General features: G+C 38.0%; 1 protein-coding gene and 1 non-coding gene across 3 annotated transcripts; both read left to right on the top strand.

The window, feature by feature from the left end:
- Window positions 1–31,485: 31,485 nt before the first annotated feature.
- On the top strand, window positions 31,486–228,708 carry TAF4B (TATA-box binding protein associated factor 4b). Of its 2 annotated transcripts, XM_037805602.1 has the most exons (16): window positions 31,486–32,288; window positions 42,393–42,535; window positions 43,623–43,733; window positions 48,513–48,668; window positions 48,763–48,885; window positions 52,270–52,359; window positions 55,123–55,737; window positions 57,007–57,142; window positions 57,796–57,898; window positions 96,668–96,837; window positions 101,288–101,418; window positions 108,661–108,786; window positions 114,547–114,603; window positions 137,638–137,748; window positions 215,666–215,781; window positions 228,114–228,708. In XM_037805602.1, the coding sequence occupies exons 1-16, from the start codon at window positions 31,943–31,945 to the stop codon at window positions 228,178–228,180; spliced, it is 2,601 nt and encodes an 866-aa protein (XP_037661530.1). In that variant the 5' UTR covers window positions 31,486–31,942; the 3' UTR covers window positions 228,181–228,708. The 2 variants fall into 2 exon arrangements, with proteins under 2 accessions (XP_037661530.1, XP_037661531.1); XM_037805603.1 differs by lacking the exons at window positions 215,666–215,781; window positions 228,114–228,708 and adding an exon at window positions 199,324–201,180.
- On the top strand, window positions 168,559–168,637 carry TRNAI-GAU. The gene has a single exon. It is a non-coding gene; the product is annotated as a tRNA-Ile (tRNA).
- Window positions 228,709–265,803: the final 37,095 nt, after the last annotated feature.

Below are 265,803 nucleotides of genomic sequence, written 5' to 3'. Positions count from 1 at the left end.
AGGGTAAGGGTCTAGAAAGAGTATTCAAAGAAATTGTTGGGGAAAACTTCCCAAACCTTCTACACAATATAAACACACAAAGCATGAATGCCCAGTGAACTCCGAATAGAATAAATCCAAGTAAACCCACTCCAAGACATATTCTGATCACACTGTCAAATACTGAAGAGAAGGAGCAAGTTCTGAAAGCAGCAAGAGAAAAGCAATTCACCACATACAAAGGAAACAACATAAGACTAAGTAGTGACTAGTCAGCAGCCACCATGGAGGCGAGAAGGCAGTGGCATGACGTATTTAAAATTCTGAGTGAGAAAAATTTCCAACCAAGAATACTTTATCCAGCAAAACTCTCCTTCAAATTTGAGGGAGAGCTTAAATTTTTCACAGACAAACATGCTGGAGATTTTGATAATAAAAGACCTGCCCTACTTCAGATACTAAAGGGAACCCTACCAACAGAGAAACAAAAAAAGGAGAGATAGATATAGAAAAATTTAACAGACATATATAGAACATTACATCCCAAATCACCAGGATGCACATTTTTCTCTAGTGATCACAGATCTTTCTCCAGAATAAATCATATTCTGGGACATAAAACAAGCCTCAATTAATTTAAAAAAAAAATTGAATATATTCAAAGCACATTCTCCAACCACAATGGAATACAAATAGAAGTCAATAATTTTTGATTTGTAACTCCACTGTTTACTTCCTACAGGATATAAAATACATAAACTCTAATGACAAATCCTTGGTTTTGGACTCAATGTAAAATATGTAATTTTTGACAAGAACTACATAAACTTGAGGGAATGGAGGAGTATAGGAACATAGTTTACGTATCCTATTAAAGTTGAGTTGGTATCAAAGAAAAAGAAGATTATGATAGATTTAAGAGGTTAAATTTAAGCCCCACAGTAAACACAAAGAAATCATCAGAGAATATGACCATAGAGATGAAAAGTAGAGTATGGGTTGCAAGAAGTGGGGGAAGGGGCAATGAGGAGTTAAGAAATGAGTGTAGGGTTGCTGTTTGGGGTGAAGGGAAATTTCTAGTAATGGATGGTGGGAAGGCGATAGTATTACAACATTCTAAATGTGATTAATCCCACTAATGGAATGCTAGGGAGGGGTTGGAATGGGAAGATTTAGGCTGTATATATGTTTCCACAAATGAAAAAAAAAAAAGAGAAAAGAAAAAGACAATCTAAATAGGCAATGACAATTAAATGCCAAGGAGGATCTTGGATGGGATCTGAGGATGGAGGAGAGGAGGCTCAAAAGGACACAGTGGGGACATAAGAAAAAAAAAAAAGGCAATATAGAATGTAAGCTTTGTATGAATGTTGAATTTCTTGAACTTCTTAGCTGCACTTAATGGGATTGCATAAAAGAATGTTCTTGTTCATCGGAATTGTGTATGTGAATTATATCGTTTGTTGAAGGATGTGTGCAACTTCTCTCATGTTCAGAAGACAGAGCAATCGATGATGGATGCTGGAGAGGGAGGGAGGGAGGGAGGGAAGGAAAGAAAGAAATGGTGGTGTGACAGGGTGTTAAAGTTGGTGGATTGGGATATCAGGGGAGGGAGGTCAGGGTATGCTGGAGTTCTGTGTATGGGTTTTGTATTGTTTTTGCAACTGTTCCTGTAAGTTTGAATTTATTTCAAAATAAATAAATAAATAATGTCATCTTGACTTCTTTGATGAGGGAAAATTCCCCAGTATGTGAGCATTTTTCTCCCTCATATCTTTTTTTTAACATTTTTTATTGTGAAATATAACATATATACAGAAAAATGATAATGTTCAAAGTACAATTTAACAAGTAGTTTATAGAGTAAATTTCAAAGAATGTTATGGGTTACAGTCCCACAACTTCAGTTATTCCTTTATTGTGAAATATAACATATATACAGAAAAGTAATAACTTTCAAAGCTCAATTTAACAAGTAGTTACATCCCTCAATATTTTTAAGGTAAGATAATCACAAGAGATTTTAGGAATACCTAAATGAATTCTCTTTCTGGCATTGAGTTATGGTTAACTAGGTAGTCTTGTTAACTCTCTTACTACAAGTTTAGACCTGCTGGATAAAATCTAATAAACATCCTTTTACATGCATAGCTAAGCTAACAAGAAGGAAAAGGGGAATCCTCAAGGGCCAAAAGCCAAAAGGGATTTTAAAACCAGAGGAGGCATCCGAGCTGATGTTGGTACTGCCCTTCAGGAGGTTGTAGTGGTAGAGGGATAAGCACACTGATGCAATAAAACAATAGGGATACTTGATTTATGACAGCAAGTATTACATATTAGTGGTGTTTACCATTAAAGGAAAAGCTCTTCGACAGATGGTGCTAAGGCAATTGGTTATCCATTTGAAAAGAAAGAAAATTGGACCTCTCCTTCACACTTAAAAAAAAATCAGATTCTGGTGGATTAAAAACCTAATATACATAATAAAAGTATAAAATTTTTGGAAGACAATACAGGAAAATAGGTATTTGGGGGTAAGGAGAGATTTCCGAAATGAGATAAAATAACCATTAAGGAAAAGACTGATATTTTTACTACCTTAAAATTAATGTAAGCTTTTGTATATCAGTAATACCATAAAGAAAATTAAAGACAAGCCCACAAATGAGAGAAGACATTTGTGATACTTCTAACTGACCAAAGATGTGTGCCCAGAACTTACAAAGAACTGTTGGTTCAAAGGAATAAAAAGAACAATGCATCCAAAAAATGGCTGGAGTACTGAAACAGGCAGTTCGCAGAAAAATAAACCTGAATGATTTTGTCTCATGAGGAGCTTATTAAAAAGATGCTTTACCAGACTAATAATTAGGGAAATGCATTAATTACTACTACAGCAAGATACTACATTGGACTGGCAAAAATTAAAACTGACAGGATAAAAGGCTGTAGCGCCAAAAGAACTATCTACTGCTGATGTAACTGTAGACTAGTACAACCACTTTGGGCAGCAAGTTAGTGAAATCTAATAATGACAAAGAAGCATGTGCCATTTAAACAGCAGTTCCACTCCTAGGTATATGACCCACAGAAACTCTTCCACATGTGCATAAAAATAAGCACATTCAAGGCATTGTTGTAATAGCAAAAAAAAATTTGAAGTAAACTAATGTTCATCAACAAGAGAATGAATACATTGTGATTTATTCATACAATACTATCCACATGGATTAATCTGAGAAACAATGTTGAGCGAAACAATGTTGAGCAAAACAAAAGCAAATTGTGAAAGAGTATATATAATGTAATGATATTTATAGAAAGCTTAAAGACATTCAAAGCTAAATATGTTTGTGCTGGTTTGAATCTATTATGTACCCCATAAACGACTATGTTCTTTTAATCCACTCTTGTGGGGGCAGACCTATTGTGGGATCTTTTGATTAGGTTGTTTCCATGGAGATGTGACCCCACCCATTCAAGATGGGTCTTATTTAGTTTACTGGAGTCCTTAAGAGAGCTCAGGGAGAAAGAGCTCAGAGCCAACAGAGACCCTGACTCTTGGAGATGCAGATAGAAAGACATTTGGAGATGCTAAGCTGAGAGATGAAGTCCAGAGTTTGCCTCAGAGAAGCTAAGTGAGAACCCACAGACACTTAAAGAGAAAACCACTGGAATCAGAAGCTGAAAGCAACACAATCCAGGAGCAACAGACCTGCAGATGCCAGCCACATGCCTTCCCAGCTGACAGAGGTGCTCCAGACACCTTTCTTCAGTGAAGGTATCCTCTTATTGATGCCTTATTTTGGACACTTTTTTATGGTCTTAGAACTGTAAATTTGTAACCTAATAAATCTCCTTTATAAAAGCCGATCCATTTCTGGTATGTTGCATTCTGGCAGCATTAACAAACCACAACAATAGTGTTTAAAGACTATTTGAAGTATATCTGGGGAAAAGCAAGGGAATGGTTGATGCAAAATTCAAGTCAGTGAGTACTTCTGCTGGGAGGTATGGGAACTGAATGCATTAAGGAGGAACACAGAAGAACTGATGTTTTTCTAAAGCTGAGTGGTGAGTGTGCAGATGTTCATTTCACTATTCTCTAAACTGTAGATATAAGTTATCTGTATGTATTTATTATATGCTTTACAGTTATAGATCCCAAAATTCACACAGAAAAATATTAAGAAAAATTTAAAGGCACATATCTTGCCCTCAAAAGTCTGCATAACTATGCAGATTTTAAAGGCACATATGTTGCCTTTATAACTAGACAGAATTTAGAAGCACATATCTTCCCCTCAAAAGTCTGCATAACTATGCAGACACTGGGAAAAAAAAGTCTGCATTTCTATGGATGTATTCATCTGTAGTAAACATATAAAGATGAGCAAAATCAGAATGGCAATGGGAGAAGGGAACACAACTGAATTCAACTGTATTTGTCATCATATTTCTTAAATGGTGCATGTTGCAAGAATATTTATTACAATAGCCTCTCTAATTTGTTAGCGTGTCAATCTTTATAAAAACTTCTTTTTTCCTCATTCCTGGTCATCTTGAGGGAGATGGCCAAGTAGGTGAAGTAATGAAATTAATGACAATATTACCATTATTTGAAGTAAAATCATGATTTAGTTCCTGAGGAAACAGATCTGGAGTGTGCATAAGTTTTAAAGGATATTTGGAACCTAATAAATGTCTACTTGATTTTCTATTTGGAAAAGGGTGTGATTGAAATAAATACATTCCAAGCTTGCAACAAGGTCCTCATTACTTAATCTACTCATATATTTCATTTTTACTTAGGGCTTTTCATTCCAATTTTTACATGCTTTATGTAATTTAATGGAATTTACAAAATACTGTTCACACATGTATGTATGTTGAAACTCTAACTCCTTTATAAAGAAATTAAACAATTACTTTATTATACCTTTATTATAACTCCACAGACATTTTCATTGGTTATTGAGGGAGTATAAAAAAATCCCTAATCTGAATAAAAATTACAAAAATGTTTTACACTGTATTTTTAATACAGGATTATAAAGATAGATTGGTATATTACATGTCATTTATCAGAGAAAATGTGACTAGAAAATTTTTGAAGATTTTTATTTCAAGAGGTATGTATCAGAAGTAAAGGGACATGAAAAAAATGCATGTACTATTCTTGTTGAAAGGGAATGTTTTATTATTACTCTTGTTTTTAATAAGTAATATAGTCACATGGTACATAATTTAAAATTTACCAAGTACATAGTCAAAGATCTCCATCTCATTTTTGTCCCCCAGTGAACTTGGAGGCACCCAATGTAATTAGCATATACCAGTGATATTTTGTAATATAAAAGCAATTGTGATTATATCCTTTTTGCAAATGGTAGCATACTACACAGGGTGCTGTACATTGTCTTAATACATTTTGAGGCTCTCTCTGTGTGAGGGTCATTCTTCCCATGTAAAAAATTATTAGCAGTCTTCTATTGATGAACATTTGTGTTTACTAGTGATGCAATTGCAATGAATGTTGCAATGAAAAACCTTTTTATGTTTGTCATTTCACACATGTGGAAGTATATTTACGAGGTAGATCCCTAGAATTAGAATTGCAGGGTCATTGATAAATTATACAGTTATACAAATTTATGTTCCTCCTAACAGTGAGTGAGAATACCTCCTCCACACCTTTTTCATTGTAGCTGTTTTATGTGGCTCTGATGGAACTGTTCCCTTATATGGTTCTGGGTGAGGATCAGCCACAAGAGAAATTTGCATGAGATTCGAAAGGCAGAGGGGATACAGTTCAGTGTAGGGCAGCAGACACTGTGGCAATTCACCTTGTTTGGAGAGTCGTCCAGGCCCACAGCTTCTCCAGATCCTCCAGATCCTGCCAGATCTCCCATGGCTTCTCTGAGAACTGGATCAGAAATGTGTGCAGCTTCATGGCAAAGGGCACCAGCTTTTCCTGCAGTTCACTTGCATCATCAGGGTTGCAGGTGATGAAAGACAGATGGAGGTACCAGTTTGTCCTCATGGGTTACAGTTTGTAATCCACCCACCCCGCCACTTCACATCCAACTTTCCTTCCTGACTACAAGCCCCAGCTGACCTGTAGTGCCTTCAGGTCCAACACCAGACACAGTGGCAACAGCTTGCACAGACTTCTCCATCGCCACCCACAGTTATGTGAAGTCTAATTCCTAAAATAAATTGCTTATTCTGTATCAAAGTGGTTTTGCTTCTCTAGTTGAACCCAAACTGATACAGTAGTGTTTCTAACTTTTCTTGTTTTGCCCATAAATTTAGGTGAAATCTGAATATATAATTTCATTTTTTACGTTTTATTTTTAGACATTTTTCAATATTATTTTAATTTGTGTTTCTCTTATGAGTGATGTTGAAACTTTTTAAATATGTTTAAAAGCCTTTTGAATTTTCTTTCCATTTTCTGTTCACATTCCTTAATTGTTTCTATGTGTTTTGGTCTTATTGATTAGTAAGAGATTTTTATATATTTGGGAAGTTACCCTGTTCCCTATCTATTAAGGTCATGCTAACTACTATAATAGATGAAGCCATGCACATTAGAAGTTTATTTCTCAATAGCAAAGTCCATTGCTATCGATAAGAAGCATTCCTCCAAGCAAAAATGTAGGAACCCGGGTTCCCCCTACCCTGTGTAGCTCTGCCATTTTCAGCATGTGGCTCCCAAGATTTCTGTGTCCATCTACACTAAGCCACCGTAAGGGGAAAGAATTTGGAGGATCACATGTGGGAAATTTTTATGAGACAATCTTTGGGAGTGGAACAGGTTTGGTGATCAACTAGTCACTCTGTCACAGTCTAGGATAGCAGTTGCAAAATATTTTTTTACAGTTTTTTTCTAGTCTTCTGATCTCATATGTTGGTTTTTGCCATGAAGATGTTTTTAAAAAATTTTTATTTCACTGGTTTATCGATCTTTTCTGAGTTTTTGGTTTTGTGTCATAGTTAGAAGGCCCTTTCCACTTGAGATTATAAAAGAATTTTCTTGAATTCTCTTATGGTTTCTTCTAATAATTTTATAGTTTCATTTTTAAAATGTAAATATCTGATCCATTTGGAATTTGTGTAAGTCCAGTGCAACTTCAAAGCTTTATCAAGATAAAGTTTTAGGGGATTTTTAGAATGGGATCAAAGTAGTCATGGTAAAATTATAATTTTAGGCTTAAACAAACATAAAACTATAAAATCTATTTAAAAAGTCAATAGGTACACCAATGGATGAAAGGATAAACAAAATATGGTAAATACATACAATGGAATATTATTCAACCAAAACAATGAATGAAGTCTGACACATGCTATAATATGGATGAAGCATCATGTTGAGTGAAATAAACTAGACAAAAAAAGGTCAAATATTGTGTGTATGATACCATGTTTATGAAATAACTAGTGTATGCAAATTCATAGAGACAGAAGATTACAGGGTACCAGGGGTGGGAATAGGAGTGGGGAATAGGGAATTAATGCTTAATGGGTACAGAGTTTCTGTTTGTGGTGATGGAAGAGTTTTGGTAACAGATGGTAGGTAGTGATGGTATCAACATTATAAATATAATTAACACCACTGAATTACATACTTGAAAGTGGTTAAAGTGGGAAATTTTATGTTGTATCTGTGTTTCCTAAATAAAGTTTTTAAATGTGCATGACAAAAAAAAAAAAGTAGCTACAAAACTATATACCCAAAGGTCTTGTACAAAAAGTTCGAAAATTAAAGGAAGAATTAAAATAGCATGGAGCAGAATGTTTTGAAAGGTAAGAGCAGTTTAAAAGCCACATGGAATATGAGAATAAAGCAATAAAAAAAAAATTAAGTATCTAGAAAGAAAAGGCTTAGACAAACAACCATTCTGTCCACATACTGACCCTTTGTGGAAAAAAGAATTGGTAGTAGTCTGGTTTGTTAGAAAAATAACAGTTAATTTCTTCAACAAACCTTTTACTCAGTGCCTGACTGCAGGTACTGTGCATGGTGCTGGAATCACAAAGAAACTGTGGTTGGTGGGAAGAGTTTGGCCTGGCAGACAGGAGTATTTTTATCACTGATATTGGTTAGAATTGCTGGCACACAGTGTAAATTAAATGTGGGCCAAGTCAGTTGTATTACGGTTTTAAAATTTTCTACAGAAGTGCCTCCTCTTACTGTCCTCACCTGGGATAGACCACTCCCACTCCCCCTCTCCTTCCTTGGTATATCAGTGCAAAGAATAAAATCCCACCAAGGATTTGATTGACTGTTAGGGCAACTTGAAATGCACAAGTGAAGAGTACAGTGAAAACGAATAGAGAACCTGAGTTATCATGAAAATTGAAGGAAAGACAATAAACTTCTCACAAAGGGAAATTTAAACCTGTCTCCACCATTTTAAGATGTCACCTTGAATATTCAGGTTTCATCATTATCATAAAATAACTGATTGCTGATTTTTCTTAAATAAACCTGTCTCCACCATTTTAAGATGTCACCTTGAATATTCAGGTTTCATCATTATCATAAAATAACTGATTGCTGATTTTTCTTAAAATACAGAGGTAATCTAAAAATTAAAGAAACAGTGGTACTTGTGATTTCCTGTTTCTCTATAGAAGGAAGTTAATTTACATAACCTGAACTAGTGAGCCTCAAACTTTAATGTATATATGACTTGCTTGGGATCTTGTTAAAATGTAGGATCTGATTCAGTGGGTCTGGGGTGAAGCCGAAGAATGCATTCCTAACAAGCTCCCAGGTGATGCCTAGGATGCATTTGGCTTGCTAGATCTCACCAGCTAAGTACTTGGGAAAAAATACATGTAGCCCCTCCTATGGCCTAGAGGATCTTGACCTGCCTACCCCTCTGCCTCATCTTCCACCATTCCTTCTCTCCCTCCTACAACTGCAGCCACCCTGGCCTCCTTGCTGTTCCTCATAAACACCAGGCTTGGCACTGAGTTTGTCCTCTGCCTGGGTCATTATGCCCCTCCCCCATTTGGGCATGGTTAGCTCCTATACTTCCAGTCACTGCACGAATGTTACCTTATCAGAGATGCCTTCTCTGATCCCCAAATATAAAATAGAACACCCACCCCCTTGACATTTAATAACATCAGAAATATGTCTTTGTTTGTGTTTACCGACTCCCCCACCATCAGAATTGTAAGCTTCTTGTCTGTTTTATTTACTGTTATATGCACTGCACCTAGAAGAGTGCCTAGCGCATAATAGGTACTTAATAAATATTTGTTGAACAAATAGTAGAGAACCATCGATTTGAGTTAAAACTTAAAAATCAAAATCAGATGCAAGTTGTTTCCATGCTTCTTACTTAAAAATATTTAAAATTATTGGCTAAGTTATTTTCATTTATTCTAGCACAATGTTATATTTATTGACAATGAAATTTACTTTTCTATCTGAAGAGGAAACAATCTGAGAGAGGTTTTGAAAAGTTATCCAAATGAAGTGTTTGGTGAATTATAATTCTTTGAAATGTGTATAGCATGTCAGCAATTGTGAATCTGAGGCTGCTGTGAAATTCAGGGCCACCTAATTAAGGCCTGATGATTAGATTTTGCTGATTGTGTCGTTTCTTTGTACTCATTTCAGTTAGGATTTTTTAGTTAAGAAAGATCTTTTGGCCACTCAAGTGGTCTTAAAGAAGGATTCAAGGATATAAGGGCTCTAATGGGGAAATACAAAACTGGGAACAGTCTCATGGTTTTACCTCCTAGGAACTGGCAGCCCTAGAAACCTCAGCATCAAGAGCTTTTAGAGGCAATGACAGGATCAGTTCATTTCCGCTTGATTCTTCCATTGTTCTCCCTTCTTTGGCTTTCCCGGCTCATTTTATTCTTTACCTTGTTGCTCATGCTAACTCATGGTGTCTTTTCTCTTGTGTAACCTAGCTCATCCATGCACATCATGGCCTCTCTAACCCCTTCTTAAGTTAGGATCATTTTGCCTCAAATTCTGTAATTAACTTCCCTGCCTCTTTCCAAGGTTCTCAATTCCAATTCTGCAAAAAGTAAATGTGCTTGGACCAGCTGATGTTTTTGTATCAAACCAGGGGAGGGGTCACTGTGTCCTGCCATGGGATTGGCTGCCCTTGGGTCAGGTTCCCATCACTCCTCTGGTCAGCAGTGGCCAGGGACACTGGGGGTCAAGTGGTCCCCCCGGGGATGGATTCCCTTTGGACAAGTGTTCTAGTTTGTTAATGTTGCCATTATGCAAAATACCAGAAATGGATTGGCTTTTATAAAGGGAGTTTACTTGGTTACAAATTTACCATCTGAAGGCCATAAAAATATCCAAATTAAGGCATCAACACAAGTATACCTTCACCAAAGGAAGGCCAATGCCGTCCCAAAAAACTCTGTTAGCTGGGAAAGCACATGGCTGGCATCTGCTGATCCCAGGTTGTATTCCAGCCCCTCTCTTCAAAATGTGCTTTCTTCAAAATGTTGCTCTTGGGGTGTTAGTCCTCTCTTAGGTTCTCTGGAGCAAACACTGAGCTAGCATCCCCAAAGTGTCAGCTAAAGTCTGCTTTCAGTGGCCGTCTCCAAAATGTATCTCTGAACTGCTCTGAGGTCCTTCTGTTTGTGAGCTCTTTTATAGGAATCCAGTGATGAAATCAAGGACCCACACTGAATGGGCGGGGTCCATATCACCATGGAAATAATTCAATCAACCATTTCACCCACAGTTGATTGACTCACATCTCCATGGAAACACTCAATCAAAGGATTCCAACCTAATCAACACTAATACTTCTGCCTCCACAAGATAGCATTAAAGAATACGGCTTTTGGCAGAACATAATATATTCAAACTAGCACAGCAAGTAAAGCAGTTCTCTTGAAAAGAGCTGTAGAAGGGACTGTGAATAGGGCTGACTTGTCTGTTTGTATTCCTCTCACTACAAAGACTCTTTTCCTCTTCCTTTTGATTGAGCAGACTGTTGATATTCTCAGGGCTCACCACAGGTAGTTCTCTCCAAGAAACCTTTCCTTAGGCATAGTTAGAGGCCTGGCCTCTCTGTTTTCAAAGCTCTTTATTGGGATCACCTCATACTACCCTTGTGTCTCTCCAACTAGAGAGTGAGTACCTCAGACTAACTACTGTAACCTTAGTGTATCCTTAAAGAAACAATTTTTTAAAAGGTTTAACTTCATTGAAGTGGTAGGCAAAGTCAACATAGAAGTTAATCAATCCCTAAGAAGGAGGGAGTGGGGAGAGAGTCTTCCTTTTGACCAGAGCATGTGTGCAGATCATTGGCTAGAGATTACCCTACTTAAGAACTGGCTATGGTGGTAAAAGGCATGGCATTGGGCAGAGGAGCAACCTCAGCACATTTTCCCAAAACTTACTCTACATAAAGCTTCTTTTGGTTGATATAATAATGTTATCAAAGTCTTCCTGTTAGGGGGCATTTGTGAAATACTGGCTTAAAGAAAGTAAAGCAGTTTTCTAAATTGTAGTGGTTCTCAAAATGTGGTCTCTTTGCCCCTGTATATCTGAGACTCCTTCAGGGGTTTCATGAGGAACTAATTTTTATAATTAAGATATTTTCATTTTTCACTATGTGGACATTTGCCCTGATGGCACAAAAACAATGGTAGGTAAAGCTGGTGGAGTCTTAACACAAATCAATGCAGTGGCACCAAAATGTACCAGTACTCGTTTTCTTTACTGCCATGCACTCACAGTTTTGTTTTTTTTTTAAGTCAATTTCACTTAAGAATGTTCTTGATGAAGCAATACACATTACATGTCTTTTTAATATTCTGTGCATAATGTGAGAAGCAGACATAAACCACTTCTGCTGTTTTCCAGATTCAGATGATTGACATGAGGAAAAGCATTTATGTGACTGAATTTCAAGTTTAACTATTTCTTACTTCAAATAATGACTGACAGACAAATTATGATTTTTCAGAATTGGATATTTGGCAAATATTTTCTCAAAAACAGGCATAGTAAACTTGTCACTTGAGGGAAAACAACTGACAGCAATTATTACTGTGGTAGACTGAATTATGCACCCCAATAAAAGACATGTTCTTATTCTGCATCCCTATGGGTGTGAACCCATTGTAAACAGAACCTTTTGAAGCTGTTATTTTTAGGTATAGTGTGGCCTAACCAAATCAGGGTGGGCCTTAATCTGTATTACCAGAGGCTTACAGGAGAGAAGTCAGAAAAAGCTAGAGGGAAGAAGTTGGAAGTCTTTGGAAACCCAAAGAGCAGACATAGGAAAGAGCGTACCATGTGATGGGAACCAAAGATGCAAGCCAAGGACCTCCAAGGACTGAGACAAGTTAGTACCAGAATGCTACCAACTTTGGGAGAACGCATAGCCTTACCGATAACCTTGATTTTGGACTTAGAGCCTTTCAAACCATGAGCCAATAAATTCCTGTTGTTAAGCTGACCTGTTGTATGGCTTTTGTCATTGAAGCCTGGTGAAGTAAGACATTTGCCAATGATAAAATTCCAGCTTTCAAGCAAAAATTAGAATTTGGAAGACTTGTGTACACCATTATGAGAGTCACAGCTTCCCAATACATAATGATGTGATTGGTGATGTTACTGAGAAATATGACTTTTTGATATTGTATAAAGAAATATGTCAACATTTGCAAGATCTGAATATCTCAGTAGACCAATATGTTCCACCAAAGACCTGTAAGATGTACCAAAATCATACATGGGTGATTTGGGGTACCAAAAATGGGTAAAAGATCCATTCAAGGAGGTCTAATGTAACCAATGGACTCCAGTGTAAACAAAGTATGAAAAATTAATTGATATGATTTCAACTACCACATTGCAACCAACCTTTAAGAAACTACCACTGATAAAGTTTTGATGTAGCATCAGGAAGAATATCCACAGTGATCCGAAAGACTGCTAAAATACCCTCTTTCCATTTCCAACTATTTATCTGTGTGAGGACAGATTTTCTTCACATACTTGAACCAAAATAACATATTGCAACAGATTAGATACAGAAACAGATATGAGAATCCAGCTGTCTTCTATTAAACCAGACTAAATTAATGATATTTGCAAACGTGTAAAACAAAACTTTCGCTATTTTTGAAAAAGTTATTTTTCATAAAAACATTTATTAAATATTATAAAATATTTATTTATGGTAATATGTGTGCCATTTATCAATTTCCTCCCTCTCAGCTCCAAATCCACCCTCTGCCCCCTTTTTTTGCCCTCCTTTGTGTTAGTGGAGCTGGTTCCTGTAAATGTTTTCCTTCACCAGTTGGTTAAATGTTAGGCTTCACCAATAGAGGGCACTCCAGTCATACTGCAATGCTCTAGCGGCAGGTAGATATTTTGCTTATGGATTCTAGTACTCCATTATTATTATTCTGTGTAGATGAACTCCAGGCAACCTCCTCAGGCCATACTTTCTCTACTTTCAGCTTATACAGACCAGCAGTGGCCCATGCCATCTGGCAAATTTCTTCTCCACTGTCAAGCTGTATGTTCCAGTGTTAGCCATGCTCTCTGAATCTCAGCCATGAAGAGGACTTCTCCTAGTCCTTAATTCTTTTACTGTCCAATTTCCCTTTGCCTGATGAGAATAGATGCTTTTTTAAAAAAATATAATTTTATTGAAATATATTCACATACCATACAATCATCCAAAGTGTATAACAATTGTTCATAGTTTTATCATATAGTTGTGCATGCAACACCACAATCAATTTTTGAACATTTTCTTTAGATGCTTTTGTTTACATCTGCTACTTCTGGACCCCACAGGGTCCCTTTTACCTCTTTTAGTAGTTAACCACCTTTTACTAGCTAACAATTTTTATATTAAAATTTCCCTATTCAGATAGTTTGATTTCTGTCTCCTGACTGAATCCTGGCTAGTATAACATGTAAGGGATTTTTTTTTTGTTATTTTTAAATGGACTAATAAATGAATAATTTATAATTTTCTCAATTTTAATTTCTAACATGGCAATTACTGATAGATATATTCCATATAAACAAAAGACTGGTGGTCCTCAGTAAGTTTTGATAGTGTAAAGTTTCCTGAGATTGAAAGGTTTGAGAACTGCTGCTTTACTTTCTCAGTCTTTGATATGCTACTGCATGTTGCAAATCCAAATTTAAGACCAAGAGACAGGGAGGTTGACAATTTTTAGGTCTTGAAAAGAGGAAAACTTTTTTTTTCCTCATTCAGAAATCAATCTCTCTCTCTCTTTCTCTCTCTCTCTCTCACCCTATCAACTAACAATGCAATTAAAATGTTGACAGTAAAGGGAAGATACAATGGGAAACTTGTTGAAACTTAAAAGTAAAGTAGGGAAGAGTTTTGGAGGAATACCTGGAAAAAAGAAAAGAAAGGTGATGGTAGGTATGAGGTTTTAGCCCAGTTTTGCCTAGGACCTTGACTTCCTTCATTCCTACCACAAAATGTGCTGCTACTGTGTCAGAAATTGGAGGATAAACAGTCTTCTGTCAAGGAACTTGACAGTACATTCCCCAAGTGTATGGGGAGTCTGGGATAAAGTAAAGGATATCCTAGGAAGAAAACAGAAACACAATGTAGGGTATTTATTGGAGAGAGGGCCAGGGAAGCCTTCCTTGGTGAAAGCTCTCTGCCCCCTCCCTCCCCAGTTCCTTGGCATAGCAAGAATAGCATAGCACCCCAAGGAGATCAATATGGAAAAAGGAGGATGGCTAGAAATGATGCCAAGCAGATGCGTATCATCACAGACTCCTATGTTTGGGTTTTATTCTTGAAGCATTGGAGAAGAGGAGTGCTGGTAAGCAACACCATGGAAAGTTAAGTATGGAAGTAACATCAAAGTTTTGTTTTGTAGAGGCAAACACTGAACAATTAAACCACTTGAGGAAATATTATATCAAGAACAAGACTAGAAAGCATATAGTTATTCAACATTTTTCTGGAGGTAATAGCTAATCAGTGCAATAATACTACAAAAACACATGAGCTACAAATTCATTTGTTCAGTCAGTCAATAAATATTTATTAAGCACCTATTCTAGGCCAGGCATTGTTCCAGGCTATAGGGATACAGCAGTGAACAACAAAAGATCCCTGTCTTCATAAAACATCATTCTAGAAGAGACAAAATTGGAATCTTACTGATCTTTCACCATTTTGCTTAGTTAACACTATTCTTCTGGCTTCCTCACTTTGCTCCCCTCTCCCCCGACCCCCCCCACCTTCAGCCTTTCCTTCTTTTCTAGTTCTTTTCACTGGCTTCTTTTTCTATGCTATTGCTAAATGCTGAAGCTTCATAGGAGTTGTTCTCTCTTTACTGTGCCCTCTCTCTGTGGGTTATAGCATCCAATTCCATTACTTCAAATATAATCTCTACTGTGTCAGAAAGTGCAGGTGAAAAGTTATTATGAAACCTAGTCCAGGATTCATGTTCGAGTTCCACTTGATCTGTCTTGAACTTGAATTTTTGACCTTTCTTATCAGAGCTGCTCCATCTCCAATCTTCCCCATCATTGTGAAGGAAATCTACCAGCTACCCAGTTTTTCAAGCTAGAAATGTGACTGATAATCATTCTTAACGCTTTCACTCCTTTAGCCTTTTTATTCAATCTACCACTAAGATACATAGATTTAACCTCTGAAATATATTTCAAATCCGTCCACCTTTTTCCACATTCACTGCTACCACTTCTCTTCATCTCTCACCTGGACTGTTGCAAGAACCAGCCACCCAATTTTCTTCCCTCTTTCCCCTTCACAAGAATGTAAGTTACTCAGAAAATGATGGGCATACATCAAAATGGTTCATGATTCACCTTAAACAGAATCCCGCTGTCCAAATGCGGGGCAATTTGAGTATCTAAATAAATAATGATAATAGAGTCATAATGCATTGAACAAGAAAAGAATGCATGGATTAATACAGATACATAAATAAGAGATGGGGGAGGTACTTCTTCTAGTAGGATGTCAGATAAATTAGAAGAAATGAAGAGTTAGAAAATTACCATTTTTCAAGCATCACAGTAATGATTGATTGTGCCAAGTATCATTAATGGGTGCCAAAATTAATAGGTTAAAGCTTGATGCACAGGATAATCTCAAAATGTCTCCCACACATTACTTAGTAATTGCAAAGAGAAAAAGAGTAAATTTACAGTGAGAAATCTGGCAGACACCATCATAAACAAGTGATCAAATTTAATATCAACAATAATAAGACAAACCTATACCATGTGTCCTCTAATGTGATACACAGGAAACAGTATCAGTTATGTAGTATTCCTGCCAAAATACATAGCCTGAATCTAATCTTGAAGAAACATCAGACAAACCCAAATTGAGGACATCCTACAAAATAAATGGCCTGTTCTCTTCAAAAATGCCAATATCATGAAAAATAAAGGCTGAGGAACTTCCAGATTAAAGGAAACTAAAGAGATTATAAAACCAAATGTGATGCATGATTCTGGGTCAGATCCTGCACTTCTAGAAAGAAGTTGGTACAAAAGACATTTTGGGGACAATTAGCTAAAATTGAATAAGATTGTTGATTAAATAATTGTATCAATGTTTTATTTCCCAATGTTAATTGAATTGTTGTTATGTAAGTGAATATCCTTATTCTTAGGAAATATAAGTTGAAATATTTAGGGGTAAAGGGGAGGGGCATGTCTGCAACTTTCAAGTGGTTCAGGAAAAAAATATATATACATATATGTACACATGCATGCACACACAGAGCCAATGATAAAACAAATGAATCAACATAGTAATAACTGGTGAACCTAGATGAAGGGTATATGGGAATTGTAAGTACTAATACTTGCAACTCTACGTCTAAAATTATTTCAAAATAAAAAGTTGAAAAATATACATAAATTCATACTACCCCTCTGCTGTAAATCTTTCAATTACTTTCATTTGCACATAGCATGACCTTTACTGCTGGAAGGATCAGGCCTCTGCCTGCCTCTCTGTCCTCATTTCAGGCCACTCTCCCTCTAGCTCACTCTGCACCAGTCTTGCAAGCATTCTTTTAATTCCCAGAACACCTCCCTAGTTTCCCATCTAAATTAGATTCCGTCTTTCAAAGCACCTGGTTCTGTTCTTTCATAGCGCTCATCACAATTTGTAATGATACCTGCAAACAATTATGTTTTCTTGTTTAACAAATATGCAAAAATGATAATTAGGAGGACATTTTTCGGAAATATGGAATTGTACAAGTGACCCGATTTAAATGTTTAAGCATGGAAAATTATTTATGTAAAGTTGAGTACTGAATTATATACAAAATCATACGTACAGTTTACATTAGTTCAAGCATATAATGGACAAGGATTAGAAAGTAATATGCAAAAATGGGAATTCAGCTAAAATGATGGAGTAATAAATAGATAAGAATTAGAAATTGTTTTCTTTTTAGTGACCTTTCAATAGGAAAGTAAATTAAATCCTAGGTCAAGGATGGTGATAATAATTACAATGTTAACACTTGAAGGAACATTTTGAATAAAAATTTCTCTGATTGCAGAATTGGGAATAGAATGAAGGGGGAGAAGGCTGGAGACATGGATGGAGCCCGGTTAAGACAATTCACCTGAACATGCTGGGGTATGAACTAAAAGAGAGACAGTGGGAATTAGAGAAGTAGATGGATGCCAGAGAAATTATAAATTTTATGCCAGGATCAACAGGATTTAATGACTGATTTGAAACAGGGGTGAAGAGGGGAAAATCAAGGTCATATCCTAATTTTATGTCTTGGGCAACTGGAAGAGTTTGATTTGGCTTACTGAAATCGCAATCACTGGAGAAAAAACAAGTTTGAAATGAGGTAAGTATATTTTGAACTTGTGGGACATCAGGGGGAGATAGTAGGTAGCTACATATATGAAGGCCTGGAGGACAGAAGAGAAATCTGGGTCAAAGACATAGATAGATATGGAAGTCATAACGTATAGATAGAAAGTAACCTATGGAAGTGAATGTTATCAACCAGGGAAAATATAGACTGAGTAAAGAAAGCTGAAACATTTATTAAGCTCCTCATTATTTATAAGGAGGATTGTATTAAACACCATGGATGCAAATTAAGACATAATTCCTGCCCCTGAGGAGCCAGTCTAGAAGGAGCAAGTGGGGTAAGAAAGAATGAGAAAAGTACTCCTTTTCAGGTGTTTACTTTGTATTTGGTTCTCTATTCTGTTCCTGAGATGAACACAACACAATCTCAGTCATGAGGAAATTTACATTTTAGTGGGAAAGGACAAGCAAGAAAAACAAGGTTAAGTGCTGTAGTAAGATGCTATGAATGGAGAAGAAAGAGAGGCACCTAACTTATCCACGAGGTCCAGGGTAGGTTATTGAATTTTGAAGGCCAAATAGGAATTGACCAGATAAAAAGTGTGTTTCAGGTGGGAAAGGTATTTGAAGGGAGGTAAAACAATGTATGCAAAGGCATAAAATTAAGAAAGAATTTAGGACATTTGAGAAACTCCTTAGTTTTCAATGATATGGTGCCAATAGAAGGTGCCCATGGGAACATGGCAGAGTGAGATTGGATGATTTATTAGGGACCAGATTATAATTTACCTTGTATGTCATGCTCCCTATTAGATATTTTATCCTGTAGGTAATGGGAAAATGTTAACAAGTTGCTAAAGAGTTACATAAATAGATTTGCAATTTAGGAAGATCATCCTAGAAACAGCAAGGGACATGAATTGTATTAGAAAGAGGAAGAATGATTAGAGAAATTGAATAAGTTCCCACCAGCACAAATATCCATCTACCAGTTTCTCCTCTGGCCAAGAACTCTGCCTTCCCTTCTGTTGACATAGATGTTGTTGACAACCCCTCCACTTGTGTGTTCCATCCCTTTTCCCCTTCAAGGACATGGCTCCATTACGTCTACCCTCTATTCCTATATCAGCAATTTTTCCTCCCAACTGGATCTTTGCCATCAGCATACAAGCATGCTGTTAAAGTAAAGCAAACCTCTTTCTTGACCTCATTGCCTCCATCTACTGTCCCATTTCCTTGCCGCACTTGACAGCAAAACTTCACACAGTCATCGTATCCTTTCTTCCAATTCTTTCTGGAACACACTGTAATCAGGATTTCACCCACACTTTCTACAGAGACTTCTCTTGTTAAGGTTACTAATAACCTCTGCGTTGCATTGCTGTATCTAATGGGCACTTAAAGTCCTCATTTTACTTGACCTATGAGCTGCATTTGACACAGTTGATCACTTTCTCCTGAAAGTCTTTCACTTCTTGGCTTCCAGGATTCCATACTTCCAGATTATCCTTGAACCAATGGAGATTCTTTCTCAATCTCTATTGCTGGTTCCTCCTCTTCAACCTGAACTTTAGCATTGGAATACCTGTTTTTTTACCTCCTTTTGCCTCAATTTATGCACAGTCATGACCTTATAAGTACCATCTATAGAATGTAGAAGATTATATATATATATAAATTTTGGGGGGCCTGGTACTCTTCCTTATACTTTAAACTTTTATATCCAGCTGTCTATTTCAAGGGATTGCATGTTTCAAGGGGACAGGGATTTTTGTCACCTTCTCTTTTTTTCATTGTTGCACAGTCTCTGCTGCCAAGCACATAGTTGTACTTAATAAATGTTTTCTAAGTGAATGAATGACTGAAGGGAGGTGGGAAGGAGGAGTTTCTGAGAACATATAATTCAAGGAAATTAGTGCTATAATGGATGATGAGTGCATACTTCTGTGGTTGAAGAATCTTCTAGAAAATAAAATATTATTTTTTTGAATTGGGGCTTCTTGTTCAGTCTTAATACTTTTCCTACATATTAAATCAAGCTAGAGGCTACTAATAGCAAAAATCATCTTGGAAAAAAACAGTTAGAGGACACTTTCCAATTTTAAAATTTATTACAAGGCTACAGTAATCAAAAGAGTGTGGTAGTGGTAGCACAACACTGTGAGTATAATTAACATCTCTAAATTGTATACATGAAAGCTGTTAAAATGGTAAATTATATGTTGTATATATGTTACCACAATACGTTTTTTATTAGAGAAGTTGTGGGTTTACAGAACAATCATGCATAAAATAAAGGATTCCCACACCCACATCACCATCACCACCCTGCATTAGTGTGGTCATTTGTTACAATTTATGATAGCACATTTTTACAACTGTACTGTACATTAAAGTCCATGTTTAAGTAAGGGCTCACTATGTAGTGTTATTTCATGATTTTTTAAAAAATTGTATTCTGTTACCATACATACAATCTAACATTTCCCCTTTAATCATATTCAGATATATATTTCACTGCTGTTAATTGCATTCACAATGTTGTGCTACCATCACCACCATGCATTACCAAAATATTTCCTTCACTCCAAACATGAACCATGTACATTTAAAGCCTTAACTTCCCATTCCCTACCCCACTCTTTCCCTGGTAACCTATATTCTAGATTCTGACTCTATGAGTTTGCTTATTCCTAATTGTTTCAAATCAGTGAGGTCACATAATGTTTGTCCTTTTGGGTCTGGCTTATTTCACTCAACATGATGTTTTCAAGGTTCATCCATGCTGTCACATGTATCAGGACTTCATTTCTTTCTATGACTGAATAATATTCCATAATATGTATATACCACATTTTATTTACCCATTCATCAGTTGATGAACCCTTGTGTTGCCTCCATCTTTTGGCAATTATGAAAAATGTCGCTATGAACTTCAGTGTGAAAATATCTGTTCAAGTCACTGCTTTCAATTCTTTTGGGTATATACCTATTAGTGGGATTTCTGGGTCATATGGTAATTCTATACTTAGCTTTCTGAGGAACTACCAGCCTGTCTTCCAGAATGGCTGCACCGTTTTACATTGCCACCAGCAGTGAATGACTGCTCCTGTTTCTCCACATCCTCCCCAAACAAGTATTATTTTCCATTTTTTAAAGCAGCCATTCTAAATGGTTATGAAATGGTATCTCATTGTGGTTTTGATTTGCATTCCCTTATGGCTACTGATGTTGAGCATCTTTTCATGTGCTCTCTGGTCATTTGTATAACTTCTTTGGAGAGCTGTCTTTCAAGACTTTTGCCCATTTTTAAATTGCCTTATCTTTTTGTTGTTAAACTGAAGGATTTCTACACGTATTCTGGACATTAATCCTTTATCGTACATATAGTTTCCAAATATTTTCTCCCATTGTGTAGGTTGTTGTTTTACTTTCATGATAAAGTCTTCTGAGGAACAAAAGTTTTTAAATTTGATGAGGACCCATTTATCTATTTTTTCTTCTGTTGCTCGTGCTTTGAGTGTTAAGTCTAAGAAGCCATTGTGTAAGACAAGGGCCTGAAGATGCTTCCCTGTGTTTTCTTCTAAGAACTTGGTAGTGCTAGCTCTTATATTCAGGTCTTTGACCCATTTTGAGTTGAGTTTTGTATATGATGTGAGGTACGGGGGTATGGGTCTTCCTTTTCTTTTTTTCTTGTTTTTTTTTTGTTTTTGTTTTTTGTTTTTGCAAATGGAGATCCAGTTATCCCAGCACCATTTTTAAATTCATTTTTATTGAGATATATTCATATACCATACCATCATCCAAAGTTACAATCAATTGTTCACAGTACCATCGTATAGTTGCACAACTATATGATTCATCACCCCAATCCATTTTTTGAACATTTTCCTTGTACCAGAAAAAGTGAAAAAAAAGACTTAAAAAATAAAAGTAAAAAAGAACACCCAAATCATCCCCCCAACCCTATTTTTCATTTAGTTTTTTGTCGCCATTTTTCTACTCATCTATCCATACACTGTATCAAAGGACTGCGATCCATAAGGCTTTCACAATCACAGTCACCCCTTGTAAGCTCCCAGCACCATTTAAATTTTTTTTAATTAAGATTTATTCACATACCATACAATCATCCAAAGTATATAATCCATTGGTCACATTACCATCATATAGTTGTTCATTCATCACCCTGATCTATTTTTTTTTAACATTTTCTTTGTAGCAGAAAAAGTGAAAGCAAGAATAAAGAAAACAAGAGTAAAAACAGAACACCCAACTTGTCCCCACCCCATTCTTCCTTTAGTTTTTTTTTTTTTGCCCCCGTTTTTCTACTCACCCATCCATAAATGAGACAAAGGGGAGTGTGGTCCATATGGCTTTCCCAATCACATTGTCACCCCTCATAAGCTACATTGTTATATAGTCGTCTTCAAGATTCAAGGGTTCTGGGTTGTAGTTTGATAGTGTCAGGTATTTACTGCTAGCTATTCCAATTCATTAGAACCTAAAAAGGGTTGTCCATATTGTATGTAAGAGTGCCCACCAGAGTGACCTCTCAGCTCCTTTTAGACCAGCACCATTTTTTATGATACTAATTCTTTCATAAATGAGTGGTCTTTGCCACCTTGTCAAAAATCAGTGGGCTGAATTCTGGCCTGTTACATTTCCAGTGAAGCCTCACTTGCTCTGTGGTGAAGCTAGAACCAGAGAATGCCAAGGACTAGGTTACCATGAAAACACATGTGCTTACTCTCTGCTTATAGGAACAGGATTCAAAAGAGGAGATTGGGGAAGCGTATGAAGGAAAGAGCATGCAGAATGGCAGCAGGTAGGCCTGTGTCTGGAGCCCGTGTGCAGGTGCAGTGCCCTGGACTTGGGAGCATGGTTGGGTTTTTGTGGTTCATCTGGGAGAAAACAACGGAAATGTAAGTGCTTTTGCTAGGCAAAGAACCTGGGAGGACAGTCTGTAGTCAGGGGCAGGCCTAATAGAAAGAAAAACAGCCTACTAAAGAAATGGATCAAAATCCTCACTGGATGGATGTCTGTAAAAGGACGGTGACTAGTCCTAGCAGATGCCCTCAAAAACAATGAAGCACCCACCCAAGGAGGTAAGCCAGTCTTTGATAGGATCCTTGAAGCTGCAGCCCTTGCATAAGATGAGTAAGTATGGAAACAGACAGAGGAGGCCTGGAGCCCTGAGCTGTATACCACCCAAGATGGGATAACACTACAAACTCCTCTTTCTATCACCCCAGGTATTGGATAATAGCTTGGGATCTGGGCTAGACAGTGCCCAATGGATAGATCAAGATTTTCTTTCCAATAAGGCAGGAGGCTCCTGCCACTCTAGAGATAATCCTGACATTCTATGAAAAGAGAGAACTTGGGGAGACATGGAGGCAATGGGAAAGGTGAGCATTCAATCCCAAAGAATGCAGTCAAAAATTTCCACAGAGGCTGCAGTTTTACATTCCCACCAACAATGAACAAGTGCTTCTATTTCTCCACATCCTCACCAACACTTGTTATTTTCTGTTTATTCAATTGTCCCCATTTGTGTTGGTGTGAGATGGTATCTCATTGTGATTTTGATTTGCATTTTCCTTGTGGTTAGTGATGTTGGTTATATTTTCATGGTCTTATGGCAATGTGTATGTCTTCTTTAGAGAAGTGTTAACTCAGGTCTTTTGCCCATTTTTAAAATCTTTTTTTTTTTTTTTTTTTTTTTGTATTTTTGCTGTTGAGTTGCAGGATTTATTTGTGTATTCTAGATGTTTAGCCATTATTGGATATGTGGTTTGTAAATATTTTCACCCATTCTGTGCATTGTCTTTGTGCTTTCAGGATGAAGTCCATCGATGTGGAAAAATTTTTAATTTTTATGATGTCCTATTTGCCTATGATTTTCTTTTTTTGTTCATGCTTGAATGCTACCTTCCTTTTCTAGGATAGTTTTGGCTATTTGGACCTCTTACACTTAAATATGAATTTAAACATTGTCTTTACCATTTCTCGAAAGAAGGAAGTTGTAATTTTGGTCAGTGTTCTAGTTTGCTAATGCTGCCAGAATGCAAAACACCAGAAATGGATTGGCTTTTATAAAGGGGGTCTATGTGGTTACACAGTTAGACTGTAACTGTACCATAAAGTGTACAAGGTGATGCATCAACAATTGGGTACCTTCACTGGAGGATGGCCAATGGCATCCGGAAAACCTCTGTTAGATGGGAAGGCACGTGGCTGGCATCTGCTCCAAGTTCTGGTTTCAAAATGGCTTTCTCCAAGGACGTTCCTTTCTAGACCGCAGCTCCTCTTCAAAATGTCACTCTTGGTTGCTCTTGGGACATCCTCTCTTAGCTTCTCTGGAGCAAGAGTCTGCTTTTAACAGCTGTCTTCAAACTGTCTCTCATCTGCAGCTACTCTGCAGCTTCCGTGCATTCTTCAAAGTGTCCCTCTTGGCTGTAGCAAGCTCACTTCTCTGTCTGAGCTTATATAGTGCTCCACTTAACTAATTCAGACCCACCCTGAATGGGTGAGGTCACACCTCCATGGAAACTATCCAATCAGAGTCATCACTCACAGGTGGATGGGTTGCATCTCCATGGAAACACTCAAAGAATTACAATCTAGTCAACACTAATACATCTGCCCACACAAGATTACATCAAAGATCATGACCTAGGAATAAACTTAACCAAAGATATAAAAGACCTATACAAAGAAAACTACATAACTCTACTAAAAGAAATAGAAAGGGACCTTAAAAGATGGAAAAATATTCCATGTTCATGGATCGGAAGGCTAAATGTCATTAAGATGTCAATTCTACCTAAACTCATCTACAGATTCAATGCAATCCCAATCAAAATTCCAACAACCTACTTTGCAGATTTGGAAAAGCTAGTTATCAAATTTATTTGGAAAGGGAAGATGCCTCGAATTGCTAAAAACTCTCTAAAAAAGAAAAACAAAGTGGGAAGACTTACACTCCTTGACTTTGATGCTTACTGTAAAGTCACAGTAGTCAAAACAGCATGGTACTGGCACAAAGACAGATATATCGATCAATGGAACTGAATTGAGAATTCAGAGATAGACCCCTAGATCTACGGCCGACTGATCTTTGATAAGGCCCCCAAAGCCACTGAACTGGGACATAACAGTCTTTTCAACAAACGGGGCTGGGAGAGTTGGATATCCATATCCAAAAGAATGGGAGGACCCCTACCTCACACCCTACACAAAAATTAACTCAAAGTGGATCAAAGACATCAATATAAAAGACAGTACCATAAAGCTCCTAGGAGATAATGTAGGGAAACATCTTCAAGACCTTGTATTAGGAGGTCACTTCCTAGACTTTACACCCAAAGCACAAGCAACAAAGGAAAAAATAGATAAACAGGACCTCCTGAAGCTTAGAATTTTCTGTACCTCAAAGGAATTTGTCAAAAAGGTAAAGAGGCAGCCAACTCAATAGGAAAAAAATTTTGGAAACCATGTATCTGACAAAAGACTGATATCTTGCATATATATAGAAATCCTAAACAAATGACAATCCTAAACAAATGACAATAGTATAGACAGTCCAGTTATAAAATGGGCAAAAGATATGAAGTGACAGTTCTCTGAAGAGGAAATACAAATGGCCAAGAAACACATGAAAATATTCAGCTTCACTAGCTATTAGAGAGATGCAAATTAAGACAACAACGAGATACCATCTCACACCAATTAGAATGGCTGCCATTAAACAAACAGGAAACTACAAATGCTGGAGAGGATGTGGAGAAATTGGAACTCTTATTCATTGTTGGTGGGACTGTATAACGGTTTAGCCACTCTGGAAGACAGTCTAGTAGTTCCTTAGAAAACTAGCTATAGAGTTACCCTTCGATCTATCAATTGCACTTCTCGGTATATACCTAGAAGATCTGAAAGCAGTGACGCGAACAGATACCTGCACGCCAATGTTCATAGCAGCATTATTCACAATTGCCAAGAGATGGAAACAACCCAAATATCCTTCAACAGATGAGTGGATAAATAAAATGTGGTATATACACATGAAGGAATACTACACGGCAGTAAGAAGGAACGATGTCATGAAACATATGACAACATGGATGAACCTTGAAGACATAATGCTGAACAAAATAAGCCAAGTACAAAAAGAGAAATATTCTATGCTACCACTAATGTGAACATTGCTGGGGGAGAATGCAGGGGTGTTGGGCTTCCCCACCTCGATGGTTGCTGATGTGCTCAGAGACATAGGGGACTGGTGGTTTGATGGGCTGAGCCCTCAATCACGGGACTTGCCCTTGGGAAGACTGTTACTGCAAAGGAGAGGCTAGGCATGCTTATAATTGTGCCTAAGTGTCTCCTCCTGAATGCCTCTTTGTTACTCAGATGTGGCCCTCCCTCTCTAGCTAAGCCAACTTGGCAGATGAAATCACTGCCTTCCCCGCTACGGGGGATCTGACACCCAGGGGTGTAAATACCCCTGGCAATGTGGAATATGACTCCTGGGGAGGAATCTGGACCTGGCATTGTGGGATGGAGAACATCTTCTTGACCAAAAGGGGGATGTGAAAAGAAATGAAATAAGTTTCAGTGGCTGAGAGATTCCAAAAGGAGCTGAGAGGTCACTCTGGTGGGCACTCTTATGCATAATATAGATAACCCTTTTTAGGTTCTAATGAATTGGAATAGCTAGCAGTAAATACCTGAAACTATCAAACTACAGCCCAGAACCCTTGAATCTTGAAGATGATTGTATAAAAATGCGGCTTATGAGGGTGACAATGTGATTGGGAAAGCCATGTGGATCATACTTCCCTTTGTCCAGTGTATGGATGGATGAGTAGAAAAACGGGGACAAAAAAAAAAAAAGCACCCAGTGATCTTTTTTACTTTAATTGTTCTTTTTCACTTTAATTTTTATTCTTATTACTTTTGTGTGTGTGGTAATGAAAATGTTCAAAAATTAATTTTGGTGATGGATGCACAATTATATGGAGGTACTATGAACAATTGATTGTACGCTTTGTGTGACTGTATGGTATATGACTATATCTCAATAAAACTGAATTATTAAAAAAAAATAAACCAGAAGGCTGCTTTATTAAATCATCAGTCAATTGACTGCACCTGTGACTGATTACATCAACAAAGGGTGTGTCTTCCGCAATGAGAGAATTCAATCAGCTGGATTTAATCCAATCAGTTGAAGACTTTTAAGGGAGAGAGAGAGAGAACCTTCATTTCTTCTTCAGCTAGCCAGCGAAGTGTTTCCTGAGGAGTTCATCAAACACCTTCATCAGAGTTTGCATCCCCACAGTTGCATGAGATACATTTATAAAATCTTATATTTGTATATAACTCTTATTGGTTCTATTTCCTAGAGAACCCTAACTGATACAGGTTGTTTCCATGGAAGTATGACCCACTCAACTGTGGGTGAGACCTTTTTATTAGATTATTTCCATGGTGGTGTGATCCCACCCGTTCAGGATGGGTCTTGGTTAGTTTACTGGAGAACTTAAGAGAGCTCAGGGGCCAACAGAGATTCCAGACACTTGGAGATGCAGACAGAAAGACGTTTGGAGATGCTGAGCTAAGAGGTAATGCCCAGAGTTTGTCCCAGAGAAGTTAAGAGAGGACCCCAAGACATTTAGAGAGAAGCACCCTGGGAGAACAAGCAAGGATGCATAGGAGCTGAAAGAGCATCTCCATGGAAACATTCAGTCAAAAGATCCCATCCCACAAGATTGGATTGAAAGATCATGGCTCTTCTAGGGTCCACAATAGCTTCAAACCGTCACAGGAGAGGATCAGGAAAAGTGCCAGAATCTTCTCCAATGGCTCCCCCAAGCTGAGCTTTTCTGGCTTGCCCATCAAATGTAGCCCTTCAGCTAACTGTTCCCTGCAGCCCTGAGGAAATGCTGTGTCTTTAAATCTCACTGCCTCTGCCCCTCTGGGGAGTGTTGAAATGATGGCTGCTATTGCCTTTGTCCAAGATGGGTTGAAACAATAGCTGCCCTCTGAGCCTGCTTCTAGGGATCTGAATTTCCTAATGAAAAGCCATGATCTGTGACTGACCCTGCCCAACCCTGTTCTTGAGTTAGAGGACTTTTTGTCCCTTTCTGTCACCAGCAGCTAGCCAGGGACTGGACCCTGCTGCAAGGGTGGGGAATGGGTGCTGGTAGCCACGCACAGAGAGAAAAATTTACAGTTCTTTATCGTATCAGTCAGAATTTACAGTTCTTTATCATATCAGTCTCTTCCTTCTGTTCTTCCCTGGATGCTGTACAGTGTTCTTCTGGCCTCTGGGGTTTCAAAATAGTTGTTTTCAGGCAGTTCCTTCCTGTTTAATAGTTGTTTTGGTGCAAGGACTGAGTCCTGGTGTTCCCTACTTCCCCAGAAGTCCTGAATAAAGTTTTTTTAAAATGTTCAATGAAAAGAAATTAGCACTCCCATTGTTAGAAAATGGCCCATTTTCCTTGGTTAAGGTAGCTTTTGTAATAAACTTCTGCTTAGCACAGTCCTTGAGCAGGCCACTGTATTTGCACAGTTTTATGAAGTCTAATGAAGTTTCATGTAGAGGAACTTGGGGAGTACTTAGTTGCACTCACAGATTTCAGTGGTCTCTAAGAATATATATATATATATATTTTAAGAAAAAGCTTGTGTTAATTTTTGATGTAAATATAACACGTTCATGGTAGAAAAATTAGTAAATACAGAGAAGCAAACAAAAATGATCAACTTAGAATGTCTCCAAACACAGAGATCTTCTGTTTGGTGTGTAATGTTATAGATTTTTTTTCTGAGCATGTATCTGTCTGTTACTGGTTTAACAGGTGTTTTTTTTATTTACAAAAAAAATGGAATCATTCTTCACATACTGTTTTATGACCTTGCTTTTTCACTTAATATATTAAGATCATTTTTCCATGTCAATATATGTAGTTTTACAAGTGTCGATCTTAATGGTTGATTAGTATTCCACCATGTAAGGAGATCATAATTTGGGTAACTAACCTATATATGGATCTTTCAGTTGTTTTGATTTTTTCTAGGAGCATTACTCTTAAATATTAATCATTTTAGAAAGTGTCTTAGACTTAATTAAATCTTTAATGGAGGTATCAAAAATGGAAGTCATTAACAAAGTCAAAAATTTTTAAGAGTTTCAGCTACATTCCTTTAAAGGAAAAGAATGACAGTGAACCATTATGTCCTAGGAGTGTGCTTTGTTGTAGAAAGTATTTACATGCTCAGTTGTAAAAGCACACAGATAGTGGACCTGGTCAAGAGTATAGAAGTTGAAAGCATTTGTTTCTGAATTACTTTGAGATTGCGGGCATAACTTTCTTAGCTGATAAGTTTTGTTTTGTTTTGTTTTGTTTTCAGCTGGTCTCATTTTGCAGGTAAACAAAGCTCTTTTGCATGTTCTTAAGACACTTTAGGCACTTGGAAAATCAAATGGACAATGAGAATCATTTAATTTGTCCATGCAATAGTTGTACCCTTAGTATTTGGTTTTGTTCAAGTTAGATGCTGTTCATGTGCATGTAAAAAGTAGTGAAATAGTGAAATATAAAAGAAGCCTTTTATGTTGTTTACAATTTTGTTTCATTACTTGAACTGGTGAGCAGCATGTATGGACATTTTATGGCTTAGTTTCTCCTTTAGAAGATCAGTATTTTTTCAAGATCTTTAATTTTACAAATATTTAAAAAGGTAAACATAATAAAATCAAATTGTTGTCTCACCCCTCCATATTTTCTTTTCTTACATACATAGAGAGATGAAATGCATTATTTTGATCTCCTAAGTATTCTGTTTTATTAGTAGTAAGTTTCTATAGAAAGGAAATGTAAACATAATCATCACTCCAAATTCAGGACCTATGGTTGGTTGGGAGGAATATGATCTTTGGAACTAGAAAATTAAAGCTCTCATTAGTGAGATAAATCATAAAGCAAAAATAATCAATTATAAGAAAAATGTGTAAGTTCATTTTAAGGAGAAAATCTGGCTCCTCACCTAAGCCTCCTTTTAACTTGATCCAGGTTAATTGCATATCCAAAGAAAGTATGTGAATTGGGGGTGGGGTCTTTAATGGACATTTAGAAAAGGAGAGTCACTGGAACAAACTCGAGCCTTCTTTCAAGTATTTATTGAACTCATACTATATGGAGGAAAAGAAAAACAAGACTAAACAAGTTGTCTAGAGAGTAAAGAGCAGATCTAAGATTCAAATTCCACTACCTCTTTTTGCTTCACTGAAAATGTTGCATGGCTCCGTTCATTGCATTCATTTAGCAAATATTTACTAAATACCGTTTATGTGCAAGGCATTTTCCTAAGGGTAGTGTGGGATATATGATGAATAAGACATTTGTGGAGTAGGGAAGAGAGATGTACTTTGGCATCATACAGACTGGTTTGAATCCCGGTTTTTTGGATAAATTACCCTTTTAACTGATGCTTTGAAGGCAATAAAATGTTAAAAATTTTTAAAGAAATACACTTTTTTAGTGACGAGTATACAAGAGGTGCTCAATAAATTTAGTTTTCCTTTCCTATACTCCACTTCAAGTAGTTTGCTAGAAGGTAAGTCTTCACGGAATAGAGGAGGTTGCGATTGATTTGGATCATAAAGAATGGGTTCTTGCTTTGGTTGCAACGTGGGGGGTAGCAAAAGTGGTGAAGGGTGGGAGGGCTGTGAATAGATCCTGTTGATTGGTATTTGCAGGGAGGGAGAAAACTAGCATTTGTAAAGGCTGACTACCTACGGCAAAATCTTCTTCAGTATGATGTCGGTTCTTAAAAACATGGTAATAGCCAAAAATTAAGGCCTCTTCTCTGACTAGATCACTTGGGGCAAGTTTTTTCAAATTGGACAGTATTACTGATTCATCCAAAAAATATTTCTTATTTATTCAAAGAATATCTATGTTTGCCCTCAAAATCTAAGTGCTAGAATCTTAGGAGGAAGTTATCAAAGACATTGTCCCAGTTCTCACGGAGATAAACATGTAAGTTAAGTAATTTTAGTAAGATTAGAGGTGATAGAGCACCGTGGAAGAAAGGATTTTCCTTTGGGGCAGTTCAGTTCTAAAATTATATGAAAATAGGCACATATTGCACACCTTGAAACTATACATAATTCTTAAATATTTAAAAGGAAAAAGTGGACTTTTTTATTTTCATGTCAACTGCAATTGCTAACTTTACTAACGTTTTGGCGTAAAGTCCGCAGAAAAACACTGAGGAACCGTGATTAAGATCTTATTGAGATATCTTTCTCCAAAATCATGCCTCCACATTATTTCCCTAAAAAGTAGAAGCCTGGGGAAAATCTAGTCTTAGCTTTTCAAGGAACACGCATCTGGCGGCACCAACAAGGAACGCCGTTGCCGCAGTTTTCTAAACGCAGTTTCTCCCTCCCACGTGGTAGGCTTTTGGCAACTCGCCCTCCCTCCTTGTTCCGGAGAAGATTCTAACGCTCCTCAGAGCCGTCCCTAGTGACGTCAGGAACGCGATTTCTCTCCGTGGCCAATCAAACGGCCGGATTCCGGGGGAAGCCCGGGGCGGTGGCGGCGTCCTGGGCGCGTGCGTGAGCTCTCCGCGTGGCTATATAAACATGGCTGGTGCTATCGCGCGTCCGGGTAGTGCGGGGCGCGCGTATGGGGTCTTCGTGCTCTCTAGTTTCGTGGTTTTGAAATTTCTGGCGGGGGGACCGTAGCATAGTTAGCCTCGAACGTAGGAGCAGAAGTGACGCCCTCCCGGGAGCTGCCGGCTGGACTCAGCTGCAGCGGAGCTGGAGGCTGAGGTGCCTGACTGAACAGGCGCACGTGTGGGTGTCGCTGAGGGAGCGGCGGGCGCCCGGGCAGGTGTTGGCCGCCGGCGAGTCCGCGCCTCACGGAGGGGAGAGAAGTCTGGGACGCGCGGGTCCCCGACTTCTCTGTCGCGGCCCGTGCGCTTCGCCCTAGCTATGCTGTGGAGCCGAAACCGCGCTGGAGTCGGCTGCCACTTGCAAAGCCTCCCCTCGCCTGTGCTCCCGGCTCGGCAGCGCCGCGGCTGCCACTGATCCTCCGAGGGGGATGCCCGGGGGCCTCACAGAACCGACCGGAGCCGCTCCCACCGCCGGTGTGAGTACCTCCGGGACCGTGACCATGGCCCCCGCCGGGGCCCTGCCGGTCCGGGTAGACAGCACGTCCGTGGCTGTGGGTTCTGTGACTAAAGCTCCTGTCAGCGTCTGCGTGGGGTCCACAGCCTCCCAGCCCCTGCGGAAGGCGGCCCCCCTGGGAACCCTGGTGACCAAAGTGACTTCTGTCAGTGCTGTTCCTAAACTGAGCAGCGGCCCCAGGCTGCTTACACCCCAGATAGTCGCTGCGAAAGCCCCCAACACAACAATCCTGATGCCTGCTAATTTCCAGCTTCCTCCAGGTATGTGGATCACCCTTTCTAGCCTTATCCGCCGGTCCAGTTAGCTGTGACCCGGTAACCTCGCAGATCGGGATTATTCGTTCTCGCTCGTGGTTCTACAAGACTCGGAACCAAGAGAACTAACACTAAGCCTTTCATAATCTTGACGTTGCAGGGAGTTTATGGGAAGCAACCTACTGGGCAGGGATTTGGCTTTATAGTTAATAGCCGTTTGAGTCATTACCGCGTAATTTTTCTTTTCGTACATCTGGAAAGAGACTTTTTGCCTAAGAGACATAGTAAAAGCTAGAGCAGTATATTCAGGCGGGCCTTTGAGTTAGACTCTATGTAGTCAAAGTTTAGTTTCATGTAGAGAAAATCCAGTTTATATTTCCACACGCTTAGATTATGATGTAAAATAGTGTATTTAAAAGGTTCTTCTGAGTTCACCGAAAGAGAATATTAAATTTGAGCAAGACAATACATTTACTGCTCTTTAGTCCCCAAAACGAATAATGCTGCTTTCTGCACAATCTTTAGATGAATCATAATTGTAATTTTCAGTTAGAAGAAATTCAAAGGGACAAGTACCAGAGTTGACAGATAGATTAGAGGCTTGCGATTGGATTATTAGGTTTGAAGGATGTGATATTTGAAGTGGTATTTGAATGCTACAGTTAGTGTTTGGCCCCTTTTTATCCTAGTGTTTACTGTTAGTAACATGTTTTACACAAAGGTTTTGCTTTGTGACCGGTTACATATTGTAAATATGCTGAATGCTATCTGAGTGCCTATCATCTTTCTTTCCTTAACCGAAAGTTTCTTAAAATTTCATTGCCGGGTTTGGGGGGGGGGGCGGCGGCGGGGGGAGACCACATCCCACATTCTTCTTTGGAATAAACAATACTCATGCTGTTACATTGTCTTCTATTAATTTTGCTTAGCAGTAGTTGGAACATTGTCCTGCAAAGACAGTAAGAAAAAAAAGTGGAAGCCTTGATTGAAAAGATTTGATATCCTATAGCAAGATGACACTGGCTCTTTTGTAGCTAATGTTTTTGGTCATGAACAAATTGTGGAAAGATAATGTTCTTCACTTTTTATGAAGTTCTGTTTTAGTTTTGTACTGTGCATACACAATGCACATAAACTTGTTAAGGCTTTGTGAACCACTCTTTACACTATTTGCAAGTTCTAGCTTGTTATACCACACACTCTTCTATCAGTGTATTTGGAGGAAATTAGTCCCAAATTTGTTTAAAAAAAAAAAAAAAATCCTGCCCAATAAGTTAAGTTTGTGCAGAGACAGTCAAAAAAGTATTAAAATAGAAGTGTCCCAGGGGAGTGAATCTCCCTGGCAACGTGGAATATGACTCCCGGGGAGGAATGTAGACCCGGCATCGTGGGACGGAGAACATCTTCTTGACCAAAAGGGGGATGTGAAAGGAAATGAAATAAGCTTCAGTGGCAGAGAGATTCCAAAAGGAGCCGAGAGGTCACTCTGGTGGGCACTCTTACGCACACTTTAGACAACCCTTTTTAGGTTCTGAAGAATTGGGGTAGCTGGTGGTGGATACCTGAAACTATCAAACTACAACCCAGAACCCATGAATCTCGAAGACAGTTGTATAAAAATGTAGCTTATGAGGGGTGACAATGGGATTGGGAAAGCCATAAGGACCACACTCCACTTTGTCTAGTTTATGGATGGATGAGTAGAAAAATAGGGGAAGGAAACAAACAGACAAAGGTACCCAGTGTTCTTTTTTACTTCAATTGCTCTTTTTCACTCTAATTATTATTCTTGTTATTTTTGTGTGTGTGCTAATGAAGGTGTCAGGGATTGATTTAGGTGATGAATGTACAACTATGTAATGGTACTGTGAACAATCGAAAGTACGATTTGTTTTGTGTGACTGCGTGGTATGTGAATATATCTCAATAAAATGAAGATAGAAAAATAGAAGTGTCAAGACTGAAAACTTGCTAAGTGGAAACTGATCACTTGTTGACACTTACCATGTTACGCACTTTTAATAAAGTATTTATGTTCTTTTATTTGTTGATTATAATAGGTAGAAGGCAAATAAGGAAAAGAGTCTCTAAGGGTATGTAATTTGCCCAGTGTCGGGCAACTCATAGGTGTCGGAGGGGATTTGAATCAGGTCTATTTAACTGTAATCTTTCCACAACACTATGCTTACCACTTGGTGGCATTTGTGTGTGTACGGTATGCCTCACTGAGTATCATTGCTGAAAGGTGATTTAGAAAGTTTTAGACCGTAATGTTTTATTTTATACCCAAAGAAACCAAACTCAAACTTGCTTGAGCTAAATCGCAGCAAGCCAGAACCACTGTTTAAGTATGTTGATAGTACTGTACCAAAGTATTTTATATTACTGACCATGGAGGACTTCCCACAAAAGAGAGGAGATAAATCGTCTTTGGGAATTTTTAGTTACTGAGGAAGTGGGGAGGTGCTTGGAAGAAGTGCTCTGGGGAATTTCTGCCCATGTGTGGCGGAAGCATATACTAACACATTTGTGTACTGGTTGGTGAGAATAAGATAGCTCCGTGTACCTTAATGCCAGTAATTGAGGGATGAAATGAAAACACCGATTAAGGTAATGTTTTTAAAAAGTTATGAATCCAAATATTCCCTTTCTATTATGTACTGTTGATGAGCAGTTGATTACTCAATAATGTATAATATTTATTTAGAAGTCAGCTCTTCATTTTCTAATGTAATGAATCTTTCATTCTCTTCAGAATTTCTAGTGTGAACAGAATTTGTTTTAAAATATATATATATGTACACACCACAGATTACAATCTTTATTTTCCCAAAGTATTACTAGTAACAGTTTGTTGTATCTTTTTCATGTTAGTATCTGTGAATCTTCCTCATTCTTTCACCTGAATAATAGTCCATTATATTGGGCATACTATCATTTTTTCACCACTTTCCTGTTCGACATTGATGTTTGCACTACATTTTGCTATTATAAATAATGCCATAGGGAATATTTATGTATATTTTTGGGCAGTTTTGTAAACAAACCATTTCTGTACAGTAAATTGCCAGGAGTTGAATTATTGGTTCCAAGCTAATTAATATTTCAATAAATATTGACAAAATTTACCCCCACAAGATTGTATAAATGTATAATCAACAATGTTATTACTTAATTTTAAAGAGCTACCCATGGAATCTAAGAATTCATTTTCCAGACTTGGCTTTAGTTAATGGTAAGAGAAGGTTAGCTTTATAATTTGAGTGGGGGAGGTAGGCTTTGAAGATAAAAAATGTGGACTGGATGATTTTACTATTAAATGGATTTGTTACTTATTGAATAGCTACACCTAAGAGGGCTGTTGTTAGCTTGAAATCAGTCAAAGTAGCTTGGAAGTTTCTGACCAAGGCCAGAAAGTAGGGTCTAGGTGATGTGCTGATCAAGCATAGATAGTTAAGAGGCTTAGAAGGTTAGCCTTTTGTGGAAAGCAGTGGAAGACAGCAGAATAGGACCGATCATTCGTCGGTCTTGGAATCAAACATATCTTTATAGATTTGTAATTTTGGGCAAGTTCATTAATCTTGTTCTAAACCTCAGTTTCCTCATCAGAAATGTGGATCATACCTTCCTCATAGAGCTATTATTTGGATGAAATAAAATAAGTTTATAGAATCTGCATGTCACAGAACTCTAGAGAACACCATTCATGTGGAATACAATGTTGTGCAGCAGGAATACCCTGTATAATATTTGGCTTATAGGTACTTCACAGTTGCTATTTATCTAATATATATTAGCTTTTCCCAAATTCTCAATAGTCTGAAAGGATGGATCTTGAAATAACCTCAATGCCTACCCACCCTGTGCTTTTTGGGGGGGTCGGGGTGGGGTTAGAAGAATGTTACTTTGTTGTAGAAAATTTGGAAAACATGGAAAAATTACCCATAATCACAGTATCAAAAAATATTTTGGTTGTATTTTTTAGTCTGTTTTTTATATGAATTTTTTTGAAATATAGTTTTTGGAGGAAAAAAATAGAGCCCATTTATGGTGCATTTTGGTGAGTTTGACAAAGGTGTAAACACCGCCACAGTCAAGATATAGAACATTTTACTTGCAAAAGCTTTTAGTCTTCTGTGAAAAAAAAAGTCTGCTTACCTTTCCTATTTTTATGTGATTGGGTTTCTATGATACAGTTTTTATATCCTGCATTGCATTTAGCATTATATGGTAACATTTTTCTATGTTATAAACTCAAAATTTTAATTTTTAATGGCTGTGTAATCCATTATTTAATGATTCACTTATTGTCCATTTAGGTTGTTTACACTTTTTTGTTATTAAGTAAATTACTTATAAATAAAAATAAACCAGATGTCTTTGTATTTAGAGTGTGGTGTGTATCTTGATTATTTTCTTGACTTAGATATCTTGAATTAGAATTTATGGAACAAGGAAATCTGAATGTTGAAGACTATTGCTATATTTTGGTATTGTCTCAGGCATTTCAGTGCTAACTATGCACTGGGTTCAATGCTAAGTACTGTGGATGCTATAGTAAATAAGATAATTTGTAATACCCCACCTCTTGGAAGCCAGTAGATTTCCAAAATTTCCATAGGTTACCCTGGGCTTAGTTTTTCCTAAACAACTTTATTGTTTTTGTAAAATAATAACATGCTTATATAAAATCAACAACAACTACAAATATGGAAAATAAAAAGAAATTAAAAATCACCAAAATCTATGAGCTTACTTTTTTTTTTTTTTAATTGAGTTTGTTCACATACCATACAATTATCCAAAAATCTAAAGTGTACAATCAGTTGCCCCTGGCACCATCATTCAGCTGTGCATCCATCACCACAATTAATTTTTTTTCAATTTTTAGAATGTTTTCATTACTCCAGAAAACAAATAAAGCCAAAAAAAGGAAACTCAAATCCTCCCATACCTCTAACCACCCCCGTCCATTTTTGATTCATAGTATTGGTGTAGTACATTTGTTGCAGTTGATGAATGTTAAAATACTACTAACTGTAGTATATAGTTTGCAATAGGTATATTTTTTTCCACTATATGCCCCTCTATTAATAACTTCTAGTTGCAGTGTCATACGTTTGTTGTAGTTTATGAGAGAGATCTCTAATATTTGTCAGTGAATCACGGACATGGTCCATCACAAGATTTACTGTTTTATACATTCCTATCTTTTAAACTCCAGCTTTCCTTATGGTGGCATACATGACTGTGAGCTTCCCTTTTCCACCACATTCACACACCATTCAGCACTGTTAGTTATTCTCACAACGTGCTACCATCACCTCTGTCCATTTCCAAAACCTTAAGTTAACCAAGTTGAACATTCTGCTCATAGTAAGCAGTATTTCTATTTGGTTCTTTTACAACATGTTTTTGTTGATATTCATTTTGTTGATACATCTTTCTTTGGTTTCTTTTATTGTCCTTTACATTTGAGTATATTTAAGATAGTTGATTTAAAGTGTATAACTAGTTAGTCCGGTGTCTGGGCTTCCTTAGGATGATTCTGTATATTTTTTTCTGTGAATGAGCTGTCGTTTCCTTTTTTTTTTTTAATGTCTTGTAATTTCTTTTGGAAAGTAGACATTTTGAACAGTATAATGTAGTAACTCTGGAAATCAGATTCTCCTCCTTTCCTAGAGTTTGCTGTTTTTGGTTGTTGAGATCTGTAGTCATCTTTTAGTGAATTTTCCAAACTGTGTATGCTGAGACTTTATTGTTTGTGGTCACTGAAGTCTCTGTTTATATTCTCAGTGTTCAGCCAGCGACCTGATGGGGATTTCCTTAAGTGCCTGGAGCAAAGAGGAAAAAAAAGAAGCCTAATCTCCCTGTCTTTGCAGCTTGGCTCTATGTGTGGTACTCCTTCAGTACTATACTAGGCTGCCTACAGTTCTGCCTCAGACCACTATGGTTGGGTCTGCTAGCAATGAATCCTCTCAGTTTTTGTTTATCTTGGAATGTCTTTATTTCACTTTCATTTTTGAAAGATATTTTTGATGGTGTTCCAGTTTACTAATGCTGCTATTATGCAAAATACCAGAAATGGATTGGCTTATATAACGGGGATTTATTAGATTACAAATTTACAGTTCTAAGGCCACAGTAGTGTCCAGACTAAGACATCAACAAGAGGATACCCTTGCTGAAGATTGGCTAATGGGCATCTGGAACATCTCTGTCAGCTGGGCAGGCATGTGGCTGGCTTCTGCTGGTCCTTTCCTCCTAGGTTGTGTTTCAAAATGGCTTTCTTCAAAATGTCTCTGGGCTTCTGCCTCAGCTCCTCTCTCTCAGCTCCTGTGTGTCCTTGCTTTTTTCTCCCAGGGCGTTTCTGACTAAGCATCTAGGGGTTCTCCCTTAGCTTCTCTGCGGCAAATTCTGGGCTTCATCTCTTAGCTTAGCATCTCCAAATGTCCTTCTGTCTGCATCTCCAAGCATCAGTGTCTGTGTTGGTGCTTAGCTCTCTTAAATATTCCAGTGAACTAATCAAGTCCCACCCTGAATGGGTGCGGTCCTAACCTCCTTGGAAATAATTTAATCAGAGTTCTCACGCACAGTTGAGTGGGTTACATCTCCGTGGAAACATTCAATCGAAAGGTTTCCATTCAACAAGATTGGGTTAAAAGATCACGACTTTTGCGTGGGACATAATATATCCAAACTGGCACAGATAGATATCAGATTGTTGGGTGACAGGTTTTTTTTTTTTCTTTCAGCGCTTTGACTATGTCATCCCACTGCCTTCCAGCATCCATTGTTTCTGATGAAAAGTTAGCTCTCAGTGTTAGTACTCAATGGTGAGAGACTGAAAGCCTTCCCTCTAAGATCAGGAACAAGACAAGGATGCCCACTATCACCACTGTTATTCAACATTGTACTGGAAGTGCTAGCCAGGGCAATCTGGCAAGACAAAGAAATAAAAGGCATCCAGATTGGAAAGGAAGAAGTAAAACTGTCATTGTTTGCAGATGATATGATCTTATATCTGGAAAACCCTGAGAAAACGATGATACAGCTACTAGAGCTTATAAACAAATTTAGCAAAGTAGCAGGATACAAGATTAATGCACATAAGTCAGTAATGTTTCTATATGCTAGAAATGAACAAACTGAGGAGACACTCAAGAAAAAGATACCATTTTCAATAGCAACTAAAAAGATCAAGTACCTAGGAATAAACTTGACCAAAGATGTAAAAGACCTATACAAGGAAAACTACATAACTCTACTAAAAGAAATAGAAAGGGACCTTAAAAGATGGAAGAATATTTCATGTTCATGGATAGGAAGGCTAAATGTCATTAAGATGTCAATTCTACCCAAACTCATCTACAGATTCAATGCAATCCCAATCAAAATTCCAACAACCTACTTTGCAGACTTGGAAAAGCTAGTAATCAAATTTATTTGGAAAGGGAAGATGCCTCGAATTGCTAAAGACCCTCTAAGAAAGAAAAACGAAATGAGAGGACTTACACTCCCTGACTTTGAAGCTTATTATAAAGCCACAGTTGTCAAAACAGTATGGTACTGGCACAAAGATAGACATATTGATCAATGGAATCGAATTGAGAATTTGAAGATAGACCCCCAGATCTATGGCTGACTGATCTTTGATAAGGCCCCCAAAGTCACTGAACTGGGTCATAACGGTCTTTTCAACAAATGGGGCTGGGAGAGTTGGATATCCATATCCAAAAGAATGAAAGAGGACCCCTACCTCATACCCTACACAAAAATTAACTCAAAATGGATCAAAGATCTCAGTATAAAGGAAAGTACCATAAAACTCCTAGAAGATAATGTAGGGAAACATCTTCAAGACCTTGTATTAGGTGGCCACTTCCTAGACTTTACACCCAAAGCATAAGCAACAAAAGAAAAAACAGATAAATGGGAACTCCTCAAGCTTAGAAGTTTCTGTACCTCAAAGGAATTTGTCAAAAAGGTAAAGAGGCACCCAACTCAATGGGAAAAAATTTTTGGAAACCATGTATCTGACAAAAGACTGATAATCTTGCATATATAAAGAAGTCCTACAACTCAGTGACGATAGTACAGACAGCCCAATTATAAAATGGGCAAAAGATATGAAAAGACAGTTCTCTGAAGAGGAAATACAAATGGCCAAGAAACACATGAAAAAAATGTTCAGCTTCACTAGCTATTAGAGAGATGCAAATTAAGACCACAATGAGATACCATCTAACACCGATTAGAATGGCTGCCATTAAACAAACAGGAAACTACAAATGCTGGAGGGGATGTGGAGAAATTGGAACTCTTATTCATTGTTGGTGGGACTGTATAATGGTTCAGCCACTCTGGAAGTCAGTCTGGCAGTTCCTCAGAAAACTAGATATAGAGTTACCATTTGATCCAGCGATTGCACTTCTCGGTATATACCCGGAAGATCGGAAAGCAGTGACACGAACAGATATCTGCACGCCAATGTTCATAGCAGCATTATTCACAATTGCCAAGAGATGGAAACAACCCAAATGCCCTTCAACAGATGAGTGGATAAATAAAATGTGGTATATACACACGATGGAATACTACGCGGCAGTAAGAAGGAACGATGTTGTGAAACATATGACAACATGGATGAACCTTGAAGACATAATGCTGAGCGAAATAAGGCAGGCACAAAAAGAGAAATATTATATGCTACCACTAATGTGAACTTTGAAAAATGTAAAACAAATGGTTTATAATGTAGAATGTAGGGGAACTAACGATAGAGAACGATTAAGGAAGGGGGAACGATAATCCAATAAGAACAGATAAGCTATCATGGGTAAATTTAACGTTCTGGGGATGCCTAGGAATGACTATGGTCTGTTAATTTCTGATGGGTATAGTAGGAACAAGTTCACAGAAATGTTGCTATATTAGCTTATTTTCTTGGGGTAGAGTAGGAACATGTTGGAAGTAAAGTAGTTATCTTAGGTTAGTTGTCTTTTTCTTACTCCCTTGTTATGGTCTGTTTGAAATGTTCTTTTATTGTATGTTTCTTTACATTAAAATTTTTTTTTTCTTTTTTATACAGTTGATTTAAAAATAAAGAGTGAATGAAAAAAAAACAAAAAAAAGAGAAAGGTATGCAAGTGGAAACTAATTTGGCTCAATCATTAAAGTTGAACAAGGTGGTCATACCCAGTGACATTACCCCTAGCAACATGATAGAATTCTTTTTCATGCATATCTCTCTAACTCTTGGTATTGTCATTGGACTTCTCAATTTTTTGTGTGTCTAGGTAGATATAAAATGGAAGCTCACTGTGGTCTTAATTTACCTTTTTCTGTCTTTGGCATACGTGTTTCTTTTGTGCGTTTTGGATACTTGTCCTTTGAACTAAAATCATCTTCCATTTTGTGGCTTGGCTTTTTGCCTGATGACATCTTTTGCTAAACAGAGGTTCATAATTCTAATGTAGTTGAATGTATGGTTTTATTGTTTAAGAAATTCTTTCCTATTCCTAGGTCTAAAAAAGAATTTTCTATATTCTAAAGTTCTACATTGTCTAAGACTTGTAAAATCTTACTTTTTTTTTTTTTTAACTTTTGCATCTTAATGCACCTGTATTTTTTATATGGTATGAAATAGGCTTCCAATTTCATCTTTCTTATATAGATAACTTATTGACCCAGCCCCATTTATTCAATACTTTGTCCTTTACTCACTGATCTGTAGTGCCCCTTAGGAAAATTTAATATGACATGTCTGTGAGTCCTTTTACAGTTCTTTGGTCTATTCTGTTTGTCAGTTTTTGTAGTAAGGTACATCACCATCTTACATTAACTTTACAAATTACTGTTAAGATCCTGATGGAAAAGTGTTTCGCCTTTTTGAGGAGTGTATCAGCTATACACTTAGACTTCATATTTTAAATAGTTTTGAATGAAAACATTTTTCTATATTATATGTGATAATTAGCATGCATGGAATTCATTATGTGCTAATCACCTATTCATTGCATTTGAAAAAAATGGGAGGAGAAAATAGCTGATGGTTATGCTTCATTTATTAGCTCAGAGGTTACATTTTTTCCTTTCTTTCAACTATAGGAACAGTTGTGATCAAAAGTAACAATGGTCAGTTGATGTTGGTATCTCCTCAGCAAGCTTTAACAAGAACTGACACAAGTACGGTAACTTCAAGGCCAGCAGTACCAGCTAATACTCAAACAGTCAAAATCTGTACAATGCCGGTAATGTACCTTAGTATTTTTTTCATCTTTTCTTAGTTTTGCCAGCTATTATCTTCATGTTAATGTGTACGTGTTTGCCTGTAAAAATAATAGATGATTCTGTTCAGCTTTTTGTATTGAATTATTTACTTTGAATACGTTGATAAAGATTTGCATTTGTGTCATTTGGTAATGGCTAAAATAATAAAATTTAGTCTTTATACTTTAGGATTTTATAGTCCTCAAAGCAAGTTTAAAAGGGCTATTTGTGTTTCTAAATGGAAGGAAAATAACCATTATGCTTCAATTTTAATTTATGGTAAAAATTATGACTGTAGTTTGTAGTTTTCATTTTTATCTATATCTTTTAGGACTTATTCTTAAGAAATAAATTTTCTGTAATACTTTATTAATTTGGCATTGTGAAAAATGAGTGATTTTACATACGTGGTAATCTTTCTAAGTAACTGAAGTTTATCTTGTGTGCCTGAGTTTAAAATATATATTTTTATAGACATCTTCCTTTGCTTTTTTAAACAGAAAATGCTGAATGTGGTTTAACGGTTTCTTGATGCACACTCACCTTAATGAAAGATTTTGTGTTATATTCTGTAGTAATACCATATTTTTTCTTTCATTGTTTTGTTTTCTTAATTCTAGGTTCTCAGCCAATGGTATCATCTGTTACTGTATCTGTCACTAATAGCTGCTTCCCTTCCTAGTTTGCTTTATCTAATTGCTGTGGATTGAGAAGATAGATTAGTGGATTTTTTGTTTATAAATAGATATTAAATATGAATCTGTATGTTTTCAGTATGAGCCAAAGAGTAAATTTAATACTGAAGTCCTATGAAATTTATTTAGTTTGAACTTTCAGGTCAGTGGGCTGTTTATTTAATCATTTTGCTATCCTAAATGAATGAAAGGCTCACCAGCTGACCAATTGGCTAGTTAGGTTTATGTTTTAAAATGTGCATAAAGCCTGTAAGGTTATAAAGCCATTTACAACAAAAATCTTGCTATGGTAAAGTGTTTTAGTGTTAGCCATAATAGTGATTAATTTTAAGCCACTAATGTTGATGACTATGTGTTACCTTCTTGTGTCAAGAATTCTAGCTCACAATTAATCAAGAAAGTGGCAGTGGTACCTGTTGTTAAAAAATCAGCACAAATAGAAACCACTGTGGCAACCACTGTCCCAAAGTCATCCTCAGTACAAGTAAGTTGTAACTTATTTGTGGCCACCTGTGCACTGGGTATTCACTCATCTTTCTTTATTATTTAGTGCTTTCCTGCCACGCTCACACTTCCTTTACTGTGAAGAGGGGTATATCTTGGAGCATGTTTTGTGCAATACCATGTTGGGTTCTATGCTTCTGGATCTACCCCTCTGATGTTCTGACATTTTTTTAACCATTCTGCTTTCATTCTTTTCCTGTGACGTAAATGATGTCAGTGAATCTGCCACAGGTGAGTTTTTTTTTTAAGAGCAGTTGTAGGTTTACAGAAAAATCATGCAGAAAATACCGAGTTCCCATATACCTCTTACCCACTGCCCCCTAGTTTTCCTTATTAGCATTTTGCATTAGTGTGGTATATTGGATATAATTGATGAAGCAATATTATTGTAATTATATTGTTACCTCAAGTCTATAGTTTACATTAGGGTTCACTTCTGTGTTGTACAGTTTAATGTTTTTGTTTTTTGTTTTTAAATTTTTATTGCAGTAACATATATGCAAAATAACTTTTCCCATTTTGACTGCTTTCAAGTATACAGTTCAGTGGTGTTAATTACTCTCACAACGTTGTGCTACCATCAGCACCATTCATTACCAAGACTTTTCTATTACCCTAAACAGAAACTGTACCAAATAAGCATTAACTCCCTATTCCCCACCCCTCCCCCCACACCGTGGTAACTGGTACTCTAATTTCTGACTGAATTTACATATTCCTATTATATCATGTAAATGAGATCATACAGTATTTGTCCTTTTGTGTCTGGCCCATTTCACTCAACATGATGTCTTTAAGGTTCATTTATATTAAGAACTTCATTCCTTTTTACAACTGAATAGAATTCCGTTCTCTGTATATTCATCTACTGATGGAGTAAATATGATTTTAAACATAATTTTGTTTTTCTACTAATGGCTACCATTTATTGTGCTTGATGCTATTTTAGGTACTTTACATTCATCATCTCATTTCTTCTTTGTGACTACTCTGTAGAAAGGGGGAATTTGAGCCTAGGTGTCTCTGTCTCACACTGGAAGCTCTGTTTTTTTTTGTTTTTGTTTTTTTTAAACTTTATTGAAAAATTAAACAACAAAAAAACACAGCATTTCAAACAAAACAAAGCAAAGGATTAAGAAAAACAAATAGCCTAAAACAACTACTTTGCCTTCATACCTCAAGAAAATTAATAATCCATATCCAAAGGAAGCTCTGTTCTTAATGACTTCTGTACTGATTATTTAAAACCCTAGTTTTATTTTCTTAGGATAAATTCTGAGGAGATTGTTGGGCCAACGGGAATGAATTTAGGGCCTTTGATATCTACTATCATTTATTTTTCTTTTTTTTTTTAATTCAATTTTATTGAGATATATTCATATACCATGCAGTCATACAAAGCATACATTCAATTGTTCACAGTACCATTACATAGTTGTGCATTCATCAACAAAATTAATTTTTGAATATTTTCATTACCACACACAAAGATAATAAGAATAAAAATTAAAGTGAAAAAGAACAATTAAAGTAAGAAAGAACACTGGGTGCCTTTTCTTTTTTTGCCCCCATTTTTCTACTCATCCATCTATACACTGGACAAAGCGGAGTGTGGTCCATATGGCTTTCCCAATCACGTTGTCACCCCTCATAAGCTACATTTTTATACCATCGTCTTCCAGATTCAAGGGTTCTGGGTTGTAGTTTGATAGTTTCAGGTATTTACTGCTAGCTATTCCAATTCACTGGAACCTAAAAAGGGTTGTCGATATTGTGTGTAAGAGTGCCCACCAGAGTGACCTCTCAGTTCCTTTTGGAATCTCTCTGCCACTGAAGCTTCTTTCATTCCTTTTCACATCCCCCTTTTGGTCAAGATGTTCTCCATCCCACGATGCCGGGTCTAGATTCCTCCCCAGGAGTCATATTCCACATTGCCAGTGAGATTTACTCCCCTGGGTGTCAGATCCCACATAGCGGGGAGGGCAGTGATTTCACCTGCTAAGTTGGCTTAGCTAGAGAGAGAGGGCCACATCTGAGCAACAAAAAGGCATTCAGGAGGAGGCTCTTAGGCACAATTATAGTCAGGCCTAGCCTCTCCTCTGCAGCAACAGTCTTGCCAAGGGCAAGTCCCCTGGTAGAGGGCTCAGCCCATCAAACCACCAGTCCCCTATGTCTGTGAGCACATCAGCAACCATTGAGGTGGGGAAGCCCAACACCCCTGCATTCTCCACCAGTTCTTCTGGGGGGCTCTGCTTTTTTTTTTTTTTCGTATTTTTTGATGAAAGGGATTTATCACTTTAGTACAGCGGTGCTTTGAGTATATCAGTTTTTTAATATACTCAACAACATTGGAAGTATTTCTTATAGATTTAATTTAGGTATTCTAAAATGTTATATCTGGGTGCTTTTTGTTTCCCCTTGGATTACTTTTTTTTCTCTGTGTATATTTACCACTGTTAATTCTTGTATGGATTGTTTATTTATAGCTTTACCTAATAAAGATTGATGCATATTTTAAGCTGAGTTGCTCTTGAAAGCTGGGATAGGGCAGTAAAGGATATCTTGAACTACTTCAACCAATGAAGTTAGTGAATAATATCTGTGTCATCTTTGAGGTGTAAAACAGGTCACTTTTAGGGATTTCTTGGAAGGAAATGAGCTAGAAACTAGAATTCTTTATGCAGTACTTAACTATTTGACTTTTAAGGCAAATGTGTGTGTTAAGAAATTTTGAAATTTTTTTTCTTTTGGTGGATATCAATATTTATTTAAAATGGCTTGAAACATGGTCTGACGTAGTAAACATAACACAAGGACTAGTTTGAAATCTTTGTGTTGAGTTTTATGTTGTATTTGATGATGAAGATATAGCCCAGTCTGTTGTTACATTGGAATCTAATATGCAAATGATTGGATTTAGAATTAGTGTTTCTAATTAAATATGAACAAATGTAAAATCCTAGCTCATTCGGGTAGATACAGAAAATGACCCTATCTGAAATGCAGTTTTGTCTGTGAAGTTTGCATGCAATTCATTCCACTGGCTCTATGTGTAACCAATTTTCACACAGATTTTTGTCACATTTACTCTAGCCCTTTCCTCCCTTGCTCCCAGGACATGCCTATTCAGTGCCAGAGTAGTCTTGAAAAACATGGAACTACCGTTGGCTAATCTAGAATATAGAGTCTAAAGAGAGGTTATGATTGAGTTAGAGGGCCCGTCCATCACTGCAATAGGATTAAGTAGGTAGAGAAGACCAGGATTGTAAACCTGAGAGTAAATTGACTTGGAAGGAGCATGTGTCTGGTAAGGTGAAGGTTAGAAACATTTTGTACAGGACACAGAATAAAATGTTGTCAATAAAAGCAGAAATGACATGAATTCTCCCTCTACTCACAAAAATTAGGACTTTTTCCTCACCTCACATTTCATTGCTCCTTATTTGGCTTCATAAGGGAGAGGGACAGCATTCTCCCTAGCAAATTCTTCCCTCAACACCAAAGGCAATCAGTCACCAGGTAAAGTTCCAGATTACATTTGTTTGACTATAGTAGTACAAAGAGTAAATGGGGATTATAAATTAGACTAATTCAAAAAAGTCTTTATTTATTATATATAAACCTAAAAAAATTTTTTTAGACAATCCCCAGAAGAATTCAGAAGAAACTACACATTAATTGTCTCTGAAGAGCAGGACTATGGATAATAAAAGGAGGCAGATTTAATTTTCAATGTTGTTCTTGAGGCTTTGTCTATATTTAATAAAACTATTACTTTAGGTGTCATTTAAAAGTTGGCCTTTATTGCTTCACATTTCAGCATTAGTTAACCAGTGTTTTTAAACAATGTCCTTCTCATTTTTACCCTCAAACATTCTTGTCTAATATATGCTCCAGGATTTTTAATGTGAGAAGTTTTGGTGTACATTCCAGTTAATATATTATGACTAGTAAGGAAAGAAATTTCCTCAAAGGCAATAGCAACCTGACCTTTCTGTGTTATATGCCTGAAGAATGCATACATTTACATTAAAATGATGGAGTAAGATTCAGTTTTCTATTTGAATTGTAACTACTATCCTCTCTCCCCACCATACTTTTCTCATGTCCTGTAACTTATAGTGTTTGTTCTTTTTAAAGTAAGATTGTTGCTTTATCTCAATGTGGTTTTCTAAATTGCTACTTGAATTGTATTTTTGTGTATGAAACTTTTTATCCTGCAGGTGGTGCTAGAATCATACCTCATTTTGATAAAGTGGGAGAAACCATAATTCTTTTCAATGTGAAAATAAGACATCATATTATGTAATATTCTTTATGCTTACTCTGGTATTCTACATAAAAGGAGCTTCTCTGAGTATAAAATAAGCAGTAGTTCTCTCTCCTTTTTTTGCTTAAGCAAAAGCATAAAATTAAAGAGTAGGGACAGTCTCTATTTCTATATGTGCTTGGCACTGTTTTTCACAGATAATCTCAGGATACTGAGTACCATTGCTATCTTTGTTTTTTTACAGATGAGAATCAGAGGTTTAACAGGATTAAGTAACTTGCTTGTAATCATTTGCTCAGTAGGTGTCAGAACTGGGAATGAAACCCAGATTTACTAGACTCTAGAACTCTTATAACTGTGCTATCTTGCCTTAGAGTTGTGGGGCATAACATAAAAGCAAATATGTTAAGATTCATTTGTAGTCTGTTCAATGTGAAATGAGACACTAACGTATCATAGTAATATGTGTCTAAATATATACCATTTCAGTCTGTGGCTCTGCCAACAAATGTCACAGTTACTCCGAAGCTGTTGAATACTTCAAATACCCTGAAGCCTTCAAATTTGGGAACAACACCCATACCCTCAAATGAGCCCAACCCACAGGCAGATAACTCAGCAGCTGCTCAGACTAATTTTTCCCCGGTAAGCGCCACATACACCTTACAAATTTTTTAAAATTCTAATTTCTAGCCAATATTTGTGAGTTTTTTGTTTGTGCTTTTATTTCCATATTTAGGTGATGCTAGAAAACGTGAAGAAATGTAAGAACTTCCTCTCAATGTTAATAAAACTAGCATGTAGTGGATCGCAGTCTCCAGAAATGGGGCAGAATGTGAAGAAGCTGGTGGAACAACTTTTGGTAAGTTAGTACTAATAAAATCTTGCCAATGCCAAAGGATCCATAGAATATGTTTTAAATGGGGAATGTATATTTTAAATGAAATTTATTTAATGCACTTCTTGATAAACTTTAGTTTTTGCTTTGTAAAAGCTTTTTAATGATCATGAATCTCAAACAAGTAAATCTCTTCTGTATTACTTTATATATAGCAGTCCTGTTTCCCTTAATGTAAAACAGGCCTTGGAGGGAAGGTTGACTTTTTGGTCAAATAGGAAATTGTTATTAGAATTACAAAATGCTGTGAAGCCAGGCTATCAGTAAACTTGATCTCTGAGGTTTCTATAAGTATCACAGAGTCTGTCTCTCTTAATTACCAAGTTATACTTCCTTGGTTTCTTATTTTTTGCTTTTAAATTAAAATACTTAGATTTGCTAAAGAGGACAGAGATGGAAATAAGCAGATATTATATACCATGTATTAACGAACTAGGGTGAGGATGTAACAAACATCATTTTGGATTCCTTGAACTACTGAAATCTACAGATTTCTCTGACCATAGAAGTAGAATTTTTATGTATTCTTCATATAAAAACTGTTACTTTTTCCTAGAGGAAAACATGTATATGTTTCACATATTTTATTGGAAAGCAAGTATAGTTTATAAATGTTGAAATACCTTCTTTACTACTATTTTTTATGCTATTTGAAATGGTTAGTTTTCCATTAGAGAAGATAATTTTATTTTAGAAATTATAAGTTACAATTTAACTTTTGAGCCTCTTTTTAAAAGTAAACATTGAACTTTTGATCTTCCATTTTCAGAGAATGCTAGGTTTGAAAGGGGTTCTGGTGACTTCTTTCTCTGAGAGGCTAGTCTCTAGAATAAGAACATGATAGAAAGGAACATTCATCTAATAAAACATTTAAAAATTTCTAAGCATGAATGGTGTGTGAAGGCGGTGGAAAGGGTAAGCTCAGAGTCATGTATGTCACCAGAAAGAAAGACGGAATGCATAAAACAGTGAATCTTGTGATGGACAATGTCTGTGATTAACTATACAAATATTAGAAATCCCTCTCATGGACTAGAACAAATGTATGACACTGTAACTAGAAGGCAATAATAGAGGGGCATATAGGAAAAAAAATATACCTATTGCAAACTATATACTACAGTTAGTAGTATTTTAACATTCTTTCATCAACAGTAACAAACATACTATACCAAAACTATGAATCAATAATGGAGGGGGTGGTGGTTAGGGGTATGGGAGGATTTGAGTTTCCTTTTTTTATCTGTCTTTCTTTTCTGGAGTAATGAAAATGTTCTAAAAATTGAAAAGAAAAGAATTGTGATGGATGCACAGCTGTATGATGGTACGATGGGCAGTTGATTGTACTCTTTGGATCTTTGGATAGTTGTATGGTATGTGAACAATCTCAATAAAAAATTAAAAAAAAAAAGAAAAAGAAAATTTCTAAGCACAAAGAATTTGTATGAACTTTGCAAGCAGATAAGAGCAGTCTAGAGTTAGTCACATGCCCTTTCTAGCTTAACAAGATCTATTTAGCTTAGAACAGCAGTTCTCAAAAACATTTTGATCTCAGGATACTATTACATTGTAGAAAATTGAGGATTCCCAAAGGCATTTTGTTTATGGGCAGTTATAATTAAAACTGAAAAATTAAAAAAAAATTCATTTAAAATTAACACCCCATTAAATGTTAAATAACATTTTTATTAAAACTAACTTTATTTTCAAAACAAAAATTTAGTATGAGAAGAGTTGGCATTGTTTTTATATTTTTGCAAATCTTTTTAAAGTTTTACTTAAGAGAAGATAGCTGTATTCTCCTATCCGCTTCTGTATAAAATGTTTTGTGATGTTATTTTGATTGAATTATTTAGAAAAATCTGACCTCCCACAGATAGGTGGTTGGAAAAGTCAGTATTTTAATAGCCTTTCTCCAGGTTATTGTGGATATTCTTTAAGAGTCCGCTGGTTTATCTTGCACTTTGAATGTATCTTTTGCCCATGTGTGATTTTTGTAACAGCATGCATTAGTCATTTGGAAAGTATTGTTTCACTGAATTATACAGATCTTCTAAATGTTGACATATTTGATATTTAAGAGATCAAAAAATCATTCTCATTAATTTCACCAACAGTTTCACCAGAGAAGTCTTTAAAGACTGTAAAGCTATCAAGCTCAGGGTGGTAGGTACACATTTTCCCAAATTTTGATTTTGGCTTCAGAGCTCCAGTTTTTCATTGGCAAAAAAATATTATTAGTTGTTTTTCTTACAGTGATAGACTTGCTTTGTTTATTTTTGAGAAAATGTCTATAAAGACTCAAGTCTGAACAACCACAGTTTGTCATTCTTTCTGGTAAAAATGGTGTTTCATGGAGAAAAGAGCAGCTAATTCAGCTGGCAACTCAATCACAAAGAACATCTTTGGTCTGCTGCAGAAAAGTTTGGCTTTATATGTGGCTCCCATTTTGCCACAGACAGTATTAAAATGTAATGTACTTTTTGATTGTTCGTCACAGACATTTTGAAGTGAAACTGGCTCTGTTTTTTTGGTCTCACTGCAAATGCATACATATGATGACTATCATTGTTTGTTGCTGTTCATTGCCTTTTATGCCAGCAGTTTTACCTGCTGTTTCTTTTGTACAATCAGTATAAATCTTGACACAGTGAAAAAGACAAAAACAAAAACAAAAATCCTTAGTAATATGAAATAGTTTAGTCCTTTCATTCTTCTGAAAGACTTAGAGCATAAAGCAATATGTAAGGGTTCCTCAGTCCTTTGAAATTATAGTATATTTGGTATTATGGCCTTGTAATAGCATTCTAAAAATGTAATCTTAGCTTTGTAAAGTTAAGGTAATTTAAAAATTGGAAAAAAAAAAAAACAACAAAAACCTAAGACCTCCAAGCCAAATAACTTCCTATTCCTTATCCCCCAAATTTAGAACTCCTTTAGAGTTCTATCAGATTGTAATAACATAGCAGCATTCTGCCAGCCAGATCGCTTCTTACTTTGCTTACTGGGATCTTGTTTTTTTCCTTTATAAAATTTTTATTGTGGTAACATTGGTACAACATAACATTTCCTATTTTAGCCACTTTCAAGTATACAGTTCAGTGGTGTTAATGACATTCACAATGTTGTCCTACCAGAATCTTAAAAAAAAGTAATCCTTTCGCTGTATTCTCTATGAACATTGTTTATGTTTACTTGTTCATAGGGACATAAAAATTTTTCCTCATTTAATGATGGATTTTACTAATTGTGAAAAGCTTCTCTGTGTCTAGGATCATGTATTATACACTTTGCTTCTTTTAAAGTATTTGTATACCTAGAAGTGTTTTTCTTTCTCCCATTCCTCAGGATGCAAACATTGAAGCTGAAGAATTTACTAGAAAACTGTATATTGAACTCAAGTCTTCACCTCAGCCTCATTTAGTCCCTTTTCTTAAGGTAGAATTATGTGTTGCCTTAAAGAAATTGTTTGGATTAGATTAAGTTAAAATAATTAAAAACCTGAGTGTTTGAATATTACAGCAATTCAGTGTGCAGATACTAGCAATATTAGAGAAACCCCTCTGCTCTTAGAAACTGTATGTAAAGCACTTCATAGTCCATATTCTTTGGATTGAACATGTGAAAACAGAAGTGATATTCATGAACATAACTTAATGATTATACTGTTAAATGCTTGTGCAGGAATATACTCAAGGACTCTTAATTTTTTTTTTTAAAATAGAGCCTTCAGTTTTTATCCTCATGACTCATATTCTCTTAGAAGTAGTAAGTCAAATTTGGTAGGAGGGCTATTCTTTTAAAAAGTTAATTTACATTGTTAGTAGGCGTACTCTTTAAGGTTTATTGAATTAAATAGGATTTAGGGGAGTGCAGTAACTTTGATAATGAGAGCTGGTTTAGACAGACTGTGTGTGTGTGTGTGTGTGTGTGTGTGTGTGTGTGTGTATTATTTTTGGATGCTCGGAAGCTAAAAAGGAATTGAATTGAAGTTTATAAAGTCATTAAAGACCCGGGGCTATAGGGAACCAAAGACTCATGCCATAAATTTTGAAATAATGGAATGAGGAGTCACCCTTAGAAAATTTGGGGTTAATTGTCTAGGGGGGATGAAAGAGCCTTCACAGTACAAAACTCCTTTGGTTGCCTCATGAAAGAAGAGTGGGAAGAGATGGGGCACCACATTTTTAGGGGGTATTTAAAATAGTGGAAACTGTCCCCATGACAGTAATCAGGTTGATTAGGAAGGTACGAATTATGTGATATGAAGTGTGTGGCTGAAGAAACTGAGAATACTTTAGCCAGGAAGACTTGGTCTGGGGAAGGAAAGGTTGAAGGAACAGTACAAAATCTAATATCAAGAATTTTAGGAATATCTCTATGATGGAGATATGACTTTTGTAGCTCTAGAGCACATAGCTAGAATTAGATAGATTTATCTAAAAATTTGATGGGCTGCTGTGTGAAATCACATCTGTGGAGATGTTAGAAGCAGTTCTTCCTTGGGTCTAAGATTGAATTCAAGGTCTTTTTTAATGCAGAAGTTCTGTGAGCTGTAGGAGCTGTGTATAGCACTGACGCTTTTGAATTTATACTTACTGGAGACATTATAAGGAGAAAGGGAAATTATTAATTTGTACCTACTATGTGTCAGATGTTTTGCTAGCCACTTTACACTTAATTTGCCTTGTTTGCACTTAGTTTTCATATCAATCCTTAGAGAATACACGCTAGATAGTGTAGTATTCTCCATTTTAGGAATGAGAAAACCATTTAAATTGACTAACTTTTGACGAAAGTTACAGGTCCAATAAGTGCCAGAATTTAGTCTATCTGACTAAGTCAGATAGATAACACTACCCTTAAGTTACCAAATATTACCATGAAGTATTTTTACTTTTCTGTTTTCTAAGGCCCTAAGCATTATGCTTTTTTTCTTGAGAGTTTGTTTTGTTTTGTTTGATTGGTTGGTTATCTTTGAGAGCTTTTGGATTGGATGTTGCATAGGGATGAGGGATTCAGCATTTAAGCTTAATCCTGAGCAGGTGGTCAAGAGATAATTTGGAAATACGTTTATATTGTTGTATCTTTAATAAGCCTTGTTACTTTAATGTTTCTTTCTAGTTGTATTTTTCTTCAGAATTCCCTCATCTTAGATTTCTGTTTTAAACTTATTTAAACAAGTCATTTCATTTGTTCTTGTATTTCCAAAGCAGTTTATCTTCAGCCATTTTTAAATTTTGAAAAAAGTTACTGGTAGATTTTCTGTTTCTTTCTTTTGTTACCATTTGTATTTTCTTTTTGCAAATCTTTTTCAGATGAGATTTTTCTCAATCTTTTTTTAAAAAATAAAAGAGGAAAAATAGTTCTCATTTGCTTCTTAAGTAAGGACTGTGTTTTGTGTTTGTTGTTGGTGAGTGCTTGCGTTGTTTCTACCTCTTAGTAGGCAGTCTGACTGAATTTAAGTGTCAAAACAAGGAAATCTTTCAGAACAACCTTTGAATTCCGCAGTAGAGAACCTACCATCCACCTAGTTTTGTACCTTTTTTCCTACTAATAAACAAAAACAAACAAAAACTCCAGGGATAAGAAGGCAGAACCTACTAGCTTTTAGTTTTGAGCTGTCTTGACTCTTTCACCAGAATAGAGGGATAGATAAAGACTTAAAATTCAATCAGAAAATATTCTAGTTTAATTAAAGAAATTGTTTCAGAATTTAAAAGTCAGTTCATTTTAGGTTTAAGTTGGTGTAATGACTATTTCTGTCCAAACTTTGAAGTTATTTAAGAAAAAGACTTTAGTTCTGCTGTGGTGCAAATAAACTTGTAGGTACTGGAGTTAATGATCTGTTATGGGTTTAGATGCATACAAGCAATATAATAATACAGTGTTTTGTTTTGCCAAATTGATATTGAGGTATACAAAATAAGTATACTAATATGACAAAATTTTGTATTAAAAATAAAGCACTTTTGGGCTTTAAATTTATTGTATGCTAGATATTGACAGCATATGAATGAGTGTTACTAGGTTTCCTTGACAGAAACACTTGATATACTTTTGATATATTATGATATTGTATACTTTTTGATATTGATATTGTGTTTTTGTTTATATTGTAAAGATATGAAATACACAGTTTTTCTCAACTAACACCTAATTTTAGTTATTGATATTTTCCCCCTTCCCTGGTGTTTCTAGAAAAGTGTAATTGCCTTACGACAACTTATGCCTGACTCCCAGAGCTTTATTCAGCAATGTGTTCAGCAGACTTCTAATGAGGTAGTTATTACTACCTGCACCACTACGGTAACTTCTTCTGTGGTGACAACAGCAGTTTCCTCAGTCCAGTCTGAAAAGTCCATCATTGTTTCTGGAGCAACAACACCCAGAACTGTGTCCATGCAGACTCTGAATCCACTTGCTGGTCCAGGGGGAGCAAAAACTGGGGTTGTGACACTTCATTCTGTGGGTCCAGCTGCTGTACCCGGAGCAACAACAGCTGGAACTCTTTTGCTTCAGACTTCAAAACCACTTGTGACTTCTGTACGAAATACAGCTACAACAGTCTCACTTCAACCTGAAAAGCCAGTTGTCTCTGGAGCAGCAGTAACGCTGGCCCTTCCATCGGTAACATTTGGAGAAACTTCAGCTACAGCTATTTGTCTTCCATCCGTGAAACCTGTTATTACTTCTGGTGACATTACATCTGACAAGCCTGTCATTGACACTCCAGTCCAAATCAAACTTGCACAGCCGGGCCCTGCCCTTTCACAACTTCCTGGTATTCCAAAGGCAGTTAAAGTCAAACAACTAGTGAGTAGCATATCTTTTCTTCCATTTTCTTTTTTTTTTTTTTTGAAAATTTCAAACCTTCAGAAAACTGACAAGACTGGTAAAATGAAACCCGTATGCCCTTTTTCTAGTTTGACCAATTGTTAACATTTTACTGCGTTTGCTTTATCTTTCTCATTCTCTATTCACACACACACAAACACTAAAATGCTGAGCCAAAATGCTCCAATTGGGAAAGCACATCTGATTTGCAGACCTGAAATCCCACTGAAACCAGATGATTGATGATCTTTGCCATCACATCTCTGAACAGCTTTCTCTGGGATGTGTCCAGGAGAGCCCACTCTTGTCTGTAGCTACATTTTTAAAGGCACTGACTCTTGGTTGTGTTGTTAGTAACTCAGCTGACAAGTGGTTTCCTCCGCATTTCCATTACAACCTGAAAAGCAGTAACTGAGCAAATGTGGACGTTGCCTGACTTGTCCCAGAGCCACAGGTGCCTCACGGGTGGGTCCTGGGGAAGTTTCTGGGGGAGGTCTGAGGCCACAGAAGGAATGCCTCGAGGTCGTGGATGCACAGGGCAGGAAGCTTCTGGCTCTTTCTGTTCAGCGCATACTCTCCTAGCCCTCTGCCTGGATTACTAAGATTGTGTTCAGATTCCTCAATGCCAGTGACTGAGCCCTGGTGTAGTGGACTCCTCAGCAGAGTGAACATTGAAGGTCCAGAAAAAGCACATGATATTAATTTGTTCTGTTAGTGGTGATCGATAGCTTTGATCACTTGTTTAAGGTACTGTCTGCCAGCTTTCTCCCTGATACAGTTACTATTTTTTTCCTCTGTAATCAATAAATATCTTGTGGGAAGATATATTAAGACTTTGTAAATAACAAATTTCTCTGCCTTCTTGAGGGGAAATGGTTGTAGAAGCAGTGATTCTTAAACATGTGTCTTGAGCTGCCAGGCTTGGGAACCAGTGGAACAGAGTAATTGCCCCAGAGAAGGGCCTTTTTTTTTGGTAGCACTGAACAGAATTGAAATCCTCTTCATGAGTCATAGCTGATTCTTGAATCAATGCTAATTTTTATTGAACATCTGTAGTGTATAGACCCCTGAGGTGAAATAACACTTTATAGGTGCATAGAATTTTTAATTCAATTTTATCGAGATATATTCACACACCATATAATCCACCGAAGTATACAATCAATGACTCACAGTATTGTCATATAGTTATTCTTCCCCAAAGCAGGTTTAGTAGAACAAATATATTGATAGTTCTTATTGTTTCAGGTAGTCCAGCAGCCTTCAGGAGGCATCACAAAACAAGTGACTACATTTTCAAATTCCTCAGCTTTGAACATTCAGAAATCTGGACAAAAGAAGATGCCAGTGAACACTGTAATACCTACCAGTCAGTTTCCTCCAGGTAACTAGCCCATACCTGCCCCACCACACTGGGTTTGGAACATGGTAAAGTTTTTGTATTCTGTTTTTAGGATGTTGTACTTAAAGAAGAGAGGTTTGGTCTTTTAAGTTAGAATCTATGAGAGAAGACTGAAAGATAAGCTCTGTTACACTCTTTTTTCACACATGGTCACTTTTTAGGGGATGTGCATTGTTTTAGAATAAAAGCAGCTACTCATGGTATTCTGTAATTAGATAAAATGATCTACTAGAAAATAAGTACCTTTTTAACTTAGAAAATTTGCTATAGCCCTATTTTTTAAAAATACATAGTTCTTTCACTAAATTTGGAAACCAGTGTTATACATGGTAAGTGAGGGCTTTACCAACATAAGTTATATACTATTATCATATGTTTTCAGTCACTTCTTGTGCTGATATTTTTGTAATCTTGGTAATTCTGTTGAAAATTTGAAGACCATATAAAAAGAAATGGGGAGATCTTTATTTTATAGAGCTGATTATGCAGAGAATAAATTCATTGTCATGTTTGAATTTAAACACAGTTCTGGGGCAGCTTAATATTTTCTTTAATTATTCTATATATATTAAAAGCTATTGCCCCAAATTTTCCAACTGTGTTCCCATGTTTGATTTCTTGTTTTATCTTTATAGCTTCCATTCTAAAGCAAATTACCCTTCCAGGAAATAAAATTCTGTCGCTTCAAGCATCTATTCAGAAAAATAAAATAAAAGAAAATGGAACAACATCCTTAAGGTAAAGAAAATAGATAATTACAACTTAGAGAATAGTGTCTAAATAAAATAAATACATTGATACCTTTTAAAAAAGCCAACAGTACTTTACCGAGTGTCATTTATAAACAGTAAACACAAATTTTAAGTATTAAACTCAACGAATTTTGAAAAACATATATATGCACACACCTGTATAGTCATAATCTAGATGAAGATTCTGAACCCTTATGTGCCTTTCAAATTGATTATCCCTATTATCTTCCCCCAGCAGCCACAACTTTTATGTCTGTCACCACTGATCAATTTTGTCTGTTCTAGAATTTCATATAAATGGAATGTTACGTTGTACAATTTTTCTACCAGACTATTTTCACTCAGTATGTTTATAAGATTCATCCATGTTGTTTTGAATATTAGAAGACTGCTCTTTTTATTGCTTGGAGGTTTTCTCTTGTATGAATTTAAAATTGCTTATCCTTTTCCCTGTTGATGGATACATGGGTTGTTTCCATCTTTTGATGATTATATATGAAACTGCTATAAACATTCACATACAGATTTTAAATTTTCATTTCTCTTTAGTAAATATTTAGGAGTATGATCGTTGGGTCATATGGTAAGTATATGTTTATTTAAGAAACTACCAAACTGTTTACCAAAGTGACTGTACCATTTTGCATTCCTACCAACAATGATGAGAGTTCCATTTGCTCACAACTTTGTTAGTACTTGGTATCACCATTTCTTTTGATTTTAACATTCTCTTAGGTATGTGGTAGTTATGTTACTGTGATTTCAATTTGCATTTCCCTAATGACTGAAGATGTTGAGCATCTTGTGGTTATTTGCTCTCCATATATATTCTTTTTTGAAGTGCCTATTTAAATCTTTTGCCCGTTTTTCTTTATTTTTTTTTTCATTGTTGAACATTGAGAGTTCTTTATGTATTTAGGATACAAGTCCTTTGCCAGATAAGCGACTTGGAAATATTTTATCTGTCTGTGGTATATTTTTTCATTCTCTTAACATCTTTTGCAGAACAAAAGTCTTTAATTTTGCTAAAGTCCGATTCACTGATTTTTTTCTCTTATGGTTTGTACTTTTCATGTCTTACCAAAGAAATGTTTATGTAACCCAAGGATACAAAGATTTTCTCCTGTGGTTTTTTTCCTAGGAGTTCTGGTTTTAGGTTTGCTCATTTTTGTTTGTTTGTTTGTTTTTTTAACTGATCTCCTTTAATTCCCATCTATATAGAAATACTGTGCTTATATAAAAAAATCAGTGTTTCATATTTTACCTACTTCTTTGTCTTCTCCCATTTTTAGTTGCCTTATTTCTTTCCACAACAAATAACATTTGTACATTAATTTTCCTTCTTCATCCTCACCTGTATTTTAGTTACAGGTTTATTCATATATGTACATTAAAATACTTACCTTCAGTCCTTTTTCTGAAAATATTTCAGTCATCTCTTGGTTGGATGAAGTTTGTCTGCTAACAGATTCCTTGAGAAAGGCTTGTAGGTACAGAATTCCCTAAGTTCTTTATGTTGGAAACTGTTTTTCTGTGTTCTTGATACTTGAAGGACAAGGCTGGATATGAGATCATTGGTTAACCCTTTATGTATTGCATTTTAAAAAAATGCTGTGCCATTATTGCCTTGATTTATATGTTGTTTTTAATTTGTTCGATCTTTTTGTTTGAAGGCCTTGAGAATTTTTTCTTTATCTTTGAAATCAAATAGTTTTATGATAGGATATGTTGTGAAGTAGATCATTCTGGGTTAATTCTATATTAACCACAATATATTCCATTGTTTTGTGGTTCTTCAGGGACTGCAACAACATAGATTATTCCTTCTTTGTCTTGCTTTCATTTCCATTACTTTGTCTTTGACTCGTTCACTTCTTTCTTGATCTCATTTTCATGAACCCTTGGCTTATCTCTTTATCTCTCATAAACCTTTGGCTGTTTCCGACCTTGCTTCAATGCTTTTTGATAGGTTTTTGTTTGCATATACTTGCCCCTAGAAAGCTGTTTGGTTTTCTTTTGTCTTGCAGCTCTCTAAATTTTCCCCATTTTCATCTTCTCCCCTTCACCAGAAGATGCTTTTCACTATCTTTTTTCTTTCTTTCTTTTTTTTTTTTTTGGCTTTTTTTTCCTCCCCAGGAAGCTTCATGTTTTAAACACCGCCAGTTTAAATTTTTTAAGTCTTTTCTCTGTAGCCCATGCTTTGATCTACCAGAACACCTTTTTAGTCTTTTCTGACTTGGAGTGAACTTAGTTTTTCTTCCAATAATATATTTCATCCTCATGCCCATCACTAGCTCTCCCATCTGCCTTGAGGCAGATAAGGGTAGAGGTAAATTGGGGGGAAGTTGGGTGCCAGAGGACAAGAGTGGGTGCACTGAGATTTGTTGTTTTTCTTGTTCATCTATATTTATTTTGAAGTTTGAATATTCATTGTCTTCAAGTTATGCTGAAGCCGTGGTTTTTGCTGTTCTGTATTTTTTTGAGGAAATAATGGAAGATGATTATCTAAGCAGCGATCTTTGTCTTGCAGTTCAGTAACCTTTGACAAAAGGTTAAGTTCATTTAACAAGTACCACAATCAAGATACTTAGAATATTTTCAGTACCCTAAAAGGTTACACCTAGGCCCAGACAACCCCTGATCTTCCTGAAATGGAATAGTACAACTTGTAAGACTGTCTTCTTTTCCTTGGCATAATGTGTTTGATATGCATCCATGTTATTGCCCATTTCAGTAGTTGGTTTCTTCTTATTGCTGAGTAGTATTCCATTATATGGATGTTCCAGAGTTGTTTGAACTGCATTGTTTATCTTTTTACCTGTTGATGGACATTTGGGTTTCCAGTTTTTGAATAAAGTAGCTAGGAACATGTTATATGGACAATCATTTTTCCCTTATTTCTGTAAATATGTGGGGATGGAGTTGCTGCATCATATAGTCAGTGTATGTTTAACTTTATAAGAAACCACCAAACTGTTTTCCTAAGTGGTTGTGCCACTTACATTTCCACCAGTAATGTATTAGAGTTCATTTCAGTTGTTCTGTATCCTTGCCAGTAGTTGATACTGTTAGTTTTTTCAATTTTAGCCACTCCAATTGGTGTATAATTGTATCTCATCATTGTTTTAATTTGCATTTCTCTGGTGACTAATGATGCTGAGATATTTTCATATCCTCAGTGACCCATTGTGTAATTTCTTTTGTGAAATGTCTGTTCAAATATTTTGCCCAGATTTTAATTGAGAGTTTTTACCAATAAATGAGCTTTTCCTGCATCTGTTTAATAGGATCAATAATATATGATCTGTTGTTATTATGCTTGCCTCAGAAAAATGAATCAGGATGTGTTTCTTCCTCCTGTGTTTTCTTAAAGCCTTAGTGTAGAATTGGTATTATTTCTTCCCTAAATGTATGAGTAAATTTACTTTTGAAACTAGGCATATTTGCTGTTTTCTTTGGGGGAAGGTTTTTGATAAGAAAGTAAATTTCAGTGATAGCTATAGGGCTATTTAGATTTTCTATTTCGTCTATATCAGTTTTAGAAAGTTGTATTTTTTATGATTTTTGTACATTTCATCTTAGTTTTCAAGTTGATTGGCATGAATTTGTTCATATTTTCTTTTATTGTGTGTAGATTCTGTGGTAGAGTGGTAGTATGCATTTTTCCAAGGATTTTGTGTATTATACCTTTGCTGTTGACATTGTTGGGCAAGAAGTTGTTCGTTTTATTCCCTTATTCTTTTAAGACTTAAAATTTGTACTGACACTAATTTTCATTGCTAGAGTTTTTATCAATTTTGTTAATATGTACAAAGAATCAGTTTTTGATTTTGTTAATTTTATCTATTCATCTTTTGTCTACTTCAATTTTTAAAAAAAAAATTATTCCTTTCTCCTTACTTTTCATTTAATTGCTCTTTTCCGCCTTCTTAAAGTGGATATCTAGATTGTTAAATTTAAACCTTTCTTCTTTTCTAAATAAAAGCATTTAAACTATAAATTTCCCCCTAAGTACTGATTTTGCAGCATCCGGCTAATTTTAGTATCTTGCTTTCATTTCCATTCATGTCATAATAAGTTCTTCTTTCCCTTCTATTTAATAATGCAAGTATTTGGGGCTTTTGTAGACACTTTAGTTTGTTTTGTTTTCTGATTAATTTTGTTGTGATCAGAGAATATACTTTGTATAATTTCAATATTATTAAATTTATTGAGGCCCCTCAGTGTGGTCAATCCCCTGGTGACCTCTAATTCACTTTGGGTCATTATGAATCTGCCCATTCTGGCTATTTCCTAGAAATGGAATTATGCAATATTTGTCCTTTTGTGTCTGTTTTATTTCACTTAGCATAATGTTTTCAAGGTTCAACCATGTTGTAACATGTATCAGAACTTCATTACTTTTTGTGGCTGAATAATACACATTTGTATGTAATACCACTTTTTGTCTGTCCATTCATCTGTTGATAGACACTTGGGTTGTTTCCACCTGTTGGCTATTCTGAATAATGCTGCTGTGAACATTAGTGTACAAGTATCTGTTAGAGTCTCTTTTTAAATCCTTTGGGTATATACCTAGGAGTAGAATTCCTGGGTCATCTGGTAATTAATTCTATGTTAAAATTTTGAGGAACTGCCAAACTTTTCCAGAGCAATTGCACCATTTTATATCCCCACCAGCAATGCAAAGTTTTTTCAGAGCTTTGCCAATGCTTACTAGTTTCATTTTTTAAATAATAGCCATCCTAGTGAGTATGAAGAGCTATCTCACTGTAGTTTTGTTTTGTATTTTCCTAATGGCTGAAGATGTTGACTATTATTCAGTTTGGGGAGGTAATGTTGTGTAAGTGTCAGTTTAGTCAAAGTAGCTGATAGTTTTCCCATCTTCAATATCCTGCGTCCTCCCCCTGTTTCTAATTCTGTCAATTAAGTATAGAATTAAGTATAAATGTCTGAACACTCCAATAAACAGAAAAATGGGTATTAAAATCTTCAATTATGATTGTGAATTTGCTTATTTTTCTTCTTTAGTTCTGTATATTACATTTTTGAAGTTCTGCCATTAGATACACAAATTGTTATATCTTCCTAATGAATTCACCTTTTATGATAATTAAATGTCCTTTATTTCTGAAAATATTTCTGGTACCAGTATCTATTTTGTCTTTGTTTTTGTTTCATTGGTGGCTCAGCCAAATACAGTGCAGTGGGGTGGCTGAAATAACAGGAATTTATTGGCTCATGGTTTTGAGGTAGGAAAAAAGTCTCAGGTCATCATCAAGGTAATACTTTCTGAGATACCTCTTCCCAAAGACTGGCTTTCTGGGACTGGCTGCTGGTGATCCTTGGTCCTGGGCTCCTCTGTCACATGACAGTGCGCATGTGGGCCTCTCCCTTCTCTTTCGGGCTCTGTTAACCTTCTTCTTGATTCCCATGGTTTTTCTCTCTGTCTGAATTTCATTCAGCTTATAAAGGACTCCGATAATAGTGTTAAGATCTGTCTTGATTGAGTTGGGCCCCACCTTAACTGAAGTAACCTCATCAAAAGGTCCTACTTAAAACGGGTTCACATTCACAGGAATGGATTTAGTTTAATAACATGTTTTTCAGGGTACATAACAGCTTCAAACCACAGCAGTCTGATATACAGCTTTCTTATTGTTTGCATATTATATCTTTTTCCTTTTCTTTTCTTTGAACCTGTATATGTCTTTGTATTTAAAGAGTGTCTTTTATAGATAGTATATGGTTAACTTGTGCTTTTTTAGCAAGTCTAACAATTTTTCTGTTTATTGGAGTGTTCAGACATTTACACTTAATTTTATTATTCATATTGTTGTATTTAGGTTTAGCTTTTGATATTTTCTTCATTTGTTCCTTCTCTCCTGTTTTTCTTTTGGAACAAGTGACTGTTATTTTATATTTCATTTTAGTTCCTCTTCTGGCTTTTTATCTATTCCTCTTCACTTATTATTATTACCTTTTGGTGGGTCCTGTAGGGATTACAATATACATTTTTAACGTGTTAATCTCTGTTTAGAGTTTATATTGTACCACCTCACATAAAATATGTGAACCTTGCAACAATATAGGTCCATTTACCCTACTCTTCTTTTATGCTGTATGTTTTCATATATATCACATTAGCATATGTTATAAACTCACATCTTGTGTCTATAAGTTTGTTTTTTGTTAAATATGGAAAATGTTCTGACCTTATTTCTTCAGATAATTTTTCCTGTCCCTTTATTGTGCCTGTCTTTTTGTGATTGCAATTACATACAATAGACCTTACTTGATATTTTCTTCTAAGTCACTGAGGCTCTATTTTTCTATATGTTTTTTCCTTTAAGTGTTTTAGCATATTTTTATGCTACTCCAACATTTTGTCTCTCCAAACTCATGAGATTGTCTAATGCCCTGTTGGATTTTCTGCCTCTTAGCACCTGCATTTTTCATGGCTTTTTAGTGTCTTGTGCCAGAGCAAGAATCAGCATATGCCTAGTGGAAAAGCAGTATGGAGAAAATTTGAATTACTTCGGTGTCATTCTCTTCTCCTGGGGCTGTGGCCCCTCAAGAGCTGGCCCCCTTGGCAACTTTTTGATGCCTTCAAGCAGACTTTTAAAATAATTTTTCTGGCTTTACTAGTTTTTCTTTCTAAGAAAAAGTAATAGACTTTTATTTTATTGGTTAATTTGCTTATTTCCAATAGCATTCTTTTTATTATAACTTCAAAATAAAATGTTTATGTGGTAAAGCATGTCTCCCTCCCTACCTGTCCTCCTACCTTTTTTTTCCCTCCTTTTCCTCTACTTCCATACACTTCTCTCCCCTCCTCTTCTTGATTTCCCTGACTGTTGTGGGCCCTTCTGTTTGCTATAAATTTCAGAATCAACTTGTTAGTTGGAATTTGAATTGGCATGGCCTTGATTCCATAGGTTATTTGTCCTCCAACTGATTTCTTCATAGTTTTGAACCTATTATCTATGAATATGATTTATGTCTCCCTTTATGCATGTTGCCTTTATCATGTTTCAATAAAGTGATATAATTTTATCTATACAGATTGTGCACAACTTGTTGCACTTAACCTGTTACATTTATTCCTTAGCACCCTAACTTTCTGTGTTTTCACATGGCATGTTTTTTGGTAATTGTCTTTGGTACTAGGATATAGAAGTGCAGGTTGATTTTTAAAAATTATTATTATTGTATTCTAGCCACCTAGTTAAATTCTTATTTCTGGTAATTTAAAAATTATTTTGGGTTATTTATGTAGACACTGATGTCAGGTGTGAGGTTAGAGTTTTGGCATCCATATTTGTTTTCACATTCCAAGATAAAACACAAGGGGAAGTCACCAAACTGTAGTAGAGAAACAACAACACACTTGGGATTCCAATGACTTCAAACATTGGATTATCAAATACTGAATAGTAAAAAACTGTTATAAAATATTTAGAAGTAAAATATGGAATCCCAAAAATGAGCAAGCAACAGTTATCTATGGAAAAATGAATCCAAGATTTGACAAAGAACCAAAGAGAGCACTTAGAAATGAAAAATGTAATTGATGCATTTAAAACCTTATTGGATGGATTAATCAGAGGTTAAATTTGAAGGCCTAAATTGAGTTTGCTTTAATCGAGAGGATTTATGACTGCTTCCTGTAGGAACCAGGGATAACCATGACTTGGGACCAGTTTATCCTTGTTCTAGGAAGCCTGATTTAACCAGGAGGTTCAGATATGGCTTCTTAGACATTTGCCCTTGAGGCAACCTTGCCTTTAGGGTGTGCTCACTGCTTATTTTTGCTGACACCTTTTTGATAGCTTCTGTGAATTCAACAGTGGAATGAAAATATCTTTATGCTGGTCTTGTTACAATGCAGTGTGATTGCTCTTTAGCAAATCTAGTCCACTTATTGCCTGAAGCACAAGTGTCACTATTAGCATTTTCTTTTGGAAAGTTCTAGCTTATTACTTTTGCTCAATTATCTGTTGTGTTCTTATTGCTTTTTACACACACACACACACACACACAGGAGAGTAATCCTTTGTTGTATATGTTGTAAATACTTTTCTTCTAATCCATTATTTAATCTGTAACTCTGTTTTTAGTGTCTTTTGTTATAGCAAACTTTTAAAACATGATATTAGATTTATTAGTCTCTTCCTATATGACTTTTGAATTTTGCCTTATTTTAAGAAATCTTTTCCCATTCTGAGCTCATAATGATTTGCTCCTGTATTTCTTCCAATATAAATGTGCAGACACCACACATTTTTTACCTTTAAATCTTCATTAATTCTTGATTTTATCTTTGAAGATATCTGCAGTAAAGATTAATTTTTTCCCAAATGGACTGCTCATCTTAACAATTTTTATTGAAGAGTTTGTCATCCTTACCGTACTGATTTGAAATGCCACCTTTATCTTACAGTAAATTCCCATTTTTGCAAGGAAACATTTCTAGAATTTCATTTTGATGTATTTTTGTTTTACTTCTGTGTTAATATTTTGATGTTTTCAGTTACTTAACTGCATTTTTAAAATATCTGATAGGGTAAATCTTATTTCTTGTTACCAAAGGTATCTTGATTTTATGTTATTTTTCTCTTACACATTAATTTTATAGTCAGCATGGCAGTTTCATGAAAATTTTTTATTGAGATTATGTAAGTTAAGTTGGGGGAGAATTGACATTTTTATGATGTTGAAGAGTCCCATCTGGAAGCATGGTCATGTTAGTTAGAATTCATTAAGGTTGTAGGTAACAGAGAAACTAAAAAACAGTGGTGTGAACAAGATAGATTATATTCAGACAAACTGGAAGTAGTCAGACATGTATCATGTTCATGATGATAGTGCCCAGTCTCTTTGTTTGCTTTTTTTCTGTTCTTCAGACACACTAGTCTTGTTCCCATTGTAGAGTTTTAGATGTGATATTTGCTGAACTTCCGTCTTTATATAGCATAGCCCTTCTTATTTCAGTTTAAAAGTTACTTCTTTAGAGAGGCTTTCCTTGGTTAACCAATGTAAATTAGCTTCCCCAGTCACATCCACTGTTTTGACTCACTTACTTATAATATCCTTTTCATTTTTTGTTTACCCTTCTATGTACTCCCTGCATCTTTTTAATTCTCCATGAGTGTTTACAATAATTGCTGTTTACTAGTGTATACCTAATGTTCACAACTTTGCCTGGTTCATTATAGGCATTCAACTGTTTGTTGAAATAATCAACTTTGGAAAGATAACGGCACCAATAATCTTAGACAAATTTATTTAGATTATATTTTATTTTTTCATTGAGATGCCTTTTTCATTTATGCTTGGTTTCCTGCCTACTTAATTCTACTTCAGTTATTAAAGTGAAACTTAATGCTTCAACTTGATGCTCACATTTTTGTTAAATATGCCAAAGTATTAGTGTGTGGTGTCAGATCTTGTCTTAACCAAACTTGATGATGTTTAATAATATAGAGTATTTGCCTACTTTTTCAGAACCACCTAGTTAACTTAAAAATTTCTGTGTTCATTTATGACTTTTTCCATTATGATTGTCATATTTTCTACTCTGCTGGTTAATACACGAGATGAATATAGGAAGCTGTGTAGTGCTTAAACACCAGAGGGTGCCAGAGATTCATGTTTTATCCTTTGTACAGAGATTCATGTTTTATCCTTTGTACTTCAGAATCAGAAGTGACAGATACAGTACCACTGTATTTTTGTATAGTTAATCTTTCTTAAACTGACTTGGCTTTTTGATGATAATAAGAGATTATGGTCAAATTTTTAAAGATGTGAAAATGCTTCATGTTAAGTTTCTTTTTCAAAGAGTCCTTATGTTTAGAGATACATAATAAAATTTTTATGAATGAATATATGTGTGTATATATATTATTTCTGGCAGTAAAGGTATTTTAACAGCTAGGTGTTGACTATGATTTTATCATTTGGTTTAGAAGACACTTTTAGAAAATAATATAGGACAAGGATACATGCTATTTGATTAGTGTGTGTGTGTATATATATATGTATATGTAAATAAGTAAATATTAAGATATTTACTACAGGAATTGGCTCATGCAACCATGGGGATTATAAAGTCTGAATTTCATAGGGCAGGCCACAAGTTGGGAACTCTAATGAAAGTTTCGATGAATTCCCCAGGAGAAGCTGGCTGGCTGAAGTAGATATAGAAATTTTTTTTCATTGCTGAAATCATCAGTTCTCCCTTTAAGGCCTTCAGCCGATTGGTCGAAACTCCTCTCATTTCTGAAAGCAGTCTCCTTTGTTGATCGTGGCTGTAACCAGCCACAGATGCAGTCAACTGACTTTGATTTAAATCCATGAAATACCTTCACAGTAATAATCAGACCATTGCTTCCTTGACCAAGCAACTGGACGCAATAATCTAGCAAAGTTGACACATGATATTAAGTATCACAGTCCACCCCTTGTCAACTTAGCACCCATACACATCCTTAAACCGTATTTAATCTCTACATAAATAGAACATTCATAGTTTTGCCTAACATAATTCAACTGTCCTGTGTACAACCGGAAAGACACCCTTTCCCCAGAAGAAGATGCTTGCGCTTGAGGGGTTAAGCTAGGGAAGAAAACAAAGATATTTGCTTTTTGTATATTTGCAAGCATATTCATAACAAAATAAGGAAGAAATCCTCATAACCACTATAGAACTGGTCACATGAATGTAGTTCATATTTATAACGACCTTCTTCCACTAGCCATCCCACGGTCCATTACTCTCAGTAAGTACCTCAGCTGGTCATGTTTCTTTACCTGGTGAGGTGACCCAAACCTTCATTTCTGAAGGGTCTAGGTCATTAGTAGTTCTTTCTGGATTGGGTCATGGCAGTTTTCTGATGATTTTAACCTAGGGCATGGTAGTACTATCAGGCAAGGTAGTACTAAGAAGAGATCTCTTGTATTCAAGGCAAACTGTTCTTTACCTTTGTTGTTTAGTAGCAGTCCTATTTCCCCTTGATAATGAGGATCAGTCTTCTCAGCCAGTAAAGTAATTCTTTTATTTGTCTGTCTATTCGGAGGCATTAAGAGCCCAAAGTGGTCAGGTGGCAGTCTTAGCTTCCAGTTCAATGGAATCATTGTGTTTCCTGGTAGAAGCATTCCTCCTTTTGGAAATAAGATTTATGGATCAGTAAGGCAGGGACAGGAATTTTCTAGTGGATCACTAGGAATTATAATAATGAGTGGTGCCATTTCCATTTCTACCCCTTGATTCCTGGGCCCATGTATCCTTGCTATGGGAGAAACAGCACCATAGAGCATACATGCTGACTTAGAGCATATACAGCCTCCTGGAGAACATTGCCCCAGCCTTGCAAGGTATTGGCATCATAATTGAGTCTTCAAAAGGTCATTCTACCATTCTGTCAATCCAGTTGCTTCAGGATTATGGGGAACCTGGTAAATCCAGTGAATTCCATGAGCATGTGCCCACTCCCACACTTCATTTGCTGTGAAGTGGGTTACTTGATCTGAAACAAAGCTGTATGGAATTTGATGGTGGTATAAGCCCAGAGATGTTACTTTTGGCAGAAGCATTGAGTGCAGAGAGGGAAAACCCATATCTGGAGTATTCACCTATTCCAGGAAAAATAAAAAGCTGCCTCTTCCATGATAGACGGTGCTCCAGTGTAATCTACCTGCCATTGAGCTAATCACTGTGGTAATGGTATCCTCAGGGACTAAGTGCTGGTCTCTGCTGCTGGCAGATCGGGCATTCAGCAATAGCAGTAGCCAGGTTGGCCTTGTAAGTGTAAGTCCATGTTGTTGAGTCCATGCATAACCTCCATCCCTGCCACCATAGCCACTTTGTTCGTGAGCCCACTGGGCAATGAAAGGAGTGGCTGGGGAAGGAGAGCTGACTGGTACCCTCAGGGCAGTCATCCTATCCACTATCTTGCTGAGCCCATGCATATCCTCCATCCCTACCACCATGGCCACTTTGTTCATGAGCCCACTGGGCAATGAAAGGAGTAGCTGGGGAAAGAGAGCTGACTGGTACCCTCAGGGTGGTCATCCTATCCACTGTCTTCCTCTGCTGAAGACACACCCTCTGATGAGCATTCACATGGGACACAAACCTCTTTATGTTTTATACTCATTCAGAAAGGTCTAGCTACATATCCCTCCCCAGACCTTTCTGTCACCAGTTTTCCAATCAGTTCCTTCCAAGACACTGACCATCCAGCCAAATCTTTGGTCACAGCCCCTTGATCAGTGTACAAATGCACCTCTGGCCATTTTTCCTTGCAAGCAAAATGAACAGTCAGGTACACTGCTTGAAGTTCTACTCACTAGGACAGTTTCTGCCCAATGGAATGATTTCCCTTCACCACTGTCCTTCAGCAATATCCAGAAAGGGGCCGTAATGCTGAGCTGTCCACTTTTGGGTGGTACTTGTATATCTGCAGGACCATCTGTAAACCAGGTATGAGTTTTCTCTTCTTCAGTCAACTGATCATAGGGTATTCCCCCAAGACGCCATAGCTGTTGACTGGGAAAGGAAGGTAATGTGGTAGGAGTGGGATCTTGGGCATTTGGCCCGCTTCTTCATATAACTGCCTGCAGGGCCTGCTTGAGCCTGATTCCATTTGGTGATGGAGTGCTGCTGTGTACACGCAATTTTATGGCTTGTTGGGTTAGACAACACCAAGCTGATGGTCACCTCAATTCTCATAGTAACTTCTTCGCCCATAGCTAAGCATTCAGCTACTACTAAGGCCTAACAGTAGCAGGCCAAAAACTGTTTCTCAAAGCAGAGTAGTTATCTGCAGAGGTTGGCAGTGCTTTGATCCAAAATCCTAAGGGTCTACTCTGTGATTCTCTTATATGGGCTTGTTAAAGACTCCAGCATCATCTCTATTTGCCACTGAAACTTCTGGCACCATTGGATCTGCTGAATCATATGGCCCAAGTGGCAGAGCAGCTTGCATGGTAGTGTGAATCTGTTGGAGAGCCTCCTCTTGTTTTGATCCCCACTCAAAACGTGCATCTTTTCAGGTCACTTGGTAAATGCGTTGGAGTAGCATATCCAAATGAGGAATGTATTGACTTCAAAATCAAAAGAAGACAACAAAGTGTTGTACCTCTTACTTGGTTGTATGAGAGGCCAGGTGCAACAGCTTATCCTTCACCTTAGAAGGGATATCTCGATATCCGCTATACCACTGGATGCCTAGAAATTCCACTGAAGTGGAAATCGCCTGCATTTTTGTTGGATTTATCTCCCACCTTCCTTCTAGAGTAGTTGCTACTTCTTGCTTACTTGGTCCAATCAGCATAGTGTATAATGGACCATCATGATGTCTTGTGGAAGGAAAAGGTGATCAAGGAACCTGCAGACTAAATTATGATACAGGGCCAGAGAGTTGATAATGCCATTGAGGTAGGACAGTAAAGGTGTATTGCTGGCCTTGCCAGCTGAAAGCAAGTTTCTGATAGTCTGTACTAACAAGTATTAAGAAAAAAGCATTTGCCAGATCAGTAGCTGCATACTAGGTACCAGGGGATGTGTTCATTTTGTCAAAATGATACCACATCTGGAATAGTGATTGCAGTTGAAGCCACCAGCTGGTTAATTGAAGATAATCTGTTGTTATCCTCCAAGATCCATCTGTTTTCTACAGAATCCATATAGGATTGTTGAATAGGAATATGCTGAGAATCACCACTCCTGTATCCTTCAAGTTTTTGATGTTGGCACTAATCTCTGCATTCCCTCTAGGAATGTGGTATTGCTTTTAGTTTACTATTTTGCTTGGTAGAACCAGTTCTGGTGGTTTCCACTTGGCCTTCCCTAGCATAATGGTCCTCACTCCGCAAGTCAGGAAACCAGTGTGGGGATTCTGCCAGTTGTTGCGTATGTCTGTTCCAGTTATGCATTCTGGAACTGGGAAAATAATCACAGAATGTATTCAAGGACCCACTGGAACCTCTCTGAGAAAGACCTGAGCCAATACTCCATTGATCACTTGACTTCCATAAATCCCTACTCTGATTTTTGAACCATAGTGATGTTTTGTGTCTCCTGAAATTAAATCAGTTCAGAGCCAGTGTCTAATAATCCCAGAAATGGCTGATCATTGCCTTTTCCCTCATGCACAGTCATCGTGGTAAAAGGCCATAGGTCACTTTGGGGGAAGGCTGAGAGAAAGATTAATAGTATAAATTTTTGGCAGTGTAGCAGAGTCTTTCCCCAAGGCCTTCCCTTAATTTAAGGGTTTCTGGGGCTGTAAACTGACTGAAGTCTGGGAATTGATTATGGAGCTGTGACTCTGTTTTTGTGATTCAAGTTAGATTTTTGTTCACTTGAACTAGAAGTCTTCTGCTTATACAGATCAAGAATTGAGTAGAATGCCCATCTATTTCACTTCTAGGTCCAAGTGTTCAACTAGCCAACACCATATGTCTCTTAGAGTCAGACTATTTTGATTACTGCTTTGACTCTGCTGTCTGTTGCGGTAGCCTTGACTATCTTGTATTTGGTGATTAAGTGCTACCACTTGGCTCCCACCAACCCGGGATCTGTTCGTTTCCATTGTGTTCAAGGATCCAAGTTTGGTGGCAGCTGTTCCACAGTAATATGTGACCTACAAAGAGCAATCACAGAGCTCTTCAGGAATGATGGAGTTAATCTCACAAATTTATTCTTAGTCCTGGTGAAAGATGTGTTCCTTGGACATTACTGGGGTGGGTAAGCAGGTCTTACATGACAAATCCAATCTAACATTCTAAGGCTTTGTATCCCTTCACCTACCTTATACTCAGGTAGCTTTAGCATTTAAACCTTAGGTAATATAGGCCATCTTTTGGTCCATGCTTCAGCCGATGACCCAAACACTTTGATCCCTTTCTAACCTCCTTCTAGTATCAAAGTCTGTGTTATTCAGGATTCTCCAGAGAAACAGAACGTATAGGATATATATGTGTATGTGCATATATATGTATGTAAATACAAAGATGTATTGTAGAAATTGGCTCTCACACAAGTCTGAATTCCACAGGGCCAGCTGCACGTTGGGAACTCTAATGTAAGTTTCGATGAATTCCCCAAGGAGAAGCTGGCTGGCTGAAGTAGAGATAGAAATTCTTTTTGATTGCTGAAATCATCAATTCTCCCTTTAAGGCCTTCAGCTTATTGGATGAGACTCCTCTCATTGCTGAAGGCAGTCTCCTTTGTTGATTGTAGATGTAATCAGGCATAGATGCAGTCATTTGACTTATGATTTAAGTTCACAACTTACCTTCACAGTAACATTCAGGCCATTGCTTGCTTGACCAAACAGCTGGATACCATAACCTAGCAAAGGTGATACACAAAATCAGATGTAGCTCATTGTTTCATCATTTATTGGTTAAGATTCTCTTTGTCCTTATATATATGGTTAATAAATGGTTAACTATTCTAGAGCAGGGACTTAAAAACAGAGAGAGAAAAGTCTCTGGTGACAAAAATCTTTTTGTCTTGGAGAGACCAGTTATAGGGAAGAAGCATGTGAACTCTGCCCAGATGAGAGCATAGGGCTAAAATTCAACAAAAAGTCTTCTTGGAGGAATTGCCTTATGGTAGATCTTCATAGATATTAGGTTCTTGAACATTTCATATAGGGGAATTACACAACTGAGGACTTGGAGATAAGAATATAAAGTGTTTCTAAGGTTTTTAGCAGATTTTGTTATCGTAAAATGCTGTTTAGGAAAAATTATCTTTGTTCTTACATACAGAAGGAAAGACATTAGAGATAGGTACAGTGTGAAGTGAAGGTTGAAGTTATGTGGGCATGAGTTAGGGCATGTCTTATTTATTTGTTGTACACATCTGCAAGAAGGATCAAAGCCAAAAAACCATGTGGAGGTAGATATGATAATGCTGTGTTATGATTTGTAATACAAATTTCTTAATAGGTTTAATCTAATTGAAGATATAAATATAGGAAAGGACAGATAGATACTTTCAAAACGATTTGTACTTAAATATTTGCTAGTTATGGTATAGATCAGTTTCAGAATTCCATGGGGAACTTGTAAAACTCTGAATTCTGGGGTCCATCCAGAATGGAATCTCTGGAGACTGGACCTGGGCAGGAATCTGATAGTATTTTTTTTTTTTTTAAATTTCATTTTATTGAGATATATTCACATACCACGCAGTCATGCAAAACAAATCGTACATTTCATTGTTCACAGTACCATTACATAGTTGTACATTCATCACCTAAATCAATCCCTGACACCTTCATTAGCACACAGACAAAAATAATGAGAATAATAATTAAAGTGAAAAAGAGCAATTGAAGTAAAAAAGAACACTGGGTACCTTTGTATGTTTGTTTGTTTGTTTCCTTCCCCTATTTTTCTACTCATCCATCCATAAACTAGACAAAGTGGAGTGTGGTCCTTATGGTTTTCCCAATCCCACTGTCACCCCTCATAAGCTACATTTTTATACAATTGTCTTCGAGATTCGTGGGTTCTCAGTTGTAGTTTGATAGTTTCAGGTATCCACCAGCTACCCCAATTCTTTAGAACCTAAAAAGGGTTGTCTAAATTGTGCGTAAGAGTGCCCACCAGAGTGACCTCTCGGCTCCTTTTGGAATCTCTCTGCTACTGCAACTTATTTCATTTCCTTTCACATCCCCCTTTTGGTCAAGAAGATGTTCTCCATCCCACGATGCCAGCTCTACATTCCTCCCCGGGAGTCATATTCCACGTTGCCAGGGAGATTCACTCCCCTGGTTGTCTGATCCCACGTAGAGGGGAGGGCAGTGATTTCACCTTTCAAGTAGGCTTAGCTAGAGAGAGAGGGCCACATCTGAGCAACAAAGAGGCATTCGGGAGGAGGCTCTCAGGCACAATTATAAGGAGGCCTAGCCTCTCCCCTGCAGCAACCGTCTTCCCAAGGGTAAAACCTACGGTAGAGGGCTCAACCCATCAAACCACCAGTTCCCTATGTCTGTGGTCATGTTAACAACCATTGAGGTGGGGTAGGCCAACACCCCTGCATTCTCCACAGGCTCCTCAAGGGGGCACTAGATATTTTTTTCCTTGTTTTTCCTTCTCTTTTTTTAACCTTCTTTTCATTTTTAAATCAACTGTATGGAAAAAAAATTTTAAAAAAAAAAAAAAAAAAAGAAAAACGTACAATAAAAGAACGTTTCAAACAGACTGTAACAAGGGAGTAAGAAAAAGACAACTAACCTAAGATAACTACTTTACTTCCAACCTGTTCCTGCTTTACCCCAAGAAAGTTACATAATATAGCAACATTTCTGTGAACTTGCTCCTACTATATCCATCACAAATTAACAGACCATAGTCATTCCTGGGCATACCCAGAACATTAAATAGCATATCTGTTCTTCTTGGATTACTGATCCCCCTTCCTTAATTGCTCTCTATTGCTAGTTCCCCTACATTCGACATTATAAACCATTCGTTTTACATTTTTCAAAGTTCACATTAGTGGTAGCATATAATATTTCTCTTTCTGTGCCTGGCTTATTTCGCTCAGCATTATGTCTTCAAGGTTCATCCATGTTGTCATATGTTTCACGAGGTCATTCCTTCTTACTGCCGTGTAGTATTCCATCGTGTGTATATACCACATTTTATTTATCCACTCATCTGCTGAAGGACATTTGGGTTGTTTCCATCTCTTGGCAATTGTGAATAATGCTGCTGTGAACATTGGCGTGCAGATATCTGTTCGTGTCACTGCTTTCCGATCTTCCGGGTATATACCGAGAAGTGCAATCGCTGGATCAAATGGTAACTCTATATCTAGTTTTCTGAGGAACTGCCAGACTGACTTCCATAGTGGCTGAACCATTATACAGTCCCACCAACAATGAATAAGAGTTCCAATTTCTCCACATCCCCTCCAGCATTTGTAGTTTCCTGTTTGTTTAATGGCAGCCACTCTAATCGGTGTTAGATGGTATCTCATTGTGGTCTTAATTTGCATCTCTCTAATAGCTAGTGAAGCTGAACATTTTCTCATGTGTTTCTTGGCCATTTGTATTTCCTCTTCAGAGAACTGTCTTTTCATATCCTTTGCCCATTTTATAATTGGGCTGTCTGTACTATTGTCATTGAGTTGTAGGATTTCTTTGTATATGCAAGATATCAGTCTTTTGTCAGATACATGGTTTCCAAAAATTTTTTCCCATTGAGTTGGCTGCCTCTTTACCTTTTTGAGAAATTCCTTTGAGGTGCAGAAACTTCTAAGCTTGAGGAGTTCCCATTTATCTATTTTCTCTTTTGTTGCTTGTGCTTTGGGTGTAAAGTCTAGGAAGTGGCCACCTAATACAAGGTCTTGAAGATGTTTTCCTACATTATCTTCTAGGAGTTTTATGGTACTTTCTTTTATATTGAGATCTTTGGTCCATTTTGAGTTAATTTTTGTGTAGGGGGTGAGGTAGGGGTCCTCTTTCATTCTTTTGGATATGGATATCCAACTCTCCCAGCCCCATTTGTTGAATAGACCATTATGACTCAGTTCAGTGACTTTGGGGGCCTTATCAAAGATCAGTCGGCCATAGATCTGAGGGTCTATCTCTGAATTCTCAATTCGATTCCGTTGATCTATATGTCTGTCTTTGTGCCAGTACCATGCTGTTTTGACAACTGTGGCTTTATAATAAGCTTCAAAGTCAGGGAGTGTAAGTCCTCCTACTTCGTTTTTCTTTTTTAGAGTGTCTTTAGCAATTCGAGGCATCTTCCCTTTCCAAATAAATTTGCTAACTAGCTTTTCCAAGTCTGCAAAGTAGGCTGTTGGAATTTTGATTGGGATTGCATTGAATCTGTAGATGAGTTTGGGTAGAATTGACATCTTAATGACATTTAGCCTTCCTATCCATGAACATGGAATGTTTTTCCATCTTTTAAGGTCCCCTTCTGTTTCTTTTAGTAGAGTTATATAGTTTTCTTTGTATAGGTCTTTTACATCTTTGGTTAAGTTTATTCCTAGGTACTTGATTTTTTTAGTTGCTATTGAAAATGGTATCTTTTTCTTGAGTGTCTCTTCAGTTTGTTCATTTCTAGCATATAGAAACATTACTGACTTACGTGCATTAATCTTGTATCCCGCTACTTTGCTAAATTTATTAGCTCTAGTAGCTGTATTGTCGATTTCTCAGGGTTTTCCAGATATAAGATCATATCATCTGCAAACAATGACAGTTTTACTTCTTCTTTTCCAATTTGGATGCCTTTGATTTCTTTGTCTTGCCGGATTGCCCTGGCTAGCACTTCCAGCACAATGTTGAATAACAGTGGTGACAGCAGGCATCCTTGTCTTGTTCCTTATCTTAGAGGGAAGGCTTTCAGTCTCTCACCATTGAGTACTATGCTGGCTGTGGGTTTTTCATATATGCTCTTTATCATATTGAGGAAGTTTCCTTCAATTCCTACCTTTTGAAGTGTTTTTATCAAAAACGGATGTTGGATTTTGTCAAATGCTTTTTCAGCATCTATTGAGATGATCATTTGATTTTTCCCTTTTGAATTTTTAATGTGTCTTAATACATTGATTGATTTTCTTATGTTGAACCATCCTTGCATGCCTGGAATGAACCCCACTTGGTCATGGTGTATGATTTTTTTAATGTGTCTTTGGATTCGATTTGCAAGTATTTTGTTGAGGATTTTTGCATCTATATTCATTAGGGAGATTGGCCGGTAGTTTTCCTTTTTTGTAGCATCTTTGCCTGGTTTTGGTATTAGATGGGTGTTAGCTTCATAAAATGAGTTAGGTAGTGTTCCATTTTCTTCAATGTTTTGAAAGAGTTTGAGTAAGATTGGTGTCAGTTCTTTCTGGAAAGTTTGGTAGAATTCCCCTGTGAAGCCATCTGGCCCTGGGCATTTATTTGTGGGAAGATTTTTGATGACTGATTGGATCTCTTTGCTTGTGATGGGTTGATTGAGGTCTTCTATTCTTCTCTGGTCAGTCTAGGTTGTTCATATGTTTCCAGGAAATTGTCCATTTCCTCTACATTATCCAGTTTGTTGCCATACAGTTGTTCATAGTATCCTCTTATAATTTTTTTAATTTCTTCAGGATCTGCAGTTATGTCACCTTTTTCATTCATTATTTTGTTTATATGGGTCTTCTCTCTTTTTGATTTTGTCAGTCTAGCTAGGGGCTTGTCAATCTTGTTGATCTTCTCAAAGAACCAACTTTTGGTGATATTTATCCTCTCTATTGTTTTTTTGTTCTCTATGTCATTTATTTCTGCTTTAATCCTTGTTATTTCTTTTCTTCTACTTGGTTTAGGATTGGTTTGCTGTTCATTTTCTAGCTTCTTCAGTTTATCCATTAGTTCTTCGATTTTGGCTCTTTCTTCCTTTTTAATATATGCATTTAGTGCTATAAATTTCCCCCTCAGCACTGCTTTTGCTGCATCCCATAGGTTTTGGTATGTTGTATACTCATTTTCATTTGTCTCTACATATTTAGCAATTTCTCTTGGTCTTTCTTCTTTAACCCACTGATTGTTTAGGAGTGTGTTGTTTAACCTCCAGGTATTTGTGAATTTTCTAAGTCTCTGATGGTTATTGACTTCTAATTGTATTCCATTGTGGTCAGAGAATGTGCTTTGAATAATTTCAATCTTTTTAAATTTATTATGGCTTGTTTTATGTCCCAGCATATGATCTATTCTGGAGAGAGTTCCATGAGCACTAGAAAAGTATGTGTATCCTGGTGATTTGGGATGTAATGTCCTGTATATGTCTGTTAAATCTAATTCATTTATCAGATTGTTTAGGTTTTCAATTTCCTTATTGGTCTTCTGTCTGGTTGATCTATCTATAGGAGAGAGTGATGTGTTGAAGTCTCCCACAATTATTGTGGAAACATCAATTGCTTCCTTTAGTTTTGCCAGCGTTTCTCTCATGTATTTCGTGGCACCTTGATTGGGTGCATAGACATTTACGATCGTTATTTCTTCTTGTTGAATTGCCCCTTTTATTAGTATGTAGTGGCCTTCTTTGTCTGTCAAAACATCCCTGCATTTAAAGTCTATTTTATCTGAGATTAATATTGCTACACCTGCTTTCTTTTGGCTGTAGCTTGCATGAAATATTTTTTTGCATCCTTTCAGTTTCTTTGTGTCCCTGTGTCTAAGATGAGTCTCTTGTATGCAACATATTGATGGTTCATTTTTTTTGATCCATTCTGTGAATCTGTATCTTTTAATTGGGGAGTTTAATCCATTTACATTCAATGTTATAACCGTGAAGGCATTTCTTGAATCAGCCATCTTATCCTTTGGTTTATGTTTGTCATATATATTTTTCCCCTCTCTCTATTAATATCCTTTATTGTACCCATACCGAATCTCTTTTGTACTGAACCTTTCTCCAAGTCTCTCTGTCCTTTCTTTGTTTCTCTGTCTGTAGGGCTCCCTTGAGTATCTCCAGTAGGGCAGGTCTCTTGTTAGCAAATTCTCTCAGCATTTCTTTGTCTGTGAAAAATTTAAGCTCTCCCTCAAATTTGAAGGAGATCTTTGCTGGATAAAGTATTCTTGTTTGAAAATTTTTCTCACTCAGAATTTTAAATATATCGTGCCACTGCCTTCTTGCCTCCATGGTGGCTGCTGAGTAGTCACTACTTAGTCTTATGCTGTTTCCTTTGTATGTGGTGAATTGCTTTTCTCTTGCTGCTTTCAGAACTTGCTCCTTCTCTTCCGTGTGTGACAGTGTGATCAGAATATATCTTGGAGTAGGTTTATTTGGATTTATTCTATTTGGAGTTCCCTGAGCATTTATGATTTGTGTATTTATGTTGTTTAGAAGATTTGGGAAGTTTTCCCCAACAATTTCTTTGAATACTCTTCCTAGACCTTTACCCTTTTCTTCCCCTTCTGGAACACCAATGAGTCTTATATTCGGACGTTTCATATTATCTATCATATCCCTGAGGTCCGTTTCGATTTTTTCAATTTTTTTCCCCATTCTTTCTTTTATGCTTTCATTTTCCATTCTGTCATCTTCCAGGTCACTGATTCATTGTTCTACTTCCTCTAGTCTTGTACTATGAGTGTCCAGAATCTTTTTAATTTGGTCAGCAGTTTCTTTAATTTCCATAAGATCGTCTGTTTTTTTATTTAGTCTTGCAATGTCTTCTTTATGCTCTTCTAGGGTCTTCTTGATATCCTTTGTATCCCGTACTATGGTCTCATTGTTCATCTTTAGTTCTTCGAGTAGCTGCTCTAGGTGCTGTGTCTCTTCTGGTCTTTTGATTTGGGTGCTTGGGCTTGAGTTATCCATATCGTCTAGTTTTTTCATATGCTTTATAATTTTCTGTTGTTTTTGGCCTCTTGGCATTTGTTGAACTTGATAGGGTTCTTTTAGGATGTGTAGACCAATTGAAGTCCTTATCTCTGACTTATCAGATCTACACCTTAATGGAGTACACTTTCTCTAACTAACCAGCAGGTGGCGTCCACGAGCCACCTGTTCTCCACAAGCCAGTTCTCCCCTGCTTTGCCTTCGTGGTGAGTGGGGGAGTGAGTCTTGTGGGGTCCAATTGGTGTACCAAGCTTGCGTGTGTAGTTGGTGTTGCTCGCCCTGTATATGGGGCGTGTTTCTGGGCAGTTAGGGAGGGGGGGTGGCTCTAACAATCAAATCTCCCTGGTGATTCTAGAGTTTTAAATCTGCTGCATTAATCTAATCCTTCAGTTCAGTCCTGCCACAGTTTGTCTCTGCCACTGACCCGCAAGTCCTTGGTATTGGCGTATGGCTCCTGAGACTTGCAAGTGGGTCCCTATTCCAGGCCGTGCACCCCCTGGTCCTCTGTTGAGGGATGACTGTGCTATGTCACAGGTGAGTTCCGTCCCCCCAGGGCGGTTCTGGGCTGCTGGGCTGTGTAGGGAGGCTCCCAGTCTGCTGAAATGATGGCTGATTGGGGCTTTGTTAATTCACACTACTCTACCTTCCCAGCTCTGGGACAATCAGCTGAGGTTGCAGGGAAGGCTAATGTCCACGCCCAGTTTTGTGGAGTGTGCCTGTTATTTGAAGCACTTCCGTCACACTGGGTTGTGTGGGGCAGCTCTGGGCTATGGGGCTGGCGATGGGCAGGAGTGTTTCCTGTCCACCAGGATGATGGCTGTGAGCGGACACCCCCCTTTTCTTGGGAAGTTGTGGTGTTTAGTGAATTTTCTCAGCCACTGGATTATTGCCTTTTGTCTCAGAGCTCTGTTAGTTCTGCTCTTGTCTTGACCTGGCCAAATTGCAAGTGTTTGAAGCTTTCTGTATTGGGCTTCTTAGAGTAATTGTTTTAGAAAAAAAAAAAGGATTAAAAAAATGAAAACAAAAAAAAAGGGCCCTCCTCGCAGATCTAATGGGTTATTGAAATGCTAAGAGACAAAGCAATTAGGGCCATTAAGGAAAAGTCCACAGGGCAGAGAGATCAGCTTTTCTTCGGGATTTGCATATGAGCCTCAGGGCCTGAGCTCTGCCTTTCCCCTTTCTATGTTCACCAGAACTCCAAAAATCCTCCGCTTTTATTTTGGAGTTTTTCATGCTGTTTTTTTCTATGTCTGTCTCCTCTCTGCTGGGCTGGCTGCTCTCAGATTCTCTGGTGTCTGGTGTCAGTCTATCTATGGTTGGAGTTTGGATCAGTAGAATGAGTTTCCGATAAGGGCTGCCTCTGCAGTTCTCCCTTCTCCTTCCCGGAGCTGACAGCCCCTCCTCCCACGGGACTGAGCCTGGCATGGAGGGGCGCGGGTCCCCTGGCCACAAAAACTTACAGATTTCGCTGATCTCAGCAGTTCCACATTTTCATGAGTGTTGTATGAAGTATGCCCAAAGTCAGATTGCTCTGTGGTGTCCAGTCCACGCAGTTCCTGGCTTTCTACCTACTTTCCTGGAGGAGTAACTAAAACATACAGCTCACCAGTCCGCCATCTTGCCCCGCCCGCCTGATAGTATTTTAAAAACCCTGATTGCATTTCTGATGTTCCATTATAGATTTAGAAACTAAGTATAGACCAGCTGGTCTCAAAATGTGGTCTGCTGAAAATAGTTTTGAAACTAAGACTCTTTCAGAGTGTCAGCAAGGTCAAAACTGTTTTCATAATAATTATGTTGCCTCCCCTTTTCACTATTATTTGTATTGATGGTGCAAAACCTGAGGTGGGTAAAACTGATGGCACCTCAGTACAAATCAAATCATTTATTCTTTACCCTCATGGTAAATAAAAGGAAAAGAAAAAAAATGCTAGTTCTTCTTTAGAATATGTTTAATTGAGCAGTACAAGTTGTTGTTTTACTAAATCTTGACCCTTGAGGAATACCTTTTTAATATTCTGCTTGACAGAATGGGAAGTTTGCATGCCAAAGTATGATGATGGTTGTCTCAAGGACAAGAACTTGGCTTGGGCTTGAATTGTGAGCTGAACTACTTTTTTTTACTTGAAAGAACTATTGAAATCTTCAAAGAAGGTTATTTAGATTTGGGAATTTGTCAGACTTTTTCATGAAAATGAATGAAATGTGCGTGTCACTTCAGAGAAAACAATTGACAGCAGTGTTTTTTGCCAATGATAAAGTTTGAATTTTCAAGCAAAACTTAAAATTTGGAAAATTTAATTCCCTACCATGAGCTTGATAGGCTTCCTAGTACTTAAGATTTTCTAATGAGATTGGTGGAGATATTTAAAAATGTGATTTTTATGTTAAGTATAATGATCTGTATAATTCGGCAAGCCAATATTTTCCAAGTGATCAATGTGTGGATAAAAGTTGTATTCAAAGTGCAAGTAGATCAATGGAACTTAAAAGAGATTTGCAAAAATATGAAACAATACCACTTTTCTTAGTAATTGTTTTTTAGTTTTGTTATTGTTTGTTTTTATAAGATGTTATTTATGTTAACATGTAATGAATTTATTTTTAATGAGTAAAGAAATATCTTAAATTCCTCACTTCATTTCCAGTACAGTTTTCATTTAGAATCTCATAATAGGTACAGTTTTCACCCCATTTTACATATAAGGTCATTGATGAATGGAGAGGTGAAGAAACTTGTTTGAGGTCATACTATTAATTGTATGAATAGGGACTGAAACCTTAGTGTCTTTAAATCTAGAATCAAATCCCTTAACTTTTATAGCTTAGTGGTTTTCCAAAAGTGTTCCATGGACTATTTGTATCACAGTTACCTAACTTAAGTGCACTGATTTAAAAAGTCCAGGTGTCAACTCCCGGCCATAGACCACTGAATGAGAATCATATGTGCTGTGTGGTCGTGTGTTTGACTGTGACCTGCATTTTCAGTATACTTCCTAGGTGGGTCTGAAAAGCACTGGGGTCTGAGAAATACTTCAGCATGCTAAGCTACATTTGAGTTAATAAAATGAAAGAGGAAGAGAATTTCCAGTGGAGAAGAATACTTCAAAAAAGGCATAGAAGGAGGAATAAACAGAATCATATGCATTTACAGAATAGCTTTGGTAGAGAGGACATGCCAGAGAGTGGTATAAAAAGAATTTTGAAGGCAAACTTACGTTACCATGTGTTAGTAATCTTAGAGAAGCGCTTGATCTTCTTAAAATAAAATTGTATTGTGTTTATATTTTTAAAATAAGCTGTTTATTTATTTGACCAGGTAATACATAAATTTTGCACAAAATTCAAGATACAAAAGTGAATACAGTTGGGAAAAAGAAGGTTGTCCCTCACTGCTTCTTTTTTCTACTACAGTTTCCTTGCTGAGAGGCAACCACTGTTAACAGTTTCTTGTGTATCATTCCAGAAATGGTCTTTTTAACACAGGTGGTGGTATACAATATGTTTTTTTATCACTTAGTAGAAACAAATTTTGGAGCTTTGTTCCAGCACATATTCATTGTGTTTTCGTCTTTTTTTAAAACAAAGTTTCATAATAATGAACATGTAGGTTAGTTTCCATTATTTTATTCTAACAAAACAAAGCTTCAATGACTATGATTTTACACAATTTCTAGAAAGAGTGGTTTATTCATTTTAAATTGTCAGATAATGCCAAACAGACCTGCATGGAGGTAGTAGTAACAAAGTTACTTAAAGTTCAGTGTAGCATATTTCTACATATTCTGGCTAACTTTACAATTTTTTTTTTTGCTAGTATAATAGGTGAAAAATCATATTTCTTTTGTGAGTCATTCTTATTTTATGTTATATTTGAGTGTTTTTATTTTATGTTAGCTGAAGACTGATAAATTTTGTCCATTTTTCTATTGGCTCATTGGTATTTTCCTTATTTACATATAGGATCTCTTTGTATATTAAGGAATTAGCCCTCTTTCCGTGATATGAATTAGTTCCTTCAAGCCTCAGTATAAGGTTTAGGGGCTGTTACTGTCTCCATTTTACTGAAGATGCATGTCCAGAGAGGTTAATTAATTAATTTTATTTAACATGGGTAATATGTGACAGAGTCAAAATTCCAAGATACATAGTTTGACTCAGAGCCCTCATTTTTTTACTGACTTGTCTACTGCTTTCTAGCACATTGAAATAAACAGCACATTGAGAACATAGTAATTCTTCAAATATTTAAATGCCATTTACACACTTCTCTGCTAGCAACACTGGATGATAAAAGACAATTAAAATGATCAATAAAATTAATCCTGGAGTTTATGGAAGTACATTTATTATTAGAATAGAAAGCAGGGTAAGACCTGCCATAACAGAGAAAAAACATGGTCTCAGAAGTCCAAAAGTTGTAGCAATTGTTTAAACACTTTCAAAGTATAATAGATTAAAGCATGTCTCAGGAGGCATTCGAAGTGGGCCTGAGATACAGGTAAGATTTTGACAGCTGGGAGATCAGAAAGCCAAGGAGACTTGAAGAGCAGAACAGGAAGCAAACAAATAGCCTGAGCAAAGGCCAGAATAGGCCAGAATCAGTACAGGCTGTTTGATAGTGACTAATGGGAGGGAAGAGTGCAAGTTAAGGTCACTATCTGGGAAGCCTTGAATATCAGGGTGAGCTCATGGGACCATGAAATGCTTTTGAGCAGGAAAGTAATATGATTTCCCCTTTATTTAGAAGAATTAGTCTGGTGCTATTATAAATCTTAAGAGGGTGGAAGAGATTTAAGAAGGTGGCACAAGTAGTAGTTAACTTTATCAAGAGCTAAAGAATTAGATCAGTTTCAGATGCTGGAAAGCAAGGCATTAATTATAAATGGGTGAAAACTTTACTTTTGCTGTTTCGATTTGCTAATGCTGCAATTTGCAAAACTCTAGAGATGAATTGGATTTTATAAAGGGGGTTTATTTGGTTACACAGGTACGGTCTTAAGCCATGAAGTGTCCAAAGTAAGGCATCAGCAGTAGGGTACCCTCACTGGAGAAAGGCCATAGGCTTCCGGAAAACCTTGTTAGCTGGGAAGGCACATAACTGGCGTCTGCTTGCTTCCGGGTTGCATTTCGAAATGGTATTCTCCAAAATGTCTCTGTCAGCTTCTTGGGGCAAACTCTGGGCTAGTACCTCCAAAGCATCAGCAAAACTCTGCTTTCAGTGGCCGTCTTCAAAATGTCTCTGTAAGTTGCAGCAGCAAGCTCCTTCTTCTGACCTCTTATATAGGTCTCTAGTAAACTAATCAAGGCCCACGCCTCCATGGATATTATCAGAGTTATCACCTACAGTTGGGTGGGTCACATATCCATGGAAACAACCTAATCCAAAGGTTCTGACCTAATCAACACTAATACAACTGCCCCCACAAGGTTGAATCAAAGAACATGGCGTTTTGGGGGACATAATACATCCAAACTGGCACATTCCCGATCTGTAACTATGGCAATTGGCATCTGTACTGGAGGGAGCTCTGTTCAGCTTGGGGCCAGATAGGAGGAGGAAAGTCAGGTAAGAACAAATTTTAGGTAGTTCCCTGCTTATTTGCAGAGAAGGCTACAAGGGGATTCTAAAAAACATGAACTCTTCTCCTCTTTGGATTCTATTCGGTTCTAGTACTGTAGTAAGTAGGCCTGGCACTATCCCTCCAACCTGTGTATCTCATCAAGAACGACGTAGGAGCACTCCTATATCAAGGTGCAGCTTACAGGGGCCTCTGTACCTGACATACATCTGAGATTGTAAACAATCAGTGTTGTGTATATTTGTAAAGGTCTGTGTTGTATACCTTTAATAATTCCAATTTTTTAAACCATATTTTTTATTGTAGAATATAACATCTCTACATAAAAGCAATAGCTTTCCAAGTGCCATTTAACTAGTTAGCAAATTTCAAAGAACATTAAAGATTACAATGCCATAGTTTCAGTTATTTCCTTATTATGAAACATAACATATATACAAAAAGATACTGACTTCCAAAACATGATTTAACTAGTAGATATATAGGAAATTTCCAAAGTTATTGTAAGTTATAGAACCATAATTTCAGTCATTTCCTTATTGTGAAATCTAACATATACAAAAACGTATAGCTATTAAATTACTGTTTAACAAGTAAGTATATATAACAAATTTCAAGGGATGTTACGGGTTACAGTTCCATCATTTGATTTTTTTTCCTTCTAACTATTCTAATATCCTAGCAACTAAGGACAAGAAAATTCTATGAAGATTCCAAATTCATAATCCTTTGTTAAATTCCATCTGTTGCTACTCCTTCCTCTAGTTTAATCAGTTTTCTGATCATCAGGGATGTCAAGGCGGTGACCGCCCTAACCTGTTCATGTTGAAAAGGGGTGTCAACCTTATAAGCGAAGGGGACATATCGAGTTGATGTTCTTGAAGAGGCTATTACCTCTGGGTTTCGGAACTTAGCTGGTATGGGGCACTCGGAAGGATTTAAGTTCAATTATGTTTTTTAAGGGAAGGTTGAGGTTATATGTCTAACTTAATCTTATTTTTATCTTATCTCCAGGTTTTTTTTTCTTTAAATATTTGCTTATTATGGGCGCTTGTTTTTTGTTTTCGTTCTTGTTTTTAGTATCATTAATATGTTGATTTGGTAGTCCAGCATTCAAAAGGTAGTAAGAGGTATAATGTGGTATAAAGTAAGCCTTCTTCCTATTCCTGCTTCGCTGTTTCCTTCTCTAGAGGAGAATTTCTCATGTATATTTCCAGCAACGTTATGCCTATGCAGGCATACATTATTCAAGGTACAGTATTCTGCACATTGTTTTTTTTCTTTCTTTTTTTTAAATTTTTTTTTAATTTTACACTATACCTTGAAGATTGTTCTCTATCAGTCCAAAGAGAACTGCCTCATTCTTTTAAGTGGTTGGGAGGGACTTTAGAAAGCAGCTAGTCTTAGTTATTCATTTGTCAGAGGAGGCAGCTGAGTTCCAAAGACATTAAATAACTAGTTAAGATTCTGTTTTGGAGTGAACTGACTTTTCATTGATGTGTACTCAGCCTTTTTAAAATACGTTTTACCAAGGCTTTTAAAAATATTTTTTTACTCAGGTTCTGATCTGTCTTGAAGGGGTATGGTTTGTACCATTCTTAAACTCTAGATGTTTAAATCTGGACATACTACTTATTTTCGTAGGTGGCAAATTGATTCTTAGAATTATTCTCAGCATCCACCTCTGTGACATTTGATAAGGTGGAGTCTGACCATATTCATATCGTTTCCTAGCATATTGCTTGTTTCATTTGGTAGTTTGAAATACTAATGTTACCTTTTTCTTTTGCCTATTGCATAGAAATATCTTGTAATGTTGAGGTTTCAATATATTGTTCCAGTTGTCAGACCATTCTTCTTTCTTTTCACTTTCAATTGCTGTTTCTTCTACTTTACTTTCTTCCACTGGACTTCTATCTCTTATATATCTTTGATTATGAGCTTTTTCCCCTCACCCTTAATGTACTGCTTTTTAAAAATGCAGTTTTACTGAGATATATTCATATACCATACAATCTATCCAGAGTATACAGTCAGTGGCTCACAGTGTCATCACATAGCTCTGCATCCATCACCACAGTCAGTTTTAGAACATTTTCATTACTGCAAAAAAAAAAAGGAAAACCCAAAACATCCCATTCCCTGTCCCCCACTATTATTGATCCTTATCATTGGTGTGGTACCTTTGTTACTACTGAAAGAATATTAAGATATTATGGTTGACTGAAGTCTATAGTTTGTAATATGTGCATTTTTTCTCATATACCATTCTATTATTAAGTCCTTGTAATAGTGTCATACATTTGTCCTAGTTCATGAAGAAACTTTTTAAAATGTGTACTGTTAATCACAGTCATCATTCACCACAAGATTCTCTGTGTTATACAGTACTATGTTTTAACATCTAGCTTTCCTTTTGGTGACATCTGTGACTAACCTTCCCCTGTCAGCCACAATCATACATGATTCAGCACTGTTAATTATACCCACAATAATGTGCTTCTGGGATCTCTATCCATTTTCAAATATTTGAATTCAACCTGGTTAAAAATTCTGTACATATTAAGCAATATGACTTGTTCCCTAACCTCATTCTAACTCTTGGTATCTTATATTCTAGGTTTTTTTGTCTGTGAGTTTACGTTTTATAATTAGGTCATATTAGTAAGAACATACAGTATTTGTCCTTTTGTGTCTGGCTTATTTCACTTAACATAATGTCCTCAAGATCATCTATGTTGTCACAGGCTTCAGGACCTCATTCCTTTTTATTGCTGAATAATATTCCATTGTATGTTTATACCACATTTTGCTTATCCATTCATTGGTTGATGGACACTTGGGTTGTATCCATGTTTGGCAATTGTGAATAATGCTGTAATAAACATTGGTGTGCAAATGTGTTTGCATCCCTGATTTCAGTTCTTCTGTGTAATACCAACTAGTGGGGTTGCCTGATCCTAAGGCAGCTCTGTACTTAGCTTTCTGAGGAACCACCAAACCATCTTTCACAACAGCTGTTCCAGTTTACATTCCCACCAGCAGTGAATAAGTGTTTCTATTTCTCCACATCCTCTCCAACACTTGTAGTTTCTGATTTGTTTAATACTGGCCATTCTAGTAAGTGTCAAATGATACCTCATTGTGGTTTTGACTTGCATTTCCCTGTTGGCTAGTGTTCTAGTTTGCTAATGCTGCGGAATGCAAAACACCAGAGATGGATTGGCTTTTATAAAAAGTTGGTTTATTTGGCTACACAGTTACAGTCTTAAGGCCATAAAGTGTCCAAGGTAGCACATCAGCAATCGGGTACCTTCACTGGAGGATGGCCAATGGCATCCGGAAAACCTCTGTTAGCTGGGAAGGCACGTGGCTGGCCTCTGCTCCAAAGTTCTGGTTTCAAAATGGCTTTCTCCCAGGATGTTCCTCTCTAGCAAGCTTGCTCCTCTTCAAAATGTCACTCACAGCTGCACTGAGTTCCTTCTCTTTGAGTCAGCTCATTTATATGGCTCCACTGATCAAGACCCACCCTGAATGGGTGGGGCCATGCCTCCATAGGAATCTCATCAGAGTCATCACCCACAGCTGGGTGGGGCACATTCCAAGCAAATCTAATCAGCACCAAAACATCTGCCCCACAAGACTACATCAAAGATAATGGCGTTTGGGGGACACAATACATTCAAACTGGCACAGCTAGTGATGTTGAGCATCTTTTCATGTGCTTTTTAGCCTTTTGTATTTCCTCTTTGGAAAAATGTCTATTCAAGCCCTTTGCCCATTTTTTAATTGGGTTGTTTGTCTTTTTATTGTTGAGTTGTAGGATTTCATTATAAATTCTTTTTACTAGTTATGTGTTTTTCAAATATTTTCTCCCATTGAGTTGACCACATTTTCCCCTTTTGACAAAGTCCTTTGAAGCGCAAATGTATCAGTTTTGAGGAGGTCCCATTTGTCTATTTTTTCTTTCATTTCTTGTGCTTTGGGGGTAAGGTCTAAGAAATTGTCACTTATCACTAGATCTTGAAGATGTTTTTGTACATTTTCTTCTAGGAGTTTTATGGAACTCTCTCTTATATTTAGATCTTTGATCCATTTTGAGTTAATTTTTGTATAGGGAGATAGGGGTCCACTTTCATTCTTTCAGATAGGGCTATCCAGTTCTCCCAGCACCAGTATTTGAAGAGATTATTCTGTTCCAGTTGTGTGTACTTGGCAGAACTAACTTTTGGTTTTATTGATTCTGGTTTTTTGTTTTGTTTTGTTTTTTAATTCTCAATTTCATTTATTTCCACTCTCATCTTTGTTATTTCTTTCCTTCTATTTGCCTTGGAATTAGTTTGTTGTTCTTTTTCTAGTTCCTCCAGATGTGCAGTTAGGTCTTTGATTTTAGCTCTTTCTTCCTTTTTAATGTGGGCATTTAGAGCTCTCAGTTTCCCTCCCAGCACTGCCTTTGGTGCATTCGAGAAGTTTTGATATGTTGAGTTCCTGGTTTCGTTTGTCTTGAGATATTTACTGATTTCTTTGCAATTTCTTCTTTGATCCACTAATTGCTTCGTCTTTGACACACTCATTGGTTAAGAGCTGCTGTTTAACCTCCATATATTTGTGACTTTTCCAGTTCTCTGCCTGTTGATTTCTAGCTTCATTCTATTAAGTTCAGAGAAAGTGTTTTATATCATTTCATTTTCTTAAATTTATTAAGACATTTTTGTGCCCAGCCTGTGGTTTAATCTGGAGAATGTTCCATGAGCACTTGAAAAGAATGTATATCCCCTGCTGTTTTGGAGTGCAATATTCTATATGTGTCTGTTCTGGTTTGCTAATGTTGCCGTTATGCAAAATACCAGAAGTGGATTGGCTTTTATAAAGGGGGTTTATTTGGTTACAAACTTACAGTCTGAAGGCCATGAAAATGTCCAAAATAAGGCATCAACATGAGTATTTCTTCACCAAAGGAAGGCCAATAGCATCTGGAAAACCTGTTAGCTGGGACGGCACATGGCTGGCATCTGCTGATCCCTGGTCATGTTCCAACTCCTCTCTCAGCTCCTGTGCATTCTTCAAAATGTTGCTCTTGGGGCATTTTGTCCTCTCTTAGCTTCTCTGAAGCAAACATTGGGCTAGCATCTCCAAAGTGACAGCAAAAGTCTGCTTTCAGCGGCCGTCTCCAAAATGTCACTCTCAGCTGCTCTGAGCTCCTCCTGTTCTAAGCTCTTTTATAGGACTCCAGTGATTAAATGAAGACCCATGCTGAATGGGTGGGGCCACACCTCCATGGAAATAGTTCAATCAGAGTTATCACCTACAGTTGGGTGGGTCACATCTCCATGGAAACAACTTAATCAGATATCCCACAAGATTGGATTAAAAGTTCATGGCTTTTTCTTGAGGGACGTATTGTAGCCCAACCAGCACATTCTACCCCCTGGACCCCAAAAAGGACACTCTCTTTCCATATACAAAAGACATTCATCCTATCACAATGTCACAGAAACTTAAAAGGGGAACCATTTCAGTAATAATAGGTAAGTACAAGATCTTATAAAAATCAGTTACAGGCGTGGTCTGTCCTAAGGCAAAATTCCCCTCTAGCTGTGGACCTGTGAACTATAGAACAAGTTATTTGCTTCCAATATATAAAGGAGGGACAGTCATAGGACAAAACGTTTCCATTGCCATAGGGAGAAACTGAAAGGAAAACAAGGTTCACAGGATCAAAACAATTCCTAAAACCCACAGGGCAAACTTCATTGGATTTCAAAGTCTGAGAGTCATTTATAGAATTACGTTTTTTTCCTCAAAAAAAAAAAAAAAAAAAACCGCTTGGGAGAACAACTATGCCACCCTTTCCAAGGGCCTTTGCAGCAGCCGCTTTATCTCCAAACATTGGGGTAAGTGCTTCAACATATCCACACATTGGGGAGACCACCTTCTTGGCCTCACCCTCCTCAAGCATTGGGGTACCACTGAGACTCTGTCTCTCTGGGCAAAGGCTCTCCCCTCTCTGAAAGGTAGGATGGTGGCCAGGCTGTGTCCAATCCCCGGGTAATGTGCTCCACCTTCTCTGAGGCCTAGGGCAGCAATATTCTTCCTGAGCATTGAGGTAGAAGGCCCACCCTCTGCCTCCGGGACAGACTCACCCTTTCCACGTGCATGGGTTGCTCTGCTCTCTTTGCCTGAGATTTCTTGACTCTAGACCTCAATTTCCATGTTTCTGTCTTGTAAGAAATTTTTCCTTAAATTTGTTCCTTCTCCATCTCCCCCAGTCCAAGCCAGCAGGGTTCCATCTATACATATCTCTCAAAAATCTTATTGGCTTGTCATGAAGCATACAGGGGTCAAAGCCATCATACTATAGGAGTTTCCACAAATCCTTTCTGGATAACTCCATCTCCAGTCTTGGCTTGTACTGAAATGGTGGTAGGTTTCCATGTTTGGTTAAATCCTCATGTGGGGCTGTAGTTTCTGGGGTCTCACTTTTTGTAAGCCCAGAATTTTCCATATGTTAGTTTCTGGTTTCTTTGTACCCAAGAGTTCAATTCTCAGCTTATCTTTGTCCTGTCGTACTATAAGCTGCAAGGAGAAGCTAGGCCGCACTTTCAATATTTAGTTGAAATCTTCTCAGCTAAAATATCCCAGCTTGTCGCTTTCAAATGCTGCCTTCCATCTGACACCAGGACTCAAATTTTGCCAAATTCTCCGCCACTTTAAAACAAAGGTCGACTTTCTTCCAGCGTGCAACAACACATTCATCATTTCTGCTCAAGGCCTCATCCGAAGTATCTCTAGAGTCTGTATTTCTACCAGCAGTCTCTTCAGAGCAGTCTAGGTCTTTTCTGTCAAGTTCTTCACAATTCTTCCAGTATCTTCCCCTTATCCATTTGAAAAGCTGGTCCAGCATGTCTGGTATTTGCAAACTCAGCAGCACCCCACTTCTCTTGCACCAAAATCTTTCCTGTTTTCTAATGCTGCTGTTATGCAAAATACCAGAAATGGATTGGCCTTTATAAAGGGGGTTTATTTGGTTACAGACTTAGTCTGAAGGCCGTGAAAATGTACTAATTAAGGTATCAGCACCAGTATACCTTCACTGAAGGAAGGCCAGTAGCATCTAGAAAACCTCTGTTAGCTGGAAGGGCACATGGCTGTCTCCTGCGTCATGTTCCAGCTCTTCTCTCAGCTCCTGTGTGTTCTTCAAAATGTTTCTGTGTCAGCTTCTCGAGGCAGACTCTGGGCTGGATCTCCAAAGCGTCAGCAAAAGTCTGCTTTCAACGGCCGTCTCCAAAATGTCTGTCTTAGCTGCAACACTGAGTTCCTTCTGTTTGTTTGAGCTCTTAGTAAACTAATCAAGACCCATGCTGAATGAATGGAGCCACACCTCCATGGAAATAATTCAGAGTTATCACCTACAGTTGGGCGGTTCACATTTCCAAGGAAACAACTTAATCAAATATCCCACAAGATTGGATTAGAAGATCATGGCTTTTTCTTGGGAGACATAATATAGCCAAGCTGGCACAGTGTCTATTAGGTCTAGTTCATTTATCATATTCTTTTAGATTCTTTGTTTTCATATTGATCCTCTGTTTAAATGTTCTGTTTGTTGAATAGAGTGGTGTGTTGAAGTCTCCCACTGTTATTGTAGAGACATCTTTTATTGCCTTCAGTTCTACCAGTGTTTGTGTCATGTACTTGGGGCACCTTCATTAGGTGCATAGATATTTATGATTGTTATTTCTTGGTGAATTGCCTCATTAATATATAGTATCCTTCTTGTCTCATAACAGTTTTGCATTTAAAGCCTGCTGTTAGTATAACTACCCCAGCTTTTATTGGTTACTGCTTGCATGGACTATCTTTTTTCTTCCTTTCACTTTCAACCTATTTGTATCTTTGGGTCTAGAATGAATCTCTTGTAAACAGTGTCTAAGTGGATCACATTTTTAATCCATTCTACAAATTTGTCTTTCGATTGGGGAGTTTAACCCATTAACATTCAGTGTTGTTATCATAAAAGCAATACTTACTTCAGCCATTTTATCCTTTGACTTTTATTTGTGTGAGCTTTTTTCTCTCCTTTTATTCGTTTAGTTGTCTTATTGATAATCTTCATTTCTATACTCTCCTCCAAGCCCCTCTCTCCTCTTTTCAGCCTGCAGTACTCCCATTTATAATTTTGTAGGGTTGGTCTCTTGTTAACAGACTCTCTCAGCTTCTGTTTAGCTGTGAATATTTTAAACTCTCCCTCATTTTTGAAGGACATCTTTGCTGGATAGCAAGTTCTTGGCTAGCAGTTTTTTCTCTTTCGGTATCTTAAGTTATTGTACCATTGCCTTCTCGCCTCCAAGATTTTTGATGAGAAATCAGCACTTAGTCTTATTTGGTTTCCCTTGTATGTGCTGAATCACTTTTGCTGCTTGCAGAATTCCCTCTTCCTCTGGCAGTTGATAATCTGATTAGTATGTGCCTCGGTGTGGGTCTTTTCAGATTTTTTCTGTTTGGAGTATGTTGGACTTCTGAGATTTGCATATTTATGTTTTTCATAAGGGTTAGGAAATATCCAGCTATTATTTCTTCAAATAGTCTTCCTGGACCTTTTACCTTTATTTTTTTCTTCCTGGAATACACATACTGCACATGTTTGTGGGCTTTGTGTTGTGAATCATTTCCTACTCGAATTTTTCCATTTTTTCCCCCTCCATTTGTTCTTTTGTCTGTTTGAATTCAGTTGGTCTGTCTTCTAGCTCATTGAACCTTTCTTCTGCCTCTTCAAATCTTCTGTTGTGTCTCAATTTTTTTTTTCATTTCATCTATAACATCTCTTATTTCATAAGAGCTGTGATTTTTTTATTTATTCTTTCAAGTTCTTCTTTATGTTCACTCAGTGTCTTATTAATATCTTTTATGTCTTTAGCTATCTCGTTGGATTTGTATATGAGATTTGTTTTAACATCTTTGATTAATTCTGAATTCTCTGTCTCCTCCAACTTTTTAATTTGTTCCTTTTACTGGGCCATATCTTCCTATGTTTCAGTATACCCTGTGATTTTTTGCTGATAACTGGTGTCTGATTATCTTGATGGGTTTATTCTGAAGGTTGGTTTCTCTCTCTTGTCTAGGATTTCCTAGTTGCTTGGGTTTGTATTAAGGCTCTTGTTTGACAGTTGGATCATCATTATTTCACAGCAAAAACAGGGCTTAGTATCCATGCAGGGGGCATAGACCAGATCCAGTGGGCACTGGTATGGGATCTGGAAAGTCTCCAAAAAGCCCTCTTTTTCCTTTATTTTCTGGTCTGCAAAATAGATGGTGCTCTTCCACCACCTGTTTCACTTGTGAAGCAGTTGAAACAGTGGTTCCCATTGGCATCAGACTGGAGGGTCTGAAACTGTGGAGATGCCGTGTTCTCACTGTCCAGTCAATATCTGGCTCAGCGTTAGGCTGTGTCCCCCTCTATGCTTGTCGTGGCAGACTCAGTGGCCATCCCAGTCTGCAGCTGCCCGCCAGGCAGGGATTGGGCCACCTGATACTGCTTCCCTCGAGAGTGAGAGATGGGCACCAGGAGCCATGGAAGAAATTACAGTCTTTCACCACAGTGTCTCAGTCTCTTCTTCCTGCACTTCCCTGTGTGTTGAATGTACTATTTTTTAAAGTTGAATACCAGATGCCTTCCTTTTTGAGAGCTTGATAATCATAATTTGTTTTCCTTTTTTTCTGCACAAATGCTTTACCACGGGGAGTTTCATAATTTTATTTTATTGATATGAGACTACATGATATACAATTTGGGCCATGCAATAAAGAGAAACAGCATCTTTTTAATATAATCATGTTTGTGTAAATTATGTTACGCATTAATGTGTGAGTTATGACCAATAATTATTTGTTTTTACATATGGTGCTAAAGATGCTGTGAGGAAATGTCAGTACTTCTTTGTTCACTCTCTTCTCTGTCCCCAAAGATATGTATTATTCTTAGAGCCATAGCCATCTTGCAGTTCTGTTAGATAAAAACAACTAATTTTGCTGGTGCAAAGCAAGGAGCCCGAACATATTTTATAGTTTATATGTCTGTGTGTGTATATATATATAATTTTATATTTTATATGTAGACCCTTAACAGCCATTTGTTGGAAGATGTGGTTTAACGAATTCTGTTGGTAAAGATGGAGCATACCAAAAGTCTAAAGCAGAAAAATGGAACAAGTTTTAATCATTTGATTTCAGATGAACTGGTCAACAAAGCTTCTTCTCAATGGCTTTTATGTGGGTGTGGATATTTCACGACCTCGCAATTTCTGCTGCCTGTCAGTGGAACAGTGAAACACCTGGGGATTTCTGAGCAACTTGTAACCATCTTGGATAAAAACAAAGATGTCTCTTTTCATTTCTTTGTCTTTCATTGCAGGGAATTTGTGGATGACTTAGTGTAACTTCTAAATCCCTCCTGTTGCATCTCATTCACAAAACACAGAGGGTGGGATGGACACTAGAAGACAAAGATACTTCTTAATCATCCTTCCAATATTAAATGTGTACTAATGGTTGGAAACAGCAATTAATTTTAAAAGCTTATGGGGAGAAAAATAGCCTTTCTTCAATTCTCCTCTTGTTTGGATGAATGAGTAAAATGATATCATTATTGTTATAAAGAGGGATCTTGAATTCTTTTACTTTGTGAAATCACTCATTTCCTTCCCCCCCCTTTCCCTCTCTCTCTCCCCCCCTCCCCTGGTTCCCTCCCTTCCTCCCTCCCTCTTTCTTCTCTGTCACACACACCCACAACCAAAAAAGCTGTAACTTTTTAATTTTTCTATTAGAGATGAAGATGACATCAATGATGTGACTTCCATGGCAGGGGTCAATCTCAATGAAGAAAATGCCTGCATCTTAGCAACACACTCTGAGTTGGTTGGCACCCTTGTTCACTCATGTAGAGATGAACCATTTCTTTTCATTGGAGCTCTACAAAAGAGAATTTTAGACATTGGTAAGTTGACCTGAGAAGACCGTCTACTGTAGGGAAAATGTTATCAAACGAGACTGCCTAGATTGATTATCCTCTAACTTAGAGACTTAATTAAGGCTGTAGAGATAATTGAGATTTCATGGATGTTATACAAAGTATTTGATTTTAGAAATTATTAACATAATTTGAATAACCTATAGTTTCTACTTTAGAAAGTTAATGGAAGTAATAATTTATTCATATTTTTAATTTTTTAATATATACATTTGGCATATTATGTTTTTTTCCCTGTCTAGTCCCTCCCTTGGTTGGTTTTTATGTATGCATGTACAGATGGATACTTATTGTTTCATTTGTGTTTATAAAATATTTATAAAATTTAAAATCCAATGAGACTGTGGTCCTTTTTGCTTTCTCTCATCCCTAAAATTTAAACCCACCCTTGCCTTGAAAGAACTAAATTAGAATATTATGGTTTTCTCTAGATCCAAAAGTAGTTATTTGGCTGCAGTGTGTGTAAGAAAATGGAAGCGAGCACACCAATAGTATTTTGGAACTAAACAGCTTTTTTGTAGTTGTTTTCAGTCTGAAACTTGCAGTAAGATGAAAGACTACAGTATCCACAGACTAACTGAAAAAAAAGAAACAGATTGGAGAGATATTTTTGCTTGTGAGTTATCGCTTTGTGTCTTCACATGGTATTTTTTTAATTAATTAATTAATTAATTAATTTTTTTCATTTTTATTGAGATTGTTCAGATACCATACAATTATCCAGAGATCCAAAGTGTACAATCACTTGCCCCTGGGTACCCTCATACAGCTGTGCATCCATCACAACTTAATTTTTGTTCAATTTTTAGGAACTTTTCATTACTCCAGACAAGAAATAAAGTGAAAGATGAGAAAAGAAAAAAAGAAAAGGAAACTCTAATCCTCCCCTATCCCTAACCAACCTCCCTCAATTGTTGACTCGTAGTATTGATATAGTACATTTGTTACTGTTTATGAAAAAATGTTGAAATACTACTAACTGTAGTATATAGTTTGTAATAGGTATATAGTTCTTCCCTATATGCCCCTCTATTATTAACTTCTAATTGTATTGTCATACATTTGTTCTGGTTCATGGAAGTGATTTCTAGTATTTGTACAGTTGATCATGGACATTGCCCACCATAGGATTCAGTTTTATACATTCCCATCTTTTGACCTCCAACTTTCCTTCTGGTGACATATATGACTCTGAGCTTCCCCTTTCCACCTCATTCACACACCATTCGGCGCTGTTAGTTATTCTCACATCTTGCTACACATGGTATTTTTTTAAGACCAGCTTTCTACTTTCACCCATGTCAAATCTGGGGAGGCAGTAGTAATAAGCTTTAAGTATACTTGAGTAAGAACCTTTAAGTTTTATTTTGAAGGCTAATAAAAAATGCAAAGATTTCTGATTTTTGAAATACCCATGGTATATTTAAGGGCTATGATATGTTTTATTATTTGAAATTTCCAGTCTACTTCAAAATGAGTCAGTAAGTAAGCATTGAGCTCTTATTACATGCTATGCAAATTATTCCTTTTTTCCTTCTCTAGTTTCAAGTTTTTAAAATCTGATATTGGCACATATCTTTTATCACCAAAAAACCTAGCATTTGAAAGTAGTCCAAAAGGACAGTAATTCAGAAGAACTGATTGTAAAATATTTGTTTTCTGTTCATATGTGTTTTGTTTGTCTACCTTCCCTCCCTCCCTTCTCCACTTTCTCTGTCTTTCTCTCTCTTTCTTTGACTGTTTTTCTCCCTCCCTCCCTATCTACCTTCCTTTTTCTTCCCACCTGTCTCCCTCCCTCCCTCCCTTGCTTCCTCACTTCTTCCTTTGGCTATGTATTTTATACTGTACAAGAGCCAGTTCCTTAATTTTGGAGCAAGCCTAAGCACTATTCCTCCCTGTTACGGCTTGGGATATTTACTATTATTTTAACTTATATATACATGATTATCGATAGCTTTGGTACCATAGAAGTAGATACTTAGTTTTCTCAATTCTCACCCCCCCATACCTCCTCCAAATTTTATTTCTAGCCTGATTTAAATATTGTATGATGGGAAACATTGAAAGAGCATTTTTCATCATTTAGGCAGGGATCAGCAAACTTTTTCTGCAAAGGGCCAGATAATTTTTGCCACTTCACAGGCTATATGTTCTGTTCCAGCTACTCAGCTTTGTTGTCAGAGTGCAAAAGCAGCCACAGACACTGTGTAAACAAATGAATCACAGTATATTACAATAAAACTTTTTCCATGAAACAGGCCAGAAATGGCCCATTGACAAGTTTACCAACCTCTGACTTTGGAGAATTCTGAAGGCAACCATATATATATTTATTTCTTAATGATGAAGCACGAACCTGTTATTTAATATGATGGAAAGCTGCACTAATTCTTACTTCTGAAGTCTTTAAGTTTAAACAACAACAACAAACACACACACACACACACACAAAACCCTAGAATGAATGTGATAAATGGAGTTTATGTATTTCTAGGTCTGTTTACTATTTATATTAAATTTCATTTTTACAGAATAGGTTAAAGCAAGGTCATTCCTAAGAACAGAAATTATTAATTTACCCAAAGAATTTTTTTCAAAAAAAATATTTTTCTTCTTAAATAATGTTAGAAGTTTAAACATGTCAGTGTTCTTCCTAAATTAAATTGTGTTAGAAGTTTAAACATGTCAGTGTTCTTCCTAAATTAAATTGTGTAGGCATTCATTCGAATCACATAAGCTTGCAAACAAACACCAACTAGATCCCCTGACTCAGTTAAGTTGACTTTAAATTTTAGAGTATTTTATTTAAAAGTGTTTGTGTTTCTTTTACAGTATTGAACTTAGTAACTGTAAACTGTGTTTTATTACCATTTTAGTGAAGAAATTGAACATCTGAGTGTTTTCTAAGCCCTGAAGTTGTTTGCAGATCTCAGCACTTGTTTATTTCTAATATTTTAGAAATACAGATTTTTTTCCCATAGAATGAATAACCTGTTTTATAAACATGTATGATATTATTTTCAAAGGTTTCCCCCCAAAAAACTAAGTATTTTTAAATGCCCATGTTCTTTCATTTAAGTATAAAATAGCATGTCATCCCCTTCTCTATGTTAAGTTCTTTAGTCATTAGATTGTTTTGAGATTGTCCTGTCCCTTCTTTAGAAGACCCCCTCTAATTCGTTTATTCTGAGGGTTTAGTAAAGTAAGTTTAACTTTGTGATGCTTTTTTTTTCCTGCTCAAATATGAAGTTGGAGATGAGTTCAGTTTTCCTTCAGAGTTAGGAGCTAACTATACTTTGAAGGCTTGACTTAGGGAGAAGCTGGATAATTTTACATCATCTTTTTCCTATCTGGTTCACTGCAGACTACATTTTGAATTAAAGTTTAAAATTTATTTTGTAATAATATCATATCCTATATTTAAGAATTATTGACCTTTAAATTTTAATATTTTTGCTATAGTATTTCACCCTTTGATGAGAATACAAGGGTATGTTTTAGATAAATCAGAATGGAAAATGAAGCAATACCATTAATAAAGATTTCTGTGTGTATGCCTATATTAAAAATAAACACAATAGCATCATTAAAAGCTCATTTAAATTAGACGACCTAATTACCTGTATCTTTAGATTTAGGTCTCTGTTGATACAGGTAGTTTCACTAGGTCCCAGAAATACTATTTAAATACTAATCAGGTTGACTTATAAATGAGCTTCTGGTATGTGGTCCAATTTGTTTTCCTGAAACTTTCTTCCTAGTTAGCATAAAGTAAGAAAGGAAGTTGCTTTGTTTATAGAAAGGAGATACAATGAAAGAGAAATTACTCATATGGATGGATGAAATGATGAGCTTTGAACCCATTTCAACTTGTAAATTGATTCCCAGTTCAGTTTATCAAATCATGAGTTAATGCGAAGTAAACATGATTGGTAATGGATTATAAGAATATCTTGGAAACACAGCATTAACAGAGACTCATAATCTGTATTCATTGAAATAAATGTCATAAATTGTTATCGGTGTCAAACAGGGCAAAATGTAATTTTCTGTTTTTTTTTTTTTTAATTACTAAAATTAACAGAATATGGCACTAATTTCTGCTGTTACCATTTTCTTCCCTGAACACTAGACTTGATTTGTGTCCTTATTAACTTTGTCCTATAAATGACCTTGCAAGGAGAATGATTCTAGAGGCTAAGTGAAACAATGTCTATATTTTCTGAGGCTTCAGGCTAGGTTATATTAATACAGTGTCTAAGATCTTTGAAGTTGTGACTTTACCAGGAAAATCATAATCTCTAAACCTTTATTCATAATGGGTATGACTTCCAGGGGAACAGAATACCTGCTGTGCTAATTATTTCAATTATCAGCCACTATTAAAACATGTAATGGATTTTCTCTACTTCCACAGGTAAAAAACATGACATTACGGAATTTAACTCTGATGCTGTGAACTTGATCTCCCATGCAACACAGGAGCGATTACGAGGCCTTCTAGAAAAACTGACTGCAATTGCTCAACATCGAATAACAACTTACAAGGTAAAGGAAATCATTAAAAAAGTAGTGTTAAAGGTAGTTTTTTGTTGTTGTTGTTGTTTTTTGGCATGGGTACATATTCTAAATATATTTTCAAAGGAAATGACTGAGACTTATATTTCGTAGTCTTCAAAAATCAGAGTCTCATCCCTAATTTCCCATATTTAGATTTGCTCACATGACAAAATTAAAATAGAGTTTAAGATGGTATCCAAAGCTTCCTTACAAGTGTAGATTGAAATACGCATTTGTTCTTTCTCAGGATTCTCCTCCTTATGCTTTTGAATGGGAAGGATATGTTAGAATGGAATATATTACTTGTGATTTGTGTTAGGTGGTCTGTACTCTACCATTCCTGTTCCTATTAATAAATTAGATTATTGCATTGAGAGTTAATACTGTTACCACTCGTTGCTATTGGCTGCTTACATAAAACATGAAATACATGCAAGAATAGCCTGTCTTATCCCTAGTGATGTGAACCAAATGACTTGCCATTATCAAGGTGAAGGCACTTAGTGTATTTCAGTTACAGTTTTGTAGGAAGGCAAATTGATTGGGTGATGAGGGCAAAAGATGATAACCTTTTTCTCCTATGTTAAGCAATGTTGACAGCTAGGTTTTGGTTAAGATGGTTTGTGGGTAACTTTCTTAGGTTTTGGTTTACACGAATGGTCCTTTTCGTAGTGTCTTAGTTATAGGTTAAAAGGAATCCAGGGAATGGTCAGCTTCCACACCACTGATAAGTTCCCTGAAGGAATCACTCTATTTTCTCTCCTTTCTACGTCATTTAGAACATCAGAAGAACTATTTAATTACTAAGATCCTCACCTGTATAAATCTTTGTGAGAATTTGCTGAACTGACTTAAAAATATACTATCAACAGAGAAAAACTCTGGGGAAAAATCAGTATTTCTTTTTGTGTATTTCTATGAATTTTTTCTTTTCATCTAGATAATTTGTTGACATACAGTTGTTCATATTTCTCTCTTATAATTCTTTTTATTTCTGTAAGGTCAGTAGTAATGTCCCTTCTTTCATGTCTGATTTTGGTGTTTTAAGTCTTATCTTTTTTTCTTTGTCACTCTAGCTAAAGGTTTGGCAATTTTGTTGATCTTTTCATAGAACAATTTTGGTTTTCATTAATTTTATATATTGTTTTTCTATTCTCTATTTTGTTTATCTCATCTCTAATCTTTATTTTTCCTTCCTTTTTCTGGATTTGGGTTTTGTTAGCTCTTATTTTCCTAGTTCCTTGAGGTATAAAGTTAGGTTATTATCTTGAGATCCTTCTTTTTTAATGTAGGCATTTACAGGTATAAATTTCCTTGTGAGCATTGTTCTCACTGCATTCCATAAGTTTTGGTATGTTGTGTTTCCATTTTTGTATATATCTAAGTATTTTCTAATTTCCCTTAAAACCCATTGGTTGTTTAAGTGTGTGTTTTAATTTTCACAGATTTGTGAATTTTCCAGTTTTCCTTACCTTGTTGATTTGTAACTTGATTGCATTGTGGTCTGAGAAGATACTTGGGATGCTTTCAGTCTTTTTAAATTTTTTGAGAACTTTATGGCCTCACATGTGGTCCATCCTAGAGAATGTTCCATGTATTCTTGATAAGAATGGGGATTCTGCTATTTTTGAGTGAAGCATTTATATATGTCTGTTAGGTCTACTTGGTTTATAATGTTGTTCCTCTGTTTCCTTATTGTCTTCTGTTTACATGTTCCATCTATTATTGAAAGTGGGGTAGTGACATCTCCAGCTCTTATCGTAGAGCTGTTTATTTCTCCCTTCAGTTCTGTCAGTGTTTGCTTCACATATTGTGGGACTCTCTTGTTTGGTGCATATATGTTTGTAATTTTATATTGTCTTGATGAATTGACCCCATTATCAATATATAATGTCCTTGTTTGTCTCTTGTTACAGTTTTTGACTTAAAGTTTATCTTTCCTGATGTAAGTTTAGTTACTCCAGGTTTCTTTTAGTTTTATTTTCATGGAATATTGTTTTCCATCCTTTCACCTTCAGCCTATTTGCTATTTATTTTCTGTATGTCTTATACCTTTTTAGTTCTTCATTTCCTCCATTACTGCCTTCTTTTGTGTTTAAGTGATTTTTTTTGTAGTATACTATTCTGAGTCCCTTCTCATTTCCTTTTGCGTATATTTTTTAGATATTTCCTTAGGGATTACCATGGAGATTGCAATTAGCATTCTAAATTTTTAACGATTTAGTTTGACTTTATACCAACTTAGCTTCACTAGCATACAAATCTCTGTTCCTATACAGCTCCATCCCCCCTTAAATTGTCACAAATTACATCTTTAAACATTTTGAGCTCATTGTTTTATGCATTTGATTTTCAATTATTTAGGAAATAAAAAGAGGAAATAACTCAAACAATATAATAATAGCAGCTTTTATATTTTCCTGTATAGTTACTTCTGTTGGTGATCTGTATTTCTTTGTAGCTTTGAATTACTGTCTAATATCCTTTGTTTTCAGGCTGCTGGATTCCCTTTAGCACTTCTTGTCAGGTAGTTCTGCCAGTAACAAACTCCCTCAGCTCTTGTTCTTCTGGGAACATCTTATTTCCTCCTTAATTTTCAAAGATAGTTTTGCTGGATATGGAATCTTGGCTGACAGTTTTTCCTTCTGTCAGCCTTTTAAATATTGGCCACCATATTTGTTTGTTTGTTTATGAGAAATTGGCTAGTAGCCTTATTGAAGATTCCTTGTACATGAGGAGTCCCTTCTCTCTTGCTTCTTTCAATATTCTGTCTTTCTGTGGCTTTTGACAGTACGATTATAATTTGTCTCAGTGTGGATCTCCCTGAGTATATCCTACTTGGGGTTTGTTGACCCTCTTGGGTGTTAGATTCATGTTTTTCATCAAATTTGGGGCATTTTGGTCATTCTTTCTGTCTCTCTCTACCTTCTGGGACTCCCATGATATGTATGTTGGTGTGATTGATGGTGTCGCACAGATCCCTTAAACTCTGTTCACTTTTCTTCATTCTTTTTTCTTTCTGTTATTCAGGTGAACAATTTCAGTTGGCCTCTCTTCAAGATCACTGATTCTTTCTTCTGTCTGCTCAAATCTTCTCCTGAATCTATCAAGCGAATTTTTCATTTCCATTATACTACCTTTCAGCTCCGGGATTTTTATTTGGTTCCTCTTTATAATTTCTATCACTTTATCAATATTCTCATTTTGTTCCTATATCATTTCCCTGGTTTACATTAGTTCCTCATCCAGGGTTACCTTTAGCTCTTTGAGCATACTTGATGTAAAGTCTTTGTCTAATAAGTTCTGTGTCTGAGCTTCCTCAAGGATGATTTCTATCAGTTAATTTTTGTTCCTATTAATGGGCCATCTATTCCTGTTTCTTTGTATGTCTTGTAATTTTTTTGTTGATAATTGGGAATTTTGAATATTATAATGTGCTAACTTTGGAATTCAGAATCTCTTCCTTCCCCAGGGTTTACTGTTGTTGCTTGTTGAGGGCTGTGGATGTCTGTTTATTTCTGACTTTTCCAAACTACTTTTTTCAAAGACTTTATTCCTTGTTGTGTGGTTATTGAAGTCTATTCTATTTCTTAGGAATCAGTCAGTGTATGACCTGGCAGAGATTTTTTTAGAGTTTCCATCTTTAAGTTGGCTTTTTCTTTGATTCAGCATTCACTTGGTTGCTGCAAACCTTTGACTGTTTCCAGAGTTCTGACAAACATGCTTCTGACAATTTCTGCTTAATCTTTCAGTTTCTGTGAGGAGATGGCCCTTAGAGCTGCCTCATCCATGCAATATCAGTATTTCTTCAGCCACAGAAGACTATTTTCCCATCATATATATTTGTTTTTGTTAGTTTTAGATTAAGTACTAGCAGAAGCTAATTGAAATCCTTGTTTGCAGAAATTCATTAACTCTGAACTTTTTTTTCTGTGTTAACATTTTTGGTGGGGGGAATTAAAGTCGTCTTTTCAGCTTTTTAATGTAACTTTTAAAGAGCCTTATAATTTTTCAAATCTGGAATCTCCCATCTTAATTACACTGTTGTTTCAGAGATATATGAGTACACCTTCATTTACAGTAAGCGGTTTTTATACGAATTTAACATATACAATTAAATATGGAATAGAATTTTTCCAAGTAATGTTTAGTGTGAGTGTCATTAAAGCTCTGTTGTTTTCAACATTCAGATGGTATTCTTTTGTTATGGATCAATAGCATATGTTCCATGGATTTAGTTGCTTTATGAAAAATGCGTATCTACCCCCCTGGAAGACCTCAATAACTTAGCTTAAGGCTAGTGCCTCCTTAGACTTCTGCTTTGCTCACTGTATGTCCCGATTGATTTTCCCCTGCCCATCATTTCCCACACTTACTCCTTAATAAATGCCACTGTTTTAATTTGCACGTCATCCTCCTTAAGCAGAAAGAACATTTATTATATTTTTATTTAGTTCAAAACTACACTTATCCTGTAGACTTTGTAATAATCTTTGTGCCACAGATTTAGCCCTTCCCTTGTATTTCAGTTCATCCCTGATTGAATTTTCTTTTTTATAGTGCAGTGAGGGGAGTTCTACTCCATGAATTTCATAAAAGTGAGCCACTATTGTTAAAAGCAAAATCCCTTAAACTTAAAGCAGCTCTAATAAAAATAAAAACCTGAATAAATAAATAAATAAAATGAAAGCAAAATCCCTCCATCTCTTTCCACTCTAGACATCCATCTACTTTTGATGATCTTTCAGCTGGGTAGATATAAGTCTCTCATTCTCTCATTAATCAGAATCTCTAATCTGAGTGGTAAGGAGAGAAGTAGCAAGTGACATGTGTTCCAAAGCTTTTGACCTTGCTGCCAGGTGTTTTCCCACTAAAGATATATTATTATCCTCTGCATGCTGTGGCCATGAAGAAGTTTCAGGTTTTTCCAGTTCAGTGGTGCCATCATGTTTTCTTTAGATAGGATTCATTTTATGAGTGCTGATATCATTTGGTCTGGGTTCTTATATTTTCTTGCTGAAACATTTAATATGTAGTGGCTCTAATATTCTAAATCTTTACTCTGTTGGTACATGTAGACTTCAGTTAGGGCAGCTGGGTAGTTAGGAAAGAAGGTGATAAGATTGGGGTTACTGTTTTTAAAATAAGGTAGGACCTTGGTAGGGATAGCGTAGCCACTCATTTGTTTAGTAGTACCTGGAAGAGTAAAGGAAGGATGCATTATGTCACAGGCAGTTGTACCCAGGCTGGAGAAAGAGAAGTAATCTTAGTATGGGAATAAGATTGGGTTAAAATTTGGTAAGTTTATGCCCCTATTTAATTTAGTGTTTTAAAATCAAATCCTCTCAGTAAACTATCTCGAGTGTCTGAACACAAAAAATGGTAAAGATGCAGTATTTAAGTAATACTGGTTATTATGTTTATACACCTCTGTTTGGCCTATAATTTATTCTATATTCAACTTTAAATGCATTTGGGAATTCATCTTTGTATTAAACATGGCGTAAAATAAGTAGCACTAATACATCCTTGTCCCTTAAACTATATAATGCTCTTTTGATCTAGTTAAATGCCAACAGTAAAAATTTAATTTAAAAAGAATCTTGGGCATATGAAATCTCTCAGTCCCAGTTAATTGAATCATCTGTAATCGTCGGATAAAATAAAGATGGGAGTTATGCTGTACCCAGGATATCTGAGCCACACGGTAACTGTTGTGTACTAAGTGTTTAAAAATGTTCCATTTCTCTACTATATAATCACCCTCCTATATCTCTGGTGCCTGAATTATTAAGATGAGTAGATAGCAGGAAGTCTTAAATATTGATTGATTGTGAAGATTCCCTCCCCGACTACCCCCAAACATACGCACATCATTTGTGTATTAGAGAGAAGAGAGAGCGAAGTGGTCATGTCAGATGAAGAAAATCAGAAAATATTTAGATTGGAAAGCACTGTTTCTATACTCTAAAATACAGGAATAAATGGAACAATTTGAATTTTATCTTATACAATTAAGACAAATAATTATATTTTTCTGTTATGGCTCTTGTTTATAAATGATGTACTTATTTTCTTCAATGTTTCTGCCAAAATTTACAGCTTAAGGGAGTTATCAAAATAAGGTCTCAGAATGCTGTCTTGACCAAAAGGGGGAAAAGAAATGAAACAAAATAAAGCTTCAGTGACTGAGAGGTTTCAAATAGAGTTGAGAAGTCAATCTGGAGGTTATTCTTATGCATTATATAGATATTCCTTTTTAGTTTCTAGTGTATTAGAATACTAGAAGGAAATACCTGAATCTGTTGAATGATAATCCAGAAGATTTTATTCTTGATGAGAATTGTATATAGCTTTTTATAGTGTGACCGTGTGAGAGTGAAAACCTGGTGGCTGACACTCTCTTTAGCCAGTGTATGGGCAAATGAGTAATAAAATAATGACCAAAAAAATGTATATAATGGGGGGAGATAAGGGGTATGGGATGATTTGGGTGTTCTTTTTTATTTATTTTTTATTTTTTATATATTTTTTTCTTAATTTGGAGTAATGAAAATGTTTGAAAATTGATTGTGTTGATGAATGCACAATTATACTATAATTCTGTGAACCATTGATTGTATACTTTGGATGGATTATATGGTATATGAGTATATCTCAATAAAATTGCATTACAAAAAGTAAGGTCTCAGGATTGTAACACTTGATATATTATTTTACGTTACATTTTGACTGAAGTTGTGTCAGTCAACTTCATGTATAGGTTAGACCTACCCATCAATGGAAATCAGGGTGATAACTTCCATCCTTGGTATATTTTTTTCAGTGAGGTGATTGTTTCTTACTTCTTGTCTTTCACAGGCCTAAGATTTAATTATTCATATTAAAGTCTGCTGAGATGGACAATAACTTAAATAAGAAGATTTAGATTATAGGTAGATAGTACACTCTGTTGCTTCTTATTTTTGAGATCTGCTTGGCTTAATTTTTTTTTTCTCCCTTCTGCATGAGACTTAGGAAAACTCTTTCAAGTTCTGAGTCACCTCTCAAATTTTAGTGAAAAACTTTTATTTTTTTAGGTGAAGCTTATTTAACTGAAACAAAATATTTACCTCCTGAGAATTTAGCTCCCTATGTATGTTGGTCTTATTGTCTTTAACTGATTGATAACAATACCTAATGTAGAATTTGTTATTCAGTATCATCATAAGACTTTCTCTTTTTTTCCAGGCAAATGAAAATTACATCCTGTCTAGTGATACCAGGTCACAACTCAAATTTCTTGAAAAGCTGGATCAATTGGAGAAGCAGAGAAAGGATTTAGAAGAAAGAGAAATGTTACTTAAAGCCGCCAAGGTAAGGGCCTATGTGATTTATGAACGAACATGACTTGGCAATGAGGTCAGAATTGGCTTTATTGTCAGTTGGTCTTCTTGGTTTTATTAGGACTTCAGATTTCCCTAGAGGATTTCTTAAAATGAAGTTATTACAGCCAGGAAAGTGTGGTTCAGTGGCTTTCAGTTAATTTAGTTTAATGAGACATATCTTTTGTTTCCTCACTCTGTTTCCTGTGTGTCTGGCATCATTCCTACCAACCCCCAGGTAAAAATGTTTTGTGAAAATTTCAGACTCTTTTTAGGGATTTTGTTTGTCATGTGCCAAGTTGAAGCTGAGAGAGGAAAATCTGGAAAGTGGACAGGAGGGTTATAGGTAAAATTAGGAATAATTCAGATTATAAGGAACAAAATATAGGATGGACAGAAATGGGTTAGAAAGAGAGAGTAAAACGGAGTTAAGTGACACTACTATTTGTTGATTTCCTTTTTCCCTTGTTTAAATATTTTACTGGACTGTTAATGCCAGATGGGGTGAAAGCTAATTCCACTACACTTTGTATTTTCTAGCTCTATATTTCTTCTCGAACCTGGGGTTATTGGTATAAATCTTAAAAGCCTGGCGTTAGAGTCTAATTTTTTTGTTTTAAACACCCATAGTTTTAATTTCTAATGTTCTTGGTAGCCTCTGCTTTTGGAGAATTTGTTCCTAATCATATCCCAATTGTTTTATTTTTTAACTATATTTGTTTTGAAATAATTTCAAACTTGCAGAAGAATTGCCAGAAATGTACCAAGAATGCTCATCCCATTTTCCCACATTCCCCCATTTTTTACATTTTGCTGCTTTGGCTCCATCGCCACTCACTCTCTCTCTTTCACTCACTCATATACATGCACACACACACCCATTATCATTAATCTTTTTCTTTCATTTTTCCAATTCAGAGGTTTTTAGTATATTCACAAAGTTGTGCAACCTTGCCACTAAACAGAATTTTTCTGAATGTTTTGAAAATAAGCTTCACACATGATATCCAGCCACTCCTAACCATTCTATTATATATTTGCAAAAACAAGGATATTCTCCTATTTAAGCCTCTGAATTAGGAAGTCAACACTGTAACACTGCCAACTAATCCGCAGATGCCATTCACATTTTTGCCAGCTGTCTCAAATAGGGCTCTTTTTCCTTTTTGGTCCATTTTCCTATTCAAAAATATGTCATTTAGTTATCACCTTTTTTCAGACTATTTCAGTCAGAGTTTCTCATTCTTTCTCTGTACTTCATGTCAGGAGTGTAGGCGTACATTCAGTATGGTGACCCTCAACCTGGGTTCATCTGATATTTCTCATGATTAGATTTTTGTCATGTGTTCATGACAGGAATACACAGAAATTATGCTGTATTCTTCTCAGTATATCAGATCAGAAGACTTAAAATACAAATGGAAGGTGATCACCCGGACATATTGATGCCTGCCAGTTCGCTCCAAATTAAATTTGTCATTTTCTTCTTTGTAATCAATTAGTTTTTGTAGGAAAGTATTCCAAGATTATGTCAATGTTCCTTCCTCATCAGACGTTTATGTGTGAACCTTAGTATCCATTGATGACTTCTGCCTGAATCTGCCACCTCTAGAATAGTTGCCAAGTGGTGCTTCTTTATTTCCATCATCTCTTCTACCTTTAATAGCAGTCTACTATATAGAAAAGCCTTCTTTTCTCCCTTTTTCATGCATTCCTTAATTTATTCATTCATTCATATCAGTATGGGCTCATGGATTTCTATTCGAATCAATGAGTTGTAATCCATTATTATAATTATTTATTTTGATGTTCAAAGTGCTCCTGAATGGTAGACCCTTACCACTGGCACTTTTTTTCTTTTAAACATGTCTTCATCACTCAGTGAGCATATCCTTATTTACTGACACAAGATATTCCAAGGTCAGCTTTTACTTTTTCTGCCTCAGCTATGAGAATCAGCTTTTTCTGTAAGGAACCCTGGTTCTTTTTAGTTGAAGATGGTGTTCGGAAACCAAGATCAGAGCATATAAGATATTCATTGCCACTGGAGTATCATTGCATATAGACTCCATGAATGGTCAGGTCTAGGAAATATACATATGTGTGTGTATACACATATGTATATTACGCACAAACATACATCTGTAATAATTTCTGTGGATATGTATTATAACACCTTGAATTCATACTGACACCTCCAATTTCAATCCAGCACCTCAGGGTTCTTTCTAGCCTTAACCCTTCCATGTTTGTAAGTACTTTCTCTAATACTCAGAAATTTGGCTCCCATTATCCACGGTATATTTACTTAAGTCCTCAATTTATTTATTTGATCAGTATAACCAATCTTCGAATTAACCATGCCAGCTGATTCCTCTGTCACTACTATTATCCACCTCCCTACCCCTGTTTTATTGCCTATGTAATTGGCCACCATTCCCACTGGCCCATGACTTGGTGAAGCTCTCCAACCCTTTATCACTCTGCATTCTTCATCACTAGCCTACATCTCTATGTGCCTCAACTCTCCATAAGGATGTGGGGTGCCACATCCTTGGCCTCTGGGTCAGCAGCATGTTCCATGGTTTTCTGACCCCGGCCTTGTCTCTGTACAGCTTCCTGCTGTCTCAGGTTCTCAGCCTCCATGCTCACCCCTCCTCTGCACTGGGAAGAGAGAACATGAAATAGAAAGATGCTCTTCCTTGAGATTTCAAGTATTATAAGCAAACACACGGCGATCACAATAAGGTGGTTTGTTAGTATTTTATTTCCGATTACCTTTTGGTAAAAAAGGTCACATACTGTTAAATACTGGTTTAATTATTATTGGATATAATATACTATCTTGTTCTCAGTTTCTCTTGCTTTTTCCCTTTTTACCATACTTGTAAATGTTAGAGTGTCCCGGGTTTCAGACCTAGTCTGCCTTCTCTGTCTGCATTTCCTCTTAAATTTATATTTCCAACTCAACCCACATTCTGGATCTCTGGACACATAGCTAATTGCCTACTTGGTTAGCCAATAAGCATCTCAAATTCATTATGCCCAAAGGACTCCTAATACTCCTCTCCTTTCAAAATACCTTTTACTCTTATGGGTTTCTTTAAGCAAAAGATCATTCACCCAGATGTTCAAGCCAAAAAACCTGAGTCATCTTTTACTCTTCTTTCCCTACACTCAGTTCATTTCCTAGTCTCTTCCGAAATATATCTATCTTCTTTCCATCACCATTACCACTCTGGGGTAAGTTGTCTTTCCCCCGGGCTATTATAACTGATCATTTCCTTCTACAGTCCATTCTTCATACCATAATCAGAATAATGTTTTCATATCAAATCATATTTGTCTCCATTGCTGAAAATCCTTCAGTGGCTTTCCATTGTATTTAAGATCCAAGCTCCTTACCACATTTTAAAAGACCTTACGTGATCTGGCACCTGTCGCCATCCCTCAGCTCATCTCCTTTCTTTACGTTGCTCCAGTCATACTGACCTTTCTTTTCCTTGCGTGAGCCAAGATTGTATTCCACCTTTTAGGATACTGGCCTTCTAATTAGGTGTCTAAAACTGAGCATTGAATTCTGTTCTTCTAAATCTACTCTTCCTTAGGTCTTTACCATCCCAGAAAGTTAGAATTACCATACTTTTGAGTTTGCTTAAGCCAGAATCCCATTCCCTATAACCAGTCTATCAATAAATCTGGTTGAGTCTATGTCTAAACTATATTTCAAATCCAAGTGATTTCATCATTTTCTCTGCTGTGACTCTAGGCTAAGTCACCCTCATCTATTTCCCAGTTTCTTATTCACAATATTGTTTTATAAAGTCTCCTACTTGTTGCATGCATCTAATCTTGAATCCCTACAGTGCATCCTCGGCGTAAGAACCAGAGTAATCTTTCAGAAGTATTGCATCAGTGTCACTCTGCTCCAGACCCTCTAATGGCTTGTTCTTATAACTAGAATAAAACCCCAACTCCTGTGGCCTATAAGGCAACACATGATCGCCAACCTTATTTCCTTCAACCCTTCACTATGCTCCAAACACATTGGTGTTCTTTCCTGCCTCAAGAATGCCAGACTTTTTCCTATATTAATGACAATTGATGTGCCTTATTCTTAGAACATCTTTCATCCAGAACTTTGCATGGCTGCCTCCTTCTTGTCATTCAGATCTCTACTCAAATGTCCCTGCTCAGAGATGCCTTCCCTATCATCCTAGCTCAAGTAGTACCCCTCCCCCACTCCTCTCTGTTCTTTCTCTTATGTTATCCTATTTTATTTTCTTTAAGCACGTATCAATATCAGCAATTATTTGTTTTTTATTTTTCTCCCATAAATGTTTTACATATCAGAAATGTGTTTAATTTTTATATAATAAACTTTTATTATTTTTCTCTCCTTAAATTAAGTTCCTTGAGAGGAGGGGCTTTGTCTGGTTAGTTCATCTCTATTTCTCCAAGGCCTCAGGACATTGGCACACAGAAAAGAATCCGTACTATGGATGATCAGTAAACATTTGTTGACAAAGATTTGATACCCAAATGTGCCCATTTTATACTGGGGCAATAAATTATACACTCACACAAAAATACAAATGTAGACACAGATACATATTTATATATAAATAGAAACATATTTTCTGCTAATATAGGTGGAATAATGGAGGAGTTTGTCTTTGGGCTGAAATAAAGTTATTTTAGTAGATTGGAAACTAAAATGTGGAGTATTTAATTAACATGTTTAAAATTAGAAGCCCCTTGTCAATCTAAACAGTTTATTTCTTGTGTTTTCCTTGAACAGACATACTGAGAAATCAGTAATATATCAGGTGAACTTAGTAAGTAAGAAAATACTTTTAGATTTGTTTTTTTAGCCATTTTTAGCTTAAACTAATGTTACATTTTATAGAATAAATATTCAGATTTAAGGAGTTAGATAACTTTGGATGAGAAAAAGGGTCCACCTATCTCAAGCATATTTTTTTTCAGTGGAGAAATGTTCATGGTGTCAAAAATAGAAATAGAGTTCCACCTTTTTTCCATCACAGCATTACATCTAGGAGGTAGCTCTCTTCTTATATGATTCCTGTAAGACTATTCATTTTCTGGAATGGTAAACTGGATCAGTGTGGAAAGTGGTATTCAATAAACATTTATTGAATTTTTACTTGTGCACAGCATCCTATTAAGTACTTTGTAGGACTCAAAGATGTATACGATACTCTACTGAAAACATTGGGATGGGTTTCCTACTAAGATTTTTTAAAGTAACACGTGTAAACAGAGAGCTTTAGCTCAAGGTTAGTCAAGCTTTGTTGATTATAATAGTCCTTGAAATACCATGTTTTTTTTTCAAAATGGCTTCACCTGAAGATCAGCCAGTGTTGATTATTTTCATTCCATTTGAGTGAACAATTATCCTTCTTTTCTTTTCCTTCATCTGTGTCACCCAGTTTTTATTTTTTAGTGTTCCAATAAGAACAACATCATGCCTCAACTGGACCTGACTGACATTGTTAGCATCATTTGCAGTATAAGTTTCCTCCAGGCTAGAGCCACAGCAGCCGGCCCAGATGATGAAAGGGGGTGGAGAGGGGTAGGGAGGGAGGGTAGCTAGACTGGATTGAGGCATTTTCCCCTGGAGCTAAGATTTTCAATCAGAAGAGAAAATTGTCATTTATTAAATATTTAACAGCAGCTATGGTGTTTAGATGCTAGTAATTTCTATTAAAATTTTCTTTTCCTTTGATAGAGTCGTTCCAATAAAGAAGATCCAGAACAGCTGAGATTAAAGCAGAAAGCCAAAGAGGTAGGACTTTCAAGTTAACCATGACTGTCTTTGTGTTTGAGGGAAGGTTGGCAGCTCTCTCCTGGCAATTAGGTCAGGGTTTATTTTGTTGTTGCATACCATTTGCAGAAGCCTTCGGGAAGGACAGGAACTGCTAACGGCAAGGGCAGTACTTCAAATGAGGTCAATGAGTTATGTGCTCTCTTTCTAAAATTTATTTTCAAGGCTTAGGCCTGTCTAGAAATGGCTCTTTGTAAACTACCGCAGTGCACTTCACTTGGTAGGAATATAATGTGGGATTAAAAAAGGAGAGAGAAACTTTTGAGATTTAGCATCTGGGACTGTACAATAGGCTACATTTTTCCAGGGTAATTGTTCGTTTTGTAAATCTGATACTGCTTATAATTCTTTGGCTGGGAGGCGGTACTGGGATTTAGTTTTAAATGGAAAACGCCTCTGGCTTTTAATTTTCTGGGCCCAGCAGTTTTCTGTTCTGGAATGGAGCCCTTGTTTCACACAGTTCATGTTTAGCTGCAGGGGTTTTAGTTTATAGCTTAGACTGGTTAAGCTTTTACTCCCAGAGGCCTCTGCATAGCAACTGTAGAAATCAACAAATAAGTTCATTTATGTCTGCAGCCTTCTCTCAGTAGCTGACTTTTTACATTTCCCAATATCCATTTCCTGACTTTTCTAGCCCCAGAGAAAAAAGCTCCACTAATTGGAGCTTATTTTAATTGAGCCTTAATATTGGATCTCACTGGAGTTCCCCCCAGAGCTGCTGGGAACAGAATGAAATGAAAGTACCTAAGGTTGAAAATGTGGTGTGTGTATGGGTGTGTGTGAAATTTTTCACTTGACCTACAGATTCTTTTCCCTGCTGAATAAATTATCAAGCCTCTTCACATTTCTGATTAAGGATCTGACAGTAGATGATAATAAAGACAATTGAGGTGTGAGATGTGTGATGTGGAGCTGAAGAAACTGGTTTCTATAGTTACTTGACTGATTTCATGTAATTTTTAAGGATCTTTGTGCTAAATAAGTGTGATTTCCTGGACAACCTTTTTCCTTAACTGTGCCTCTTGAACTATGAAATTTGTTGTTGCTTAACATTGCTGCACTTGGCTGCCAGGTGCCAGAAGCAGCAGGTTATTTATGAAGGCTTTAAAGGCCCTTATTGTTTGGATTAATTTAGGAACTGAGGCAAAATAAGTGGAAATCTAGTAAGATTCTTATAATCAATATGGTTTATTTTCACTAAAATGGGGAAGGAAAATACATGAACTCTGGGTGCAGGGGTTTCTGGATTAGGATGAGGAGAACTGGAAAAGGAGCACATTGAAAAGGAATGAAAACAAATGTTTTACTTTTTAACAACAAAAAATTTCTCATACTCGTTTTTTCCAGTGGAGACTTTATCTAAAAATATTAATATGAGAATGGTGCCTATAATGCTCTTTAAGCAAGCACAAATTGGTTATAGTAATAGGCAGCCTATTGTTGCCCTGAATTCTGGGTATCCCTCTTTGTTTTAAATAAAGACTGATTAGATGCTTATCTCACTTTTTTCTATTTGCAACCCTTTTTGAAAAATAGATATCAGAAAGCTTACTCCTTTATCCTTAAAGATCTTTCCCTGTCTGATCCTCCTTCATAATCATCTGGATCTTAGATTAGTTTTTCTTTCAGGTTTGTAGAAGATGGTTTTATTTGTTTTTGTTTTTTAATATTGTGTTTAATTATTCCCTGGAGGATGAGTAGGTGGACAGCATTTTTCAGAAAAGATTGTAAGAGTAAATGTGTGAAAATGCCTTTCTTACTGAGAACAGGTGGTACGGATGTGGTTTTTCTCTCCCTTTGTACCTCCACTTATTTCTTTTTCCAAGCAAGATTTAAATAATAAAATACAATTTCTTGCCAAAATATTTTGAAGTTTTTTAGTTGTTTCCTATCCTTTATCCTCTTTGATCAAGAGAGGGAGAATGAAGAAATTCAAAAGGAAATAAGGGTCACAATATATGTAACAAATGTTAAGGAATCAGGAAGTTTGAACTTCAAGGTCAAGTGGCTTGCTCCACAGAGCCACTCTGTATTAGTTGCATATGTTAGATGAAAGTAAAATATTGTTCATTTTTTGTCATCCCCGTTTCCCCTGCTTTAATATTCTAAGAGGCTCTAATTCAGAATCAAATACCCAGATATGTTATGTTTTGTTTGGTTGCAAAATCATTGGTCCTATTTTAATATAGACTTGAATTGTCCTCTGTATGGTAATTTTTTTGAAAGTTACCATTTGGGATGCAATATTGAGTATCACACTAGCATAAACTATAATGTTTGGTTTGTGATTTTTTTGATATTTGGTTGTCTGGGAAGTTTTTTTTTGTTCAATTGTGAAAATTAGCAGTGATTACGTACAGTTGCTTGATTTAGAACTGCATTGCTTTTGCTTTCTAGGGAACTACCTACCAAGTTGGTCAAAGGAAATAGATTAATCACAGCATGATATGATTGCAGAACTCCAAAGAATTATTTGGAGAAGTTGTAGCTTTATTTATGCTGGCAAATGTTTCAGCATTAATGTCTAGTATGTAAATATTAGTCACAATCTGAATCCCTTCTGTACATAATCCTATAATCCACATTTGCTTTTAGCTGTTAAGGACTAGAGCTTTGATAGTGATCATTGCTCCTGTGGTTTTTCTTATCTCTGATCGGGTTTTAGAGGCTCTTTCTCTTTTCATTCCAGGTATAAGGACAAATTGTGTTAAACTGGGCAGGTTTTTATACAGGTATCTAATAATTTCTTTCTATCCTTCCTATTGACTTCTTCCAATTTTTCATTCTCAATTGGCATTAAGCAAAACAAAACAGACAAAAAAACAAAACAACTGCCTTTGGGTTTGCTTCTAGCCGAGTCTCCTACTGTTTTTATTGACCCGACAGGTTATCTATCTATTTGAAAACCTTCTTGTTGTCTGGCTAAAATGTCTATGGCTATCACTATAATTTGAGCGTTTTATTTTAAACATTGAGTTGTCTTTTTTTCCTCCCCTTTTTCTGTTTTTGCCTTAAAAAAAAGTTGTAAACATTCTTTACATTGTAACTTTATTTTTCAATGCCAATATTTGGAAATCTGATTTTTTTTTTAATTTTCCTATATACTATTGCTAAAATGTAAGTACTGCCATTCTTCCGTTTTCACCATCTATTTGTGAAAGGTTTTAAATAGATTTACTAATTGCAAAATTCTAAGTTCAAACAAGCAAGCACATCTTTGTTTTGTACAGCTGCACACTTGTCTGAGATATGTGCTGTGTGTCCTAGATTAACATATAGCCCTCAGTGTTTTCCTTTCTTACCACATCTTCCAGAATTCTGTGAAGCAAGCCACTTGACCTTGGAGTTCAAACATCCTGATTCCTTAAACATTTGTTACATATATTGTGACCCTTATTTCCTTTTGAATTTCTTTGTTCTCCCTTGAGAAATGTGAGTTCAGTGCATCTGTGCATAGTGAGACCAAGAATTCATTTATCTTCTTTTTAGCAATTCCTAGCATTCCCACTTTCTGTGTTATCAGACAATAGAAAGAAAAAAGGGAAATCTTACATAGGAATGCAAGACATGTACCTGCTGGCACATTAGCTTTGCGGTGGAGCCTGTAAGAACTGGGCAAAAGAATACATATTAAATGATTAACATGCATAGCAGATTAGAAAAATTGTGCCTGAAATATTTAGGATTTCTGTTTACAGAAAATATAGGATATTAAAACTTTAAGTAATACAGGTCTCCATAAAGGATTATTGTACAAGAAATAAAACACTGATTCATAAGGCTCATTACAGATTGGAAAATACATTATTTAGGTATCAGAAAGGAAAGGTATATTTTACAAATGAAAATTCAAAATATATGGAGTCAGTAAAACATGATAGTTAAGGCTAACTATTAAATTTAGCAATTTATATTTAAACTTTATGCTAGTTTTGAATGAGCCAAAAGTCATGGAATAATGGATAGGGCAAAAAATAAAAGCACATCTTAGCAATTAAATTAATGCAGTATGGAGAAGACATTTTAAAATGAGAAATTATAATGGCTTATGTGCATTTCAGAGAGACAAAAATACAAATATTTGAAAACATTACATAAGAGATTGGTTCTCAAACTTTGATGTGCATGAGAATTATCTGGAGGGCTTGTTAAAATACAGATTGCTGGGCCCAACTCCCAGAATTTATGATATAGTAGTTTTGGGATAGGGTCTGAGAATTTGCATTTCCAACAACTTCCCAGGTGTTGCTGCAACCTTTGCTGCTTCTCTGGAATACATTTAGACCTATTAGTCTAGGAGAAGAAAGAAGGGGGGCTTTAAAATTCATCACTTTTTTTCTGGTTCACTAAGTTGTCAAAGAAGGTTGAGCAAAGTACTTTTATTTGGGAATCTGAGATTTGGCATCTTGAGCTGGCTTAGCTCAATTACCTTTCAATTACCTTTCAGTAGGTTCTCTCATGGAACCAGGAAAGCTATACTGGATTTCTTAATGGGTATATTCATAAGAGGTCTTCATTGGCTGTATCTTTTGATTGGTCTACTTTGCATAGAAAAAACAGTATCTTATTTAGAGTTTCATGAAAAGACTGCATGGATCCTTAATTTTGAAGTACAGGACTGTGTCTTGAGAAACATATATTATCCTTTTGGTAGATGAGGTACACATTATAAAATAAATAGTATTGAACTAGAGGTAAGAAGGCCTGCCACTATCTAAATTTCACTTTGGTGCTTTATTCTTTGAACTTTCTTCAGTTTCCTTGTATTTGAAATGAATGTAGCAGTATCTACTCTGCTTATGCCACAGGGTTGACATAATTTAGGGAAAGGAGGGATATCAGAGAAAAAACCAGTAGCCCAAAAACATTATCTATAGAAACATTTAAGATAAGTATTATAAAGATCTTAGGTTTAAGTTTGAGGTGGACCTTGGATAGGTTGGTTACGTTTCTTTTCCAGAAGGGCTGAAAAGAAGATAAGAAGAAAAAAAGAGTATAAATGGGGAACTGAAAGAAAAAAAGAGTTCTGTAATCTAAAAGGAATACAACACATTACATTGTTTTAAAAAACAGCATAAATCAAGTAGTATGTTTAAGTTAAAGGGAGAAGGTATCTGATTGAAATTATGAGGAAATTTCCTATTCTGGAAAGTAAGGATAGGTTGGAAGGGCTGATCAGCAACACATCAGAGTATATATTTCAAATTCCCAGACTCGCAGAAGTTCTGGGCAGTGTCCTGACATCATAAGAATTTGCCTTAGTGATTGGGAGTTAAAAAAAAAAAATCAGGCCCTCTACTGTTTGTGAAATGCCTGCCTAATAATTATCTTTGAGGACTTGTGGTATCCTTGAATTTTCGGTGGGGCTGGGATGGTGTTTTTTTTTGGTTCTTTTTTTATAAGATTCATCTGTTATAGGGTTTGTATAATATTTTAGGATTTAAACTTATTTCCCCCAATAAACTTGGTATTTTTAGTAGTAATTCAGAAATGATTAAGTACTATTGAGATTTTAGAGTTTGGTCAATGAATTTTCCCAAAGCATATCTATAATTCTATTTAAATTTTACTATTTTGAAGTGTCTATTGTTTGGCTTTAGGGTTTTATTATTATCTATAGGTATTCTTAACTTTTCATTGTCAAATTATTAATTCTCTGTATGCTGTATTCAAAACTTAGTGTGCTTTCTTTTTTTCTTTAGATTCTTCAAACTTTCCTTTTTTGCAGCATTAGCTGTTTTCGTTGCTACAAACTTATGATTGGATGGCACACGTAAGCCTTGGAGAAATACATTAACTTACCTCTTAGCTACTTCTTTTTGGTGGTGGTTGAGGGTAGCGTAGCGGTCTCTGGGATAACCCAATGTGTTTTACTTTTGATGACCTTTAAAAGTTTGTAGCAAAATTGGACTGAAGATGATGACTATTCTGTATTTTTAGATCATTTATTATGAAGGAGAGCTCTGCTGTCTTCTTTTGTACCTTCAGTACCTGCATTTTTTTCCTGTATCTTGCCTTTCTAATCATGAAAAGAAACACATTTTTAATTTCCCATAATGTAAATGCCATACCTATCTAGATAATTTAGTCCTTCCTATAAAATATGTACCTATGTCTGTACAGAGTGTGACACTTGGTTTATTCATTCTTCATGTTCTTCCTCTATGTCTAATCTTTTGGTTTCTGTTTTATTAATTTTTTGGAGATTTGATTGAGATACATTCATTTATCATATATTCCACCCAAATTCTTTAAATTTTATTTGTCCTTATCTTTTGTCCTTGAAAATTATGCTTAGCAGCAAGAGGTATCTTTATTGAACTTTACCTCTGAGTGCTTATGTGATCTTTAAGGCAATCTATTAAAATATTTTAGGTCTTGACAGAAGTTACTACTACCATGAGTTGTACTTGAAAATGAATGGAAACAAGTATAAACACCAAAGATAAAAATAATCTCTAATTGCTATTGCTGTATAGCTCTTTAAAGTGCTGACTTGAATTTCAGGGGATCCCTAGTTGATACTAGAGAGTCTGTGATAAGGGAAATGAAGGCTTCTGCCGTTTTCATTAGACATAAGGGAAGAAGTGAGGGTACTCCTAAAAGAGAATCTGCCAAGCCAGTTTGGTCTCTTTAAACCAAAGTGTGTAATGCTGATGTTGCTAAGCAAGTAAGCTTAAGTTTCATGAAACAAAGGCTAGTTGGATTATAATATAACAGAAACCCACTGGCAGAATTTGGTTTAAATTAGCTTCTATGGGTTCCAGTTAAGGTGGAGTAAACACATTTTACACTCACTCTCCCACTGAATATAGCTGTAAAACATGGACAGGATGCATGGAGCAGCTATTAGTGGACTTTGAAAAGTAAACAGTAGGCAGATTGGGGAAGAAGGTGAAAATTAAAAGTACCCCTGAACCAATGATGAGTTTGCCGTTCTTCACCACCACTACCCCACCACCACCGCCCATGCGTCCCACCACCATCACCCATTCCTCCTACCACCCGGCCCTAGACCCAGATAGAGTTGCAGAAGTAGGTGGCAAAGTAGGGTGACAAAAACCTCAGCTGTCTAATCAGACAACTAAATGGAGAGCCCTAGGAAGAATGCAAAGAGGGTCAAACTCAGAAAGCAGCCCTATAGCATTGTTAAACTCCGTGATACATACATAAGTCATACGTGGATCTGGTTCTAATCAGCATACGAAAGACTCTAAGATCTGAACTACTGACTACTGGCTGGCACACATGACGGACAGATCCAAATAACATTGCAAAGTCTTTGAAAATTGATGCTGGAGCCTCAGCCTACAGAAGTCATGTTGGAACTTGTGGTCTGAACCAACTGGATTGGTTGCTTGCTAAAACAAATATATCAACATTTGTCCAAGTGATTTAAACAAAACCCAGAGTATCATAATATAAAATCCAAAATATTCAGAATACAACTCAAAATTACTTGGCATATGAAGAGCCAGGGAAAGTTCAGCTCTCATGGGGAAAGACAATCAACAGATGTCAACCCCGTGATGACACAAATATAATTATATAGGAAACATGTTAAAGTAGCTACTATAAAAATGCTTCAAGAATCAGTTATGCACACACTTGAAATGATTGGTAAAATAGACAGTTCCAGCAAAGAAGTAGAAGATAGGAAGTTATCAAATGGGAAATATAGAACTGAAAATGACAATAGCCAAAATAAAAAACTCACTAGATAGGCTCAATAGCAGAATAGAAATGACAGAGGAAAGAGCCACTGAATTTGAAGATGGATAAACAGAATTTATCTAATAGGAATAGCAGAGATTTAAAAAAAAAAAAAAAAAAAAATAGTGCCTCAGAGACTTGGGGGACAATGGCAAAACTTCTGGCATTTGTGTTATTGGAGTCCCAGAAGAAGAAGAGGAAAACTGAAGGGAAGAAAGAAATTAAAAAAAAAAAAAAGGTTAAAAACTTTGTCTATGGATAAAGATATAAATCTAAAGTTTCAAAAAGCTCAGTGACCCTCCAAACAGGGTAATCCCAAAGAAATCCAGGCTTGGTCACATGGGAATCAATTTCTGAAAACTAAAGACATAGAAAAAAAATCTAAAGAGCTAGAGAAAAGGTCACATTTCAAGAGAACAATAATTTGAATGACTATGGCTTTCTAATCAGAAAAAAAATGGAGACCATATGGAAGTGGCAAAACATTTTTAAAGTTCTGGAAGAAAAGAACCCAGAACTTTATATCCAGTGAAAATATCCTTCAGGAATGAAGGTGAAATATAGACATTATCAGATGAAGGAAAATGAAGAGAATTCATTGCCAGCAGAATTGCTCCAACAGAATTGCTTAAGGAAGTTCTTCAAATCAAAGAAAAATGATAATGAAAGGGAACATTTGAACATCAGGAATGAAGAAAGAACAATAGAAATGGTAAACGTAATAGATTGCTCTTCTCCTTTTGAGTTATTTGAAATATATTTGGCTGAAAGCAGAAATTATACCACTGTCAGGGATTTTCAATGAATGTACAGAACATATAGAACAGCTATAACAAAGTATGGGAGGGTAAAGGGACAAACGTATGGGTAAGTTTTCTTCATTCTACTGAAGAGAGAAGTATTTGTCTGAAAATTTAAGTTTGTATATAATATCTAAAGCCACCACTAACATTTTTTTAAGAAACTGTTCAAAATATAGTTAAAAACACAGTGGACAAATGAAAAAATGGAATATTTAAAATGTTCAAATACCCAAAAGAATTTAGGAAAGGAGAAACAGTGAATTGAAAAACAGAGGAAACAAACAGAAAACAAATGATAAAATGATTCACCTAAATGCAAACATAATAGCAATTAAATTAAGTATAAATGGTCTAATTTCATCAATTAAAAGACATACTGTCAGAATTAATGGATTTAAAAACCGTGACTGATCTTTTATCTACTAACAAGAAACTCACTTCAAATCCAAGGATATAGGTAGGCTAAAATATAACAATAGGAAAAGATGTACCAAGCAAACACTTTGCAAAAGAAATTTAGAGTGGGTATATTAATATCAGACAATAGAGACTTAAGAGCAAAGAATATTATTAGTTTTCTTTAATAAAGAGGGATTTTACATGATAAAAGGGTTAACTCATCAAGAAGATGTAATAATTCTAAATATGTATGCACTATACAATAGAACTTTAAGATACATGAAGCAGAGACTGATGGAACTGAAAAGAGAAATAGACAAATCCACATTTGTAGTTGGAGGCTTTAGTATTCCTTGCTCAATTATAAATAGAAGTGAAAAACAGAAAACTAGCAAGATTAAGGAGGGACTAAATAGTACCATCAGCCAGCTGGCTCTAATTGGCATTTATAAAACACTCCACCTAACAGTGGCAGAATGCACATCCTGTTCAAGTGCACATGAATATTCCCCAAGATAGACCATATCTAGGATCATAAAACAAACATTAACAAATTTAAAATGATTGAAACCAACGATTATAGAAAGACAACAGGGAAATATCCAAACATTTGAAAATCAGACAGTGTACTTCTGCATAATCTATGGGTCAAAGAGGAAATCTCAGAATAGAAAATATTTTACACTAAACAAAAATGAAAAGACAACATATCAAAATTTGGGGGTGCAGCTAATGTAGTGCTTAGAAATTTATAGCATTAAATGCTTATATTAGAAAAGCAGTAAGGTCTCAAATCAATAATCTAAACTTCCACCTTACAAAACTACAATAAAAAGAGTACTACTCCCTCAAAGTAAGTAAATGAAGGAAACAGTAAAGGTAAGAGCAGAAACTAGTGACTTTGAAAATGAGGGAAAAAAGTAGGGAAGATCAGTGAATCCTAAAGTGGGTCTTTGAGCAACAAAATGCCTAGATCTCTAGAAAGACTGACAAATCAATAAAGGACATAAATCACCAATAACAGCAATAGAAGATGGCATATTATTACAGAGCTTGCAAGCATCAGAAGGATGAAAAGAATACAATTAACAACTCTATACACATAGTTAAATAAGTAGGTGAGATTATCAATATCTTGAAAAACACAAACTATTAAAACTTAGCCAAGATGAAATAGATTACCTTCATAATTCTATAATTATGAAAGAAATTAAATTTGTAGTTAAACCTTCCAATAAAGAAATCTCCAGGCATGGATAGATTCACTTCATAAATTCTACCAAACATCACAGAAGAATTATTACCAATTTTATATTCTCTCTTCCAGAAAATAGTATAGAAATATTTCCAATTCATTTTATGAGGTCAGCATTACCTTCATACCAAAATCAGAAAGACATTATAAAACAAGAAAACTACAGACTGTAGTATCCATCACGAATGTACAAATCCTCAAAAAAATATTAGCAAATCAAATCTAGCAATATATAAAAAGAATATTATACCATGGCCAAGTAGGAGTTTACCCCATTAATGCAAAGCTGATTTAATATTCAGAAAACAGGAAATGTAATCCACCATATTAACAGTTTGAGAAAGAAACATGACATCATCATTTCAATTGATGCAGAAAAAGCATTTGACAAAATTCAACATCCATTAATGATAAAAACTTGGCAGTCTAGGAATAGAAGGGCCCTCAATCTGATAAAGGACAACTATTAAACAAAAACACTACCACTAATCATTCTTAGTGGTGAAAACCTGAATGCTTTCTTGCAAAGATTAGGAAAAAAGGCAAGGATGTCTGCTGTTACCACTATTAGTCAGCAATGTGCAATAAGTCCTAGCCAATACTATGAGACAAAGAAAAGAAATAAAAGGCATATAGATTGGAGAAGAAGATATAAAACTGTCCCTATTTGCAAGTGACATGATTTTCTACATAGAAAACTCCCAACTTATCTACAAAACAAAAAACAGAAACTGTCCTACAACTGAGTTTCACAATCCAGGTTGCAGGATTCAAGGTCAACACACAATATCATTTCTAAATGCCATTAAGGTACATCTGGTAACTGAACATTTTTAAAAGGCCATTTACAATTGCTCTTCCAAAAATGAAGCACTTAGGTATAAATCTAACATGACAGGTGTTTGTATTAGGTAAACACAAAATTCTGATTAAAGAAATAAAAGAAGACAAACAAATGAAGAGACATGTTCATGGAGCGCAAGACTCAATATAGTAAAGATTTCACTTTTCTTAAATTGATCTACAGATTTAACATAATTCCAATAAAAATTGTGGTAGATCTGGACAAGCTGATGCTAAAGTTTATATGGAAAGGCAAAGGAACTAAATAGTTAAATCAATTTTGAAGAAAAAAATTAGTGGAATCACACCACCTGATTTTAAAACTTGGTATATAGCTACAATAATCAAAATAATGTGGTTTGGTAAAGGAATGGACACGTAGCTCAATGGAATAGAAAATAGAGAATCCAGAAATAGATGGCCAGTTGATCTTTGTGCAGGTACAAACTGGAAGAAAATATTTGCAAATCACATATCCAATAAGGGATTTGTGTGCAGGATATATAAGGAACTCTCAAAATTCGATAGAAAGAAAAAAACCAATCCAATTTTAAAAAGTAGGCAAAATGCTTAAAACAGGCATGTCACCAAAGAGGATATGTTGATGGCAAGTAAGCACATGAGGAGTTATTCAGCATCATTAGCCATTAAGAAATGGGAGATGAAAACAACAATGAGATCCTCCTGCGTACCTATTAGAGTGTCTCAAATGAAACATAACGATATACCAAGTGCTGGCAAGTATTCAGATTAGTAGGAACTTTCATACATTACTGATGGGAGTAAGAAATGGTATAGCTACTTTGGAAAACAATTTGGCAATTTTTTTACAAAGTTAAACGTTTACCATGCAATCCAGCAATTCTACATATTTGCTCTAGAAAAATGAATACTTAATCTTCATACAAAACCTGTACATGCATATTTTATTATAGTAGCTCTGTTCATAATCACCAAAAATTGGAAATAATCCCCAAATCCTTCAATAAGTGAATAAACACACTTAGTACATCCATACAATGAAATATTATACCTAGCATTAAAAAAGAATGAGCTATGTTACACACAACAGCTTGGTTGAATCTTAAAGACATGCTGAGTGAAAGAAGCTGGTCTTAAAAGGGTACACAGTGTATGATTCCATTTATGTGACATTAATGAAAAGACATACCTATAGTGAAGAAGATTCAGTGATTGGCGAGCATTACGGGTAGGTAGAGGGTATTATTATAAAGGACTAGCACATGACAGTTTCTTGGGGGTGATGGGAGTGTTTTGTATCCTTACTGGTGATTACTCAAATCTGTACATGTGTTAAAATTCATGGAACTATATATCCTCTGAAAAAAGTCAGTTTTACTGTGTGATAATTTTTTCATACTGAATTAAACTTGAGATATTAAATTGAACTTTGATAAAGTCCTATTTTTTTTCCTTAAACTTGTTATTTTGAAATAATTTCAAACTTACAGGATAGTTGCAAAAATAATACAAAATTCATACAGAGAACTCCAGCATACTCCCAGATAACCATATTCACCGATTTAACATTTTGCCAAATTTGTTATAACATTCTATCCGTCTGTTCTAGTTTGCTAATGCTGCAGGAATGCAAAACACCAGATATGGATTGGCTTTTATAAAAGGGGGTTTATTTGGTTACACAGTTACAGTCTTAAGGCCATAAAGTGTCCAAGGTAACACATCAGCAATTGGGTACCTTCACTGGAGGATGGCCAATGGTGTCCAGAAAACCTCTGTTAGCTGGAAAGGCACGTGGCTGGCATCTGCTCCAAAGTTCTGGTTTCAAAATGGCTTTCTCCCAGGACATTCCTTTCTAGGCTGCAGTTCCTCAAAACTGTCCCTCTTAGTTGCACTTGGGGTATTTGTCCTCTCTTAGCTTCCCCAGAGCAAGAGTCTGCTTTCAACGGCTGTCTTCAAAATGTCTCTCATCTGCAGCTCCTGTGTTTTCTTCAACGTGTCCCTCTTGGCTATAGCTGCTCTTCAAAATGTCACTCTCAGCTGCACTGAGTTCCTTCTGTTTGTCAGCCCATTTATATGACTCCACTGATCAAGCCCACCCTGAATGGGTGGGGCCACACCTCCATGGAAATTATCTCATCAGAGTTAGCACCCACAATTGGGTGGGGCACATTCCATGGAAACACTCAAAGAATTACAATCTAATTAACACTGATAGGTCCACCCACACAAGATTACATCAAAGATAATGGTGTTTGGGGGACATAATACATTCAAACGGTCACACCATCTGTCTGTCTGTCTTATTTATTCTAATTATCTGTCTATTTTCTAAACATTTGAGAGTATGTTGTATGTATCATAATCCTTGAACACATAATAATGTACACTTCTGAGAACAAGGATGTTCACTTAAGTACATTTATCAAGTTCAGGAACTTTAATATAGATGTAAAGCTTATAATCTACATTCCAATTTTAAAAAATTTTTTGTTTAGATTTATTCATATACTATATAATCATCTAAAGTATATAATCCATCGATCACATTACCATCATATAGTTTCTGATTCATCAACCTGATCTATTTTTTTTAACATTTCCTTGTACCAGAAAAAGTGAAAACAAGAATAAAAAAAAACAGAACTCCCAAATTGTTCCCCCCCAACTCTTCCTTTAGTTTTTTTTTTGTTTGTTTTGTTTTGTTTTGTTTGCCCCCGTTTTTCTACTCATATATCCATACACTGGACAAAGGGAAGTTTGGTTCACATGACTTTCCCAATCACATTATCACCCCTCATAAGACACTGTTATACAAACGTCTTCAAGATTCAAGGGTTCTGGGTTGTAGTTTGATAGTTTCAGGCATTTACTGCTAGCTATTCCAATTCATTAGAACCTGAAAAGGGTTATCTATATTGTGCGTAAGAGTGCCCACCAGAGTGACCTCTCGCCTTCTTTTGGACTCTCTCAGCCACTGACACTTACTTTGTTTCATTTCACATCCCCCTTTTGGTCAAGGAGATGTTCTCTATCCCATGATATTGGGTCTAGATACCTCCCTGGGAGTCATATTCCATGTTGCCAGGGAGATTTACACCCCTGGGTGTCAGATCCCATGTAGGGGAGAAGGCAGTGATTTCACTTGCCAAGGTGGCTTAGCTAGAGAGAGAGGGCCACATCTGAGCAACAAAGAGGCATTCAGGAGGAGACTCTTCGGCACAATTATAAGCATGCCTAGCCTCTCCTTTGCAGTAACAGTCTTCCCAAGGGCAAGTCCCGTGATAGAGGGCTTGGCACATCAAATCGCCAGTCCCCAATCTCTGCAAGCACATCAGGAGCCATAAAGGTGGGGAAGCCCGACACCCTTGCATTCTCCACCAGCTCCTCAGGGGGTCTCTGCATATTTTTTTTCATTGTTTTTTTTTTTAATTAATTGTTAACTATATAAAAAAAAGAAAAAAACATAAGATAAAAAAACATTTCAAAGCAACCAAAACAAGGGAATAAGAAAAAGAAAACTAACCTCAAATAACTACTTTACTTCCAACATTTTCCTACTCCATCCCAAGAAAATGTACAGACTGTAACCCAGCAAAGGAATAAGAAAGATAACCTAAGATAGCAACATTTCTGTGAACTTGTTCCAACAATAGCCACCAGAAATTAACAAACCATAGGCATTTCTGGGCATTGCCAGAACGTTAAATTTACCCACGATAGCTTACCTGTTCTTATTAGGTTATCGTTCCCCTTTCAGTAATTGCTCTCTATCGCTACATCCCCTACAATCTACATTATAAACCATTTATTTTACATTTTTCAATGTTCACATTAGTGGTAGCATATATTTCTCTTTTTGTGCCTGGCTTATTTCACTCAGCATTATGTCTTCAAGTTTCATCCATGTTGTCACATGTTCCTTCTTACTACTGCGTAGTATTCCATCATGTGTATATACCACATTTGATTTATCCACTCATCTGTTTAAGGACATTTGGGTTGTTTACATCTCTTAGCAATTGTGAATAATGCTGCTATGAACATTGGCGTGCAGATACCTGTTCGTGTCACTGCTTTCAGATCTTCCGGGTATATACTTAGTATATACTAACTCTGTGTCTAGTTTTCTAAGGAACTACCAGACTGACTTCCAGAGTGGCTGAACCATTATACAGTCCCACCAACAATGAATAAGAGTTCCAATTTCTCCACATCCTCTCCAGCATTTGTAGTTTCCTGTTTGTTTAATGTCAGCCATTCTAATTGGTGTGAGATGGTATCTCATTGTGGTCTTAATTTGCATCTCTCTAATAGCTAGTGAAAATGAACATTTTTTCATGTGTTTCTTGGCCATTTGTATTTCCTCTTCAGAGAACTGTCTTTTCATATCTTTTGCCCATTTTATAATTGGGCTGTCTGTACTATTGTCATTGAGTTGTAGGATTTCTTTATATATGCAAGATGTCAGTCTTTTGTCAGATATGGTTTCCAAAAATTTTTTCCCATTGAGTTGGGTGCCTCTTCACCTTTTTGACAAATTCCTTTGAGGTACAGAAACTTCTAAGTTTGAGGAGTTCCCATTTATCTATTTTTTCTTTTGTTGCTTGTGCTTTGGGTGTAAGGTCTAGGAAGTGACCGCCTCATACAAGGTCTTGAAGATATTTCCCTACATTATCTTCTAGAAGCTTTATGGTACTGTCTTTTATATTGATGTCTTTGATCCACTTTGAGTTAATTTTTGTGTAGGGTGTGGTGTAGGGGTCCTCTTTCATTCTTTTGGATATGGATATCCAACTCTCCCAGCCCCAATTGTTGAAAAGACTATTATGTCCCAGTTTGGTGGCTTTGGGGGCCTTATCAAAGATCAGTCAGCCGTAGATCTGGGGGCCTATCTCCGAATTCTCAGTTCAATTCTGTTGATCAATATGTCTATCTTTGTTGATAGACATGCTGTTTTGACTACTGTTTTGACTGCTGTGGCTTTATAATACGCTTCAAAGTCAGGGAGTGTAAGTCCTCCCTCTTCGTTTTTCTTTTTTACAGTGTTTTTAGCAATTCGAGGCATCTTCCCTTTCCAAATAAATTTGATAACTAGCCTTTCCAAGTCTGCAAAGTAGGTTGTTGGAATTTTGATTGGGATTGCATTGAATCTGTAGATGAGTTTGGGTAGAATTGACATCTTAATGACATTTAGCCTTCCAATCCATGAACATGGAGTATTTTTCCATCTTTTAAGGTCCCTTTCTACTTCTTTTAGTAGAATTATATGATTTTCTTTGTACTGGTCTTTTACATCTTTGGTTAAGTTTATTCCTAGGTACTTGATTTTTTTAGTTGCTATTGAAAATGGTATCTTTTTCTTGAGCATGTCTTCACTTTGTTCATTTCTAGCATATAGAAACATTACTGACTTATGTGCATTAATCTTGTATCCCGCTGCTTTGCTAAATTTGTTTATAACCTCTAGTAGCTGTATCATCGATTTCTCAGGGTTTTCCAGATATGTGATCGTATCATCTGCAAATAATGTGAGTTTTACTTCTTCCTCTCCAATTTGGATGCCTTTTATTTCTTTGTCTTGCCAGATTGCCCTGGCTAGCACTTCTAGCACAGTGTTGAATAACAGTAGTGATAGCGGGCATCCTTGTCTTGTTCCTGATCTTAGAGGGAAGGCTTTCATCTCTCGCCATTGAGTACTATGCTGGCTGTGGGTTTTTCATATACGCTCTTTATCATGTTGAGGAAGTTTCCTTCAATTCCTACCTTTTGAAGTGTTTTTATCAAAAAGGGATGTTGGATTTTGTCAAATGCTTTTTCAGCATCTATTGAGATGATCAATTGATTTTTCCCTTTTGACTTGTTAATGTGTTGTAATACATTGATTGTTTTTCTTATGTTGAACCATCCTTGCATGCCTGGAATGAACCCCACTTGGTCATGGTGTATGATTTTTTTAATGTGTCTTTGGATTCGATTTGCAAGTATTTTGTTGAGGATTTTTGCATCTATATTCATTAGGGAGATTGGCCGGTAGTTTTCCTTTTTTGTAGCATCTTTGCCTGGTTTTGGTATTAGGTTGATGTTAGCTTCATAAAATGTGTTAGGTAGTGTTCCATTTTCTTCAATGTTTTGAAAGAGTTTGAGTAAGATTGGTGTCAGTTCTTTTTGGAAAGTTTGGTAGAATTCCTCTGTGAAGCCATCTGGCCCTGGGCATTTATTTGTGGGAAGTTTTTTGAAGAGTGATTAGATCTCTTTGCTTGTGATTGGTTGGTTGAGGTCTTCTATTTCTTCTCTGGTCAGTCTAGGTGTTCATATGTTTCCAGGAAATTGTCCATTTCCTCTGCATTATCCAGTTTGTTGCCATACAGTTGTTCATAGTATTCTCTTATAATTTTTTTAATTTCTTCAGGATCCACAGTAATGTTGCTTTTCTCATTCATTATTTTGTTTATTTGGGTCTTCTCTCTTTTTCGTTTTGTCAGTCTAATTAGGCACTTGTCAATCTTGTTGATCTCGAAGAACCGACTTTTGGTGTTATTTATTCTCTCTATTGTTTTTTTTTGTTCTCTATGTCATTTATTTCTGCTTTTGTCCTTGTTATTTCTTTTCTTCTACTTGGTTTAGGATTAGTTTGCTGTTCTTTTTCTAGCTTCTTCAGTTGCTCCATTAGTTCTTTGATTTTATCTCTTCCTTCCTTTTTGATGTATGCATATAGCGCTATAAATTTCCCCCAGTACCGCTTTTGCTGCATCCCATAGGTTTTGATATGTTGTGTTCTCATTTTCATTCATCTCTATATATTTAGCAATTTCTCTTCCTATTTCTTCTTTAACCCACTGTTTGTTTAGGAGTGTGTTGTTTAGTCTCCAGATATTTATGAATTTTCTAAGTCTCTGATGGTTATTGACTTCTAATTGTATTCCATTGTGGTCAGAGAATGTGCTTTGAATAATTTCAATTTTTTAAAAAATTTACTGAGGCTTGCTTTATGTCTCAGCATATGATCTATTCTGGAGAAAGTTCCATGGGCAGTAGAGAAAAATGTGTATCCTGGTGATTTGGGATGTAATGTTCTATATATATCTGTTAAATCAAATTCATTTATCAGAATGTGTAGGTTTTGCATTTCATTATTGGTCTTCTATCTGGTTGATCTATCTATAGGAGAGAGTGAGTGTTGAAGTCTCCCACAATTATTGTGGAAACATCAGTTGCTTCCTTTAGTTTTGCCAGTGTTTGTCTCATTTATTTTGTGGCACCTTGATTGGGTGCATAAACATTTATGATTGTTACTTCTTGTTGAATTGCCCATTTCATTAGTATGTCATGGACTTCTTTCTCTCTTAACATCCTTGCATTTAAAGTCTTTTATCTGAGATTAATATTGCTACTCCTGATTTATTTTGGCTGTAGGTTGCATGACATATTTTTTTCCATCCTTTCACTTTGAATTTCTTTGTGTCCCTGTGTCTCTTGTATGTAACATATTGATCGTTTGTATTTTTTTAAATCCATTCTGCCAATCTATATCTTTTAATTGGGGAGTTTAATCCATTTACATTCAACGTTATTTCTGTGACGGTATTTCTTGAATTAGCCATCCTATCCTTTGGCTTATGTTTGTCAGATATATTTTTTCACTCTCTCTCTGAATGTTCTTTGAAGTACCCATACTGAATCTCTTTAGTACCGAACCTTTCTCCCCATCTCTCTCTCTCCTTTGTTTCTCTGTCGGTAGGGCTCCCTTTAGTACCTCAAGTAGGGCAGGTCTTCTGCTAGCAAATTCTCTCAGCATTTGTTTGTCTGTGAAAAATTTAAGCTCTCCCTCAAATTTGAAGGAGAGCTTTGCTGGATAAAGAATTCTTGGTTGGCAATTTTTCTCTCTTAGAATTTTAAATATGTCATGCCACTGCCTTCTTCCCTCCATGGTGGCTGCTGAGTAGTCATTACTTAGTCTTATGCTGTTTCCTTTGTAACTGGTGAATTGCTTTTCTCTTGCTGCTTTGAGAACTTGCTCCTTCTTTTCCGTATTTGACAGTTTATCAGAATATGTCTTGGAGTGGGTTTATTTGGATTTATTCTTTTTGGAGTTCCCTGGGCATTTATGATTTGTGTATTTATGTTGCTTAGAAGCTTTGGGAAGTTTTCTCCAACAGTTTCTTTGAGTACTCTTCCTAGACTTTTACTCTTCTCTTCCCCTTCTGGAAAACCAGTGGGTCTTATATTTGGACATTTTATATTATCTATCATATCCCTGAGGTCCATTTCGATTGTTTTCCCCATTCTTTCTTTTGTTGTTTCACTTTCCATTCTTTCTTCTTTGAGGTCACTGATTCACTGTTCAACTTCCTCTACTCTTATACTATGAGTATCCAGAATCTTTTTAATTTGGTCGACAGTTTCTTTTATTTCCATAGGATTGTCTATTTTTTTTATTTACTCTTGCAGTTTCTTCTATATGCTCTTCTAGGATCTTCTTCATGTCCTTTATATCCTGTGCCATGCTCTTGTTATTTGTCTTTAGTTCTTTGATTAATTGCTCCAAGTACTGTCTCTCCTCTGACCTTTTGATTTGGGTGTTTGTGTTTGGGTTATCCATATCGTTTGGTTTCTTCATATGCTTCAAAATTTTCTGTTGTTTTTGGGCTCTTGGCATTTGCTTAACTTGATAGGATTCTTTTAGGATCTGTAGGCTTATTCAAACACTTATCTCTAATTTGTCAGATCTGCAGCTTGGTGGCGTACACTTTCTCTAACTAACCAGCATGTGGCGTCTGCAAGCCACCTATTCCCCTCAAGCCAGTTCTCCCCAACTTTGTCTTTGTGGTGAGTGGGGGTCTGAATCTTGTGGGGGTCCTGTTGGTGCAACAGGTTTGCATGTATAGTTGGTGCTACATGCCCTGAATGTGGGGCTTTTGTCTGAGCGGTTAGGGAGGGAGGGCAGCTTTAATAATCAAACCTCCCAGGTGTTCCTGGTGATTTTAAGCTGTTGCAAGAGTCTAAACCTTCAGTTCAGTCTTGCCACAGTTTGTTTCTGCCACTGACCCACAAGTCCTTGGTATTGGTGTATGGTCCCTAGGACTTCCGAGTGGGTCCCTCTTCCAAGCTGTGCCCTCCTAGGGCCTCTGCTGAGGGAAGACTGTGCTACATGTGAGCGCCACACCCCAAGGGAAATTCTGGGCCACAGGGCCCTGTAGGGGTATTCTCATCCTGCTGAAAGGATGGCTGTGTTGCGTGTGTTGATTTCCCCCTTTTCACACACCTCACCTTCCTAGCTCCGGGACAGTTAGCTGCGGGTGCATGAAAGGCTGTCGTCCACGCCAGATACTGTGGCATGTGCGTGTGTTGCTGGAAACATTTCCCATCACGCTGGGTTTGGCGCAGCTCTGGGCTGCAGCACCGGCGCCAGGCAGGAGTGTTCCCAGCCCCCCGGGAAGATGGCTGTATGGGGCTTGGTTATTTTCCTCTTTTTGCTAGCTTCTGCCTTCCTAGCTCCGAGACAATTAGCAGCATGTGCACGAAAGGCTATTGTCCACGCCAGATATTGAGGCGTGCCCTCAGATTGTGGGGACGCAGTTCCCGCCTTGCTTCACCGTGTGGTTCTCGCTGCCATATCCGCAATCACTTTGGGTTTTTAAAACTAGTCCAACTCCAAACGCCAATCCCCGGTTTCCCCAGACCGCAGCATGGCTGCCAGTTATCCAGCAGGCTCACAGACTTGTTTCAGAACGCAGACTCCCGGTTTCACCAAGTTCATGGTCCCTGTGGATTTAGCAGACCTTATCCAGCTGGTGGATTGCTGGAACTGGTGTTCTGTGTCACTTTCTGTCTTTTATCTAGTATTTTTCATGGAGATTTTTTTGGCCCTGTCTCTCCTAACCGCCATCTTCCAGAAGCCCCATATTCCAATTTTTCCATATGTCCCAATAATTCCTTTTGAAGCCCTGTTATTGTACTTTGAGGAGTCCAAATGAGTTGATTGCAAAAACACTGATATGCTACACTAATGGAGCAAATGAAATCCGGTTTCAACTGGCAAGGCTGTCACTCAGTAGCTGACTGTTTTTACTGAATTAAACCTTATTTGTTGTCATCTTCACCTGCTATGTATGCCAAATCTGCAGTAATGCCCAGAAGTTCCCCCTGTAAGTTCTTGGTTTTCCTGTATTGTGCTGGCCAAGCTACATTGTTCTTGAGAAAATTTGTATAAATATGGAGCCAACCAAAACTGTGGTCAGTTTCCATTTTTTTTTAAAGTATTTTGCAGAACATTGTGTGTGAGACTTCAGAAAACCAAAGTATAGTTTGTAGAGTAGGAGAAAATGTTTTTATATAGGTGGGGGAATTTGAAGACAGGCCAATTCAAAATCCTTTCAGTCAGTGTGACTATTGCAGATTCCATTTCTCTGCAAGGAACTACTTAAATACAGCTTGCTGCTTGATTTGTGCTACAGGAATATTCACTAAAATCATTATTTCACCATCTAGAAGTTCCAGATTGTGGCAGCATCAGAGTCTGAAACTATATTTTTTATTATTAAAAAGGCCAGTAGCAATAAAAGTTTCTAGAACTTCTGAAACACTTTTAGCAATTTATATAAGTGAACACACAATTTAAAAGAATGATTTATGCTCTGCTATTTGTGTAGCAAATGGAAAATGATTCTCAGTTCATCTTCTATAGTTAACTGTTTCTGCTTTATTAAAGATCCCATTACCTATGTCTTGTTCTGTACCTTTCTTCTAATATTAAAATAACAGTCTGAAGTGTTCTTAAAGTGGGGTTTCTTTGCTTTGTATATCCTTCATACTGACTAGTTCACCATGAAATATTTCCTATTTTCATCCTGCTCTTTTCTTAACATGGGTTAAAAATTTGGTTAGTACACTTTCAAAATAATATTCTCAATATATTTGTAGAATTCCCCAACAGATTACTTTCAGTTGACTATCTTCAAGTTAGATCTTGTTTGAATTTTTTATTGAATCCCAGGTTCTTTCCTCCTTTCCCTATATAATAACAAGACTTTTGTTTAATTTTTGTTCTTTTTAATAAGATTTTGATGGAAATTAAATACTCATCCTCTTCTGGAAAATCTTAAGGACCTAGTGTTGTTTTATTTTGAATTTCTCACCTTATTTATTTTATACAATATCAGTTGACACTTAACCTACCTTGATTAAATGATGCTAAGTTTCATGCATTTATTTTTCAATTTTACTGTCTTATTCATCTACCTTTTAATAGGTCCTTTTCTATGAGTACTTCTGTGTAGTTTTGCCCATGTATCTGGATAGTAAGTAAAAAATTATACCTTCTAGGTTTAGGCATTCTGGATTAAATATGGTGAAAACTCTATAATGAAATAGTATTAAATAGTACTAAATACATTTTTGCCATGAAGATGTATAGCAAGTCCATGACTTGTATATGCAAATGAGAAATTTTAATGTATTGAGGTTTTTAAAGCTCACACTTGGCTCTGATTTCTATCACTAACTTTTTGTGTGACATTGGTTAAGTTTTCCTAATGTCTTAGAGCTTCATAGTTGCCATTAACTAAAAGCAGGATCAGGTGTATGTATGATTTTCATAGGTTATTATATTAATATATACCTATTTTCTTTTGATCTGAAGATTGACTGTAGTTTGTCCAGTCTCTCTCCAATTCACTCTTGAACTTACTTTTCTGGAATTTCTTACGTTTGTTTGAACTGGGTAGACATAATGCTTTACGTATCTTTCATTTCTTCTTCTTCTGTCCCGAACTTGCTTTTTACCTAAGTCTGCAGCTTCTTTTTAAGAGTTACAGGATTAAAGAGGTTTTAGGGCAAAGAAATCAGGAAATGTGTCTTACGCTATTAGAGGAATCTAATATTTATTTTACACTGTAATTTTATTTGGTGAAGAACACAGAAATAGTCTTAGTCATCAGTTTCTTTCCCCTTCTGAGCATGACCATGTGTAAATGTTGATTTTTTTTCTCCATCTTCTAGTTACAACAGTTGGAGCTCGCACAGATTCGGCATAGAGATGCTAATCTCACAGCTCTTGCAGCTATTGGACCGAGGAAGAAAAGACCGCTAGAATCTGGATCTGCAAGTGAGGTATTGAAATGATGTTTGTTATTTTATTTTTTCATGTCAAGAAAGTAGGCTAAAAAGAGCAAAGATATGTAAATAGTTTGGCTTACTGTGTACACTATTGTTGTCAAGCTCTTCTTTACCTATTTAACAAAATTTTAATCTTTGCCTGATTTTTAAGATGTGTAGTACCTTGAACTTTATTCCAGCTTATTACTTACTTTACACTTCTTTCTGTCCCCCATCTCTAGTCATCCTGATGTCTCAGTATCTCAGTTATTTATTACTGTGCATTCTTTCTAGCAGTTTTACCTCATCCACTCTCTTCTATGTATCTAAATGCTGCTCATCTATTAGGACTGAATCTGCCATCTTATTTCTTCCGTAAACCCTGACTTGTTTATTCTCACACTGACTTTTCCTTTTCTGACTACATAACGTGTTTGCCTGGCATTCGTTGTTCTCTGATTGTTCCTTGTATGTATATCATTGGAATTTAGACTGAGGCATCTGTTCCTTAAGCTTGTATCCAGCTTGTGTTATGCTGGAAATTTCCTTGAATTCTGGGAGCTAACAAAAAATTAAAAGAAGGAAAAAAAGAAAATTACTGTCACAGTCTTTGCAAATTGACCTGTGTGAGTGCTCTCCTTCAGGGAAAATCCTTACAATGAGTTTAGAAATAGCCCTCAGGCCAAAATATAGGGTCCTCTCTGATTCTTTCTGCACATGTGTCTTGTCTTGGGCATGTGTGTGTGGCCCTAAGAATTTCCCCCATTTACACAGATATAAATGTCCCCTCTTCCCTAGGAAACAGCTTTCTCATGGTCCTGGGCACTGCGTTGTATGTCCCACAGTCTGCAGTCCCTTGTCCCAGTCATCCACAACTTGAAGCTCTTTGGCAGTGTTCTTTAGAAGAGCTCTGTGAGCTGCCTTCCCCACTGAAAGCAAATTCTGGGATGGTGAGCCTATGTTGAGTATCTTGATTCAGTCTCTTAGGCTTGTTTCAGATGTACATGTCCCCAGTATGTACAGGAGGAGATTACACTGCTCGTTCTGGAACTGGGATGAGAGACCTACACTGGGAACATGGCCAGCCAGGGCACCACAAGATAATACCACTTTTATGTGGCCTTTTCCTTGATTCATTATGTTCCATTTCTGCAAGCTTTACCTCTTTTTTGGAACTTTCAGAAAGATGCTTCTGACAGTTTTTGTTGGTTGTTCAGTGCTTCTGTGGTGGGACAGAGCCCTGAAGCCTCTCACTCTGCCATCTTGCTTGGGGTGGATTGTGTTAACACTTTTGTCACTTCACCATTTAAATATAAGGCTTTGATTTATCCAGAATTTCTTTTGAATAAGAGTTGAGATATGGATTTAGCTTCATCCCGTAAGTTCTCCCCACCCTCCCTCCCACCATGCCTGGCAAATTGCCCTAACACCATTTTCTCAAGAATTCCTTGCCCACTGATTTGAAATGCCACCTTTATCACATACAATTTTGTATGGAATAAACATTCCCTCATGTATTTGAGTCTGTTTCTAAAGTGCACTCCGGACCAGTGCTGTCAGAACTTCCTGTGATGATGAAATATTCTGTATATGCACTGTCCTGAATATCCAAATACGGCCTTTGAGCTCTTGAAATGTGGCTAGTGTGACTGAGGAAATGAATTTAAATGTTTTAAAATGGGCAAAAGATATGAAAAGACAGTTCTCTGAAGAGGAAATACAAATGGCCAAGAAACACATGAAAAAAATGTTCAGCTTCACTAGCTATTAGAGAGATGCAAATTAAGACCACAATGAGATACCATCTAACACCGATTAGAATGGCTGCCATTAAACAAACAGGAAACTACAAATGCTGGAGGGGATGTGGAGAAATTGGAACTCTTATTCATTGTTGGTGGGACTGTATAATGGTTCAGCCACTCTGGAAGTCAGTCTGGCAGTTCCTCAGAAAACTAGATATAGAGTTACCATTTGATCCAGCGATTGCACTTCTCGGTATATACCCGGAAGATCGGAAAGCAGTGACACGAACAGATATCTGCACGCCAATGTTCATAGCAGCATTATTCACAATTGCCAAGAGATGGAAACAACCCAAATGTCCTTCAACAGATGAGTGGATAAATAAAATGTGGTATATACACACGATGGAATACTACGCGGCAGTAAGAAGGAACGATCTCGTGAAACATATGACAACATGGATGAACCTTGAAGACATAATGCTGAGCGAAATAAGGCAGGCACAAAAAGAGAAATATTATATGCTACCACTAATGTGAACTTTGAAAAATGTAAAACAAATGGTTTATAATGTAGAATGTAGGGGAACTAGCAGTAGAGAGCAATTAAGGAAGGGGGAACAATAATCCAAGAAGAACAGATAAGCTATTTAACGTTCTGGGGATGCCCAGAAATGACTATGGTCTGTTAATTTCTGATGGATATAGTAGGAACAAGTTCACAGAAATGTTGCTATATTATGTAACTTTCTTGGGGTACAGTAGGAACATGTTGGAAGTTAAGCAGTTATCTTAGGTTAGTTGTCTTTTTCTTACTCCCTTGTTATGGTCTCTTTGAAATGTTCTTTTATTGTATGTTTGTTTTCTTTTTAAGTTTTTTTTTTCATACAGTTGATTTAAAAAAGAAGGGAAAGTTAAAAAAAAGAAAAAAAGAAAAACAAGGAAAAAAAAAAAGATGTAGTGCCCCCTTGAGGAGCCTGTGGAGAATGCAGGGGTATTCACCTACCCCACCTCCATGGTTGCTAACATAACCACAGACATAGGGGACTGGTGGTTTGATGGGTTGAGCCCTCTACCATAAGTTTTACCCTTGGGAAGACGGTTGCTGCAAAGGAGAGGCTAGGCCTCCCTATATTTGTGCCTAAGAGTCTCCTCCTGAATGCCTCTTTGTTGCTCAGATGTGGCCCTCTCTCTCTGGCTAAGCCAACTTGAAAGGTGAAATCACTGCCCTCCCCCCTATGTGGGATCAGACACCCAGGGGAGTGAATCTCCCTGGCAACGTGGAATATGACTCCCGGGGAGGAATGTAGACCTGGCATCGTGGGACGGAGAACATCTTCTTGACCAAAAGGGGGATGTGAAAGGAAATGAAATAAGCTTCAGTGGCAGAGAGATTCCAAAACGAGCCGAGAGATCACTCTGGTGGGCACTCTTACGCGCACTTTAGACAACCCTTTTTAGGTTCTAAAGAATTGGGGTAGCTGGTGGTGGATACCTGAAACTATCAAACTACAACCCAGAACCCATGAATCTCGAAGACAGTTGTATAAAAATGTAGCTTATGAGGGGTGACAATGGGATTGGGAAAGCCATAAGGACCAAATTCCACTTTGTCTAGTTTATGGATGGATGTGTAGAAAAGTAGGGGAAGGAAACAAACAGACAAAGGTACCCAGTGTTCTTTTTTACTTCAGTTGCTCTTTTTCACTCTAATTATTATTCTTGTTATTTTTGTGTGTGTGCTAATGAAGGTGTCAGGGATTGATTTAGGTGATGAATGTACAACTATGTAATGGTACTGTAAACAATCGAAAGTACAATTTGTTTTGTATGGCTGCGTGGTATGTGAATATATCTCAATAAAATGATGATTAAAAAAAAAAAAGTAATTTAAATTTGAATAGTTACATGAGACCAGTAACTACTGTTTTGGACAGTATAGCATAACTATTCTGATGTGAGTCTATTTATCAGTACCAATTAGTTACTGTAGTCTTTTTTTTTTTCCGTTTTTTTTTTATTGTGAACTTTAACATATATACATAACAGTGATAACTTTTAAATGTACAATTTCACAAGTAGTTAGAGAGCAAATCTCAAAGAATGTCATGGGTCACAGTTCCACAACTTCAGCCATTTCCATTATTGTAAAATATAACATGCATACAGAAAGATGTTATCTCTTGATGTACAGTTCAACAGTCATTTAGGTAATTTCAAAAATTGTTATGGGTTACAGTTCCACAGTTCTTTCCTTATTATGCAATACAACGTATATACAGAAAAGTGAAGACCATCAAGGCCCAATTCAACAAGCAGCTATAGAGCAAATCCCAAGGGATGCTATAGGCTACAGTTCCACCCTGTCATTTACGTCCTTCCAGCCATTCCAACAACCCAGCATCCAAATATACACATACATATATATATAATTATATAAAGTTTCAGTATTCATAGACCTTTGTTCAATCTTATCTTGCTTGTCGCTGCTCTTTCCTCTCATTTAATCTTTTTCTCCATCTTCAGGGGTGTCTAGGCAGTGAGCACCCTAACTTGTTCATATTAAAAGGGAATGTCAAAAGTATGGGGAAGGGGGCCGCATCTGATAGTTGATCTTAAAGGGACTGTTGCCTTGGGTTTTAGGACTTGTCTGGTCTAGGAACACTCTGGTGGATTTAAGTTTCTGAAAGATAAAACTTAGTGCATCTTTTATAGAATATCAGGTAGGGACCTAAGTATTTGGGGACTCCTTTTGGTAAGGGCATGGCATTCTGTGACCAATTGGGATGTCTAGCTAGAGCCTGCATAAGAGAAACCTCCAGGATAGCCTCTCAACTCGATTTGAGATCTCTCTGCCACTGTGACCTCAGCTTTCGCACCCCCCCCCCCCCATACGTTGGTCAAGTAGGTATTTTCAATTTCTTGCTGCCAGGGCCAGGCTCATTCCTGGGAATCATGTCCCATGTTGCCAGGGAGATTCATTCCCCTGGGAGTCATGTCCCTTCTGGGGATGTGGGTGTGGGTGTGGGTTTAATGAATTTGCTGAGTTAGCTTAGAGAGAGAGGCTACATCTGAGCAACAAAGAGGTTGCCTGGAAGTGCCTCTTAAGGATAATTGTAGGAGGGCTAAGCCTCCTATTTACAATGCTGAATTTCACAAGAGCAAGTCTCAAGTCAAGGGCTTGATTTATTAAGTAATGTGTTCCTAACTTGACTTAATATATATTCTATCCCAAGATAAACAGTTTTTTACATTGTCTTTACCTAGTTGTGCAATCATCAACACTGTCAGCTTTAAACAATTATAACATAATACATCCCAGAACTCTTATCAGCTGCTAATTATTCATCCCTAGTATTAGTGTAGAGTTAGTAAAATATTCTTGTTAAATATAGTCATTAATATGTAATGGGTAGTGTTTCCATACCACTCTGTTGTTAACCCTCTGCAGCAGTGTCATACCTTATATCATGCTAACATTTAGGTTTGTGGTGCTACTCTGTGGGTTACTTGGCCTTTAAACAAACATTTACAAACATGTTCACCTACAATGCATCACTGATATTTATAATCTCATTAATGAACCATAGTCACTCTTGATCATTCCCATACTATTAAAATCACCCTCATTATCACTTCTATACATATTAGATTATTGTTCCCTCTTCACTAGGTTCTATCTCTAGATCCCCTATATTCTTCATTATAAGACATATTTTACATTTTTCAGAGTTCACGTTAGTGGTGACATACAGTATCTCTCCTTTTGTGTCTGGCTTACTTCACTCAGCATTATGTCTTCAAGGTTCATCCATGTTATATGTTTCAGAGGCTCGTTCCTTTTCACTGCCATGTAGTATTACATTGTGTGTATATACCACATTTTGTTTATCCATTCATCTGTTGAAGGACATTTGGATTGTTTCCATCTCATGGCAATTGTGAAAAATGCCACTATGAACATCGGTCTGCAAATATCTGTTCATGTCACTGCTTTTAGATCTTCTGTGTATATACCGAGAAGTGAAATCACTGGATCGAAGCGTAACTCTATATCTAGTTTTCTAAGGAACCGCCAGACTGTCCTCCAGGGTGGCTGTTCCATTATACAGTCCCAGCAGCAATGAATAAGAGTTCCAATTTCTCCACATCCTTGCCAGCATTTGTAGTTTCCTGTTTGTTTAATGGTAGCCACTCTAATTGGTGTGAGATGATATCACATTGTGGTCTTGATTTGCATCTCCCTAGTAGCTAGTGAAGATGAACGGTTTTTCATGTGTTTTTTAATCCATTTGTATTTCTTCTTCAGAGAAATGTCTTTTCGTATCTTCTTCCCATTTTGTAATTGGGCTGTTTGTACTATTGTCATTGAGTTGTAGGATTTCTTTATATCTGCAAGATATCAGTCTCTTATCAGATACATGGTTTCCAAATATTTTTTCACATTGAACTGGCTGCCTCTTTACATTTTTGACAAATTCCTTTGAGGTACAGAGGTTTTAAGTTTTAAATGAGTTCCCATATAATCTATATTTTCTTTTGGTTCTTGTGCTTTTGGTATATGGTCTAAGAAGTGACCTCCTAATACCAGGTCTTGAAGATGTTTCCCTACATTATCTTCTAGGAGTTTTATGGTACTGTCTCTTATATTGAGGTCTTTGATCCAACTTTGAGTTAATTTTTTTTTAATTAGTTACAGTCTCTAGTTTATGCTGATTGCATCCCTCCCTCAATGCCTCCGCATTTTTAACACCTTGCAAGGTTGACATTTGCTTGTTCTCCCTCGTAAAAGAACATATTTGTACATTTTATCACAATTGTTGAATACTCTAGATTTCACCAAGTTACACGGTCCCAGTCTTTATCTTTCCTCCTTTCTTGTTGTGTCTCACATGCTCCCCACCTTCCTCTCTCAACCATATTCATAGTTATCTTTGTTCAGTGTACTTACATTGTTGTGCTACCATCTCCCAAAATTGTGTTCCAAACCACGCCCTCCTGTCTTCTATCACTCTGTAGTGCTCCCTTTAGTATTTCCTGTAGGGTGGGTGTCTTGTTCACAAAGTCTCTCATTGTCTGTTTGTCAGAAAATATTTTGAGCTCTCCCTCATATTTGAAGGACAGCTTTGCTTTATATAGGATTCTTGGTTGGCAGTTTTTCTCTTACGGTATCTTAAATATGTCACACCACTTCCTTCTTGCCTCCATGGTTTCTGCTGAGAGATCCACACATAGTCTTATTAAGCTTCCTTTGTATGTAATGGATTGCTTTTCTCTTGCTGCTTTCAGGATTCTCTCTTTGTCTTTGACATTTGATAATCTGATTATTAAGTGTCTTGGCGTAGGCCTATTCAGATCTCTTCTGTTTGGAGTACGCCGCGCTTCTTGGATCTGTAATTTTATGTCTTTCATAAGAGATGGGAAATTTTTATTAATTATTTCCTCTATTATTGCTTCTGCCCCCTTTCCCCTCTCTTCTCCTTCTGGGACACCAATGATACGTACATTATTGTACTTTGTTTCATCTTTGAGTTCCCGGAGACGTTGCTCATATTTTTTCATTCTTTTCTCCATCTGCTCCTTTGCATGTAGGCTTCCAGGTGTTTTTTTCCTCCAGTTCCTGAGTGTTTTCTTCTGCCTCTTGAGATCTGCTGTTGTATGTTTCCATTGTGGCTTTCACCTCTTGTGTTGTGCTTTTCATTTCTATAGATTCTACTAGTTGTTTTTTTGAACTTTTGATTTCTGCCTTATATATGCCCAGTGCTTCCTTTACAGCCTCTATCTCTTTTGCAATATCTTCTCTAAACTTTTTGAATTGATTTAGCATTAGTTGTTTAAATTCCTGTATCTCAGTTGAAGTGTACATTTGTTCCTTTGACTGGGCCATAACTTTGTTTTTCTTAGTGTAGGTTGTAGTTTTCTGTTGTCTAGGCATGGTTTCCTTGGTTACCCCAATCAGGTTTTCCCAGACCAGAACAGGCTCAGGTCCCAGAGGGAAGAAATATTCAGTATCCAGTTTCCCTGAGGGTGTGTCTTAGAAAATTGCTCCACCCTTTGATGCCTCAGGTCACTGTGCTTTTCTGCCCAGCAGGTGATGCCTGTTAGCCTATAATTCTTGACTGGTGTGAGGCAGTATGGCCGTGTTCCTCCAGGCTCTGGGGTCTGGTTCTGAATGGAAAGGGCCCCACCCCTTTCCTCCTAGAGAAGACAGACCCCCCAGGTGAAGGTCATTAGCATTTCAGTGGTCTCTCTCTCTCTGCTTGTGCTGTCTCCACCCTTTCCCAAGTCACAGCCCTGGAAACTGAAAATGACTGGGGCTTTCTCCACTGAGCTGAAAAAGAAACAGATAGTCCCCTTCAGAAATATTCCAAGGCGACCCTCTGTCTCTCCAAGGTCAGTCGTCACCCAAAGCCTCTGTCTGCTTTTTTGGGAATTCGTACCTGTAGTGAGCAGTTCACACTTGCTACTTAAAACCCCAGTTGGAGCTCAGCTGAGCTATATTCGCTTGCTGGGAGAGAGCTTCTCTCTGGCACCACGAGGCTTTGCAGCTTGGGCTATGGGGGAGGGGGTCTTACGACTTGGATCTGCAGGTTTTACTTACAGATTTTATGCTGTGTTCTTGGGCATTCCTCCCAATTCAGGTTGGTGTATGATGAGTGGATGGTCTCGTTTGTCCCCCCACAGTTATTTTGGATTATTTACTAGTTGTTTCTGGTTTTTTGTAGTTGTTCCAGGGGGCTACTTAGCTTCCACTCCTCTCTATGCCGCCATCTTACCCAACCTCCTGAGTTAATTTTTGTGTAGGGTGTGAGGTAGGGGTCCTCTGTCATTCTTTTGGATGTGAATATCCAATTCTCTCAGCCCCATTTTTTGAAGAGACTGTTATTTCCCAGTTCAGTGGATTTGGGGGCCCTATCAAAAATCAGTTGACTGTTGATCTGGTAGTCTGTTTCTGAATTCTCAATTCCATTCCATTGATCAGTATGTGTATCTCTGTGCCAATACCAGGCTGTTTTGACTACTGTGGGTGTATGGTAAGGTTCAAAGTCAAGAAGTGTAAGTCCTCCCACTTCGTTTTTCTTTTTTAGAATGTTTTTAGCAGTTCAGGGCATCTTTCCCTTTGAAACAAATTTGATAACTAGCTTTTCCAATTCTGCCAAGTAGGTTGTTGGAATTTTAATTGGAATTGCATTGAATCTGTAGATTAGTTTGGGTAGGATTGACATCTTAACAATATTTAGCCTTCGTATTCATGAACAAGGAATATTTTTCCATCTCTTTAGGTCACCGTCTATTTTTTTTAGAAAAGTTAAGTCGTTTTCTGTGTAGAGGTCATTTACATCCTTGGTTAAGTGTATTCTTAGGTACGTGAATTTTTTTTAGTTGCTATTGAGAATGAAATCTTTTTCTTGAGTGACTCTTCAGTTAAGTCATTTCTAGTGTATGGGAACATTACTTACTTATGTGTATTAATCTTGTACCCCACCACTTTGCTAAATTTGTTTATTAACTCATGTAGCTGTGTTGTCAGTTTCTCAGTGTTTTCCAAATATACGATCATATCGTCTGCAAATGACAGTTTTACTTCTTTCCCTCCAATTTGGATGCCTTTTATTTCTTTGTCTTGCTGGATTGCTCTGGCTGGAACTTCTAGTACAGTGTTGAATAATAGTGGTGACAGCGGGCATCCTTGTCTCGTTCTTAATCTTAAAGGGAAGGCTTTCAGTCTCCCACCATTGAATACTATGCTGGCTGTGGGTTCTTCATATATGCTCTTTATCATATTGAGGAAATTTCCTTCAATTCCTACCTTTTAAAGTGTTTTTATCAAAAAAGGATGCTGAGAACTCATCAGGTGAATTCACTGCCATCCCCCCTATGTGGGACCTGATTCCCAGGGGTATAAATCTCCCTGGCAACACAGCATATGACTCCCAGGGATGAGCCTGGATCCAGCATTGTGGGATTGAGAACATTTTCTTGAACAAAAGGGGGAAGCGAATGAAACAAAGTTTCAGTGGCTGAGAGATTTCAAATGGAGTCCAGAGGTCACTCTGGAGGCCATTTTATGCACTATATAGATACCCCTTTTTTAGGTTTTAGTGTATTATAATAGCTAGAAGTAAATACCTGAAACTGTCAAACTGCAATCCAGTAGCCTTGATTCTTGAAGACACTTGTATAACTATGTAGCTTACAAGGGGTGACAGTGTGATTGTGAAAACCTTGTGGCTCACACTCTCTTTATCCAGTGTATGGATGGATGAGTAGAAAAATGAGGACAAAAACTAAATGAAACATAGGGTGGGATGGGGGGGGTGATTTGGGTGTTCTTTTTTACTTTTATTTTTTATTCTTATTTTTATTCTTTCTGGTGAAAGGAAAATGTTCAAAAATTGATTGGGGTGGTGAATGCACAGCTATATGATGGTACTGTGAATAGTTGATTGTACTCCGTGGATGATTGGTATGTGAATTTATCTTTGATTGGGGTGATGAATGCACAACTGTATGATGGTACTGTGAACAGTTGATTGTGCACCGTGGATGATTGTATGGTATGTGAATATATCTCAATAAAACTGAATTTTTAAAAAAAGGATGCCAGATGGTTTTTCAGCATCTGTGGTGGTGATCATTTGATTTTTCCCTCTCTATAGTATTTTAATATATATTAAAACATGGTACTAGTCCAGTAGAAAGTTTTTGTATTTTCTTTTCCTCTAACACAGTATAACCCACTGTCCTTTATTTTTGGTTCATTTGTATATAAAGGTGTGTAAATATTTTATTAAAACTGAGGCATGCTATTTCATCGTTAGCGGGTACCTATAAATATGCCTAGTTAGCCTGCTTTTTTCCTTTCTGACAAGAATAGTTATTTATGTAACTATTTTTTTCCATCTCCATAGTTGTTGTTATTTCTAATATTGTAACTCCTTTGTGTAAGAGATTTAGGGATGTTTTAGTTCCCTAGTAACTTTTCTATCATCGTAGCATTATAGAATAAATTCTGATCACTTTGCTTTGTGAGGAAGCATTGTAGCACATGGGGTAAGTACATGTGGTTTGGAATCAGAAATACCTGGGTTTGGTTCTCGACTCTGTTTTGCTTTATATCTTTGGTCAAGTTCTTTAAATTCCTTCCCTTAATTTTCCCCATCTGTTAATTGGATGTACTACTTGCCTTGTATTAAGAATTGGATTATATAAATTACTAATTATTTCTATTTAAGCCTCAGGTAATTGTTTAATAAATTGTCATCATTGTCACTATACTAATATTTACTATCATTATTTTAGCTTTTAGTAGTATTTTATTAATATTAGTGATCCATAGTGAATTTGGAATATTGACCATTAGTCCCTCTAGTGCTTTGCTTTTATGTTACATTTCAGTTTGTCACAAATTTTAGTGATATTAAACATTTCCTGATTTATAATAATGAGAGACTTTTAAGTGTTTTTTCATTGATTCTGTATTTGAATCTGAGAATAACCTTAACTTGGGGATGGGGGTGCTAATGTGCTATTTATGTTCAAGACAGTGTTAAAAATCAATTTATAAGGCTTACCTATTGGCATTAAAATGCAAAATTGTTTTCTAAGTTGGATATAAATATATTGAATTGTCTTTTCATACTTGATGCTTCTTTAGTTTTGAGAATTTGAAGCATGTGTATTTTCTCTTGTATTTTCTTTACTTTAAGTTTAGATTATTGTCAGACTTTTACTGAATTGATCAACAGCTAGTGATTTAAGTAATGCCAACCTGGCAAAGAACAGAAAGTACCAATTATCATTTTGAAACAAATATTTATATCATAAGCCTATTCACTTTATGAGAGGGAAAGTAGTAAAATTTACTTCTTGAGAATATTTTTGTAATTATCCTTAATTTGCTCCTATGGTTTAATGGTATATAACAATATATAAGTGAAATTAGTTTTTTTAATTAATTTAGACTCTACAGATATTTGTAAATTAGAACGTACAGTATGATTTAGAGTGTTTACATGCATGTATTGTTTATTATATTTGCATAGATGATGTGTTTGTTGTTCTTTGGAATGTTATGTATGACATCAGTAACTTATTCCTTCTGTTCAGTAAAGATCATGGATCAGAAAGGATCTACTTTTTCCCCATTAGCAATAATTTTGAATAATTTATTTGAGATACCAATGATCCTAAATTAATAATAATGCTTCTTAATTTTTGTTGAATGCAAAAATATGTTTTATTTTAATCTCCTATGATCACATGTGAAAAATCACATCATTATATATAAAATAGAATATTTGAAACTATGACAGTATCCATTCTGGAATGTCAGTATGCAGTTTTACTTTAAGTGCTTTTTTACTAACAAAAAAATAAAAAAGCAGCCTCTTAAGAACATCAGATTATTCAATTGACTTGAAAATGCTGATATTTCTGTAAAAATTAAATGGTTTCCAATACCAAATTACTTGGTGCTTATATTAGTGTGCCTATTATATTAGCTTAAAATAGTGTTCATTTGCTAACCAAAACAAGGAAAGTATCGTGTAGGTAAGTGACAGACATATCTCATTTTATTTTTCTTTGCTTTTTGTACTTTGCAGATGTTGCGTTTTTTAAAAATTGAACGTTTGTGGAGACCCTGCATTAAACAAGTCTATCAGCTCCGTTTTCTCAACAGCATGTGCTCATGTCATATTTCTGGGTCACGTTTTGGTAATTCTCACAATGTTTCAAACTTTTTCATTATTATTGTATCTGTCAGGGGGATCTGTGATTGGTGATCTTGGATGTTAGTATTGTAATTGTTTTTGGGTGCCATGAACCATGCCCATAAAAGACGGTGAACTTGAGCAGTAAATGTTACATGTCTTCCACCTGCTCTGCCAACTGGTCTTTTCCCTTCTCTCTCCCTTTCCTCAGGGTTCCCTATTCCCTGAAACGCAACAATATTGGAATTAGGCCAATAATCCTACAATGGCCTCTAAGTGTTCAAGTGAAAGGAAGAGTTGCATGTCTCTCACTTTAAATCAAAAGCTAGAAATGATTAACTTTAGTGAGGAAAGCATGTCAAAGCCAAGAAAGGCCGGAAGTTAGGCTTCCTGTGCCAAACAGTGAGCTAAACTGTGAATGCAAAGGAAGAGTTCTTGAAGGAATTTAAAAAACGCTCCTCCAGTGAACACACAAATGATAAATAAAGCAATACAGACGTATTGCTGATATGGAGAAAGTTGGAGAGGTCTAGATAAAAGATCAAACCAGCTACAACATTCCCTTAAGCCAAAGCCTAATCCAGAGCAAGGCCTGGATTCTCTTCAGTTCTCTGAAGGCTGAGGAAGTGAGGAAGCTGCAGAAGAAAAGTTTCGTGTTAGCAGGGTTGGTTCATGAGGTTTAAGGGAAGAAACTGTCTTCATAACATAAAAGAGCAAGGTGAAGCAAAAAGTGGTGATGTAGAAACTGCAGCAAGTTATCCAGAGGATCTAGCTAAGGTAATTGATGAAGAAGGCTATACTAAACAATAGATTTTCAGCATGGATAAAACAGCCTTCTACTGGAAGAAGAGTCCATCTAGAACTTGCATAGCTAGAAAGAAGTCAGTGCTTGGTTCCAAAGCTTTAGAGAGCAGATGGGTTCTCTTGTTTGGTGCTAATGCAGCTAGTAAATTTAAGTTGAAGCCAATGCTCATTTACCATTCTGAAAATCCTAGGGCCCTTAAGAATTATGCTAAATGGACTCTTCCTGTACTCTAGAAATGTACTCTTCCTGTGCTCTACAAAGCCTGGATGACAGCACATCTGGTTACAACATGGTTTACTGAATATTTTAAGCCCACTGTTGGGACCTACTGCTCAGAATAAAAGATTCCTTTAAAAATATACTCACTCATTGACAATGTACCTGGTCACCCAAGAGCTTTGATGAAGATGCACAGCGAGATGAATGTTGTTTTCGTACCTTCCAACACATCATCCATGCTGTAACCCATGGATCAAAGAGTCATTTTGACTTTCAAGTCCTATTGTTTAAGAAACATATTTTGTAAGGTTATAGCTGCCAAAATAGTGATTTCTCTGGATCTGGGCAAAGTCAACTGAAAACTTCCTGGAAAGGATTTACCGTTCTAGATACCATTAAGAACATTCATGATTCATGGGAGGAGGTCAGAATACCATTACTAACAGGAGTTTGGAAGACGTTAATTTCATCCCTCATCGATGACTTTGAGGGGTTCAAGACTTTAGTGGAGGAAGTACCCGCAGATGTGGTAGAAATAGCAAGAGAACTAGAATTAAAAGTGGAGCCTGAAGATATGACTGGATTGTTGCAATCTCATGATAAAACTTGAACGGATGAGGACTTGCTTCTTATGGATGAGCAAAGACAATGGTTTCTTGAGATAGAATCTACTCCTGGTGAAGATGCTGTGAACATTGTTGACATGACAACAAACAATTTAGAAAGTTGATAAGGCAGCAACACAGAGTGGGAGGATTGAGTCCAATTTTGAAGGAAGTTTTACTCTGGGTAAAATGCTATCAAACAACATTGCATGCTATAGATAAATCTTTTGTAAAAGGAAGAGTCAATCCATGCAGCAAACTTCATTGTTGTTTTATTTTAAGAAATTGCCACAGCCACCCCAACCTTCAGAACCATCACCCTGACTGGTTATCAGCCTTCAACATCAAGGCAAGAACCTCCACCAGCAGAAAAGATTATGACCTGTTGAAATCTCAGATGTACTCAGAAAACTAGAAAACATTGCTAAAAGAAATCAAAGAAAATATAAATAAATGAAAGGACGTTCCATGTTCATGGATTGGCAGACTGAATATCATTAAGATGTCAGTTCTACCAAAATTGGTTTACAGAATCAATTCCATCCCAATCAGACTTCCAGCAGCCTACTTGGAAGAAATGGAAGAGCCAATTCCAAGTTTATTTGAAATGGTAAATGGCCCCAAATGCTAAACTCATCTTGAAAAAGATGTTGGAGGACTCACACTTCCTGACTTTAAAGCATATTTACAAAGTTTCAGTGGCCAGCATTTTACTGGCATAGAAATAGACATATTGATCAATGGCACCAAACTGAGAGTTCAGAAATGGACTGACACATTTATGGTCAGTCAATTTTTGACGAGGCTGCCAGTTCCACTCAATTGGGACAGAACAGTCTCTTCAACAAATGGTGCTGGAAGAACTGGATATCCCTATCCAAATGAATGAGAGTGGAACCCTATCTTACACCATGTACAAATTTAATTCAAAATGGATCAAAGACTCAATTTAAGATCCAGGACCATAAACATCCTAGAACAAAATGTTGGGGAGCATCTTCAAGATCTTGTAGTTGGTGGTTTCTTAGACCTTACACCCAAAGCACAAGCAGTGAAAGAAAAAATATGTAAATGGTGAGGTATACAACTAGGTGCATGGATGTTGAAGACAGAATGTTGAGTGAAATAAGCCAGAATTGAAAAAATAAACATTAACACCTCACTAATATGGACTAACTATAATATACAGGTTCTGAGAATTGAATCTGAAAGCATGGGTTATCAGGGGAAGGCTTATAAGTTCCTAGATTGTAAGCTCTTACAGCAGTCACATCTGTTCCTGAGTTGTAATGGTTATTTCTAAATTCTGAGACAATGAGCTGTTAGTGTATAACCTCGTCAGTCCCTGGAATTTCGGCTGTGTGACACCTGAGACTCAAGAGCTATAAATGTCAGCATTACCCCATACGGCAAATGTTAAAGAAGCTGAAAAAGAGATTATACTTTAATTAAAGGTATGAACAAAATAAATTTGATTAGGACTAAAGTAAACCAGACTAAAGGGGAAAGGATGATATTGACAGTGTTTTAAAACTTCGATGTCTTTGTGAGACCAAAGGTAGAGATGTTTATTTGGTGGAAAATCTATATTTTCTATAGCATGCTATATAATTTAACTTGAAGGTCAGATTATTCAAACACCATAATTACATGGAACCTTGAACAGAGGGTGAAATCTGTTTGCTTTGTACAGGTTAACATGAAGCCCTGATACATCCCAGAGTAATTTGGGCAGAGAATAAAAATTTAGTTGCAAAACCCCCATTAGGGACTGGGGAAAAATTGGAAATATTAAACTTCCCCACCTGGGGAATTCACAAGCATTGGGAATTACCATTATAGTTGACCAAGCCCTGGATCTTGGGGCTGCCCTTATGAAGCTTGTTACTGCAAAGGAGAGGCTAAGCCTACTTATAATTGTGCCTAAGAGTCACCACCAGAGAACCTCTTTTGTTGCTCAGATGGGGCCTCTCTCTCTAAGCCAACACTTCAGGTAAACTCACTGCCCTCCCCCTACGTGGGACATGACTCCCAGGGGTGTAAATCTCCTTGGCAGCATGGGACATGACTCCAGGGATTAGCCTGGACCCAGCAGTGTGGGATTGTGAAAGCCTTCTTGACCAAAATGGGGAAGAGAAATGAAACAAAGTTTCAGTGACTGAGAGATTTCAAATGGAGTTGAGAGGTCACTCTGAAGGGTATTCTTTGTGCTGTATAGATAACCCTTTTTAGTTTTTAGTTTGTTGGGATGGATAGAGAGAAATACCTGAAGCTGTCGAACTGCAACCCAGTGACCTTGATTCTTGAAGACATTTGTATAGAATGAGGATAGAGAATGAGGAGCTGATGCGTAATTTGTGTAGAATTTTTACTAAAGTGGATTGTAAACGTTTGGAAATGGATAGAGGTGATGGTTGCACGTTATTGTGAGTGTAATTAGCAGTCCTGAATCGTGCGTGTGATTGTGGTCAAAAGTGCAACTTGAGGGTCATGTATGTCACTGGAAGGAAAGATAGAGGATAAAACATGGGACTATATGATGAAGGTGGTTAATAGTACAACATAAGAATGTTTTTTTCATGAAGTATAACAAGTGTACCTCACAAGTATAAAGTGTTAATAATAGGGTGTTTTACAGGGAAAAATGCACCTAATGCAAACTGTGGACTATGGTTAAGAGTAATATAATAATATTCTTCCATCACTTGTAAGTAAGGCACCACATCATTTCTATGTGTCAGTAATAGGGTGGTATAAAGACTATGGGATTTTTCTTTTTGGAGCAGTGAAAATGCTCTAAAATTGATTGTGGTGATAAAAGCACAACTCAGTGATTATACTGAGAGCCATTAATTGTACATGCTGGATGGATTGTATGGTGTGTGAATAAAACTGCTTTTGAAAAAATAAAAAAGAAATTATGATGCTATAAGGAAACAGAATTCTAAAAATCTTTCCCATATGTTTATTTTGCTCACTATTTGGGCCTGTTTCTGGTTGCCATAAACCATAAATAAAGTGGTTCTACTCTGCTAGGCACCTGGTCCCCTGAAGGGCAAAGTGTGGCATTAGGGCCTAAACTGTTTCTTAGATTAAAATATCTCAAGGTTCTAAAGCCACCCAAATTCATTTTTTGGTAGTTTGTGTGCATTTTTTTAATTCCAAAGGAAATAAAGCTGTTTTTAAAAAATAAGCTGAACTTATTTGAAGAAGAGCCAAAAGTTATCTACAGATCAGTGCTGAAGCAGTGTAAAAATAATACTATGCATTTTATTTTGAAAAAAAAATTGGGGATTGGGGTGCAGGTAAGTTTTTTTGTTTTTTTTTTTTTGTGGTATATGACAGGGTTAGCTTAGCTGATAAAAATATTTGCATTAATTCAGCAAATGTGTATTGACTGCCCACTGTTTTGAAAATTTAGTCTTATCCTAATGAAAAAGAAACATAATTGCAGTTTTCAAAATAGACAGCCAGAAATCACCTGGGTGCTCCACTAATTTGAATTTATTAAAAAAAATAGTTAAGAACATCCTAGTGGCATAAACATCCTTTCACTGTTCCTCATTATCCAGTATTATTTCCTCAGTGCCTTAGCATGTTCTAGATGCTCAATAAAAGTATTATTTAATGGAGTCCCATAAGGTCCTATGGGTTTTTAAAGAAATCTGTGTAGTGGGTGGCCATTTTTCCCCCTTAATGCTAATCCTTAAAGCAGTATTCCCTCTCCTCCTCCCATTATTTCTGTGCTTCAGTGGAATGCTCCTTTTGGGAAGTGCAAATCAGGTAGTTAAATACCGACTGATGATGCACCTGGTTTATTAAAAAAAGAAAAAATGCAGAAAACACTCGGCAGCTTCCTGTTGCCAAAAGTATGGTCTGGGGAAGATGGGAGTGTCCTATAAAGACATTGATAGTACTGTAGAGTGTGCTATCCAAGAACAGATGGAACTCTGGTTGTTGATATATGAATCCATATCAGATAAGAGGAAAATTCAGGAAGCAGAGTGAGGTGGAATCCATTGCTCTGCCTTCTGAGAAAGTGGTATTGGGTATTATGGACTTAAGTATTTTTCTACAATTGCCTCTCAAGAGTCATTTCAGCATATAGGAGTATAAGGACTTTCCAAAGCACCATCTGTGATAGTCTTCTCTGAGTGCCCAACAAATTTCTTTGATTGGAATGGTCAGAAAATATTTTACTTTTATTTTGACTTTTCTTCTTTATCTGCACCCACCTTTATAGAGGAATACTTATACAGAATTATTAAAACCAGAATTCTTTGTGATATAATATTTAGATTAGATTTCAAAAACTTTCTGGAAGTATTTAAACTAGCATGAATTTACCTAGGTATGCAATCTCTCTAAGATCCTTTCAATTGCTTGCAGGGTCTCTTCTGTTAAAGTAAGGGAAGGAATGCAAAATGGAAGACTGGGGTGGGGAATATAAGCAGATTGCAGTGAAACTGGGAATTTTGAACCCCTAAGTTTTGCTGTGCTGTCTTTGCCAGTCCTTCAATCCTGTCTGAGAGAGCTTAGTCTCCTGAAGAATCTATAATGTCTTCTTTTGAGGTAGTTGCCTTGCAAGGGCTGTTGATCTTCCTTAGAACCTATTCCTTCTACCTCTTATTGCTTTTACCATGGTATCCCTACAGCTGAAATAGATGGACAACCTATTATGTCTCCTTTAATTTGTATAAACCAAAGATCTCTAGGTCTGAAGAAGAGAAGTATGTCTTGGATCACAATAAAGAGTTACAGCCCCTCAGTCAGTTTTTAGACTATAGCCAACTCAGAGACCCAAAGACCTTTGAATGAAGGGAAAGCCAGGTCTCCTTGGGGAAGGACCTGATACACTGTAGGAGTTGAAAGTGCATCAAGGACTTGAAAGATGCAGAACTTTTTAAATTTAAAATTTTTCCATTATTCCTCCCCCGTCCCCATTCACCTGGCCTATTTGGCCTGTGAGGAAGGCAGATGAATCTTGGAAAATTAGAGTAGATTATCATAAACTTATTCAGTGGTAGCTTCAATTTCACTTGTTATCCCACATGTAGTTTTCTGGCTGGAGCAAGTCAGTGCAACCTCTGGCAATTTGTATACAGATATTAATCTGCATGTGCTTTTTTTTCCTGTATACCTGTTAATAAAGACTGTCAGAGTCAGTTTGCTCTTAGGTGGCAGGGTCTGCAATACATCTTCAGTGATCTACCTTAGGGCTGTACCAGCTCTCAAGCTTTATGTCATAAACTAGTCTGCAAGGACCTGGATTGCCTCTTTTCAAAGGGTGTTGATCCATTGTATTGACATGCTGATTGGATCTGGTGAGCAGAAAGTGGCAAATCATCTAGATATTTTGGTGAAGTACATGCATGCCAGTGGGTGAGGAATAAATCCAAAAAAAATTTTGGTTAACTTTCTAGGGATCCAGTGGTTTGGGGTATGTTGAGATATCCTTTCAAAGATAAAAGTCAGCTTGCTGTATCTGGCCACGCCCATCACAAAGAAAGAGGTCTCTTTGGCTTTTAGAGGAACATATATACCTCATTTGATCTAAAATCATGAGACTTGCTCTTTCTTTTGCCCTAATCAGGAGCTCCAAAGCCTACCCTTTTCTTGTCCATTTAAAGTCTATTCTGTCTAGTTTTCTTTTACTATTGTATTTTGAGAGGATATGTCACTGTCACTTCTTTTCAGGTCCCATTCCTTTTCCCTTCCTTATACCTTCTGAATCCGAAGACTGGTGATTTCTTGATTTTCCTCCTCTTCTCTGTAAAGTGAAATTTTTAGATTTTAAAATGTCATTTTCGTCAAAATAAATATATATGCATTGTTGAAAACACAGAAAAGGAAATTGTGAATTATCTATAGCCTATCACATTTTTATAAAAATCATAGTATAGTAATATTTTTGGTAACCTACTCTTTAACTTAATATGTGTACATCTTATCCATATCATTAAATGTTATTCTACACATTTTATTCACATACTATAATTTCTCCATCTCTCTGTTTGTTGGACATATTTTAGTTTCCTGTATGCTTTGTGAACCTCTTTGTAATTAAATCTTGGATCCACAGGTATTTTTTTTTTTTTTTTTAGAAATAGAATTGCAAGGTCAAGTGAGATGTTTATTTATTAAAGTTATTCTAGTATTTATTGCCAGTTGCTATCCTCCCAAATTGAAGTAATTTACATTCCTTCTAACAGTATATATAAGTGTTTGTTTATCAGCAGATCATCAATACTGAATATTGTCATTAAAAAGAAAAGTCTTAGTGCCATTTGTTATTTTTCAGTCTTTTAAATTGTTTATCTCCTTTCTTCTCTATTTAGTATCATATTATACTTGTTGAGCTGGCATTTGTATTCATGCATTCATTCATTCACTAATTTACCTGACTGCGGTAGATAAAACGGTGAGAAAAAAATGAGCTAAGTCTCAGTGTGCTTGGAACTTACAGTCCAAAAAGTTAGTTTTCTTTATCAGAGCAATGCTGGTTGATCTGGCCAATTCTTCCTTATAACTAAGCATGCATTTGCAAAGTGCATGGTGATGAATAGGGGTGTACTTTGAGCCTGTGATACAGAACACAGATAATGAACCTTGCTAGCATGGTGGTCCTTTTAGTAGTTGACCATAGATACTTGTGGTTAAATTGGAAATTAGCATGGTGTACATAAAATATTGAGTTATCTGTGCAGAACTGTCTTTGAATCTTCGAGATTCCTATGTCTTTTCCTCAAGTGTTTTTATTGTTAACAGTCCTCTGCCCCATTAGGTATTTTGGTCACTGTTCCCCCCAGGACAAATTGAGGTTTTTTGGTTTTGTTTTGTTTTGTTTTGTTTTATTTTGTTTACATTCAGTTTTATTGAGATATATTCACATATCATACAATCATCTACAGTGTGCAGTCAGTTGTTCACAGTACATCATATAGTTGTGCATTCATCACAATTTCTAAACATTTTCATTGCTCCAAAAAAAAAGATATAAATAAGAACAAAAATAAAAGTATAAAAGAACACCCAAAACATTCCATTCCCCCATCCCACCCTATTTTTCATTTAAATTTTTTAATCAAATTCAGTTTAATTGATATTTATTCACATACTATACAGTCATCCATGGTATATAACCTACTGTTCACAGTACCATCATATAGTTATGCATTCATCACCCCAATCTATTTTTGAACATTTTCCTTACATCAGAAAGAATCAGAATCAGAATAAAAAATAAAAGTAAAAAAGAACACCCAAATCATCCCCCCATCCCACCCTATTTTTTCATGTAGGTTTTGTCCCTATTTTTCTACTCATCCATCCATATACTGGATAAAGGGAGTGCGATCCACAGGGCTTTCACAATCACACTGTCACCCCTTGTAAGCTACGTTGTTATACAATCGTCCTTCAAGAGTCCAGGCTACTGGGTTGGAATTTGATAGTTTCAGGTATTTACTTCTAGCTATTCCAATACATTAAAACTTAAAAGGGTTATCTATATAGTGCATAAGAATGTCCACCAGAGTGACCTCTGGACTCCATTTGAAATCGTTCAGCCAGTGAAACTTCATTTCATTTCATTTCGCATCCCCTTTTTGGTTAAGAAAGTGTTCTCAATCCCACGAAGCCAGGTCCAGATTCATCCTTGGGAGTCATATCCTGCGTTGCCAGGCAGATTTACACCCCTGGGAGTCAGGTCCCACATAGCGGGGAGGGCAGTGAGTTCACCTGCCAAGGTGGCTTAGCTAGAGAGAGAGCCACATCTGAGCAACAAAGAAGTACTCAGGGAGAGTCCTAGGCACAATTATATGCAAGTTTAGCCTCTCCTTTGCAGGAACGAGCTTCATAAGGGCAAGTCCCATGATAGAGGGCTCGGGCACATCAAACCGCCAGTCTTCAGTGTTTGTGAGAACATCAGAAGTCCAACACTTCCGCATTTTCCCCCAGCTCCTCAGGGGGCCCTGCATATATCTTTTTATTCTCGCAAACTGAGTTTTAATGGTAATTTATATGTAATATTTGAGGCTTTTTGTTTTTTTTCCCAAAGTGTTTTAATTATAGTTACCAAAATGATGAGCTTATGCTAAAAAAATTTTTTTTTTTAAGTGTTCCAGTTTTGTTACAGTAATTCCTATAACTTCAGTAGGCCTGGAAACTATTTGAAAACAGTGTTTCTATATGCATGTTTTTTCTGAAATTTAGACTCATATTTCTCTCCTTAGTTTTCTTTTTTTTAAATTCAATTTTATTGAGATATAGTCACATGCCATAAAATCATCCAAAGTGTACAGTTTTTCATAGTACCATCATATAGTTGTGCATTCATAACCAGATCATTTTTTGCACATTTTCATTACTCTAAAAATAAAAAGTAAAAAAGTGTCCGGCGCCTTCTCGCTCGGTCCCGCGCGTCCTGTCCTCGGCCGGCAAGGAGAACAGAGGGAAAGAGGGAGAGACGCAGACAAACTGACACTTGAGGTACGCAATGGCAGTGAATGCAAGCCTTTTACTGGAGCCAGGAAGAAAATTTTCTCTGTTACATATTCCACACGAGGCCCTATACCCCGTGGGAGAACAACCTCTATGCGGCCGTCAGGCACGGCTCCCTGTGGGCTGTCTCCCCGAGGCTAGCCCGGGTAATTTCTTATATACAATAGTTACAACCAATGTGCTGGCAGTACGCAAGCGTGTACAATAGGCTAGCAGCAACCGCTGCCTCATGCGTCATATGCGGAAGCAGGATACGGGCGCCATCTTGGCTCAAACGATGGGCGGGGGCTACTCTGGAGCAGGTCGCGGCGTGTCCACTAGGCCCTAACCCGGAAAGCGGCTCCCCACATCTCCCCCTTTTTTATATATTTCAACCCAGTGTCTCCATTGATGAGTGTACTCCCGTGGGCCTGAGTGACCCACTACATGTTTTGGTGCTTTGGGGAGTCTGGACTAGGCCCCTGCCATTTTACGGCGGAACCTCTGGCACCGACCAGAATGCTTACCTCATATAGAGACCGGAGAGCCCGTGAGCTGGAAACAACGTGACTCTCCCTACAGTACTTTGCCTCGTAACTGGGGAAAGACGGTTGGGGCAGGAGAGTGGCAACCAGCGTCAAAGGCGTCACTAGGCGTCTCTGTGCAATGGCCAGAGTCCAGTCTGGCCACAACTGGGACTCCGCCTAAGAGACTCGCCTGAGACAAAAATTAAGACTGCTGGAGTTATATGTTATATCCGGGATACGGCCATGGACTTTGCCGCGAACCTGGCCCCAGAGCGCCCCACCCCGAGTGGCCGGGACGGGGATCGATCAGTATAGAAGCTACTGTCAGAAGTACTACAGGTTGAAGACATAGCCATCATAGTGGTAACGCGCAGTTGCTGCTGTGCTCGAAACAAGCGTTCTAACAGGCATTTGACGATTACTAAACCCACCAACAACCCTATAGCGAGGAGAACCCAAGTGGTCAGATTGGGCCACGAAAACCAGGAAGTAACTCGGTTCCACAGGTCAGTTACCAAACTGACAAGGTTGAACTTAACGGGGGTCAACTTAACGGCCCCAATCTTGTCCAGGCTGACGTCCACCTGCTGGGTAAGATTGGTAAAAGTTGGCAGATAAGTATTTTTAAGCCAGTCAGAGACTTTGTGGGTGTTAGCAGTTACATTGGCCCTGACCGGAGTGACGCAAAGTCTGAAAAGGATCCATCGGGTGTCACACAGTTGCTCGACTGTTTTCCAGAGCCCATCTATCTCCTGTCCAAGTTCCTGTATTTCACTTTGCATTTTCTGGATTGCTTGCGAATTCAACTCTAACATTAGATTGTGGGCGTGCAACGCGTCCCGGGTGGCATTGGCTAAAGTGTTGACTGTTTCCATCGTCAGGGCGATCTGCTCCGTTGTCCAGGCTTGAAGCACCGCATTCCCCACTGCTGGGACGAACAATGAAGCGACGATGCCGCCGAGGTTCCACAGCCAGCCTTTGACACTTCTTGGTTTCCTGTTAAGGGAGGGATTAAAAGGCCCAGAAAACGGAAAGTTTTCCGTTGATACAACCTGGGTAATAGGGCCTACCCAATCAGTGGTATTGACCGGGACCCAAACATAGCTGGGACGGTAGGTTAGGATGGCGTAGGGAGGGAATCCGTTCCAGCATTCAGACAGGGTACAGGGGACGCTGGAACAGTTGAAGGTAGGCTCTGTAGAGAGTAGAAAGGCGAAGGGAGGGAGCACACAAACCTGCCTGTGCAAAGGGAAGGAACAATTCTTATCAGCATATGTTCCCTCTGCACCCGAAAAAGAACAATTGGGAGAGTTACCCGTCGCGCCGGTTGACGTGTTGGTAAGGGTACCATTCAATAGCATGAAATAGCGCAGGTCCAGACATGCCCCCAGGGGGTTGCAGGCCAAATGCTGAGCGAAGGTTTGGATACGGGAGGCTTTGGGGTCGATTAATGGTTCGCGACATTGGTTTACGGTACCCCACGCCGATGCCTCAGTATATTTTCGGATCTTGCTTATTGCTGTGAAATTACGTATGTGAGGGCGCACGGACCAGAGCCACCAGTCCTCACTTAAGAGGAACGGGTGCCTCACGGGCATACAACTGTGCCAAGAGAAGTCCTCCAGAGTGACTTTCCTGTGTAGATCATGCGCGCAAGGGGGGAAAGGAGGCTGCGGGACATCAGGATCTCGAGAGCAGTTAAGGACTGTTGGTCTAAACCCAGAAAGCTTGAGGCATCTTTTCGTCTCATTTTTGTTAAGCAACCCCTCACAGTCCTGTTGATAGCCAGCCGAGGTATTAAGAAATTCTAGCAAGACTCCAAAAGTCACCTGAGTGCAATGGGTATCACAGGCAGTACTTGTGCTGTTTGCGCAGGAACAATTAGCTATAGAGCGATTAGCAAATGAAAGGATCAGCGTATCATCGGTTAGAGGAAAGGTCTCGTTGAAGGTTATGGAGGAAACATTGGTAGGCAAAGGTAGATGATGGAGGCTAAGAGTTAAATTAGGAGTGAAGAACTGAGGAGAGGCGGGGGACCCCGCAGAAAAGGGAGCTAGCGTCGGGGGATGGTGCCAGAGGCCCCAGAGGAACTGATCTTCTCCCTGAACCACTGCAACACTGCTGAGAAAGAGAAAACAAATCAGGAGGGTATTTATAGGGGAATAGGGGTTGGGATCACCGGTCCTCCCCCTGGACGACGGGGAGGCGGTCAGGATCATTCTCATCATCTTGCTGGTCCTCTTGCTGGTCGTCACCAGCGTTGAAGGTTGGGTCTCTTGTGTCATGTTGGGGGTTCCCCAATTGGTCAGGCTGCAGCTTCTCAGCGCTCTCGGGCGTTGATACGGCTCTCACCAATCTCTCCGGAACCCACACCGGTTGACGTCCTGGTTCCTGTGGGAAGACACAAACAGAGCCTCTGGCCCAGCTGAGCACGGGGTCAGGGCCTTGCCACTGTCCTGACAGGACATCCTTCCATCGGACTAGACCTCTATGTGGAGGACTCGGGGTGGTGTGCTGAAGGGCAGGTGTCATGCCCTGTGAATTTTCATTTAAGAAATTGTACGTGAATAAGGCTACAGACAGTTGAGCCTTTGGGGATAGGCCGTGACCTATCCCCTCTTTCTGTTTTTTGAGCAAGTCTTTCAGAGACCTGTGTGCTCTTTCAATGATACCTTGTCCTTGAGGGTTGTAAGGGATTCCATGCTTCAATTGTACTCCCATATTATCACAAAATTTTTGGAAAGTTTTACTGGTATAAGCAGGTCCGTTATCTGTCTTTAACATTTTTGGCTTGCCCCACGCTGCCCAAGCGGCAAGGCAGTGTGCAATGACTTGGTGGACTTTTTCTCCTGTCTCAGCAGAGGCAAATAATATTTGAGAACATGTGTCTACTGACACATGCAGGTATTTGATTTTTCCGTACTCTGAATGATGAGTGACATCCATTTGCCAAATGTCTCCTGGGACGAGACCTCTAGGGTTAACTCCCACAGATGGGATATGCTGTTGAGTAACACAATTTCCACAAGCTCGGACTATGTCTCTAGCGGCCGCTCGCGGTATACTAAACCGCTTAGCCAGGGTACCTGCATTGATATGAAATTTGGCGTGGAACTCTCGGGCTTGCTGATATGGTGTCAGCACGGGGAAGACGTGTGGCTGTCGAGTGGCCACATCTACTATGTGATTTCCTTGGGCCACGGGACCAGGTAGGCCTGAATGGGCCCTAATGTGAGTTGTGTAAAAGGGATGTTGCCTAGTATGAATCGTCTTTTGCAGCTCGAGAAAGAATGTGCTTACAGTGGAGGAGCATTTTATAATGCCCACAGTTTCTAGGATTTGTAGAGAATTTACGACATAAAGGGAATCAGAGACAATATTCAGGGGGCCAGGAAACTCTCTCAGGACAGTAATAGTAACCTGCAATTCAACCCACTGCGGTTTTTGTGGTTGAAAAAACACTGTTTTGGGAGTGTCCCCTTCCACACAATACGCCCCTGTACCGGAGCTGGAGCCATCCGTGTACACGGTGAGGGCGTTCGCTAGTGGCCTAGACGAAGTCACTTTGGGAAAGATTACCGGATGTTGGGTGACAAACTGTAAGAGGGGGTCTTTGGGATATTGGTTATTAATACATCCCGAAAAGGTGCATCGGAGAACAGCCCATTGATCTATGCATCCGGTAAGCACCTCAATTTGTGGGAGAGAGTAGGGTACTCTAAGGTTTTTTGGTGGTTGGCCAAGGTGTTGGATGGCCTTCTTGATGGCCTCCAGGGCCAGATCTGCAACTGCGGTAGGGTAATGCTCTAAGATCTTTTTTGGAGAAACTCCGGGGTGGATCCAGAGTAATGGCCCCTGTTGCCACAGCACCGCCGTGGGCTGTGACACCGTCGGCAGCAGGCAAGCTTCGAAAGGCTTATCAGGGTTTATTCTTTTTAACGTGGCACTACTGAGTGCCTGTTCTACTTGGCATAGTGCTTGTCTCGCTTCAGGGGTGAAGGACCGGGGCGAAGCTAAGTCCGGATCCCCTTTAAGCAAGTCAAACAAGGGTCTTAATTCGGCATTGGGTAACTTCAGATATGGGCGAACCCAATTTATATCTCCCATGAGTTTTTGTAAGTCATTGAGGGTGTTCAGTTTATCTAACCTGAGAGACACCTTTTGGGGGGAGACTTGAGTAGATGTAAGTTTTGCTCCCAGGAAGGTGACAATCTCGGTCATCTGGATCTTCTCTGGGGCTATTTCAAGATTGACCTCTCTAAGTGCAAGAACCAAATGTGATAGTGCAGCGTTAAGGAGATCTGGGCTTTCATGAGTCAGCAAGATATCATCCATGTAATGAAGGATCCTTACTTTGGGGAATTGCTGCCGGGTATCGGCCAACTGTGCAGCGACATACAACTGACACATGGTAGGGCTGTTGGTCATGCCCTGGGGCAGGACTGTCCACTCAAAGCGGTGACAGGGCCCCTCTTGGTTTAGAGAGGGCACAGTAAAAGCAAATTTTTGGGTATCCTCTGTGTGAAGTGGGATAGAAAAGAAACAGTCTTTGATATCTAAGATGATAACAGGCCAACGCTCTGGCAGGGCCGAAAGGAGGGGCAACCCCATCTGAACGGGCCCTAAAGGCTCCATGCAATTATTGATGGCTCTTAAATCGTGCAGCAACCTCCACTTGCCTGATTTTTTCTTTATAACAAAAATAGGGGTGTTCCAAGGTGATGTGGAGGGAATGAGGTGGCCCTCTCTTAGCTGATCTGACACCAGAGTGTGTAATGCGGAGAGCTTTTCCCGTGATAAGGGCCACTGAGGCACCCAAACCGGAGATTTGGTCTTCCATTTTAGCTTTATGGGTGTGGGTGGGAACATTCCCTCAGTGGCCCCCAGGAAAAACCCAGGCCTTGCTTGACAATGTTGGAGGTAGCTTGTATGGGCTCTACACGTCCCTGTAACGAGGCTCCTAAGCCTTTGCCAGGGACATATCCCATTCCTTTTAACAATCGCTTAGAGGTTGGGGAGCAACCACTGGTCAAGGTAACGTCCATCTGGGTAAGAATGTCTCTTCCCCACAGGGAAACAGGCAGGGCTAATACATATGGCTGAAAACTACCTTGGTGTCCTTCTTCGTCTGCCCAATGAAGGGCAGCGGCACTCAGCATGGGTGCCGAAACCTGGCCTATTCCTCTGATGATATCTTCCGCCTTGCACGTCGGCCAGGTAGAGGGCCAGTCCTGTTGTCTCATAATTGACCGATCGGCCCCGGTATCTAGCAGGCCTAGGAAAGATCTGCCTTGTACCTTGATAGTCAGCATGGGTCGAGACTCCAGAGACATATGGAAGCCCTCAAAAACTTCTCCTGAAGACCCAAATCCCTTATCTCCTCTCTGTCTGGGTCTACTCTGAAAGAGTGTATGCAAGCTGGGTAAGAGCAAGAGCTGTGCCAGCTTGTCACCTTTTGCAATGACCAGCGTACCTTGCTGAGATTGTACCATAATCTGGACGTAACCTGTGAAATCTGAATCCACAACACCTGGTATGACACTTAGTCCCTTTAGGGCTGTGGATGCTCTCCCTATTATGAGCCCAACAGTCTTTGCTGGCAAGGGCCCTTTAAAGGAGGTCCCTACCAACTGGACACCCATGGAGGGGGTCAGTACGAGTCTGGAGGTGGCACAGAGGTCCAGTCCCGCTGACCCAGGGGATGCGCGAATTTGGGCGGGCTTCGTGTCGCCGGATGGCATGCAGGGGGGCCCACCGAAAGGGTGGACCCCCCCTGCCCGTTTTTTGGGTCCTGTTCAGGACGGCCAGAAAGGCGCACACCTTGCGCATCGAAGGCTGACCTACAGTCTTCTGCGCGATGAGGTCCCTTGTGGCAACGGCCACATAGCCTGGTTGCTGCATATGGTCTACCAAACTGTGGAGTGGCAGGTGGTTGACCTTTATTGGGACAGTTCCTCTTAATATGTCCCAGCTGGCCACAATGATAACATCCTCTGGGCTTCATTTCTAGTTCTTTAGATTTCTTTGCAGACACTTGCAAGGAGTTGGCTAGCATGGCAGCTAGACCTGCATTAGTTAACGGGCTGCCAGCATCTCTGCAAAGCCGAACCCAGTCCGTCAGCTGTTTTCCTCTGTTTTGTGCTAAAATAACTTTACATTCTTTATTACACTGTTCAAATATCATTTGTTTAACTACAGTCTCTGCCACCCCTGGATCTGAGAAAATTCTCTCGGCTGCAGTTTGCATTTTGGCTACAAAGTCCACAAAAGGTTCTGTGGGGCCCTGATGAATATTACTGAGCGAGGCTTGAGCCTCTCCCTCACCTGTCAGCTTTTTCCAAGCTCCCACGAAACAACGGAAGATTTGGGCATAGACCTCTTGAGGGAACCGCGTTTGATTTTGGGCATGGGCTCCCCTCCCCAACAGCATGTCTGTATTCCACGCGCCATGTCTTCCCGCTGCGTTCCTAGCCGCTTGTTCCTCAGCTAACTCTTCAAACCACGCTTTCCAATCTATAAATCGGCCTGGTGGCAAACAAGCACGGGCTAACTGAACGATATCTGCGGGCGTATGATTTAGGGCGGAGAGGTTTTCAACCATGTTCAGGGTATAAGGGGCATTGGGGCCGTACTGATGGACGGCCTGCCTTAGCTCTTTCAAAAGTTTGTAATCATATGCTTCATATTGGTTGTTGCCTTGGTGGTTAATAATAACCGGGTACATTTCTGGGGATGGTTCTGGCTTAAGTGGTTGGTACCCACCTAGTATACCGAAAGGCCTAAAGGTGAAAGAGGGGACCCATTTCCAGAAATGCCTCCCTCCACATTCTGATGGTATGGGGTCTAGGGGGCCTGAGTATTCAGGTGGGGGATACGGCTGTGGATGCCCCTCCCCCGGCCCGCCTGCAAGGGGCTCCGGGTCCCGCAAAGGCGGACCATCGTGATTATCGGATTCGGGCACTAGTGGGAGCTCTCGGCAAGGGCCTTTGGCGGAGCCGCTCAACCAGCCCACCGGAAGCCGCGGCGTTTTTTGTGACGCGGCGACAGGAGCCGGCGGGGCGGAAGGCCGCGTGGGTGGGGCGGGAGGCTCCTCCCAAGCAATTAATGGAGGCGCTTCCGCTCCCTCACCGTCATCACTACCCGATTCTGAGGCAGAGGTGTCCGAGCTACCACCACTCAACTCTGGCTGCTTGCCTTTATGAGAGCCGGCCGCAGATGACACCGACTGGGTTTCTTGGAGAGCGTGCCGTACCTCTTGCAAGGCGGAGGACGGACTTAGGCCTGTAGTCGACTCCAGTTCAAGGACCGCGCGGACGGTCTCCCATATAGGGACTAGAATTGGATCCAGACAAACGCCCGTCTGACGCGCCCGGTCTATATCGTGACCAAGCTTCAGCCAAGAGGGCAGACTGAGGCTGCCGGTGGAGGGAAACCAAGGGGCAAAAATTTCAACATCATCGAGAAACCTCTGTAGGGAGCTTTTCTTAACTGAGATACCCCTCTGCTTCAGGAGGGTTTTTAAAGGAGCCAATAAAGGCGAACTTCCAGACTGCCCCATGCTTGCAGTCGGCGCTGTACTTTAACCACTCGGAGAGCTCTTCCGAGTCCCCGGGACCGCCTGAGAACCCACGGGCCCTGACTCTCACGTAAAAGAAACACTCACCTTCTCGCTCTGATCAGGCGCGGGAAGTCCGCTGCAGTGAAAAAGGAGCGAGGCGAAAGGTATGTGCCCCGTACGGTTAGCTCAGTTGGTTAGAGCTTGGTGCTGATAACGCCAAGGTCGCGGGTTCGATCCCCGTACGGGCCACCACTTGTCCGGCGCCTTCTCGCTCGGTCCCGCGCGTCCTGTCCTCGGCCGGCAAGGAGAACAGAGGGAAAGAGGGAGAGACGCAGACAAACTGACACTTGAGGTACGCAATGGCAGTGAATGCAAGCCTTTTACTGGAGCCAGGAAGAAAATTTTCTCTGTTACATATTCCACACGAGGCCCTATACCCCGTGGGAGAACAACCTCTATGCGGCCGTCAGGCACGGCTCCCTGTGGGCTGTCTCCCCGAGGCTAGCCCGGGTAATTTCTTATATACAATAGTTACAACCAATGTGCTGGCAGTACGCAAGCGTGTACAATAGGCTAGCAGCAACCGCTGCCTCATGCGTCATATGCGGAAGCAGGATACGGGCGCCATCTTGGCTCAAACGATGGGCGGGGGCTACTCTGGAGCAGGTCGCGGCGTGTCCACTAGGCCCTAACCCGGAAAGCGGCTCCCCACAAAAAAGAACATCCAAAACATCCCACCCCACCCCCATTATTCATTTAATTTTTGTCCCCATTTTTCTACTCATCTCTCCATACACTGGATAAAGAGAGTGTGAGTCACAAGGTTTTCACAATCACACGGTCACACTGTGTAAGCTTTATAGTTATATAATTGACTTGACAAATCAAGGCTACTGGGTTACAGTTCAACAGTTTCAGGTATTTCCTTCTAGCTATCCTAATATACTAATAACTAAAAAGGGATACCTGTAAAATGCGTAAGAATAACCTCCAGAATGACCTCGCAACTCCATTTGAAATCTCTCAGTCACTGAAACTTTATTTTGTTTCATTTCTCTTCCCCCTTTTGGTCAAGAAGGCTTTCACAATCCCATGATGCCAGGTCCAGGCCCATCCCCGGGAGTCATGTCCCACATTGCCAGGGAGATTTACACCCCTGGGAGTCATGTCCTTTGTAGAGGGGAGGGCAGTGAATTTACCTTCAGTGTTGGCTTAGAGAGAGAAGCCATATCCGAGCAACAGAAGAGGTTCTCTGGTGGTAACAATTATAAGTAGTTTTAGCCTCTCCTTTGTAGTAATTAGTTTCAAAAGAGCAAGCCCCAAGATCGAGGGCTTAGCCTTTTAAATTGGTAGTCCACAGTGCTTGTACGAATATCAGTTATTCCCCAGGTGGGGAAGTTTAATATTTCCAATTTTTCCCCATTCCCAAAGGGGACTTTGCAAATGCATTATTATTCTCTGCCCATCTACTCTGGGATGTATCAGGCTTCACACTAACCTGTACACACCAACCAGATCTCACTCCCTATTTGAAGTTCCATGTGATTATGGTGTTTGAATAAACTGATCATACAACTTAAATTATAGACTATGCTACGGAAAAGATAGATTTTGCACCTAATAATCATCTCTTCCTTTGGTCTCAAACAGATGCTGAAGTTTTAAAACTTCGTCAGTATTGTCCTTTACCCTTTGTATCTGATTTATCTTATTTCTGACCACGTCCTTTTCATCCATATCTCTAATTGAAGTCTGATCTCTTTTTCAGCCTCTTTAACATTTGCTATACGGGGTAATACACCCATTCCTTTCATCAGGCAGTGTACCCTTAGGCCACCTTCATCCGTTGAGAATAGTGAATACTGCCACCATAAACACCAGTATGCAAGTGTACATTTGTGTCCGTGCTCTCAGTTCTTTCAAGTATATACCCAGTAACAGGGTTGCAGGACCATATGGCAACTCCATACTTAGCTTCCTGTGAAACCACCACAGTCCCCTCCAGATGGGCTGCACCATTCTACTTCCCCACCAACAGTGATTAGGTACATCCCTCTCCACATTTTCTCCAGCACTTGTATCTTTCTGTTTATTCACACACTATACATACATTCCCTCCTAAGTAAACAATCAGTGGTTCCTGGTATAATCACATAGTTATGCATTCACCACCACAATCTATATGAGGACATTTCCATTTCTTCCACAAAGGAAGAGGAAGAGGAGAAAAAAGAAGAAAAAAAAAAAAATGATGAATTAAAAAAAAAGAAAAAAGAAAATAAAATACGATAAAAAGGTAAGACAAGAACACCAGTGCCAAGAATCCCATATCCCTCCCTTATATCCCCCTCTTACAGACTTTTAGCTTTGGTATACTACCTTTGTTACAATTAATGGAAGCATATTACTATGTTAGTGTTTACTGTAGACTCTAGTTTGCATTGACTGTATTTGCCCAATATCAGTGCCTTGCAAGGTTGACACTCATTTGTTCTCCCTCATGTAAAAACATTTTTATATTTGTACGCTTAATTGCCATCATTGACCACTCTAGGATTCACTAAGTTATACAGTCCCAGTCTTCATCTTCTGTCTTTCCTTCTGGTGTCCTACATGCCCCTGACCTTCTCTTTCAGCCATACTATACTCACAGTCATCTTTGTTCAGTGTAGTTGCAGTATTGTCCTATCATCACACAGCATTGTGCTATCCATTTCTGGATCTATCCAGTCAATCCTGTTGAACATTCTGTACCCCTTCAGCATCAAATACCCGATCTCTACCCTCTTTCTATCTCCTGATAACCTGTGTTCTCAGCTTTAACTCTCAAAGTGTGCTCATTAATGTTAGTTCATATTACTGAGACCACACAGTATTTTTCCTTTTGTTTCTGGCTAATTTTGTTCAACATAACATCCTTAAGGTTCATTCACATTGTTATATGCTCCATGACTTTATTCTGTCTTACAGCTGCATAGTATTCCATCATGTGTATATACCACAGTTTGTTTATCCACTTATCCATTGATACACATTTGGGCTGTTTCCAAATCTTGGCAATCACGAATAATGCCACTATAAACATCGGTTTGCAAATGTCCGTTCATGTTCTAGCTTTCATTTCCTCCAAGTTTTTACCTAGTAATGGGATTTCTGGATCATACGGCAGTTCAATACTTCGTTTCCTGAGAATCCACCACACTGCCTTCCAGAGTGGTTGCACCATTCTACACTCCCATCAACAGTGAATAAATATGAATCTCCACATCCTCCCCAGCACTTGTAATTTTCTGTTTTTTTTTTAAATATAATGGCCATTCTAGTAGGTGTGAGATGATATCTCACTGTGGCTTTGATTTGCATTTCCTTAATAGCCAATGAAGTTAAGCATCTTTTCATATGTCTTTGAGCCATTTGTATTTCCCTTTCAGAACAGTGTCTGCATGTCTTTTGCCCATTTTTAATTGTTTTTTTTTTTGTCTTTTTGTTGTTGAGTGGTAGGATCTCTTCATGTATTCTGGATATTAAACCCTTATATGTGGTTTCCAAATGTTGTCTCCCATTGCGTAGTCTACTTTTTGACTTTTCTGGCAAAGTCCTTTGATGCACAAAAGTGTTCAATTTTGTCTCCTTAGGTTTCTTAAATAGTACTCATCTACATGGCAAGTTATGATATTCGTACATCTAAATTTGTACTAGTAGCTGTTTGTTTCAGCCTCTTATGCAGCTATTTGGTTCATACTTTTAGTGACTATGAAAAGCATGAATTATTTATGTTATATAGGATTACCAGTAGTAAGTATCAGTCAAGTCTTAGAAGGTTTTCCAAAGTGATAAATGAATGTTAATTAACAACAAACTAGTATTTATGACAAAAGTGGTTGGTAACTGCATTGTTAAGCATACTTTTCCATAGTTTAAATGATAGTTTCTCTGCAAAATTTGCCCCCATTAAATGGAAAAAAAGAAAAAGAGAGAATCTGACTGTGTTATGTATCCTTGCAGTGATTGATACCTTCTAATGGTACTTAGAGCACCATTGTTAAGTCCAGTTTATGCATTTTTCCCAAGCATTCCATAAGTTTTGAAAAGAAGAGTATATAAATATAGGTTGATTTTGAGGTGTTTATTTGAAGTGATTTGTTTGTTTTGATTTATCAGCATGTGCCAATTTTTTGTTCTTTGGTTGAGATATAATTCATATACCGTAAAATTCACCATTTAAAGTGTTCAGTTGAGTAGTTTTTAGTAATCAACCATCACCACTATCTAATTCTAGAACATTTTTATCACCCCAAAAGAAATCCAAACTGATTTGTAGTCATTGCCCCTCTGCCCCTGGTAACCACTGATTTACTTTCTGTCTCTGGAATTGCCTATTCTCAGCATTTATATAAATGAAATTTTAAAGTATGTGGCCTTTGGTTTCTGGCTTCTTTCACTTAGCATAATGTTCTCCAGGTTCATCCATGTTGTAACATTTATCAGTATTCATTCCTTTTTACAACTGAATAATACTCCATTTTATGGTTATAGCACATTTTGTTTATCCATTCATCAGCTGATGATCATTTGGGTTGTTTCTACCTTTTGGGTATTATGAATAGTGCTGCTGTAAACATTCACGTACAAGCTTTTGGGTGATGTTTTCAGTTCTTTTGGGTATATCTCCGTATGGTAAATATATGTTTAATTTTGAAGAGTTGCCAAACTGCTTTCCACAGCAGCTTTACCATTTTACATTCCTGCTAACAATGTATAAGGGCTCTAGTTTCTCCATAGACTCACCAACACCTGTTATTGCCCTTTTTATTATTATTATTATTATCAGTTGTTGTTATTGCAATTTTAGTGGACGTGAAATGATATTTCATTGTGGTTTTGTTTTGTACTTACCTAATGACAAATGATGTTGACATCTTTTCATGTGCTTATTGGCCATTCATATATCTAGTTTGTGGAAATGAAGTCCAATTTACCTATTTTTTTTCCCTTGGTTGCTGATGCTTTTGGTACCATACCTAAGCAACCATGGCCTAATCCAAGGTCACAAAGATTTGCACCTATGATTTCTTCTAAGAGTTTTATAGTTTTAACTCTTATGTTTAGGTCTTTGATCCATTTTGAGTTAATTTTTATATGTGGTATGAGGAAGGGATCCAACTTCTTTCTTTTGCCTGTGAATATACAGTTGTCTCAGAACCATTTGTTGAAAATATTACTCTTTCCCCATTGAATGGTCTTCACACCCTTTTTGAAAATCAGTTGGCATACATGTATGAGCGTATTTCTGGACTCTCAATTCTATTCTATTGTTGTATATGTCTATCCTTATGCCACTACCACTTTTTCTTGATTACTATAGCTTTGTAATAAGTTTTAAAATCAGGAAACATGAATGCTCCAACTTGGTTCTTTGTTTTCAAGATTGTTTGGGCTATTCTGAGTACTTGTTTTTTAATATGTATTTTAGGATCAGCTTGCCAACTTATGCAAAAAAAAAAAAAAGGCACCTGCGGTTTTGATGGGGATTGCATTGAATGTGTGGATCGATTTGGGTAGCATTGTCTCCTTAACAATATTAATATGTCTTTCCATTTGGTCTTCTTTAATTTCTGTCAACAGTGTTTTGTAGTTTTTAGTGTATAAGTCTTGCATTTCTTTTGTTAAATTTATTCCTGAGTATTTTATTATTTTTGATGCTATTGTTAATGGAATTTGTTTCTTAATTTCATTTTTAGCTTGCTCATTGCTAGTGTATAGGAATACAACTTTTTTTTAATATTGATCTTGTATTCTACAGTCTTGCTAACTCATTTATTAATTTTAACAGTTTTTTTTGTGAACTCCTTTGGCTTGTCTACATACAAGATGATACCATCTCCAAGTAGAGGTAGTTTTATTTCCTTCCAAATCTGGATGCTTTTTTTTTTTTCCCTTCCATATTCTTGCCTGATGGCTCTAGCTTAAACCTCAACTACCCATTGAATAGAAATGGTGAAAGCAGACATCCTCTTCCTGTTCTCAATCTTAGGGGGAATGCTTTCAGACATTTAGTATGATGTTAGATATGGGTTTCTCATTACTTGTTCTATAAGGCCAGTTTTAACCCTGGTACCAAAACCAGACAGTGATATCACAAGAAAAGTATAGACCAGTATCCCTTATGAATTTGTCTACCATCTTGCTATCGTTTCTATTTGTCGTCCCTGTTTTTTTGTTTCTCCTTTCCTGTCATCTTTTGAGTGAATCATCTTGTATTTTAGTATTCCGTTCTATATCCTCTATTGGCTTTTTAGGTATACCACTGTTTTTTTTTTTTAATGGTTGCTGTATATATCCATTTTTAAATACGGTATGCATCCTTAACTAACTGTAATCAACACTTGAATTAATATAACACTACTACACATATAATGCAAGAAACTTTTTAATTGTTTAATTTTATTAAACATCCCCTTCCCATGGCATGTGTTATTATTATTGCCATGTATGTTATAACCTCGTTAGTACATTACTTGGCTGTATTCTTCTTTTTTTTTTTAGAGGCTTGAAACAATACATATTTATTTTCTCATACAATTCCATGGAACCGGAATTTGGGAGTGGTTTGGATGGGTGCTTCTGGCCCAGGATTCTCAGTGAGGTTGCAGCCAAGATATCAGCCAGGGTCCATCATCTGAAGGCTTGGCTGTAGCTGGAGGATTTGCTTCCAAGGTGGCTCACTCACATGGCTGACAAAGTGGTGCTGGCTGTTTGTTGGCCACCTGAGTTCCTCGTCATGTGGATCTCTCCATAGGGGTCACATGAATGTCCTCACAACATGGCAGTGGTTTTCTATTGATCAATTAATCCAAGAGACAGCAAGAAGAAAATGTCAGTGTCTTTTATGAGCAGGTTCAGAGTTGCACTGTCCCTTCCACAATATCCTATTGGCTAACCAGTTCAGCCATTCAATGTAGGAGAGGATTGAAGGGATGCATGAATACCAGAAGGCAAGAATCATCAAAAGCAATCTTATAGGCTGCCTTCTACTGTTTTTTAATTTGGGCTTAAACATAAATTACAGTAAATCTACATATTGTTTTAAACAAAAAGCCTTGGGATTTTAAGATACAGATATAGTTACAGACAGATTTCAGCTGAGGAGCAGGGGAAACAGAAAATCAGGTTTATATTTCTAAATTCAGACTACAGTTTTAAAGTAGTCTCTATGGTAGAGTGACTTCTCTGTAAAGTCACCTCCAGAGACCCTCTTTTATTGCTCAAATGTGGACTTTCTCTCTCAGCCTAACTCTGCAAATAAATTCATCACCCTCCCCCCAACGTGGGACAGGATCCCTCAGATGAATGAATCTCCCTGGCAATGTGGGACACGGATTCCAGGAATGAGCCTGTCCCTGGCATCGAGGAGTTGAGAAATGCCTTTATGACCAAAAGGAGGAAAAGAAAGTCAACAAACCAAGGTTTCAGGGGCTAAGAGAATTCAAATAGAGTTAAGATGCTGTTCTGGAGGTTACTCCTATGCAAGCTTCAGCTAGATTTGTCAAGTGACCACAGTATGATTGGCCCAAGTCAACATTAGTCCTGAAAACCTTAAAAAATACTTGGATCCCTATCTGAGACTCTATAAAAGTTTCACTCACTAAGTTTATTCTTCAGGGGAAAAAAAAAAAAAAAAGAGTTCTTGACACAGGTTGAATATTTTTATCCTCATAATGCCCTTTGTCTCTTTTATATAGATACTGTCATTCTCATTTTAAAGTTGAAGAAACATCTCCAATAAAGGAATCATGTTGAATAGAAAAAAAAAAATAAATTAAAAAAAAATAAATAAATAAAGTTGAAGAAACAAATTTAGAGTAGTAATATAGCTTGTTCAGATTTATATAGCTACAGAGTGGCAGAAATGGAATCCGTATAATTCTGGCATATGAGTTTTCAAGTCTCATGAGCTTGCCAGGTCACAAATTGCAGAATGAAGATGTAAGAGGAGATTATCAGCATTCCCAGATAGGATTATTGGGGTACTTCTTTAGGTGCAAATTTTCCAAAGGGTGTGCTTACTTGTTCTGGCCAAATTTCAAATAAATCCAGAACTGCAAACATTCTTAGAGTCATCCAGCTGAGACCTCGCTTCTTTCTCAACAATAACAGAATTCTTTTATGGTTTTGGAGGGTAGAAGTCAAAATCAAGGTGTTAGCAGGTCAGTCTTTTCTCTGAAGTCTGTAGCATTCTGGTGGTGGCTTGTCGGCAGTTCATGCCTCAGTCTCTGCGTCTGTCATGTGGCCATCCCTTTCCTGGTCTTATCTCCTACTCCTGTGTTCAAATTTCCTCTGTTAATGTGACCTCTAATCATATTGGATTAAGGCTCACCCTGATCCCACTTTAACTAATAACATCTTCAAAGTTCCTATTTACAAATGAGTTCACATCCACAGGCCTGAGATTAGAATTTGAACACGTCTTTGTGGGGACATGATTCAGTCCATAACTTTGCTGCCTTCTTAAGGCAGGCTGCCAGCAATCCTGGCCTCCTATGTCACATGGCAAGGCACATGACAGTGTCTGCTGTTTTCTTCTTTTTTTTCGGGGTTTCTTTGCTTTCAGCTTCTGGCTTCTGGGGCTTTCTCTTTCCCTATATGTCTTTTAAATAATTTTAAAAGGTAAAAACACTTTTTAATATTTACCCACTTGTTTACTGTTTCCAGTGCTCTTTCATTTTTCCTGTAAATCCATATTTCTTTTGAGTAGCCTATTCCATCAACCTGTATGCAACTCACCAACTATAAAATTATTAATTTTAAACAAAGCTGCTAGTAATACATTTAATTATATTGGTAACTCCACCTTTAGTTGCAAGGCACAGCAACCCTTACTGATTTTGTAAGTATTTTTTTTTTTACATTCACAATTCTCCAAGGATAAAATCAAAGGTGGTCTGAAAGAAAAATCTTTAGTTTGCAGTTCTTTGAAAAAGTTTTAATAAAATAATAGATAAAACTGATCTCCGGACATAATTTACTTGAGTTTTTAGAGACCTTTATAAGTGTCTCAATGTAAGATTTTAAAAAAATAACCATAGTTGTAAATAGCACAGTCCTGACCTGGGCTTTTCAACTTGGCCATTGGAAGTAATCAAGTTACTGCTTTTCAGAGATGACTGTTTATTTGGTTATTTACTGTTGCTTGTATTGAATATTTGGTAATTTGCTGTTACTTGTGTTGCATTACTTGGTGGGCTGAAGCACTTTCTCTGTGTTTGGAGAAAGTGGCAGAAAATAGCCTTTTGAACAGATCTTATCTGGTGGTAGCTTGGTGGGGGTGGGTAAGTGAAATAGTTGTTAAAAGGCTGGATAATGTTTACAAATAAGCCATCAAAGGACTTTACCTTTCAATCCCGCCCCCCCCAGATGTATTTGGCTTAATACTAAAAATGGTAGCAGGATCTTGAATTATGAGGCCCAAAGCCCATAATATGGTATTATTTAACCATTGTCTACTATCCTATAGAAAATTTGATGTAAAATACATTCCCTTTGCTTGCCTTGCCTCCCTTCACAGGTTTTTAAAGTAACATTTCACAAAGATGTCAATTTGTAACATAGTGAAAATATCTTTTTCTGTATTTTTCAGAAAGAAATAAAATTGATTATTAAAATGGAATTTACAATGGTAACTTTAAATATGTTAACATATATATGTGTATATGCAACAGTGGCCAACCTTCTCCATCTCTTGGTTCTTTCCTTCCCATCCAACTCTTCCAAGATCTGCAGAAAGTCTGAAAAGGAGGGAATTTAGGGATCATGCAATGATAGAAAGTTTAATTTTCTTGTTTGAAGCTATACTAGTATAGTATAGAGCCTGCTTTATTTGTTAAATATTCCTAGAAATGAAATCATTGAGTTTTGTGAAAGTATATGTAAAACAAGAAGTAATCAAATATGCTTGATCAAATATCTGCTTGTCTTCTGCCTCTGCCTCAAAAGAGTTATTTCTCCCATTGTGCATTTTTTATTAGAGTAGGACACTTACGACACTTTTAGCTTCGGTATTTGGGTATTATTAAGCATTAATATTTTCAAAATGTTTTACAAGAATCAGTCACAAAGAAGATAGTGTGATCTCTCACAGAAAAACTTAACACAAACTTGTTCAGCATATTCTCCTCATAGCTTATGAGAGCTATAGCTCTCATAATTACAGAACTAGAATTAGAATTCAAAACCCATGATTTCAGTATCACATTAGTCTATATACACAGTTTACTTTTGTAAAAGACTGTTGAAACACAATACTTAGGAGTGACAAAGTGCTAGGACAGAAGTTACAGGGTTGTCAGTATTCTTAAATAACTCAAGGGATAAAATAAAGGTGACAAAGGTGAGATCAGAGCTGTTGCTGTAAAAGTTCTGCTTATTGACCAGCAGAGGGCAGTCAGTCTTGAATCTCAATGTTATCTGCTCTGTTCGCCTGAAGGCCCAGAAGCTCAGGTCTTTTGAGTATAGATTTTCAGTGTTTTTGGACTCTTATTTATCCTTACTCCCAAGCTTTAGAAGAAGTTGGATTTTTGTTCTGAAGCCAGATCTTCATTCTACCTCCTGTTCCTCATGTCTAGTCCTTGTTTCCCCTTAAAATTTAAAAGACTTGTGTCATCCTCAAAGAGCTGTCATACAGCATGGGTAAGGACTTAGTATAAAATCTGGTCTCCGAGTCTGAGAAATGGAGTAAATCTTTGCCTCTCGATTCTTCTCTTTATTTAAAATAAGTGAAGTTTATATATAAATTTTATAAAATACATATTTTTATATATAAAGTTTATAAAGTTTTTGTGCTTGGTTAACTATTAAAATTCAGGGACACATTTGTATTTTTCTTAGTCTTATGATTCAGATTGACTTTAGCTTCTAGAAGCAGTATTTATAAGCTTAGTTGGCTCCATAAAGCAGCAACTTCCTCCACTATTTGATTTGAGAGAACTTAGAAAAACTTCCTGTCCCAAAATGTATCCTTCATCTGCCTGAACATGTCTGAAATACCCTCTTAGTCTTCCTTTTAGCTTTAGACCTTGAAGGCTCCACTAAAATTAAAAAATTTCACCAGAAGGGACAAGGTAGGTGTATCAGAACAAATTATTTCTTTGTTAGCCAATCATTTAGCAAGAACTTGACAGAATAGGACATGGGCAAGAAAGTTTAATTAGTTTTAAGTAGGGGATAGGGAGAAAAATCTGGAACTAGGATTGCACTGTTTCCTGTTTAAAATCTTCAGTACCTCCTAACTGAGTAATGAATTAATTATGATAATTAGGGCCATCATTGATACAGTGCATATTATAGGTCAGGCACAATTCTCATTTGATTGTCAAAGCAACCCTTTGAGATAAATTCCTATTACTATTCTCCCTTTGCAGGTTAGGAAATTGAGGTACAGACAAATTAATTTGCCTGAGTTAGTTTGCTTATGGATGAGATAACCATTGTTCACCATTGTTCAGTTCTCTTGTATACATCTTTTGCTGCCTAGCACAGTTCCTTGTCCATTGAAGGTACCCAGTAACCCACTTAACTTTTGAATTGAATCAGAGCATGGACTAGCATGAAGCTAAGTCACTTTGGTTGGTGACTCCTGGAAACAGAGGCCTGCATGAAGTCACTGAGAACCTCAGTAGAACTCATGAAGCCCCTGGGTTCATAAGGTTGTTGTTTCTGCTTCTGACTTATATAGCAGAAATCTAATTTAGAAGGAAATGTGGGAAGAGAAGTAGAGGAGCTTTAAAAGTTTTGCTTACAATACCGCTCTATTAAGTTGAGGGGATAAAAATTTGGAAGGCTGGTAATTTTTAATTAGTGTCATTCTTCATGGTGGTGTTTCTCTGAATTGGTATCGGATGATGATTCTTTTTTTCTTAACTAAAGCGGAAGAGTTCCTCAAAAGTTTCATTGTAAAAATAAGAAAGTTTGGTTAATGATATAATGTAACAAATTAATATAGGCTAACTTAATTGATCTGGAAGTTTTAGAGTGTTAGTATTTCAGTTTGATTAGGCTGCCTAGAACATCTGTTGTGCATTTGGTAAGTGATTATTTCTTTTATCTTCATTGAATTTCATCATCCATTTAATTTTACTGTCTTCTCATCTAGGTGAAGAATACAGGTTAAATAATATCCTCACATAGAAAAACTGGTGGGAAAACCCTCTGTTTCCGAAATAAACAGTACATTGTCCTAGGAGCTTTTTCTTCTTCCTCTTCTTCTCCTCCTTCATCTCCTTCTCCCCTCCTCCCCCTTTTCCTACCTCCTCCCCTTCATCACCTCCCCCCATCCCCCACACACATTATTAGCACTGGCCATGTACTGTGACCATAAGTCAGACCTACTCAACTTTGAGGAAGGGACTTAGTGAGATGGAGAAAAATTAAACCGATAGTGAAAAGAAAGGTTTGGGTTTTTCTGGCTCTGCACTTTTCATCTTCATTACCATGGATAATTGACAGGTCATTGTGAAACTAATGAGGGACCTTCCAAAATCATAAGCATAGGAATAAAAATGCTATATACTTATATCCAGGTTCAAGAAAGATTGACTTTAGAAAGTCAATCACTGTTTGAGGAGTGAAATATAAAAGACATTTCTGTTGGATTACTGAATGTTCCTTGGAGTTTGTTTCCTTTATATCATTGCCTCAGGCCTTCTGCTGCATCCTGTTAGAATGACCTCTTTTTCAACCCTGTGCTGGCAGCTGTAGTGTGACTCTTTCCCCTGGATCCTTCAGGCTTGTTACATGACAAACATGAACTGTGACCCCTTTGTCCCTTACCCAGATGATTAATTCTCTTTTATTTTTTCTGTTTAACAGTTTTGTCATATTTTCTTTCCTCTTTTTTCCCCTTATTCTCCCCTCCTGTTAATTTCCTACTCTGACAAGATTTATTTTGTAGCAATTTTTCTCTTATTAAAGTATAACATAGAAGTAGAAAAATTCACAGGTCACAAGCTTGCTGAATTTTCACAGCAGGAACACACCCATTTAGAGAGTATTTAGATCAAAAAAAGAGAACATTATGAAGATCCCAGAAAACCTATCCACTTCTAGTCTCTACTCTTCTCCTCTAAGGGAATCACTATATTGATTTCATTAGCTTTGCCTGTTTTTTGAACTTAATAGAAATGGAATCATACAGTATGTGCTTCTTTGTTCCTGGTTCCTTTCATTTAACATTACGTTTGTGATATTCACCCATGTTTGCAGTTTCCATTTGTATAGTATTCCATTGTACGAATTTACCACAATTTATCTATTCTCCTCTTGATTAGCATTTGCAGTGTTTCCAGTTTAGTACTATTATGAATAGTAGTGCTGTAACATTCTTGTACATGTCGTTTGATGAACATATGACATATTTCTGGGAATATAAGTGGATGTATTGAGACATAGTATATTTATCCAGCCATTTAATTTAAAACTTCATGTAAAACACTTAATTAATTTTAGGAAACTCTTTGCAGGAAAGATTTGTGAACATATATAGACTCAGCTTTAGCACAGTATGTCTAATTTATGGCTAAGGAAAGTTAAATGAATTAACTTTAAATAGATAATTTCTGTATACAACAAAATTGCCACTCACTGCCAGTGACAAGCATTACTAACTTTCTTCCAGAGCTGAGTTGGTGGGCCCATTCTGTAAGAATCTTACAGAAATCCTTTGATGGTAATAATTTACAATAGTTAAGATCACATCTGTGTTACACAGTCTCCAAATAGTGATGCTATAAGAGAAGAATGAAATGCTAGTGCTTGGCTGCCAGGCTTAGCTGACATTACAAAGGCTGAATACTTGTATTTCTAAAAATTGCATTCATTACCAAGAACTGTGCAGAAGTATTAAGAGACTGCTGTATACTGTAGACAGGTTCTAAGATAAGTAGCCAGGCAATTGTGCAGCCAAGAATAATTTTGTTTTCCTCTTCTAAAACATGGATGCTTCAAAATTTGCTCCGTGGATACCTGTGAACGAGCTTAATCTAATCTGAGTATAGAAATATGATTGTGGCAACCTATCTCTTAAGAACTGGATATCTTTTAAAGTAATTTTATTTGACAATCACATAGATTAAGTGCCCCCAGTCATTCTGTGAACATGCATAGAATTGACTGTGTTTTTGACCATGGTATTTTAGAGACTTAAAGGATTTCCTCTCAAGATGTTTGTTTTTGAAACAAAGTATGGTCGGGGAAAAAAAAGAATAAAGGATTTCATTTATAAAATTTGTAATTTATAAAATTATTTTTTGAGAATTGTTTTTCATTTCTTCTTCCAATTTTATTTTTTGAACAATAGTGTTGTAGACATATTGAAAACTGACAAATAGAAAACTCTTAATAACTTCCCATTCTCCCCTCCCTGTACCCCTGGTAACCACTATTTTGCTTTCTGTCTCTATGAATTTGCTTATTCTAAGTATTTCTTGTAAGAGAAATCATGTAATAATTGTTTAACTTTCTGAGAAACCCCCAAACTTTTCCACAGTGGCTGTGCCATTTTGTATTTCCAAGAACAATGTACAAATATTGCCATTTCTCCACATCCTCACCAACATTTCTTTTCTTTTTTTTTTTAAGTAATAACTATCTTAATGGATGTAAAGTGGTATTTCGTTGTAGTTTTAATTTCTGTTTCTTAAGTGGATAAAGATGTTGAGTAGCTCCTTATATGCTTATTGGACATTTGAATGTCTTTGGAGATATATATATATATATTCAAATCCTTGGCCATTTTTTGATTGGGTTGTTTATCTTTTTCTTGTTGAGTTGTAAGAGTTCTTTATATATTCTGGATATATGGTCTTAAACTAATAACCAGATTTGACTAGTACAAACCTCATTTCAGTAGTATACAAACTCCCTACTCTTAAATATCTCTGTTTCTCCCCCTTTATATTGTTATTGACTCACATTATATCTTTATACATTGTATGTCTTTAATACAAATTTAAAATATTATTTTACACATTTGCCTGTTAAGTCATATGGGGGGGGAGAGTTACCAATCAAAAGTACAATAATACGGGATTTTATAATTTACCTATGTAGTTACCTTTACCAATGTTCTTTATTTTATTTCTTTTATGCCTTTGAGTTACGGTCTAGTGTCCTTTTATTTCAGCCTTAAGGACTCCCTTTACCATTTCCTTTTTTTTTCTTTTGAAATAAATTCAAAGTTATAGGAACAGTTGCAAAAACAATACTAACCCCATACACAGAGCTCCATCATACCCTGATCTCCCTCCCCCGATAGCCCAATCCACCAACTTTAACATGCTGTCACATCACTATTTCTTTCCCTCCCTCCTTCCCTGTCTATCATCCATCATCTATTGCTCTGCCTTCTGAACATATGAGAGCTAGCTGCACACATCCTTGAACAAACACTGTAATTCACATATACACTTCCCATGAACAACAACATTCTTTTATGCAATCCCATTAAGCACAGCTAAGAAGTACAAGAGATTCAACAACGATACAAAGCTTACATTCTGTATTTCATTTTCTTTATGTCTCAACTGTGTTCCTTTGAGCCTCCTGTCCTCCATCCTCCAATCCCATCCAGGTTCATCCTTGGCATTCAATTGTCATCTATTTAGACTTTTTTTTTTTTTTTTTCAATTGTGGAAACATATATACAGCCTAAATCTTCCCATTCCACCCCCTCCCTAGCATTCCATTAGTGGGATTAATCACCTTTAGAATGTTGTAATGCTCTTTCCCACCATCCATTACTAGAAATTTCCCTTAACCTCAAACAGCAGCCCTACACTCATTTCTTAACTCCCCATTGCACCGTCCCCCATTTCTCTTAACCCGAACTCTACAATTCATCTCTGTGGTCACATTCTCTGATAGTTTCTTTGTGTTTGCTGTGGGGGTTAAAATTAACCTCCTATATCCATAACAATTTTGTTTTTCTTTGATACCACCTTCACTTCAATAGGACATATAAACTATGTTCCTATACTCCTCCATTCTGCCACCTTTATATAGTTGTCTAAAATTACATATTTTACGTTGAGTTCAAAACCACTGATTTGTCATTAGAGTTTGTGTATTTTATATCATGTAGGAAGTAACTAGTGGAGTTACAATTAAAAAATTATTGTCTTCTATTTGTATTCCATTGTGGTTGGAGAATGTGCTTTGAGTATATTCAATTTTTTTTTTTTTTTTAATTTATTGAGGCTTGTTTTATGTCCCAGCTTATGGTCCCTTCTAGAGAAACATCCGTGATCACTAGAGAAAAATGAGTGTCCTGGTGATTTGGTATGTAAGGTTCTATATATGTCTGTTAAAATTCTCTATATTTCTTTCTCCTTTCTTTGTTTCTCTGTTGGTAGGGCTCCCTTTAGTATGTGAAGTACGGCAAGTCTTTTATTGGCAAACTCTCTGAGCATTTGTTCGTGAAAAATTTAAGCTCCCCCTCAAATTTGAAGGAGAGTTTTGCTGGATAAAGTATTCTTGGTTGGAAATTTTTCTCTCTCAGAATTTTAAATATGTCATGTCACTGCCTTCTCGCTTCCATGGTGGCTGCTGAGTAGTCACAACTTAGTCTTATGTTGTTTCCTTTGTATGTGGTGAATTGCTTTTCTCTTGTGCCTTCAGAACTTGCTCCTTGTCTTCAGTATTTGAGAGTCTGATCAAAATATGTCTCGGAGTGGGTTTATTTGGATTTATTCTATTTGGAGTTCGCTGGGCATTTATGCTTTGTGTATTTATATTGTGTAGAAGGTTGGGGAAGTTTTCCCCAACAATTTCTTTGAATACACTTTCTAGACCTTTAGCCTTCTCTTCCCCTTCTGGGACACCAATGAGTCTTAAGTTTGGATGTTTTATTTTATCTGTCGTATCCCTGAGATCCGTTTCGATTTTTTCAATTTTTTTCTCCATTCTTTCTTTTGTTCTTTCATTTTCTTTTCTGTGGACTTCTAGGACACTGAGACGTTGTTCAACTTCCTCTAATCTTGTATTGTGACTATCCAGAATCTTTTTAATTTGGCCAACAGTTTCTTTTATTTCCATAAGATCTTCTGTTTTTTTATTTACTCTTGCAATGTTTTCTTTATGCTCTTCTAGGGTCTTCTTTATGTCGCTTATATCCTGGGCCATGGTCTTCTTTCTTTATTTATTTATTTTTAATTTTTTTTAATTATTTTTTTATTTTATTTTTTATCTTCATTTTATTGAGATATATTCACATATCACGCAGTCATACAAAACAAATCGTACTTTCGATTGTTTACAGTACCATTACATAGTTGTACATTCATCACCTAAATCAATCCCTGACACCTTCATTAGCACACACACAAAAATAACAAGAATAATAATTAAAGTGAAAAAGAGCAATTGAAGTAAAAAAGAACACTGGGTACCTTTGTCTGTTTGTTTCCTTCCCCTATTTTTCTACTCATCCATCCATAAACTAGACAAAGTGGAGTGTGGTCCTTATGGCTTTCCCAATCCCATTGTCACCCCTCATAAGCTACATTTTTATACAACTGTCTTCGAGATTCATGGGTTCTGGGTTGTAGTTTGATAGTTTCAGGTATCCACCACCAGCTACCCCAATTCTTTGGAACCTAAAAAGGGTTGTCTAAAGTGTGTGTAAGAGTGCCCACCAGAGTGACCTCTCGGCTCCTTTTGAAATCTCTCTGCCACTGAAGCTTATTTCATTTCCTTTCACATTCCCCTTTTGGTCAAGAAGATGTTCTCCGTCCCACGATGCCGGGTCTACATTCCTCCCCGGGAGTCATATTCCACGTTGCCAGGGAGATTCACTCCCCTGGGTGTCTGATCCCACGTAGGGGGGAGGGCAGTGATTTCACCTTTCAAGTTGGCTTAGCCAGAGAGAGAGGGCCACATCTGAGCAACAAAGAGGCATTTGGGAGGAGGCTCTTAGGCACAACCATAGGGAGGCCTAGCCTCTCCTTTGCAGCAACCGTCTTCCCAAGGGTAAAACTTATGGTAGAGGGCTCAACCCATCAAACCAGCCATGGTCTTCTTGATGTCCTTTAAATCCTTTGCCATGTTTTCGTTCCTCGATCTTTGATTAACTGTGCCAAAAACTGTGTCTCTTCTGATATTTTGAATTGGGTGTTTGGAATTGGATTCTCCATATCGTCTGGTTTTATCATATTGTTCTAGTTTGCTAGTGCTGCAGAATGCAAAACACCAGAGACGGATTGGCTTTTATAAAAAGGGGGTTTATTTGGCAATATAGTTACAGTCTTAAGGCCATAAAGTCAAGGTAACACATCAGTAATCAGGTACCTTCACTGGAGGATGGCAAATGGCGTCCAGAAAACCTCTGTGAGCTGGGAAGGCACGTGGCTGGCGTCTGTTCCAAAGTTCTGGTTTCACAATGGCTTTCTCCCAGGACATTCCTCTCTAGCAAGCTTGCTCCTCTTCAAAACGTCACTCACAGCTGCACTGAGTTCCGTCTCCCTGAGTCAGCACGTTTATATGTCTCCACTGATGAAGGCCCACCCTGAATGGGTGAGGCCACGCCTCCATGGAAATATCCCATCAGTTATCATCTATAGTTGGGTGGGGTGCATCTCCATGCAAACAACCTAATCCAAACTTTCCAACTTAATCCCCACTATTATGTCTGCCCCACAAGATTGCATCAAAGAATATGGCTTTTTCTGGGGGACATAATACATTCAAACCGGCACACATATGCATTAAGATTTTCTGTTGTTTTTGGCCTCTTGGCATTTGCTTTGCTTGATAGGGTTCTTTCAAGTTGTAAAAAAAAGATACCAGTCTAATTTTTCAGAAACACAATTTGGTGGCGTACGCTTTCTCTAACTAATCAGCTAATGGCGTCTGTGAGTCACCCATACCCCTCAAGTCAGTTCTCAACCTTGTCCCCACGGTGTGTGGGGAAATGATTCTTGTGGGGTTCAATCGGAGAACTCAGTTTGGGTGTGTTGCTGGAGCCGTCCGCCCTGAATGTGGGGCATGTGTCCAGGTGGCCAGGGAGGAAGGGCAGCTTTAATATTCAAATCCCCCAGGTTCCTGGAGATTCAATGCCGCCGCAAGAGTCTAAGGCTTCATTTCAGTTCAGCCCCAGACCCTCTCTCTCACTGTCCCACAAACCACCAGACTTGGCATAGTGTCCCTGGGTTCTCCGAGCAGGCCCCCTCTCCCAGCCGTGACCCTCCAGGACCTCTGCCAAGGAAATGCTGTGCTACGTCACCAGTGCGTGCCGTCCCTCAAGGGAAGCCCCGGATGGCCATGCCGTGCAGGGGTGATCTCAGCTTGATGCAAAGATGACCGAATGGGGCGTCTCAACCCCCCACCTCCTCGCACATTTCCTCCTTCCCAGCTCCGGGACAATGGGCGGGGCTCTGGGCTGTGGGCACGGCCCCAGGCAGGAGTTTATCCAGTCCTCCGAGGAGCCAGCTGCTAGCCGCGGGGTTTCTTTCTGCTTCTGGCTCTCCTTTCCGCTCCCCTGCCCCGAGGGTATCTGCGGCGGGCTATCCTCCAGGCCAGACACTGTGAGACCGGCCCAGCCCCCTCTTTCTGTGTTTTACTGTGTGCTTCCCACTGTTACAACTGCAGCCGCTCCTGGGTTTTTCCTTTTTTGTTGTTTTTTTTTTTGTTTTTGTAAAAAAACCAGTCAGTCTCCAAACGCCAACCCCTGGCTTCCCCACACCACTGCACGGCTGCCGGTCTTCTAGCCAGCTTAGTCACTCGTTTCAGAATGCAGACTCCCGGTTTCACCAAATATACGGCCCCTGTGGTACTAGCAGACCTTGTCCAGCTGGTGCATTGCTGTAACCGGTATCCTGGGTCACTTTCTGCTTTTTATCTAGTGTTTTTCATGGAGGTGTTTTTTTGCCCTGTCTCACCTAGCCGCCATCTTAGTTTCTCCTACCCGTTTCTTGTAGGACAGATCTTCTGGCAGTCAACTCTTTCAGCTTTTGATTATCTATAAATGTCTTAATTTCTCCTTCATTTTCAAAATATAATTTTGTCAGATATAGAATTCTTGGTTGACAGTTGTTTTTCTTTAAGGACTTTAACTATGCCATCCCACATTCTTCTGCCCATCAGAGTTTCTGATGAGATATCCACCATTAATGTTAAGTGGGGATTCCTTGTATGTGGCAAGTGTTTTCTCTCTTACTGCTTTCAAAATATGCTTCCTGGATGTGTATATTCATATCTTTCTTCAGATTTGGGAAGTTTTCAGCCATTATTTCTTCAAGTACTTTTTCTACACCTTTCTCTCTCTTTTGTCTTTCTAAGACTCCAATGATGTGTATGCTGGTACACTTGATGGTGTCCCACAGGTCCCTCATGCTTTGTTCATTTTTCATATTTTTTCTTTCTGCCTCTCACACTGGATAATTTCAATTGTCTTGTCTTCAACTTTGCTGATCCTTTCTTCTGCCTATTCAAATATGCTTTTGAATCTAGTGAGACTTCTTTTTTTTTTTTTTTTTTTTCCATTTCAGACACTGCACATTGCAGCTCCAAAATTTGTGTTTGGTTTCCTTTTTTTCTCTCTTTTTCTTTCCTTTTTTTTTTTTTTTTTTTTTTCCCAATTATATTCATTCATTTACATTTAAGCCAACAACGATGACACAAACCCTGAAAATGTCAGGGGCCATACAGTATATAGTATGAAAAGCATCAGCTGGATAAACATTACATTTAGTAACTCCTTAAATAAAAAGTCTTTTTTTATATCCACATACAAAAAAGAAATAAAAGCTCTCATCTTGAATAATTGTGAAGTTGATAATCAAATCTTTTTGAAAAGAGAATATACCACAAAAATCTTTTTTGTCCCCACCAAAAAAACAATGTACCCAAACCTTAAACTAAAATTCACATTTTATGTAGATTGAAATAAACTCTACAGAATTTATTTTCTTCACCAAAAATAACAGCAGTGTTTTCTGTATTATTCATAGATAAATCACAAAACACTTACTTTGTAGGCTTTCCAGGTTTTGCTTGTAAATCAAGATGAGGCAATAGATACATTCATGGAAATAGAAGGAAACAGACAAGCTAAAAAGCTTATAAAGGTATTGGCTCAACAAAGGAACGTAAACAGCAACATGTTAGTTCCTTTTTTTTTTTTTTTTTTTTTTGAAATTTTTTTTTTTTTATTGAGATATATTCACATACCACGCAGTCGTACAAAACAAATCGTACTTTCGATTGTTTACAGTACCATTACATAGTTGTACATTCATCACCTAAATCAATCCCTGACACCTTCATTAGCACACACACAAAAATAACAAGAATAATAATTAGAGTGAAAAAGAGCAATTGAAGTAAAAAAGAACACTGGGTACCTTTGTCTGTTTGTTTCCTTCCCCTATTTTTCTACTCATCCATCCATAAACTAGACAAAGTGGAGTGTGGTCCTTATGGCTTTCCCAATCCCATTGTCACCCCTCATAAGCTACATTTTTATACAACTGTCTTCGAGATTCATGGGTTCTGGGTTGTAGTTTGATAGTTTCAGGTATCCACCACCAGCTACCCCAATTCTTTAGAACCTAAAAAGGGTTGTCTAAAGTGTGCGTAAGAGTGCCCACCAGAGTGACCTCTCGGCTCGTTTTGGAATCTCTCTGCCACTGAAGCTTATTTCATTTCCTTTCACATCCCCCTTTTGGTCAAGAAGATGTTCTCCGTCCCACGATGCCAGGTCTGCATTCCTCCCCGGGAGTCATATTCCACGTTGCCAGGGAGATTCACTCCCCTGGGTGTCTGATCCCACGTAGTGGGGAGGGCAGTGATTTCACCTTTCAAGTTGGCTTAGCCAGAGAGAGAGGGCCACATCTGAGCAACAAAGAGGCATTCAGGAGGAGACTCTTAGGCACAAATATAGGGAGGCCTAGCCTCTCCTTTGCAGCAACCGTCTTCCCAAGGGTAAAACTTATGGTAGAGGGCTCAACCCATCAAACCACCAGTCCCCTATGTCTGTGGTCATGTTAGCAACCATGGAGGTGGGGTAGGCGAATACCCCTGCATTCTCCACAGGCTCCTCAAGGGGGCACTACATCATTTTTTTTTTCTTTGTTTTTCTTTCTTTCTTTTTTTTTTTTTTAACTTTCCCTTCTTTTTTAAATCAACTGTATGAAAAAAAAAGTTAAAAAGAAAACAAACATACAATAAAAGAACATTTCAAAGAGACCATAACAAGGGAGTAAGAAAAAGACAACTAACCTAAGATAACTGCTTAACTTCCAACATGTTCCTACTTTACCCCAAGAAAGTTACATAATATAGCAACCTTTCTGTGAACTTGTTCCTACTATATCCATCAGAAATTAACAGACCATAGTCATTTCTGGGCATCCCCAGAACGTTAAATAGCTTATCTGTTCTTCTTGGAATATTGTTCCCCCTTCCTTAATTGCTCTCTACTGCTAGTTCCCCTACATTCTACATTATAAACCATTTGTTTTACATTTTTCAAAGTTCACATTAGTGGTAGCATATAATATTTCTCTTTTTGTGCCTGGCTTATTTCACTCAGCATTATGTCTACAAGGTTCATCCATGTTGTCATATGTTTCACGAGATCGTTCCTTCTTACTGCCGTGTAGTATTGCATCGTGTGTATATACCACATTTTATTTATCCACTCATCTGTTGAAGGACATTTGGGTTGTTTCCATCTCTTGGCAATTGTGAATAATGCTGCTATGAACATTGGCGTGCAGATATCTGTTCGTGTCACTGCTTTCCGATCTTCCGGGTATATACCGAGAAGTGCAATCGCTGGATCGAATGGTAACTCTGTATCTAGTTTTCTAAGGAACTGCCAGACTGACTTCCAGAGTGGCTGAACCATTATACAGTCCCACCAACAATGAATAAGAGTTCCAATTTCTCCACATCCCCTCCAGCATTTGTAGTTTCCTGTTTGTTTAATGGCAGCCATTCTAACCGGTGTTAGATGGTATCTGATTGTGGTTTTAATTTGCATCTCTCTAATAGCTAGTGAAGCTGAACATTTTTTCATGTGTTTCTTGGCCATTTGTATTTCCTCTTCAGAGAACTGTCTTTTCATATCTTTTGCCCATTTTATAATTGGGCTGTCTGTACTATTGTCATTGAGTTGTAGGATTTCTTTGTATATGTAAGATATCAGTCTTTTGTCAGATACATGGTTTCCAAAAATTTTTTCCCATTGAGTTGGCTGCCTCTTTACCTTTTTGAGAAATTCCTTTGAGGTGCAGAAACTTCTAAGCTTGAGGAGTTCCCATTTATCTATTTTCTCTTTTGTTGCTTGTGCTTTGGGTGTAAAGTCTAGGAAGTGGCCGCCTATTACAAGGTCTTGAAGATGTTTTCCTACATTATCTTCTAGGAGTTTTATGGTACTTTCTTTTATATTGAGATCTTTGGTCCATTTTGAGTTAATTTTTGTGTAGGGGGTGAGGTAGGGGTCCTCTTTCATTCTTTTGGATATGGATATCCAACTCTCCCAGCCCCATTTGTTGAAAAGACCATTATGACTCAGTTCAGTGACTTTGGGGGCCTTATCAAAGATCAGTCGGCCATAGATCTGAGGGTCTATCTCTGAATTCTCAATTAGATTCCATTGATCTATATGTCTATCTTTGTGCCAGTACCATGCTGTTTTGGCAACTGTGTCTTTATAATAAGCTTCAAAGTCAGGGAGTGTAAGTCCTCCCACTTCGTTTTTCTTTTTTAGAGTGTCTTTAGCAATTCGAGGCATCTTCCCTTTCCAAATAAATTTGATAACTAGCTTTTCCAAGTCTGCAAAGTAGGTTGTTGGAATTTTGATTGGGATTGCATTGAATCTGTAGATGAGTTTTGGTAGAATTGACATCTTAATGACATTTAGCCTTCCTATCCATGAACATGGAATATTTTTCCATCTTTTAAGGTCCCCTTCTATTTCTTTTAGTAGAGTTATGTAGTTTTCTTTGTATAGGTCTTTTACATCTTTGGTTAAGTTTATTCCTAGGTACTTGATTTTTTTAGTTGCTATTGAAAATGGTATCTTTTTCTTGAGTGTCTCTTCAGTTTGTTCATTTCTAGCATATAGAAACATTACTGACTTATGTGCATTAATCTTGTATCCCGCTACTTTGCTAAATTTGTTTATTAGCTCTAGTAGCTGTGTCGTCGATTTCTCAGGGTTTTCTAGATATAAGATCATATCGTCTGCAAACAATGACAGTTTTACTTCTTCTTTTCCAATTTGGATGCCTTTCATTTCTTTGTCTTGCCGGATTGCCCTGGCTAGCACTTCCAGCACAATGTTGAATAACAGTGGTGACAGCGGGCATCCTTGTCTTGTTCCTGATCTTAGAGGGAAGGCTTTCAGTCTCTCACCATTGAGTACTATGCTGGCTGTGGGTTTTTCATATATGCTCTTTATCATGTTGAGGAAGTTTCCTTCAATTCCTACCTTTTGAAGTGTTGTTATCCAAAAGGGATGTTGGATTTTGTCAAATGCTTTTGTAGCATCTATTGAGATGATCAATTGATTTTTCCCTTTCGAGTTTTTAATGTGTTGTAATACATTGATTGTTTTTCTTATGTTGAACCATCCTTGCATGCCTGGAATGAACCCCACTTGGTCATGGTGTATGATTTTTTTAATGTGTCTTTGGATTCGATTTGCAAGTATTTTGTTGAGGATTTTTGCATCTATATTCATTAGGGAGATTGGCCGGTAGTTTTCCTTTTTTGTAGCATCTTTGCCTGGTTTTGGTATTAGATTGATGTTAGCTTCATAAAATGAGTTAGGTAGTGTTCCATTTTTTTCAATGTTTTGAAAGAGTTTGAGTAAGATTGGTGTCAGTTCTTTCTGGAAAGTTTGGTAGAATTCCCCCGTGAAGCCATCTGGCCCTGGGCATTTATTTGTGGGAAGATTTTTGATGACTGATTGGATCTCTTTGCTTGTGATGGGTTGGTTGAGGTCTTCTGTTTCTTCTCTGGTCAGTCTAGGTTGTTCATATGTTTCCAGGAAATTGTCCATTTCTTCTACATTGTCCAGTTTGTTGCCATACAGTTGTTCATAATATCGTCTTATAATTTTTTTAATTTCTTCGGGATCTGCAGTTATGTCACCTTTTTCATTCATTATTTTGTTTATATGGGTCTTCTCTCTTTTTGATTTTGTCAGTCTAGCTAGGGGCTTGTCAATCTTGTTGATCTTCTCAAAGAACCAACTTTTGGTGATATTTATCCTCTCTATTGTTTTTTTGTTCTCTATGTCATTTATTTCTGCTTTAATCCTTGTTATTTCTTTTCTTGTACTTGGTTTAGGATTGGTTTGCTGTTCATTTTCTAGGTTCTTCAGTTGATCCATTAGTTCTTTGATTTAGGCTCTTTCTTCCTTTTTAATATATGCGTTTAGTGCTATAAATTTCCCCCTTAGCACTGCTTTTGCTGCATCCCATAGGTTTTGGTATGTTGTGTTCTCATTTTCATTCGTCTCTATATATTTAGCAATTTCTCTTGCTATTTCTTCGTTAACCCACTGATTGTTTAGGAGTGTGTTGTTTAACCTCCAGGTATTTGTGAATTTTCTAAGTCTCTGATGGTTATTGACTTCTAATTGTATTCCATTGTGCAGAGAATGTGCTTTGAATAATTTTAATCTTTTTAAATTTATTGAGGCTTGTTTTATGACCCAGCATATGATCTATTCTGGAGAAAGTTCCGTGAGCACTAGAAAAGTATGTGTATCCTGGTGATTTGGGATGTAATGTCCTGTATATGTCTGTTAAATCTAATTCATTTATCAGATTGTTTAGGTTTTCAATTTCCTTATTGGTCTTCTGTCTGGTTGATCTATCTATAGGAGAGAGTGATGTGTTGAAGTCTCCCACAATTATTGTGGAAACATCCATTGCTTCCTTTAGTTTTGCCAGTGTTTCTCTCATGTATTTTGTGGCACCTTGATTGGGTGCATAGACATTTACGATTGTTATTTCTTCTTGCTGAATTGCCCCTTTTATTAGTATGTAGTGGCCTTCTTTGTCTCTCAAAACATCCCTGCATTTGAAGTCTATTTTATCTGAGATTAATATTGCTACACCTGCTTTCTTTTGGCTGTAGCTTGCATGAAATATTTTTTTCCATCCTTTCACTTTCAGTTTCTTAGTGTCCCTGTGTCTAAGATGAGTCTCTTGTATGCAGCATATTGATGGTTCATTTTTTTTGATCCATTCTGCGAATCTATATCTTTTAATTGGGGAGTTTAATCCATTTACATTCAACCTTATAACCGTGAAGGCATTTCTTGAATCGGCCATCTTATCCTTTGGTTTTTGTTTGCCATATTTTTCCCCTCTGTCTATTAATATCCTTTATTGTACCCATACCGAACCTCTTTAGTACTGAACCTTTCTCCAAGTCTCTCTGTCCTGTCTTTGTTTCTCTGTCTCTAGGGCTCCCTTTACTATCTCCAGTAGGGCAGGTCTCTTGTTAGCAAATTCTCTCATCATTTCTTTGTCTGTGAAAAATTTAAGCTCTCCCTCAAATTTGAAGGAGAGCTTTGCTGGATAAAGTATTCTTGGCTGGAAATTTTTCTCACTCAGAATTTTAAATATATCGTGCCACTGCCTTCTCGCCTCCATGGTGGCTGCTGAGTAGTCACTACTTAGTCTTATGCTGTTTCCTTTGTATGTGGTGAATTGCTTTTCTCTTGCTGCTTTCAGAACTTGCTCCTTCTCTTCTGTGTTTGACAGTGTGATCAGTATATGTCTCGGAGTGGGTTTATTTGGATTTATTCTATTTGGAGTTCGCTGAGCATTTATGATTTGTGTATTTATGTTGTTTAGAAGATTTGGGAAGTTTTCCCTAACAATTTCTTTGAATACTCTTCCTAGACCTTTACCCTTTTCTTCCCCTTCTGGGACACCAATGAGTCTTATATTTGGACGTTTCATATTATCTATCATATCCCTGAGGTCCATTTCGATTTTTTCAATTTTTTTCCCCATTCTTTCTTTTATGCTTTCATTTTCCATTCTGTCATCTTCCAGGTCACTGATTCGTTGTTCAACTTCCTCTAGTCTTGTACTATGAGTGTCCAGAATCTTTTTAATTTGGTCAACAGTTTCTTTAATTTCCATAAGATCATCCATTTTTTTATTTAGTCTTGCAATGTCTTCTTTATGCTCTTCTAGAGTCTTCTTGATTTCCTTCATATCCCGTACTATGGTCTCATTGTTCATCTTTAGTTCTTTGAGTAGCTGCTCTAGTTGCTGTGTCTCTTCTGGTCTTTTGATTTGGGTGCTTGGGCTTGGGTTATCCATATCGTCTGGTTTTTTCATATGCTTTATAATTTTCTGTTGTTTTTGGCCTCGTGGCATTTGCTGAACTTGATAGGGTTCTTTTAGGGTTTGTAGACCTATTGAAGTCCTTATCTCTAATTTATCAGATCTACAGCTTCGTGGAGTACACTTTCTCTAACTAACCAGCAGGTGGCGTCCACGAGCCACCTGTTCTCCACAAGACAGTTCTCCCCTGCTTAGCCTTTTTTTTGAGTGGGGGAGTGAGTCTTGTGGGGCCCAATTGGTGTACCAAGCTTGCGTGTGTAGTTGGTGTTGCCTGCCGTGTATGTGGGGCGTGTTTCTGGGCAGTCGGGGAGGGGGGGTGGTGCTAACAATCAAATCTCCCTGATGATCCTAGAGTTTTAAAGCTGCTGCAATAGTCTAATCCTTCAGTTCAGTCCTGCCACAGTTTGTCTCTGCCAGTGACCCACAAGTCCTTGGTATTGGCGTATGGCTCCTGAGACTTGCAAGTGGGCCCCTCTTCCAGGTTGTGCACCCCGGGTCCTCTGTTGAGGGATGACTGTGCTATGTCACAGGTGAGTGCCGTCCCCCCAGCGCAGTTCTGGGCTGCTGGGCTGTGTAGGGAGGCTCCCAGTCTGCTCAAATAATGGCTGAATGGGGCTTTGTTAATTCACACTGCTCCACCTTCCCAACTCTGGGACAATCAGCTGAGGTTGCAGGGAAGGCTAATGTCCATGCCCAGTTTTGTGGTGTGTGCCTGTTATTTGAAGCACTTCCGTCACACTGGGTTGTCTGGGGCAGTTCTGGGCTATGGGGCTGGCGATGGGCAGGAGTGTTTCCTGTCCACCAGGATGGTGGCTGTGAGCGGACACCCCCCTTTTCTTGGGAAGTTGTGGTGTTTAGTGAATTTTCTCAGCCACTGAATTATTGCCTTTTGTCTCAGAGCTCTCTTAGTTTGCTCTTGACTTGACGTGCCCAAATTGAAAGTCTCTGAAGCTTTCTGTATTGGGCTTCTTAGAGTAATTGTTTTAGAAAAAGAAAAAAGGATTAAAAAAAAAAAAAAAAAAAAAGGGCCCTCCTCAGAGATCTAATGGGTTATTGAAATGCTAAGAGACAAAGCAACCAGGGCCATTAAGGAAAGGTCCACAGGGCAGAGAGATCAGCTTTTCTTCGGGATTTGCATATGCGCCTTAGGGCCTGAGCTCCGCCCTTCCCCTTTCTGTGTTCACCAGAACTCCAAAAATCCTCTGCTTTTATTTTGGAGTTTTTCGTGTTGTTTTTTTTTTTCTATGCCTGTCTCCTCTCTGCTGGGCTGGCTGCTCTCAGATTCTCTGGTGTCTGGTCTCAGACTATCTATGCTTGGAGTCTGGATCAGTAGAATGAGTTTCCGATAAGAGCAGCCACTGCAGTTCTCCCTTCTCCTTCCCGGAGCTGACAGCCCCTCCACCCACGGGACTGAGCCTGGCAGAGAGGGGCGCGGGTCCCCTGGCCGCAAAAACTTACAGATTTCGCTGATCTCAGCAGTTCAACGTTTTCATGAGTGTTGTATGAAGTATGCCCAAAGTCAGATTGCTCTGTGGTGTCCAGTCCACGCAGTTCCTGGCTTTCTACCTACTTTCCTGGAGGAGTAACTAAAACATACAGCTCACCAGTCTGCCATCTTGCCCCGCCTCCGTTGGTTCCTTTTTGTAATTTCCATCTCTTATTTTGTTCAGACATTTTCCTAATTTATTCTTTACTTCCCTGTTTTTGTATTCCTTTATCTTATTGAACATGTTTAAGGCAGTTGATTTAACGCCTTTGTCTAATAATTCCAATGTATGAGCCTGGAATTCTGGCAAATTCCTTTTCCTGTGAGTGAGCCATACTTTCCCATTTCTTTGTGTGTTTTGTAATTTTTTTGTTGAGAACTGGACATTCCGAGTATTGTGTTGTTATAACTCTAGAAGTCTAGTTCTCACACTCCTCTGGGATTGCTTGGTGTTTGTTGTTGTTGTTGAGGGTTGGAGCAGTCGATCTGTGACTTTTTCAAACTCTTTTGCTCCAGAAGGAGGAATGGAAAGAGAAAAGAGGAGATAAAAATAGGCACTGCCTCTTTAAGACTACTTTGCCACTTTTGCCTGAGGGGGTTGGAAAAGTGATTGCCTGCAGATGACTCACAATGATGGGAAGTAGCTGATCAAAAACAGTGGCCATGATCAGACCATGCACTGCTGGATTTTGGAGGACAAGGTCGTTATAGCCCATCCTGGCACCAGTGAGCTGCACCAGGAGCCCAGATTGCAGTCCCCACTGCTGCCTGCCATGTGACTGGGGGATGGTAGCCACTGCACAGAGGGTGAAATTCACCTGTATTTACTGCATTTTACCAGCCTTTTCCTCCATCTCTTGTCTGGATGTTTCAGTGTTCCACTAGACTCTAGAGTTTTAAAATAGTTGATTCAGACAGTTCCTGCCAGTTCAATAGTTGTTTTGGTGGAGGGAACTGATTCTGGAGCCTCTTATTCCACCATCCGTCCACGGTTCTCTCTGGCTGATCAACTTTAAACCAATACATTCAATCCAACAAATTACTGATAATCTATTTTGTGCCATTTACTGAGAAATGATAGTCCCTGTCCCTGAAAGCTTATGGTCTTGTGGGGATGTTGTGGTGGTGGTGGGTTCATATTCAGATTACTATAATACTATGTAAAGTAGTTGCCACAGTGAGAATTCTGTGGTGGTGGTGGTGATGGTGGTGGTGGTGGAGCTGGTAGAAAATAGATAGCGTTTGAAATGGGTCTTAAAGGATGAGTAGATTGGCCTAGAATGGCTTCTTTGCAGATCTCCTCCTATTGGTAGAGGAACAGTATGGCTAGAATTAAGATGCTTTGTAAAGCAGTAATAGAAAGTAAGGCTGGAGTAATGCCAGGGTGATGAATTTATATCTGATTTGGTAGATAATATAGCAGTGATTAAGAATACTCACTTTATATCAAATTAGAAATTTAGTTCCAGTTCAACGTTGCTGTGTGACCGTGAACAGATTGCTTTACGTGTCTGAGCTCAGTTTCCTCATTTGACCAATGGAGACAGCACCTATATAATTTGGTTGCAATGTTGTGTGAAAGAAGAGAGATAATATGTGAAAAGTGGTTAACGTGGTTCTCAGCATGTACATTCTCAAGTAGCTGCTGTGAAGCCATTGAAGATTTGATAGGTTTTTACATATGTATATGTCTGTGGAATCATCACCACAATCAAAATAATGAACACTCTTCGCTCCCAGAAGTTTCATATAAGACTTAAGGAAAGAATGTCTACACTACAATGTATAGGAAAGATTGGAGTGAAATAGAGCGTAGAAATGGAGTAATCCGTTAAGATGCTATTGCCATGGAACAGGTGAGACAGAATGAGTGAATGCAGTCATGAACTAGGTATGGTGGCAATTTGCCTACCCCACAAAAGTGGCCTGCTAGAGGACAGGGTTGAGTCTTCATCATTATATCATCTCCAGCACCTAACCCAGTGACCAGAGGACAGTGGGCTCTTAAATACCAGAATTACAGATACTTGCTTTATAAAAGATTCCTTATTTTAAATTGTTTCTTCCTTTATTCTGTTTAGGGCTTAAAAGACAACTTTCTTGCTTCTGGGACATCCAGTCTGACAGCCACCAAACAGTTGCTTCGTCCAAGAATCACGAGAGTCTGCCTCAGGGACTTGATATTCTGTATGGAACAGGAAAGGGAGATGAAATATTCTCGAGCTCTATATCTTGCCCTTCTGAAGTGATCACTCCACTGTCTATTCACATCCTTACAATTTACTGCCAAAGAAGATACAAACAGCATCGTTGCACTGTCCTGAAATTTCAATTTTTGGAAAATAATCACCAATATAGAAGACCACTGTTTACAGTTACAGACTTTTATTAAATCTTACTTATCCCATAGGGTTTTCTTAATTACTGTAATTCAGCTTTATCTTCTGAAATTGGTTATGAGATAACAGTTTACACAAAAATAGGTACCTGCCTACCTATGCATTTAATTACAGTAAGTTAAGGGGGCTGTCTATAGGTACCTGCTTTATTTGCCGAACTATTTTTAACAAGTGAAGTGTCTTTCCTTTATACACTGTGATGCAGGGGAAAGAAAGGAAAGGTCACTATTTACCCCAAGAAAAATATATTTAATCCTATACTGACCTTGTCCCAAAATGTTAGATTTTGTGTTTAGAATTGGAAATTCCTTAGCTAACTATGACAGCCACCTTCTGTTGCTGAAGGTGGGAAGCCATGGAACAAGGCCTGCAATAACTTTGGTTGGCTGAGTCCCAGTTTTTCCAAAACAGAGACAAATGGTAATAGTTTGTGCCTGCCGTTGCTATTCTCTGGTTCATATAACCATGTACTGTTTCCGATACCAAACGAGAGGGCATCCTTCCCAGAGAAACCTTAAAATTGGAACTGCTGAATTCCTTGTGGAAAAATCGAAATGGTGGAAAGTATTGGAAAGAATGGTGGGGCATTGAGTTCAAACTGATAACATGAAAATGAAAATGGAATCATAAAACAGGAAATATCCTGCGTATGCCTGAAATGGGCAAGGTGTCAGAGATGGTATTGGAACTCCAGAGCAACTGGTGTATGTTTTATTGAAGTGAAAAATCACAACCCAACCAAAAAGGAAATTGTATTAAACATTTTCAAGAAACAGCATTTCAAAAGGGAATAGGTTACTTTTTGTTTTATAATGTTTTAAATCCCAAGAAGGGTAGTTTTTGTAAGTTAGAGCTTTTATTGTTCTCTCTCTTAAAATCTTAGTTACCCTACGTTTTAAACATCTTGGTGCATTTTAAAAATCCTAATTGGTGATTAGAAATTCTTGACAATAGGGCTCTATTTTGGATTCTGTACTTAAAAGTAGTATCAGCGTCTCACTTTTGGGGTTCTTAGCTCTAATACACTATGATAAGCACATTATGTATATTTATCAGAGGAGGAAGCTGATGTTTTGCAAAGCAAACTCTCCTTTTTTTTTGTTTTTTCTGTTTTTGTTTTGTTTTGTTTTGTTTTTGTTTAATCCCACCTGTGTGGAATGTGGCTGGTGAAAAATAATAGCTGTAATTAAAAACACATGCATAAAAAATGATTAAATCCTCCAAGAAGGTTTACAAAAGGGGAAAAGCTGTACTTCTTAGGAAAAAAAAAATTCAAGGAAAAGAACCCTCAAATATTTTACTCTTCATCCTGTTCTTCCCATTGGGACTATTATGGCCATATTCTAGACTATGATAAGTTTTAAACTGGCCATATTTTTGTTTCAGTAAGTTGATAGGTAAAAGGCTATAAATTATGTATATGTTAAGAGTACTTTAAGGAGGGGTCTATACTCAAAGTTGTTTTTGTATATTTAAATGCTTAGCTTTATTTTTTGTCAAGTGCTGCATACTCCCATATTTGTGTATAATCTTATTGATCAGATGTTTAAAATTATTTCAAATACAATATTAAAATAATTATTTTATTATAAGAGTAACATGGTAACTTTGCTCAGTCACTGATTTGCATTCCAGTGTCATTAGTAATGTCGGCCCCTGAGGTAATTATATCTGCTGGGTGGTGGATCTTTCTAGTCTCTGACTGTTACTTGGGAGTGTGGGCATTTGGGTTCAGAAACTCACTTCAGATCTAAGTTCACACCTAAGATCCAAGAAGTCACTTTCTGGGAAATAGTTGTCAATTTATTTGCTCTGTGACTCACAAAGAAAGCTAAACATATTCATTATGAAATCTTTTCTTGGCGCATTAGGGTTTTCTTACTGCTTTCATAGGAAGCAATAAAGAAATCATACCATTTCTTTCTTATAGGTATTCTTTTTCAAAATTTACTTTTAATATGCATTTTAAAATTTTGTGTTGTGACATATATCTTACATAAATGCTCAGTTTACAAAATAGTGGCCTAAAAATGCATTTTCTTTACTCATACAGTAGTGCCAAAATTTAATTCACAAAAATTTGTATTTCCACTTCCTTTGAAAAATTAGAATATCTGGAATCACTAGGTATACCCTTTTGTTGTTGCTCCAACAAGTGATCCAAACAGTGACTGTCCACCTTGGACGTAGGGGCATAAGTTTACCTTTCCTTTTCTGATCCTTTTAAGCATTAGAATTTGTGACCCTTTGCTTTCAGTATTTATCTTGGGTGATGAACAGAAAAGGGGAAAGTGCCAGAAATTCTCCATCTATTTATTTCTTTTTTTTTCTAATACCTTTATTAAAGTATATTTAATATATCATAAAATTCACTCATTTCATCCATTTTTTTTTACTTTTTTTTTAAATTCAGTTTTATTGAGATATATTCACATACCATACAATCATCCATGGTGTACAATCATCTGTTCACAGTACCATCTTATAGTTGTGCATTCATCACCCCAATCTATTTTTGAACATTTTCGTTACACCAGAAAGAATCAGAATAAGAATAAAAAATAAAAATAAAAAAAGAACACCCAAATCACCCCACCCACACACCCCCACCCCCAAATCCCACCCTATTTTTCATTTAGATTTTGTCCCCATTTTTCTATTCATCCATCCATACACTGGATAAAGGGAGTGCGATCCACAGGGCTTTCACAATCACATTGTCACCCCTTGTAAGCTACATTGTTATACAATTGTCTTCAAGAGTCAAGGCTACTGGGTTAGAGTTTGGTAGTTTCAGGTATTTACTTCTGGCTATTCCAATATATTAAAACCTAAAAATGGTTATCTATGTAGTGCGTAAGAATGTCCACCAGGGTGACCTGTCAACTCCATTTGAAATCTCTCAGCAACTGAAGCTTTATTTCGTTTCATTTTGCATCCCCTTTTGGTCAAGGAGATGTTCTCAATCCTATGATGCCGGGTCCAGATTCATCCCCGGGAGTCATATCCTGCATTGCCAGGGAGATTTACACCCCTGGGAGTCAGGTGCCATGTAGGGGGGAGAGCAGCGAGATCACCTGCCAAGGTGGCTTAGTTAGAGAGGGCACATCTGAGCAACAAAGAGGCACTCAGCAGGAGACTCTTAGGCACAATCATAAGCAGGTTTAGCCTCTCCTTGCAGCAATAAGCTTCATAGGGGCCAGCCCCAAGATAGAGGGCTCAGCACATCAAGCCGTCGGTCCCCAATTGGTGAGAACATCAGCAACAATCCAGGTAAGGAAGTCCAACACCTCTGCATCGTCCCCCGGCTCTTCATGGGGGCCCCGAATATATACTTTTTTTCTCCACCCAAATTACTTTAGGATGTGTTGCTATTTCATTCTAATCTATACAGACCTATCATAGCTCACTTCCTATTCAAAGTTCCATGTAATTGTAGTGTTTGAACAAACTGACTGTAGAAGTTATATTTTTTAGAAACTGTAGATCCTACCCCAAATAAACATCTCTTCCCTCCGTCTCACATGGAAGTTGAAGTTTTAACAGTCAGTTTCAACCTTTACCCTTTGGCCCAATTTGCTCTAGTCTTAACTAGATCTGCTTTATTCATATCTCTAATTGAGGTCTGGGATCTATTTCAGCTTTTTTTTTTTTTTTTAAACACTTGCTGAATGCATTAATACAGACATTCATATCTGCCGAGCTCTAGCTCTGAGTTTCAGGTGTCATGCAGATACCCAATGTTCCAGAGACCAATCAGGTTATACACCAAGGGATCAATATGTCAGAGTCTGGGGATAGCCATTACAATTCAGGAATAGACTTGACTGCTGTAAGAGCTTACAGTCTAGGGACCATTACAAAATTATTTCCCTGTTAGGCTGTGCTCTAAGATTCAGTTCTGAGTTTAGACATTGTAGTTAGTCCATATTGGTGAAGCATTATAGTGTTTGCCTTGGTTTCTGTTGTACTTTACTCAAAATGCTCTCTACGGATCCATTCACATCATTGCGTGTCTCACAGCTTCACTCCTCATAGTTGCTCAGTATTCCATTGTATGCATACACCACAGTTGACCATTCTGTTCCTCAGTCAGTGTACCCTTAGGCCACCTCCCCCCATTGCAACTCATGAATACTGCGTCCATAAACACCAGTGTGCAAATGTCCATTCATGTCTCTGCTCTCGGATCTTCCAAATACATAATGAGGTTGTAGGAGCTTATGACCCCACATACTTAGCTTCTTGTGGAGCCACCACAGTGACCTCCAGAAAACCTATACCATTCTGCCTCCTCATCAACAGTAAATAGGTACATCCCTCTCTCCATGTTTTCTCCAGCACTTTTACCTCTTTATATTTTTTCCTACAATCTTATAGAGATATATTCACATAACATACAACCATCCATAGTGTACAATCAGTTGTTCACAGCATCATCACATAGTTGTACCTTTATCACCACAGTCAGCAGTTGAACATATTGATTATTACGAAAAAAAAATTTTTTTTTGGTGAATAATAAAAAAGATAAAAAGAAAAATGAAAATGTCATACAATACAATATAATAGTAAGGACAGAAAACAATACCACTGTCAAGAATCCCATATCCCTCCCTTATATCCCCCCTCTCATACACATTTAACTTTAGTATATTGCCTTTGCTACATTTAATGGCAGCATATCGGAATGCTACTGTTGACCATAGACTAGTTTGCTTTGAGTATGTTTTTTCCCAAGTACCATCCCTTTTTCAACACTGGATGGTTGACATTCATTTGTTCTCCCACATGTGAGAACATTTTTATATTTGTACATTTAGCAACAGTCATTGGCCACTCCAGTTTTTGCCAAGTTATACAGTCCCAGTCATCATCATCTATCATTACCTCTGGTGTCATACATTCCCCTATCCCACCGCTATCAGCTTTACTCACAGATATCTTTGTTCCATGTACTTACAATATTGTGCTAGCATTACACAGTATTACGCTATTTCTGGATCTATACAATCAATCCTGCTGAACATTTCTGTAGTCCTTCAGCATCAAATGTCTGATCTCTACCCTCTTTCTATCTCCTGGTAGCCTGTGTTATCAGCTTTTAGCTCTCAAAGTTTGCTCATTATTATTATTTCATATTAGTGAGACCATACAGTATTTTCCCTTTTGTTTCTGGCTTACTTCACTCAACATAGTGTCCTCAAGGTTCATCCACGTTATTATATGTTCCATGTCTTTGTTCTGTCTTACAGCTGCATAATATTCCATCATGTATGTATACCACAGTTTGTTTATCCAGTTGTCCGTTGATGGACATTTGGGCTGCTCCCATCTCTTGACAATCGTGAATAATGCTGCAATAAACATCGGTTTACAAATGTCCATTTGTGTCTTAACTTTCAGTTCCTCTGAGTATATACCTAGCAATGGAATAGCTGGGTCATATGGCAAATCTATGCTTAGCTTCCTGAGGAACCTTCACATTGTCTTCCAGAGTGGTTGCATCATTCTACATTCCCACCAGCAATGCATAAGTGTGCCTCTCTCCACATCTTCTCCAGCGCTTGTAATTTCCTGTTTTTTTGAATAATGGCTATTCTGGTAGGTGTGAGATGATATCTCTTTGTGGTTTTGATTTGCATTTCCCTAATAGCCAGTGGAGTTGAGCATTTTTCACATGTTTTTGAGCCATTTGTACCATGTCTTTTGCCTCTTTTTTAATTGAGTTGTTTGTGTTTCTGTTGTTGAGTTGTAGGATTGCTTTATATATTTGGGGTATTAAACCCTTATCTGATATGTGGTTTCCAAATATTGTCTCCCATCATGTAGGCTGCCTTTTTACTTTTCTAACAAAGTCCTTTGATGTACAAAAGTGTTTGATTTTAAGGAGATCCCATTTGTCTATTTGTTCTTTGGGTGTAAGGTCTAGGAAACCACGTCCTATCACAAGATCTATGTTTTCTCTAAGAGTCTTATGTTCTTAGGTCTTATGTTTAGGTCTTTTTGTATAAGGTGTGAGGTAGGAGTCCTCTTTCATTCTTTTAGAAATGGATATCCAGTTCTCCAAACACCATTTACTGAAGAAACTGCTCTGTCCCAGTTGTGTTGGCTTGACTGCCTTATCAAAGATCAATTGTCTGTAAATGAGAGGTGTATTTCTGAACACTCAATTCGATTCCATTGGTATCTCTGTCCTTATGTCAGTACCATGCTGTTTTGAGCACTGTAGCTTTGTAATATGCTTCAAAGTCAGGTAGTGTGAGACCTCCCACTTCATTCCTCTTTCTCAAGTTATTTTTGGCTATTCGGGGCACCTTGCCCTTCCAAATAAATTTGGTTATTGGTTTTCTATTTCTGCAAAGTAAGTTGTTGGGATTTTAGTTGGTATTGCATTGAATCTATAATTCAGTTTAGGTAGAGTTAACAATTATATTTAGTCTTCCAATCCATGAACATGGTATGTTCTTCCATTTTTTTTAGGTCCTGTTCGATTTCTTTTAGCAGTTTCTTGTAATTTTCTTTGTATAAGTCTTTTGTGGCCTTCATTAAGTTTATTCCTAAATACTTGATTCTTTTGGTTGCTATTGTAAATGGAATTTTTTTTTTTAAATTTCTTCCTCTTGTTGCACATTACTTGTGTATAAGAACACTACAGATTTTTGCATGTTGATCTTTTAGCCTGCCACTTTGCTGTATTCATTGGTTAGCTCTAATAACTTTGTGGTAGATTTTTCTGGATTTTCTATATATAGAATCATGTCATCTGCAAACAGTGAAAGTTTTACTTCTTCCTCTCCAATTTGGATGCCTTTTATTTCTTTTTCTTGCCTGATTGCTCTAGCTAGAACTTCCATCATAATGTTGAATAACAATGGTGACAGTGGGCATCCCTGTCTCATTCCAGATCTTAGAGGGAAAGCTTTCGGTCTCTTCCCATTGAGTACGATGTTAGCTCTGGGTTTTTCATATATTGCCTCTATCATATTGAGAAAATTCCCTTCTATTCCTATCCTTTGAAGTGTTTTCATCATGAAAGGATGTTGAATTTTGTCAATTGCCTTTTCTGCATTGATCGAGATGATCATGTGATTCTTTTGCTTTGATTTATTGATGTGGTGTATTAATTGATTTTCTAATGTTGAACCAGCCTTACATACTTGGAATAAACCCCACTCGGTGTTGGTGTATAATTCTTTTAATGTGCTGCTGGATTCAATTTGCAAGTATTTTGTTGAGGATTTTTGCATCTATATTCATTAAAGAGATTAGTCTATAATTTTCTCTTTTTTTGTAGTATCTTTGTCTGATTTTGGTATTAGGGTGATGTCGGCTTCATAGAATGAGTTGGGTAGCTTTCCCTCCTCTTCAATTTTTTTGAAGGGTTTGAACAGTATTGGTATTAATTCTTTCTTGAAGGCTTGGTAGAATTCACATGTGAAACCATCTGGTCCTGGGCTTTTCTTCTTTGGGAGCTTTTTGATGACTGAGTCAATCTCTTTGTTTATGATTGGTTTGTTGAGGTCCTCTTTCTTCTCAGGTCAATGTTGGGTGTTTATGCTTTTCTAGGAAGTTGTCCATTTCGTGTAAGTTGTCCAGTTTATTAGTGTATAGTTGCTCATAGTATCTTCTCATTATCTCCTTTATTTCTGCAGGGTCAGTAGTTACGTTTCCTTTCCTGTTTTGGATTGCATTTATTTGCATCTGCTCTCTTGCACGCGTGCGCTCGCTCGCTCTCTCTCTCTCTCTCTCTCTCTCTCTCTCTCTCTTGTTTTTAAATTGTTAGCCTAGCAAGGGGTTGATTTTCTCGAAGAAGCAGCTTCTGGTTTTGTTGATTCTCTATTGTTTTCCTGTTCTCAGTTTCATTTATTTCTGCTATGATCTTTGTTATTTCTTTCCTTCTGTTTGCTTTGGGGTTTATTTGCTGTTGTTTCTCTAGTTCTTCCAGGTGGACAGTTGATTCCTCAATTTTTGCTCTCTCTTCTCTTCTAATATAGGCATTTAAGGCACTAAATTTCCCTCTCAGCACCATCTTTGCTGCATCCCATAAGTTTTGATATGTTTTGGTTTCATTGTCACTTGCCTCGAGGTATATACTAATTTCTCTTGTAATTTCTTCCTTTACCCACTGGTTTTCTAAGAGTGTGTTGTTTTGTCTCCGTATATTTGTGAATTTTACAATCTTCTGCCTATTATTTATTTCCAACTTCATTCCATTATGATCCAAGATAGTGTTTTTTATAATATCAATATTTTTAAATTTGTTGAGGCTTGCTTTGTGACCCAGTATGTGGTCTATCCTTTGAAAATGTTCCATGAGCACCTGAGTATAATGTCTATCCTGCTGTTGTGGAGTGGAGTGTTCTATAAATGTCTGTCAAGTCTAGTTCATTTATCATACAATTCAACATCTCTGTTTCTGTTTCCTTGTTGATCCTCTGTGTAGATGTTCTGTCCATTGATGAGAGTGGTGTTTTTAAGTCTCCAACTACTATTGTCGATTTATCTACTTCTCCTTTCAGTGTTCTCAGTGTCTGCCTCATGAATTTTAGGGCACTCTGGCTTGGTGCATACATGTTTATGATTGTTATGTTTTCTTGATGAATTGACCGTTTTATTAATATATAGTGTCCTTCTTTGTCTGTTTTAATTGTTTTACTTTTGAAGTCTGCTTTGTCTGATATTAATATAGCTACTCCCACTTTTTTGTGGTTGCTGTTTTCATGAAATATCTTTTTCCAACCTTTCACGCTCAGCCTATTTTTGTCCTTGGATCTAACGTGAGTTTCTAGTAGACAGCATATAGATGGGTCCTGTTTTTTTTAATCCATTCTGCTAGTCTATGTCTTTTTTTGTGGGGTTCAATCCATTAACATTTAGTGTCATTACTGTAAGGGCAGTACTTTCTTCTATTATTTTGTCTTTTGGATTTTATATGTCATGTCTTATTTTTTCCTCTCTCTCTTTTTACCTTCCTGATAATCTTCATTTCTACACTCTTCTCCAAACCTCTTTTTACTGTCTTTTCCTATCAGCCTTTAGCACACCCAATATTATTTTCTGTAGCATCAGTCTCGTATTCACTAACTCTCTCAGTATCTGTTTGTCTGAAAATATTTTAATCTCTCCCTCATTTTTGAAGGACAGTTTTGTTGGATATAGAATTCTTGGTTGGCAGTTTTTCTCTTTCGATATGTTAAATATATCATACCACTGTCTTCTTGCCTCCATGGTTTTTGCAAAGAAATCTGTGCATTGTCTTATCGAGCTTCCCTTGTATGTGATGGATTGCTTTTCTCTTGCTGCTTTCAGAATTCTCTCTTTGTCTTTGACATTGGACAATCTGATCAGTAAGGGTCTTGGAGTACATCTATTGGGATCTATTATGTTTGGGGTGTGGTGTACTTTTTGAATCTCTAATTTTCTGTCTTTCATAAGAGTTGGGAAATTTTCAGTGATTATTTCTTCTATTATTCTTTCTGCCCCTTTCCCCCTCTCTTCTCCCTCTGGGACACCCATAACGCATACGTTTGTGCATTTCATGTTGTCACTCAGCTCCTCAAGACCCTGCTCATATTTTTCCATTCTTTTCACCATCTGTTCCTTCATGTGTGTGAATTCAGATGTCTGGTCTTCCAATTCACTGATCCTTTCTTCTGTCTGTTCAAATCTACTGTTGTATCCTGCCATTGTCTTTTTCATCTCCTCCATTATGCCCTTCATTCCCATAAGTTCTGTCATTTGTTTTTTCACGCTTGTGAATTCTTCCTTATGGTCCTCCAGTGTCCTTCTTATATCCTTCATCTATTTTGCTATGTCTTTCCTCAGTTCATTGACTTGATTTTTGAATTGATTTAGATTTGTTTGAACATCTCCAATTAGTTCTTCCTTCAGTTCATTGAATTGATTTAGCAATAATTGCTTCAACTCCTGTATTTCAGTTGAACTATTAGTTTGTTCCTTTGGCTGGTCCATATTTTCATGTTTCCTAGTATGGTGCATTATCTTAGCTGTCTAGGCATCTGACTCTCTTGATTAGTTTATTCTGGAGCTTGTTTTCACTCTTTTACCTAGGATTTTCTTGTTGGTTGGCTTTGTTCTCTAAACTTTGGTGTTTAATTCAGCTTATTCTGGACATTTAACCTAGATTCTGTTTAGTTGATCAGAGTTTTTCACCTCTTGTTTTTCTATTTCTTGCCCTGCCTCTATGTAGCCTTTTTTTTTTTTTTTATGTAGCCTTTTTGTGTGGTGATCTCCTCAGATATGGTCAGCCCCAGTCAGGTTTTCCTAGTCCAGAGAGACCCAGATTTCAGGAGGAAGGTACAGAGTTGCTTTGAAAATGAGAACCTCCTGTGAGGCCTTTAGACTCTGTGCTTCTCCTATGCTATCCAGCAGGTGGCACTTGCCAGCCCACAGTTCTCCCAGCAGTGTAAGGAAGCATGGAGCCTTTTGATCTCCAGGTGACCCTGACCCTGTCAGGGGCATGGCTGACTGAAGCTAGCTAATGGATTCCAACCCCTGGGATCTGAGTTACCAAAAGGGCTGAGATGTTATGGTGTTTAGCAAATTTTCTCTTCCACTAGACTTATTGCTTTGTCTCTCAGAGGTATCTTAGCTCTGCTCTTGCCTGGGCTCAAATTGCAAGTCTTTGAGACTTTCTGTAGAGGAAAAAAAACTTCAAAAAAACTTCAAAAAAAAAAAAAAAAAAAAAAAGGAAGGGCCCAGTATGGACTATTTACAGTCCTTGCAGATCTAACGGGCTATTGAAATGCTAAAATACCAGGAGTTGAGGGAGATTAAGGATCAATCAAGAAAGCAGAGAAGCTGGCTTTTCAAACAAGGGCTCTCCCTCCCTGGATTTTCATATGTGTCTGATTCTGTTTGAGTCCTGCCCTTCTCTGTATTATGTTCACCTGACTTCAAAAAGTCTGTTTTTATTTTGTTTTCTTTTTTTTTTTTGCTGTTTTGCTAGCCCTATCTCCTCTCTGCTGGGCTGACTGCTCCCAGATTTTCTGGTGTCTGCTCTCAGTTTATCTGTGGTTGCAGCTTTTGTTCTCCCTCCTGGTTCCCAGCACCAACAGCCCCTCTTCCCTCAGGATTGTGCCTGGCAGGAAAGGGGCGTGGGCCCCCTGGCCTCAAGAACGTACAGATTTCGCTGATCTCAGCTGTTCCACAGGTTCCTGAGTGTTGTATGAAGTTTGTCCAATCTCAAATTCCTCTGCGGTGTCCGGTCCACACACTTCCTGGCTTTCTACCAACTGTCCCAGAGGAGTAACTACAACCTAGACCTCACCACTCCACCATCTTGCCCCTCCAATTGTCCATCCAGTTATTTTTAATATAACTGACTCATTTTTTAAATTTTCTTCTCCTGAAAATCTTTGAGTCTTCTTTTAAGAAGAAGCAAAAGTTTAAAATTTTAATAGCTGTATTTCTTATAACCTGCATTTGAGGTAAATTTTGTTTCATTAGAATTTCGGCAAAACTTTATGCAGAATTAAGACCATTTATACTAGTTAAGACATGGTTGCAGCAAAGAATACAAGTAGTGTTAGGCACATTCATTAGAAAAATATGGAAGTAAGTTCTCAGGCTGATTAGGTTGGACTTTATCTCTGTGCCTAGTTATACAATGAACCATCTAAATGTTTATAAAATTTTTGCCTTGACAGGACTCAGTGATTCTGTAGGTGATAAAAATATGTGTCACATGTTTGCACATGACCTAGTGCCCATTTTTAATTTGTGTTTTTAGCATTACCGTAATTTCAACTACTTTCATATGCCTCTCTGAACTGACATGACTGGTTTTTTTTAACATATGGGCATGTTTTACCTCTGACAGCAGTATATTTTTTATAAGTCCTGTTCAGTGACTGACAATAAATACCTCTTAATTAGTATTTTCATATGCATTTTAGTTGTATTGCATTTGTGCATTTGCTTTTTCACTGAAGCTGCTTGCTTCACTAGTTGGAAATTGGTCCTCATTAGAATATATTTGTCATATTTTTCTTTTGGGAAACATTGAGTGACTTATATGCAAACCACCCAAAGTGTTCACCACCATCCTTGAGAGATTTAGGTGAGAGGAACAGATATCTAACAGTAATAGGGTTAAAATCTATTTAAACCTTACCACAGTGAATATTTGTGGGAAGAAAATACTCCCAATGAACTCATTTTAAGACTTTTGAATTTGTTAGTAAGCCATAACAAGAACAATTTTAATGGCAACTCCTCTTTAAAATAATGATGCCAGGTTGGCATCTAAATTCTCTTATTGTAGGTAGAATTGAGACAGGATAGCCTATTTGTAAGAGCATACACTGTAGAGCAAGACTTCCCATCTCAGTCCTGCCTCTTACCAGTTGTGTGACCTTGGGAAAATTATTTAACTTCTCTGTGTCTTTGTTTCCTCATCTGTAAATAATAGTGCCTTTCCCTGAGGTGGTTGTGACAGTATAATGAGTTGTCATATGTAAAGCATTTAGAACAGCATATTACATGTAGTAAATACTGTATGTGTTTGTAATGATTGTTTGATACATTATGAATGGCATAGCTCTACTTTTTGCCACCTCCAGTAGTTTATTATTGATGAAAGTCATTGGTTGAATGCATGAACCTTAGTGTGCAAAGAACATGCAAAAAGAACATGCAAAATTCTTATGTATTGCATTGGGGATTGAGGATAGGAGGCTAGCAGAAAGGTATGATACTGTAGTGGAACCGTTAAATAGAGTACTTTTTATGTTCATGGCTTTATCTAATAACTTTCTTGTAGGGTTGGAAGCAGTAAAGAAACCATGCCATTACTCTCGAATTTCTAATTGAAAACATTATAGATGAACATTCTATATATGGTGAACATTCAAACAGCATAAAAGAGTGTGCCCAAAGTAATTCTCTTTACTTCCTGGTCCCATGTTCCCCTCTCTAGATTCAACCACTTTTACCATTGATCTATCCCTGGCCATTTTCACAATACCATTATTCTTGATTTATACTATGTTCCAGGGTAGAAGGGAGGAGGGAAGAATTGAGTATTCCAGTTGTAGTTACAAAGTGTCACTGACAGAATTATTCACTATTTACTACATGTGAATTCAGGATTGTTCCAGCCTCTTTTCCGTAAGATTGATATTCCTCATCATTAAAAATTAATGAATAGATCAAAATAGGGATGATCTAAGTTTGAGTTTCAGGAGAATGATCCCTGATGGGATGCTGATATCCAAAATACTCAGTTAGCAAACTTGTAAGAACTTTATGCTGAGCACCATGGGAAACAAAGATGTGTAAGACACAGCCTATGTCCTGGAGCTATCTCTAAGTGAGAGATGGAATATATAGACAAACACATGAATAATGCAAAGTAGCACATACTGTGTTCCAAGGAGTGGGGTAAATAGTGGGTTCTCATAGGTGTTCCTGTAAAAAAATCCTACTTCCAAATGGAAGAATCATGTTTAATACCTCACAGAAGAAATGAAATTTGATCTAAAGAAATTAGATACAAAGAATGGATGACAATCTTGTGAAGTGGGACATTTTGATTGACTATTTCCATGGAGTTGTGACCCCTCCCCCCCATTCAGGTTGAGTCTTAATTAGATCACTGGAGTCCTTTAAGAGAACTCAAGGAGAGAAGGAGCTCAGAGAAGCTGAGAGAGACATTTTGGAGAGAAGCTAAGATATGTAATCCAGAGTTTGCCCCCGGGAGAAGCTAAGAGTTGCCACAGAACCAGACACTTGGAGATGCAGAGAGAAAGACTTTCGGAGATGCTAAGCTAAGAGATGAAGCCCAGAGTTTGTCCTGGAGAAGCTAAAAGAGGACCCCCATATGCTTAGAGAGAAATGCCTTGGGAGAACAAGCAAGGATGCACAGGAACTGAGACAAGCTAAGAGAGACAGAACTCCAGAGACATTTTGGAGAAAGCCATTTTTGAAACTAGAACCTGGGAGCAAAGGACCAGCAGAAGCCAGCCACATGCCTTCCCAGCTGACAGAGGTGTTCCAGACACCACTGGTCTTTCTTTAGTGAAGGTATCCTCTTGTTGATGCCTTATTTGGACACTTTTATGGCCTTAGAACTAAAAATTTGTAACCTAATAAATCCCCTTTATAAAAGCTAAAAAAAAAAAAAAAAGAATGGATGAGATTTTAAGTCATATTCTAGGGTCTTCTAAGGCAAAAGTTTGAGATAAGGATAAAATATGTTTAGGAAAACAATCTAGTTTGGGTTTTGAAATTGATGTAGGGAAGAAATGGAGGATAATTACGTAAATGTAAGATGGGGACAATTAACATATTTACATTGTCTAAAATTCAAAAGGTATGAAAGATAAAGTGAAGTCTCCCACCCTAGTCTTCCAGATCAGTTCTTCATTTGTATTTCAAATAAATTGCAAAAAAGAAATTAGAGGGTAAGAATTGCCTGCACGCTCCCTCCCCACCCCCTCACCCCCCACCCCCACCCCCCGGCAAAGATTTTCCCCTGATTATAAGAGTAATATATTCTCATTGTAGCAAATTTGGAAGATATAGGCATAAGGAAAATGAAAACACATGGCACTGTTAATATTTTGATGTATTTCTTTCTAGCGTTTTTTTCTGTGCATATGTAGATGTTTTAGATCATGCTGTTGACCCAGCTTTATCTCCTCCCGACATACCGTTGGAGATGCTAGGAAGAAATGGGAAGGAACACAGCTAGGAAAATAGACCATCATTTATGAATTCTGTCCCTCAAAGTGACATTGAAGCATTTTTCTCTTTTCCTTTTATGGCATATGGTTGATTTAAAATGATTTCAGTGTGTTGTGCTTAGCAGTGAAATGAAAGAACCCTTTTAGTTGCATCATAATTTGCACTGGTCCTCCACCTGATAAAGTAATATGAAGGAAAAATTGCCTAATTCATTATGTAAACTATTTAGCAAATTCAAAGCTAGTATAGAAATGTAACTTGTGAGGGTTAGTTTATGGGTCTGATAAATTTTCCTGACTGTAATGTTAATGGAAGTTTTGTCTGCTGAAGAGGGGAAGGTAAGGACCAGCTTGTTGGCTTTTTGAATTCAACCCTGATAAAATCTTAATCTTCTAGGTCTCCACTTCTCTAAATGTGTGAAGTCATCACGCTGGATGATTTTCAAGAACTCTTTAAACTTTCAGTTGGCAAAATGAACATATCACTGGACACATTTTATCCATCTTAATTCCTATAAACATAAATAGTGGTTGCCTTTAATGCTGAGGAGAGCAAAACAATCGAATAAATGACTCCTCATGTCTCTTACATGTTTACTACCATTATCAAAAAAACCTAAGTTGTATGTGGGACTGGACCAGGCCCCAGTCAAAGAATAATATAAGCATTGTTAATGATCTTTTACAATTGCATTAATCCTCTCTAAGGAATTAAGGGGATTATGGTCCTTCTAAAATGAGAATGTGACAATATGTGGAAAGCATAGGAAACTATTCCCCTCACAATCTGCTTCCAAATGCCAACTGGGGACCCAGTCCTGTTAAGGGATTTAGTTCAATTGATTTTGATACTGGTAAGCTTGCTTTTGAGTCAGGAATCTGTGTTATCGGAGAAGGAAAGGAAGGTGCAAAGCCCAGAATTACTGGAGAGAGATGTGTCACCAAAGAGACTTGGAAATTGAAGAAATGTCAAGAATAGCTTTATTGACTTAACCTCAGATGCTACCATTGGGCGTTAGTCTCTGGAACTGGCAGTTGGTAGCAAGTTCTAAATCTAGGGTCATTACAGACAGTTCAGGTTTTTATCAAATTTCTATGCCTAGAATATTGAAAAGATCCTGAGCTAATTTTTTGAAAAATGTGCATTTTGCCTACTATAGCTTTTAAAAAAACATTCTCTGTCTACTTCTTGTGGATTTATTGAATAACTAGGCAAAATGTTGATAGAAGTTTGGGAAGAAGATGCTTTCATATCTGGCTTATGAAAATCTACATGTGATCTTCCATACTCTTTTCTTTTCCACTGACCTTAGAAGCCTCTCATTGAAGATGGCAGAGCCACCAGCTGGAAGGAGCCTGGGGTCACTGAATCATGGCTTGGAGCAAAGCTGCCTGCTCATCAAGGACACCCATTTTGGACTATGCACAAGTGAGAAATAAGTGTTGAATGTGTAGCCACTAACCAAAATATCTGTTACAGCAGTTAATATGGCTGAATTAACTAATTCAGATAGGTATTGCTATTATTTCTGTTTTACTGATAAGGACACTTGTGTGTTGAGAGATTAGGTAATTTACTGGAAGTCATAGAAAAGTAGTGGTGTTGGGATATAAACCTAGGTCTTTCCAACCTCAGAGCCTATATTCTTGATCCCTATACTGAGCTGTTTTTTTTTTTTTTTTTGGGGGGGGGGGTTGTTTTTTAATACATCGTGTTCTAATCTCTCTCCCATGAGACAGCACTTTAAATATCTAAGGATAGCTATCCATTTCCTTTCCTACATCTAGTATGCCCTTCTGCAGGCTGAAGGGTCTCAATTCCTTCAATTCTCACAAGGTGAAGTCTAACTTTCTTAGTATTTTAATTGTTCTCTTGTTTGTATTCTAATATGCCCAAAAGTCATGTTCCCCATTGTTCCAGTTTGCTAATGCTGCCGGAATGCAAAACACCAGAAATGGATTGGCTTTATAAAAGGGGATTTATTTGGTTACACAGTTACAGTCTTAAGGCCATAAAGTGTCCAAGGTAACACATCAACAGTCGGGTACCTTCAGCGGAGGATGGCCAATGGTGTCCGGAAAACCTCTGTTAGCTGGGAAGGCACGTGGCTGGCATCTGCTCTGGAGTTCTGGTTTCAAAATGGCTTTCTCCCAGGACGTTCCTCTCTAGGTTTCAGCTTCTCTCCAAAATGTCACTCTCAGTTGCTCTTGGGGCATTTGTCCTTTCTTTGCTTCTCTGGAGCAAAAGTCTACTTTCAAAGGCCATCTCCAAAATGTCTCTGTAAATTGCAGTTCCTCTCTCAGCTCCTGTGCATTCTTCAAAGTGTCCGTCTTGGCTGTAGCAAGCTTGCTCCTTCTGTCTGAGTGTTTATAGGGCTCCAGTGAACCAATCAAGGCCCATGCTAAATGGGCGGGGCCACACCTCCATGGAAACTATCCAATCTGAGTCATCACCCACAGTTGGGTGGGTTGCATCTCCATGGAAACATTCAAAGAATTGCAGTCTAATCAACACTGATACATCTGCCCACACAAGATTACACCAAAGATAATGGCGGTTTGGGGGACATAATACATTCAAACCGGCACACCCATGCTAAGTGCAAGGTAGCAGATGGGGTTTGAGGAGTAAAGAGGATAATGGGCCCAATTGCCACTTAGATCAGAATTCTATATCGCTATTGGTGCAAACGCAGGCTGTGGTGGTATGAAACCTATAGTGAACTAATCACCCCAGGGTTTTCTCACTCTTGCTATTTAGAGTATGGTTTGTTCACTAGCAGCATCAACATCACCTGAGAACTTGTTAGAAATGAGAATCTCAAGACCCATTCCAGACTTACTGAATCAGAATCTGTATTTTCCCCAGATTCCCAAGTGATTCCTATGCACACTAAAGTTTGAGATGCACTAACTGATAATTACCTTTATCAGCCTACAGAGAAAACATTACATGTGTCTTGTTCATTTTGTTGGTTTTAAGCTGTTACTCTAGCCAGTCAAAAACATTTAAATTTTGGTTCTGTCATGAGTACATTTGAATTTGAGTTATGAAATCAACTGCAATTCATTATTCCTCTCAGCCTCATATCATCCACAGATTTCATAAGTATGCCTTCTGTGTTCATTCAACTTGTCCATAAATGTGCTGAACAGGACAAGGCCAGAACTGAAATCCTGAGGCAGGCTGCTGCCCTCCAACATTAATCTGTTCATTAACACTGATGTCACTGTACAGCCAACTGTGACTATATCTAACTATACTATTGCAGAGTTCACAAAGTTTTCATGAGCAGCTCTGGAGAACTCAGTTATATGCACTGCCTAGTGCATCCATCTCAACACAGAACATGACAATGGTTAGGAGGGCCCTGTCCCTTCCCTCTTGCCTTCTGCTGGAATTGGTCATCCTGGCTCTGGCAAGATGACTTGAGGTGGAACCTTACTGTCTCTGTGAGAAACTTGGGCATGCATGATACTATGACTTAAATGCCCCAGGAGTGTTTGCTACAGTAAAATCTGAGGTTAAGGACAAGTTTGTTTCAGAGTTGCAAGGTACAGAGGAATGCTCACAATGTCTGCATTATGGAATTTAATAAAAGGTTCCAGGGAACATCAGAACACAACACCTCTGAGCCAGGCTTCTGGGCTCTATGCACCATAGAACACAAACTCTAGTAGCCTGTAATCTTGTGGCCTCAATATCAGAATCCCTTTCTCTCACCTCTAGTGCTTCTGGTATTACAAAGCTTCAGTTACTCTGTCTCTGCTTCTGCTAACTTCTCTGCTCCTGCTTCTGTTCTCTCTTCTAGTGTCTTCTTGCCCATTTTACCCCTGGGCACAATTCTTTGCGCGTCACATTCAAAGCTAAGAGAGAGAAGTGGTTGGGTCCATTAAATGCTATTCCTTTTGGAAGGTCATATGTTTTGCACAGTGCTTTTGTGCTAAACTGTCTTATATGTGGCTGGCCAACCTATAAATGTCTGCTTTGGAGTCAGGCACTGGTCCCTAGTGCAGACAACTGTGGCCCAGAGTGACAGTGTCACAGGTCTAAGACAAGACAGATCACATGCCAGGAAGCTCCCTTAGCAGTGTTTAGAGGGAGGCTTTAGCCTAGCAGATGCACTATACCCTTGCTACTCAAAGTGTGGTTTGCAGACCAGCAGTGTGGGCATCACCTGGAAGCTTGTTAAGAATGCAGAACCTCAGCCCCACCCCAGAGCTGCTCAATCAGAATCTGCATCTTAACAGATCACCAGGGGATCTTTTTGTGCATTTTAAGTGTGGGAAGCACGGCTCTACCAAACTCCCTAATTGATTTTTAGCAAATCTGGACTTTTCTGTATATTAGGTTTGCTTAAAATTACCTGCCCCTGTGTGTCAGATCAGATCCAGGCTTAGGAATTTTAAAGCTGTCTTGAATCTTAGCTATATACTCAGATTTCAAAACAAGAAGTTGAAACCCAGAGAGATTAGCTGGTTACCTTGAGGTCATAGCCCTAGAATGCATTTTGATTGATGCACAATTTTCTAGGAACACTAGTAATGTAAAAATTTTATATATTCTCATATGAAACCTGGCAATGCTAAGTCAGTTTCTGAGCCAGACAAATTTAAGAACTGGGCCTAAAATTATTAAAGCAATGGAAGAATTAGCTGACTACATACATTAACTGCATTCAAAGGGCTTAGTGTGATTGAGGATTGGAGAGGAGTTAGAAGGATTATCTGCTATAGAGAAACATTGTTGTTCTTCCAGTTGGAAGTGCTAAGCTTTGGTGGTTCCCCTCTATTTATAGTCTTGTACTCTTAGGAGAGATTATTAAAGTCTCTCCCATTTCTAAGCAAATTCTCCCATATCTTTTAGATTTGAATTTCCAGTTTGATTCCCATCAGAATTCCTTTAGCCTACATAAGTTTTTAATCCATATCAGACAAAATGATAATAAAAATAATTGTAGTAGTACTAACAGCAATAACAATAACTAAAGCATTTTGGGTCTATTTCTATAAATGAGCAATTTAAGAATGCATGTGAAATTGTTATTAAGATTCTGAAAAACTGTGCCATTACTATCTTGAGGGTTTCCCTGCTGAATTTTCCGTTTGATTCATCCATTGATAGTATATTTTTAAATATTTTTCTTGGGTTTTGTTATGGTCATTCTTTATTCAGTATTTAGTAACAGAATATCTGTATTATGGAGATTTTGAAATGACAAAATCATACATGCGAATGCTTAAAGGCATTTTAGAGATTCTGGGACAGGCCCTTCATTTCACAGGTGAGGAAAATAGCATCTTTAAATAGTCAATAGTAAAGCCAAAACTGGAACCCAGGGGACAGTGGGTTTGAATCATCCCAGAGAGAAATCAGTTATCACCTATGGTCCCAAGACTGGGCTTGGGAACAGCCCACAAGCCCAACATTCGGGCATTTGCTTTGGCTGCCTGGTACAGTATTTACCCCTGTGCCCCAACAATAGGCCTTAGCTCTGGCTCTTCCATCCAGGTCTACAGGTTTTTTGTTGATAAGTTGGATGTATTTCAATTCACTCTGCTATTTTCCCTCAACGTATCACACTGCTCCTCTTGCTCTGAGGATTGATTGTGTTCTGTTGTTTTGCCATGCATCCTACAGACATATATTTGGTGCCTACTGTGTACCAGGCACTGCATCTCATATAGTGTACTCCAAAATAAATAAGACATGTGCCTTGCCTCCAGGAGCTCACTGCATCGTACATGAGATATAGGTAAGCAGGTGGTTAGAACACCATTTGGCAAGTGCAAAGTATGAGCCAAGTGCTGTGTGAGATTTTCCATCATTGTTTACATCAAGTTTATTTCTTTCATTTTCTGCCTGTTCTTTCAGTCTCCTTGAAAAAGAATAAATATTTATCAAATAGCTTAAGGATAGTAAAAGCTTTTTAAATTTTATTACATGTCCATTGTACTCCAGGCACTGTGCTGGGTACTTGGAGATGAACCAAGTGGGGGAGACAAACCTGTCACCAAATAAATAACCTACATGGAATGTGTTATGTGCTGTCACAGACGGTGTGCTCGAGAGAAGGAGAGCTTAATCTGGAAGACTTGGGCCTCTGAGGAATCTTTACACTGAGAGTAGAAGAATAAATAAGAGCTACATAGGCTGAAGAAGAAGGTTTTCCAGGCAGAAGGCAAAGGTGCCAGACTGGCATGACATTCCTTATGTGGGGAGCTGTTAGTTTTCTAAGGCTGGGGCATGTCAGCTTTGGGGGAGGGGACTGTGCACCGAGAGCCTTCTAAGCTGAGGTAAGGAGCACAGGAATTAGACTTGTCAGACCACACTGGCGGTAGTGCAGAACAGGTATCCAAACTCATTTGACTCTGGATCCCTTAAATTATAATATATTGATGGTCCACACACTGGCATCATATAATGTAATGCTCACTTGAATTAAAGTATGAGTGGTCCTCAGCTTTTTACACATGCTACTTGGCTTACCTTTCATGGACATGCCAACCTATGTTTCAACCACTGAACTTGGTCTTTTATGCACCGCAGGACCCGTGATAAGAAATCACTTGGTAGCCATCGCATCAGACATCCTTGCTGAGGGCACAGCCAGGTGGTGGGTCATGGCCCTGCTGGCTGAGCCAGCATTTGAAAGGAGGGCCTTACTGAGTCCTCAGTCCTGTAGAGACCTGGGGTCTCTTTCCCGTGCTCTTTCCCCCATCCTTGCCTCCTCCATGCTAGGATTAGTGGGCTAGGTTAAAGTAAGGACATAGCATTGGATTGTCTATAGACAACCCCATGTCTGGGATTGGTCCATTGAGGCCCCTCTTGACTTGTGCTGGGAAACAAGAGAAAAAAGTGCCCCTTCAGGAGAACCCATGTCTAGCTTCGAAGATTTACGAGTGAGGGCTGCTCAGTGCAGAGGAGGCAGGGGAGGAGCTGTGGGCCCCAGCTGGATTGGGAGGCTCCGTGTCCCCTTCCAGGGCACTTAGCACCTGGGAAGCTTCTTAGCTGCCTGAGGGAGGAAGTGCTTACAGAAACCATAATTAGGGATTTTATCATCTTTTTTTAACTCTCTGGAAAGGAAATTCTGGAAGTCAGCAGGAGCCAAACCGGCTGGGCAGGACTCTGGCAGTGGTTTTCCTGACTGTTGGTGGCAGCACAGCCCATCCTTTGAGTCATAGGTATGTTCTGGGCTCTTCTCCAGAGGGGCTAGGAGATGGAGAAGCCCCAACCAGCAGGTCCACTTGTGTGGTTGAAACCGTGAAGCATTTTCAGATGTGTTGTGTAATGAAAACACCATCCCCACCCCCACCCTGCACTTTCTAGGCATCTGTCGGTGGGCCTCATCAAGGCTGTTCTTACAAGCTGTAGTTCTGACCCCTGAGACCTATGCTCCGCTTCTCCCCCTGCAGCCCCCTCTGTCCACCTCAGTGGATGAATTTAGCTTCTTAGTGTACTGCCCCAGCCCTTCTCCACCAAAGCATCAGATGCCTGTCTCTCCTGCCAGGAAGCCGAGAGAGAAGATTGATGTTTTCCCCTCTCATTATCCTATTGTCCTGGGAGCTATGCCTCGGGCTCTGCAATCAAATGGAAAGACCTGTTTTACTTCCAAGACCTTCCTGACTTAGAACCCCGAGTATGCTTCTGCACCACTGAAGACTTGTTACCCAACCGCCGCTCCCTCATCATTTCTCTAGGGGAACTAGTTTATGGCCTAGTAGTGCGGCCCCACCATTGTAAAAAGGGGGCTGAGAGAAGAAATTGCTTCCAAGCATCTATGGATTGGGCCTTCAGGAGGTGCGTGGGGTGGGATGGGGTGGGGTGGGGGATGGGGTGTGAGAGAGATGTTCTTCTGCCCAAGACCGTCAGTGTGACCGCCTCCGTGCAGCCTGGAAGTAGAGGCATCCGGCGCGGGTGGCCTGTGTGACGCCAGGTCCTAGGGACGTCGCTGCGCCGGTGGGTGCTGGGCCGGCCGGCAGCGCAGAGTGCACTAGCGCCCGAGCACCGGCCTGCGGCTTGCAGGGCAGGGCCCAGGGCCTCCGCGCCGCCCCTGGCTCTCTCCGCGGATCCCAGACCACGGCTCAGGGACCACATCTCCTCGTGGCTCAGAAGCTTGGGGCTGGAGGTCAGGGAACACACTTCTGCCCTTTAGCTGAGACAGACGGCAGGTGATGTCTGAAGCATTCTGTGAGCACGTTTTCCTACTCGAAATCTAGGATGGAGGATCCCCAGCTTCTATTTCCGTAGTCCCACAGCCGGAGGATTCAACAGGGTCTGTCTGTCTCCAGGTGAGGTTCATGTCACATGGCAGGGGCATGCGGGTGTCTCACGTCTCATCCACTTGTACGGCTGTACGGAGGGAGGGGAGCAGAAAGGGGTAAGGTAGGAAAGCAGTGGGCTGGGCATCACGCCTCAAGCAGGTCCACCATCCAAACATGTGTGGACCACCTTTTAGTAAACTGAAAGGTAAGCAAACTTCTTACCAAATCTGACACTCTGTAGGTTTTTCCTTTAAACTAAGACAAACTTTGCTTCAAGAATTGCAGCTCTACAACCCAAGTGTCCATCAACAGATGAATGGATAAACAAAATGTGACATGTACATACAATGGAATATTATTCAGCCATAAAAAGGAATGAAATTCTGATACATGCTACAACATGGATGAACCTTGAAGACATCGTGTTGAATGAAATAAGCCAGGCAAAAAGGACAGATATTGTCTGATTCCCCTGATAGGAAATAACTAGAATATGCAAATTCATAGAGGCAGAAAGTAGTTTCGAGTCTCTATTCAGGGTGATGAAGAAGTTTTGGTAATGGATGGTGGTGACGGTAGCACAACATTGTAAATATAATTAATATCACTGAATTGTACACTTGAAAATGGTTAAAATGGAAAATTTTGAGTTGTGTATGTTACCATAATAAAAAGTTAAAAAAAGAATTGCAACTTTAGGGAAGTTTGGTGGAAAAGAATTGTAAATCTTATGAAATCTTCCCTAGTAGGAAGCATGAAGTTTGGAAACCTTTCTAAAAAGGCTTATTGCTAAGTTTGCGCAAAATAAAAGGGAAGGCATGTTCCGTCTTTGCTGCCCCTCTGCCATGCTTAGTGTTTCCACTGCTAAACCTCTTCAGTCTATATAAACAGTATCTAATCCAATATATGAAACCAGAACCGTGTGGGTTTCTTTTCGTCCTGGACTTAACTTCAAACTTTTATCTGAAGTTTTTTCAGGGGAGGAGGTCCTAGCTCTTAATATAAAACGAAAACAAACAAAAAACTGACAGATCACACTGTCTCCCTTTACTTCAGAGACTTTTGGTGCTGGACCTGTAGCTTTTGAGCTCTGAGAGTTTATTGTAAACATCAGTATGGCCAAATCCCACAACTGCTGGGAATAGGTAGAGTCAGCAAATAACTTGGTTGCTCTCTGTACTACTCTGAATTTGCCCAGCTGGTCAATCTCTTTTATAAGTAATATGTGTCCATTTTATTAAAACAAAGGTCTCAAAATGCAGATGGTATTCTTCCTGCTTGCTAGTCCTCACAGATTCCTTGTTGCAACTGAAGCAGGCGTGTTACTTTGATAGTAGTATGAAATAACCTTAACTTTGCCTGGGGATATTTATAACAAAACATGCAGAATTATTGCACCATAAAGCCTGCTTCACTGATTCTTGCTGATTAAAAGCGTTTTTTTTTTTTAAAAACTAATGTAATAAAAAACACAAAGACCCAACAGCTAGAGCTCAGAAGAAGCTGAACTGGAGCCACCCAGACTCCCTCTGCCCTTTGATATGTTCCTTGAGCTGGGAGAAGGGCCAGCCCAGCGGCCCCTTCCCTGAGGTGCTTCATGCGTCACCTACCATCCCGCCCCAAGCTGAAGAATGAATGGCCTGGAAGGGACAGGCTTGTCTTTCTGCCATGCTGGAGGCCAGTGCCAAGTTTTGCTTTAGGAAAAATTAAGGCAGAACAATCCCTAGTATTAGGCGAGGCAAATTTATTCCACCCTGTCCCCTGGCAGACAGGTAGAACAGGATGGAGGCATTTTTAATTGATTCTAGAACCTACCCTTTATTCCTCCTTCCAAGGAGTCCATTTACCAGATTTACCAGGCACTTCCTTAAGGGCACTGTGAAATCAGACCCAGTGGGGTTTTTTCCCTTGGCTGGTGACCAGAATCAAACTGGTTTCATCAGGCCCTGAGGGTAGACGCATATGCGGTAATTGGCAAATTCAGCATTAATCCTCATTTTCTTTGGGTGCTCTAACCTCTCCCATTTGTGCTTGTGTTTTGGGCCCTAACTAACACCACCACCCTGTTTTCTCTCCTCACTTCCCCTTATCCTTCAGCCTCTTTCCTAGCCACATATACACGTTCACACCCACACACCTAATCCTTAATGTATCAGAGTCAGAAATTTCCCTCATTCTTGCTCAGGTGAAAAACCTTTTGAGAAAGGAAAAAAAAAATGCATTTTCTTATTCACCATGGGTGACCGAAAAATCCTGTGCTGCATGTCTCCTAAGGTCTGTGCTGCTCAGTCCAGGGCGGGAAGTACCTTCCTGATAGCGGCACCTCTCTCCGTGTTCATCACCTACCCTGGGTAACCCTTACCAATTATTTTTAATAATAATTTAATAACAAAATAAAATTAGTAAAATATATGTAAAGTATAAAGAATAATGATTCAGTGGACAGCCAAGTACCTAACATCCACTTTAAATAAAAGAACATCACTCTTCTCCCTGGAGTTCCCTGGGTGCCCCTCCCTGATCCCACTATCTTCTGTCTCCATTTAGAAGGTATCACCAGCCCAAGTTGTGTATTCACCATTTCCTTGCTTTTCTTTATATTTTTATCATGTATATTGGTATCTCTAACTAGAATATTCAGTAATCTGTTTTTTATATGTTACCGGATTTTCTATGACAGAATTATACAGTTCATATTCTTCTGCAGCTTGCTTTATTCCACTCATCCTTAGGCTGCTGAGAAATGCCATTTTGACTATGGCTGTGAATAGTTCAGTTTTGCGACAGCACCGAGCCCCATTGTATGGACATTTAGGTTGTTTTCAGGTTTTTGCTATTATAGACTTCCCTGCTACGCCATGCACTTTCTTTTTTTTTTTTTTTTTTTTTTTTAATCTTCATTTTATTGAGATATATTCACATACTACACAGTCATACAAAACAAATCGTACTTTCGATTGTTTACAGTACCATTACATAGTTGTACATTCATCACCTAAATCAATCCCTGACACCTTCATTAGCACACACACAAAAATAACAAGAATAATAATTAGAGTGAAAAAGAGCAATTGAAGTAAAAAAGAACACTGGGTACCTTTGTCTGTTTGTTTCCTTCCCCTATTTTTCTACTCATCCATCCATAAACTAGACAAAGTGGAGTGTGGTCCTTATGGCTTTCCCAATCCCATTGTCACCCCTCATAAGCTACATTTTTATACAACTGTCTTCGAGATTCATGGGTTCTGGGTTGTAGTTTGACAGTTTCAGGTATCCACCACCAGCTACCCCAATTCTTTAGAACCTAAAAAGGGTTGTCTAAAGTGTGCGTAAGAGTGCCCACCAGAGTGACCTCTCGGCTCCTTTTGGAATCTCTCTGCCACTGAAGCTTATTTCATTTCCTTTCACATTCCCCTTTTGGTCAAGAAGATGTTCTCCGTCCCACGATGCCAGGTCTACATTCCTCCCCGGGAGTCATATTCCATGTTGCCAGGGAGATTCACTACGCCATGCACTTTCTAGACATATTTTCTTGTTCAAGACTTTCTCTAGGAGTGAAATTACTGTGTTATAGCATATTATGTATGTATTCAGTTTTCCAATTTTCAGACAGGCAGTGTAGTAAGTGTTCTTTTTTTTTCACATCCTTACCAACACAATTTTGTTTTTAATGTTTGCCAATCCAGTGGGTAGGAAATGATATCCCATTGTGGTTTCAATTTGAATTCTCTTATTTGTTAATGAGGACAGGAATCTTTTCATGTGCTAATTAGCTATCATGAAACATCTATTCAAATATTTTGCCTATTTTTCTTACAGGATTTGTAGGCATTCTTTATATTTTCTGGATACCAATCATTAGGCAACTGTGTATATTGCAAATATATACTCCCAGTTTTGACTTGTATTTTTGCTCTCTTTGTGGTGAACAGAAGTTATTAATTTTGACTAGTTAAATTATTTGATCTTTCCCTTTATAAGTTTGTATCATTCTGTTTGGTTTAAGGAATTCTCTACTACAAGCTCATAAGGATAGTTCCTTATGTTGTCTTTTGAAAGTTTTATAGTTTTGTCTTTTGCATTTAGCTCTTAGCTCACCTGAAATTGATTTTTTTTTTTTTTTTGTAATGGTGTGAGTTCAAGGTTCAGTTTTAGTTTTTTCCATTTGGATAAGTCATTGTTTGATCATTTTATGGTCCACTTGATCTGACCATGCTGCTAATGTCATATACATACAGATTTCTTTGAGACTCTTGGATCTCTTGGTCAATTTGCTGTCCTCAATGCTGCACTGCTTTAATTATAGCTATAATTTTAACTATGACTTTAACTTTAAAATAAATATTGATATCTTATGATGAAACCTCACCACCCTCTCCCCCCACCATTCTTCAGTAATGTCTTGTCTACTAGGCTGTTCTTGTCCCTTTGCATTTCTGTATAAATTATAAAATCAGCTTGTCAAGTTCCACAAAATTCTGTTGGTATTTTGATTAGAATTCAGCTAAATCTTTGGGTGAATTTAGGAACAACAAATCATTCTTAATTATAAAATTGTGATGCTATTCTAAATTGTGTTTTTAAAATTACGTTTTCTAGAGTTTTTAATAGATGGAAATACAACTGATTTTGTATATTGATTTTATATCCAGCACCTTACTAGAATTCTGTTAATACTAATAATCTTTTGTAGTTTTTTTGGATTATTTTTATTTTGTATTATCTTTAAATAATGGCAGCTTTATTTCTTCCTTTGCAATCTTTCTTTTTTCATGGACTGGAAGATTTAATATTAAGATAACAATACTCTCAAAATTTATCTACAGATTCAATGCAATCCCTTTCAAAATTGCAACTGCCTTTTTAAAAATGTTTTTAGTATTTTTAATGCATTTTTTTATTGTGAACTTTAACATATATACATAACAGTGATAACTTTCAAAGTACAATTTAACAACTAGTTGGGGAGAAAATTTCAAAGTATGTCAAGATATACATACAGAAAGGTGTTAACTTTCAATATACAGCTCAACAAGCAGTTATATAGGTAATTTCAAAAATTGTTATGGGTTACAGTTCCACAATTTCAGTTCTTGTTCCTGATATTAAAGGAAATGCATATGGTGTTTCATCATTGAGGATAATGTCTATAGATACTCAGGCTGAAGAAGTTCCTTTCTATCCTTAGGTTGTCAAGAGTTTTTTGTATATTTGTACAAGTATAAAAACATGTTATGTTTTTAAAATCATGAATGGATGTAGTATTTTAACAACTACATTTTCTGCTTTTATTGAGGGGATGACATGACTTCTCTTTTAATCTGTTAATAGGATAAATTTTACATGAATTTGTTTTTGAACGTTTCTTACCAACTAGGTCATAATGATTTTATACAATGCTGGAGTTTCTTAGTGTTCTGGTTATCTATTGCTGCCTAACAAATTACCTTCAAAACTTAATGGCTTAAAACAACATTCATCTTATTATGTCTGCAGTTTTGCAGGTCAGGAATTTGGACAGGGCTCAGCTAGAGGATTCTCCTGCTTCATGTGGACTCATTGAGGTCACTTGGTGATATTAAGCTGGCAGATGGGCTGGTCTGGTGGGTCTAAGACAGCCTCATTGACATATCTGGAACCTTGGTGGGGATGGATGAACAACTGGAATCACCTGGGATTGTCAACTGCACAGCCTTTTCGTGGCCTCTACAGCCAGCATTCTCAGGGTATCTGACTTCTTACATAGCAGCTCAGGGCTCTCACAGAGTGTTCCTAGAGACCAAGGCAGGTACTACAATCTGCTTCTCACTAGTCCTGGAGTCCCACAGTGTCTGTTCTACCACATTCTATTGATTAAGCATTCTAGAGCCAACCCAGATTTAAGAGGGAAAGAATTAGACTCGACCTCTCACTAGGAGAGTTAAGAAAAAAATTGTAGTCATTTCTAATCTCCCATAGTTAGCTAATAGTAGATGAAATTTTCATTTCTGTTTCATAAGAAAGATTGCAACTTTCCTTTCTAGTACCATTGTTGTCTGGTTTTGATGTCAAAGTTATGTTAACGTCATTAAAATGAGGTTAAATCTTACCTTTTTTCTATATTCTGAAATAACTTGTTTATGACTAGTCTGATTTCTTGAATATTGGTAGAACTTGCTGGTAAAATAATTTGAGCCTGGCATTTCCTTTTTGAAAAGATTTTAAACTGTTAAGTTATTTAATTGTTATAGGATAATTTGAGTTTTCTATCTTTTCTTTAGTTGGTTATGGAAAATTATGTTTATCTGGTAATTTTCCCATTTCATCTAAATTCATTTTTTTATCAGTATTGCCAGAAATTTATCAATTTTATTAGATGTTTTTCAGAGGCACAACTTTTGGCTGTGTTGATCTTCTTTATTATATCTTTATTTCCTATTTCATTGATTTCTTATCTTTATTTCTTTACTTCACCTTTCTTTGGATTTATTTTATTATTTTTTATCTTCTTACATTGTATGCTTAGATCATTAATTCTGAGTTACTTAGCTTGTTTGACCCATGATTATCAATAGGTGTATTTTTAAATTTCCAATCATTAGGAAATTATCTTTGTATTATTGATTTCTCATTGTAACTGTTTTATATTGGAGAATGTGGTATGTATGATAACAATGCTTTAAAATATGTTGAGACTTTATTTGGCTAGATACTTGCTTACTGAAAATATTCTATAGTTTCTGGGTATAGTTTTCTGTAACTATACATTAGATTAATCTTGTAGCGTTGTTCAAATCTTCTATGTTCTTAAGATTTTTTCTCTGCTTGATCTTTCAATTACTGTCACAGCTGCATTAAAATCTCCTACGATGAGAGTGGATTTATCCATTTCCCCTTATAATTGTATATATTTGCACTTTATATATGTTATTAAGTATGCATGTATTTAAAATTGCTATCTTTCTCTGGTGAACTAAAATTTTAACCACTCTGTACTAATCCCATTTATTTCTAGTAATACTTTTTGCCTTAGAGTCTATTTGTCTGCATTTAATTTTGGTACATTAGATTGCTATGGTTAGCTTTTGCCTCGAATATTGTTTCCCATTCTTTTTACTTTCAACCTGTCATGTTCTCTTGTTTTAAATGTGTTTTTTTTATAGCATAAAGGTATTTTTTTTAATGAAAAGTTATTCGGTTGATAGTGGTTGTAATTACTGATATATTTGTAATTATATTTGCGTTTTATTATAATCTTTGTTTGTCCCACCTTGAATATTTCTTATCTCCTTTCTTGCCTTCTTTAATTTTTTAAATATTTATTTTCTTATTTTAACTTTTTATTATAGAAATTTCAAACACATACAAAAGTGGAGAGAATAATGTAATGAATCCTCATGAAATCATGTCTCAACTGTAACAATTATCAACAGATTTTATCTTATTTTATCCACCTCTTAATCCAACACTGAATTGTTTTTAAGAAAAACTGACCCATTTTATAATTCCATTCATAAATTCTTCAGTATGCGTCTATGGTATGTTAGAGGTACTTTTAAAAAGCCAAACTACATTACTATTTTACACCAAACAAATAAGTTTCTTAATATTATCAATAGTGTTCTTTTTTTTTTTTTAATCATCATTTTATCGAGATATATTCACATACCACGCAGTCATACAAAACAAATTGTACTTTCGATTGTTTACAGTACCATTACATAGTTGTACATTCATCACCTAAATCAATCCCTGACACCTTCATTAGCATAGTGTTCTTTTTAAATAGGTGTTAAACTTCCTAATTGTCTCATATTTTTTGCAGTTGGTTTGTTCAAATTGGATCTAGTAAGGTCCACAATTTCTTTATTCTTTTAAATATTTTTTATCTTATTTTCCCCCTTATTAGCTTGGAAATGATACACTTCATTTCTATTCTTCCTTATTATTCTGGAAATTCTAACTTATCAGAGTCTGCAATTAATCAGTATTTTTACCCTCTTTTTGAACTTTAAAGACTATGGTCTTTGGAACACTTTAATTCCTATTGCCAACCACCTCCACCAACTTCAGATTATATACCTGTATTTTGTTTGAATTTTTTAACTCTATAAAACATCATTATCTTGTACCATCAATATTTGTTTATATATACCCACATATTTACCACTGTCTTTGTTTGTCATTCTTTCTTGCATATCAGTCTTCCATATGAAATTATTTTCCTTCAGCCTGATGTTCAGCCTTTAGAATTTCCTGTGTTAGGATCTGTTGAGAGAAACTCATTCAAATTTTCTATATCTGAAAATGTCTTTATTCTGTTCTCATTTTGGAAATATTCTTCAGTGGATATTGTGGGTAATTATTTTCTCTCAGCATGTAAATGATGTCATTCCTTATCTCCTGGCTTTAAGTTTTGCTGTTGAGAAGTTAGTTATCAGCCTAATTATTGTTCCATTAGACAATCTTATCTTTTCTCTTTATCTGCCTTTAAGGTCACCCCTCTCCCTTTTTAAGAGGTATTAAATGGTTTTACCGTGATGTATCTGGATGTGGATTGTGATGATGATGATTATAATTGTTATTTATCATGCTTGAGATTTAATAGGCTTCCCAAATCTATGCATTGGTGTCTACCATCACTTCAGAAAACTTTTAATCTCTTCAAATATTGATATTCCTCATTCTCTCACATCTGTCCTTCTTAGACATGTGTTCTGGTTTGATAAAGTTGCTGGAATGCAAAATACCAGTAATAGATTGGCTTTTATAAAGGGGATTTATTAGGTTAAAAATAAACAGTTCTAAGGCCATAAAAGTGTCCAAACTAAGGCATCAACAAGAGGATATGTTCACTGAAGAAAGGCTGATGGTGTCTGGAACACCTCTGTCAGCTGGGAAGGCATATGGCTGGCATCTACTGGTCATTTGCTCCTGGGTTGCATTGCTTTCAGCTTCTGATTCCATTGGCCTTCTCTTTAAGTGTCTATGGGTTCTCACTTAACTTCCCTGGGGCAAACTCTGGGCTTCATCTGTTAGCATCTCCAAACATCTTTCTTTCTGCATCTCCAAGCTTCTGGGTCTGTGTCAACTCTGAGCTCTCTTAAGGACTCCAGTAAACTAATTAAGACCCAACTTTCACCTCTCCATGTAAATAATCTAATCAAAAGGTTCCACCCACAATTGGGTGGGTCACATCTCCATGGAAACAACCTGATCAAAAGATCCCACCCACAATAGGTCTGCCCCCACAGACTGGATTAAAAGAACAGTCTTTTATGGGGTTAATAACAGATTCAAACCAGCGCAACATGTATTAAACTTTCTTCTGCTCTTTCATATATTTCAAACTTTCTTCCTTACTTTTTGTTTCTTCGTCTCTCTGTGATACATTCTACTTAATTTTTTCAGAACTATCTTCTAGTTTACTAATTCTGTCTTCAACTTTGTCCATTCTGCTGTTAAACTCAACCATCAAGTTTGACATTTTAATGATCATGTTTTTCATTTCTTGAAGTTCTAATTGCATGGGTTGTTTTTTTTTTTTTCATATACCATCATTTATATTCTTTTTATTCATATTTTAATTCTTTATTTTATCTTAAACATGCTAAACATATTTATATCATAGTCTATATAATTTTGTATTCTAATAATTCTAATATCTAAAATCTTTGTGGCTCTGATTCTTTCATCTGTTTTTTTTCCCCCCTCTTACTGAAATTCATTCATTATGCTTTGTTTCCTTGTGTATTTTGTGATTCTTGACTGTGAGTTCATATCTGTGGGAATTATTTGAAGTTTGGGTGAATGAGTTCCTCTTGGGAACTCTTTGTTAGGCATCTAGGGATACTACAGTCATGGGTATCTTTATACTAAATATTCAGTTTAAGGCTTTTCCTTCCTCCTCAGTACAAGCTTCAAAGACATAAATTCCTTGCATCCTCTTGGGAGAAGTAATGAGTAGTTCTATTTTCCATTTCACTCTTACATGTAAGATATAAGCATTGGGATTCTAATTTTATGCAGGGTACTCTTCTATTAGATTGCCTACCATGATGGGGCCTTGTTCCCTTCACCCAGCAAGGCTACAAAAATCAAAGTTCAAGTTCACTATTTTGAGATATGTTATCAAGCTGTAGGCCAGCTTTAGAAAGCTGCTTATCTCACTCTCACTCCCACTTTTACTTAGTTTTTAGTTGCTTGCCACTTTTCTTGCCAAACTCATATGTATGCATTGTTAGTTGTTTTCCCTGGGGGGTAGGCCAGGGTATCTTCTCCATCATACTTCCAGAAGTGAAAGACTTCCTAACAATTACTACTCCAGTACCTATTCCAAGAGTGCTAACATTTGCTTGGCAAAGTTTTGGAAGTTTCTAGTTTCAATAACCCACTTGGTGGCTTTGCAGTCCATATCACCATCTCTTTCAGATTCACCTGCATGTTCACTGCTACTGCAAGCCTTCTCCTCTTGGGCTCAACCCCTGATCCTCTACTTTCAGAGAATCCTCTGCTTTCCTACATCACAAAATACATTGAGCAAAACTATCTTGAAAAAGAATAACAAAGTTGGAGGACTCACATTTCCTAATTTCAAAACTTACTATAGAGCTACAGTAATCAAAACAGTGTGGTTCTGGCACAAGGACAGACCCACTGGAATAGAATTTAGAGTTCAGAAATAAAAGCAAACATTAGTGGCCAGTTGATTTTTGACAAGAGTGCCAGGTCCACTCAATGGGAAAAGAAGAATCTCTTCAACAAGAGATGCTGGGAAAACTGGATATCCACATGCAAAAGAATGAAAGTGGACACCTACCTCACATCATGTACAAAAATTAACTCAAAATGAATCAACAACCTAAATATAAGAGCTAAAACTATAAAATGCCTAGAAAAAAAGTAGAGAAATATCTTCAGAACTTTCTGTTAGGCAATGGATTCTGAGACTACCAAAAAGCACAAGCAACAAAAGAAATAATAGGTAAATTGGACTTCATCAAAATTTAAAATTTTTGTGCATCAAAGAAAATTATCAAGAAAGTGAGATGACAACCAACAGAATGGGAGAAAGTAGTTGCAAATCGTATATCTGATAAGGGTTTAATATCCAGAATATATGAAAAACTCCTACAACTTAACAACCAAAAGACAACAACCCAGTTTAAAAATGGACAAAGGACTTGAATAGACATTTCTCCAATAAATATATACAAATAGCCAAAAGAACATGGAAAGATGCTCAACATCATTAGTCATTGGGGAAATGCAAATCAAAATCACAATGATATACCCCTTCACACACACTAGAATGGCTATTTAAAAAATGGAAAATAAGAACTCTTGGCAAGGATATGCAGAAATGGGAACACTCCTGCATTTTTGGTAGGAACGTAAATGGTACAGCAGCATGGGAAAGTTTGGCAGTTCCTCAGAAAGTTAAACCTAGAACTACCATATGACCTGGCAACCCCATTTATAGGTATTTACCCAAAAGAATTGAAAGCAAGGACTTAGATATTTGTACACCAATGTTCATAGAAGTATTATTCACAATAGCCAAAAGATGGAGGCAACCCACAGGTCCATCAACAGATGAGTGAATAAAAAAATGTGGTATATACAGACAAAAGATTATTCTGCCTTAAAGAAGAATGAATTCTGATATGCTACAACATGATTGAATCTTGAAGACATCATATTTAGTGAAATAAGCCAGAAAAGGCAAATATTGTATAATTTCACTTATTTGAAATACCTGGAATATGCAAATTCATAGAGACAGAAAGTAGATCAAAGGTTACCAAGAGGAGAGGAAGGGGTGGTGGGGAGTTAATGCTTAATGGGTGCAGAGTTTCTGTTTGGGGTGATGAAAAAGTTTTGGTAATGGATTGTGGTGATTAGCAAAACATTATTAACGTAATTAATGTCACTGAATTGTATGTTTGCAAGTGGTTGAGATGGGACATTTTATATTGTATATATGTTACCACAATGATTAAAAAAATAAAAGTACATTGAGACCATCAGATAGGAGTTTTCTCATATTCCCTCTTCTCTATTTTACAGTACCTCTTGTTGCAGGTTGAATTGTGTCTTCCCAAAAAGATGTATTGAAGTCCTAATCCCCAGTACCTCAGAAAATGACCTTATGTGGAAGTAGGGTCGTTGCAGATGTAATTAGTTAAGATTAACCAACTGGTGTAGGGTGGGCCCTTAAACTAATACAACTGGTGTCCTTATAAGAAGAGGCAAAGAGATACCGATGCGCAGACACAAAGAAGGAAGACAGCCATGTGAAGAAGATGCAGAGATTAGAGTTTTGCTGCCACAAGCCAAGAAAGGCCGGTGACTCCGGAAGCTAGACAGAGGCAACAAAGGATCCTCTCCTCAAGCCTTCAGAGAGAACATGATCCTGCTGACACCTTGATTTCAGATTTCTGGCCTCCAGAAATGTGAGAGAATAAATTTCTGTTGTTTTAAGCCACCCAGTTTCTGGTACCTTGTTACAGCAGCCCTAGGAAAGTAATATACCCCTTTGTTTGCTTTTATCCTATTTATTCTTCCCTTAAGTCCCATTTAGAGAATTGTCCCTTCTTTCCAAGGCCAACTCCTCTATCCTTGCCACAAATTCCATCTTGGCAGCTGAATTCCTCTGCATCTTGCCAGTCATGATCTTGCTAGTCTTTCAAGGTAGAATCTAGTACTTTCTCCTATGTGATGCCTTTTGAGATACCACTTTCCCCTTTATCCCAAATTTCCTCTCTGAGCTATTGCATTTTATTGTTAGCAGTAACACAAGACTTATCACTATATGCATGACCCTTGTGTCTCCTACTAGAGAGTAAGCTCCTTAGACAAGGCACTATTATCTGTTTTATCCTTACTGTGTCTTACTGTGTTGAGCACCAACCTCTAGATATAGTAGGCTCTGTAATGCTTATTGAATTAACAAATGAATCCCTTGCCTTCTCTAGAAATCAGCTTCTTCAGTTATCCCTTTTCCTTCCACAATCTTTGTTTGCCCTGTCTTCACTAGATCCCTCCTTTCCATGGTCAAATGTACTCAAGTATTTTGGATTGAAGGAAAAGAAAAAGCCATATCTTTGCTTGATGATCCTCTTTCTTTTTTATCTTTTCTCTTCTAAATATCTCAGAAGACTGTGACTTCTGCTGGTCTTTCTTTGCCTTGATTCTTTATTTAACCAGCTGCAATCTGACCTCCACTCTCATAACTCTATTGAGACAACTTTCTTAAAAAGGAAAGTTTCCCTTCTACTTACCACCACATCCTCTGCTTAGCTTCCTTCCCGTGCTGGGACAGCATTAGCTGCCCCACGGGCCCTGCCATACCCTGCTTCTCCTTCTGCCCTCTTACTGCTCTTCACGCCACCCCTCTGCCCAAGTTTGTACTCAGTTGCAGCTTTTCTCTCTGTTCTGAGGGATCCCACCTCCTTCGTGGCTTTAGCTGTTATCAGTGTAGCTGCTTCTCACATCTTGATTCTCCATCCCTAATCTCTTCTAAATCTAAAATCTTGGATTCTTAAATTTCTTTCAGACATTTTTATTTTAGTATCCTATGATCAGGATGGCTTTCTTTCCTAAATTTTTTGCATTTATCTCTTCCATCACTTCCTGGGTCACTTAGGTTCAAAAACTCAGTTTGATTTCGGCCCCTCTTATTTCCTTACTCCCTCCTTCCTCAACCCCTGTCAAAGCAATATCTCAAACAAGTTGGTTCCAGCTTTGCAATATCTCTATCCATTCCAGTTGTCTGTACTCTGCTTTAGTGTCTCCTACCCTGGGTTATTGAACCAGGCTCCCTCCCTATGCTTCTGCTATCAGTCTCCTTCCTTCCTCATCCATCTTGCACTTCATTGCCTAATATTCCAAAAATTCCCCCTAGGGTGTCACTTACACACAGAATTCTTTGTAGACACCATAGCATGGACAAAGCTGGCATTCTTCACTATGACATTCAAATTCCTCCCTAAACTCTTTCCTTGAGCTGATTATCCATTATTCCCCAACAAAATTCACTTTATTTCTTATCAAATACTAATCACCTTCCAGCTCAGTCCTTTGTTCACATTGCTCTTTTTCCTAAAGTGATTTCCTCTTCCTTTCTCTTTTCTGCCCTTGCATGTATATTTCAATCTTTGCCTCCTCCAGAAGCCATTCTCAGATATTTAAAATCATAATAATTTCTCCTTCCAAATTCTTATGTGCTTTGCCTGTATATTTGGCACCTAAAACAACATTGTATGATTCATTTGTCGATGGATTTTTACTTATGTGAACCATACCATATTCTTTTTAATAAATCAAGGTATATTTGATTTCCAAATTAATTCCCTATCCCTCTTTGTTAAATTTGCATGCCAGCCAAACCACTTGTACCACCTAACATAAACTTCATGTTTTCCTGACCCTACTTTTATTTATATTGTTTTTCGGCTTCAAACATCCTCCCTGTCCTCGATTTTTTAGATGAAGAAACAGGGAAGCAGAGAGTCTGAGGCCAGCCCCTAGCCCAGCAGTTTAGGAGCTGATGCCGGGGGCTGTTCATGACCTGGGGCCAGAGATGGAGGCGATTGTGGCTGCTCCCTGCCATTTCTCAGGGTTTTCACAAATAGGTCCTTAGGTATGAATGTTGCTTCCTGAAGTTCCTGTGTAGCTTCCCAGCCTTCCTCTTTTTACTTTATTTATATATTTATTTATTTATGTATTTATGTATGTATGTATGTATGTATGTATGTATGTATTTATTTATTTACTATATCCCCAGGCATGTTCAGTCACATGGCTAGATAGCAGTTAACTAGCAGCAAGCACCTTCTTTGGACAAAATGCACCAAGAAAATTAAGAGTCAAAAGTATTTATTGAAAATCTACTATGTGTCAGGTACTAGGCGGGCATCTTCACATATGTAATCCCCTTTATACTTCATGTGGGCCTTGCGAGGTGTATAAATATATTGAAAGCCTATGGAAAAAAATTATGGATTTTGGAAGGAGACAAATCAGGATTTGAATCCCAACTCCACAAGTTACTGGCTGGATAGCTTCTGTTTCCTCAGGTAATGAGGGTAATATCACTTGTCTCACAGGATTTTAGTGAGTGTTAAGTGAGATGATATAATAAAGTTTCCTTCATATAAGTGTATATATATTAAACAGATGAATAAGCAGTTTCAGAACACTTAAGTAATTTTCCCAGGGTTGCAGTCTATAAAGCACAGCACGTCAAGGTGACTGTAAACTTTTAATTAGTCTATATTAATTATTCCTAATGTCTGGAAACAAATTCTAGATTCACCAGGAGCTGAAGAAGAGACTGACCATGACTGGGCTGGAGCAGCTCCAGATCTGAGCTGCTCGGGGGTTGGGTCAAGGAGAGGGAAACAAGGTGGTGTGGGGTCAGTGCAAAGACCACACACATCTGGGGGCCATGAGGGTGGAAGTGGAGAAGAAAGTGAAGCAGATGTCAAAAGGACCCTTGCACCATCCGACTATCCCTGGAAAGTGAGAAAGGGTGTGTAGCTCATTTTGTACTTTTATGATGTTGAGGGTATTTAATTGCTTTCTGCCCAGGGCAGTTTACTCTTCATAGGGGTCTTGGGGATTTGACCAATAGTGAGAATGTCTGTGATGATATTAAGACTTATTTTATGAGGTTGGCAGCCATTACTTTCAACCCATAAATTTCATCTTTTAGAACGATGAGAATAACTCCTTTAAAAAAGTCCATTTGTTGATGGAAAGCACAACTGTAGAAAGCCCCCAAACAAAGCTCAGGACCCCCACCTCTGTCCCAGTCCTAGATGTGGACTACATCCAGAGCCTCTTTGATTAATGGATAAAGCAATGAAAACATCCAGTAATATAAACTCTTAGAAAGAAGGTAAAGAAAAAGGAAGGTGAATGTACCTCAATCCCTGACAACCCACCCTTTGCTTTTCACTCGGGGTCACATGTCCAACTTTTTCAGTGCAACAGAGGTATGGACACAGCCTGCGTGAATGTACATACCTGCGGCCAGGAATCATGTCTTCTCTCTTTGCACCTAAGAAAGTCCAGAGTCAAGACTACTTATTGAAAATCTATGTGCTAGGTCAGACCTAGCTAGGCATTTTCACATATGCTTCATGAGAACCCTGTGGGGTATATGAGTATGTTGGAGGTGTATAGAAAAAGAGTATGGACTTTGAAAACTGACAAACCAGGATTTGAATCTGAACTCTACCACTCATACCCCCTGAATCAATGGCTTTAGGTAGCCATTCATTCAGAGCTCCCAAATAAGAGTGGTTTTTGGTGAATTTTGTTTGAGAAATGAAGCGAACATCAGCAGTTGCAATTAAGACTGTTTTTCAGCAAATAGCCATCAAAGCCAGCTTCTTTGACCCAAGAAGGTAGTTCTTGAGTTATTCCCAGGATCCAAGTCATGTCCTATAGGAGGGGGCTTAAGGAGTTACAGCAATTCCCCTGTCTCTGGAGAGCTCCACTCTTCCCCGTATTTTTGGCTGAAGCTCACAAGCGAGCCTGATGAAACACATTGAGGAAACAGAGGCAGGGGGTGGGAAAAGCAGAGTCTCTCCTCCAGCCTGCTGAGGACCCAAGAGGCTCTTAGTCATTCATATCTAAAAACCCATGAAATGGTTTTCTTCCCCAATCCTCACTATGATAGAAGGAGGAAAATCCACTTTTATGTGCTGATAGACATTCTATTGATAGTTTAATCATTTAAAATATGATGTTGGGATATAAAAATCTGAAACAGGGTTCTTGGGAGCAACTTCCATTGCTATAGCAACTGAAGGCGTTTGCTGGTGTGCAGAGGACATGGGGACATGGGGGTAAGCATGGGTTAGGAAGGGGCGTAAGCTCAAGAGGAACACCAAATGTCCTGTCCAGGGTCATTACTAGAGGCCAAAAGACACAGATAAGATCTTTGGCAGGTGGATTCATAGGAGACAACTGGTGCCCCTCGGCAGGCATCCCACAGGGCATCTGGGGGGAGTGAGTGCTTAGTGATTTTATGAAAAATCAGCCTTCCACCCAGATGCTTCTGCTCTGAGCCCTTCAGGTTGAGAATATTTACTCATAACAATTAGCCAACATTGATTAGACTCTCTGAGTGCCAGACACTGGTTTACAAAATGCTTCATTTTCCCACTTAATGCTGATGGCAATGCTGTGACTTGTCACAGCAGAGTACTATGGTTCCTCTTTTGCAGTTGAGGAAACTGAGGCTTAGAGAGGCTGAGTCATATATCCCGTGATGCTAACTAGGAGCCCAGGCCCGCAGAGCTCCTAATCCCTGGGTGTGCTGCTCCAGGGGCAGCTTTGAGTCTTCCATGGAGTCTTCCTCACATGCCGGGCAGAAATTTAAGCTCCAGAGAAATAAGAGCCTAAGAAATAGCCCTTCCTGTGCAAAGCCTGGCCCCTTCCACCCTGCCCACTTCCAAGGAGCTTGGCTGGCTTCCCAGTGGGGGAGAATGTGGAGGGCCTCCTCTTGGCAGGGCCGACCGGGTGTGGCCGTGGGGAGAGGAGGAAGCCTTTATACATCATTGGGCCTTCTGTGAGACACAGCCTGGGCCTGAATCTTGATCAGGATTTCTCCGAGCTTGTGGAATTCTGCAAAGATGGAAGAAGACAGGTCTGAGGGCAAAGGGGAGGCTGTGTGCACTGGCAAAAGACAGCTATCACCTACTGTTTCTTTATGAGATTTTTTTTTCTTCCCTCCAACTCTTCCTTTTCCTGGGTTGTGGTGAGAGGATTGCTTACAGAGTTTTTAAATGAATTTGGCTGGCTTTGCTGTCAATTATGGAGAAGGAGAATTTCATAAGTTCTCTTGTCAGGTCTTAAACCTTGTGTGTTGCAGAACTGTTTGGTTTTTGTTTTGAGGTAAAATTCACATAACATAAAATTCACCATTTTAACCATTTTTAAGTATGTTTTTAAAGGCAGACCTAATGCCTTCTTTTCCAGGCCACAGGGAGGAAACCTGGGTAATTTACTTGAGCTGAGGCAGTGGCTCTCACTGTTTTGAGAAGAGAGAGATTCTGGAAATGTCTCTGAAATAAGTTTTATTATGGTAAAATACTTATAAAATTTGCTATTTTATCCACTTTTAAGTATACAATTCAGAGGCATTAATTATATTCATAATAAGTGAATATAATTTCAAAACTTTTTCATCATCCCAAACAGAAACTGTACCCATTAAACAATAACTGCCACTGGTAATCTGTAATCTTTCTGTCTATAGGATATTTCATATAAATGGAATCCTACAACATTTGTCCTTTTGTGCTTGTCATATTTCACTTAGCATAATGTTTTCAAGGTTCATGCATGTCGTACCATGTGTCAGAACTTCATTTCTCTTTATAGCTCAATGATATTCCATTTTTTATATATACCACATTTTGTTTATCCGTTCATCTCTGATGGACACTTGGGTTGCTTCTACCTTTTGGCTACTGTGAATAATGCTGCTATGAGCACTGGTGTGCAACTGTCTGAGTTTCTATTTTCATTTCTTTTGGGATGTATACATAGGAAGGAGTGGGACTGCTGGGTCATATAGTAATTCTATGTTTAACTTTTTCTCAGTGCTTTTTTTTTTTCTTTTTTTAATCTTCATTTTATTGAGATATATTCACATACCACACAGTCATACAAAACAAATCGTACTTTCGATTGTTCACACTACCATTACATAGTTGTACATTCATCACCTAAATCAGTCCCTGACACCTTCATTAGCACACACACAAAAATAACAAGAATAATAATTAGAGTGAAAAAGAGCAATTGAAGTAAAAAAGAACACTGGGTACCTTTGTCTGTTTGTTTCCTTCCCCTATTTATCTACTCATCCATCCATAAACTAGACAAAGTGGAGTGTGGTCCTTATGGCTTTCCCAATCCCATTGTCACCCCTCATAAGCTACATTTTTATACAACTGTCTTCGAGATTCATGGGTTCTGGGTTGTAGTTTGATAGTTTCAGGTATACACCACCAGCTACCCCAATTCTTTAGAACCTAAAAAGGGTTGTCTAAAGTGTGCGTAAGAGTGCCCACCAGAGTGACCTCTCGGCTCCTTTTGGAATCTCTCTGCTACTGAAGCTTATTTCATTTCCTTTCACATCCCCCTTTTGGTCAAGAAGATGTTCTCTGTCCCACGATGCCAGGTCTACATTCCTCCCCGGGAGTCATATTCCACGTTGCCAGGGAGATTCACTCCCCTGGGTGTCTGATCCCACGTAGGGGGGAGGGCAGTGATTTCACCTTTCAAGTTGGCTTAGCCAGAGAGAGAGGGCCACATCTGAGCAACAAAGAGGCATTCGGGAGGAGGCTCTTAGGCACAACCATAGGGAGGCCTAGCCTCTCCTTTGCAGCAACCGTCTTCCCAAGGGTAAAACCTATGGTAGAGGGCTCAACCCATCAAACCACCAGTCCCCTATGTCTGTGGTCATGTTAGCAACCATCGAGGTGGGGTAGTCGAATACCCCTGCATTCTCCACAGGCTCCTCAAGGGGGCACTACATCTTTTTTTCCTTGTTTTTCTTTTCTTTTTTTTTTTTTAACTTTCCCTTCTTTTTTAAATCAACTGTATGAAAAAAAAGTTAAAAAGAAAAGAAACATACAATAAAAGAACATTTCAAAGAGACTATAACAACGGAGTAAGAAAAAGACAACTAACCTAAGATAACTGCTTAACTTCCAACATGTTCCTACTTTACCCCAAGAAAGTTACCTAATATAGCAACATTTCTGTGAACTTGTTCCTGCTATGTCCATCAGAAATTAACACACCATAGTCATTCCTGGGCATCCCCAGAACATTAAATAGCTTATCTGTTCTTCTTGGATTATTGTTCCCCCTTCCTTAATTGCTCTCTACTGCTAGTTGCCCTACATTCTACATAATTCTACATTATAAACCATTTGTTTTACATTTTTCAAAGTTCACATTAGTGGTAGCATATAATATTTCTCTTTTTGTGCCTGCCTTATTTCGCTCAGCATTATGTCTTCAAGGTTCATCCATGTTGTCATATGTTTCACGAGGTCATTCCTTCTTACTGCCGTGTAGTATTCCATCGTGTGTATATACCACATTTTATTTATCCACTCATCTGCTGAAGGACATTTGGGTTGTTTCCATCTCTTGGCAATTGTGAATAATGCTGCTGTGAACACTGGTGTGCAGATATCTGTTCATGTCACTGCTTTCCGATCTTCCGGGTATATACCGAGAAGTGCAATCGCTGGATTGAATGGTAACTCTTTATCTAGTTTTCTAAGGAACTGCCAGACTGACTTCCAGAGTGGCTGAACCATTATACAGTCCCACCAACAATGAATAAGAGTTCCAATTTCTCCACATCCCCTCCAGCATTTGTAGTTTCCTGTTTGTTTAATGGCAGCCATTCTAATCGGTGTTAGATGGTATCTCATTGTGGTCTTAATTTGCATCTCTCTAATAGCTAGTGAAGCTGAACATTTTTTCATGTGTTTCTTGGCCATTTGTATTTCCTCTTCAGAGAACTGTTTTTTCATATCTTTTGCCCATTTTATAATTGGGCTGTCTGTACTATTGTCATTGAGTTGTAGGATTTCTTTATATATGCAAGATACCAGTCTTTTGTCAGATACATGGTTTCCAAAAATTTTTTCCCATTGAGTTGGCTGCCTCTTTACCTTTTTGAGAAATTCCTTTGAGGTGCAGAAACTTCTAAGCTTGAGGAGTTCCCATTTATCTATTTTTTCTTTTGTTGCTTGTGCTTTGGGTGTAAAGTCTAGGAAGTGGCCGACTAATACAAGGTCTTGAAGATGTTTTCCTACATTATCTTCTAGGAGTTTTATGGTACTTTCTTTTATATTGAGATCTTTGGTCCATTTTGAGTTAATTTTTGTGTAGGGGGTGAGGTAGGGGTCCTCTTTCATTCTTTTGGATATGGATATCCAACTTTCCCAGCCCCATTTGTTGAAAAGACCATTATGACTCAGTTCAGTGACTTTGGGGGCCTTATCAAAGGTCAGTCAGCCATAGATCTGAGGGTCTATCTCTGAATTCTCAATTCGATTCCATTGATCTATATGTCTATCTTTGTGCCAGTACCATGCTGTTTTGGCAACTGTGGCTTTATAATAAGCTTCAAAGTCAGGGAGTGTAAGTCCTCCCACTTCGTTTTTCTTGTTTAGAGTGTCTTTAGCAATTCGAGGCATCTTCCCTTTCCAAATAAATTTGATAACTAGCTTTTCCAAGTCTGCAAAGTAGGTTGTTGGAATTTTGATTGGGATTGCATTGAAACTGTAGATGAGTCTGGGTAGAATTGACATCTTAATGACATTTAGTCTTCCTATCCATGAACATGGAATGTTTTTCCCTCTTTTAAGGTCCCCTTCTATTTCTTTTAGTAGAGTTATGTAGTTTTCTTTGTATAGGTCTTTTACATCTTTGGTTAAGTTGATTCCTAGGTACTTGATTTTTTTAGTTGCTATTGAAAATGGTATCTTTTTCTTGAGTGTCTCTTCAGTTTGTTCATTTCTAGCATATAGAAACATTACTGACTTATGTGCATTAATCTTGTATCCCGCTACTTTGCTAAATTTGTTTATTAGCTCTAGTAGCTGTGTCGTTGATTTCTCAGGGTTTTCTAGATATAAGATCATATCATCTGCAAACAATGACAGTTTTACTTCTTCTTTTCCAATTTGGATGCCTTTTATTTCTTTGTCTTGCCGGATTGCCCTGGCTAGCACTTCCAGCACAATGTTGAATAACAGTGGTGACAGCGGGCATCCTTGTCTTGTTCCTGATCTTAGAGGGAAGGCTTTCAGTCTCTCACCATTGAGTACTATGCTGGCTGTGGGTTTTTCATATATGCTCTTTATCATGTTGAGGAAGTTTCCTTCAATTCCTACCTTTTGAAATGTTTTTATCAAAAACGGATGTTGGATTTTGTCAAATGCTTTTTCAGCATCTATTGAGATGATCAATTGATTCTTCCCTTTTGACTTGTTAATGTGTTGTAATACATTGATTGATTTTCTTATGTTGAATCATCCTTGCATGCCTGGAATGAACCCCACTTGGTCATGGTGTATGATTTTTTTAATGTGTCTTTGGATTCAATTTGCAAGTATTTTGTTGAGGATTTTTGCATCTATATTCATTAGGGAGATTGGCCGGTAGTTTTCCTTTTTTGTAGCATCTTTGCCTGGTTTTGGTATTAGATTGATGTTAGCTTCATAAAATGAGCTAGGTAGTGTTCCATTTTCTTCAATGTTTTGAAAGAGTTTGAGTAAGATTGGTGTCAGTTCTTTCTGGAAAGTTTGGTAGATTTCCCCTGTGAAGCCATCTGGCCCTGGGCATTTATTTGTGGGAAGATTTTTGATGACTGATTGGATCTCTTTGCTTGTGATGGGTTGGTTGAGGTCTTCTATTTCCTCTCTGGTCAGTCTAGGTTGTTCATATGTTTCCAGGAAATTGTCCATTTCTTCTACATTATCCAGTTTGTTGCTGTAAGAAAGGAATAAGTTTCGTTTTCACATAGAGACAGCATGGAATAAGGGAAATGGAGGCAAAACCAGTTTAAACAAGCCCCAGACAAAGAGAAGAGAGAATCTGCCTGATGTAAAGAGACATGAGGTAGTATCAGAGGTGGGAACTCACAGCAAAAAATAAAATAAAATAAAAATTTGGGGGGGGATTGGCTAATCAGTTCAAAATCTCAATAATGAGCTAGTTGGCTCTCTGGGATTGGCTGTACAAATTAAAATCTCAAAAGATGAATTAGTTAGTGTTCTCGGATAGGCTGTAACCTCTGTAGTACCCAGTCAATGGGGAAACGGGAGGGACTTGCGAATTAGGAGTAGGAGATTTAAAGATCGCCATTCTCTTCCTCTGGGGCGCCAGCCTTCCGCGTGTTTGGCTGGACGCCCCATCTTGCAAGATCGTAAATAAATTCTTTTCTCCTCCAGAACCGAGAGAGCGTTTATTCCCTTACAGGTACCTCTTTATTTCTGACAACTTGGGGGCTCATCCGGGATCCAAAGCTTCGGAGGGGGACCCCCGAGGTGGACAAAGGGAAGGCACGCCCCGCTGATTGAGTGGTCTCGGACTCCGCCATTGGGGGCCCATCTCCGGCAGCTAAAGGGCCCGAGACCAGACGCTTGGATCTGCCGGTTGTGGATGAGAAAAGGGGGAAAGGGCTTGCCTCTGTTTGACCAGGCAACTCCGTGCATGGACCAAGGTAAGGAAAGTAATATATTGCCTTGGTAAGGAAAGTAATATATTGCCTTGGTGGTCGGGAATTCCTGATGAGTCTGGAGCTGCTTGTGTGTGACTGAGACGTGCGACATACTGCACGAAGCGAGTGCGGAGTCTCAATCTGCGGTTCCCTTCTCCCGCGAGGGAAAGGGCCAGAGACAGACGAAGCGAAAGGAACTGAGAGAAAGAAGCCCAGACAAGACTCAGGATGGGAAATAGAGGCAGTTGGCCGGCCGGGGAAGAAGAAAAGGGGGCACCTATAGAGTCCCTCGGGGACATCCCTCCAGATAGCCCACTAGGTAGGATGTTAAAATATTGGACCGATAGTGATCGGACCAAGGGAAAGGACAAAAAGAAAATGATTAAATACTGTTGTTACATTTGGACTGAAGAAAGCATTTCACCGCCAGACGTATTCTGGCAAAAGTATGGGTCAGAGGAGGACTGGCTCTGTGCCAACCTTGTAATTTATGTTAATGAGAAGAAATCCTTTTCTAAGGAGGAGTCTGATTATGCCACGTGCTGGCTAAAGAACAAAAAAACTCCCCTTTACCCTGTGAAAGATAAAAACCCAAACTTGGAAGATGAGTTGGTAGAATCTAAACCCTGGGACCCCTTATTAAGCCTTCCTCCTCCCTACTATTCCCCTCCTCCCCCAGAGCAGAGATTGTTAGAGTCTGAGGACCTAATAAGGTCCGCACAGGTTCCAGGGGAATCAGGCCCATCGGCGCCAACTGCCCCACCAGATATGACCCATCAATGGTTGAGGAAAGAATTAACACAGTGCAAAAAGGATGTACAGAATTTTCCATTTCCAAAAACTCTTGAAGGAAAGAGAGTAAGGGAACATCACCCCGTTAAATCCCTTTACCCCTTGAGGGAGGTGCCTATGGGGCCAAAGGAAGTCGGGTATGTAAATGCCCCATTAACGAGTGCAGAAGTAAGAAATTTTAAGAAGGAGATGAAATCGCTAATAGAGGACCCAATGGGGCTGGCTGAGCAAATAGATCAGTTCCTAGGCTCTAGCCTATACACGTGGTCTGAACTTATGTCCATATTAAACATCCTCTTTACAAAAGAGGAGAGAGGAATGATAAGAGGGGCTGCTATGAAAGAAAGGGAAAGGCAACACCCGCCAGGGCAAGGGGTGATGGCAGCAGAGCAAAAATTTCCAAATACCCTGATTGGGATAATAATGATAAAGAGGATAGGGCACAAATGAAGGATCTCAGAGACCTCATTGTAGAGGGAATAAAATTGGCTGTACCCAAATCTCAAAATTTGGATAAGGCCTTTGAGGTAAATCAAGAGAAAGATGAGTCTCCCTCTGCTTATCTACAAAGATTGAGAGAACAAGTAAGGAAATATTCAGGTATGGATCCTGAAGACCCTGTAGCCCAGGGAATGTTAAAGGTCAGCTATGTGAAGGGATCTTGGCCTGATATTCAGAAAAAGATTCAGAAAATAGATGGATGGATGAATAAGCCATTGGAGGAGTTATTAAGGGAAGCACAGAAAGTATTTGTAAGAAGGGAGGACGAAAAACAAAAGCAGCAGGCTAAAGTCATGATAGCCACTGTTGACCACTTGGTCAAGAAAAGATTAGAAACAGGAAATGGGGGATGCAGACAGAGGTGAGATAGGGGAGGGGGCTGGGCTGATTTAAAAAAAGGAGCAAGGAAAATGCAGAACTCTGCAGGGTGTTATCATTGTGAAAAGCCTGGCCATTTCAAAAGGGAGTGCCCAGACTTACAGAAGGAGGGTCGAGTTATACCGCTAATGAATTTTGAAGACTAGGAGAGTCAGAGGCTCCTCATCTCAGAAGCCCACCGGGAGCCTTTAGTAAATTTAAAGGTGGGCCCATATCAAGAGGAAATTACATTCTTGGTAGACACTGGAGCAGCTTGCTCCTCTGTAAATCATCTTCCAAAGGGGGCCAGACTCTCTGGCAGTTCCCTCACCATCACAGGGGTAAAAGGGGAGGGATTTAAAGTTCCCATTCTTGAACCTACTAACATTTGTTGGGAAAATAATCAAATCATAGCTCCCTTGTTGCACATCCCAGAAGCTGGGAGTAATTTATTAGGAAGAGACCTAATAATACCTATGGGACTGGATTTAGAGGTAAGGAATGGACGGATTGAGGTTTTGGCCCTGCTCACTGAAGAAGATGAAAGAGACATTAAGGAGGAGGTATGGGTAAAAGAAGGAAACAGGGGAGGGTTGCAAATTCCCCCAATTAAAATCAAGTTAAAAAAGGAAGGGGAGGTCGTGTGCCAGAAACAATATCCTATTCCTCTTAAAGGAAGACAGGGACTCCACCCCATCATTGAGGGTCTCCTTCAGGATGGACTCTTGGAAACCTGTATGTCCTCTTTTAATACTTCCATTCTCCCCATTCAGAAACCAGATGGTAGCTGGAGAATGGTGCAGGATCTAAGGGCCATTAATAAAATTGTCCAGGTTCGACACCCTGTAGTTCCTAATCCTTACACTCTCCTGAGTAAAATTCCCTTCCATCATAAGTGGTTTAGTGTAGTAGATTTAAAGGATGCCTTCTGGGCCTGTCCCCTTGATCCAGAAAGTAGAGACCTGTTTGCCTTTGAGTGGGAAGATCCCTTCAATGGGCGAAAGCAGCAATACAGATGGACGGTCTTACCTCAGGGTTTCACGGAGTCCCCCAATCTCTTTGGGCAAGAGTTAGAGAGGGTACTGGAAAAATTTCCAGTCCCACCTGAAATCACCCTTCTGCAATATGTAGATGATCTATTAATATCAGGTAAAGAAAGGCAAGTGGTGGCTCAAGCTATGAAAAATCTACTGAACTTTTTAGGGGAACAAGGATTAAGGGTATCTAAAAGTAAACTGCAATTTGTAGCAAGGGAAGTTAAGTACCTAGGCCACCTCATAAGTGAAGGAAAAAGAAAAATCCATCCAGAAAGAATCCAGGCCATAGTAGAGTTGCCTCTTCCTCAAACAAAAAGAGAGCTAAGAAAATTCCTGGGATTGGTAGGGTACTGTAGATTGTGGATAGATTCTTTTGCATCTCGAACTAAAGAGCTATACCAAAAATTACTAGAGGAAGAGCCTGACAAGATAGAATGGGAGGAAATGGAAATAAAGGCATTAAATGAACTCAAGCAGGCACTGGTGCAAGCTCCTGTTCTAGCACTTCCTTCCCTCGAAAAACCCTTTCACCTGTTTGTTACAGTAGATAAGGGAACAGCTTTGGGGGTCCTAACCCAAATCTGGGGAGGCCAAAGGCCGGTGGCTTTCCTTTTGAAGGTTTTAGATCCAGTCTCTAGGGGGTGGCCTGGGTGTGTTCAAGCCATTGCAGCAACTGCCCTTTTAGTAGAAGAAAGCAGGAAATTAACCTTTGGAGGGGCATTAGTAGTTAGTACTCCTCATCAAGTGAGAACTATTCTGTCTCAAAGGGCAGGGAAATGGTTAACTGATTCTCGAATCTTAAAATATGAAGCAATCCTAATGGAAAAAGATGATTTGGTCTTAACAACAGATCATAGCCTAAACCCGGCCTCCTTCCTCTGGAAGGGGCCTGAGCAAGTAGAGACCCCTGAGCATGACTGTTTAGACCTAATTGAATACCAAACTCGAGTCCGACCTGACCTAAGGGATCTTCCCCTGCACTCGGGGGAAAGACTGTTCATAGATGGATCCTCCAAAGTCCTAGAAGGAGAAAGGCACAATGGCTATGCAGTTGTGGATGGGATAACTTGTGAAGTAAAAGAAGCTAGCCGATTGCCCAATAAGTGGTCAGCTCAAACTTGTGAATTGTATGCACTAAATCAAGCCCTCAAATTATTAGAAGGAAAGGATGGTACAATATACACTGACTCTAAGTATGCCTTTGGGGTAGTCCACACCTTTGGAAAGATCTGGGAAGAAAGGGGATTAATCAATAGCAAAGGAAAAGAACTGGTTCATGGGGAATTGGTGAAACAAGTATTAACCAATCTACTCGTACCTAGAGAAATATCAGTGGTGCATATAAATGGATACCAGAAGGGACCTACTTTTGAGGCAAAAGGCAATAGGTTGGCTGATGAAAAGGCTAAGGAGGCCTCTCTCTACCCCCCTTTAAAAATAATGATCCTAATACCCTCTATCCCTAAGGAATTTGGGGTCCCTACATTCTCTGCCAAAGAAGTAAAAGAGTTGAAACAGTTAGGAGCAACCTTAAATGATCAGGGGAAATGGTTTCTCCCAGATGGCAGACAAATGTTAAATAAACAAATAATGAGGGAGATATTAGCAGTCCTACACCAGGGGAGTCATTGGGGGGTACAAGCCATGTGTGATGTAGTACTTAGACAATTTGGATGTGTAGGCCTTTATACAGTTGCTAAACAAATCTGTGAGCGGTGCATAATTTGTCAAAAAATTAATAAAAAGGTTTTAAGAAAACAGGTACAAGGGGGAAGAGAGCCGGGCCTGAGACCATTCCAGAGCATTCAAGTTGATTATACTGAAATGCCCCCAATCGGTCGTTTAAAATATATTTTGGTAATTGTCGACCACCTCACTGGATGGGTGGAAGCCTACCCTCTATCCTCAGCTACAGCATTGGGAACTTCTAAAGTTATCCTTGAACAAATCATTCCCCGTTATGGGTTAGTGGAAAATATAGACTCTGATAATGGCAGTCACTTTACCTCCCGTGTGTTGCAAAATGTCATGAGAAGCCTGGGTGTCACTTGGGACTTCCACACTCCCTGGCATCCACCATCCTCTGGGAGAGTGGAAAGAATGAATCAAACCATAAAGAAACATCTTTCTAAATTAGTTTTGGAAACAAAGTTACCTTGGATCAAGTGCTTACCTATAGCTCTACTAAGAATCAGGACTGCCCCTAGAAAAGAACTGGGAATTTCCCCTTATGAAATGCTTTTTGGTTTGCCTTTCCCCAGGTGGACTGGAGAGCTCCCCTCCCTAGACACAAAAGATCTTTTTCTTAAGAATTATATACTGGCCTTGTCTTCTACTTTATCATCTCTCAGGCACTGTGGACTGCTGGCTCAGACCCCGCCTCTTGAATTTGCTGCCCATCGACATCAGCCTGGCAGCTGGGTTCTGATCCGGTCATGGAAAGAATCCAAACTTCAACCGATCTGGGAAGGACCCTATCAGGTCTTGCTGACAACTGAGACGGCAGTCCGAACGGCAGAAAGAGGCTGGACTCATTACACACGAGTGAAGGGACCGGTGCCTGAACCAGACGATAAGTATCCAGCAACTCAACCTGAATCCTGGAAAGTGACTCCTACCTCAGATCCCCTAAGGATCACTTTAAATAGGCAACAGTTGAAAGAACATACTAGGAGGGAGGAAGGGCTGGATTAAACCCTATGTTTGCATTGTGCTCTGTGTATAGCTTAATGATGAAATTGCTTATACTGATCATAATGTTCTATATTCAAGGAGTAACAGGTTCTGCTAAGCTGGTTATAAGTGTCGTCAAAGGCTTAAAGTCTCAAACTGTACAATTTGATGTTTGTCAAGTAATGAGCTGTAAAAATCTAAAACGTCAGCAACAACTGAGTGAGGAATATAAGCATTTATGTAAGCAGACTGTTCAAATAGAAAGCAAGATTGTTGGGGGGCGAACATTTGAGAGTATAACTTATGAGACACCTAACCCCTGTTATTCTTGGAACACTGCTTGGTGGACCACGCAGTATGAGGGATGGGTCTTACCCAGGTTGGAGGAAAAACCATTAAGGGAAACTTGGCTGGAATTTAACTCTCCAGTTCAAATTGACCCTAAGGTCATTAGAACACTTAAGGCCAAAGACTTAAAGCAAACCACAGAAATAGAGACAGGTTATGGAAATACAAATGCCTGGGTAGAATGGGGCAAACATACCATCCAGAGTCTAAACAGAAGTGACTGTTATGCTTGTACAACCAAACAACCCACTGTTCAGATTTTGCCCTTCCCCTTGGGGATGAAAAAGCATGAAAGGGAGTTTAAATGTATAACACTCCTCTTTCAAAATGCTACTCCTGGTGAAAGTTGTAGTACGTTGTCCTCCCTTTTCCCTCCAGTCCAGAAGGGAAGTGTCAAAGCCATACCAGCGTCTCACCTTGGTCCCGGAAACCACTCTGCCTGTCTCTCCAGATGGGAAGAAGGGCTCCAGGATCTTGGTACCATGGCTCTGTGTACACAGGTGTGGAATGTGAGCAAGGATAGTACTGGCAACTTCTCCAGCCTAACTATACCCCGAGCAGACCTCTGGTGGTACTGTGGGAAGGGCATCCTCTGGCCAACACTACCTGAAAGGTGGGGAGGAACCTGTGCTCTGGTTCAATTGGCTATCTCATTTACCCTGGCATTTGAAAGTAATAAAAAAGTACCAACCCAAGGCAAAGGAGAAAAGAAAAATGTACAAAGTGTACCTAGTTCCTTCAATAAAAAAATGTTTGTAGATAGTATAGGGGTTCCCCAGAAAGTTCCTAATGAGTTTAAAGCTAAAAATCAAGTAGCTGCAGAATTTAAATCGTCCTTATTCTGGTGGGTCACCATCAATAAAAATGTCAATCATCAGCTAAAATTTATCAACTATACCAGGGATGTCATTAAAGAAATAGCAGAACAGTTAGATGCCACTAGCCGAATGGCATGGGAAAACAGAATGGCCCTAGACATGATGCTAGCTGAAAAAGGAGGCGTCTGTGCTATAGTTGGGGGAAATTGTCGCACATTCATCCCCTATAATACCGTGCCTAATGGAACTATCACCAAAGCCCTACAAGGCTTAACAGCCTTATTTCAGAAACGAGAAAAGAATTCTAGCATTAACAACCCACTCATAGAATGGTTGGAAAATTGGTTCGAGAAATGGAAAGGAATTGCAACATCTATTTTAATTTTCCTTATCATTCCAGCCAAAATCTTTATAACAGCTGGGTGCTACATAATCCCGTGTGCTCAAAGGCTAGTTCAAAAACCCATCAAAACCACTAGAATCAAAAATAAGAAAGATCCGTATGATGAGGAATGTGAAAAAGCCCTTAGCAAATTTGAGAATCTAAAATGTGAAAACTAAAAGTGTTTTAAAAAGAAAGAGGAGGGAATCTGTAAGAAAGGAATAAGTTTCGTTTTCACATAGAGACAGCATGGAATAAGGGAAATGGAGGCAAAACCAGTTTAAACAAGCCCCAGACAAAGAGAAGAGAGAATCTGCCTGATGTAAAGAGACATGAGGTAGTATCAGAGGTGGGAACTCACAGCAAAAAATAAAATAAAATAAAAAATTTGGGGGGGGATTGGCTAATCAGTTCAAAATCTCAATAATGAGCTAGTTGGCTCTCTGGGATTGGCTGTACAAATTAAAATCTCAAAAGATGAATTAGTTAGTGTTCTCGGATAGGCTGTAACCTCTGTAGTACCCAGTCAATGGGGAAACAGGGGAGGGACTTGCGAATTAGGAGTAGGAGATTTAAAGATCGCCATTCTCTTCCTCTGGGGTGCCAGCCTTCTGCGTGTTTGGCTGGACGCCCCATCTTGCAAGATCGTAAATAAATTCTTTTCTCCTCCAGAACCGAGAGAGCGTTTATTCCCTTACAGGTACCTCTTTATTTCCGACAGTTGCCATACAGTTGTTCATAATATCCTCTTATAATTTTTTTAATTTCTTCAGGATCTGCAGTTATGCCACCTTTTTCATTCATTATTTTGTTTATATGGGTCTTCTCTCTTTTTGATTTTGTCAGTCTAGCTAGGGGCTTGTCAATCTTGTTGATCTTCTCAAAGAACCAACTTTTGGTGATACTTATCCTCTCTATTGTTTTTTTGTTCTCTATGTCATTTATTTCTGCTTTAATCCTTGTTATTTCTTTTCTTCTACTTGGTTTAGGATTGGTTTGCTGTTCATTTTCTAGCTTCTTCAGTTGATCCATTAGTTCTTCGATTTTGGCTCTTTCTTCCTTTTTAATATATGCATTTAGTGCTATAAATTTCCCCCTTAGCACTGCTTTTGCTGCATCCCATAGGTTTTGGTATGTTGTGTTCTCATTTTCATTTGTCTCTATATATTTACCAATTTCTCTTGCTATTTCTTCTTTAACCCACTGATTGTTTAGGAGTGTGTTGTTTAACCTCCAGGTATTTGTGAATTTTCTAAGTCTCTGATGGTTATTGACTTCTAATTGTATTCCATTGTGATCAGAGAATGTGCTTTGAATAATTTCAATCTTTTTAAATTTATTGAGGCTTGTTTTATGTCCCAGCATATGATGTATTCTGGAGAAAGTTCCATGAGCACTAGAAAAGTATGTGTACCCTGGTGATTTGGGATGTAATGTCCTGTATATGTCTGTTAAATCTAATTCATTTATCAGATTGTTTAGGTTTTCAATTTCCTTATTGGTCTTCTGTCTGGTTGATCTATCTATAGGAGAGAGTGATTTGTTGAAGTCTCCCACAATTATTGTGGAAACATTAATTGCTTCCTTTAGTTTTGCCAATGTTTCTCTCATGTATTTTGTGGCACCTTGATTGGGTGCATAGACATTTACGATTGTTATTTCTTCTTGTTGAATTGCCCCTTTTATTAGTATGTAGTGGCCTTCTTTGTCTCTCAAAACATCCCTGCATTTAAAGTCTATTTTATCTGAGATTAATATTGCTACACCTGCTTTCTTTTGGCTGTAGCTTGCATGAAATATTTTTTTCCATCCTTTCACTTTCAGTTTCTTTGTGTCCCTGTGTCTAAGATGAGTCTCTTGTATGCAACATATTGATGGTTCATTTTTTTTGATCCATTCTGCGAATCTATATCTTTTAATTGGGGAGTTTAAGCCATTTACATTCAATGTTATAACCGTGAAGGCATTTCTTGAATCAGCCATCTTATCCTTTGGTTTATGTTTGTCATATTTTTTCCCTCTCTCTATTAATATCCTTTATTGTATCCATACTGAATCTCTTTAGTACTGAACCTTCTCCAAGTCTCTCTGTCCTTTCTTTGTTTCTCTGTCTGTAGAGTTCCCTTTAGTATCTCCAGTAGGGCAGGTCTCTTGTTAGCAAATTCTCTCAGCATTTGTTTGTCTGTGAAAAATTTAAGCTCTCCCTCAAATTTGAAGGAGAGCTTTGCTGGATAAAGTATTCTTGGCTGGAAATTTTTCTCACTCAGAATTTTAAATATATCGTGCCACTGCCTTCTCGCCTCCATGGTGGCTGCTGAGTAGTCACTACTTAGTCTTATGCTGTTTCCTTTGTATGTGGTGAATTGCTTTTCTCTTGCTGCTTTCAGAACTTGCTCCTTCTCTTCTGTGTTTGACAGTGTGATCAGTATATGTCTCGGAGTGGGTTTATTTGGATTTATTCTATTTGGAGTTCGCTGAGCATTTATGATTTGTGTATTTATGTTGTTTAGAAGATTTGGGAAGTTTTCCCCAACAATTTCTTTGAATACTCTTCCTAGACCTTTACCCTTTTCTTCCCGTTCTGGAACACCAATGAGTTTTATATTCGGATGTTTCATATTATCTATCATATCCCTGAGGTCCGTTTCGATTTTTTCAATTTTTTTCCCCATTCTTTCTTTTATGCTTTCATTTTCCATTCTGTTATCTTCCAGGTCACTGATTCGTTGTTCAACTTCCTCTAGTCTTGTACTATGAGTGTCCAGAATCTTTTTAATTTGGTCAACAGTTTCTTTAATTTCCATAAGATCATCCATTTTTTTATTTAGTCTTGCAATGTCTTCTTTATGTTCTTCTAGGGTCTTCTTGATATCCTCTGTATCCCGTACTATGGTCTCATTGTTCATCTTTAGTTCTTTGATTAGCTGCTCAAGGTGCTGTGTCTCTTCTGATCTTTTGATTTGGGTGCTTGGGCTTGAGTTATCCATATCGTCTGGTTTTTTCATATGCTTTATAATTTTCTGTTGTTTTTGTCCTCTTGGCATTTGCTGAACTTGATAGGGTTCTTTTAGGATTTGTAGACCAATTGAAGTCCTTATCTCTAATTTATCAGATCTGCAGCTTCGTGGAGTACACTTTCTCTAACTAACCAGCAGGTGGCGTCCACGAGCCACCTGTTCTCCACAAGCCAGTTCTCCCCTGCTTTGCCTTTGTGGTGAGTGGGGGAGTGAGTCTTGTGGGGTCCAATTGGTGTACCAAGCTTGCGTGTGTAGTTGGTGTTGCCCGCCCTGTATATGGGGCGTGTTTCTGGGCAGTCAGGGAGGGGGGGTGGCTCTAACAATCAAATCTCCCTGGTGATCCTAGAGTTTTAAAGCTGCTGCAATAGTCTAATCCTTCAGTTCAGTCCTGCCACCGTTTGTCTCTGCCACTGACCCACAAGTCCTTGGTATTGGCGTATGGCTCCTGAGACTTGCAAGTGGGCCCCTCTTCCAGGCTGTGCACCCCGGGTCCTCTGTTGAGGGATGACTGTGCTATGTCACAGGTGAGTGCCATTCCCCCAGGGCAGTTCTGGGCTGCTGGGCTGTGTAGGGAGGCTCCCAGTCTGCTGAAATGATGACTGAATGGGGCTTTGTTAATTTACACTGCTCTACCTTCCCAACTCTGGGACAATCAGCTGAGGTTGCAGGGAAGGCTAATGTCCACGCCCAGTTTTGTGGTGTGTGCCTGTTATTTGAAGCACTTCCGTCACACTGGGTTGTCTGGGGCAGCTCTGGGCTATGGGGCTGGCGATGGGCAGGAGTGTTTCCTGTCCACCAGGATGATGGCTGTGAGCGGACACCCCCCTTTTCTTGGGAAGTTGTGGTGTTTAGTGAATTTTCTCAGCCACTGGATTATTGCCTTTTGTCTCAGAGCTCTCTTAGTTCTGCTCTTGTCTTGACCTGCCGAAATTGCAAGTCTTTGAAGCTTTCTGTATTGGGCTTCTTAGAGTAAGTGTTTTAGAAAAAGAAAAAAAGATTAAAAAAAAGGGCCCTCCTCAGAGATCTAATGGGCTATTGAAATGCTAAGAGACAAAGCACTTAGGGCCATTAAGGAAAGGTCCACAGGGCAGACAGATCATCTTTTCTTCGGGATTTGCATATGAGCCTCAGGACCTGAGCTCTGCCCTTCCCCTTTTTTTAATTTGTTAGCTTCATTGTACCCGCAGACAGTGCCTGTCTTGTGACAGACGCACTGTGAGGTAAGTCACAAAACTTGAAGTACACAGAGCTGCCAGTGCAGTGGGTAGAGCGAGACAGCCTGGGTGTCACTGAAAGGGCCCTGGATTAAAGTCCCAGCTTCCCTTCACTTCTAGCTCAGTGGAAAAGGCAGTGCCCTTCCAAGCACTGGCTGTATGCTAGATTCTGGGCAAAATATTCCATATGCATTTCTCATTTCAACCTCCACACCACCGTCTGAGGGAGGTGCTGTTACCCCCATTTTGCAGATGAGGAAATGGAGATTTAGAAAGGTGGTAGAGAGACGAGCTGAATCGTTGGATGGATGGCCCTTGAGTTGCCTGGCAGCAAGGTCTCTGGGCCTGGGTGCCCCTCCCTGTGGTGGAATGGGCTATGCAGGATTCTGACCTTTCACTGTCTCCAGGTCCCTGGCATCGGCCGTTTCCAGCACCTCCCTGAACAATCTGTGCTCAAACTTCCTGGTACCCATGCCTCAAGGCTCTATTTGTGTCCAGTAAAAAGGGAGAACAACAAGAAGACAGGATGCCTGCCCTGGAGCACATCCCTGGTACACCCAGCAGGAGGGAATGGAGTGTCATGCCCCACTGACCTTTCTGCCTGTGAGTTCCGGCAGAGCAAGCTGGTGTTGAGGACAGTAATTGTCATGTCTAAATTGATAGATGTCAGGGGACTTAAAGAACCTATTTCATTCACTTCTTGTCTTTGGAGCCATAGATGTAGCCTTAGGTGTAGGCCAGGATGGGCCAAATCCACAGAAGATGACAACCCACTTGCCATGGCCTTGGTGGCTCTTGGGTCCCAAACGTGAAAGGTCTTTTGCTATTAGCTCTGGTGAGTGGCTGGTTCTTGATCTTGAAATCTAGCTCTGAGCAGCTTCCCTGCCCAGATTTATAAGGCAGGATCCTATGGTGGTTTGCCGTTGGTATTGAGTGAAGAATTTGCATTGGAAAGAAACTCTTTCTAATTAGACATGAACTGGGGACAGAGGATGTTCTTTCCAGTCTATTTTTCTATGAAGTTGCCTATCAGGCCCACCTCTTAGAGGTACCCCACAGCCTTTCTCTGTCTGGTCTTCTTATTTCTTTTCATTAGTCACGGTGACTTTTTTTTTCCATTTGATGAAACAGGAGGGGGTGGGCAGAGTCAGTTCCGTCAGAGTGAAACCTGGAAGACAAGCAAACCTTCCTCTTGTTAACACTGAGTACATTTTACAGCTTAACTTCCATATTTGCTTATGCTAACCAAGTACATCCCTCCTCTTTTCCTCCCTGCACCTCCCTTCTTTCCTTTCTTTCATTTCTTTCTTCCAGCAGATATTTATTGAACCCCTATCATATCCCAAGGCACTGGAGATGCAGCAGTGAATGAAAACAGATCAAGTCTAGAGGGATGGAATGACATGAGTGAAGGGTAGAGAAAAGAATCTCAACCTGTTATTCCTTTATATAGAAGTCTGGTGTAATCTTATTATTTTTTCAGGTATACTAAATATAGACCTCTGGGTAGAGATGAGACGAAGGAAAGATGAAGGGATGAAGGAGAATTCTTACACTTGGTTACTCAAAGTAATGAATGAGTTCTGTTCATTTTTTCACTTCATAAGCATTCATTAATCACCTACTGTTGCCAGGTACTGTTTGGAAGGTCACTAACCATTTCTCCTGGAAAATCACTCTGTAGGTTATCAGGCTGGGCCTTGGAGTCTAAAAAAAAAAAAGTTGGATCTGAAATGGGAATCAAAAATCATTAAGTCCTGTGCTACCCAAAAATTGCTACCAAGTGGCCCGAGGGGCAAAGGAGAATGAATTACCGCCCCTGAAGGAGACTTAGACCGAATATGAAGCTGCCAGGCACAAGAGAAATTTCTTTTCAGTATCTGTTGTGATATAAAAATGAATGCAATTTTTTGCATGCTTTTTAAAACATAGTGGTTTGTTTTAATATAAAAATTATCCCTGCAAGACCACAGATTGCATGACTGTTGATACAAAATATGCAGAATAACCAAATCTATAGAGACAGAAAGTAGATTAGCGGCTGACAGGGATTTAAAGGGTTGTGGGGAATTGAGGGGTATCGGCAAAAGGGTTTCTTGCTGAGGTGATAATTTTAACCACTTTCAAGTGTAAAATTCAGTGGTATTAATTACATTCACAATACTGTGCTACCACAGTTTTAGGTTATTTTTTATTTTGACCCGCAGTCCTCTCTTCTATCATTACTTCACTCAATTATTATTTTTAAGCTCCTAGGATGATCCAGGTGTTGGTTTGGTACTTGATATTCAGTGGTGAGCAAGGCAAATGAAGTTTCTGCTCTCCAGCCTTCAGTATAGACAGCTTTAACTTTTACTAAACTAACCTAACATCGCTTTAGGATGTCTTTGGACAGTTAGGGGATAGACACACATCCAAGCTTGGGGCAAATAGCTGTAGAGAGGACAGGAGCCACAGCAGGCGAAACGGTAGGAAGGGATGGGAGATTTGAGGCTGGAATTGAGGGCAGTGTGACAGCTAATACCTCCCAAAGGAATTTCTAAAATCATGGGAGCAAATGTGGGGTTTCCTGTGTTATATAGATTGAGGCTGTATTTATGTTCATTGAATGCTAAAGGAGGAGGTGAACCAAAAGGCTGGTAGACATGGGAACATTAGGGTGTCATTGTTATCAGTAATCTTCAAATGACTCGGGATTCAGAGCTTGGCAGGATCAGGTTTCAGGTCCAGTGGTCCAGTGGAGGGAATGTGAGGGAGAAAGGGCTATACATCAAAGGACAGAACTTTGCTGTGCTGCCCGCAAGCCTGCCCACACCTGCCTGGAATTGTGTGCTCTGCTCCCCTCTGCCTGCTTTTACCTTAGGATAAAATTATACATTTCCAATTACAGGGCTGGTTAAAAATCAATACAAAGGTGGGAGAAAACAGATCATTTTTCTTATGGAAGTAACCATTTTCATTAATTTTTCATTAGTGCTGCCTTTGTTTTGCTATCCATCACTGGTGGAGCTTTAGATTGCATTTTAGCAAGTGTACATGTTTCTTGGATTCAGAAGATACTGGGTGAGAAAGCCAGCAGTTTAATGCCCGTGACTATTACATGGAACAGGTTTAGGTGGTTGTTTAAGATCATCGAATTGGTTAAAATGTGCTTAAAAAGTCACATTTCCACTCACCAAAACTCAGTCCTAATTCTATTGTAGAAATTTACACATGTAAATAAACATGTAGATAAACACATGTTGAGCTCCCATTGTATTTATTTTCATGGGTGTATATAAGGCAATATCTTCTTGGATATTTTGGGTGTTGATTAATATTATGGGTCCATTTGGCTGGTGCACTTTGCTGAGGGTTCCCTAGTCTCTGCCTTGGGGACATACAGTCTTGGATGAGGAGGAGGGAAGGGCAGTTTCTGTCTTGGCACATGTGCTTCCCTGTGCTTTGAATGCACTTGTTTTTTCCTTAAACTCCTCTCCTCAGTTCTCTAACCTCAGCCTGCCTCATTCTCTAAGAAGCTAGCTTAAACATCTCCATGATGCCTTCTCAACTCCCCTCCTTTGCAGAACTACTTGAACCCTGCTTGTATCACTGGTAAACCTTACACCAACCCTCTCATAGTATGCTATTCAGACTCTCTTCTGGTCCTCTGTCCACATGGTCTCCCATAACCAACCTTGAGCTCTTTGAGAACAGGGGCAGAGGCCTTTTATTTCTGGATTTTCAGCACCAAACAGTACCTGGCAGCAGTAGTTAATTAATGAATGTTTATTAAGTGAAAAAAAATGAACAGAACTCATTCATTACTTTGAGTAACGAAGTATAAGACTCCTCACTGTCAATGCTTGAAGTCAACAGTGGGAGGTAAGGCTGGGCCAGGCATTTGAGAAGTGTCTGACACTACCCCCACTGACTTATCCAATATGATATAACGTAAGAAAACTATGTGCTAATCCTAGCTTTATGGCTTGTTTGCTGTGTAACCATGAATAAGCCATTAACATGTCCTTATTCAGGAAAGGGGGGGATTCCCTCCCAGCTCTAATATCTTTAGCCCCCAGAACCTCTGCCCTTGGAAAAGAACCTCCCACATGTTCACTCCTCCAGCTGAAATGACACATGAGCCTTTTGTGCCAACTGCCTCAGCTGCCCAGTGCCCAGTTCCCTGCTGGCCACTGTGCCAACTTTCTCTCTTCCAACGGCCTAGGGAAAAATGTTTGCTATTGTTAATATCATTATTGAACTACTGTGAGGATTAAATGGATTGCACCTTATTTATAGCAACACGTCTGCAATGCCAGGGTTACCCAAGGAGTATGGATTTGAACCTCATTCTTACCACTTACATCCCTTGTCAGTCATATACACTGACTTGTGATCCTGGTATTAATGTGGCTTTTTTTATTGCAAGAATATGAGATGATATGATTAGATATGGTTGTTTTCAAATATTCCCTGACTCTTTTCCTTCACAAGTTCATAAAAGAATGGACTACAATTGCTGCCTTTACTTCTTCACCTCTGATTCATTTCTCAGCCAGCTGCAGTCTGGCTTGAGATTCCAGCTATTTACCACAATTGTTTTCTCTAAGGTTGGCAATGATCTTGAAATTGCCACCCCTGATGACCACTTTTCAGTCCTTTTCCTATCTGACCTCTCGCAGGCACTGGACTCTCATTCTGTCCTTGAAACTTCCCCCACCTTCCTCCCACCCTGTCCTACCCTGGTGCTCCTTCTCCCTCTCAGCTGTTCCTCCTGCTCTCCGCCTACCTCTAGGGTTGGTGCCTAGCCAGGCACTGACCTCACCCCACTATGAATAGTCTCCCTGGGGACTTTGCCCAAATCTAAGAGCTTAAACCCAGCTTCTACCCCCAGTGCCCACTTCCAACCGCCCCTGTCTCCTGGACATCTGCTGCCTGTCCACAGGTATCTCCCGGGCTACATGCTCAACACGAAACTCTACCGAGAGTTCTCTTCACCCTCCTCCAAACGCAGAACTTCTGCTTGGCCTTCATCTACTCTTTCTTTCAAGAGCTCCCAGGCATCTGGGAGCTTGAGGGACAAACTTGGGAATCATTCTTGACACTTTCCTCTCCTTCACCACCTACATCTAATTGCTCATCAAGTTCTGTTGTTTCTCCCTTCAAAATACCTCATGAATTCATCCCCTCTTCTCTCTGCCAATTGCTTTCATTTATCATAGCTCCATGAGGCAACTGGAAGAATCCCGTAATTTATCTCCTCTTCAGTCTCTGTCTGCTCTACTTCCTTTTCCATTCTTCCAGAAAAATCATATTTCTTAAAAGCAAATCTAGTTATATCGCTCTTCTGCTTAAAACTGTCAGTGATTCCTTGTTGCCTATGTCTGGTTCCCACATTGGGCTGGACCTCAGGGCCACCTAGAACTAGATTCCTGGGCTCCCACCCTAAAGATTCTGAGTGTGTGTGTATGTGGGGGTGGGGGTGGGGTGGGGTGAGAAATCTGCATTAAAAGAGCTCTCTTCCCAACTGCCCTAAGTGGTCTCCCACCTCACTGCCTCCACAGCGAACTTGCTATTCTTAAGTTTATGCAGCACTGATTTTGTCTACTGAGACCACCCATTGCTTCTTACCCCCCTTACCTCTTCTTCCTGCTGGGGTCACCCCACAAGATCCCACTCCAGCCCCCAGCTCTGTGAGGCCTTCTCTGGCTTCTCTGGGATGAATCAGTTGCTCCCTCTTCCTCAGGGTTCTCAGACCTGTCTGAACTAGTCCCATCAGGGCATCTGTCACCTCTTCTGTGGCTATTATTTTCTGCTAGGCTCACCCTTGATGGGAGCACCTCACTCACAGGCCAGACAAGGTCTACTCACGTCAGCATCCTGGTGTCCAGTGCATATGTGGCCCACTTGCTTGTCTTTCTACTTCGAGTGCTGCTCGCCAGATGGTGCTGTCGCTGAGCTCATGATTACTGAGAAATGAGTGCTGTCTTGTAAATGTTGCTTATGTTAGGACCTTCACTTTTTCTGAGTTAGTTTTGGTAAGTTTTATTTCATTTCTTTTTTTATTTCAATAGAATAAAATTAAGGAGGGGTTGAGGAGGGGCAATTAGGAAGAGAATCCAGAACCTCCCAAGTGAGTCTTCTCAAGTGTGCCAACTACCCAGACTGTTTCATTTGGCTATCATAGAAAACTTCCCAATTTCACTGTAAAGAACTTCCAGGTCCAAAACCCCGCTGTGGTGGTTTTCCTGATTACTGGGAACTTGCATTCATTTCTTCAACCGGCAGTGGGCTGTCTTGTGGCCTCACCTTTTGCATCATGAGGAGAGCACACAGCATGGGGGAAGGTAGCAGCGGGGCTCTGAGTCAGGCTGCAGATAAGGTCTGGAAGAGGAGAACCTCCTGGAAAGAGAAATGCAGCATCCAGCACCCTTTGGAGGAGTGTTTTGGGATACTGCAAGAGTGAGTTTTTCTTAATATTGGGTTAGGCCTTGGTTTCGTTTTCCCACTCACAAGAAAGCAGGAAGATCCCAAGGAAAAAGAAGAAACATGAAAAATGGCAAGAAGATTAAAACTGAAGCTTATAGAAACGTTGAACATGTACACCAAAGAAGGCTCTTTTAGCTTTAGTCTGAATAGGAAGATACCAAGCCAGACCCTGTCCTGTGACCTCTGCATGTGTTAATTCATTTACTTGAATACTCACAAAAGACTGTGTGGTAGGTAATGACATTATCTCTATTTTTTAGAAGAGGAATCTGAGGCACAGAGAGATTATATAAAAGAATTGTTGGGCGTGAGGACTGGAGAACAATGGATTTCCAGACTTCAGTGACTGCATCATTTCTAAGTAGTTACTCAGAAGGATGATTTAATGAAATTGCTGTTTCAGCCTTTTGGAAGAATATATCTTATACTTAGGGCTTGACTGCAAGAGTCATTATTTAAGGATTAATTGCAGAATCAAATTTTCATTTATCTGAGACTTACTAATCAGTGGGAGTGAAAAATAGAACAGATACGTTTGGTGGGTTAAAAAGTGTTCAGCAATATGACAACCAAATGTAACATGTGATCCTTGACTGGTTCCAGAATTAGTAAACAAATCAAAACAGTTCTAAAGAAAATTATTGGGACAAGTGAGGAAATTTGAATTTTGACTGTCTGTGTTGTATGTGTGTATGTTTGTTCAAGTGTGTATGATATTATGGTATCAGTATTAAATTTCTTGAGAGTTATGTAGGAACATATTCTTAGGAGATTCATACTGAAGTGTTTATGGTGAATTGTCGTGATGGTTGCAATATGGTTCAGCAAAAACAATACACATAGAGAAAGAGAGAAAATGTGGCAAAATGTTAGCAATTGATGAATCTAAGTAAAGGGTATATGGATGTTCTTTGTACTATTGTTTCAACTTTTCTGTAGGTTTGAATACTTTCAAGTGAACATTGAGGAAAAAGTGGTTAACGCCCAAATAAAGGCAAATTTCCAGAAATAGTTTTACTGTATTGTGAGCCTAAAAATTAAAAGCTCCAGTAGTAAGTGGGCAAGTCAAAGCAAACCATCTTACCTCTTTACTTTTCCAAACAGTGGAAAACCAGTAAGCTACAGAATAAAACAAAGGCTATTTTGTGTGGTAGATGAACTCATTTATCAGCTGCACTCAGACTGGAGAGGCATTGGAAGAGTTCTCCACCCTCCTCCCCATCACTCTTGATTAACCCTATAATTACTTCCTGACACTTATCAAGAAGAGGAGGCAGCCCTACCTAAAACTCTAGGGGAGCCCAGATTCCAGGATGTTGCCTGGCATAAAGCACCTTTAAAATAGAAGCCATAATAATTTCTGTTTTTCTGGCAAATACTCTTTTAGTTTGAAAGAAATACAGAGTTTAAGGATCTCTTTTTTTAAAAGAAGAAAGTTTGATGCAATCTTTTACTTGGAATATCATTTAGTTATAAAGACGTAAGTCCTGGTATATAACTGACAATAATGATAATGCTTACTAGGTACCTGATACTGTACTAGGAGCTTTTCAGATATTCTCTCCTTCAATCCTCAGAGCAACCCTGGAAAGTTGGCATTATTCCAGTTTTACAGATAAGAAAATTGGTAACTCAAAAAATTTTGCCAAAGTCCACAAGAAACTTGGAACACACATTCACAGGGTGCACATACACATGCACATGTAAAACATGAATTTGTTTGCCTAATGTCTCAGACTCAACTCTTTCTGTTTTTTTTTCCCCACCCACGCAAAAAATGATTTTGCTTAGTCATTGGCAACTACAGTGTGCTTCATTATAAGACATGAAACAAAAATGTCTCTGCAGTAATTTATTGGTTAGGAGTAGAAGTTACTAATGACATTTGTGCCCAACTAATACTAATCTATAGAATAAAGCCCTGAGAAAACGTTCTGTCTCTGACTCAGTGACTGTCAAGAGGTCATCTCAATTAAAGTTCACCATAGGTTATATCAGTGTTCCCCAAACGTGCCTGTTCTTTTTTTTTTTTTTAACCTCTTTATTTGTGCCTGTCATTAAAACACACATGAGGTACAGATAAAATGATAAGACTCCAGTCCACCACCACTGCCTCCATCCTGTCCCCCATAGATGTCCCAATCTCAGTTTCTAAGTGGAGAAGCCCAGGAACCTGTGTTTTTAACAATGCACACAATAGGCGCTTGTTCTATCAGGCAAGTTTAGAAAATACTGGATGATAGCATTGTGCCCCTCCCTCTCCAAAACTAGTCCAAGACCAGTAGACCAGTACCTTCTAGAGGTACTTTGTGACGAGCCTTTTTA

The sequence above is a fragment of the Choloepus didactylus genome, chromosome 16 (assembly GCF_015220235.1).
Source record: "Choloepus didactylus isolate mChoDid1 chromosome 16, mChoDid1.pri, whole genome shotgun sequence".
Classification (NCBI taxonomy): Eukaryota; Metazoa; Chordata; class Mammalia; order Pilosa; family Megalonychidae; genus Choloepus; species Choloepus didactylus.
Note: the sequence above shows the minus strand (reverse complement) of the source record. Positions and strands in the feature narration are given on the sequence as shown.

Excerpts from the sequence above, each read along its gene's own strand:
- TAF4B (XM_037805602.1), top strand. The coding sequence starts at position 31,943 with ATGCCCGGGGGCCTCACAGAACCGACCGGAGCCGCTCCCACCGCCGGT. Across the intron at positions 52,360-55,122 it reads ATTTAGTCCCTTTTCTTAAG|AAAAGTGTAATTGCCTTACG; the intron begins GTAGAATTATGT and ends TGGTGTTTCTAG. Across the intron at positions 108,787-114,546 it reads TGTTACTTAAAGCCGCCAAG|AGTCGTTCCAATAAAGAAGA; the intron begins GTAAGGGCCTAT and ends TTCCTTTGATAG.